At 32.6% G+C, this 288,358-nt stretch overlaps 20 protein-coding genes across 28 annotated transcripts in view; 9 read left to right on the top strand and 11 right to left on the bottom strand.

The window, feature by feature from the left end:
• LOC108904837 overlaps positions 1-3,762 on the bottom strand; it is a 5,809-nt gene extending 2,047 nt beyond the window's left edge. Inside the window, exon 1 of the mRNA XM_018707525.2 lies at positions 2,464-3,762. Within this exon, the coding sequence (XP_018563041.1) occupies positions 2,464-3,502 (1,039 nt within the window). The 5' untranslated portion in view covers positions 3,503-3,762. The remainder of the gene's footprint in view (positions 1-2,463) is intronic.
• LOC108904838 overlaps positions 1-4,592 on the bottom strand; it is a 17,925-nt gene extending 13,333 nt beyond the window's left edge. The window contains exon 1 of one of the 2 annotated variants that reach the window (XM_018707529.2): positions 4,543-4,592. The gene's annotated coding sequence lies outside the window, so the exon portion shown is untranslated. Of the gene's footprint in view, positions 1-3,989; positions 4,138-4,542 lie in introns of those variants that run through there. The other variant, XM_018707527.2, reaches the window with a different exon arrangement.
• Positions 4,593-7,874: 3,282 nt separating this feature from the next.
• Positions 7,875-23,451, bottom strand: LOC108904804 (pleckstrin homology domain-containing family F member 2). Its single transcript, XM_018707480.1, has 8 exons — positions 23,358-23,451; positions 22,985-23,049; positions 22,721-22,922; positions 21,495-21,620; positions 20,999-21,105; positions 16,378-16,543; positions 16,109-16,191; positions 7,875-8,220 (listed from the first exon to the last, which is right to left on the bottom strand). Exons 1-8 carry the CDS (start codon positions 23,371-23,373, stop codon positions 8,185-8,187), a joined length of 801 nt encoding a protein of 266 aa, XP_018562996.1. The 5' UTR covers positions 23,374-23,451; the 3' UTR covers positions 7,875-8,184.
• A 280-nt stretch (positions 23,452-23,731) lies between these two features.
• On the top strand, positions 23,732-26,620 carry LOC108904840 (presenilin homolog). The gene is made up of 7 exons (XM_018707533.1): positions 23,732-24,183; positions 24,242-24,451; positions 24,510-24,730; positions 24,786-24,884; positions 24,946-25,152; positions 25,211-25,323; positions 26,331-26,620. Exons 1-7 carry the CDS (start codon positions 23,804-23,806, stop codon positions 26,484-26,486), a joined length of 1,386 nt encoding a protein of 461 aa, XP_018563049.1. The 5' UTR covers positions 23,732-23,803; the 3' UTR covers positions 26,487-26,620.
• LOC108904842 (ribonuclease P protein subunit rpr2) lies at positions 26,616-28,569 on the bottom strand. 2 transcript variants are annotated; one of them, XM_018707535.1, is made up of 4 exons: positions 28,434-28,569; positions 27,453-27,590; positions 27,029-27,129; positions 26,616-26,972 (listed from the first exon to the last, which is right to left on the bottom strand). In XM_018707535.1, exons 2-4 carry the CDS (start codon positions 27,513-27,515, stop codon positions 26,723-26,725), a joined length of 414 nt encoding a protein of 137 aa, XP_018563051.1. In that variant the 5' UTR covers positions 27,516-27,590; positions 28,434-28,569; the 3' UTR covers positions 26,616-26,722. The 2 variants fall into 2 exon arrangements, with proteins under 2 accessions (XP_018563051.1, XP_018563052.1); XM_018707536.1 differs by lacking the exon at positions 28,434-28,569 and adding an exon at positions 28,198-28,291.
• On the top strand, positions 27,599-28,428 carry LOC108904841 (UPF0692 protein CG33108). Its single transcript, XM_018707534.1, has 2 exons — positions 27,599-28,038; positions 28,114-28,428. Exons 1-2 carry the CDS (start codon positions 27,665-27,667, stop codon positions 28,400-28,402), a joined length of 663 nt encoding a protein of 220 aa, XP_018563050.1. The 5' UTR covers positions 27,599-27,664; the 3' UTR covers positions 28,403-28,428.
• A 305-nt stretch (positions 28,570-28,874) lies between the features above and the next one.
• LOC108904808 (dnaJ homolog subfamily C member 1) lies at positions 28,875-32,993 on the top strand. The gene is made up of 4 exons (XM_018707483.1): positions 28,875-29,068; positions 29,120-29,440; positions 31,568-32,281; positions 32,771-32,993. Exons 1-4 carry the CDS (start codon positions 28,934-28,936, stop codon positions 32,897-32,899), a joined length of 1,299 nt encoding a protein of 432 aa, XP_018562999.1. The 5' UTR covers positions 28,875-28,933; the 3' UTR covers positions 32,900-32,993.
• Positions 32,994-39,705: 6,712 nt separating this feature from the next.
• Positions 39,706-62,532, bottom strand: LOC108904831 (phosphofurin acidic cluster sorting protein 1). Of its 3 annotated transcripts, none has more exons than XM_018707512.1 (10): positions 62,251-62,532; positions 60,846-61,149; positions 53,681-53,999; positions 49,960-50,187; positions 49,233-49,474; positions 48,835-49,043; positions 45,851-46,220; positions 45,225-45,552; positions 45,022-45,141; positions 39,706-40,418 (listed from the first exon to the last, which is right to left on the bottom strand). In XM_018707512.1, the coding sequence occupies exons 1-10, from the start codon at positions 62,358-62,360 to the stop codon at positions 40,291-40,293; spliced, it is 2,358 nt and encodes a 785-aa protein (XP_018563028.1). In that variant the 5' UTR covers positions 62,361-62,532; the 3' UTR covers positions 39,706-40,290. The 3 variants fall into 3 exon arrangements, with proteins under 3 accessions (XP_018563028.1, XP_018563029.1, XP_018563030.1); XM_018707513.1 differs by having other exon boundaries at positions 53,693-53,999; XM_018707514.1 differs by having other exon boundaries at positions 53,819-53,999.
• Positions 62,533-62,707: 175 nt separating this feature from the next.
• On the top strand, positions 62,708-64,327 carry LOC108904832 (high mobility group protein 20A-like). Its single transcript, XM_018707516.1, has 4 exons — positions 62,708-63,099; positions 63,154-63,437; positions 63,526-63,847; positions 63,961-64,327. Exons 1-4 carry the CDS (start codon positions 62,913-62,915, stop codon positions 64,101-64,103), a joined length of 936 nt encoding a protein of 311 aa, XP_018563032.1. The 5' UTR covers positions 62,708-62,912; the 3' UTR covers positions 64,104-64,327.
• Positions 64,328-69,431: 5,104 nt separating this feature from the next.
• LOC108904818 (farnesyl pyrophosphate synthase-like) lies at positions 69,432-74,819 on the top strand. The gene is made up of 4 exons (XM_018707493.1): positions 69,432-69,580; positions 69,782-70,073; positions 73,987-74,415; positions 74,472-74,819. The coding sequence occupies exons 1-4, from the start codon at positions 69,462-69,464 to the stop codon at positions 74,799-74,801; spliced, it is 1,170 nt and encodes a 389-aa protein (XP_018563009.1). The 5' UTR covers positions 69,432-69,461; the 3' UTR covers positions 74,802-74,819.
• A 4,318-nt stretch (positions 74,820-79,137) lies between these two features.
• LOC108904820 lies at positions 79,138-80,895 on the bottom strand. Its single transcript, XM_018707496.1, has 2 exons — positions 80,583-80,895; positions 79,138-79,735 (listed from the first exon to the last, which is right to left on the bottom strand). Exon 2 carries the CDS (start codon positions 79,727-79,729, stop codon positions 79,223-79,225), a length of 507 nt encoding a protein of 168 aa, XP_018563012.1. The 5' UTR covers positions 79,730-79,735; positions 80,583-80,895; the 3' UTR covers positions 79,138-79,222.
• Positions 80,896-85,127: 4,232 nt separating this feature from the next.
• On the bottom strand, positions 85,128-201,700 carry LOC108904827 (farnesyl pyrophosphate synthase). 2 transcript variants are annotated; one of them, XM_018707505.2, is made up of 6 exons: positions 201,604-201,700; positions 174,703-174,824; positions 134,709-134,756; positions 107,720-108,029; positions 86,220-86,663; positions 85,128-85,754 (listed from the first exon to the last, which is right to left on the bottom strand). In XM_018707505.2, exons 2-6 carry the CDS (start codon positions 174,822-174,824, stop codon positions 85,419-85,421), a joined length of 1,260 nt encoding a protein of 419 aa, XP_018563021.1. In that variant the 5' UTR covers positions 201,604-201,700; the 3' UTR covers positions 85,128-85,418. The 2 variants fall into 2 exon arrangements, with proteins under 2 accessions (XP_018563021.1, XP_018563020.1); XM_018707504.2 differs by lacking the exons at positions 134,709-134,756; positions 174,703-174,824; positions 201,604-201,700 and adding an exon at positions 111,983-112,344.
• On the top strand, positions 92,054-93,681 carry LOC108904828 (arrestin homolog). Its single transcript, XM_018707507.2, has 3 exons — positions 92,054-92,660; positions 92,757-93,088; positions 93,149-93,681. The coding sequence occupies exons 1-3, from the start codon at positions 92,273-92,275 to the stop codon at positions 93,632-93,634; spliced, it is 1,206 nt and encodes a 401-aa protein (XP_018563023.1). The 5' UTR covers positions 92,054-92,272; the 3' UTR covers positions 93,635-93,681.
• On the top strand, positions 101,035-102,925 carry LOC111691380 (arrestin homolog). The gene is made up of 3 exons (XM_023454090.1): positions 101,035-101,641; positions 101,738-102,069; positions 102,130-102,925. The coding sequence occupies exons 1-3, from the start codon at positions 101,254-101,256 to the stop codon at positions 102,613-102,615; spliced, it is 1,206 nt and encodes a 401-aa protein (XP_023309858.1). The 5' UTR covers positions 101,035-101,253; the 3' UTR covers positions 102,616-102,925.
• Positions 168,508-190,300, top strand: LOC108904824. 3 transcript variants are annotated; one of them, XM_018707501.1, is made up of 12 exons: positions 168,508-168,553; positions 181,105-181,229; positions 182,181-182,531; positions 185,017-185,298; positions 185,386-185,661; positions 185,765-186,061; positions 186,121-187,483; positions 187,537-187,703; positions 187,798-188,116; positions 188,171-188,407; positions 188,466-188,931; positions 189,010-190,300. In XM_018707501.1, exons 2-12 carry the CDS (start codon positions 181,154-181,156, stop codon positions 189,505-189,507), a joined length of 4,332 nt encoding a protein of 1,443 aa, XP_018563017.1. In that variant the 5' UTR covers positions 168,508-168,553; positions 181,105-181,153; the 3' UTR covers positions 189,508-190,300. The 3 variants fall into 3 exon arrangements, with proteins under 3 accessions (XP_018563017.1, XP_018563016.1, XP_018563015.1); XM_018707500.1 differs by having other exon boundaries at positions 185,750-186,061; XM_018707499.1 differs by having other exon boundaries at positions 185,750-186,061; positions 188,159-188,407.
• Positions 201,308-209,117, top strand: LOC108904826 (CWF19-like protein 1 homolog). Of its 2 annotated transcripts, none has more exons than XM_018707503.1 (8): positions 201,308-201,589; positions 201,740-201,900; positions 202,017-202,121; positions 202,185-202,396; positions 202,545-202,866; positions 202,921-203,133; positions 205,257-205,495; positions 208,773-209,117. In XM_018707503.1, the coding sequence occupies exons 1-8, from the start codon at positions 201,570-201,572 to the stop codon at positions 209,076-209,078; spliced, it is 1,578 nt and encodes a 525-aa protein (XP_018563019.1). In that variant the 5' UTR covers positions 201,308-201,569; the 3' UTR covers positions 209,079-209,117. The 2 variants fall into 2 exon arrangements, with proteins under 2 accessions (XP_018563019.1, XP_018563018.1); XM_018707502.1 differs by having other exon boundaries at positions 201,728-201,900.
• Positions 209,118-219,474: 10,357 nt separating this feature from the next.
• On the bottom strand, positions 219,475-232,386 carry LOC108904798 (protein artichoke-like). The gene is made up of 3 exons (XM_023454164.1): positions 232,298-232,386; positions 228,745-230,280; positions 219,475-222,316 (listed from the first exon to the last, which is right to left on the bottom strand). The coding sequence occupies exons 2-3, from the start codon at positions 230,242-230,244 to the stop codon at positions 220,772-220,774; spliced, it is 3,045 nt and encodes a 1,014-aa protein (XP_023309932.1). The 5' UTR covers positions 230,245-230,280; positions 232,298-232,386; the 3' UTR covers positions 219,475-220,771.
• Positions 232,387-236,252: 3,866 nt separating this feature from the next.
• On the bottom strand, positions 236,253-246,514 carry LOC108904797 (protein artichoke-like). Its single transcript, XM_023454152.1, has 4 exons — positions 246,482-246,514; positions 242,526-244,058; positions 239,841-239,999; positions 236,253-238,535 (listed from the first exon to the last, which is right to left on the bottom strand). Exons 2-4 carry the CDS (start codon positions 244,038-244,040, stop codon positions 236,601-236,603), a joined length of 3,609 nt encoding a protein of 1,202 aa, XP_023309920.1. The 5' UTR covers positions 244,041-244,058; positions 246,482-246,514; the 3' UTR covers positions 236,253-236,600.
• A 21,159-nt stretch (positions 246,515-267,673) lies between these two features.
• On the bottom strand, positions 267,674-269,887 carry LOC111691399 (Down syndrome cell adhesion molecule-like protein Dscam2). The gene is made up of 4 exons (XM_023454143.1): positions 269,860-269,887; positions 269,073-269,546; positions 268,692-268,985; positions 267,674-268,634 (listed from the first exon to the last, which is right to left on the bottom strand). The coding sequence occupies exons 1-4, from the start codon at positions 269,885-269,887 to the stop codon at positions 268,423-268,425; spliced, it is 1,008 nt and encodes a 335-aa protein (XP_023309911.1). The 3' UTR covers positions 267,674-268,422.
• Positions 269,888-269,908: 21 nt separating this feature from the next.
• Positions 269,909-288,358, bottom strand: part of LOC108904796 (Down syndrome cell adhesion molecule-like protein Dscam2) — a gene marked incomplete at its 5' end in the record, with an annotated part of 50,045 nt that continues 31,595 nt past the window's right edge. The window contains 10 exons of the mRNA XM_023454123.1: positions 269,909-270,438; positions 270,496-270,789; positions 270,877-271,483; positions 275,033-275,277; positions 275,336-275,491; positions 276,539-276,749; positions 277,307-277,569; positions 278,280-278,447; positions 280,476-280,904; positions 284,960-285,133. Of these exons, the coding sequence (XP_023309891.1) occupies positions 270,227-270,438; positions 270,496-270,789; positions 270,877-271,483; positions 275,033-275,277; positions 275,336-275,491; positions 276,539-276,749; positions 277,307-277,569; positions 278,280-278,447; positions 280,476-280,904; positions 284,960-285,133 (2,759 nt within the window). The remainder of the gene's footprint in view (positions 270,439-270,495; positions 270,790-270,876; positions 271,484-275,032; positions 275,278-275,335; positions 275,492-276,538; positions 276,750-277,306; positions 277,570-278,279; positions 278,448-280,475; positions 280,905-284,959; positions 285,134-288,358) is intronic.

The following is a 288,358-nucleotide window of genomic DNA, read 5'->3' as shown; positions in this document are numbered from 1 at the left end:
CAAGTTAATGAACATTATCCTCTAATTTTCTGTTCAAATATAATGTGAAAAGAGCCATCAGTTTGAGTGCTGATATAGAGTTAGAATCGCTTATTTGAGAAACAATCTAAGTCACATTTTGCAAGTTTTCAGTTTCCTGGCAGATGTATTTTTATAGTATGAAATAAAACAACTAACAATTCTACCTCGCTAAGCAAGAAAATAATAAATGACATTTTATTCAATTCGAGATAACATGTTTACTTTATTAATTATTTATTTGTAAATACACGATTCAACAAGTTTACAAAACAGGAATGGAAATAATATAACATACTACAGTGTAAACTCTATAACGTCGTTCTTTATAACGAAAAACTTCCTATAACATAGAAATTAGATCAATTTGGTTGGTTTATGTCAAAACCCATACATTAATACACTCTTTATAGCGCAACAGCCATTCTCTATTGCGAAGAAATATGTTCATATTTAGACACCAGCAAATATTTATAGAACTATTTAATAGTGTAATTGCTTTTATAATCAGCTTACAAAAGGTTCCGACTCATGAATATTTCCACGGAAATACTGGTAGGATAAATTTGGCTAGTATAGATGAACAATCAAGACTATATTATAAATGTTATGGACCAGGTGATTAATGCGGGCATTATTAATAATGTGCGGGCATTATAAATAATGTCTAGCTCTATCGGGCTAAGCGATTAATTACTATCTAAACTTCATTATTTATCACATTGCACGGTCATTATTATATTGCTACGTAACAATTGGGCAATTTGATAATAAAGTTAAATTTGTCACGGTGCGGGGAGGGAAGCACCGAATTATGCCAAATAATGAGTCTGATTGCTTAAACTTTAGTTTATTTTATGTTTTATAATAATATGTCAAAACTTCTGTAAAACAAAGATAATGTTGTGAAATGTTTGTTTTAAATTTTATATGTTTTGTGTTACCTATATTTTTAATATGACTTTCCTTAAGTTTTAAATGCAGAAACTAGTGGATTCTTAATGTAGAAGTCCTTGCTAATTAATCCAAATAATGAGTCAGATTATTTAAATTGTTTAGTTTATTTATTTATAAACATTTAGTTTATTTTAAGTTAAATGACAACAATAATAAAAAAATAGTAATTAAATATGTTTGTATTACTCTGCCCAAAAGGTGATGGACAATATGTATAATGCCCGGTCAATTTGATAATTTGAATAATTATTGTCAAATTGCACACTCATATTGGGCATTTTACATAATGACCGGGCATTATGTATAATGCTCGATTTATCACTTGGTCCATAACATAAACATCTGGTAAAAATATTTATATTTGGTGAGTTGGAAATAAAAAATGAGTCTACACCCCACAAGTGGATAAGTACCACAAGTTTAAAAATGTAGTAGTTTCAAAAATATGCATTGAACATTTTCTAGGATATTTATATGAATGTATTAAACTAATTCAAATAAATTCACCAAATTTTTCTTATAAAAATCTTATCAAATGAGGTCAATCAACATTATTCGGTACCAGAAATTTATGTACATGCAATAGATATTTAGCATGTTTCGATTTTTATCAATACCATACACGTTTTTTTGAAAAATTTACAATTTTCTGGATATGAGTTTATTTTATTAGAACATTTACATACAAATTCCTTCAAAATTGAAAGCGACAATGAAAAAATAATGAACTAAAACCTAGTCTTTAAAATAAATTTAACTCGTTTGCACTGTAGATATGATAAGAGAAATTGGACGAAAAATTACTTTGGTCCTTGAAAAAAATGGGAAAAATTTAAATTTTATGTAAAATAATTGATTCTTGCTTAGCAGGATAAAGTTCACTGCAGAAACAATAAAAGTCCTAAACTAGCGTTAGTATTAGCAGCAAACAAAAAATTTGTAATAGTAAGTATGTGATACTAAGGATCTTTTTGAACTAAACTATGCCTTACCCATAGGGGTGTGAATAGCAGCATAAAAAACTCAAATTAACCGATATGTGACTTAAGTTGTTACTGAAATAAGTCTAACAGTTGTTTTTCAATGTTGAACATTAAAAGTAAAAAAAAATGAATTGCTTAAGGCAGGGGTCGGCAAGTGATTTTAGATGGGGTCTGGATACTTTTAAAAATTTTTAATGAGGTCCAGAAAAAAAATTCATATTTCTTACAAATTTTCATATGAACTCAAATTTAATCTGCTTACTAACCATTAAGAAAAAATTATAAGGTTGGCACTCAAACGTAAATAAAACATTTTTTAAATAATTTATTTGAGTAATTTATACTTTAAAAAATTTTTTGGCGGTCCAGTATATTACCTTCCGCTGTCCGGACCTGGACCGCGGTCCGCCAGTTGCCGACCCTTGGCTTAAGGCATGTACTGCACTCGCATTAACAACTTCCATTAACGATAGTATTCGACTCCTAATTGTAATTATATACTTACCAATTAAATGCACTATCGTATTAACAGATACAAGATAACTAAATTCCACCACAGTCCAATGCACTTGCCTTTGTGCGTACAAGAAAAATAGGTTCAATTCACCATTCGCCACCCCGTTGTACACAAAAATTGTCACAAGCACTAAAAGAATGTAGACCCGGTTATTATCAGCAGCCTTCTTGCATATCAAGCTAAATGTATCAACCGCATTCTTTGGATCGAAAATGTCGCACAAAAGATTAGCTGTTGACTCTTTCACTGGTTGTTTCGGTTCCTTGATACAATAAATTCCGTACGTGAGTGCAAACAAATAAAATGCAGCTGCTATCAGGAGTATCCCGTAATATCCAATTTTGTTAAACAGTACTCCACTAATAAGTTGTATGATCGGAGAGAAAATGTTGAGGGTTATTTGTACAACACCCATTCTAAGTGTACGCATCTCAACCGTGCTGACGTCTGCAATGTAAGCAAAAGCCGCCATTGTAATCATTGCCGGTCCTCCTAAGATTGATGGAATTATAGTTTGCGAAACTCCTTGGGCTTCTAGCGGCCATGTATCCATGAATATAACACACAAAATACATGCTATTACCGCAAAGAACTCCCCAACAATCGGTAATAACAAAAACGGTTTTCTCAATTTGTGACGGTCACTAAAAGACCCTAAAAACAATATTAATATTAAGGGCATAACAGTTTCCACTGGAGTCTTCCAAGTGTACATGTTGCTAATTGTGACCAATACTTGATCGTTGTGATCTGTGAAGTTCTCGTGAGTGCCAGCTAGAATATTGTTGCAAACCGAGTCGTTGAAACCCAAATTTACTCTGCAGGCTTTTTCAAACTCCAAATTTTTCATTGCTGGTACACAGAGGTAAGAAGCCAGTATGTATGCAGTTATAAGAGGTTCCACAGTGATAACTTCCCGGATGTAAGAAACTTTTTCCCTCCAACTCAATTTCAAAAAAGGCTTATCAGCTTCCTTTTTTGTTAAATCCGGGGTAGAATCCGCCACTAAATCTGCAGTTGAAGTCATTTTCAATATTAATTTTGTATCACTGTCACTGAAAACGTGCACACATTTAACTTTTAAATTCTACATCCTGGTCAATGGAATTCTAATGAAGATATTTTTCATAACACACAAAACCTGTTTCTAAGAAGATGGCCTTTACAAAAATAGGTAAGATTCAAGTATGACAATTATGCCATCACCATCAGTGATGATATTTACTGTTAAAAAACAAAAAAAAATTTCCACATTGCACATAGGAATTTGTCTACTATCCACATAAAAAGGCAGTTTTTACCTTCAAATGTAGTTCAGTTATTCTGTTGGTTCCTTGAGTGAGTACGTACTTTTTGAAACAGCCTCGGGCAAGAAGTGATGCCTGACTATTTACTAATGTCGTAAGGTCATGGATAAGAATTAAATGTGTTAGTTTTATAGATAAATTCCTTTATAATTGTTGTACTGCCATATCAATAATAAACACGCATTTATTGTAAAGAAAATATTTTACCTTAACAAAGACACTGTAGTGTCAATTAACTGGAACACAATTAAAAAAATATGTAAAATCTTCCTTAACAATAACATTCTGTTACACCTGTTAGCACAAAGTCAAGCAAAATCAAGTATTTACTTCTGTAGTAAATATATCTGATCAGAACGAGTGCATATAAAAAAATATAGAAATCAAGTACATTTCATTCAGTTTACCTTGAAATGAAAACAACAATTTAATTGTTAGATTATTTGAGAAAAGATTGCCAGAGGCAAAGTTATTCTCTAGGAATTTAAATATACATCAACAATCTTGATTGGACTTCCCAAATGTTTGGCACAAGTAGATTGTATTGTAAAAAATATATCAAGGACATTCAGTTGCCTTCAGGTCCTTTCATTCATTAAAACTAGTACCGTTCATAAACAAGTTTCTAGCATCTAGCTAACACCATGCAACATGTTTAACAATTAAATACACATACGAATATATCGAAGAATTATGTTTAGTAAATATTTTGCAATGCATGGTTATAATAGGAAATCGTCACACTTATAAAGTAATTTACCTTGCTCTTTTCTTCCTGGTACTGTAATGGACTGCTTGTACGTATCTACTTTGAAAACCTATTCTGTAATAATGTTTCACGTGAAGAATTTACTGTTTATCAATAAAAAAATCTTTCTTCATGATATATGCCTTTAAATACAATGGGTTTGTTTCAACTCGTAATTTTATTGTTTTCAAATCAGTTGAGCATATAATGCAGATATTGATTCTGCGGTTTCTGATGAAAAAAGATGAGCAGGTACTTAATGATATTTATAAAAATAATTGCTCCCATAAAAAATTATACAGTATGTCCAAAATGGTGTTACATTTTTATATAAAAAATTATGTAAGCAAAAAAATTTGCAATTAAACATAGTTGTTTTATAGTTTTACATATCTTATATCCAGATTCATTATTAAAATTATTAACATTATATACAAGGTGTTCCACTTAAGACTTTTCAGTTTCTGTCCAATTTAATTCAAATATTTTTCAAAACACAGCATTTATTGAATTTAATTTATAAGCTAAATTTACCAATCACAAATACTAAAAATAGACAGAAAAAACCTCAGTATTACTCATTTTTTTAATGGGAAAATCTGATTAACAAAAGTTTTTTGGAATCACAAGAATGGTAGAAATTTGAGTGCAATTAATTTCGCCTTTTCTTTAAATTGTGTGAATTTAAAAATGATTATATTCAATAGTTTTTGCGAAAAAAAACAGTCAATAGCAAGTGTCTGAACTGCATAAACTATTTTATTTTTGTTATCAAATAGATCATATTTTTGATAATATAGCCTCACAAAAAAAAATGGGAGGCGCAATAGACAAGATCATGGTACCTATGTTTTTGGGGTCGTTGAATCCGAATACGGTGTCCATTTGACCCGATTAGGTCAGTTTAAGGTCACCTGACCTGAATTTGACCTTAAACTAAGCTTAACCCAGACCTGATTTGATAAAACAAACAACGGATTCAGATTCAGCGGCACAAAAACATATAGATATGTAGGTTTACTTTGTTGGTAATTGATTCTCTACATTTGACCTTGAACTGACCTTAGCCTAAACTTGATCGGACCAAACAAACAACGGATCAGTAGCGGCTCGTCAAGTGACACGAAATTTCTGTTTGGTTGTGTAATTTAAAATTATTTTTAATTTTATATAAATTTTATAATTTAGGTAAAATTCTATATTGAAAATGTATTGTGTTTGATTGTTTAATACGCAGAAATAAACAGAATAGTTGCGCGATGAACGCCCTTTAAAAAACCATTGCCTTTGTTGAACGAGAACATCAACCTGGGACCATACAAGGTATAGTATACGTAAGTGACGCAGATTGAAATCAGTCTGTATTCTGCTTCTCTTCGTACCATTGTTTACGGTGGTTGTCATGGCAACGACGCGGCCAGCACGGGATTAAACTACGCGTGGGGGAACGAGTGAGGCAGAAATTGAAGCAGCACTGCCCATCACCTGCCTTTAACATTTTATACGATACGCGTCGCCCAGTGCACGATTGTAACGATTCTTAGTTAATGTTTGTTTTGTATAATAATTGTAGAAATGTTTCCTATGTATGATCTAGTATGTATTTTATTGGAAACGCCATTTTCCAGATGGAAAATTGAGGACAAAAAGGATTTTTTAAATTGCGAGACCTGTGCCTTATTCTCTCGATATGGAAAAAAGGGGAAGTCAAAAGACGTGCACCTTTGAAAGTTTCGGAATGAATGGTTTGGAGTATAAGTGGTTGTATGGAAGTGGTTGTCATAACCACAAAACTTCTTTGGAACATACATGTACGGTGTGCATAATGTTCGCAGAAGTCCACAAGCCGAACTAATATTTCTATTTTTTATAAAATCTAATTGAAAATCCTTCTCACGAACGTCAGTTTTTCGGTAATATTGCAAATGCAACTAAAAATTTCCAGATTCATTTAAAACTGTTTGACCTTGAAAATTTGAAAATTTTAGCCAGTGCCGCTTTTTTATTCTTTTTAGTCAATCAATGAATATGTTTCACCTATTTCTCAATATCACGAGCCGCCACTGTTAATGGATTCAGATTCAGCAATCCAAAAACATATGGATATGTAGATTTACTTTATTGGTAACTGATTCTCCACATTTGACATTGAACTGACAGTCCAGAGCTAATTAGGTCAAATAGACATCGGATTCGAATTCAGCAACCTCAAAGACATATAGATACGATGGTTTTCACTTTCGAACATCCCACTTTTTTTTTGTGAGGCTGTGTAATGAAATCCGCTTTGTATTGAAAACGACTAATAAAATAATTAATTATGCAAAAACTGTTAGGAATACAAAAATATTACAATAGAGAAAAAATCTAAACAAAATTTTTACATGTAAGCTAAATTATAAGCAAAAAAGAAAATGACCAAATTTGGTTAGTGCTAGGGTAATTTTTCCTAATTCTGTAAATGAGGTTACTTTGGTTACTATGTTAATCTATGTTCATCTCTTGAAAGTGTTAAATTAAATCGGAGAAAAAAAATTAAAAAATTATAAAGATGTTAGTCTTAAATTGAACACTAATCAAATATATCAAACAACAACTATTATTTTTGAGTGAGATATATTCGTTATAGACCACTAAAATAAAAATAGAAGGAACAAGTACAATTGAAAGTAATATTTTAATTTTTTGTTACTTCTGGCTCCAATTTTATTATAAACACACGATTTCTTCATTAAAAATCTTGTTTCCAATCTTATTAAAATAAAAAAAAATTATATACATGATTTTGAATGAGAGCTGCTTTAGTAGTCATTATGAAAAACGATAAGATATTTTATTTCGCACTTCACCTATCGTAATTTACGGGTAAAATTCCAAGTAATAAAAACAAATTAAAAGGTCTATAAATAAAAATGTTTACTGGATATATAAATGATTTAATAGTGTTCAGTAATAACATAATAATAACAATGTGATGCATTATAACATAAAAGTTGAATATAAATTTCAGACGGAATAATGTAACAGTGTTTGCACAAAATTAGAAAAATATTTATTATATATAGTTAGTTATATATAGGCCAAGTATCACAGATGCTAAATGTAATATTTTTGCTTCGTTACAATATTCGATTTTTTTTTCTTTTATTTAAAATCACTTCTACTCCACCACTACACAGTTGTAGGCATAAAATCAAAAAAATAGATTTTAAAAAAGCAATATGTAAATATTAAGAAACGAAAAAATCAACAAAGGAATTTTTCTTTACAAACCGTTTGAAAATATCACCCTTTGTAAGAAATTGCTCTAGAAACATGGGACCTTAAGATAACAAAATCCAATATATATAAAATAGTTTAATAAATACAAATATATAACTTGATACAATAATATATACATCTCTGTTAACGTAAAATGATCGGACAATTAAATATTGATCACCCCCACAGTAGTTATCCTTTCCCTAATATTTCAGTATTAAAAAGTGTGTTCTTAACACCTACATATCTTTTATATCTAAAAATTATCTACAGAAGTTCATAATAACTACAGAGTGAGCTCATATTAAAAATAGGTATTATTTCAATACTTAATTTTATTTACCTTCTGGCATACTTTATGATAAATGGAAGTGCTGTGTCTGAGTGCGACAATCATTCTGGCTTTTCATTGTCACCATAAAACTTTGGCTAAAACAAAAAATACACATGATTTATTTTTTAAAGAGTTTTGCAGAAGAAGTGCCAAAACTTCCTCAAACAATTTCAAGTTCAACGACAATTTTTATACCTACAAGGCGTTCCAATTTATAGGTGCATAAGACATAATATAATATGCAAAAAAATTAAACTTAAATATTTTGTTAAATAGACCCTAAGGTATACAGGCTGTTACAAAATCGCTTGTCACTACAGGGATCTCGGAAACAGTAAGACGTACGAAGTAGCTTAAATGGGGGTAAAGTTGCAGTAATCAGGGGACCAACATTATGCCTCTAAAAAATCAGGGCTAACTTGATTAATTTTCCAAATATTTGAAAAAAAAACGAAATTTTGGAAATCCGTTGTTGTTTCATTTCAGCCTAGTTTGAAGTGATATTGAAAAAAGAAGAACACTTTCTCATGGCCACTTTTTGCCCTCTATCGAATGGCATAATCAATTTTTATATGTAACGTTTCGTCTCTTCAGGACCATCATCAACTTGATTTTTTTTAAATACGACCCTAGACATTTTATTACATTTTTTGCAAACCTTCATGACCCCCAATACTGTACTGCCTCAGCCCGAACCAGATTCAAACGTTTTGTCTCAAAAAATTTATCTTTAGTGCATTCATTCCAAATTTATCTAAATTTTTTATTTAGATTTCTTTGTTTATTGTATTATCATACATTGTAAGTGTCGTTAGACCCTGTGAAATACATCTAGTTATTTAAACTGTTACCACCATGTGTTACAATAAAACATTTATTATTATTAACTATTACCATCACTTGGTCATACATAACTCAATAAGTTGTGTCAAAATTAAAACATTATTACAATTTTAATTTTATTATGACAAATTAATTCTTAAAAATGCATATAAAGAACCAAAACGCTAACTAAACATTATTCTTTAAAAAATTTCATTAAATGTTCAAAAACATTTTCGTTTTGGCAAAGGTTGAAAATGAAGATCAGCGTAATATTATCTGAATTTATTATATCTGTAACCGCAACTGTGAAAGAGCATGTCAGATGTATTTGTATGAATATCCTGAATAAAATAGATCCAAATTTGTTTGAATTTTGAGCACTCGAGAAGCCTAGAAATAACTATGGACACGGGAATAATTTTTTATTTTAATGCATGGTGGTAATAGTTTAAATATCTAACGACACTTATAGTGTACGATAATCCAATAAACATGATTTTTTAGAGGGATAATGTTGGTCCGCTGATTACGAAACTTTGCCCCCATTTAAGCTAGTTTGTATCTCTTACCGTTTTCGAGATCTCTGTAGTGAGAAGTAAATTTGTAACAGCCTGTATATTTGCAAACTACACTTTCCTCAAAATTACAATTCCTACATCTGTTGTTTTTCTTTTTTGAAGTCTAATAGCATTATAATATTCTACACCTCTCGAATTAGAAATTAATTATTGTTAGAGCAAAATTATATACTGCCCCTTTTTTCAATATTCACTGAGAAATGTTAAATAAACAAAACAAAAAATAGTAAAATTATTGAAATATTGAAGATATTCCAAGAATTACATTTTATATGCTATCCAAACTAAAATTGGTTATAAAAACTGGTGCAGGAGCACTTTTAAAGGTGTAGATTAACACGGTCTCATATTTTGGTAAAAAAATTACTAATAGTTTTTCAAATATTGGCAAAAAAATGTAGCAGGTGTAGGATTTTCAAATTTAAGGAAGTTATAGCTTTTAAATGTACAGGGTCGGTAAGTCCCCATGGTTCATCGGCCGTTACGTGAGAGCGATAAAGAAAGTCATAGAAATCCGTGCGATAGAAAAAGATGGCTATAATGAAAGCGTCTAATAGTCACCGCCCATTTGGGTGGATCTTATTTGTGGAAGGGCGAAATGGGCGGTGACTATTAGACTCCTTCATTATAGCCATCTTTCTCTGTCGCACGGATTTCTATGACTTACTTTATGGCTCTCACGTAACGGCCGATGAACCAGGGGGACTTTCTGACCCTGTATGTGCATATTTTTAGGATCTATTTAAAAATATATACAGGGTGTAGGGTCATATTTATACAGAGGCTTACTTTGACCTTTAGAAACACGTATCAATAGTTTATTTTTTCAAATTCGTCAACAAATTTTCTTTAACCCCCTTTTAGTATTTTTTGTACCACGCCACTGGACAAGCTACTGTGACTCAAAATAACAGCGCGCTTTAGTTGCAGCGCATGCACACGAGTTATAGTGTTTACGAAACTAAAAGTCGGCATCTCTTTATTGCGCCGGGCACAATAAAGAGATGCCGACTTTTAGTTTTTATACGGTTTCAACTATCTTCGTAAACACTATACTCTTATTGAATGGGTGTTCGGTACACATACAATACTTAAACAAGCAAAAAACTCAAGCAGTAATTAAATGATAAATGAAATACACAAAAATAAATAATCTGTTGATGGCTTCCAGCGATGAAAAACATTCAAATTCACAGTTAGATGTACTGACCCCCTTTTGCTTCGTCACTGCACTATCTCCGTTTACATGCACCGTAGGTTGCCTACAATTCATGTATTTGTAATACATATACCCCACTTAAAGTTACACCCTGTATATATTTAAGGTTCACTTGGTTTCATTTAAATTAAGACTTGTATGAACTGGAACATCCTGTATGTATATATTAATGAAACAAAAAATAAACAGTTACATAATTTAATAATTCCTTTCTATTTTAGAAGGGGGCATACTTAATTTATGTGCATAGTTTATAACATAAATAATGCTAATTTTTATGGTGAGAAACATCAATTTTGATCATGTAATTTTTATTCTTTAATAATAGAAAATCTAAATGATTTTAGCTCATGACATGAATGAGGTTATTTTATCTTCTCATATGGACTCACAAAAAAATTCAAACAACATTAGTGGTTTACGAAAATTGACTCCGGTTGCTCAAATTATTATCTATGTCCTTATTATTCTTACGGTTTTAGAGAGAGAGAGAATGCTACGTCAAGATCCCTATGAGGCAATTTTCGTAAACCCCTATTGTGTTAATAAAAGCCATAGAAAAAAAAACATACATATTTAAACAGGTTACTTATATGTTCCTGTCTTGCATATTGTACGCATTTCACTGCTGTCGTATTTAAAAGCAAAAAACACAAAACAAACACAAAATTATGAAAAACGAGTTTGCCAACAGACATTTTACATTAAGGTCATTTAGTATTACATATTCAGGTAGGTATTATGTAAATTTATTTATAGGAAACATCACAATTCTTTGAATAATCATCCAAGTTTTGTCTAAATAACTAGAAAATGCAGTTATGGAAATTAGGATATATATTTAGAAGATTTACATTAATTCATCAATTATTCTTTTATAATATATACATATTTTTTTTTAGTAGAAAACATCAGATTATTTAAAATTTCCTCATTTTTTAAATAAAATAAATACAGGGAAATGAAGATTAACTTAGAATACGGGAGTATATGACCGTATGTACTTGTGAACTTAAAGAGGGTTTTTCATATGAACGTTTTTCAAATATATGCTCCTTTTTCAAAGTAAAAATATACATTTTCAGATTCATCCTTCCAAATTTCTTTTCTAATCAAAAAATTATTTTTATTCAAATTTATCAAGAACTAGTTCAGGAAAGTTCCCTATGAAAAATTACCAAAATATGAAAAGATCAAGACTTTTATAAACATCCAAATCTTATGTTTTTGGACCCATTAAAAACATAAAAAACTTGTTATGTCCAAAATTTTTGTAAGTTCTACAATATCTAAAATTATTCACAGAAATTAGATCTGAATCTGATTGTGCTCTACTTCAAAAAGCAATAAATGTGGTAGCTGTTTGGTGCAACCAAAATAAATTACCTCTAAATGCAGAAAAATGTAATGTACTGTCTTTTACACGTAAAATTAACCCCATTAAATATAACTATAACATTGATAGTTCTATGTTGCAAAGGCCTCAGTACATAAAAGATCTTGGTGTTGTTTTCGATGCGAAATTAAATTTTATAAAACACATTGACATGGTTGCATCATCTGCTTATAAATCTTTAGGTATTATTATACGTTCTTCTCGAGGATTCCACAGCATACATACTATGAAATTACTTTATGAATCTTTTGTTAGGTCAAAATTGGAATACGCATCAATTGTCTGGAGTCCTTTTTATAGTGCACACATTGAATCTTTGGAAAAAGTTCAAAGAAATTTTTTTAAATTTGTCGCATTTAAGCTTGACGGAATATATCCTGAAAGAGGATATCCACATAATGCACTACTTGATCGCTTTCATTGTAATGATTTAAAAACACGCAGAACTACACATCAAATTGTCTTTTTACATAAAATATTAAACAACTTAATTGATTGCACCTGGTTACTCAACAAAATTCAGATCAAAGTTCCTAGGCTTGCTTCTCGTGAAAATAATATATTCAAGTTACCCACTGTAAGAACTAACATTATGAAAGCATCTCCTTTATATCAGATGATTGTCAACTATTGCAATGTTGAGGACAGGTTAGATATATTTTCTTGCACTATTAATGAAATTAAAAAGCGGATTCTTTACTGTTAATTTATAGTTTTAATACTTTATTTTTGTTTTTACTATTTTATTGATTCGTGTTTATCTATATGTATAAGTGAATGTGCGTGAATATGTATCGATATTTTTAGGTATTTATTTATGTGTAATGACTTTATATATTCTATATCTACCATAGTTTTGCTATTCTAATGTATATTTTTCTCTGTGTATGTATATTATATTATGTTATTGCCATGTTCATTTATTAGGTATTATTAATTCTATTTATTGACATATATTTTCGAATGCGTTGTGTGTTGTACTACTACATTGACTTTGTATCCTATAACTGGGCATTTGCCTGTTGGATATGTAGTGAAATAAATAAATAAATAAATAAATAAATATGCTCTATGTAAATCTACTTTGTTAAGATTGTATCGACTGTATAAATAATGAACTACGCGACACATGCATCTATAAAATAAAAAAAATTATATAAATTGATAAATATACAAAGGCATTTTATAAAGCAACAAATTTAAAGTGTGGGAAAGTAAAAACAACATTGGCACTTGACGTTTTAACTAGTGCTTTATTAATAACTAAAAAAAATTGGTCATTGTGTGTAATGAGTAATGACTAAGTAAACAAGCATTTTCTATCATTTTGTGTTACTAACTTATCACTTGCAAGAAAAACCCCAAAGCAAATACAAAAGCCAACTTACAAGTTGTCAGCACGTGTAACCAAGACAGTGACTGCGGAACTGTTTTATTAAAAATACCTAGTTAATAAATAATAATTGAGTTTTTTTAAATACCAACAGATACTTTTTTTCTTAAAAAAGTGTATGAGAATGATTTTGATACATTGCTGAACAAGAAATTACTGCAAACTTGTTCATTTCAGTATAGCAGAAAAAATGTAACCAAAATAATTTTGAATTGTGCTTAGCCAAAACTGTATTTTCTATCAATCAATTCTCAGTCAATTAATTAAATAGTAAAATACCCTCACATTACAAATAAAAATAAATGTTCCCTACTGCCACTGCGAAGAAAAATAATAATAATCTAAATCTAATTTTAATCTAAATCAGTTCCACTATTGTTCTTAATGATATGTATTTATAAGACATTTCAGCTTTCAGACATGACGAAATACCACATCCTATTTAAGGTTTAAATTAAAACATTTTATTATACAGGGTATCAGAAGTTTGACTGCCTTAATTTTAACAGACGATAGAATACTTTAAAATAAACAAAAAAACAATGGTTATCACTTTTTTAAATTTCTTTATGCTTAATTCTAAAAAATAATTAGCGTAATAAATTCAAAATTCGATAAAATTCATATCGTGCAATGTGACAACGGCACGGCGGATAATACGAGGTACTAAGCTGCCCAGCAATACGTAATTCAGTCAGTATCTGGAATTGGACCGTGTCTGAGTGTTTTTTGCGTACCTCTATTTTCTTTTCTAGAGGCGTTTTCCAGCGAGTGTGCGAAAATTGGATTCGAAGCTGTTGTACGTGCATCGAAAATGGTGGTGGACATTTTAAGCATATGTTGTAGTTTGTTTTGTACTTGCATGTTTAAAAATTACTGAATTTTGCTTTTGGTAAGTACCTAAATTATTTTTAATATGTATGATTATTTGGATGACGTGAATCTTTGGGTACTTTAATTACATATTTTTCAAATTCATAATTTGATTAAATGTTAAGTTCCTGTTTTAAGAGATTCGTAATTACTAAAATTCTAGCGAAAATTTAAGCAGAACACTATTTTTGTACTACAAAATCGATACATTTTACTTTATTTATTTAAAAACCGAAAAACAATTGTCTTGAAATTTACTAAATGTTTCACAATAATAGATAGATGTTTACATTTTTTCCGTAGAACAAGTCTGCCGCGTGCACACTTGGTATGCATCAGCTGTGTAGCGTTAGGTTAAGCGCTGTTGCCATGTTGAATTGAAACTCACCAATATTAATACTCGCTGTATATTGAAAACTGTTATTCTTACGTTCCTGTAATATACAACTTTTTTATTCATTTATGATTATCTCATGTTGAAGTAATGGCAGTCAATCTTCTTACACCCTGTATATATAGGGTGTCCCAAAATCCACACAAGACACACCAGTGCAGTAAAGTGGGGCCAACGAAAAAAAAATAATGTGACAGCTGACAGGATTCAGGATTATTAAAAATAGACCGCTACAAGAAATAATGAAGGTTTTTCAGCTACAATTTGCAATTTTCTAACAAAATATGGTCGGAATAGTGATTTAACTTCAGTAACTGTGAATAGGAAAATTCAGGGAGACTGGATCAATTAGTGATCTTAAACAATGGTTGTCCTTCAAGTCATTCAAAACAAAATATTGAAGCACTCATCTTCAGCGAATGAGGCTCATTTTCATCTTGATGGTTTCGTTAACTGACAAAATTGTAGCAAAATCCACGAGTGAGTGTTGAGAAGCAAATGCTACCACGTGTCACTTGTTTGGTGCGGATTTTGGGCTGGAGGCATCATCGGAGCATTCTTCTTCAAAAATGTGACTGGTCAGGAAGTTAATATAGTGCTCACTATTAATAATCCAGTTTTCTGTGCCTAAATTGCAAGATATGGATGTAAACATTTCCTAGTTGTGTAATTTTCTGTTTTGGTGATCAGAATTGACCGCCCAGATCAAACGTTAGACGTTTTTCTTTGGGGTTTTTTGAAGCCTAAGATTTATGCCAATAAGCCCACGACCACCCACAGCTTGAAGGATGAAATTGAGCATTGTAGCAACTAATTTCAGTCGCATTTTTGCAAAATGGTAAAATTTTGACAAAACAGTGCGTATGTCCACTAAAACCCTGGAGGCCATTTACCCAATATGCTATTCCATACATAACCCTATACTGTATACTTTATGTATCAATAAAAAATTTACAATTTAAATTAAAAATTTGTGTTTTCTTTTTGCGTGAATTTTGGAACACCCTTTAGAATTATTTAACATGTAATTATGAACTGAAATAAGTAAAAAAAATATGCATGAGTGTATTTAAATTTCAGATATAAGCATGTGAAAAATATTTCAGAAACACTAATAGACTTTTTTCTAATGGATAAATTGGCAAAACCGTGTAATCACAAAGTAAATCAATGGAAGTTTCGTACCTGAGAAGCTCCTATTGAAGTTTTAAATATCTTGAACGGATTTTTTTTTAATATTTATTTTTTAAATTCAGTTACTTCAAAACACGATTCTGCCATAGCAGAAATATTTAAGACACTTACCAAATCGTGAGCCTCAGGCTGCCCTTTGTTAGTCTCTTCATCATCATCCGAGTCTTCTTCCCCAGAGGAGTCGGCATTTACACCTACAATTAATTAACAAGTTAAAGAAAATAACTTCATAGAATATTTATAGGAATCAGTAAATTTAATGCATTTTTATCAATTTCTTTTTGCAGAAATGTAAAAGCAACTCTTAGATATATCCTTTATTATTTTTTAAAGGAGAAATTATATTTCAAGATATAAGGAGCAGGGCAGGGAAAAGTTACCTTTCTGACCGGGTTCGACGGAATTGTGGTTCCTGGTTGATGCCGAGGTTAGGACCTCGTAACAATGCAGACATACTCTCAGAGGCTTCGAACTCTGGTTTGGAAGGAGGAAACGTTTGTTTGAGCAAGGGCCACATACCACAGCCCCACACTTGCGACAATGATGCTAAAAAATAAAGTAACTAGTAACAAATAGAAATATGTAGGTACAGATTATTTTGTTATTAATTAGCCAAATGTCACCATTATAATTATTATACAGGGTGATTCACAAACGGTGACAAAAAATGGACCCTTGTATTATTTGGTGAATTTTAAGGGGTTTTGCATATACAATTTTTGTCTTGGAAGCTTTGTTAAAAAGATACAGGGTGTTAAACTAAAAAAAATATTTTTTAATTTTTTTAAATAATTTAAAAACTAGTAGTAGTAGTAAGTGAAATAATTTGAAATTGGGCACAAGTATTTATGTAAACCTTGTCCAAAATCTGAGGCCATTTCTTAGAATTTAGATGCTCTAGTGGTGGAGTAGTAATTTGTAGAAAATTGAAAGACGAATCCGAAAATATGATTGTTAACCCTTTCAGTGCTCCAGACGTATTTATTCGCTAAAAATTTATAGTGTTCAAAATGCTCTAAATGGATTAATTCGCTTAAATAGTTAAATTGGATCAGGCTGCTCAAATAGTATATATTCGCAACCATGCGCATAGCGATTCGGTTGTTGCAATTGGTATGGAGAATTTTTGCGGGCGGAGCTTATAGCGATTGTGACAAATATTTTTATGGAAGGAGGTAATACTGGTAATAATGCCAAGATTGTTCACCTCTCATTCAGTTTCTATTTAGTACAGCTGTCGATATATTAGTACAGCTGTCGATATACTGTATTTTATTCAAAATAAAATGGTAAAATTGATCGTAAATCGTAATTTAACACAACATAATGTAAAACTATAAGTGGTCTAACTGCTTCAGATGTATATGTTCGCACGCGATAAACTTTCGCACACGGCGCAGTAGCTGTGTTCAGACGTATTGCGCAGAAAATGGGTTAAAGTAAATCAGTGGTTTATTATTTTATTTAAAAAAATATGCCACCCATACCCTGTATCTACGCCAGTGAAGCGTCTAAATTTTAGGAAAAGGCCTCAGATTTTGGACAATGTTTACATAAATACATGTGCCCAATTTAAAATTATTTCACTTATTAATTTTTAAATAATTTAATAAAATTAAAATCATTTTTTTAAGTTTAACACCCTATATTTTTTTAATGAAGCATCCTAAATAAAAAATTTATATGAAGGCTCCCCTTAAAATTCACCAAACAATACTCAAGGTTTTTTATTAAAAATAAATATTGTGCTGGTGTAAAGTAGGAATAATAATTTTTAAAATTATCGAGGATTTTTTAGTATTAAAGGTATACTTTGTAGATGGCACTAAAATGCATAGTTTCAGAGAAATCAAATTAATTAATTAATCAATCAATATAGCGCAAATTTAACATAGATATATGTTTAAATAGATTAAAATGCACCAAAATACTCAGCTCTTCGTAACTAATAATTGCAGTAGAACATTGAAATCCACAGAAACATTGGATGTGACTAGTTGTAGAGCAAGGGTCGGCAACTGGCGGACCGCGGTCCAGGTCCGGACCGCGGAAGGTAAAATACTGAACCGCCAAAAATTTTTTGAAAGTATAAATTACTCAAATAAATTATTAAAAAAATGTTTTTTACGTTTAAGTGCCAATCTTATCATTTTTTCTAGTATTTTAGAATTGTGTAAGTGTTTTGAGTTCTTAATTAGTAAGCAGATTAAATTTGAGTCCAAATCAAAATAAAAAAAATAAGAAGTATGAATTTTTTTCTGGACCTCGATAAAAACTTTCAAAAGTATCCAGACCGCACCTAAAATTACTTGCCGACCCCTGCTGTAGAGTCTCAGACGATCACAATTGTCTGAGGAGTGGTTCCATCTATAGTGGATTTTAAAACAACAAGAACAAAAATAACCATCAGAGTAGGCCTAGGTGTTCTGTTCCGCCCCCACAGAGCCTCGCCTAAGAATGACAAGGGTAGGTCAATGATTCGTGGCTAAGGCTAAAGAAGTGAAAGCTAATTTTGTAATTGGCAGCATAACAACCTGAAAAACTATCGTACTTTAAATATCAGCATGGGCCACAAAAAAGTCTTAAAACCACAAAATTGAAATCCATTACTCTTTGGAATGATACATTTTAATGGTATCCAACAAGTATACTTTTTATACTACTAGTAACGACAAATATAGATTAAATTTTATTAGATGTAGTGGAAACACAGTGTCACTTTACATGTTCCCAGAATATTGACCTGAAGTTATTTTAAAATCACAATATTTTTATGTCATTGAAGATGAAGCCCCAAATATTAAAAAAAAATAGGGGTAACGGAGGCTAGCCTCCGCTGTTCTGGTTACATGCTACTGCCGATTGTCTTTGCACGTGCTATGATATGACAAAATGGTAAACACGTTAGAAATAAACTGCCACATTAATTCGGTAAAACGGGAATGGGCAAATATATTTAGTTTTTGTCTTTATCGCTTTACGAGAGGGTGTTCATATAGTGCCTTTGTGTGATGTAAGTGTATAACCTTATAAAGTTATTTATTTCAGTGTTTAGTGACGGTACAGGGTATTATTTTTTTCAAGTTTTTGAGTTATATGAAATAACATGTATACGAATCAAGAAAGAGTGGTCTGAGAAAACAATTCTGCTGCAAGAAGTCGATATAACAACCGTCAGGTATTGGAATAAGAAAATATTTGGACAGGAACAAACTCACTGAATGGAATGAATAGTCTTTCCGATATCAATTGAAGAACCAAGAGGTTGACAGTATGTACCAGGTTCGGACGATGACGCAGCAACTCGGCATTGAAATATTTGAAAAACTTGTCCCCATATTTATTTAGCCATACCCATATACAGGTCTGGTTGAACTAAACGTGGAGGTGGTAGAAATGTATACGCCCAATTGAAGAATGCAAGCGTGGGCAAATGAAATATAAACACAGCTGCATTGGGCCACTGGGAAATAAATCCCAGCTGTTGACAAGTGGTTGACAAATTGCCCATCATTGCAGTGCAGCAATGCGGAATTTGGTGTGATTCAGGTAATTTTAATTTATTATAGGCGCCTCCTATTAATCATTGATATTATTACAACATGGCATTTTGGAGACCTTTTGAAACGGAACAAAATGAAATTTACCATCAGTATAATAAAATTGTTTGAGTACATAAATAATTAAAATATGTTGTTGGCCAAATGAACATATAATAGAAATTTTCTACACATTATATACAAATTATTATAATTTTATACCTTTAGCAGAAAACTTTTTTAGGGACGCCTGTCATTAAATTTTATTGCCAGGTGTTTTTTTACATGTTCAACTGACTTCAGAAAGACTATACTGGTACTCGAAGATTAGCCACAAAATTTCAAGTGTCATGTTATAAAAATTAGGTGAGTAAACATTTGTTTACTTTTGCGTATTTTATTTATCATTATTGATTAGTGCTTGAGTTTTTTGATAGGTTATTTGTTAAGTACTGATTCGTAGCTAATATTATTTAAAAGAACAAAATTTCCCTTTTTGTGAGATGATAGGGCATGTGGCCAACACCCACTCCACAAAAGTTACGCGCCAAAAAGCAGTACCTCATGGCGGGTGGTATGGAAATTTGCATTTTAATAACTTTTCCTTTAAATATGTGATTTGACAACAATGCATAGCCCAGTTTCCAACTGTGCATGCGCTGCGACTAAAGCGCCCTTTTGTACGAGATGACACTAGCATGTCAAGAGGCACGGTATGAATATTACTAAAAAAAAAAATTATTTGAATAATTTGAAAAAAATAAACTATTGATGCGTGTTCTTAGAGACGAAAGATCTGTATAAATATGACTCCCACTCAAAGCTACACCCTGTACGTAATGAGTATAAAAATGAAAAGTAAACAATTTTTCTTTTGATATTTTTTTAAATTCTGGGCCATGCCATTTCCTGCATTAAAAAAGTATTATTTGACAATACTATTTAAAAATATTAATGATATATGATGCTTATGGGTGACCCTGTATATCCCTCTATATCATTGTCAATAAAACTCCTCAAATAATATTGTGGGGTATAAATATGTATGACCCAATTAAAATTGCTCACATTTGTTTAAATGTTTTTCACAAAGAATTATGAACTAAATTAAGCAAAAATATTACGGCATATAAACATTTCCGTACCAAATATAATTGTAACAAAATTTTATCTAATGTGACGAGCAAAAGATAAATAGACATTTATTATCTTCAAGAATTATGAATTTAAACGGATTATGTGTTATAAAAGTGTCCACGAAATTTTACTGAAAACGACATACTTCTTGCGATGATACAGGTGTTTGTTGATAATACAAAGCATTTACAATTAAGATTCCTTGTGCAAAAATCAGATATTAGTTATTTACTATGACACACTATTTTAATAACAATGATATTAATTTTTCTATAGGCATGTCGGTAGATAAATAATATTACGATTTTAATCTAATCTAACCTACCCTTCTGTTTATTAGAGTAAACTGAGTCTTCTTACAATGCATACAAATTGAAGCTTCGCCATCTGGTACCCAAACAGCTGCATGTTCTGATACCGCTTTTTTCCCACCTAAAAATTAATTCGACCTTCATATGTGCTGACTATAAATAAATTTTCATTTTAAATTTAGAAAATAAAAATGCAATTTTCAAAATGTTTTCTACGGAAAATTCTAAATAGTACAAGTGTTTATTTTTGTTCTAAAACTGCTTCTAGGATGTGAAACTTAGAGGTTCGATTCAGAGCGGCGGTAATGTCGCCTTTGTGGTTACTGATAAATAATGCTGTGGTTGCTACTTTTACCTCAAAATAAATTCACAATTTCAAGGAATAATAATAATAATTAACAAAGTTCTAGATATATTTAAAGAGTAAACCACATTCTAAATAGCAATGGTTACAAAATCCAAAAACAGAAAACCGGCATAAAGATTAATGAATCTGATACTTATACATACTTTTTCTAAGAAGATCATCAATGCATTTATTTATATGAGCCATCCATTCTCCCTTTTCTACCGCTGTGGCTGCATACACAGCAAAAGATTTGGACGCAGTTTTGATTAGCCACCCATTCTTGTACTCTAGAATTAAAAAAATAACAACAAAAGTAATTAATGTCTATCAAAATATGACTCTATTTTACAGAAAAACTTGTTGATACATTTTATCACTAAAATGGTGATACTGAAATTGAAACTTTTCAAAAATGCATACATACATCACATTTTGTGTCAGAAACTTTCGACTCAAAGTTTCACATCACTTTTATATGTCTTTAGTGATAATAATGTCCTCCAAATTACACTTTTTAATGTTATGGATTCAGTGTATGATTCAACCAAATTTTCAGAATACTATCTAATGATACAAGATTATGTTTGAGAAATGTTTTAATACATACACATATAACTCAGTATCACAACCATCTAAAACAGGAAATCATACTGGGGCGCACAGGATGTATGCAAATTATCTACAGTTTTACCATATAAAAAAATTCAGACAAATATTTCTTATGTTTATACATGTTTATAAATAATATAACTTATTAAATAAAATATTAACAAATAGATATAAGTTAATAACTAAAAAGCATATGATTTTCTCTCACTTGGTAATTTAAAGAAATGGAAAAACATTGAAGAATAAGAATGAATTACTTTTAAAGATAAGAACCATTTAATATTGTGAACAAATGTGTAATATTTGTATTATAATTACGTTGCAAAAAGATTATTCTGACAAAAATATGTAATAAAAAATATAAAATATTTTTGCATCATCAAACAAATTAATTTAAAAAGATATTTGTTCAGTAACATAGACATGAAAACCAAGAATTAATTTCAGTTACTTGAATATCAAATTTGTTAGTTGCATTTTCTTTATTACAGCACGAGGTCTGCACTAATTTTGCAACTCAGCACAATAGAAAAATGACAAAGGTAAAAATTAAAAAGCTTTATGAAGGAAAACAAATATCTAACTGGTGCAGCTGGTGCAATATTCCTACTTACTACAAATTCATACATTACTTAAAATCAGTACTTAGATACCTACTTAAATATTATGATTATTTATGACATATTGATAGAAATGCATTTATGTGTGTAGTAAACTGTAAGTTCATATTACATGCATATCATAAATTCATACTTTCTTAATGAAAGGAATTACTTACGGTTTTCATCATCTAAACTTTCTAATTTGACTTCTTCTAATGGAATGATATGTTGCTTATTGTATTTTTTCTTGTTAATTATGATATTCCCATACACTAAGATATCGTTGAATAAGAAGAACTGCCTTGTTTTAGGTTTTTTCCTACACATTTTGGTTAAGACACCCTCGCCCACCAGCACTCTGCCCGGAACACCCAGCGGCTAAAACGGAACGATTGTAAATAAAATAAGATGCTATTATCAAAGCATAAGAATGTATTTACCTGTCCCGAACTACCAAAACAGCTCTCTACCATAGCTATCCGCCTCGTATTGGCCTCACTGTTGACTGAAATAGACATTTTGAATAATTAAAAATCAAAACCTTGACAAAACTCAAATATAATGTTCTATTATGATTCATTCCAAAATGAGTACAAGACCACTTTTCCTCGCTACAAAGTAAAAATTATAAATGGCTTGAAAGTAAAAAGTAGATCGCGGATTATTAAACAGACCATGAAAACTGCATTAGAGTAATAAATTAACCTTATATGGCACCATCTAGAACTATTCTTTGAAAATGTCAAAGTTACATATAGTATCTAAAATTATATTTTTTATATTAATCTAGAAAAAATATTTCTAAAAAATTACCCAATTTGTCCACCATTCCGACTTAAAAACTTTTTCCACCTCGCCTGAAAACGCAACACCCACTCTATTAAAAATAGTAACGGTTGTCATTTGTCATCTGTCATCTGTCAGCAACTTTTATTTGTCAAAATCTTAATGAGCGTTTTCGATTATCTGTAATTAGAGAAAGAACAAAATTACATTATGAAGACATAAAATTATGCACATAAAAAAAACTTAGATAATTTCGTAGATGACTTTAAACGATCTAACTAACATATACTTTACTATATCTCTTTTATAATTAATTACAAATATAAATTTAGATGTAACTTCCGTTGAATACGCCTCAAATGTCAAGTGCTCTGTTATCTGTTTGTCAAAATTTGTTATAATTGTCAGATCTGTTGTCAGAAGACAACATGAATATGAATCATTTCTGTTGATCCCACACAAAAATATATTGCATGTCTGAGTCTGACAGTGAAAGTGACTTCAATTCCGTAACTGAAAAAACAAGACTGATGGACGGTCATGTTGCAACAAACAGCGGAAATGCAGGTCCTACAGATATCAGAAACTCTCAAGAAGTTTCCAGGAGAAAGAAAACAAGACGGCATGAGAGCGACGTTGAGGAACAGCCCATGGAAAATAATGTGGGTGGAGGCGACGAGCCTCATACAGATTATGTTGTAGCCAGTTCTAGCGTACCTCCGGATGAGGAGGAGGAACTGAAGTACGGGGCGAAACATGTCATTAAGTTATTTGCCCCCGTTTCATTATGTATGGTTGTTGTCGTTGCTACTATAAGTTCGGTCAGTTTCTATTCCATGAAAGACATGTATTTGTAAGTAGTTAGATATTACTATTCTAGAGTTTATTGATCGAGTTTTGAAATATTTTAGGGTTTATACACCGTTCCATGAAGAAAGCCCAGAATCCAGCACAAAGGCATGGATGGCCGCTGCAAACTCTTTAATTCTAATGGCTGTAATAGTCCTCATGACCGTACTTCTGATTGTATTATATAAATACCGTTGTTATAAAACTATTCACGGATGGTTAATTATATCTTCTTTGATGTTATTATCCATATTTTCGTACCTGTATTTAGAGTAAGAACACAAAACATTTGATTTGCATTGTGATTGTTCTAACTTGGTATTTTTTTAGGGAAATATTACGAGCATTTAATATCCCAATGGACTATCCTACCCTTTTGTTTATCATGTGGAATTTTGGCGTAATGGGAATGATAGTTATTCATTGGCAAGGACCGTTGCTTTTGCAACAAGCTTATTTAATATTTGTTGCGGCTTTGATGGCACTGGTTTTTATCAAGTATTTACCAGAATGGACCACGTGGGCAGTACTTGCTGTCATATCTATTTGGGGTTTATATTTTTTCTCTATATATGGATGAACTAATATTAATATATACTTTTTTAGATTTAATCGCGGTGTTGATGCCAAAAGGTCCTTTGAGGATTTTAGTCGAAACAGCACAAGAAAGGAATGAGCAAATTTTTCCTGCACTAATTTACTCTTGTAAGTATTTAGTAAATAAAATATATTTTGTCAGTCACGTATAGGTACTTTTTTATTTAAGCAACTTATATGTATGCTTACACGAGTATGGCAAGCGGAGATGAAGTGCCCAACGTTAGGACGTCTCGATCAAGTGCAGATCATGGCTTTACGCAGGAGTGGGTTGAAAATCATGCCGACAGATTTGCTCAGAGACAAATAGAAGTGCACGATGTGCCCAGTGGACGTCCACGGGTACAAGTGGTTGCTGCTTCAGAGGAAGAAGAACGTAAGTCATGGTTAGGATTACAATTACAAAAACTTTCTATGAATATTTTAAATTTCAGGTGGTGTAAAATTGGGATTAGGAGATTTCATTTTTTATAGTGTTCTAGTAGGAAAAGCCTCTTCCTATGGAGATTGGAATACTACTTTGGCCTGTTTTGTAGCAATTTTAATTGTAAGTATCCATTTAAACAGTTTTTAAATGTTACATATAATTTTTGAATTTCTGAATTTTCTAACTTGTTTGATAATTTGCATATCACAGATGGGAATTACATTTCATATTCCTCCGTTATTGTACTTTTACATTGTATTTCATATTGTGATGCTCACCTCAGGTTTTTGTTGCTTCTTCAAATATTTTAACATTTTACCTTGCAACTGCAGGTAAATAAAAAATTAAGTATTTGCTTAAAACCTGGCATGGTCCGTTTACAAATTAATGTTGCAATTGCTAGCACAAGATATAATATTATTTTTAGGAAAGACAAAGAAATTGTCACATAAGTGAGTAAGTTGTAGTTGTAAAACAGAACAGTATGTCTTGTGTAAAAACGTCAATGCTTCTTTGACGTTATTATTTTGCAAACCAGTTTACCAGTCTTTGATTTTTCATCTTAAGTTTTTCCTCATTGGGACAGTAAAATGGTACAAATTCTGAAATTAATATAATTATTTTGCTCAAGTGCTGAACTTGACTTGCTTCTGCTCCCCATATTAAAAATAAACTGTATAAAATATGCTCTCTTCCAGACCATTAAAAAATATTGGCAAAAAAAATGTAATAATAATTAAATATAAAATTGAGAGCTGTGCTGTGAGTGAATTTAAATTAATATAATTATTGATCCGGGTGTATACAAAATTTTTACCAAAAAATTCTCGATGGTTCCTAGGTTTTTTAGGTTGGTCTGAGAAATTTTCCAGGCTTCCAAACTGTATTCTCTATAGTAGTTTTCATTTTTCAATAAGCACCATTTCAAAATTTTTTTTGCCAGTATCTTCCATCCAGTGGCGGATCTAGAGATGGACATTGGGGGGGCCGTTTGTACAATTGATGTCAAAAAAAAAATTATGCAGAAAACAGAAAAATTTTATTAATTTATTCTGTTTGATCTTTCTGTTCAAATTGGTATATGTTACCTCAGCTCTTATTACATTATTGTTTTTTTTTTTTTTTAGGGTTTGTGCCTTACATTGCTGTTACTGGCAATTTTCAAAAAGGCTCTACCAGCACTACCCATCTCCATCACATTTGGCCTCATTTTTTATTTTGCTACCAAAGAAATTGTCAGTCCTTTTGCTGACAGTTTAGCTAGTGAACAAGTATTTATTTAGATATATGTATTTAAACCATTCCCTTTGTTTTAACATTTAAATTGAACTAAACCACCAACTCATTCAAATCTTTACTAAAAAGTTAATAAGCTCCTATGTATAAGAATTTTTATTTAATAAAAATATTTATGCTTTGTCTTTTTTTTTATTAAAAACGTAATAATCAACTAAATAACTTACATGGGAATTACACGAATAATGTACGATACAAACTGTTCAATCAGATGTTATAAAAGTTAATGACTGTCACTCATATGTTTCCTTTGTATATTTTCCTGTGGGGTATAATCCAGAATTTCTACAATACTTTCCTCGCTTTGTGACCAGGGCATATATGTTTTATTTACTGTTTCAAATGTCTTTGCTGTTCCACATTCTAGGCACATCCAAATTACTTTTTTCTTTTTTATTCTAACTTTACAAGTAATTCCTGCCAACAATAAACTTCTACATCCTTTACATATAGTTCTTTTGATATCGATACCTCTAAAAAAACAATTATGGAACATGATAATGTTCTCAATTTTTTAGTAGTAACTTACATTCTTTGAACAGTTTTCTTTGAAATATTTACAAGTAAATTGGAATATAAAGATGAGGCTATGCTACAAGATGCATTTTCAGTAGCTAAGAGATTACTCGCCTAAAAATATTTAAACATCTTTTCAATTTAACTGGAAGTAGTACTAACGATGTTAAGGCTTTTACCGCCATGCTGATATGTAAAGTACCATTATTTATCAGGTCATTATCCTGTGGGGAGCTACAAGAATCAAAATCAACATTAGGGTTGACCTAACAGGGTTCGCCTCACAGAGCTTAGCCCAAGAAGCGTTCGTGGAAGATTCCTAGCTAAGCTTAAAGAAGTGCAATGTTTGTAACTGACAGTGACCATGTAAATATACCACAGCATAACAACCCGAAAACCCATTGGTGCTTTAAATACTGAAAACAGTACTTGATTACCTGATATAAATAATTAATTCTCTGAAAACCTTCTTTTCCAACGCATTTTTTTATTTTACTCATATTTAATCTGAATTTCCTAGTAGCTTAGTAGTCATCTGTAGTTCAAATGTTCTATAGTTCTATTCTCCTCCAAGACTAAAAAATTGAGGTTATAGTGCTCTAGGTTTTTAAGTTCAATTTGAAACAATATATTTTAACGAATTAATGGAATGGAATATTCTTGGGCGAAAAACTACCCAGAAATACACAAAATGTGTACATTATTTCAAATGACAGAACTTTCTAATCCCATTAAATACAATTACAATGCTCTAAACGGATACCTACAAGACGGGCCACAATGTGGATTAGTAGCATTAATGATGTGTACTGGTTCACCAAATAATGACACTGTCAAGCATCTTTATGATTATGCAAAAAGAAAAGGATATACAAATAATGGTGAAATTTTTAGTGTTGACGACATGGCAGATGTAGCTAAATACTATTTACCAAAAAAAGCTAATGTTGAAATTTTTGAAGGCGACTTATTCACTACAAAGATAAAAGAATTTTTATTAGACGGTGGAATGGCACTTGTACCGTATCCTTACATGGTATTAACATTGTTCATAGTTTTACAGTTTGTTGATTTAATATTTCTTTAAACAGTTACCAGATATGATACAAATAAAGATAATTCTCCTGGCTTTCACAGTGGTCATAAGGCTCACTGGGCAATTATAAGTGGAAGTATACTCACAGATGATGATTTCTACGTAATTGCCAGACATGGAAAAGCAAGGAATGTTGCTATCTGGAAATTAAAAATACTTGCACGAAGTAATAGTCAATTACAGGAATTTTCTCCAGATCGAAAGTTACATGATGTAGAATATAAACTTCCTGAAGGTGGGATAAATGGCCCTTTGGGACTGAATAGAAGATGTATCCTTATTAAATTGTGACATATAATAAAGCCATTTTGTCAGTATTTACCTTAATATTATTTATCTGCCTTAATGTAATGCTGCCCTAATAATGCGTAGCTGTAATTGCAAAATACGATTGCAAGATGACTTTTATAATTAATAATTGTCCCTAATTTCTTAATTTGACATTTTAATATTCTTAATGTGACGTAGTGTAGTGATGCCATGCCAGTCCACAACACAAAAGGTCTGTTCCAACAAGAGTCAGGGATTGGTTCCGAACCGTTTGAAATGTTTGGCCAGCTAAGTTTTAAATGTGTCTTCAGTGAATATATCGCAAGAATTAGTTGGATGCACTTTTCTGATGGTTCGGAACCAATCCCTGCCTCTTGTTGGAACAGACCTAAAAATGTAACAATACTGAGTGAGTATGATTCAAGAGGAAGAAGTAGAAATTTAACAAAGGATCTACGATTTTTTTTTTGAAAACATAACCTAAGAACGAGAAACGAGAACCATTTGTTGACGTGTTTTACAAGATTTTATGTAGTGAATAACTCGTAAAATATGAAATTAATATATATAATTTTTCTTGCCTGGAATTTTAGTTTTATTAATGCGTGGGACTCTGAACAATTGGAAGTATTTGATGTAGTAGAAGAAGTGAAACAGAATTTCTATGAACTTTTAAATATTTCTAAGGTATGATTTCCTTTTTGTTTAACATTTAACATCTTTAGAAATTACTTTCAGGATGCAACAAGTGCTGAAATTAGATCAGCTTTCAGAGGTCTTTCCCTCAAATTACATCCAGATAAAAATTTAGAAGTAGATACATCTGAACAATTTCGTAACTTAGTTTCTGTATATGAGGTTCTACGAAGCTCAAGTAAGAGAAAGTACTATGATGAAGTACTTATTAATGGAATGCCAAATTGGCGATCGGGACTATTTTATTATAGATATGTACGAAAAATGGGAATGACTGAAGCCGTTTTAATATTATTTATTATCTGCACTGTAGGACAATATCTTGTCAAATGGGGAGCCTATTTTGAAAGAAAATTTACAATAGTAAGTAAACTTAATAATAGTTTGAGTTGGATTGTCTAGAACAGATGGAAAAATAATATTTTTAATTCTTTATTTTAAATATTTCTATATTTAGATTTAAACATGACAGTAAAGTTTTACTTCCAAAGCATTTATTACTTTCCTTAATATTTTTCTTGGCAAATTGGAATGTATAATGGAGAGACCTTATAATTGACAAAATTGGCAGAATTATATAATACAAATTTCTTGGTTTTCATGTTATAATTTAAATTGACTGCTTACAAATTTATTTACTTTCCTTAGTCTCTCAACCGTGACTAGTAATAAAACTTCATAAACATTGCCTGTTTGTAAGAAACAAAAAACAAATTATTACTTCAAGAAATAACTACGAGGTAAGCTTATAGGTATACCTACTGCTGATGATGAAAGTTAATATTCTCACACAGCACCGGACTGGGAGAAAAAAGCAGCCCGGGAATTTTTCAAATCAGAGGCCCTAAAAAATTCTAAACTGACTTGGCTTGCCATAGTAAAAAGGAAATGGGTTTTTCTAGTGTACAGTTTTGAAATAGTCGTTATTTATGTCGAGTTTTCCAAAGTTGAGAAGATTGAAAATTTTTAAATGTATTATTTATTTTATCCATCAATTAGTTTATGATTTCATTTCTTTTTTTCAGTAGGTAATTTTACCTTGCATTCGACTACTTTTATGTTAAGTGCTTTACTCGGTAACTTTTTACTAGAGACTTTTCTAAATCCATCAAGCTTGAACCATAGAATACGATTTTGTATAAAATAAGACATGAAAATATGAGAGCTGTAATCTAAGAACTTAATTCTAGAATAAACCACAATTATTTGTATGAAAATAAAACCAAGGAAATCGTATTGTTAAATCATATGTATTAACCTAATAGTATACAAAAGAATAACATACATGTCGAACTTAATTTTAATCATTTCAGCAATTTCGATTAAATAAATACATCTGACAAATCTGAAAATAATATTATAGTAAAATCTTATTTGTAAAACTTGGATGTTTTGAAGTTAGTAAGCCAATTACTCCGTCAATCGTGATCTTGTTAAAAATATCTTTTTCAGAGTTTATAAGTATAAAGGCTTCTAATTTTTCTTGTCCGATGGAATTTCACAACCTATTTTTGATAAATTTTAAAATACTATATGATCGCTCACAAGCCATCTGCGTAAAAGAAAGAGTTGGGAGATATTTGTATGCTAAACTAAGCGTTGGATAAGTGCCCGTCAGAAGATTATACTTTCTATAGCAGCACACAGCACAGTCTTTGCAAGATTTTTTTGTTTTTCTTTACTTTGATTGTCTTTAACATTCGAAGTAATTTCATCATCATCTATGTCACCATTCTGACTAACATCGTCATCATCGTCATTATCGGTTAAAAGCTCAATATCACTATTATCCACGTCGTCATTTTGATCGTACTCGCCCAAACGTGACAATTTAATTTTTCTGGAGTATCTGGATTAAAAAATTGCAATTTTTCACAGAGTTCTTCAAAGGCAGGTGATTTTAGGAGTAATACGCCTATCTGCGGTTTTATGACTTGAACTCGCTTTCCCCAGCCTATATAAAGTTTACCCACATACCTTAGGTTTTACTATAGTATTGATACTATAGGTTTTACTATATATTACTCGCTTCTCCCTTCCCATTAGAGTTTAATTCACGCCTGTTTGCGGTTTTGCAAATAATGAACTTCCTTTATCCCAAAAGCATCTGTAGTTTAACTTGCATGTCTCTTAAATAAATTGTCCCAAAAAAAAAAACAGTTTAAAAAGCGACTAAATTTTAGAATTTTTTTTTTGCTTTCCATTCTAAAATTTTCAAATTTTTTAAATATATCTAAAATTTTGGGCCAAGCGGCCCTTTCGGGCCGCGGCCCATCGGGAGTTTTCCCTTTTTTCCCCTATGGCCAGTCCGGCCCTGTTCTCACATGTTCAGGCTTTTCCTGTTTCATAATATTTAGCATTCTTTTTTCACATACTCCAATTGTAAAAGTATTGGCTTATTTATTTAAACAGGATTAAGAAAAACTTTTTAAGTTTAATATATAGTAACATGGTTTCATAAATAATTTTTATTTACAAATTGAATTGCAGCAAGAGCAATTGAAAAGTAGACGGAAACAAGGCAGGAAAGCAAAAAATGAAGCAGAACCTGACATTATTATACCAAAACCTTCAGTATTCGATACTCTGCCGGTGCAAATCCCTCGTTTGATATGGCACTCAATCATATCTTTGCCTATAGCCTTAGGCATGATTAAAACTGCCGTAGAACAAAAAATAGAAGAGGTAAATAGACCGCCCACTCCTGAACCAGAACCCGCACCTACAAGAATAAGAACAGCTAGAAAGCGTAACAAATTTGTGGTACCAGAGGGCCCAAATTTTGAGGTACCCTCAACTAATACTAATTCAGACACAAGTGGTTCTACTGCCCCTCCACCGCCAGTTTCTGGCGGTTTGTGGACTGATGATGATTTAGCCGAGCTTATTAGGCTGGTAAAAAAGTTTCCACAAGGTTCAAGTCAAAGATGGGAGAATATAGCTGAGGCTCTAGGGCGGTCAGTACCTGAGGTAACATATATGTCTCATAAAATGAAGGAAAACGGATACCGATTGCCCTCAGAGCAGGAGGAAGAGGTTCAGGTGAAGGTTAAGCAGAAAACGAAAAAGGACGATCTGAATGAAGATGTTAAGAAATGGAGTCAAGTTCAACAAAAAGCACTGGAAGATGCTTTAGCTAAATTTCCTAAAGGTTGTACTGACCGGTGGGATAGAATTGCAGAACACGTTCCTTACAAATCAAAGGTAAAAGTTGTTATTTTTTTGTATAAAAGTTCATTTGGTTTTATATTATCCTCAAATATTATATTAAAAACAAGTCTTATTATTAAAACCCTTTAATGTTTTCAAAGATTGTGTCATGTCATATTTTGACAGTGAAATATCATTTTTTAGGGCATGATTTCTTGGCTCACATAGATAAAAAATTCCAAACAAAATTTGCGATATAAGAAATTAAAACAGAGATGGCAGACTCTGAGATCTAGAAAAGGGTTGCACATATATTCCCAAAATATAAATTTTTCTGAAAATTGCAGTATTATGAAGTTTAAAAATGAAATAAATTAAATTTAAATTTAAATATATACCATTATGAGAAGAAATAGGCCTAGAAATGATTTCCTAAAAACGGTGTAAATCCCATGCTTCATTATCAAATCACGACCATTTTAATTTTCATGAACCGTGAACACCTGCATAGAATCGTCTCCAAATCAATTTTTTTTCTTTTAGGAGGAATGCGTGTTAAGATTTAAGTACCTTGCTGAAAATTTAAAAAAACAAAAAGCTAGTGAGAAATTAGAGAAGACTGAAGAAAACTCTGACACAAAAAGTGAAGAAGTGGATCTTATATCAAATTGAGTGTAGTATAATGTAAGAGTAAATATGGAATTATTAAGCTGTTTTTTAATTTTATTGTAAATATGATTTTATTAAAAGAAGTTATACAGTATTAGATACTTGTTTTGATTATCATTCAGGGCTAAAATCATTCCAAAGTCTTTTAAGGAATCTTTGGAAATATATTTAATGTATAGGGAAATATTAACATGACAAATTAAAAACGAAAAATTTAAATAAACTTTTACACCAATCAATAAGGTTTTGAAAATTACCCCGATTCTGTAGTTATTTAGTTCAATTTAAATCCGTGGTACTTTATACTGAAAACTTATTTTTGTTGTAAAAAGTTGGTAATATTGAAGTATTTTAGAAAAACAAGAACTAAATTGGGAAAAGATCATGTGATTTTTTAATGCGAAGTACTCGCTCATGCAAAATTTTTACGATTTTGTTTTATTAGTTATAAAAAACATAAAACGAAATATAGAAACCAAAACGTACTTATTCATAAGAAAATTACAAAAGAGAAAAAATTGTGAAATGCAAATAAATAAAATATTACATAGTAAAAATGAAGTCAAATGTAAAATACAAAAAAATTTGTTGGCTAAGAATAAATTTTGAGGATAGTCATTTTTTAATTTTCTTCTTACATGGATTCCTCCGTAACCTTTTTTTTCCACTTCATTCACTATCACAATCTTGGAAAGTCTCCTCATCTGAATGTACCAGAACCCCTATTCAGGTCTTGCCCCTATTAACTACTATTGCGAAATTAACGGTAGTTAAAACACCAAACCAAGCTTATTGCTCCTTATTTACAACTTCTCCCGAGGTGCTCTTATGATGGCAATAGCACAATTTCAGTATTCAGCCTTTTGTGTTGATAGTAATATATATATACTTATATTCTTCAAATACATTTTTTGATTCTTGTAAAGATATATTTTTTAGTTTTTTGCATTTAATCCATGCAATGATACACACGATATTTTCTTATAACTAAAATTTGTTGCTTACAAACTAACATTTTTCTGTGTGTATTTTCAGCAAGACGTGTCAAGTGCAAAATTATTTGATAAATGTTATCAAACTGCATAATCTGATTAAAAACAGCAATTTTCTACAGAATTCTGACTTTCCCCGGTAAAATTAAAAATAATTGTTGTAATTCTTAAAACAAGGCCAAGAAACAGTTTTTCCACTGAACTAAATGATAAATGCATGTCACATTTTGAAGGAGCAACGACGATATGTTTTCGTTTTTTAAATCTGAAATTACGTATCAAATGACATTTCTGATTTCTACGTATAAAACTGAGAAATTACAGAAAATTTCACAAATCAAATTTTTTGACATCACAAAAATTAAATAAATCAAGATATATCGAAGCTCAATTTCTCTTGAAAATTGAGCCTATTACGTCACAACTTGTTTTTGTCTGTATCCTGAGAATTATGAGAAACTCCCATCTTATACAAAAACATAACGTACAAATGTGATTCTTAGAATGAGCAGTTAACATAAATTTATAAATAAAATATATACGAGCAATTGTGTTTCAAGAAATATTTTTACTTGTTTTAAATATTTAACCCTTTCACTGGGCCTGCCGCCTATAGACATCAAAATATATATGCGTGAGCTGAGCGCCTGCCGTCTTTAGGCTTTTAGGTGTTTATGATTCTCTACGATATCCACAAATAAGCGTAGTGATTTGTGCGGGTATTTTACAGCTTAGGAGCGCACTTTGTAGTCATGTATGCTGTGTAGCCCTTGCATCCCACCATGGGTGTAGCGTAGCTACAATTTTTGCTCAGGGTTGGCCTAGGGCTATAAGCTTTATGAAGGCATCTAAAAAAAAATAGCGACTTCCCGATATAAAATTTGAACACGTTTTGATTTGATTCTACATCAAAAACATACAGGCTGTTACAAATTCGCTTCTCACTACAGGGATCTCGGAAACGATAAGAGGTACGAAGTAGCTTAAATGAGGGCAATGTTGCGTAATCAGGGGACCAACATTATGCCTCTAAAAAATCAAGGCTAACATGATTAGTTTTCGAAATACAGTATAGACTCTTTAATCGGAACTAATTAAAACATGGGCTTAAAGAGATAAGTTCGAATTACCGATATTTTCGGATTACTGGATAGTAAATATGTACATATGTAAATATTTATATGTACATGCATATAATATGAATTAGATTTTGTGTTACTGAAAAGGCAAAAATTAACAATAAAACCAAACATTATCGTAAAATATGTCATATAAATATCGACATGTTTGCACGGCAATAATATTTGAACTAAAAAGATCTAATCGACAAAGGTTCCGACTTCCGTTTTTAGCGGTTACTTTTTATTATGTAGTCTGACTATAATCCGAACTATATACGTTAAACTGAATTTTGTTCGAAGAGTTTTGTTTCGGATCATCGAAACGGGCATTCGTCGGGTCGTCGGGCCGGATTAGTGGATATTCGGATTAAGGTGAGTTTGGATTAAAGAGTCTATACTGTATTTTGAAAAAAAAAAACAAAATTTTGGAAATCCGCTTTTGTTTCATTTCAGCCTTGTTTGAGGTGATATTGAAAAAAGAAGAATACTTTCTCATGGCCACTTTTTGCCCTCTATCGAATGGCTCAATCAATTTTTATATGTAATGTTTCGTCTCTCCAGGACCATCATCAACTTCATTTTTTTAAATGCGACCCTATTTTATTTTATTACATTTTTTACAAGCCTTCATGGTCCCCAATACTATACTGCCTCAGCCCGAACCAGATTCAGACGTTTTGTCTCAAAAAATTCATCTTCAGTGTATTCGTTCCATATTCATCTAAATTTTTTATTTAGATTTCTTTGTTTATTGAATTATCGTACTCTGTAAGTGTCGTTAGGCCCTGCGAAATCCATTTAGTTATTTAAACTATTACTACCACGCATTACAATAAAACATTTATTGTTATTAACTACTACCATCACTTGGTCATACATAACTCAATAAGTTGTTGCGTCAAAATTAAAACATTTTTACAATTTTAATTTTATAATGACAAATTAATTCTTAAAAATGCATATGAACAACCAAAATGCTAACTGAATATTATATTCTTTAAAAAATTTCAGTAAATGTTCAAAAATATTTTCGTTTTGGCAAAGGTTGAAAATGAAGATCAGCGTAATATTATCGGAATTTATTATATCTGTAACCGCAACTGTGAAAGAGCATGCCAGATGAATATCCTGAAAAAAAATTGATCGGAATTTGTTTGAATTTTGAGCACTCGAGAAGCCTAGAAATAACTATGGACACGGGAATAAAACTAATAATTTTTTATTTTAATATACAGGGTGTATCTTAAGTGATGACTTTAATTTCAAGGGGTGATTCCTTGTCATATTTTAAGCAAAAAAGTGCATATGAACATCGGTCCGCAAGTGCTTCGTTACCGAGATACAAAGTTGGGAAAATAAATCGCATTTTCTTAAATATCTTTCGACTGATTCGAAATAATTTAATGAAATTTCATACACGGGGGTTTTTTGGAATGACAAATTCAAAGCTGTGGTCAATTTAGGTGTATTTTTTTGAGGGCGCCAATAATGAAGTAGCTAGGAGCAACCGTTTCCATGAAAAACACATTTAAACTTACTTGAGCTGGAAATATCATAAAAATTGAATTAAATCAAATGCTCAAAATGAGAACCGCCACTGTCAATACAAACATGAAATCTTCTGCTCATCGACTGTCGCACACGTTTAAAAATTCCTGGAGTGTTGCGTATGACATTACAAGAATTTACAATTCTGTTTCTTAAATCATTATCATCTACAACTGGCGTTGCATAAACAAGCGACTTCAGATGTCCCCAAAAGAAATAGTCCAGAGGATTTAGGTCTGGAGATTGTGCTGGACACGGCTGAGGTCCCCGACCTATCCATCGCTGAGCAAAAGTGTCATTAAGATGTTGGCGAGCAGCAAGACTGAAATGAGCAGGTGCCCCGTCGTGCATAAACCACATGTCATTTCTAGTTGCTAGTAGTACATCTTCTAACAGACTAGGCAATGTTTCAGCTAGAAACTGTCTGTAAGTCTCACCATTCAGTCGAGGAGGAAGAAAATGCGGTCCGATGACATGATCACCAATAACTCCGGCCCACACATTCACCGAAAACTGCTGCTGAAATCCACGTTCTCCAATAACATGGGGATTTTCATAGTTCCAAAAATGATTATTGATGATATGGAAGTTTATGATGGCATCCCGTGAAAAAGTTGCCTCATCTGTGAACAGAATTTTAGACGTAAAGTTGGGATTCTGCGCAGTATTTTGGAGAAACCATCGACAATAATCTAACTGTGCAGGAAAATCTCTTGGCAACAGTGGTTGCACGCATTGAATGTGGTACGGATAAAGTAAATTTGTGTGACAATCCTCCAAACACTTTGATGACTTATGTTAAACTGTTCAGATAATCTTCGCGTACTACTTGACGGATTAGCTTCCACTTCTTGTAGGATTGCTTCCTCTAGTTGTGGTGTCATTATTGTTCTCGGTCTACCAATACGTTCAGCGTGAGCATTTAAAGATCAAGTTTCGCACAGTCTAGCATGAAGCCTTATGAAAGTTATTTCTGATGGAAGTGGTCTATTGGGAAATCGTTCCTGATAAATTCGAAGGGCTTGTGCAGCATTTCCATCTGCTAGCCCATAAATGAAATGTATTTGAGCTTGTTCAACGTTATTCATAGTTAACTGCACACTAAAAGATAGTCAACTGACAGTATCTTGTCACTTTTAATGCCAAATATCATCGGAATTTTGTTATCACAGGAATTTTTGTATTCAACAAAAAAACATTTCTTTAAAATCTTTTTTAAGCAGATAAGGTAGGAGAATCGATTATTCTAGTCCAAAATGGCATACAGCAGAAAAAAGTTGCGATGGATTAAAGAGGCCGAAATCGTTGCCGGTGGCGCCCTCAAAAAAATACACCTAAATTGACCACAGCTTTGAATTTGTCATTCCAAAAAACCCCGTGTATGAAACTTCATTAAATTATTTCGAATCAGTCAAAAGATATTTAAGAAAATGCGATTTATTTTTCCAACTTTGACACCCTGTATTTCGGTAACGAAGCACTTGCGGACCGATGTTCATATGCACTTTTTTGCTTAAAAGATGACAAGGAATCACCCCTTGAAATTAAAGTAATCACTTAAGATACACCCTGTATAAATTAATGGAATTTACCCATCTTGTAAAATAAAGTTCAAGCTTTAAAATGACATGTCGTGCGTCTCAATCCGTCCAATAGAACCCGAGATATGGTAAAATAGGTGCGTGCGGAGACGGAAAATGAAAGATATTTGAACTAAATTTGCGATAACTGGTTAAAATTAATCTTTTTTAATTTTCAAAAAAAAAATATGTTATGAGAAAACTTAACTATTAACTGACCACTATAACAATAACAATTAAACTGACCACTTTCAGGCTTTGCGACCAAGTTTTTTGAATTCAAGAGGTCAAAATACTTAAGAATAAGCTGTTAGCAGCCGTGACACTCTGATTGTCCACAGCTGCCTTTTTTCCAATTAATTACATAAGGATTTACAGATTTAGTTTATATTTTGATACATCGGACATCGATATGGTCCAAAATAGCTCGACAGGGAACATTCTATCCAAATAGTAAAAATATAGAGGGTGTTTCATTTAAATTAACAAAGTTAACATCCGTGGCCATTTTGTTTGGAATTCATTTGTTTTTCTTATTATTTTCGAAAAATTCATAAAAAACCGTGCAACTTTTGTATTTCACATTTTTTTATAACTCTAAAAACAGAAAGGTTAATGTAACAATCAATATAACTGGTCAATTTTTTGCTCAATTTATTAAATCAAAAATTGGTAATTGTACCTACAACACGTAGATGCAACTTTTTTAAAAACTGTTACTTTATTAACAGCTTGAATTTTTGCCTAATAGGTTAGTTTACCACCTAGAACAATTAATTGTTTTTTGATATAAATAACACATATTGACAAATGACAAACCGCCATTTTGGGGCAAACAACATTGATTCCTGTACTTAGTCAATCTAAGGACTTACAAAGACGTCATAAGTATGTGCGCCATCTGTTATTTCATTTAAGATTCGATTATCATTTACAAGATATGCAGTGACTTAGGTATTCCTTTTTTTGTGTACTCCATGTTCATGTAATTAATAACATTAAAAGTTATACATACCTTTCTTTACTTAAAATAGTCATCTCGAAACACACAAATGCATACTATGTATGTTCATGTACCAGAAATTGGCGACATTGCACTGTATAATGAGCAACAAGAATCATTGGAAAATTAAAACCAACATTATCTTTAATCTGCTCTAGATTTCCTTGGGCTAAGCTCTGTGGGTGCCGTCCTGTTATTAAAACCCTTATGCCTGCTCTAATATTAATTTTAGTTCTTGTTTGTCAAGCTTATACAGTAAAGAACGGCGGAATGTTTGGAAACATTGGATGCAACCAGTCACAGAGGCCATTACGGAAGATTTCAAAGAACAATTAATGTTTGGGAAGCCTTAGCAAGTTTACAATAAAAACCGAAATTAATATCAAGGCGTAGGGGTTCAAATAGCAGGTCCACCACACAGAGCTTAGCCCGAGAGCAACAAAGGCAAGTTAAAGATTCCTCATTAAGGCTTAGGAAGTGCAATGTAAGTCTGTCATGCCATAATAACCCGAAATGCGATGGAACTTTACTTAAAACCACAAATTGTCGAGTAATTAAACTGATGCTGTTTTTAACTTATCTATTGAATGCAACTTCTTAAATATTATATAAATAAAACTTTTACATGGCCTTATAAAAAAGGTATTTTAAATAAAAAATTATGAAGCATACTCAGTATAATTTAACAACAAACTACAAACTATATCACATATACAGAGTATTCTTTATATGAGTCTTTAATGTGTATTTTTTGAGCCTTAAAAGGTTGTATTGTCAACATTTAAATATTCAGAGGACTGCCAGTTTTAATACGAAAACAAATTGGGGAGGAGGAAAATATACGAACCTACTTTATATACAATCACTTAAAAAAATAGTAAGCTCTATTTAAAAATTATTTAAAAAGTATTAAATACTTAATTATAACTAATTAATCATAGATAAAAGCATTACATACTCTCATATTCGTGTTTGTCAATAGTAAAACTGATCAATCCTAGTAGAAATCATATTTGGGTGACCCCGTATATAGTGACTAGAAGCGACAATAGTTTTAGCTTTTTTTTTAAACACGGAAGCAAAGCAGCAAATGGAAATGTTCGGGGCGGCGTAGACTTTCTTAGAGATCCCGGCAGTGGATATGGTAAAATCAGTTCATTTCTGTGCTGGCTAGCGGGACACCCGCCAGGGCTACTGTCAGACTCTTCACGTGGGTCTGCCATGTAGAACTCAACTGGAAGAACTTTACTCCACCAAATTCCACTCCGTCAATATATACTGAAATAATCACAATAATTATAGACGGAGAGATTGGTGTCAAAATCCCCCGTGATCGGACTGATGTCCAATTTTGATTTTAACGTGTTGGTCGTATCTTGAATAACAGGGTTTCAGAGTTTGTTGACACTCCTTGTGGGGCAGGGGTTGGGGGTGCGACGGTAAATACGAAAATCGCCCCGTGATCAGATTAATGTCAGCAACTCATAAAATATATTCTAGACTTTCGGAGGAGTACGAAAATGAAAGTTGCTGATAGCCCCACAAGGGGTGTCAATAAACTCTGAAACCCTGTTATACAACATACAACCAATACATTAAAAATAAAATTGGCCATTAGTCTGATCACGGGGGATTTTGACACCAATCTCTAGGACTATTAGTATCACAAAATACCAAAGTGCAAGGTTTGCAGCAAATATTGAACAGCTATTCATTTCGAATTTGAGGAAGGCATGAGCCTAACCGGTGAAATCAGCAAAATTCGTGGAAATTGACGCATAATGAAGGGGCCTTTTGAAGTCTAGATACATCAATCCATTTTGCTTCAAGGCTCCCTGAAAAACATGAGTTTCTTACATGACATAGCCAGAGTTAACTTTAATGGAACCATTTATGTGATCCAGGTTGTTTTTGTACGTTTTACACACAAAAAAAAATTAGCCTGACTTACTTACGTAACCAACTTAATTTTTGTTATTAACAAGGAGAAGGTAAGGTAGTCGGATTTTTGTAATTTTTGATATTTATGGTATGTATAGCTTGGACCTTGAATAAGAATTTTCTGGAGCAGTTTGACGCAACGTTCATAAATTACCGAGATAATCGATTTTGAAATTTTACCTGACAGCTAAATCCACTAGATGTGACACATTCTTCAACTGGGAGCGTGGCATAATTGGTAGCGTTCGGGACTGACAGTCAGGAGATCGCTGGTTCGAGTCCGTCGCGTGACATTTCTTTTCTTTTTTTTTTTCAAAACGCACCATATGGTTTTTTATTTTTTTTCATCGAAAATTATGAACAAACGAAATATTATAATAAATACTTATGCATATGTAGGAATATTCTTCAAATATTTCATTAAAATGCACAATTGGTTGATAAACAATATTTATTATGAATAAGATTTCTTTAAAAAAAAACAAATGAAATCAGGTAGGATGTTCTTTTATTTTATATTTATGTTAGTATTTGACATTTTACGCAGTGTGGCACGAGCCAGAATGGTAGCTATCATAAAAAATGGGAAGCAGACATTTTTTAAGCATCTAGCTTCCTTTCTTTTTCTTTTTCTGATCTCGAAAATTATGAAGAAACGAAATATTATGAGAACTGTATGTAGGAATATTCTTCAAGTGTTTAATTAACATTTTGAGCTAGGTTATGTGATATGTGGGTCGTCCACCGTGTTTAAAAATCCGCTAGTGGCGAAAATATCAATATTCAAAAGATTTCAAATTCACACCCCTAACAGACCTTAAGGTCTTTAAGGTCCTTGACACAGCTCTTCCTGACAAAAAAGACTAAATATACCGTAAAACAGGCCAGCTAGCAGAATCCACGCAACNGAGAAGCATCGAAACTGTGTGATGAAAGAACAATCTTTCAAAATGTTAACGAAATTTGCTTCAACGTCGATATTTTGAAAACAAAATGCGCCTGTAAAAACATAACATTTACACGACATGCTAGATGCTTAAAAAATGTCTGCTTCCCATGTTTCTATGATAACTACCATTCTGGCTTATGCCACACTGCATAAAAAGTCAAATACTAAAAATAAAATAAAAATCTTACCTGACCTCGTTTGTTTTTTGAAAGAAACTTTATTGTTAATTCATAATAAATATTGTTTATCAACCAATTGTGCATTTTAATGAAATATTTGAAGAATACTCCTACATATATAAAAGTATTTATTATAATATTTCGTTTGTTCATAATTTTCGAGATGAAAAAATAATAAAAAACCATATGGTGTTTTGAAAAAAAAAAAGAAATGTCACGCGACGGACTCGAACCAGCGATCTCGTGACTTTCAGTCCCGAACGCTACCAATAAGGCCACGCTCCCAGTTGAAGAATGTGTCACATCTAGTGGATTTAGCTGTCAGGTAAAACTTCAAAATCGATTATCTCGGTAATTTATGAACGTTGCGTCGAACTTCAAAATTTGCCTATGTTTTGAATAGCCGCAATATTTCTAAAAGAAAAGCTATATGGCACAGTTGCAGCCGCGTAATGGAAACATCAACCACGTAGAACAGCTCTGCTCATATAAAAAGAATATGCAAACAAACTAAACTTTTCACCGGTCATTACAAGATTTCTCACGAGGGTCCGTAGATATCACGGCCACTACCAAAATCGTCCTAGAGACATTCAAGACAATGCAGAACCACGAAAAAATAATACCAAAAAACATTGGTTTCGAAATTTTTCACCAGTTTCTAAATTTCAAACGTCGTGTCGCCCGGATAAGAAGATTGCCCTCCATAGGCCTCCATTATCTCGGATGAAAATAATAGTGTGGCACTCCTTCCCTCGAGGTAGGCGATGACAGCCAAGAGTGTCAAATTTTTTCACCCCACTTTCCAAAAAGTGGCGAAAATATCAATATTCAGGAGACTTCAAATTCACACCCCTAAGAGACCTTAAGGTCTTTAAGGTCCTTGACACAGCTCTTCCTGACAAAAAAGACTAAATATACCGTAAAACAGGCCAGCTAGCAGAATCCACGCAACCAGTGTGCGAATGCCAACACAGGGTTCCCCCAATTATTTAATCAGAGCATTTTTGCATGGCCAGAGTGTGTACTCGACACTATTAAGAATTCACATCACAACCACTGCATTTTCTATATTGTATTACTATTTTAAAAAGCATCAATAAAGCTGAATTCATTTTTTAACATTTCGAAAAATTACCTAAACCTAACACAACGCTCTCATATACAGCCTTCAAGCTGCAATATCTTCAAGCTTCTGAAAGCTTAATGTATCGGTACTGCATGGAGATCATACACAACAGTGCTTCTAACCAGTGAAAAGACAGTGATTTTCAGAAACCGGAGTACCAGATCCAGTGCTGTACAGGGTTCAATAAAAAATCCATTACACCAAACATTTCAAGTAATATAAACTCTTAACAAAACCAAGAGCCAGTGTATACAGTGTGTCTAAAGGCGCGTATTCACCAAAAAAGCGAGGAAGAGCGAACATTTGTTTTAGTTCGTGTATGTTTGCTCGTGTTCGCTCGACATATTGACATCTCGTCCATACCAGAGCAAATTCAGGTTCGCGATTTCACGTTTGCAGTTGATCCATCTGTTTTCTGCGAGCGTATTAATAAATATGGCTGACCATGAGAAATTATTGTTATTAGCCAGTGCTGCTTTCATTGTATTGAGTTTATTGAAAAAGAAAATACGGAAAAAACACATATTTATAATAGCAGTAATCTATCGCGTGATTTAAAAGTAGAACATGACTACATAATGTTCCAGAATTTTTTCAGAATGGTCCCTGAAGATTTTAAAACTTTGCTAAAACTTGTGAAACCAAAAACAAGTATTTTCTTTGAAGTACAGCCTTCCTCTCGATCTTTTTTGAACGCGAACAAACAAATGTTTCTTCGCTCACTAGTCCGTACTCACTAGATGATAATTGATGCAGAATGTTCGCTCGCTCGTGTTCGCTCTTGCTCGTTTTTTTGGTGAATACACGCCTTTAAGTTAAACCAGAAACACAAATCAGAGCGTGGATCTTCAACCTAAAGCAACTCACAATGGAGAAAGGCGTAAGTCTCTGTATCTTTCCTTGATATCCTCAGGGGGTAATGACAAAAGAGAAATTCCTTCATCGGTGAACGGGCAATTAACGTCACAGCAAGGCAGGTGAAAACGGACTCAGAGAGGTACGCTCCTTGCGGACCCATTATGAGAGTTTATGACCCTCTCAATATGATGAGGAGAAATGAGAGTAGGTGAATTCTACCAAGGGCTAACTAGACCAAGCAAAATCTGAGGCATGGCGCCTATCGTGGGGCTATGTCAGAAGATAGGCAACCGACCTACATAGATCCGCGACATGACGGCCAATGTAAAGTTACGGCAGAAGACAGACAACCCACATACATAAATCCGCGATGTGGCGCCCAACGTGGCGCTATAACAGACCTACATAAATCCGCGATAGTACGCTAAGATCGCAAAAAAGAAAAATTCTTCAAAAAACATTTTGAAGTACTTTAAAACTGAATTACATTATATTAAACAATTTTCATAAAAACAAACTCCACAAATTACCATTGATTTCATGCACACAAGGTAGTATTACCCCTTAAATGTTGGATTTGAGTAAGATCGCTCAACTTTTAACAGATGACTGTCGATTGAAGAAGCATCTGTATAGCATAAACACGAATTTAGGTAATCCTAGGTAACTGTAAGGGCTTTGCATGTCCGAGATTCAGTCTTCTTGGTAAACCTTTTTAAAATAGGAGTGAAATATCAGCTAACAGTCTTTCAAACTAATCCGCAAGTTAAGATAAAAAAAATGTCAAGTAACTTTTGTTTTCAATGAAACACAATTATTTCTTACCTTTCATGGGAGAAGTATGAGCAGCGCGAGCAGAGCATATCAGCCTTGAGACTCCTTCTACGTTCTGACTGCGAGGCTCCATATCTTTCTCCTTTTCTTTCTTCTTTCCTAATCTCATAACTGAAAAAAAGAAACACAATTTTGCACATAAAGAAAAATCATTACTAATGCTATGTTGTTTATAAAAAAATATGTATTCATACTTTTCTGTTTTTTCTCTTTATTCGCCAATAGCATGGTAACATTAAGTCCAGAATGTGTAGTTGGAGAAACCTGAAGTCCTCGGAAAATGGCTTTCAAAGAAGTTTTGCCGTCTTGTTTAGTTTTATCAGTCTTTATGGTGCTGTCGGAGAACTTCGGCAGTTGCCAATAGTCCAATTGGAGGTCGAGTGGTTCCCACGGCGAGTCCCGTGCCTGCACGTTGGGAGAAGAGGGAGGAGTCAAAGAAGGTGCTGGTGGACTGGAGCACATCAGGTCGTCCAAGTCCACAGAGATCGATAGTGCTAGATCTGCGGGTCCTACTCTGACCTCCTGTGTAAAAATAGATTCATTGGTTTAAAAAAGTGTATCTAATACCAACAGATGATACAATGATAATAAATTGTTTCAACTCAGTTCAAGTTTTTGTACCCTTCTTTTAAAGCACTATGTTTGGTTTTTGAATCTCAGTGTCAATGACATCAGGCATTGAATATGTTTAGGTAAGCATAATATCATTCCACCTGAAGTGAAATTATGAAAGGGCACTAGGCAAGTAAAATACAAAATATACATCAGACGCAACAAACGTGAAATACAATAATTAAATTATGGGATATTAAACACTTACACTGACAAATGGAATGAACAATTGGCTGTTCTCGTCGTGACAGGTGAGCATAGCTTCGCCGATGGGTAGCTGGGCGACAGGAGCAGACAGAGGGGAGGAAAGGTACCTCTGTAACCTCTGCGAGAGCTCGTCAATTTTCAATTCTTGTTCGTTGGGAAACAAGGTCTGGTACCCCGGATCCAACATCGCCAGGTGACGGGAAATATTGCAGTTGCCCAAGGGGACTATATACACGCGGGTGTATGCCAACCATTCAGAAGGTTTGCTCGAGAGAAGTTCGACGTATGGACGGACAAACCATCCTATCAGAGTGTCTCCGCCAATTAGGAGGAGCTTGACGTATGTACCAGGTTTGGCACAATTATTGCAACTATGAAAGTAATTAAGAACTGTTATAACATTATTTATCAAGTTGCAAACAGTTTGTCCCTAGTATAAGGGCAGCATGTAGTAGAATACCACAAATAAATCCCAAATACTTGAGCTACATAGGTTCCAGGTCTCTCCTTTATAGTTCATGGATATTTACACGGCCAGTATCTAAATCATGCTGGTACACCGCAATAAATGATTAAGAATTATCCAAAATAAAAACACATCATCAGCATACGTAATAAAAGCTGTTTTACCTAATAATTTTACACTGAATTTATACGGAAGATAAAAAGCATGGGTCCCAAACCTGAACTCTGTGGTATACTCATTTCAACTAAGCAAGAATCAGTATGGATTTATATTGTTTTCAAAATTTCATAAAACATAATAACCAATTTAATCAATAGTTTGATCATTTCTTATGCCACAATCATGAAGTTTGCTTTACCAATAACTGATTAAAGATGCATACAAAAGTCTGTTTGGTTTTGAACCCCCAAAGCGAAGAATTTGATTGGATTTGAGAAGAGATAAAGATTTCACCTAATAAGAAACTGGGATATAAACATGTTATCCGATTACTGCTGCTCGTTAGAATGAGGTTCATCATCGAAATAGAGAAAATATAAAAGAAATCCACTCTGCAGATGTTTTGAGAACAAATTAGTTCAATACCAAAAAAGTGAGTAGTAGTTTCGATATTATAATAGTGAGATATAGTGTTTTCTTGTGATTTATCAAGGCAAAAAGCTCTTATCTTCAAAAACTGTTCTCAAGAATCTCAATAGACATGGACTCGCTGTGTAAATTAATCTAAATGAAGTATTAACAGACAAATGGGTATAAACCTTACATATTAGACTTATCGATAGGTACTAGAATTTTGTCCTGTCAAAACCATTAACTCAAGAGTCACAGGCTCAGAGTTAAAGTTTTCTTTAATCTCATATGTTACTCAAATTTTAATATAATACGTACATAAATGCATGAGTGTTTTGAGTTTAGAACTTGAGCAACTCCAAAAAGGTATAGGTATGTAAGTTTACTTTGCTGGCAACTGATTCTCTAGATTTGACCTTGAACTGACGTTAACCCGGACCTATTCGGATAAAACAAACAACGGATTCAAATTCAGCGGCACAAAAACATATAGATATGTAGATTTACTTTGTTGGCAATTGATTCTCCACATTTGACCTTGAACTGACCTTGCCCCAAATGGACACCGGATTTGAATTCAGTGACCCCGAAAAGGTATAGATGTGTAGATTTGCCTTGTTAGCAATTTTCTATATTTTACTTTGACCTTAACTGAGAGGTAATTGGGTCAAATGGATACCGGATTCGGATTCAGCAGCCCCAAAAACATATAGATAACGTAGTCTTGACTTTTGGACCTCCCACTTTTTTTTTATGGGGCTGTGTAATCTGCAGAGTGCAGTTTGGGAATCAGTAAAAACAACAGAAAATTAATCACAACTAATCAGATCAATATTTTACTGTCATATGTTTGCATGAAATGAAGAAGTAAATTATTAAAATACACAGTTTTACCTATTGCTATGATTTATTTAATTTTGTAAGCTTTGATTATGAACTTTGCAAAGTTTAGGACTATTGTTGTAAAATGATCAAGAATTTATTTTTGGCAAATTTTTATCAGGCACAAATGGAAGTAAACGAGAATAAATGAGGATAAATGGGAAGGACCTGCCAATTTTATTTCCTGTATGATATTATTGCTTTAAAATTAAGAAATGCTAGATTTAATGTTTTTTTTAAAGTGATGATTGAGTGAAAAACTTAAATTTAAAAATCATAAATATTTGATACTCACAGCGCGGTAGTAAATTTTGCTTCGAGAAATTTTTTAAGGTCTAGTGATTTATTTCTATTTTTTTGTTCATCAAATTCAATAAAAAAATTATTACTTCGTTGATATTTATTCTTAGAGGTCGCTCGAAAACAAAAATGTTTTCGAGCGACCTAAAAAGGTACACTACTTTTAAAGTTAAAATAATTGTGTGACCTTTAGAAATTAAAATATCGATTTGAAATTTTTAGAAACAAGATTTTTTTCAACCTAGAAAATGATAAAATAACGAGAAAAAAAATATATATTTTTGACGATTTTGGAAATTTTTAAAAATCTTGAGCTACCTCCAAAAAAATTTTTTAGAGCTGATTTTTTGATGGGGTTCTTAAAATATGATAAACTAACATATTTTCACAACACGAAAAAAAACATTAGTTTTTTTTGGGCCACCCTAACCTAAGTATATACTTATTAAACTGCACCATACCAGTCAGATTTTGACAAAATGCAGAAAAAAGTTTTCTTTTTCTATTTCCAAAGTGTATATAAACACATAATGGTTATTTTTTGCGCGAACATTCGTGAATTTAGAACTTCCGTTGTATGTAACCTTTTTTAAATTTTTATCTATACTATCACATATTAAACGTATGACACTTATACTACAGATACCCTGTATGCAACTTCATTTACTGAGAACTTTAGGAAAATTTTTAGACATTATTATTATTATTATTATTATTATTATTACTTTTTCTTTGTCAAAATTGAAGAAACTGAACAGTGTACTTACTACTTATGGATTTTATTGAACAATGCATTCAACACCGACTTCACCTCTACCGCTGATATGGGTTGGAATACTTTGTGTTGAGGGGCAAACCTCACAGATAACGGCATAATTATACTGTCCGGACCGGTCATCATAACAACACTTTCTGGCAGTGTATTATCTTCAAGAGGCAGCAGCTTGGACACTGACTCAAAAAATATTTTTCTCACCTAAAAGTAAAGAGAGAGATAATTGAGGAAATACCAGTTTAAACAAGAAAAGTGATTGTCATTCAAAACATAAACTAACTAAAGTGGTAAAATATCCAAATAAAGATAGAAAAACAATTAAAACTATGCCGTAAATAAAGAACTTAAGACAACGAATAATTGCAAACGTTAAATTGAAATCATACTAACCACGACTGACTCGACTGCTGGTTCCGAACTAACGCTGAGCGAATTCTTCTTTTTGGCAGAAGAAGCCGATGACCTAAACAACTTGGACTTCCTCTCGCTAAGTTCTTGCATTATATTGGCAAATTCGTTCTCTCCGGTATGTTTTCGAGATCCGCCAGATTGCTCTCTCGGAGGCGATCCCGTCTGTGGGTCGCTTTGGGCTTCAGGATCCGTAAAGCAGATGTCTGCGTTCCCATCGGAGCCTAAATTATTCAGATGAAATAATTTCTTTCTGATATACAGAGCGCTTGGAAAAAAAATGCTGTTCAACAAAAACTCGGACGATTTTTTTCTACAAACCATGAGCCTGTTCTGTTTTGTTTTCGAAATACAAGACACAAAAATTATTTAATAATTCAAATTTTAGTCACAAGGTCATATCTACAAAATAGAAATACAACAAAATACAAATACAAATTTGATTTTTAATTATCTTGTAAATGTCCTTTTCGACCCAACCTAACTTAACTTAAGAGCGAGTTATGTGTTAAAATGTCATTTTGTTGCTATAAACTATTAACCTCTAACAGAAAAGAAAAAGAAAGAAAGAAAAACTTGATTTGAAAAAATCATATTTGGGGTTATGTACATATATGAAAAACAAATGAGTCCAAAAAAAAAACCAATCGCCATCCTTGAATTTTTGATATCTTTTTTCGAACCACCTTGTAATTATTTCAATGTTTACCTGAGCAAGTTTTGTCTTCTATTTTTTCAGCTTCAATATAAGGCAGTGTATTGGAATCCAACAGACTTCTACTACTGCTAAAGAATGGACGTAAACTTGGCTTGGGTGTACTTGATATGGACATTGTGTCTTGCTCTCCTCCAGAATCCTCGTCACAACTCAAAGATTCCAATTCTTGGAACAGCGCCTGGATATCACTCGGATTATCTAGATCGCCACCCCGACCCCCTAAAAAATTTTTTTACAAAATCTCATTGTTTAACCGCAAATCCGCCACAGCTTATGGGTTTTTAGTTTTCAAACGGTAATTAGTGATTGATAGCAACTGTGACAGCATGATTAATCATCAAATATTGTTAATTGTTTAATAGTTTAAATACTACAGGATTAAACTAAGATCAGTTCCAATTATAATGCAACGCAAAATAACTTAGGCTGAACTACGCTTACAGAATTACAAAAAATATAAAGATATTAATAAAATCGTTAACACCAAGTGAAAATGTACGAATAACTATTGCAAAAGCATTTCAAATTCTACAGAACGTGGATTCCTCTAAAACTTAATTCAGGAAAAAGAAAAATAAAAAACGTATAAAAAAAATGAGTATAAATAAACTACAATATCTATTGTTCCATCATGTTTTCAAGATATTGAAAAAAGTTAAACTTGACCTATGCGCAAAATACTTGTAAGAGTGGCTAAACTACATACCAGATTTTTCAAAGTAGATTTGTAAGTTTTTGTTAAGTTAACAATAAAAATGTATTCTTAAAAAGTAGATACAACTGAAGAAATATAAAAAAAAATCATTTTCATTTTTGAATAGACGATACATTCACGGGCATACATAATTTAAAAAATACATATAGTAATTGTAATTAAAATGAAATTATTAAATACATTTTTCTAAACTTACAACTTCCTCCAAGGTTTAACTCTATATATACAGGGTGTTAATGAGCTTATGTCAAAAATTTAAAGGGATGAAAAAGGAGCAAAAACTGAGTTAACTGGTGTTACACACTTGTATCGGAAGTTTAAGGTCATAGAGAAAAAAGCTAATTAAAAATGTGTTTAAAACTGTTTTGAAACTGCTGAAATACATGTATTTTATCACGGTGACTACTTACAAAAAATTCTGTTACACTTTTTATGAGTTTGTAGGTTTCTTATGAAGCTGGACTGTATTCGAAAGCCAGTTTGTAATACATTGTTGTAGTGATTGCTGTGGTGTTTTTCAAGAGTACATTTAATAGCTGTATTTCCAAGTTTTCTTTTGAAAATGGCCCATTTATTTAGCAATCGCGAATATTATATGCTCATAATTTACGGCGAAGCAAACGAAAATGCCCACGAAGCTTGTCAATTGTACTGTACAAGATATCCTGAACGACGTGGCCCCGCACCGCCAACATTTGTTGCTGTAGCACAAATAGTTGTAGACACCGGTGAAGTACAACCGCGTCGAGCGTAGATCTCGTCAAAGAAGATCCGCATCGTAGCACCAGAAATATCGCACAGCAAGTAAATATTTCGCATCCTGTTGTGTGGCGGATATTATGAGAAGCTCAGTTGTACCCATTTCATATTCAACGTATTCAAAAGCTTACTTCTGAGGATTTTCCATTACATTTTTGCAAATGCTTCCTTCAGGAACATGCAAGAAATCCTCAATTTACAGTGCAAATACTTGTTACAGATGAGGCATGTTTCAATTGAAATGGCGTACGTAACTTCCACAACACTCACTACTGGATTACCGAAAATCCACGTGAAATACGTCATGGTGCCTTTCAGCGACAGCTTTTAGTGTACGCATGTGGGCCGGTATCGTTAATGACACTTTAATAGGACTTTTTGAATTGTCTAGACGCTTAGACAGTGCTTCGTATCTAGATTTTTTGCAAAATTAGCGGAGTTACTGAAAGATGTACCACTAAATGTTCAGAAAAATATGTGGTTACTGTATGATGGAACCCCCGCTCACTTTTTTCGAAGAGTGCTGGACTTTCTAAAAATTACTTTTCCCGATCGCCGGTTCTCACCCCTTTAGACTTCTTCTTTTTGTGGAAATATGTGAAGAAAAGTGTTGTGTATTCCACGGAAATTCGTGAAATCGACCAACTGCAACATCATATTGCGGAAGCTTGTAATATGATTTGAGAGGACATGGCAATGTTGCAACGTGTGCGAATGAATTGGATAAGTCGCGCTGAGGCTTGTGTGCAAGCAAATGGTGAAGGCATCGAACATCTTTTATGAAAATCAGCAGTTCTAAAAAGGTGGCAATGTTGAGGTAAGTCAAATTTTAAAATTACATTTTACTCAACACAAATCCGTGTATTTACCTTATTTTGACATAAAGGACATGTGACACCCTGTATATTTTTTCTAGTAATGGATAAATGATTAGTCATTTAAAAATCAATAGTTTACAGGAGAATATGACTGGTTAGTTTTGATCATTTATACGTTGTTTTCAGTTCAAAAATGATGTTTCTTTGAATAAGTCTTATGTTATGCTTATAACACATTTCTAAACTGTTTTTGTAATTTATAATTGCCTTCCCACATGCTGGTCTTTAATTTGAGAAATTTTAAATTTACTCTACACAAAATACTACCCTTGCTCATGTTTAAGGAAGAAAAATAATTCATGACAATTCAAAATATTCATTTTAATCGAATTATTATTATTAAAATATAGAGAAATATTGATTGTTTAAAATATTCAATAGTCATTTTCGAATGTGACCAGTCATTTATGGTCACTGATTAGCCATTCTTGATAAGTGACCGTCATCACAAATATTTTTTAGGAAATTTTCAGAATGCTAAAAAAATCTTTTTACCAAACATTTTTCAATTACTTGTAGTGAATAAATTATCACCTGTTTGCTTAATTGGTAATTTGATATATGAAATAATGATTACCATATATTAGATGAGAAACATAACTTACAAAGTATACATTTTTTAAGCATTAATTAACTTTCTTTAAACATATTTAACCTTGTTTTTAATTTCTTGTAACATAATGTAGGACGAGTAATGATAAGAGAAATATCTTGTAAAAGAACCAACAAATAATGGCAAAAAAGATCAATTGTATTAATGATGGGCATATCCTGCATATTTCTTTTAATTTGGACATTTGAAAGTACTGGAAAAATCAAGTCTACAGGTTTTTTTCCTGAGGTTTTAGAGACTCGGAAAGTGTTTAAAAAACAATTGTACAGTCTAAAAATTTAAGACATTCGATGTCACTCGTCTTATTACAGCAGTCAATGAAACAGAAGACATTGAAAAGTTGTAGTACAACTCGCCTACTTTTATTTCTAACATTTAAGATTTAACATTTAAATTTTAGTACTAAGTTAAAATTTGGTTTATGATTATTTATTGTTAATAATTATCTTGACACATGACTTGGCAAACTTACGTGCATGCACAAATGAATACCTCCAATGTGGACAGTGGTTCTAAAAATGTACACGTGGATGGATGAATTTAAAAACAATTCAGTCATTTAGATCACGAGTTATAACCGCAGTTAATAAATATAATGTACAATAATTTATATGCTTCTTTAAAAATCGAGCATGCAAAGCACCAATTTTCATATAGACAGAGCACAGCTTTACTGGTGGCACAAGTCCAAAGTAGGTTAGTTCTAACTTTACCTATTAGTAGCATGCTTAGAAATGCGTTACGAACCATATATCCTACCTTCGGAGTCGGGTACACGGAATCGACGAAGTAAAGAAACGAAGCGTTGCTTCAAATTATGTCTCGCATGGGGAAGTTTAGTACGAATGGGTTCGCTATCAGATAAATCAGCTACCTCTTCCTCACCTGAGCTGATTTCATCGTCGTCGTCACTGAAATCGTGTTCTCGGATTTTTTGGTCATGATCGACTGGCGTGGAACTGAGCTGTAATACCGTAAGCCTGGCTACGGGGCCAGAGACCTTGTTATCCTTACCGCTACTTTCCGGCAGCAATTCCAGTTCAATGTCCATCTGTCTCTGGAGGACCTAAAAATTCAAGAATGCAGTCGACGACTGTATGATAACCAAAAATTTACGATTTTGAATATAGTGTGGCCCATTAAGAACCAAAACATATCCCTAAATTTTTTGGAATGTACAACTTTAATGAATTTTTATATGTAGTGATCTTATAGATGTATTTATTAAACCAATTAGGAAGATCCAGTTAGTTATCCACGGCCAGTAACAATTTTTTTTATTAAAGATCTGGTTATGTAGCCTAAAGGATGTTCGGAAACCATCAGTATGTAATTTAAAGGGTGATTTTATTCATAAAAATAATAGTTCCTTACAATATAAGTTCCTTTTCAGAGAACTCAACATTAAGGAAGTTAATACAAAAATGAAATTTTTTCAATATTTATATTTCGCTGTAACTTTTCTTACAGTTAATCAGTTTGCTTCAAATTAGATACATTTATTATTGGTAACAAAAGTCCCAAAGGCTTATATGGCTCTTATTGACAATAAAATTGATTACAGCCATTTTCTTTCTGGTTTTTCAAAATATGAATAAACTTAATATGAAAGATCATAAAATCTTATAAATAATTGTCTCTTTCTGATAAAAAATTCATTTAATGCTTTGGGAAAGTGCATTGTGTCAGTTTTCCATTCAAATACAGATAATTATTATTTTTTAAATTCTCATTTTTATAAAATAAACCATATAAACTAAAATTAACTTGGCAGATTTTAATATTAACCCCCAAATAGCAGACACCTATGAGGAAGAATCTCAAAATATTTGGTGTATACGTTTCATTTTTATAACATACAAATATTAGAACCCCACAGTTAAATCCCATAAAAGCAAAATTGTCTGTTATTTAGAGACAACTAAATATATAGTAAAATAGAGGTTTTACTGTATATTCAAATCCTGCTTTTTTATACTGTAAAACAGATAGGTAAGATTTAACTGTTTTTACGAGTAAATATTAAATGTTTTTTTTTTTTCTTAGAAATGGTTAATGTTATCGAGAAAATCCTTTTGAAAGAATTTTTAAGGAACTTATTTTTATTTTGTTCAGTTTTTGAATAATCGCAAATAAGTGTTACTAAATTTGAAAAAAAAAAATTCTTAACCGAAAAGTTATTAACTTTGAGGTTATGTAATGGCGCCAATATCGAGTTTTCGTCAAACTGTCATAAGATCATTACTTGCACATAGCTTTCAAACACCTTGTAGGTATATACAGGGTCTCAAAGAATAACATGTACAACGGAAGACCACAGATTCGTAGACTCAAAATAAGCAGATCTAGACTAATTCACCTATATCCGAAATCGCTTCGTTTGGCCGCTAGATGGCCTCAAAGTTCGGGAAAATTTTTTGAACTTTGTAAATGACTCGAATACGTATTAATCGATATTGATTATTTTTGGGGTGTGGACTTTTGCTTTCAATCTACACATTTTAGCGTTATACAGTGTTTTTTTAAACCTACAACTTCTACAAAATTGTTGTATGGTGATAATATCTATACATAACGTTTTCCTCTTTCGGGCAATAATGACAACTATTTTTTATCAGATAGGTGACGTTTTTGTGCCTCTTGTAGAATTTTGATTAAATTAGCGGTTTGGTTACAAAAAAATATTTTTTAAATGTCTACATTATCATGCCACCCATATTATAATACTTAACAAAGTACTAGTAGGCACTGATTTTGTAGGTTGACTGTAATTTTAGTCTAATCTTTACGTCATTGTACCTACCAATTCGTAATGAGTATTTACTACGATTAGATATACCACATACGACGAATCACCACACATCAATTTTGTAGGAGTTGTAAGTTTTTAAAAAACACTCTGTATAATACCAAAATGTGTAGATCAAAAGCAAAAGATCACACTCCCAAAAAAATCAAAATCGATTAAGACTTATTCGAGTTATTTACAAAATTCATAAAATTTTCATGAACTTTGAGACCATCTAGCGGCCAAACGAAGAGATTTCAGATATAGGTGAATTAGCCTAAATCTGCCTATTTTGAGTCCATAAATCTGTGGTCTTCTGTTGTACACGTTATTCTGGGACACCCTGTATAATAAAACGCTTTCAAATCATGCACTCCCAAACATTTTATAAAACAATGTCCTGATTCTCAATAGGCCATCCAGCCAGCAATTTAAATCATCCATGATAATTTCTCACATTTGTAGGTTGACGAAAAATTAAAAATGTTTGAATAAAGCAATTCCTATGCCAGATGTTCATAGAATGAATGGGCCATACTCCCTTGAATTAAATTACTCCAATTTAGAATCAAGTTACTTCAGTATATAATTTTGCTTCCTTAAGATGTTAGTTAAGTCGCTAAGAATTATCTAAGCAGCTCCTTGTTTTTAGTTGGTAAAGACTCAGAACACGCAGGTGTTTTTTGAAAGATCACTTTATTTAATGTAATGAACAAAATTATTATATATCGCTTAAATACATAGCAACATTCAAAATTAACTTGATGTAAATCACTCAAAATTGAAAACTACCATTGCAGTATACACATTCATTTTTGGACAACCTGTATAAACCATTAGATATAAGATACTATAACCACAGCATTATGTAAACCAGCAAATTCAGAAGAGCAGAAATAATAAGAAGCCCATCGCAGGCCACACATCGTTTTGAGTTTGAATTCACCAGCTTTGTAATAAATAGACGTATTTAAAAATTTTTAAAATTTTACAGTTTGGAAATCACATTTGATAAAATTCAGAATGAGCGAAGACGGTGAAATGAAACAATGAGTCAGCTTTTACATGATCAAATAGTTCTTACAGTAATTTCTACAGATCCTCTGAAAACATAAATATGGCCCTGATCAGCGATTCTGCATCGAAAAACACAGAAATCATATGAAACCAAAGTGCTGACACAAAAGTGAAACTGTTGGTTTACATATGCTGCGGTTATAACTTCATCACATATGTACAACTCATATGATGTTTGTTGAGAAAGACTTCCAAGTCAGTTTCTTGGAATTAAGACACCTGAGGTAGAAAGATATTCTATCTCAACAAATATTGTACGGATTGTAACCTTGATGTCGAATGCAGATAATTCCAAGAAAGTGACACAGAGGTCTTCTTGGTATTCTATCACCACCAAGATCATACAGAATGTATTAGTAGTTAGAAAACATTAAATTCTGTGCCTCTTATTCACTTAAAATTATGAAGTTTCTGAGAAAACATAATTCTAATAGCACGTGTGTGTAGGCATATGATTTATTATGTATGCTTCACACTTTTTTCTAGTATAATCGTAAAAATGTATTCAGTTATATTTATTAAAAAAAATTAATGTTACTTTTTACCATGATTACTACGATTAATATGTTGTGTACTGTTAGTGATAGTGATTTATTTCACAATATACATCCTCGGCTTTCTAGACACCGATACAAACCTTACAATTTTAATAATAACAGTAGTCATTGTTTAAAAAATAATGTTCTCAGGTCAGGTAAAAAATAACAGTATAATAATTATGTTTATAATTTATTTATGTTAATAAAATATATATTTATGAGATAAAAACATATTTTATTTAACTGCAAATATTCATATATAATATAGTTAACCCAAGAGAGATTTTTTATATTTTGACTAAATATTTTATATCTACTATCGAAATAAATGAAATGGTCCCCTGAGTTTGGTAACCGATATTAGGAAAACGTAGGGGCAAAAAATGGACCATATATAGCCTCACTATTAGTCTATTTTTTGTTAAAATTTCAGTTAGTTTCGTTTTCCCATTTTTTAGTTATTGATGAAAATGTTGAAAAAATCACGATTTTCTTCTGCCTACAAAATTGATACCTCTCACTTTAACTCGTCGTAATTTTTTTGTTAATTAATAAAAAAATTACAAATTTTTACTGACGATAAGTCGAACTACCGTTTTTAGTACTATGAAGGTCATTTGTCTCAAAAGCTCTTCTTTTTTTTATTTTCAAGCAAAACAGAAGGGAGTGCTATCTCCGTAAATATTGCATTCTTTAAAAAAAGAAAAAAACTGACTCAAATAGTAAATAATTGTAAACAATAATCTGAAAAAATTTGTTAAAATAATACAGTTATAAAGGCTATACTGTATACCCTCCATCAGACTGTGAACTTAATTGACCATTCCAATACTGTTTTTAAGAATATTATATTCATAACTGTATTATTTTAACTAATTTTTTTCAGATTGTTGTTTACAGTTATCTACTACCTATGTCAGTTTTTTTATTTTTATAAAGAATGCAATATTTACGGAGAAAGAGGTCTCTTCTGTTTTGCTTAAAAATTAAAAAAAGAAGAGCTTTTGAGACAAATAAATAATTTTCACAGTACTAAAGACAATAGTTCGACTTATCGTCCGTAAAAATTTGGAATTTTTTTTCTCAATTAACAAAAAAATCACGACGACCTAAAGTGAGAGGTATCAATTTAGTAGGCAGAAAATCGTGATTTTTTCAACATTTTCATTAATAACTAAAAAATGGGATAACGAAACTAACTGAAATTTTAGCACATAATAGAGTAATAGTAAGGCTATATATACGGTCAATATTTCAAATTTTTTTACCCCTACGTTTTCTTAATATCGGTTTCCAAACTCAGGGGGATCTATTTCATTTATTTCGATAGTAGTCATTAACAATAACAATAAAAAAAACAATATATCATGAAACGTTATGTGATAAGAAATTTTAATATGTCAAATGCCAATATGTATCAAAATATATTTGGCTAAAATTACATCAGATAGTATTTTTTATAATATAAAAAAACACATTATTGGACATTATTTTATTTATCTTTTTTTTGCAACAGTCAATAGTAATTAAAATTTATTTATAGTATATGAAATTACTTCATTAGTTTAATATAAGGACGAGAATAACTTTAAATGTGGTAGTTAAATAAAAAATTTACGATTTACCAAGACGAAGTAAATATTTAAAAATGTTATATGAGTTCAAAGGGCTGATAGGTTAAATAAGATAACACAATACATTGTCGAGTAAACATTTTTGACAAAAACACAATTGGCACTGATTTTAATATTAATACTTCTAAGTATACACGGTAAAAAATTCAAATTTCACAATTTGTGTTATTTCACATATCGTGACTAAAGTAAATTTAAATACTTATGATATTTCTGAGGATAGGTCTGGTCCGTTTTAACAGAACAATACAAGTGTACCTACTGAGTTGATCGAGGGGTAGGTAGTACTTGACAAAACAAGAAAAGTACTTAATTATCATTTTGTATTGTTACTTATGAAGTAAATTTTTTTCCTTATCTCCATTACTTGTTGAATATCTTTTAGAATTTAAAATGATAGATGTGGATCCGTTTCATTACTTTATCTTTGTGTTTACATCTTTAGCGTCAAGAAAAATACTTCAATGATAACTATATTTTTATAATGTGGTTAGTAAAATATAACAAAATATTTTGTCGTTCCTTTTAGCTTAAAAACTTGGATTGTTATAATTTGTCTTCTAATTAACTTTTATCATTAATATAATCTTAGAATCAATATTGTCATAATAAAATACAATATAACTGTAACGTGAATTTATTATTGTTTGCTACAGATACCATTATATTGTTTACTCCTTCCGTTTATCTGTAAAACTGACATTTGTAGATAACATTCTCTTATCCATCCATAATTTTAGACAGGCTTTTAGATCATGATTTACCTTACAATAAAAGTTTTTCTTTATATAATGCAAATTTATCATTATTTATTGGATTCTAACAGCTTTCAGAAAAATTGATAGCATGAATTATTATTTTCTTTAGAATTGTAAATAGATATAGTATCCAAGTTGTTCTTATAAAACAGTATGTATTTTAAACTGTTTTCCTCTACATAATGGATAATAATAATGATCAACTTTTTCCAAATACTTCCTTGTTAATGTTTAAATTATTATGTAGTATTGCCAGCACATTTCACAATAAATGTTTCATTTATTTTTCACATACTAAGCGAGGTCCAAAATAACTTATTACATAAATAAAATTGGCTACACTTAACTTCTAAATGTATTTTAATATAATTGGCAATTTTCATTTTAAAGTGATGATAGAAGGCAACTATTTACTACAGACATTATGAATTTGTGTCAATACGCAACTGACGTTAACATATTGGCTATGAAAATATTTTTACGATCCATGTAAACAGATCTTCCGTAGCTTTTTCCATGGAATAAATTTTTGTGTAGGTGTGTAAACATTTAATTTTGTTGTATTGATATGTAAAAATTAAAGTTTTATGTAAAACAAAAATTCCATTAATTCCAAATTCTGTAAGTTATATTTAAAGTTTAATAAAAAGTTTCAACAAAATGAAAGACAATAATTTACGAAGCATTATGGTGTCTTATCTTTATTATTTGTCAATAAACCAGTAGTGAGCATGTTTAAGTCATAAATGATAACAGACTTATGACAGACGCATTGTTAAAAACATACCTAAATAAAAATTTTAAAGTCATAAAACAATGTGCAGAACTCAAAATATTTAAAGTATCTAAATATTTTGATTGATGGCCAATCAAAATATTTAACATAGGCAGATGGTTTCTGTTAAAATTGCAATCAATATATTATTTAAGTACAAATTTTAAAGAGAAAAAACACGTGCTATATTAAAGGAGGATACAATTGAGGATACATTACTTAATCGTTTAAAAAAAAAACATAAGTATGTAGCAAAAAAAAACGGATTGGATTACCCTTTATAAAATCTTATGAACGATATTACTCAAGCATTCTCCAAAATAAGTTTTTTTAAATTTTACCTGATCCATTCGAATGACGCCCTCGGCAAGAGTTTTGAATCCCAACATTGTGCGATTCTTATAACGTTTGCGCCTTTGCAATAAAATATGTAGTTTGTTTCCTTCTCTCTTCAAGAAATGTGGATACTGAAGACAAAATGTCACGTCCAGTGGTGTATCCAAAAGACCATTTTGTGGTAAAGTCAATTCGTTTGAACGAAGTGTGCGTTTGCTAGACTGCATTTTTACAGCTATAGATATAGAGGATAAATCGGATCCCAGAGGTTTTAATAACACTAATCTGGTTAAAGTTAAAGAACAAAGCCTAAAACCAAATACACTGTAATAATATATGTGTATGTATATTGTTCCTTTAACATAATAATGACATTGTTCATAAATAGTACACGTAATGGTAATGACTAAATGGGACTACTTAGTTGTTGTTTGTAAGTTATATTCATTCCTTTTCTCATATACCAATTAATTTTTAAAACAAATATCAAATGAAAGAACATCACTGTTTTCAAATAAGCCATATTCATTAATGATCAGTTCTTGCAGAATATAAAAAGCACTTGCTACATATCGTTATTGTAGTTGTAAAATTCAATTCTGTATACATTCACTATTATTATAAATATTTAGTTTTTAATATGTGCTATATAGAATTATAGGAACAGAAAATACAGTTTTATTTATATACAATTCCTATCAGAAATCAGTCAAGTGAAACATCATTTCGTAATAAAGTGAAAATAATTACCACAAAAATCAATAGTATTAAGAAATACTTTCCGAAGCATAAAAACTATGAATAATCAATTTTAATCAGATTCACTATAATAGCTCCTTATTGAATATATTATTTAGGTAATTAAAAAAAACAAATTGAATAGGTTTATTTTAAACTGATATTGTATTATATGAATTTAGAAAATAAATTTAAAGGAACACATTCCTTTTGTGAAAAAAATATCAATTCCTACAATTAGTCGAGAATGAAGATACTTACTAGAAAAAATTACATGATAATTTTTTTATTCGTCTAGTACAAAATATACATATATGCATTGCTAATGTAACAAAATTATTATACATATATGCATGTCACATTTGTTTATCTCCTTGAGAAGATTTTAAATGTGACTGAATTTTAACTAGTGCATGAAAGCAATAGTGTTTTGTTGTAAACAAAGAATATATAAATGTATGCAAATATTACAAATCCATTTCCTTCTGTTTTATTCAAATTTCAACATCAACTTCTAAGAAAAAAATATAGGTGTGATCTATTTGTGTTGATGCAGTTAAATATGTAAAGGAAAATATCTGTGGTATAAAAAATAATTTCTGTTTATGATTCACACATATACCTTTATATGTCTAATAATTCATGTTAAGAATTATTTCACCAATAACTTACCTTGGTATGCAATTAGAGGGTGTCCTATCAACCCAAGTGGCGTAAAGTCTCATTTTATTCGGCACTGAAGCCCCCGCCCCAGTAAGGGTTTTATTGGGTTTTTCACTCATTTTTAATGTAACTACACCTGTGTTGAGATGAATACCATTATCAAAGCATAAGTTTTATCCGAGTCGGTCCCGGCAAAACGATTTCTCACAACAAACATTACTTATCTGAACTTATTTAAGTTTACTGCATCACAACTGTCAAACAGACAAAGATCTTTCAGTTGTGGTTGACAGTCACAACGCAACAGCGTACCGTAAACTTAACCTTAAATTTTAATTAATTATTCTTTTAGTACCATCTACTGCAATCCTTTCAAGTTATGTTGATACATAGACAGATATCTCTAAATTTCGCCCTATCATAAAAACTCAAGAGATGGCACTAGCAGCAAAATAAAATTTTTATTTACTTTTTTTTGGCGACGCTGTCGCCGTTGTCGTAGGGTGCGAGACGTTGAATCTCGGATTCCTGTCGATTGTCGAATTCTAATCTGTAAATTCTGAAATTGTGCTGCTCTTGGGAATCCTGGAAAAATTGTAACACTTGGAAACCCTTTTTTTATTTTTTGCCGTCATAAAGAACTGTACAGAGTGAAGTGAACGGTGTTATAAATGGAGAATATTACCGAAAGTTCAGAAGCTGCAGTACAAAATATTGAAACTCCCAAATCGTCAACACCAGTTATTAATGAAGAAAAAGTTCCAGACAGTTCTGAAAATAGTCAAAAACCAAAACCTTCCAAAGCGAAAAAAAGAAAAAAGCCTAAGGATAGTACCGCACCCAGGATACCTCTTACCGGTAACTTAAAATTGAAATAATACAACTTCAAAAAATATTTTCGTAAATTTTTAGGTTATGTCAGGTATTTAAATGACAGAAGAGAATCTGTGCGTGCTGCAAATCCTAATTTATCATTTGCTGAAATAACGAAAATATTAGCTAGTGAATGGGGTAATCTACCCGCCGAAAAAAAGCAGCAGTATTTGGATGCAGCAGAACAAGATAGGGAAAGATATACAAGGGAATATAATGCTTACAAACAGACGGAAGCTTATAAGTTGTTCACACAACAGCAGAATGAGAAGAAAAGCAAGGAAAATAAGGATAAGGAAGAAGCAGTTAAAATTCCAACACCGGTATGTATAAATACAAATGATACCTATAGACATAATAATGTAGACATTAATGTAGTTACATGAGACAGATACACTGTTACAATTTTAGGTAGTAACTCATTCACAACCGGTAATATCAAAAGATCCTCAAGATATGGATTTTGGTAATTTTGACATACCAATTTTTACAGAAGAATTTTTAGACCACAATAAAACCAGAGATGCAGAGCTGCGACAGTTAAGAAAGATTAATACTGATTATGAACAACAAAATGCAATTTTGACCAAACATATAGAAAATATGAAGGGCGCTATTACCAAACTAGAAGCCGAAATTCTTCAACAGGAGAAGAATAATGCTTCGCTTCAGCAACATTTAAATCATTTGAGGAATACTTTAACGAACGGATTTGGGGGTGTTAACTTACCAGGTAATTTAAACATTAAAATCTTCAAAATGTGTGTGTTGCAGTCAAACTATTTGGACTGTGATGCACATCCTATTTTACACAATCCTGTAGTTAATCTACATTGTGGTTTGTAGGTATTAAGGAGGTCGCTACTTTGCAAAATATTGACAATTATATGACCAACTTGCATTCCATTTTGCTGGAAAACAGTAGTCACGACACTAATTTGCTACAGACTGTTCGTGACATTGTGGGGAAACTGGAATTCAATGGATGACAAGGGTGCAGGACTTCCAAGCGAAAGAGGAAGATCAAAAAGTACTCCTAAATTTATTATTGTGAATATATCAACCGGCAGTTCTACTTTTTATTGCAAATATCATTATTGATGTAACAGTTTGATTTAGTGCTTTTGTTGAGATTATGGTATTTCGTTGTATACATTGAGGAATGTAATTTTAGAAAGTAATATTTAAATTTGTAATAAATTATTTTACATTAGCGAGTTTGATCTCTTTTCATTCTATGAGCGGAATTTTACTCGGAAATTATTTTTTAAGTGAAAAACTTCTTTTAAAAATAAAACTACATTTATAATTTAAATCAGTGGCGGGCTGGTGTGACAGGGCTCTGCCTGAAATTTTCATAGTAAAATATTTAATTTCAAATTTAGTTTTCAATATTATCGAGATAATTTAATAGATTAGCCTTATGAAACACATTAAAAAAAAAATGTTATACTTGTAATGTGCAGTCAATTTAATTCGCCCCTAAATCTGTAAAGTGTTTACAGTGGTGGCCACGGTTACCGTTGCTTAGCAATGAAAGACGGAGTGGTAGTAGCACATATTTACTATGCAGTTTGAGCTCTGTTTAGTCTGCCCATAACCGGGCACTACCACTGTACACAATTCACCACTTATTTATCTTATTAAATGTAATTTGTTTGCACGTGGTGTAACATTTTGTTACCTACATATGGTTTCTTGTTTTTAAGAGATTGTAAAAGTTTAAATTAGATTGTAAAGATGGACTAACAGCACTTGCAATGCTATCCGTGGAAAAATCAATGATGCGAGAAATACCAAACTTTAAAGAAAAGGTACATAATAGAAAAATTTATTTCGAACAAAAGCAAAACGATGGACATTTGCTATAGAAACAATGTTGAGCACATTTTCCCTGTATTTAAATAGTACTTAAGTAAAACTACCCCATTATATTTGATTTTTTTTTTCATGTTTTGTACCTAAATTTTTCTGGGCGGTATGCAAATCAAGATCCACCACTGATTTAAATACAGTGATAAATAAACTGGAACACATCACGAAAAATTTCAAAGTTGATTTTGGTGCTCTTTATTGCAGGTTTATTTTGCTTACTAACAATGCTAAGGTAAGAAGATATTTTGATAAAAATTTCGGTTTTTCAATTTTTTTTTATCGATGTTACTGTCACGTCTAAGTTTTTAAATGTACAATAAACTGGTACATATGAACTGGTCCACTTTAACTTTTATTTAAATATTTGCGGTAAAAATGTGAGAACCTCAAAAAATTTTTTTTTTCCATTTTAATCATTATTATGAAGTGTTTAAGCTCAAAAATCGTGACCCTTTAATTTTTTTCAAAAGTTTGTTTGAAACAAATAGATCGAGTTAGATCGAGATGAAATTTCACAGGGTTCTTCTGGGTATATCGAACTGTAAAAGTCATGCTTAACATTAGTCATTTCGTGAATATTTCTAATTTAACCGTCAATTTTCTAAAAAAACATAAATTACCCTTTTTCCCTGTTTTTTTTTTAATTCGTGTAAAAGATGAAAAAAAAGTTCCTAAAAGTTGCGGCACCATGTTATAGGACATTTATTACAGTTTTCGAAACTGCTCTTCAATTCTCTGTACGACCATTTGTCGCCGAGATATCGATGATTGAAGACAAAAGGATCCTTTTCCATTAAAAGTCTGATATTTCCATAAATAATGGTCGTATCGAAATTAAAAAAAAAAGGAAATTAAAGCTGAATAAACAAGCTATCTGATTGATGCAATGGCTTAGCTGAACAAAATTTTTCCAAGTCTGTGAACTCGACAAAAAAATTTGCAAAATTTTTTTGTCGCGCTATTAGAATTGTATGATAACCGTAGCTCCTAAAAATTTTCGATCGAAAGATCTAAAAACTAGAATCTTAGAGCTTCAAAATGCTTTTTTTTAATTCTCGATACGACTATTTTTCACTTAAATACAGTCTGTCAAAAATCACGGAAAAATTTCGGAAATTCTTTTGACCCTTTAATTGTTTGCATTAGTGTAGTATAATTGTCTATATTTTGCGTATTGTTTGAGTTTTGCTAACTGCAATTCCTTTATTTAGCAGAAATGCCTAAAATAATAATTATACAGATGGTACTGCCCAATACTGCTCCTAATATTTAAAATTTTATGAAAATTCTAACCAACATTTTGATTATTAACATTGTGATATCATGTGTAGGTTATGTATTAAAATAAAGTTTTTGGGGTACCTAGTTCATCAGAGCTTGGAATCTGTTTTTTTTTTTAATTTCTCAAAGGCACATAAAGTGTTCCTTAGGCTCCTGTAAACTCATCTGCAAATATTAAACTCGAACTCTTTAGTGTCACTTTATATCAATTTTAATATTTTTTCGGGTATATTTTAGAGTTGAAATTTTTTATTTCATAAATGCATAGTGTTTCTTAGTATTCAATGAATTATTCTACAAAATATCAAACATTTTCACGACATTTCATCACCTTAAAATCTAAATAATTTGAATTCGGTGCACATGAAATAATATTTATTGCGAATTTGATTACACTTTTGTGAACTATGAGTGTTGAAAATATGAATTCTTTTGGATTACCTCAAACGGTGCATGCAATATTTATTTCTGAAAAGTTTTTGGACTGGTAAAGTTAAATAAAATAAATTTATGAAATAATTTGTAAAATATTAAACTATACAGTTGTTGCTGTAGGTAAGTTGGATCTGAATCATCTTATTTTGATTACAGGATTTCTTTAAACGTTGTTTTATTCATAAAATAGATATCCTTTTAAAAATTGTATTTTTCTGTATTATACGTACCTACCTAATTCTTTCGATGCTGTCGGGCTTATTTTTATCGTGTCTATAAGTAGGTGTACTTCATTTATATTTAATATTTTATTAGTGAGTATACTTAAATCGCAATGAACATAGAATTTTTATTGCAAGGTTGTAATAGTAGGTACTTTAAGCAATATTTCTACAAGTTCTCTAGACCTGTGACAATAATTATCAACTGCAACCATAGGCGTCGCTAAACCGGATTCTAAAAGAGGCTAAATTTAAAATATCAGCATAATGCCCTTTTACGTCTAAGGTATTTGAGTTAATAGTATCTACATTGCCTCAAAATCAGCGACCCATTCCGACCATCTAACATACAGTGATGAAGAAATGATAGACTAATATAATACTAGAGTCGCATTATAAATTAAAAAATAAGAAAACATATATGTCACAAATACTTTTAGATATACCCAAACATTTCATACTGGTCACTTGTTATTGACATTGTTAACGAAAAGCAATTAAATTTTCATTTTCGTTGCCAAAAACTCATGCAGTTTACAAAGTGCACTATAGCGATAACAAGAATTATTGATAAATTATTGCACTGCAGCATGCAAAGAACTTTTCATACAATAAAATTTTGCCTCAGGAAAGACAAGCCCGTAAACTCTGGACACTATGTGATACCATTTAACTGACTAACTATTCTAGTAAACAGCTAGGATCATGGAACCACCAGGCATATACCGGTTTCGAACTTATTTGTACTCATAAATATACCACAGGTAACCTATCGATAAATGATATACAGATAGTTGATTTTTACAAGCATGGAGAGAGTACGAGTGAGATATGTGATGTAACAGGTCTGGCTTTCATAATACCTGCGAAATAGTAGGTTGCTCTCCGCCAGTTAGCCCGTATTGAGAGGCTAGGCATTGATTAGCAGTGAAATTGCACCTTCTGGCCATTGATTTTTGTTCTACGGCACTACGGCCAGTCGAAGGGTATATTTATATCAATTGCCAATTATCGATAGAAAATTGGTATCTGTATCTATATTTTATAACGTCATATGAAAACAAAGTTTAAACCTGAAATGTAAGATTATTGACTACGAACCTTGGAACAAAACATATTTTTCATTTTTATAACATAACATGACAAATTATTCGAACTTTCAACTACACTTTGTGCCTTTTAACTATATTCCTCAAGTACTAGGGGAGTATGTCGTTGGGGTGGTCACCCAGGCTCAAAAAGTTGGTGTCTAGGTCTTTTGTGTTTGTCGGTCACGTCGGGTACGTAGTCAACGGCTTGCCTGAGGAGGGATTTTTGTATCCATTCATTATTAAGTATTAATAATACACCTACACGTATTGAAAATGCGAAATTCGTTAAAAACAGTACATTTTTAAATACCTACATACTATTTACGACAACTGTGTTGTATAACTGCCTTTTATAGGACAATATATTTGTTATCAATTTGATAAATAATATCGAGTGTCTCCAAATAACAAAATAGTGCTAGTAAATTTTTTTTATAGAGCAATTACGGTCGCTCTCATAAGATCTTATTTATATTACTTGAAATGATAGAAGCAATAATTAGGTAATTAATAGAATGTTAAAGCTTAATTCCGAAAACGTGTACTATTAGAACATCGTCCAACTCGGGCAATTAATAAGAATTGATATTATCATACAGGGTGTTTCAAAAACAATTTGGACTTGTATACATATATTTATTAAGTAAAAATTTTAATAATATAGGAATACTTTCAAAAAATATAATTTCATTTGTTTGCACATATTCTTTACATATTTCTCAATCTCATATTATTACATATTCACATTCAATTGATATTATACGCAGTATTATGTTTTACGTTCATTTTCTGGTCAAAACAATATATAATCCTGAAGTGTTAAAAAGAGATTATTAGTTTCCCATTAAGTCTATATCTAATACACCATATTGCTCTTTCTACTAGAAATAGAGTAACAATAAGATAAAGAAGTTTCTTACAAGTTTTGTCCTTATAAATTGTTACTTATATGTCTCTAAAGATAGAAAAAACAGGAGGTGGTACGTACTTTTTAAAACGCCTTATACAAGTGAATTAAGCAATTGTCGATAATACTACCACCTCGAATGTGGGCTTTATTGTTTTATTTAATTCAATTCAATTCAGTTTTAGTGATAGTCTTAAAATCGGAACAATAATAAAAATTAAACACTTCAGTCAAATCAAATGTGTACTCTCACTATTTAAAAATATGTTTATAGTCACAAAAGCGTCAATGTCAATGCTATAGTACAGTTTGAAAAATAGTCACACTTGCATTGCATGAAATGTACGTAATTAAAGATACACCTTAATTAATATGTATAACATCGCCTTCAACTACATATTTTATCATATATAATAATGACATTTTTTTCGTCCACCCGTAGTACAATTGGAAATAAGATACGAGTTGTATTATGCATGCAGTAAATGGTAACAAACAGAACAAACTAGTAGTGCACTTATCTTCAAAGTTATTGCAATGTTAGTTAATTGCGTACAATCATATAAATTTATGCAGAATGGATCAAGAAGACCTGTTGGTACTCTACTTGGTAGAGCTAACAGAGATTACAAATATAATCATTTTGCGAATATCAGGTACTTTTCAGTAAAAATAAATTAACTGAATACCGAGAAGTGCAAAAATAATGGTAGGTGATAACTATAAAAATGCGAAGAAAAATAGTTTCTGGCAGGATAGATGAAGAGCATAAATGAATAAGAAATTTTGAACATTGAATATTGAATAAAAACAATTTATCTCTTGGATACGTAATGAAATATTTTTTTAATTTGTAGTTCGCAGGTTGCTATTCCACAACCAATGGCTGTGCCATTTTTCAAGGATAAGGAAAGTGAATTCATTGGTTATCTTCCAAAGGTGCTGAAATCTTTGACTCCAAAGAAAACAAAGTCCGAATTGGCGCCTGCGGCACAGAAATTAGTTAATCTTCTTGAATACAATGTACCCATTGGAGAAAAAATCAAAGGTGTTACGACAGTAGTTTCCTATAAAATGCTAGAGAAAACGGAAAATCTTACAGAAGAAAATGTAGAATTGGCCAATATTTTGGGATGGTGTGCAGAATTTGTGAGTTTTATAAATAGTTTTTTTTTATATGTGAATTCAACGATTATTTGTCAGCGAATGTTGTGTATTTGCTTTAGCAGATTATTCAGAAATATCCCACAAGGCAACAATGGCGACAGACAATAACAGTGTGCATTGGTTGAGGATATTATTGCGATTTTTTTTACATATTGACGATAACTTTATCCCAATATCTTGATCACTGTAAAATAGTACAGTAGCGTGATATTATAATAATTATTATAGCAGTGATGGATACTACTATCGAATAGAACTTTCGAAATATTCGAATTATTTGATTGTCAAAAAAATATTCGAATAGTAACGGTTAAAATATTACCGATTTTGTCGAATTATATCAATTATCGGCCATTAATATTGATGCGCCAAGATCTAGGGAATTTTCGTTACCAGTACCAATCGTGCAACGTTAGGTTTTCTACGGCTGTAGGTCACGAGGATTATAAACATTTATGAAGACTATACATACGGTGGGATATCCTGAGGATATCCTGATTTATAACATAAGTCGAACGTCTTAAGGCTAGACATAGACAGAACTTTACATCCCTGGGACACATAGGTATATCCCACCAGATATCCTGAGGATATCCTTAGAACATGTTTCTGCTATTTGGTTACGCTAGCAAAATATTTGATGGTGAATCATTCCACGAAATATTCGCATAGGTTACCTACGTTACTTAGAAATATTTCTTTAATTCATGGACAGTTTTATTAGCCTTATTTTAATGGCAACGAAATACAGGACGAAAATGTGAGTTTTTTCGAAAAGAATTATTATACAACAACCGTTGCTTTCGAGTTAAATACGTGGTCAAAATTTTGGCACTTATTTCTGGGACAGTCTGCATTATATACGCATTTTTGAGTCCCTAAAGTGCATAGCAGATTCTCAGAACTTTGATTTGATTTTCAATTTTAAATAAATATATCTATTAAAAATTAATATTTTAAATGTACAAATTATTTTACTCGTACTTACACATTGTTTTAATAAAATGTAATGATTAGGTACTACAGATTTGTTACAACTTTATTAAATTTTTATTAAACATACAAAATGTTGCATTTATAAAAAAATAAGTTAAATGCTTCATTGTTACAAAATCAGCATACAGTTGTTGGGGAAGAAGAGCATATGATAGCACTTTAATATACATGCAAAAAAACTAGAAGAAAAACTATCAATATCAGGAATTTAAAAAAAAAACTAATACATGGAAAGAACAAATTAACAAAAGACAAATAAGTGTAGATAAATTCATCAATTTTTTTATGACTAAACAACCAAAAGAAACAAAATATCAGTCCTCTATAACTCAAAAAATAATATTGAAACTAAATTTTAACGTGAACTTTAACCAAATGTCGACATAAAAGCAAACTAAAACAGTGAGTTTAGAAAATAATTACATATTTTAAATTAAAATAAAATAGTCTGACGAGTTTATATAATATTGCTTCTGAACCTTCTGATTCCAGAGCAACATGCTCTTGGTCATCCTAAAGATATTCAAAATATATATTTTCTTCTAAAAGCGGAGATGGTTTGATGATTTTATTTCTTAAAATTATTTATAAAGGTACATTTTATATTAAGTATATAATAACTTTTATATTGACAAGCAAAGCGACTAGAAGTCATTATATCATGTATTGTAAGAAAATTTCAATTATTCGTAAATTTCTATATTTTTCTCCCCATATTTCCTGAAATGACCTCTGGCAGAGACCCTTTGAAATAGGCCCCTTGGTGTATCGGACCCCGACGATCGCGGGCCTGGCTGTTGTCATCACTAAAAAAAGTTATCTGTATTTTATTGTTTCAATTTCTAAAATAAAATTATTTGTTCAATATTTTTGGCCGATTAAAATATAGTGAAATATAAACTACAAAGTATAACATATGTCATACCTCTATTTAAATGTCACTTACTGACACAAAGTGACCTACTGATATACTGTAGGTGCTATGAAAGCATGACTAGTACCGTAGGAATAAACTTTATAATTAATGATATAGTTTGAAAAAACTACTCTACGGTCGGTATTGAATTACACCCCCAATATCCAGTAGATAGTCAAGATAATTTATCAGGAGAGTAACTGGTCTCGAACTTACAAATGCTCGTCAGTATGCCAGGTGAAACAACAGATATAATCTACAAAGTATACTTACGTACCTATTATATGTTATATCTGTCCTCAAATCCTAAAAGATTTTGGTCCCATATTAATTCAAGATCTAATTCTATCTCTATTTCATCTTGTAGATATTCTTTATATGTAATAATCAAAATCTCCTTACCAACAAGGATTTATGAGTGGTCCTACCTCAAATCTAGTTGAGAAAACCCATTTTATTGCTGAAGCTTTGGATGCAGGAAGTCAGGTTGATGTTGTGTATAGTGATTTTTCTAAAGCTTTCGATCGGCTTGATCATAATCTATACATACAACATATACATATACAACATTGAAATTGGAGTCATATGGTATATACCCTGCTCTATTATCTCTGTTTAAATCTTATTTTAGTAATAGGTACCAATTTGTGGAGTATAGAGGCTTTCAATCATGTAAATTCCATCAATTTTCTGGAGTTCCACAAGGGTCAATCCTGGGACCACTATTATTTATTATTTTTATTAATGACAACCTGTTAATGACTTAAGTTGGTCTTGGAAGTTAAATCTTCTACTGATTGTACTACATTACAAGATAATCTTGATATATTACACAATTGGTGTTCATGTAATGAATCTACCTAAGAATGTAAAATTATGTCTTATACAGTCGACCCAAAACTAATCTAGATTTTGATATAAAATTGGTGAATCTTTTTTAAATAGAGTTAGGCAATTTACTGATCTTGGTGTTACATTTGATACTAGATTATCATTTGACGAGCACATTAGTTTAGTAACCAAATCTGCTTATAAGAATTTAGGCTTTATTTTGCGTAATTCTAAGGACTCTCAGAACGAATGTAGCATTTGCGCATTGCAAACTTGAATATGCATCGGTTGTTTGAAGTCCCATTATTTATAATGTTTATAATATTCAATTAGAGAAAGTACAACGGAGATTTTTAAAGACTAGGTATTCATTTTATTAGTTATGGATTTTATCCTCCTCGTGGTACACCTCAAGATTTATTGCTTTCTTATTTTAATTTTAATAGCCTCTGTCGTAGGCAGAAATAACACTTTAAATGCAGACTTGTTAGGATTTTATACCATGTTCCTAGACTTAATTCTAGATTTCACTCTGCTTTATAATTACCTACACCTCGTACCAATTTACTAATAGCATCACCCTTATATCAAATGATTTCCAATTACCAGAAGTATGAAGGTCGACTTGATTTTTTTTTATTCATGAATACATAAAAAAATTATTTGTCTAACAACTGCAATCCTTATCTTTTATATGTTAGTTAGCTAATTTGTTTTGTTTGTCTGTTATTGTTTATACTTAAATTCTTTGTCTGTATTTTATATTTTGATTGCTCTATTTTATGTAGTACATATTTATATTTTTATATTTAATGTTAGTTTGTCTTTTTCTTTAAAATTTAGTTAAGGTTTTCTATTTTACCTTATCCTGTAATTGGGACTTTGCCCCGTTGGATATTGTAACTTCTAAATACCTAAATAAATAAGCAAATAAATATCTTTAAATGTCATTTCTACTATAAAGATATGTCATAATATGCTTTGTAGGTTATATCTCACTAATACTCAAAATTTGTTTGTCGATAGACATCCAAAGATAGAATTCTTTATGTTCTACATTCAAATTTCTCTCGAAAAATTCGGAATAGGGAAAATATTTTCTATAAGTGTACAGTACAACGAAAGCGAACATTTGATCACGTTTTGTTGTAGTTAGAGGCAGCTGACACAATGGCAGAAGATATAATAAACAATTCAGAGACACGAAGAAACGTACCTTGTTGGTTCAGATTGCCAATTTACGCACAGACTGCTTCTTTGGATGTATTAACGGTGGATATTTGTACATTCAATTTATTAAAAATCTACTTCTCAAAACATCCCTTCTATACCCATATGATACATTTCTTCCGTACTGTGTTTAATAGAACCGCCGCTGGAAGAATTCTGGATTCTCAGCAACGTAAAGTTGACCAACTAAATATAGACGAGTTCCATAGATTAACTGAATACAAAACCGGTTACGATGTTTTTCATATTGGCGTTACTTTGGGCATGTATCTTTCCAGAATATACGACCCTGGGTTACATACACAAGTTACGCCTTTGTTAATGGATATGGGCAGGTATTTTCAAATACGGGTAAGACTGTCAGACACTTGTACCATTAATATGTATCTATTATACATTTTTTTTAGAAATACGTACAGGGTTCCCTTGGGAATGCTACCATGACAGAAAATCTTAGTAAAGATATTGGTGAAGGAAAATGTAGCTGGTTAGTCGCAACAGCTTTACAAAAATCTAATCCTTTTCAGAGGAAGATAATAGAAAAAAACTATGGTAGGAGGGAAGATGAAGCAATTGAAGAAGTTCTAAATTTGTATAAAAGTCTGGACATGTCTGCGGAGTTCTGTGCATACGAGGAAGACAGCTATAAGACACTTTGTATTAATATCGATAAGTTAGAAAATATTCCCATCCGTAACTTACTTAGTATGATTGTCAAACAGTTATATAATCGTTAACAAAATAAAGCAACATGTATTTTGGTTCCATGTAAAAATTGTACTTTTAAATCTTTAAAGAGATCTAATCAAAACACACTAAAATATTGATATGAAAAATATAGTGTACTAGCGGCCCGTCCCGGCTTCGCACGGGTGGACATTTATTTTAAACATTTTGGGATATAAAAAATATAGCCTATGTTACTCAGGAATAATGTAGCATTCTAATGGTGAAATAATTATCGAAATCCGTCCAGTAGTTTGTGAGTTTATTCCTAACAAACATACATACATACAAAAATACAAATCTTTCCTCTTTATAATATTAGTATAGATTAAGTATTAAGGTCAGTAAGTGTTCTTTACTGGTTGAGGATATGACCAAAACCAGAAAGGTGCAATGACTGCAGTACCTACTTATTACGTTTTTTTTGCGTGTTCAAATAGGTATTGAACAAATTTAATTAAAATTATTAAACATTATTTAAATTTAAAAATTAACTCTCATAAATGTGTATGTAATATATCTAGACTAGGCGGTATCTGTTTTGGTTTGGGTGAATCGTATATCCACGGAGATTTTTGGCTTTTTGGCTTTCAAATATCACTAGAAATGAAAATTTTTCTATGCGCATAAAAAAAAACGTGTTCTTAATTTTTGGCGGCACAATATGTTAAAAAAATTCGAAAAATGTCATATTTTTCTTCCTATTTAATTATGTATCTTTTCAAGAGTTGAATTAAATTTTACAAAATCTGACTATGTAGTTACAAATCGAATGAATTATGATTATTATTGTAAAAATCGAGGGGTTAAAAAACATTAATTTTTAGGGAATTTTTTTGGGGTCTTTAAGTTGGGTATAGGACCTTCATACTTGGCTCAAGAAAAGTTCCTGTTATGAAGAATCATCACACTAAATTTTATCAAAATCGGTTAAATAGATTTTTCATAATAATTTTGCAATTCAGATTTTTTTTAAAAATTTGCAAATTTTCAAAATTTTCATTTCTAGTGATATTTGAAAGTTAAAAAGCCAAAAATCTCCGTGGATATACGATTCACCCAAATATGGACTCTTTGAAGCAGATACCGTCTGGACTAATCACCGATAAAAATTCTTTAAAAAATCTCCTCTAAACTAAACTATACTTAGTAGGCGCACGTCAGTTTAAAATGTTTCCTGTCATTACAATTATTAAGTATTGTTGAAAGTGCGAGTATAAAATATACCCACATAATATGAGTCGTTTTAGGCAAATATCGACTGAACAAATTGGAAAAAACAGAAAAATCAATTCCACAATCTACAGAAAACACTAAATCGTCGATATGGAGACAATTTATGTAGTTTTGTCAAATTTGAAATTACGAACTGTCAGAAATAACTCCATTAGAAATTATAGCGGATAGAGAAAGAGACAATTTGTAGAGAATCGAAATACGAATAAAACTCGAGGACGATCGATACGATCGGATAATTAGAAAAGAAGAAAACTCGGAAAAATCGTAAAATTTAGCGTTTTTTAAAAAATCCATTAGTACTTCGTCATTTTTTAAGATCTAGAGCTGACTCTGTGCACAAAAGTAATGAATTATGTATTTTAAGTGTGCGCAAAGCAGGCGCTGTCAGACCATTAGTTTTGGCACAATTGCAATATGAATTTTTTGGTGCACTATTTTGCTTCTGAATGCGTTGGAGGTGGTCCGATTTTAACTTTTCAGTCGGATTTTATTCTAATTAATGATGCGAAATAGGTGAAAAATTCCGCCAAACATGCTCGAAACCGGCCGAACGCGCGTACGCGGTCGAGTAATGGGAGATCGGGAGATGAGGGGCAGTGGATATACAGGGTGGGTCATTAGTGTGAGAAAGTAAAATAACTTCCTTGTTAATCGTAATACAGAACAAAAGTTTATATAAAAGTTGTATAGAATCAAAAAACCTAATGGACAAAATTAATTTGAAAGATACAGTGCGATGAGTAAAAACGGGACACGCCAAATATTACATTTTTTAAATGGCATACCCTGTATATTTTTAAACATGGATTTCTGAGAAAATTCTATATATGGCAATATAAACAGTTTAACATTTTACTGCGGGGTTGCCAAGTTATGTAGTTTTGGAAAAACATTACTTCGAAGAAGTTGTATTAACTTTCAACTAACTTGGCAACCCCACACTAAAATGATAAACTGTTTATATTGCCATATATAAAATTTTCTCAGAAATCCATATGTTAAAAAATATATAGGATGTTCCATATAAAAAATGTAAGATTTCGCGTGTCCCGTTTTTACTCATCGCCCTGTATGTTTCAAATTAATTTTGTAGTTTAGGTTTCTTGATTCTGTACAACTTTTATATAAACTTTTTTTCTGTATTATGAACGACAAGAGAGTTATTTTACTTTCTCAGACTAATGGCCCACCCTGTATAGGTACCTATACAATTTTGATTTTTGAAACCTGTGGACATTCATTAGTTCCTGCATTTTTTGTGACATTTACACGAAATCTTGACATCAAACGTGAATTTGAAAGTACAAAAATGTACTATTCTGTTCCAAAGAATACATATTTAGGTGTCTTTGTATACCGTTAAGGACATTTTCTTACATTTTGTAAGTTGTTTATGAACGAATTTACAATAAAAACTCTACTATAACTAACAATGTTCAAAATTGTACAATAATATTGCACATTGCTTAAAATTGTCGAATCCCTCAACTTATTCCGGACACACATTCTGAATGGCACGGTGGGTGGCGTTCGTCCTCTGTAACTGATCAATTTTCAAACAAGATTTTACATGGAAATCATATAAATTGTACGGTCACAGAAAGTGATATCGCAGCCGATAGTGTCATTACAAAATGTGCAGCAACTATAGCATCATCAGAAGAGAACGTTGTTTTAAACCCGAATTCTATTGCTCCAATAAATTTTAATAATTATCCAAATTGTAATTTTAATTTTGTCTTTTAAAAAAATTGATTTTTAAAATTCTACATTATTTATTAGATTATTTACCGCCTCCTGATCTGTAAGTAATCACTTACCGATCGCTAATTTGTCTCAACAAATTTAGTAAAGGTGTCAAATTACTTGAGCGAGCAAAAATATGTATTTTTTTAAATATGTAATCATAGGCTACATACTCATAAGGCAAAGGTTATGTTTTTTCCCACATATCTGGATTGAAACCTAAAGAATAAATTTGTATTTTCTTTTGAAGTGCAGTATTTGTTGTGAAAACAATATTATTTGAATACTACTATGGAATAACGTATCGTATACTTAATATCGTAAATTATGGATTTTTTTATTACTCAATTGAGTCAAATTTTTTGAAACAAATACAGATAAAAGTATAAGGTCTTTATACAAATTTGGAGAAGCTTTATTAATAAATATTTCGAAACTATAAAAATTAATAATAAAAATTGTTAAGAACTTCTGGAATCGTCTCCCAATCACATATTATTTAAAAGATGAATATTTTTTTATCCTGCTTTTTGTAGTAAACAGAAAAATTGAATGTGCAGTTTTAGGTAATCATCAGTTCTGCTTTAATTCTCAATACAGAAACACATGCCTTTTATTGTGAAAATGAATTCACTATTCATTTTCACAATAAGCAAAACGATTTATTTTTCTAAATTCTTAAAATGTCTGCCTTTGTTGTGTGGTGTACATTAATAAGTACGAATATATACTTATACTAAAATGGCTGATCAATAAAATGAATTAATGGACATGGCAGTAGCCTATGGAAATGCTGATGAAAACTGCAACTTAGTAGTTCAAATTTATATACAGCAATTTCCAAAAAGATATATACCAATACTTATAAACATAGGCAGAACTTACGGTGAAGTTAGCAGTTCCAAAAAAGTTTTCATTGTATCATGTGATTAGATCAGTAGGTATCAAAAAAATATATACAATATTCATAAAAACTATTTACTCTTCAAATGTTTTTTTTTCAACTTTGTGAATACCCTGTACAGAGAAAGAGTAAAAACAGAAACATATTTGCTTTAATACTAGCTAATACACAGTGCAGACAATTTTATTGATTTTATAAAGCCACAGTAGTTAACAGTTTCTTCTGCTACAAATTATTTTGTAAAAAATCCAGAATTTTTATTTTTGTTTACAGATAACACAAATCACCAGTTTCATGCTTACTTCTTTGAAATTCATAATGAACAAGGAATGCTTCGTTTGGTACCGGTCAGCTTTAAGGAAACTAGATATCAAATTTCATAATCATTTATTTACGTAGCAAATATATAATTATTGTCTCTCTTATACAAACAAAATACTACTTTACTTTTACAAAAAACAAACACAGTATACCCAACAATGAAATCTACATATAATATTGATATTATTGTTTACTATCAATATGCAGCTATTACCACTACATTTATTTCCTAATGATCTTTAAAGTTTGATTATCTAAACCTATTAATATCTCATAACCAAATCGGGAATCTAGCGCTTCAACCAATATTTTCATAGCGCTCTTCATTCCGTTGTAGTTCATTTTATAGAAAATTTCTCTGGTTGTAATGTAGCACAGCCTATTTGTTATGTTCTTTTTTATCAATTCCCTGATATAATCAGCCAAATGGGTTTGTAGTTTTCGTTCATCTGGCCCAAGAATAAGATCTGGATGCGTCTTTCTGTAAACTCTATATTGGTGCAATCGCAATTCGTTTTCTACCGCTTCGAAAACCGTCACGTATTCTATTTTCTTCTCTTGCTGTTTGGTGGCGAGATATTGTGCTTTCACGGCATCCCTGTCTTTCATCATCTGTTGTATGTAACATGGTAATTCCGGATATCTCAAGCGAATTCTCCTGATTTTTTCCACTATTTCTTGATTGTCCTGTTGAGGAGGTATATTCTCTTTTGCATCTTGCTCTTCCATCCTAACCTGTACAGTGAAATGGAAGGGTATAGTCAGGTAATATACGCTAGTATGAGTCAGGTAAAAGATATATTTATAGACTAAAAGCTTAAGATTGTCTTATGGTGAAATTTCCCATTATTCTTAATTGCAATTTAATGCATTTTAAATGAAAAGTTCATGGCTAAATAGTAAATGTGCCAATTGTTCAACTAGGTTTGTTCAGTTTGTACCAAGGATACTTTAAATATATAATTAGTAAATAATAATATAAAAATATACGAAGAAAAATTCTTGTTTTGTCTTTTTCATTATTTATTTTTTTTCTTTTCATAGTACCTACTTATATCTAATTCAGGAAATAGGTAAAGAATTTAATAAAAAAAGCTTTAATTACATATTTTTAAAGTAACTCGGATCATTTTTTACCACATCCGTTAGGCCTCATGTTAAATTTTAATAAAACCAGCAGTAACATTTATGTTCGTAACCTTTGGGCTGGTAAATATTTAAAACAAATAATTGATTGTAGATAACATATATTTAAATGAAATAAGTAATCAAAATATCTTTTAATTAAATAGAGAGGTGTTACGGCATTTTTCTATTTGCTAAAAAAGGAAATTTTAACGTCAATTAAAAAAATTAGAAAAAAAACAAATTTCCCCCCATAGTTTGTCAAATAATAAAGCAATAACATATCTAATACTAAAGTAGGGCTACATAGTATTAAGATAATTATATTTTTATAATAATTATATTATAATAATAATATAATACTATATTATTATATTTTAGTAACACTTTTTTAAGAATTTGAATACCTATATATGATTGATTTGTATCGTCGTATATTAAAGTTTACTATACGTACCTACACAGAACGTTTTATAACGAATTACAAAATGGATCATTAAACATCTAGATACGGTGTGAACGTGAATCAATTTTGGTATATCCACGTTAATTAATTATTTCACGTTAATCATGGTCTATACTGATCTTTGACTATGTATACATAACATTACAATCATTATAACTATTTAATAATGTTGTCATTTGTCACAGCTAACGTTCACACTTATAACATACTCCACAGACTCCACAGTGCACATCGAACATATTTTCTTACGTTAACTACCCGTCATGTTAAATGCTATTAGAACTAAAAATTACGAAGTACTAGTCTCTGCTGCCTGTTAAATGCCAAGTGCTAAGAGCGCAAGTTAACGTTATAAGGGAATACCGAAGAGTAAGGAAAATCCCCAAATAATCAACAGTGTTGCCAACAGTCCCAGGGCTGCTTCCGCTAAGTTTATGGTTTGAAACCGCTAAGAATCCGCAAAACTTCAGAATAGCTAATAAGTAATAAATACAAAAGTATGTTTTCCATTTAATAATAAAAACAAAATTGTAAATAATTATTTAAATTAAAAAATAGTTATTAGGCTACATAACTTGCAACCGAAAATCGTACATTTCTACATACCTAATCGATATCAAAATCACGATCATATACATACAGAGTGGTCCCGAGAAATGGGCCAAAATTCATGGGTAGATTCCCCAAGTAAAAATATTTCAATTTAGCCGAACTTACCTTAGTCCAAAAGTTGATAGTTAAAGAGATACAGGGTGTTAAATGTAAAATATTATTTCAGTTTTCTTTAATTTATTTCTTAACAAATGCAAATATCCTCACAAAATTTTGAGGATTGGAGTTCTTTGAGTAGAGGAATTGAAATCTGTTCACATTCTGGTTAAAGTTCATAGAGGGCGCTAGCTGCAGTAGATTGAATGTGTTAAAAATGACATAACTTTTTTGTACTTTAAGGTATCTCTTCTTTGGTAACAAATTCTTATTTTTCAAATGTTTTTACACAAAAAAGGTATACTTTATTAAAGTAGCTATCTCGCACCGTTTTCGAGATATTTGGCTTTGAAACTTCCAATGCTGTTGCATTAAATTACAATTAAGTATTACAGATAGGTATTATTAATTTAGCGGTAAAATTTCTTAAGTAGGATTTGGACGAAAATCAAATAATTGACGTCTTCCACTTGTCTTATTGCTGTCATTTGTATGCTAATTTCTATTAAGTATTATTCGTATCTAATTAAAATTACATCTTAGCTTACACATTAAATTGTATACTCGTATACATAAATGTGAGATAGAATGCTTCGTTTTTGGAGTTACATGAAATCAGTTGTTTATGGAGAGACTATAAACACTTGAGAAGAATTTTAGTAGTAGGTTTTAAATGCTGCAAAGTCATTTCGCATTAAGGATTTATACTTTTAAAATAAGACAATTAATAAACGTGTTGATAAATGTATTGAAGTTAGAGGTGGACATTTTGAGCAATTATTGTCAAAGAGGCATATTTTTTAGTAATGTTTACTATTTTACTGTTCATTACAATTTTTAATTCTAAATAAATCCTTGTTTTTGACATTTCTAAATTATTTTAATTATTTCAACTATTAGCATTGGAAGTTTCAAAGCCAAATATTTCGGAAAGGGTGCGCGACAGCTACTTTCATAAAGTCCACCTTTTTTGTGTAAAAAGGCAGGAAAATAAGAATTTGATACCAAAGATGAGTCACCTTAAAGTACAAAAAGTTATGTCGTTTCCAACACCTTCAATCTACGGCAGCTGGCGCCCTCTATGAACTATAACCAAAATGTGAACAAATTTCAATTCCTCTATCCAAAGAACCCCAAACTCCAAAATTTTGTGTAGATATTTGCATTTATTAAGAAATAAATGAAAATAAACTAAAATAATATTTTACATTTAACACCCTGTATCTCTTTAACTATCAACTTTTGTACTAAGGTAAGTTCTGTTAAATCGCAATATTTTTGCTTCGGGAGTCTACCCATGAATTTTGGCCCATTACCTCGGGACCACCCTGTATATGTTTCCCTAGTTTTAATTTTTTATGATAGCATCTTCGAGCATATACTATTGGAGGTAGAATGTGGCCAAAAAGGTGTCTGAGTGTGCGAGAGAGACATACGGTATCTCAGTATATGTATGTTGTCTCACTCTAGCACGCACGTATTGGTTGGAAATGAATGCTCACGCTCATTGGCTCCCGCAGGGCTCCCGTCGCTGAAGCGAAGAATGAGGCAGCATGTACTGAGATACTGTCTGCCTCTCTCGTACACTCAGCCACACTTTTCGCAATGGCATGTAGTATATGCTCGAAGGATAGCATTAAACATTTCTAGTGACATGGGGTTCTGTAATTTATTTAATCGCAAAATATATCAATTCTTTAAAAACTGTTTTTTTTTTTAGGACTTTTGGAGCCTATAATTTAAATAAGGCATATGGCAACCTTGCCAAGATCTCTTGTTGGTTTAGTGGCAGTTACAGCGCGCTGACAGTTTGACCAACAGATACATTTAAATCTGAGAGTGAAAATCCTCAAAGAAGTTACCAACATGCTGCAGTGTACAGCAACGTATCGAGTATATTGTCCAGTGGTAGGTATATGTGCGGCAGCAACCAGCAATCCAGAGACTACTACGTACAGCAACAGCAACCGCAACCGCAGAGGAACCAGCTTCCAATCCGTGACGATTCGCGAAAATTAATGTGATCATATTTTAATAATGAATCGTGGGACCCTTATTGGTTTTTAGGAGATGCTTTCCAGGTCCACACAAAGAACATTGCTGATGAAAAAATTTCTAACGAAATTTGCGAAACAAAAAATTCAAAAAGGGTTCCTGAGTTCTTGAAATGAATTGAAAAATATATATTTTTATAATCAATTGATAGATACAAACAGAAGATTTCTTGTTTTTCGCAATATCTTCATCTTGCAGCATTATGAAATTCGAAAAATTGAATATATTAAACTAAAATTTAAATAGATATCACTGCAACGAAAATAATTTTACAAAAAATAAAAAGATGTATGTATTAGGTGATTACGAAAAAATATATTTTGAAAATACGGGGTGTCTCATAATTAGCTGCCAACCCTGAACGGGCCGATTCTATGATCAAAACTAAGTAAAAAAGTTCATATCTCTCAATCGCGTTGTGATAAATGAATGAAATTTGGTATACACAGCTAAATTTCGATGAGCAATTTGATGGACTAATCCATTTATTTCCACAAGGTCCATTGGGGTGGGTAGGGGGGGGGGCCTTGGTACTTTGCGTGTGTAACTTTTTCATCTGACTTTTTAACAAATTGGTCAGCAAATTTCGTTTTCCCGAACTGTTTTACGTTAAAAAGGTACTCTTATTTCAAATCGTTATCTTTAACGGTTTCTGAGAAAATCGCTCTTGAATTAATCCCACTTTGGTCAATTTCATAGTAATTTAAACAAAAAATAATAATAATAATTTTCCTTTCCTCTCTTTTCCATTTAAAGGTTTAATTTTTATTTAATTTAATTTTTTATTATTTTTTTTATTAAAATTAGATTAAATTTAAACAAAAAAAATATTGTTCTTTTTATTTAATTCTGAAAATGTTGCACTTTTTCTTGTTCACTGTCCTATTCTTGTAGCCAATTTCCTCAGGAACAAAATCGATAAGTATACCTCATGTAGATTCGAGTCTTATCTTCGGATCAAAAAACTGGAAAAAGAGCATTTTTTTTCTTTTGTTATGAACAATATGACGATCGATCTCTACAAATACACAAATGTAGGCTTTAGTTTTGTGTATTTTTTGCTTAATTTCAAATCTATAAAATTCAACTTTTAGCAAAAAACCTAATTCCCAATTCTCCCCGGCCTATATCTTAATTTATAATTTCGCAAATTTCATTAGAAGTTTTTTTATTACTAAAGCCATCATCACCACTGTGTGGACGTGAAAATCATCCCCTAAACACGGTTGATTCCCATGCTTCGTTATCAATATGTTACCACTTTTGATTGATTAATTTCATAAATGATTATAAGCCACGTGACCAGTAATTTTGTTTGGAACAGTAATTTTATTTCCTTCATGTTGGCCATTAAATTGCGGTAAAATTAAAAATCAGCGATCGTATTATTTGGAGCGTAGACGTAACGGTTTGTCATCGTTAATTGTAAACGAATCATCAATATTGGTGACGTCAAGATTTAGGGAATTTTCGTTACCAATACCAGCCTTGCGATGTTGGTTGCCTAATCTCGAGGTTACGTGGCTTGTAAACATTTATGAAGGTACTGTGTATGGAATACTGGGACGCTCTGATGATAGACATTTTGACGATTATCATATATCACAAACAATAAGGTTCCTAGAAGCTAGAAGCCATCTAGCATAAAGTCATCTTTGTATTGTTCAATTGGCTGATCTTAATTTTTTTTAATGCAATTTGATTTAAATTTATGAATAACAACAAAATTAAAGTGCCCCTTATTTAGGATGTAGGTGTAAAAAAATAAGTAGCTAGGTACATAAATTTTATTCTAAGAATATCATAAAAAATCATATAAAAATAACGAAAAACATACTTATTGCCAATCAGGAAAACTAGAAAGAGAAATTATTTCAATAACATAACTATTATATGTAAATAAATATTTTATTACTATACTATCTAATCAATATTTATATTTACTAAATAAATTAGATTTTTCTTTCAGTACACAAATATTCATCCTCAAATTTACGATAAAAAAATATTATTCATTTTCCCCTCCCCCATCCAACGCCCATAACCTCAAAATCGGAACAAAATTTAGAAGTCGCGTTTATATATTTGTTTCATAAGTTTGAAGAATAAATCATGAGGCAACCCCTTGGAAATTTGTTGAACTTGGGTACGAATTAAATTAAAGCTTTCCTCTTCGTAAGTCGCGTAAGTGGAAGGAAGACTCAGTTCCTCGTATAAGTTGCGTATAATTTGAATGGACTGCTGTTCATCTCTTCCATAATGCTCCTCCATTAATTTCCGTTGGGCAGGGTTGGCTCTTTGCAAAGCGACTACTGCTAGCCAAGAGCATTTGCCTTCTTTGATGTCATTCCCCTTCTTTCCTGTCACTTCCGGATTGCCAAAGCAATCCAAAAAGTCATCCTGAAATAAAGAATTTCTTTTCAAGGTGTACGAAACCTAAGCAAGAGTTTTAGAAACGTTCAATTATAAGGTCTAACAGCGATGTGGCAACAAACTTTCAAGGTGGATTTCTGACGACAAAAAATAAAACTTTCCAAAATGCTCTATGATCCTACAAAGATTCCACAGTTTTTAATACAGACTCCAAACTATGCATTTCAGTTCTCGCATAGTAGCTATCTACATGAGAAATTTGATTAAAACTAACCACTGCCATCGGAATCAGAAGAGATCTAAGAAGTTCTAACCGACAAAAAGTTTTTTTTAAGTCTCGGAGATTTGGTTTGTCTGTTTTGACGAGAATAGTCAGTCTTGATGATCGCTGCGATACGGCTGTTAACCATGCAATACACCTTAATATCATATATAGTTTCATTTTGCATTGAAGCTTATATGACATGCTTATTAGTTTCTAAATCAACCAACCTGTATCTGAAAGAATGTTCCAATTTCCAAAAGGATTGTCTTGGCTTGACGGTGTAATTCTTCGTCAAATATATTAGCTAAGAACAGACCACAAGCAACGGGAAGTTGGAATGTATAATATCCGCACTTATATTTTACAGTTGTTAAATAGCGGTTCATATCGAAGACATCCAATCTAGGTTTGTCATCTTTCATACTAAGGCCGTCCAATGACTGCCCCATAGAAGTCTTAAAGGTAATATCGTGGAACAATTCAAGGATAGGGACATAACAGGGGAGGGAAGAGAAATGCTTCTTTAGTAATTGGTATAGCCCACACTCTACGAGGATAGCGTCATTGATAGCTTGCAAGCCGACATCTGGATTTCTGAACCAACAAGGAACGCCACGCCGATTTTCTGATTTATCCATAATATCATCAACGATTACGAAATTGGTTTGCAGCTAAAAAGAAAGATAATTGGGAATTAGAAGTATCAATTAAACTTTACCTAACAATACTTGTTATACAAATTAATTATGTCAAACTTGTTGTTCATTTTTTCTTTCTGTCTCCTATAAATTATTTGAGATTTAAAATTGTTTGAAATTAGTTTTCATGGTACGCAACTCATCATACTACAGTAAACTAAATTCATTTGAGCGATGCGCAGTGGTTACCTGCCTATATTTCCATTTCATCCTGCTTCAAGTGCACTGTTTCTGATTCGAGTATTCAGGGCTCAAATGAAATTTCTCCAGTTATACAAGCATATTAACTGAAGCCTTTAACATCTTTAATTTAGTTTTAGTTTTAGGAAAAAATCCTAAATTAAAAAGTAGTAGGTACCAGCTTGAAGTTTTGTTTGATGCTTTCCAAAATAATTTTGGCAACGTGCGAATGTTAAAAAAATAATGGTACAGGCAAGTCGGCCAATATTTTTTTTACTACTTGTGTAGGGACTACACACAATTTTTTTTTTTTTAGAATAGCTGATTTCATTTGGAAACTTTTTTGACTGTAACTTAAACTATCATTAAAAACGTGAAATTGTCTGTTAAATCTTAATTTGTCTACAGTGCGTCAATACGAACGGTATAGAGCAGCGGTATTCAAACTGTGCTGTGTGCACAACCTCACTGAGGTTTCCGCGATTCAGTCAAAAATACAAAATTTTGAAATTAACAATATCTATCGATACTACAAAGTTAAAAAAAATGTATATTCTTACTTATAACTAATATTTATAAATATATTATACAGGGTACCCCTCGAAAACGTACCGCAAGGCATTACAGGGTAGTAATGAACTTTTCGGCAAAATCCAAAAACAGGTAAAGTTTGCTTCTGAGGGGGACAACTTTTGGCGCAAAAAGCATAGCAAAATCTTCAACCACCTAAGTGGGGGTGCCATCCCCCAAATTTTTTTAAATGGGAATGGGGGTCAAGTGGGGGGTCATTAGAAAGGGCTTTTAATTCTCTATACATCGATTCTTACTTTTTGAAAATCGATCCATTATTTTAGAAAATATGCAGCTTTGAAAATACGAACAATATTTTTGACGAGAAATGCGAAAATCGATTTAATTTTACTTCAAAACTTACGGTATTAGCTTGGTAAATTCCTTCAAAAGAATTCGCTTTTTTTTTTTCTGATTTGCGAATTCTTTAGCCTGATTTTGGTGAGCAAAAAATTGTCCGCTTTTTGTTTCGTATTTAGATAGGCCACAAGAAGTTGCTAGATAACTGTCTTGTGACTTGTAGTTGAAGAGTACCAATACTGCCGAGTCTTTTAAATTGATTAATTATGGTGTACTCAATTCCAGAAAGAGTAGAAATTATTGAGCTTTTTTTCAAAAACAATGAATGCGGAAATCGGGTCGCCGAACTGTTCAACCAACGGCATCCTGAGAAACATGCGTCTGGAAAAATTGTTCGCGAATTGGTGGCCAAATTTCGCGAAACTGGCTCCGTTCATAACAAAAAGAGGCAGGTTGAAAATCCGGTACTAAATGAACCTACGGAAATAGCGGTATTGGGGCAAGTGGCAATGGATAGTACGCTGAGTACAATGCAATTGGCTACTGCGACAGGAGTGAGTCGTACAAGTGTCCAACGAATATTAAAAAAATACAAATTCCATCCTTATAAGATTCGGCTAGTGCAAGAGCTAAATGAAGACGATTTTGATCGTCGTTTGCAATTTTGCGAAATAATGACTGAACGAGCGATAAACGATAATTTCCTCTTTAATGTGTGTTTTTCGGACGAGTGTACGTTCTTCTTGAATGGTTTAGTGAATCGCCATAATTGTCGTTACTGGGCTGATACCAATCCAAGGATTTTCCATGAGACACACTCCCAACACCCCCAGAAGTTGAATGTATGGGCAGGTATTTTTGGAAATTCCATTGTAGGTCCTTTTTTCCTTCCTGGAAATTTGACAGGCGATATGTACTTGGATTTACTACAAAATGTCATCGACCCAGCTCTAACAAATATCATAGAGGACGACCCTGCTTACAATGAACACGAACTGATTTTCCAGCAAGACGGAGCTCCTCCACATTACTCGCTCAATGTGCGCAATTACCTAAATGAGACGTTTCCAGGACGCTGGATAGGACGAAGAGGTGCAATTGAGTGGCCCCCTCGGTCACCCGACTTAAATCCTTTAGATTTCTTTCTCTGGGGGCACATTAAAAGCAAAGTTTACAGCACTCCACCTGATACCTTGGAAGATCTGCGAGGACGAATCATTAATGTATGTCGCGAAGTAACACCGCAAGTGCTCCAGAATGTTCGACAACGGTTTGAAGACAACCTGTATCATTGTATGCAAGTTGGCGGACAACATTTTCAGCATTTACTTGACTAATACCGTAAGTTTTGAAGTAAAATTAAATCGATTTTCGCATTTCTCGTCAAAAATATTGTTCGTATTTTCAAAGCTGCATATTTTCTAAAATAATGAATCGATTTTCAAAAAGTAAGAATCGATGTATAGAGAATTAAAAGCCCTTTCTAATGACCTACTTGACCCCCATTCCCATCTGAAAAAATTTAGGGGATAGCACCCCCACTTAGGGGGTTGAAGATTTTGGTATGCTTTTTGAGCTAAAAGTTGTTCCCCTCAGAAACAAATTTTACCTGTTTTTGGATTTTGCCGAAAAGTTCTTTACTACCCTGTAATGCCTTGCGGTACGTTTTCGATGGGCTACCCTGTATAATCAGTAAAAAATTTGTTGGAAATTTTTTTTAGGTGTGGTGGTACCTCAAAAAAATTGAAATGTTGACCGGATTCTGCAAGTCATAAAAGTTTGAAGATCGCTGATATAGAGCAAAGATCGGACTATCTACGGCGCAGAAATCCCGCTAAAACTACAAAACCATAGACAGAATATCGTAGACGCTACAACGCATATCAGAAGGTGTAGGTAGCACAGGCAAACGGAATTTCGCGCGTTTCCAAAATTTCGGGAAAATCCTCTACGAAGCCCTGATTGGCGCCAAAAGTTATAGCGCATACCCTTAATGGCCCAGCCGCCACCGACATCGTAGGAAGTAGCGAAAATTTTCATCACAGTTTCGAATTTTCGGTACTCCAAAAGGCAGTCCAAATTTTACCAAATTCGCAACAAAGCAAGGCCTTAGGGTCAACATGAATCAAGATAGTTTACAAATCGTCAATTAATTGGGACTGCCACAATTCAAAGAAAGGCGTTTTTCAAAAGTGCCACTGTTCCTATTCCGACGCAGATCTCGCTACAGGACCTTTGCGAAGCCAGCGTAAACTGTTTGGTCATTCACCCAAGTAACATGCAGTTCGATAACCAGTGTCGGATCCTGGCCGATACTTAAATTTTTATACTTTTGTCTTATGTTGTCTTAGATGTTATTCAATTTATTGTAAATTAATACAAACATTTCAATAAATCGAACAAAAAATTCGCAAATCAAAACCGAGATAAAACTTTCATACAGGCATTCCAAGGAGGCTTCGCACATATTTTNTCAAGGTCATCGTACTTCCGGTTATACCGGAAGTCGATACTAACTTTCTTATTTTAAATGGAACCCCCTACATATTATTGCATTTTTGGAAAGAACATCTATTTTTAAGTTGAAAACATATAGCACACTCCATACTTAAGATTGACCGTTTCCGATATATTTTGATTTTTAAGCAAACATTGACAGATGCAGACCGTCAGCAAAATTTAGTTTTCCCGGAAACATAGGTTTATTTTTTATTTGGACAAATAGGACATTTTGTAGAGGAAGACCTAATTTATCGAATTTGACATGAAAATTTTCCAGTTTTTATACAGGGTGGTCAAAAAAAATATCGAATATGAAGTCCAGAAAATGTGGAAAACTAATTTTTTTAACGTATTCGTATTCTGTACTAAAATTAAGTGTAACTTTGTTAAAGTTTCTCTATACCTAATCCCAGTGGTTTTCATTTTATTTACGAATAAACATTTTCTTTTTCTTAAAATGATGTTTCCACCTGTTTCGCACATTTTAGGTTGGCCGTGATAGGTAAGTAACAATCAACATGACAACTGTCACAGGTTTTTAATTGTCAAATTTGTTTAGTTCCTTGTGGGTCGGTGCTCTAATAGAATCCGGTGATATATGCTATTTTATTTGGGATACTAAAAAATGGTGTGTATAGTACTCCAGTAACAGCGAAGGAAAATTGTATGCATAGAGTAAGGCAAGCGTTCGAGCATCTAACATCGAATTCTATTAGAGCAGCGACCCACAAGGAACTAATCCGAAGGTGTGAAAAATGTTTAGATGTTGGGAAGTTGAAGACATTTTGAATATTTATTGAAATAAATTCTGTATCTTAAAAACAAGACAAAATATCGGCTCACGACCCTTGGAAAAAAACATCTATAGCGCTGATGAATAAGTTACAAGTAGAAATATAGACAATTTGATTATCATTTTTTTCGCATAGCTTTACTTTTACATTATGGAATAAGAAAATGGTAATAATGGCATATTTATCTTATTCAGCACAATTTTTAAAAATAGTTTGTACAACCGTAATATTAGCGTTTATTACTTAAAATATTTTAATGATTTGGATTTATCACAATCTCAATATTTTGATATTTAATAAAATTACATCATCGCATATTACATAAAAAAGCATAATCCCACGTAATAAAGTAACAAACAAAGATAACGATAACGAAATATACATTTAACATAATTCACAATCATTTATTTGTTAGTGTCAACATGATTCATGTTTGTTGCCTACATATTTCCTTATTGGTGTCTTTGAGATAAGTTGAAAAAAAAGTCTGTCTCTATTGTATCTTGAAATAATAGCACATTGTGTATCTAGTACTAAAAACAATACATTCGGACGATGTAAATGTTGGCCGAAGCCTTAATCCGAGTTCAACAAACATGTTCGGAAATGTGCTTTTGCAGGAGGTATTTTTATTTATTTTTTTCTGAAATTGCAATCAATATTATTACACACTAGGGAGTTTTTATTATCTAATCTGTAATCTAACTGCTTATGATAATTAATATGAAAACATTATTATAAATATAAACAAATATAATAAACGTACGATATGTGAATGTTCAATAAAGATATGTTGATTTATCTACGAGTATTTATTTACTGTCTAAAATATAGAAAAAAAAACGGATACGGGAAAGTAACTTCCTCGTACTGTTTTCTGATGATTGCTTAGCAATGACCTAAAATACTAGAATAATGTATTTTGGGATCCAGAATTGCGCCGAGTAAGTAAATACTTACATAAGTATATTAAAAAAATGAAAATTAGAAATTAAAAAATAGACACGCGCGTGAAGTCACATTGTTTCTACAACCAGGGTAATATGACGCAAACATCTTAGAAGAATTCGTATATCCAAATCCAATTTAAGATAATCTAATTACCATCCTCAAACGAAACCTTACGCGACCATATAAATAGAAAACAAAACGGCAGCAACATCACTTTTGGTAGAAGTATCAACTCACACTATCGAACTAGTCGTCGAGAATATTTCGGTCCCTTCTCCACAACAAATGGTTGTTGCAGTCAAAGTATTCAAAAAGACAACACCAAATGGTAAAGTCACCGTTTACCTGGGAAAGAGGGACTTCATAGACCACCTCGACCACGTCGATCCCATCGATGGAGTCGTCGTTGTCGACGATGCCTATCTCCAAGGGCGGAGAGTTTACGGCCAGGTGCTCACGGTGTACCGCTATGGCCGAGAGGAGGATGAGGTCATGGGCGTCAAATTCAGTAAGGAGATGGTCATAGACACCGACCAGATAGCCCCTTCGAAGAAAGAGAAAGAACAGCTGACCCCGATCCAAGAGAAATTGGTGAAGAAGATGGGACCGAACGCCTACCCCTTCACATTTCACTTCCCCGAGATGGCCCCCTGCTCCGTCACTCTCCAACCAGGTGAGTATTCAAAAATGATTGTACCACGTTCCCGAACAAAATTGGGATGATCATGATCATTAAAAACAGGTTAAGATGAATGAATGTGGCTTTCAGGCGAAGATGACCAAGGAAAGCCTCTAGGCGTCGAGTACTACGTGAAATGCTATGTGGGAGCTAATGAGGAAGACAAGGGCCACAAGCGCAGCACCGTCCAATTGGCAATTAAAAAACTCCAATATGCTCCGCTAGTCAAAGGAGTTACACGTCTTCCAAGTTCTTTGATCTCCAAAGGGTTCACCTTCTCCAGCGGAAAGATCAGCTTGGAGGTCACCTTGGATAAAGATACCTATTACCACGGCGAAAAGGTAGCTGCTAACATTATGATCAGCAATAATTCAAGGAAGCAAGTACGGAACATCAAAGTGTACGTCGTGCAACACTGTGAGGTGAGGATAAAAGTTGACGCAATATTCAGTGAGTTTCTTAAAATTTCTTCTGACTTATAGGTGACCATGGTAAATGCCCAGTTCTCCAAATACGTGGCTAGCCTGGAAACACGCGAAGGTTGTCCCATCACCCCGGGCGCTAGCTTCACCAAGGTAGCCTACCTGGTGCCCTTGGCCTCCAGCAATAAAGATCGTAGAGGCGTAGCCCTAGACGGTCGCCTGCGCGACGATGACGCTAATCTAGCCAGCTCCACCTTGGTTCCCGAAGGAAAATGTCCCATCGATGCCATAGGTATCGTCATTTCATACTCCCTGAGAGTGAAGTTGAACTGCGGCACGCTTGGGGGTGAACTGATCACTGATGTGCCCTTCAAGCTGTTGCACCCAGCCCCTGGTAGTATCGAAAAGGAAAGGGCTCAAGCCCTTAAGAAAATGAGGTCCCTGGAAAAGTCTAGGTACCAGCAGAGCTTCACTAACGACGACGAGGATAATATCGTTTTCGAGGATTTCGCCAGGTTCAGGCTGAGTCGGGACGAGCTCGAATAAGAAAGGAGTGTTTGCAAATACTACAATCAGCAAAAAAATATTTAAAAAAATGAAAAAATNAATCCAGCACGCCATAGTATTATTAGTGAAAAAGTATATTTCGCCTATTGCGACACTAGTCATGTTTACGTAGATTAGTAGGTCGCTCTCTGCCAGCACAAACCAATGTTTTGTGCCAAAAAAATGACCACTAGCGGTGAAAATATACACAGCTGGAAAATCCACATGGTCCATCTGGCTTTACATGAGAGCGAAGATGCTAGGAGATCCATCTCTAAGAACCCCAGAGTTTCGGCGCTACTGAATATATGTATGAGTGATTAATTCCGGTTAGTCTTTTTTTATGAGAAATTATTTTTAAAAATTTAAAGCAAGCCTTCAACATAACTCTAATGATTCACAAAAACAATATAGGAGTTTTTTTGTTAGAAATATAATTTTAAATATAATGTAACTATCAGACGATAAAAAATATTTTTTTACGGGATTATCCAGCAGAAAATTAAAAATTTTAGCATCGACGGTTTTATTGAACAATTTTATTTTATTTAAAATTTAATTTCTAACTAATTCATCCAATTTTTTTTGTGCAACGTATAATTTTGAAGTTAGTTTCGACATATCCAATCATATCCGAGGATTATTTTAGATTTAAAAAAGTAATAATTCAAAAACCATTTTGCTTAAAACCAACTTCCAAATAATTCGGCGGTATTTCACAAAATCTCCGCAACTGTTTGACAAATTCATGTATCAACTCGGCAAATTTTTGTCCATAATTAGATGTTTTATCAATGTACACCAAACATTTTAAATGTGACTATTTTTATTTCATCTCTGTATATCAAAAAACAAAGCCCACGACCTATGTTATAAACTTTAGATTTTGTACATATTCTATAACCCAGTGGCGGCTCGTGACATTGAGAATAGGTGAAGCATATTCATTGATTGTAAAAAGAAAAAAAAGCGCCGCTGGTGAAAATTTTCAAATTTTCAAGGTCAAACGGCTTTAAATGAATCTGGAAATTTTTAGTTGCATTTGCAATATTACCGAAAAACTGACGTACGTGAGAAGGAATTTCATTTAGATTTTATAAAAAATAGAAATATTAGTTCGGCATGTGGACTTCCTGCGAACATTAACGCACACCGTACATGGATGTTCCAAAAAAGCTTTGTGGTTATGACAACCTCGCGTGACGTTCCCAAAATTGTTAAATCCTTTCTTATTCCACACGCCCGACTTTACACCCGCAATTAAACACGGCATACAGAAAAGTTTTTTAAATGAACACTTCCACACAACCACTTTCCCTTTTTTCCATATCGAGAGAATAAGGCACAGGTCTTTGGCAATTTAAAAAATCATCACTTGCGTCACCTGACGCGCCGCCACTGCTATTACCACGTAAAATTCGTAATATGCAATTCAGGATACCCTGTATAGTTTTTATCCTACATTTGAGCAATATATAACCACTTAAAATAAAATCCGTTTCCAGAATCTTCAGTAGTTTCCACGAAAAACGCTATTTCCAGGATATGTCGACTACTCTAGACTAAAAAAGCTCAATTTGCTTTATTTCTTTGTATATGGAAAAATAAATAAATAGAATAGAATAGGAACTGTAGAAGTTTTGATAAATTTAAATTTTTCTACAAGGTTCAAATTTTATATTAAAGTTCTATACAGGGCGTTTCTGAAATAAGTGCGTTCTTTGAAAAATGTGATAAAGGGCACGAAAATGAGCAACTTAAGCAACTGTTGATCTAAATGCTTCTGTTTTCGAGAAAATTAAGAAAATTAACCAAAAATGTAAGCCGACTCTGTGCATCTTGTGCACGTGCACGGCCAGAATGCGACAACCTGTAGGACAGTGCAAAAGGAGGTTAAAAGGTTACGAGATACAGGTAATGTCCATCTTACGGTCGTGGACGCGAAAGGCCGCAGCATGTTTTCAACAAAAAAGAAATCATCATAAACCTCGTTAAGGAAGATTCAAGGCGCAATGGTACCGTGTGGTGTACACTACGGGAACAATTATTACACTCCTATCATGTATAAAGGGTTCGGCTATTAAATAACATCGATTTTCAACCCCGTGTGGAATTTTGCTAGTGATTTCGACATCAAATAGCACAAGATCCGGATTTTACAAGCAAGATGTTTTTTATAGATGAATGTTGTTTTACTAGAGACGGCATAATAAATTTTCAAATCATTCACTATTGGTGTGATGCAAATCCTCACGTTGCAGAGCAAATATTGGAAAAAAATCGAGTCACGCTTCAAAACTAATCAAATAGTACTGATTTTTTTTTTTAGTCCTTCCGAAATTACCTGTACTATAAAGTTCCGGTGAGGTAATTGGAATATATGCCCAGAATTTTTTCAAAATGGCCGAGTAATCTCTAGACTCAAACTCGATCATACGAAGTTTGACATATTCGGTATTTAAAAATGAAAAAAAAAAAAGAAAATTATGTACTAAAGGCTGCCAAATAAAAAAAAATCATAAACATTAAACATATTTCTAAATCATGAATCTAGACCCAAAACATAACCTCAAATATTGGTTGCACACTTAAAAGTACCATTTTTATGGATTTATACTCACAAGTTTAGAAAAAATTGAGTATGTTCGTTTTAGGTTAAGATTTATAGAGTTTATGTTTTGGATATAGATTCATGATTTAGGAATATGTTTAATGTTTATGATTTTTTTTGTTTGGCAGTATTTAGTACATGCTTTTTTTCATTTTTAGATACGGAATATGTCAAACTTCGTATGATCAAGTTTGAGGCTAGAGATTACTCGGCCATTTTGAAAAAATTCTAGGCATATATTCCAATTACCTCACCGCAACATTATAGTGCAGGTAATTTCGGAAAGAATAAAAAAAAATCAGTAGTATATTTGAATAGTTTTGAGGCGTGGTTAGAAATTTTTCTAATATTTCCCACTGTGTTGTACAGAAATCTCTCAGCGCTTTCGCACAGCGGCGCGCGGCAACTTTGATATCAAAGGTATAGCCGGCTGCCGCACCAGGGACGGCTTCAAATTTGTTTAAACCTTCATGTGAAATTTTTTCTCAATTTAAAACGCAAAGGTTTAGACCAAGGGTCGGCAACTGGCGAACCGCGGTCCAGGTCCGGACCGCGGAAGGTAAAATACTGGACCGCCAAAAATTTTTTGAAAGTATAAATTACTCAAATAAATGACTAAAAAAATGTTTTTTACGTTTAAGTGCCAATATTATAATTTTTTCTAGTATTTTACAATTGTATGAGTGTGTGAGTTCTTAATGGTTAGTAAGCAAATTAAATTTGAGTCCAAATTAAAATAAAAAATAAGAAATATGAATTTTTTTCTGGACTTCGTTAAAAATTTTCAAAAGTATCCGGACCCCACATAAAATTACTTGCCGACCCCTGCCCTAGAGTATGAAAATCAGTCTCTCTGCAGCGGTTAGAAGCACTGTTGTGTACTGCCTCCGTGGAGTGTCAGTACGTAAAGTTGCAGCGTGAAACTGTGGGAACGTTGTGCTCGGTTTTGATAATTTTATGAGAATTAGAACTCTGATTGCGGTTTAAAATATATGAGCTTTATTAATTCTTTTAAAATAGTAATACAATTATAGAAATGCTCTGGTTAAATAACTGCGGAAACACAGAGTGGATGTTGGTACTCTGTAATAGTGGATTCCTCTAGGCGACCTGTTATACGATCCGGTTTAGCTTCAGGATTTTTTGGTCAGGAAAAACTGAACTCTTGGCTAGTACGTCCTTCTCTATGGAGTTGCAGGTCTGGTGTTAATAACGATTTCAAAAATTTTCCGCTGTTGGTTCTCGTCGGCGACCTCAAGGAAGGAGTGACACACGCTGTATCGTCGTTCGATGGAATGGAGGATTTTCGGCAGCGATATTCTCATCCGGGTGGTTCGGCGGTTGAAGTTTAGAAACTTAAGTGATAAATTTGCAAACATTCATAATTTTTTATATTCTTCTGTTTATGGTTTCTAAGGCGCGCAGCGCTCGATCGCGTACTTGCGTGCATAGACGTAGATATTTCGGGAGCGATTTGATGGCAATCGCGATGTCTGCGGAGCCTTGCGAAAAATTTTGGAAAGATTGGTGAAAATTTTGCGATTTTTCTTTTTGCGAGCGGAGCTGCTTTGTTTGGTCGATGTTCCTAATTTGCGGCGGAAACTGCACCATATAGGCTTCTTTGGTAAAAATATTGCTGCTATTCGAAACATAGGTGAATTGTGTATTTACTTTAAAACGTATTGAGCTAATTCATATCAAGCTTAAACATATTTCTAGTAGTTTTTTTTGATAAAGTCATATCATTAGATTTAGGTATTAGTTCTTAAAATGCAAAAATAAATAAGCGAAAGAAGTACATATCTAATAGAACACAACAGATCAAAAAAGTTTTTTTGAAAAATACCGAAATATGTCAAATTGTAAAATCAATTTAATTAAGAACAAAAGTAATTGGGTCACTATTTGAGTTTTTTTAACATTTTTGACAAAGCACACAAAAAATTATATTTATCCATAAAAAAAATAAGGGATGCAAACCCAGGGATCAAAATACTGCGCAATTCAAAATAATTGCCGATCGGTTTTATAAAAAATTATCAAATCGTATTAGATTTGTAAATAAAAAAATACGTAGGTATATCTTGTTTTCTGATTCTCTACAACATATCAAAGTTTCAGCGAAACTGGGAAAATTTACTGTTACGGATAACTTTTACAAAATATGCAAGACATATATAAGTCTTCGACCAAGTCATGTAACCAGTGACACATTCTTTTTAAATTTCCAAAATGGTAAATGTACAACTCAGAGAATTGGGATAAACAAATTTACAAAAATGGGAAAGGATATCGCTGCTTTCCTCAAATTGCCGAATCCAGAACAATATTCTGGGCACAGTTTCCGCAGATCTTCTGCAACAATACTGGTTGACGCAGGCGGGGATATTACTGCTCTCAAAAGACACGGTGGATGGAAGTCCACCGCCGTAGCAGAAGGCTACATAGACGAATCCGTCAAAAATAAAACCAATACGGCCAACAAAATATCATCTTCAATTCAACCAAAACTAAACCAAACGAATCAATGTACATATAATTCAAATGTTTCAANAAAATTTAAGTGTACCTACACAAAAAAACGGTAACTGTTCGGATCGCGAAAAATATTTGAGAAAAACGGAATTAATATGCCTAAAGTAAACCAGCTTCCCTTTCGTAATGAGTTCCCAGTAATCAGTGGCCGATACTCCAAGAGTAGTTTTCTTAGTTGAAAACAAACGGAATTAGATCAAACTACAAGTTAGTACAATCTAATTTCATTTTTTTTTTGAGGATCCGTAATTTTTTAAAGAAGCAAAATTGATCTAAATTAATAGGTATATTTTGTTCTAAACAATCGACCCCCATTCGTTTGCAAACAAACCTGTACATTAAGAATACGAGCTAGTCCACTTTGAGACAGTCAATTGTGTTTTCCAATAATGCAACTTGAAAATACTTCATTCTGTAAAATAAAATTTTATATTCCAATACGAGAAATACGATATAAAAACCTTAACCTCAAAAAACCCCCTACATATTATTGCATTTTTGGAAAGAACATCTATTTTTAAGTTGAAAACATATAGCACACTCCATACTTAAGATTGACCGTTTCCGAGATATTTTGATTTTTAAGCAAACATTGACAGATGCAGACCGTCAGCAAAATTTAGTTTTCCCGGAAACATAGGTTTATTTTTTATTTGGACAAATAGGACATTTTGTAGAGGAAGACCTAATTTATCGAATTTGACATGAAAATTTTCCAGTTTTTATACAGGGTGGTCAAAAAAAAATATCGAATATGAAGTCCAGAAAATGTGGAAAACTAATTTTTTTAACGTATTCGTATTCTGTACTAAAATTAAGTGTAACTTCGTTAAAGTTTCTCTATACCTAATCCCAGTGGTTTTCATTTTATTTACGAATAAACATTTTCTTTTTCTTAAAATGATGTTTCCACCTGTTTCGCACATTTTAGATTGGCCGTGATAGGTAAGTAACAATCAACATGACAACTGTCACAGGTTTTTAATTGTCAAATTTGTTTAGTTCCTTGTGGGTCGGTGCTCTAATAGAATCCGGTGATATATGCTATTTTATTTGGGATACTAAAAAATGGTGTGTATAGTACTCCAGTAACAGCGAAGGAAAATTGTATGCATAGAGCAAGGCAAGCGTTCGAGCATCTAACATCGAATTCTATTAGAGCAGCGACCCACAAGGAACTAATCCGAAGGTGTGAAAAATGTTTAGATGTTGGGAAGTTGAAGACATTTTGAATATTTATTGAAATAAATTCTGTATCTTAAAAACAAGACAAAATATCGGCTCACGACCCTTGTAAAAAAAATCTATAGCGCTGATGAATAAGTTACAAGTAGAAATATAGACAATTTGATTATCATTTTTTTCGCATAGCTTTACTTTTACATTATGGAATAAGAAAATGGTAATAATGGCATATTTATCTTATTCAGCACAATTTTTAAAAATAGTTTGTACAACCGTAATATTAGCGTTTATTACTTAAAATATTTTAATGATTTGGATTTATCCCAATCTCAATATTTTGATATTTAATAAAATTACATCATCGCATATTACATAAAAAAGCATAATCCCACGTAATAAAGTAACAAACAAAGATAACGATAACGAAATATACATTTAACATAATTCACAATCATTTATTTGTCAGTGTCAACATGATTCATTTTTGTTGCCTACATATTTCCTTATTGGTGTCTTTGAGATAAGTTAAAAAAAAAGTCTGTCTCTATTGTATCTTGAAATAATAGCACATTGTGTATCTAGTACTAAAAACAATACATTCGGACGATGTAAATGTTGGCCGAAGCCTTAATCCGAGTTCAACAAACATGTTCGGAAATGTGCTTTTGCAGGAGGTATTTTTATTTATTTTTTTCTGAAATTGCAATCAATATTATTACACACTAGGGAGTTTTTATTATCTAATCTGTAATCTAACTGCTTATGATAATTAATATGAAAACATTATTATAAATATAAACAAATATAATAAACGTACGATATGTGAATGTTCAATAAAGATATGTTGATTTATCTACGAGTATTTATTTACTGTCTAAAATATAGAAAAAAAAAACGGATACGGGAAAGTAACTTCCTCGTACTGTTTTCTGATGATTGCTTAGCAATGACCTAAAATACTAGAATAATGTATTTTGGGATCCAGAATTGCGCCGAGTAAGTAAATACTTACATAAGTATATTAAAAAAATGAAAATTAGAAATTAAAAAATAGACACGCGCGTGAAGTCACATTGTTTCTACAACCAGGGTAATATGACGCAAACATCTTAGAAGAATTCGTATATCCAAATCCAATTTAAGATAATCTAATTACCATCCTCAAACGAAACCTTACGCGACCATATAAATAGAAAACAAAACGGCAGCAACATCACTTTTGGTAGAAGTATCAACTCACACTATCGAACTAGTCGTCGAGAATATTTCGGTCCCTTCTCCACAACAAATGGTTGTTGCAGTCAAAGTATTCAAAAAGACAACACCAAATGGTAAAGTCACCGTTTACCTGGGAAAGAGGGACTTCATAGACCACCTAGACCACGTCGATCCCATCGATGGAGTCGTCGTTGTCGACGATGCCTATCTCCAAGGGCGGAGAGTTTACGGCCAGGTGCTCACGGTGTACCGCTATGGCCGGGAGGAGGATGAGGTCATGGGCGTCAAATTCAGTAAGGAGATGGTCATAGACACCGACCAGATAGCCCCTTCGAAGAAAGAGAAAGAACAGCTGACCCCGATCCAAGAGAAATTGGTGAAGAAGATGGGACCGAACGCCTACCCCTTCACATTTCACTTCCCCGAGATGGCCCCCTGCTCCGTCACTCTCCAACCAGGTGAGTATTCAAAAATGATTGTACCACGTTCCCGAACAAAATTGGGATGATCATGATCATTAAAAACAGGTTAAGATGAATGAATGTGGCTTTCAGGCGAAGATGACCAAGGAAAGCCTCTAGGCGTCGAGTACTACGTGAAATGCTATGTGGGAGCTAATGAGGAAGACAAGGGCCACAAGCGCAGCACCGTCCAATTGGCAATTAAAAAACTCCAATATGCTCCGCTAGTCAAAGGAGTTACACGTCTTCCAAGTTCTTTGATCTCCAAAGGGTTCACCTTCTCCAGCGGAAAGATCAGCTTGGAGGTCACCTTGGATAAAGATACCTATTACCACGGCGAAAAGGTAGCTGCTAACATTATGATCAGCAATAATTCAAGGAAGCAAGTACGGAACATCAAAGTGTACGTCGTGCAACACTGTGAGGTGAGGATAAAAGTTGACGCAATATTCAGTGAGTTTCTTAAAATTTCTTCTGACTTATAGGTGACCATGGTAAATGCCCAGTTCTCCAAATACGTGGCTAGCCTGGAAACACGCGAAGGTTGTCCCATCACCCCGGGCGCTAGCTTCACCAAGGTAGCCTACCTGGTGCCCTTGGCCTCCAGCAATAAAGATCGTAGAGGCGTAGCCCTAGACGGTCGCCTGCGCGACGATGACGCTAATCTAGCCAGCTCCACCTTGGTTCCCGAAGGAAAATGTCCCATCGATGCCATAGGTATCGTCATTTCATACTCCCTGAGAGTGAAGTTGAACTGCGGCACGCTTGGGGGTGAACTGATCACTGATGTGCCCTTCAAGCTGTTGCACCCAGCCCCTGGTAGTATCGAAAAGGAAAGGGCTCAAGCCCTTAAGAAAATGAGGTCCCTGGAAAAGTCTAGGTACCAGCAGAGCTTCACTAACGACGACGAGGATAATATCGTTTTCGAGGATTTCGCCAGGTTCAGGCTGAGTCGGGACGAGCTCGAATAAGAAAGGAGTGTTTGCAAATACTACAATCAGCAAAAAAATATTTAAAAAAATGAAAAAATCATTAAAAAAAAACAAAAAACTAAGTCCACCCATCAAAGCATTGGGTTTTCTGCCAGAAGTGGGTAAAGACAAAATTGATGACATTATAAAAGAATCACTTACAAAAATAATTATGCATAATTATTTATTTTGCTAACAATATAAATATATAGGACTAGGTATAGATTGTAGTCGTGCATGCATAAAAATAAATAATATATTAAAGGTATAGCTGTTTTATTTGTACACAGACAACTGATAATTGCGATTTCGTAACATTTATAAGTTAATGAATACCTACGTGACGTTATGCACGAAGTTTTACGATCGATGAACGGTTAGAGAAGCAATTTGTAAATTAGGACAGCACTGACTGTGAACATCAATAAGAATGTGGACGCAAGTGTGAAAATAATTTAAATATAACCAAATATCGTGCTACAAAATGCATTTTTATTGCACTTTATCTGATAATGTGTTGTACAACCAAAGATTATGACATTACCTTTATGCACTATTTAGGATACCATATTTTTTTTAATTAAATTTAGTTTGTGTCACGTTAATTACTAGTTAGTAATTGTAATTATAATGTGCAATTTTAGAAAATGGAATATTAATTTATATTATTACTTAATGTATACTGAGATAAAAACAAGCGGGGTTCAATCAATCAATATATTGCTGAATACAAAATATCTAAATAATTCTAATACTGATAGCAAAGTATTACAACTAAAATAAGGTCATTTTAAAGGAATATCACGCGACACTTCTTATCTTCGTGTTTGTGGTATGGCGCAGAGCTTTTCATTTACAAATGGAAATGTGTATTATCTCGCTTCTAAAAATAGTCACAATGCAATAAGATACATCATCATATACATACTTTTAAAAGTATAATAATTGCTAAACAAACAACACCTCACACGAGTAGATCGCGTGACCTAAATCGCGATTAAAGGAAACCGTTCAAAAGTTTAGCAATTCTAATGGTTTTGCATATCGATAAGGTAAGGTCCAAGGTGAAGCCAAAGGTACAGTTAAGGCATAAAATGTTCGTACAATCAGATTCTCTTTTACGACTTTCCGGGATTATTTTTGGAAAGTTGACAATATACATTCATTTTTATGTTGCAGAGTATAACAGAATAAAAAAAAACTGAATTTATAATCAGTTTTTTTATATTCTAATTTTCCGATTTTTCAGTGCACTCTGAATATAATAAATCTTTTTTTATGGCCACTGCAAGTGAATATATCAGTAGTTGCATTATTGTCTTGTTTATAATTCCAACCTTAACCCAAATTACTCGCTGATCGGTCTCCTTAAAACTATTGACACCTGCAAAGTAAAGATATTGAAGCATATTTTGCCTCTAAAAATATGGTTTGCATTTCTCTGCTTTAATATTTACTGTACGAGGTCTGTTCAGAAACAACAACAACAATGCTATTTCTCACTCAACGGTTTTAGTGACGATTTTTGAAATGTGCGATTTTCCGGAACAACGACGCATCGTAAAATTTTGCGGGAAACTGGGGAAAATTTTCACGGAAACGTTGGAAACAAGCGTTCGGAAACGATACTCATGGTCGTATGCGACGTTACGAATGGTGTTCACGATTTAAAAATGGTCGTCAGTCAAAATTGAAGATGATCCTCGACCAAGAAGGCCTTCGACTTCAACTACCAATGGACTGTCGGAGTAATTGCAGAAGAGGTTTGCATCATGCATCGAGTTGCAACAAAATTTGTTTCTCGTTTGATGACCAAAATAAAATCATGTGGACGTTTGTCGGCAACTCTTAACGATGATGATGTTGAAACATTCATTCAAAGGATCATAACGGGAGACGAAACTTGGGATTACGGCTACGACACTGAGACAATGGCTTGAAGAAAGAACGTCAGTTCCGATCTAACGTCAATGTGATGCACTTTGAATTCTTTCCTCATGGTGAAATAGTGAACCGTGTGTACTATCAAGGTGTTTTACAATGGATACGTGAAAAAATCCACAAAAAGAGACAAATCATGGTTTTTGCATCAAGACAATGCCCCGCACACTCAGCTTTGTCAATTCGTCAATTACTGACGTCTCTCACCCTCCTTACTCATCAGACTTGGTTTCTTGCGATTTTTTCGCAAATTCCTTATTAAATGCCATTTCAAATTAATCTGCTTCGCGAAATAGAAACACCGCTGAGAAAAATGTGTGAATAGGAGAGGGGAGTACTTTGAAGAAGAGAAGAACCAATAGGTAACGTATAAAATTAATAATGAAGTTTATAAAAATAAAGTTTGGTTATTTTTTTAACAGACCTGGTACAGTAGTTATATTAGTTAAAATGAACTAAAAAATATACAAAAATTGTTTCAAAATGCCTAGGTAATTTATATGCAAATAGTTAATTAATATTGTTTCCACTGTAATTTGTAATTTTTAAAATTCTAATAAGATAAAGTTTGATACAAATTTCCTGTAGATGGATTGTTATAATTATAATAAATACTTTTTTAAATATTCAAATATTTTAGCATTTCTTGGATATGCTGCGTTTTCCCAGGGTTATACAAATTTACATCCTCTTTGTATTCTACGTTTCTGGTATTAATTAGAAACAAATAAACACATTACAAAAATGGCACGTGTATTATAAATTGCTACCTTCAAGTTCAAGCTCATGTTTACATTTTTATTCGTCTATAAATTTACATAAACCAACATCAGACGCACTTTCATTTTTGTTTACCAACAGAACTAAAAATAAATACGCAGTTTCCGTTGTTGCTGATTAGATATCTGATAAAGAAAATTCGAATATTACTGTGACTAACTTACATCAGTTATATTCATAGGTAAGCAGTGAATTATGTATTTGTAACTGCCTTGGTAATTTACAACAATTTTCAATACATGTACCTTGGCGAAGTTCTGAAAAACAATATTTTTACCAAGACAAATTTGGGTTTTCTAAATAAACCAAGATACCTCATTTTTCTTACCACTTACACATTGTGGTTTAGTATAAGAAATATGAGAATACATTCCCAAAAACAATTAATTTATTTGCTTGCTTACAAAAATGACAAAGAGAATTACCAACTCCATTAAAGTAAAGCGTGATTTGGTTGTCTTTACAAAATTTACATATACCGATAAGAAGTCACCTCTACATGACTTTGCGAACTGTCCTGACAATCTGACGATTACAGAGCTTATTCATCACTCATCAGTGACTTTTTGCGTTAAATGATAATTATAATTCACAGTCTACTGGACTTGGCTTTAATTAAAAAAAAGTGATGGTGTTTCAAAATCTAATTGGATCAGCCAATATCACAGATGATATGTTTTTATTATGTATTTGAATAAAACCTGCTTATAATTCTTATCTAAGTTACTCAGAATTGTTGCATTAAGTAAGAATATTTACTAGTACTTCATATCATAGTTATACTTTTATGCCGCGATATGAACAATGGGGTTTCGGTAAAACCGAAAACCGTAATTTTGATTCATTTAATAAAGGCACATTATTACGAAAAAATATCTACTCTACAAACCAATGTAGCAAAAATTTTCAACAGAAGGTTTGTTAGATTGTTTTTGGTGGGTACATCAGCCGATATTAAGGTTCAATAGATTGCCAAACAGGTAAAAAATAAGAACTGGAACGAATTTATTGCGATTTCTAGCTAAAATAGTCCAGTCATCCGGAACTACTCAGTTGCTTAAAATGAACCAGGCACAAATGGGTTACCGTAAGTTACGTCAGCAATTTGAAAAATTAATTCAAGCGTAAAACCTGAACAAAAAAATTAAAATGAGAAATGTGTCAGAGAGAAAACAGTTCGATGTTTGCTTCAAGGTTCTAGTATGCATTTCTCGTAGGGAAACAGTTTGCTGTATTGTTGAACTTAATATTTAAGCCAAAGTTCTTGTGAAAACAAGTAACTAAAGTTCTAGATTTAACAGATTTATATTTTCCGTCAACAAATATAATTGTTGCTAAAACGTAGATAAATCCAATTATTCATTGTTTCTTATATTAATCAATTCTATTGTCGTTTCGTCCTTAATTCTGATCTATCTATTTATATAAATTCAAAATACATATATTGCTTAGTAGTTGCTAATAAATATTCATCTACCTACATATTTGTCATAAATATTATTAGATAGTTGTTTTGTCTGTAAATACTGTTTGAATAAATAATAATAAATATTTCACGCGAGTTACCTAGTAATATTGACGACTTCTCATAAAGCTGCTTGATGAAAAAGTGGAAAGGTAAAAGTTGAGATTTCTAATATTATTTTTTATATTTATTTTAAATGTTTATACAAATTCTATAACCATAACCGCAATCAGTAAGGTTAAATAAGCAAACATAATCAAAATTTCTGGATTTTAATAGCATTAATCATAATTTTTCATTTCTTAACCGCCTTGCTTATTGCTTTAACTAATAGAAACATCTGTACGTACATGTGTTGAAATCTTGCAACTTTATTATTAATTATTGTTGTTAAAATATTTTATTGGTCATTTGTACATATGTATTGGTCATAGACATAATAAAGTTAACAACCTTAAAAGAATGAAGTAATATTTTAATTGCCGTTTCCAAATACATGAAAATAAAAATTTTGTTCAATCAGTCTCAAAATGAGTTTTAGCTTCTTGTGGTAACAAAAAAGAAACAGAAGTAAATAACAGAAGTTCAAATTTAGTGCTGTCTAATAGAATTTTATTCTGAATCAAGATATGCAGGAAAACATATTTACTTCCCGTAAATGTAAAAAAGTACGTAAATATTTTACACAGATATAAATGAAATCTTAGATTGTAGTATGTGACTTTCACAGCAGGAAACCTAACCTCAAACAAATCATATTTTAAAGTGTCGCTATGGAAAGACCGACATTTTTAACATCCTTAAACCATGATCAATAGGAAGAAATCGTCTTATTGACGTTCTTAAATTTATGGCATCATTATGTTACACAATATTTACTTTTAAGTTCCTGCACCTGTAAAACCAACTCGAACTTACCAATTCAACACACCATCCTAAGATGTTGGCCAGTCTTATGTTCTCAGGTGTAAGGTTTTCAGGTTTCTCCAGCATCTTGTACGCTATCACGGTCGATAGCCCCCTGATCTTTTTACCTGTTGGAACGTTGTACTGTAATACTTTGGCGAATCTTTTCGTGACTTCGGGGATATCTGTATGTCTACCGGCATCCGTCAGATCCCTGACGATATCGGGGAAGATGGCCATGAACTGGCGGCTCTCTTCCTTGGACACCAAGGGCGTGTTGGTCTCTGGAGGTTTGACTTTGGTCTGGATGGTGGATAAGGCTCTGGAACAAAGAAGCGTTCTTGAATTGAAATGGCGCTCCTTTATGTCAACCGATTATTAGATATTTTTTGATAGGCGTACTTCAATTGCTTTTTATTGAATATTTTTTACGAGTTGTCTTTCGAATTCTTTCTATTAATTAATTAATTGTAAAAGTGTTTCAATGTACAAATTTTGATCGGAGGTTTACCCCCTCGATTTTTTATTACTAATTCTTGTACTTTCACTTTAAAGGTGTTAGGCAAATACAAAGTTAATTTCTAACAATTTTTAAACCCTGTAAATTCGTTCTGGAGATTTCGTACTGACCTTGTTTTAAATTTCGCGACACATTTGTTTGCAAAAGGTATGTGTCACATTTAAAACGTTTTGATCTTATAATATACCATGTGCAGATTTTCTTAGTGTGTATGTCTATAATTCATTGGATGATACATGTACATAAGTAGTTTACTTGATTAAAATTTGTATATTGATTTACAGTTTTAAATTAGATTCAAAATTGAGTTACACATTTTTTTATACTGTTTCTACCTTCTTCTGTTAAATGATCGGGATTGAGATGTAACGTTTTACATCCCAGCTCTCTGATACCAAATAAATATATAGAAACTACCTTCATAATTATCTAAATAAAAAATAATACAAATCAATTCCTAGCTTATCTGTCGCGTTATATTTGGTATCAAAACAAATTATTACTTTATTTGATGTGAATTCTAGAAAAAAAATTTAGAATCGATTTGAATGATCTTAATACCAGTTTTATCACGAAATTAAATTAAACTAGTTCATCATTTACGTTGAAAATCCAATAAATCTGAACCAATAAAATTGTGTGCTTACTTTAAAGAGAAAAGCAGAGTTTAAAAACTTTGATATTTACTTTTAATGGGAAATAGATTTTGATAAAAGTCAATTGCTAATAACTTTATTGATTATATTCGACAACGTAATTCATTTTCCTCTTTCACTTTTCAAAATGTATGTATTCAAAGACTTCACGATTCAGTTGAGCATAGAAGCATTTTGGGGAAAATACTATATTTAATTCATCGTTCATAGTAAAAATGATAAAGAAGCAATTATTTAGAAGTCCAGCATTTTACAAAATCTAAGCAAGTTAGAAACAATATCTCTTCACTGCACCAGTTATTGAAGTTTTCTCGGTATAAGACAACTGATAATACGTTCAAAATAAGGGAAGAAGACATATTTTTCCTCGTATCTCATGTTTCCTGAAGTTTGAACGTACAGGAAATCACATACGGAACTATAAACATAATCACACCCAGTAGAATGCTTTTAGGTAACTATTAACACATGCATTAACCACAATTATTGAGTATTTTTACAAATTTGCTGGACAAAGCAGGAAAGGTACATTTTCTGATGTTTACATGTTCTCAGTGATCTTTCATTGCTTCGTCACTTCCTGGATGGATCTACTTGTTCTATCATTGTCTTACTAAAAGTGCGATTTCTTGTTTCTAAAATGCTTAAGATTAATTTTAAAGTACTTATAGTACGTACGACATTTGTTGTTCCATGAAGTGTCACTTCCTCACCCGAGGCAGAAAGACTTTGGCGGATAATTTCAAGGCACGCCCCTGCTATGGCAAATTGTTACAGTAGTTCTGATACAGAACATTACTGGTTTATTTTTTTCTTGGAATTCTACTCTCAACAAATATCGTGCGGAATATATTTATCACTTTGAAGATAACGCAAAATATACAAATGTAAAAATAACTTCCTTTCTTTGAACCAAAAGTGATATTTTATAGGTTAAATTTATGGTGATATTTTACTATCCGGAGTCATTGCACTGGAAAACTTTGAATAAGGGATTCAGGTAAATTTTTCAGGTAGTAGTATATTTAACCTAAAAATAACTAGGTATACCTATGTTTGTACAATTTGAGTATGAACATATAATCTGCTATAAACGGGCACTTCCGAGGAATGGGTAACCAGTACCAATAGTTTGATTAAAGTTTTTCACATCTTTTATGAAGGGAAATTAGATTTTTCAAAACCGAGGGCAAATAATAAGAAAATTAAATTAGTGATATATTCAAAACCAAGTTACAGGGTAAATTTATAGAAAAAAGTTATTTCCATTTTGACTGAGGAACTTTTTCTAGTTTTGATCTTCCATGTCGAGTAAAAGTTTTTGTGCACATTCGATATTTTTTTAGAAATCTGCGTGTTCGTAAGAAAGGATTTGCAGATGGCAATATGAAGCTTTCATCTATACCTTTTACGGAAGCTAAAAAGATATCGCTTAATCATCATATGTATATTATTTGAATTAATCATAAAAAACGTGCATACAGTGAAATTTAAACTTGAAAACAAGGAAAGATTTATATTTATTAGGTATTTTTATAACACTTATAACTTTAATCTCTACTCCACGCATCTAGTTTAAAAAAAAATACGTTTATAAAATATTATTAATAAAGATTAACTTAATACTATTTAATTATGTTTACTACATTGTAAAAAAACATTACGTTATTTTTTTTAACAAGGAAATGGTTCATCGCAGTAACTTCATTAACAAGGAACGGCTAATTGCAAAAACAAATAAGTTGAAAGATAAAAAGTATATCCATGGACAAAGTGGTGTAATTTAATTGTTAGGGAAAACATTTTATGTGCGGCAGGTTACATGAAAAAAAAAAACATTTGTTAACAGCAACATTAAGATTTAATTGCTTTAGATTTACTACAAGGTTAAATTCAAAGCTCAAGAAAATTTGCTAACCGATTTCTTCAAGACGTCATTGTGTCCACCAAAAATGTCCTTGAACTGGAGTTATTTTCACGAAACTATTTTTAAAACCAATACAAATAACAACTGATAAGGCGTAAGTAATTTTAAAACATTTTACATTGGCAAATGGTACAGTTTATCTTTCTGTTACAGTTGTTTATGTTATTACAACGTTTTATTTTCGGCTCATTTAAAAAGATAAACCGCAAAGACCGGAATTGCTTCAGAAAAACGGAAAATAAAGTTCGAGAAAGAGTTACATCTTCCTATTATTCCAAACATATTTTTTAGTTAGATAATAATTTGATAAAAACAATCCATGACTGATCCTATTGATGCAAGGGTTGATTTAATTAAGTTTAATAGAAGAAATGTTACGCAACATCTTTTTTATTCGGGATTTTATAAGATTTTGTGCTCGAGCTTAATAGATGCTATTATGCAACGAAGTAGAGCATTACATTCTAGTAAAGTACCGAAAGTCTCGCCGAAAGTTCTAGAATTGACCGATTACCTGGAAAGGTAAGCAATCTCAATCCAAAACGTAAACTGAAGTTTAAAACAAACGCAGTTTTTTGGAATACAGACAATTTGGCATTTAAAATTCGAGCGATTTTTCAATTTTCCTGACAGTATGATTTGGAGGAAGAATTTCATTAAGGGAAACTATTATAAAGAAAGTAAAACACTAGAAAATGTGATATACAACAACACTGAATTTAGTAGTAAAAATTAATAGGACAATATTTATAAGTTCCTTCTTTTGTCATTAATTTACTATATTAAAGACTTATGGACATACAAAGCCATAAACTTTTAATTATTACTGCCTACGTTTAAAACAGCTTCATTATTTTGTTTATACAAAAATTTTAGATTTCTACTTATAAAAAAGTGCGAATTTTGGATTTTTCTAGAAAACAATCAATATTTGTTCTATTGGCAGGTAGTAAACTATGCCATTAAAAATGTAAATAAAGCGGAAAGGAACATGTGTTCCTTTCAAAGTATCAGTTCTTTGTTTTATAGGGACATAGGTGCGAAGGCGTCGCGAATCGAAAGGACGCGATACCAAAACAAAGAGAAGCCAACCGGGGGTGTAAAACAAGATCTCAGTCACGTAGCCACGAACCGATCATTGACCCCTACCATGACAATCTTCAGCGACTTACCTGATGTTATTGTGTCTGCTGAGTTTGCTCCATTTACTAGACAAGTTCCTGTTATTCCCAGCCAATTCGAGGTTGACTTTCAGCTTGTTGTCTTGCTGCCTGGATATAGCGTCGCTGTTGGGGACGCTGGACGTCTTGCTGATGTGCCTCCTTATCTCCCTGGCGATTTCTCGGCTGCTGCGGTTCACCGACAGCCTGACTGAGGAAAACATGGCGTTTCTCACTTGATTCTCAACACTTCTCAACTCTACTTGACGAACTGATCAAGGAAGACCCCGGAATTCTGTTTATAAGCTGGCAGAGGGAGACGGAGAGAAAACAAGACAGGACGCGCGACGTCTCTCTCGCGCGCGTTGTCGTCGGAATAGCGCTTCCACGTGGTGACTGAATGGCCGCCTCCAGCCGGCGTTCTGAATGTGCACACTACGTGCCGAACTGCCGCTACGCAATGGAAACCGGAGTATTTACACATCAGCTGGTCCGCCGGTTGCAAGACACCCCTTTATTTATAGATTTTCGTACCTTCTGCGTGACTGTCTACTTGTACTCCAGTTCGTTAACTCGACGCTGTAGGTAAAACGTTTATACCTAGATCCTAGATCGCTGTTGACTTCACAATATTGGGGCAAGGATATTTCTAATATGAAATCTTGTTCCAGTTATATTTAGAACTGACACTTATGGCAAATATGTGTATGCAATATTCATGCACTTGATTTGAATAACATAAATGCTGCTGGGTGATAATCAGAAAATTGATTGTCTGTACCAACACAATCTTTTAGTTATACCTTGAACATTATGTGATGTGATGCTTCCTAAGCTAGGTATGATGTCATGAGCACTGTTTACGGTTGAAAATCAATCTATGACCGAAACAAGAGATACCATACCATAAACTCATGAAAATTGCATTTTATCAAGGCAATTATTGAAAAAGTTTACAGGATTTTACCTAGTTTATTTTCATATTACCGAATTTTACATTGTGGTCCAATGAGAAGCAAGACACATCTCAATTTTTTTTGCAACGCGGGATTGGAATAGTATATTATGTTACTAGGAGTAGAAGGCGATCATTATGTGTTGAGTCGAAAAGTTTGCTCGCCGAGGCTGAGCAAATTGGGCAAAACACATAATGAGCCTTCCACTCCGAGTGACATATACTATTTTTTCTTCAAGCGTGAATATAAAATTTATAGCGGATAACGCGATGTTCAATCTCAGCACAAAATAAAATCAGTAGGTAGGTAATACTATTTATTTTATACATTTTATACATTTTATTGATTAATTAAACATGACAGTTTTAACCACTTTATTCATGAATAAAAAAACAAATGTAACAATTATTTTTCTTTAATTTGAATTAAACGAATAAACATCTAAATTACCTACATGTCTATCATCAAACTTTATTTATTAACATGAATATTAAATGTGCAATTTTGTATGGTACAGTTGTTGATATTTAAAGCGCTGCTGGCTGTCTTTTTTTCAAAGTTTACAGTTCTGTCGTTGAATACGTTACTTGTAATAAGGTTCTCAGTTTCAGTGTTAACAATTGTACCATTATTAACAGAAAAGTCTTCGATTAAATTATTTTCAGGATCAATATTTACAGTTTCGCTTGATGTACTTGGTTCATTATACTCTAATGGGTTTAATATTTTCATCGCTATCTGTTTCTTATTGTTTACAGAATCTTCAATGTATCCTTCAGCGACGCTGGTAGATTTCCATCCACCATGTCGCTTTAGGGTTGTAATGTCTCCACCATTATCAACTAAGATAGTTGCCGAGGTTCTTCTAAGGCAATGCCCCGTATATTCATGTGGATTTGGCAACCTTAAAAATGATGCAACATCTTTTGGCACTTTTGAAATTTTATGTATGCCCATTACAACACGATGACAATGGCCATTTTGATATTTAATAAAAAATCTATCAAAAGTTATGTCTTTTGGCCGAAGAGTAGCATATTTTCTGTATAAATTTAAATAAAACTCTCCAATTATGGTAAATGAACGATGTTTTTTAGTTTTTGTATTGGGAATATTTACTAATATTATATTTCCCAAATCTTTTACATCATTAACTTTTACTTGAATGAGTTCATCGCATCTACAAGCTCCTGTGACTCCAAATATTAGTGCAACCTAAAAAATATAGAATTATTAATTTTGTAACAATAAAAAAAGTTGGAAAATGCAAGGAAATTCTAAAACATGACGTAATTTTAAGACATCTATATTTATGAGTTTTTACAACATTCTTCCAATGAGCTATCTTTATTTCCGAAAATTGTTTATTATTCTCGTAATGGATACTATAAAATAACTTGAAGTTTACAAATTATAACAAAATTTTGTATTACAAATATAAAAAGGTTAAATATATATCTACCTATAATTTAAAAAGTACATACCTTGGTTGCTAAATATTTATCATCAGGTGCTTTATTCAGGAATTCGTCAAATTCTTTTTTAGACAAAACTTTCGACTTTTTTGGTTTATAATTTTCACCTTGTCGTTTCAAAAATGTAATTAATTTTGAATATTTCTCAATATTTACATTGTGTTCTATGTTTAATTTAGATTTTACCATTGAATATTGCGCCCATAAAGTTGAACTTTTCAGTGTTCTGGATAATCTTGTAAAATATGCTATCATCACATTTTCTGAATAAATATGTGCATTATTTTCTTTTGCCCAATTTATGAATTTATCATAAGCATTTTCATAAATTTTTCTCGACTTTGTTGGTATAAGTGTTGCCACTGATGTATTTGCAATTTCCAGTAATTCTGGTGGTGTGCACTGCATTTCTTCAGACATTTTAAAAACGACCCGACGCGACATCAAATTTCAACTGACACTTAATGAAACGTCAAAGCTTCTTGAATCTTTAATTCGTTGCTAGGATACTTACCTACACATTGTTACATTTTTTTATTAGTTAAAAAATGAAAAATATTTGTACTAGTTAAACAATAGGCTGCTTCTAAAGCAGGTGTTGCACTATATAATATAAGTATTATTATACGCTTGAAGAAAAAATATATTTTAATTGCCCATAATGTGATATTCTAGATGTACAGCAATATACAACTTGTTACAAATTCGCTTATCACTATAGGGATCTCCTAAACGGTAAGAGGTACGAAGTAGCTTAAATGGGGGCCAACATTATGCTTTTAAAAAATCAAGGCTAACATGATTAGTTTTCGAAATATATGAAAAAAAAACAAAATTTTTGAAATTCGTTTTTGTTTAATTTCAGCCTTATTTGAGGTCCGAAAAAAATTTTTTTTAGTACAAATAAAACAACAAAGAACCAACCATAAAAATAAACCCCAAGAGTTCCATAACCCACAGAATTATTTTTCTATTTAAAAACGTCTGTTTTTTACTGCATAACCTTTTTTGTTTTAGTAAAACAAATGAATATAAATTTTCTGTTTAAAAATGTCTCTCAGTTTTCTTCATTGCATAACTTTTTTGTTTTCTTTTTTTTAGACATCAATTGTACAAACGCGAATAAAGGACATTAAAAATAAATTTGTTTGGAATATATGTATGTCCTTTGTCTAAAAAGATAATAAAATATTTTTTTTATAGAGAATTTAAAGATTTGTTAAGTAATTAGAACCCACGCACTGGTCCCATGGCAATCGTGACTATCTACAGGATCAACATAATAATCCAAAATATTGTGCAAACTGTCTAAGTAAATATATGACGTGTATATGTCACTGTAACTATAAAAAGAGCAGTATTTCAAATAATGGCAAATATACAGGGTGTTCCATTAAAAAAAACAAACGTTTAGCTTGTACCTCTGAAGTACAACATTCAATTATTGTTTTTATATATTTTTTTGAGATCGTACGCAAATTTCCTAGTCTTAATCGTTTTTTTTTAGATAGATCAATAAAAAAGTTCCTAAAACTTTGACCTTTACCACTTTTTTATTTAAAGTATACCTTATTCCTAAAATTTAAAATAAATTTATTCAAATGGAAATATTAAAATTAATTTTTTTATCTTTGAGTGTTAAAATCCGGACAAGCAATTTATGAAAACGACAAATATAATTAAACTATACCTTATATCTAAAATTTAAAAAAAATAAATAAATGAAATCAATCGACTTGAAATAAAAAATTTATTCGTCTTCTACGTAAGTACAATCATATTTAAATTACAAAATTGTTAAGTATTTTATTATATTCAGCATTTATTTCTTCTTTTGTTTTTTGTTACTAAACTAAAGCGGGGGCTATCTTCCTCTTCTTCATCTTCAACGGATTCTTCTTCTTCTTTGCCATCATCAGACTCCATGTTCTTCCTCTTCGTCTGATTCATCAACATCCTCTTCTTCCTCCATTGATGCTTCTTCAGCATCTACTTCATCTACACTGCCTGATTCATCTTCTTCCAAACTCATTTCATTATCACCTGAATTAATATAATCTGAATCATCGTCATCTTGTTCCACTTGCTTTTGAGGAATCACTTTCTGGGATGGACTGTATTTTTTATTTTTATTAGCATTTCCATTTGTTTTTACTTAGTTTGACTCATAGCATCGCCTTTTCTTAATTTCGAATTTTTCTTATAAATAATCGGCATTTCACACTATTATTTTGTACTTTATAGACGACAATGGTTGATTTTCAAGATATTTGATCAGTTTTTATATAAATTCCACACAATTCTTTTCTAAACAATTACCAGAATAACATACAGTCTCCATTATTCAAATTTCATGCATTTATATTAATTTGCAATAATGTTTTTATAAAAACTTTTCAAATTTATGAAGATTGTTTCTAGAAAGCTTTGGAAATGCCCGAAGATGACAAATTAACCCATTAATGATACAGTGTGTTATAATGTAAAAACAGGAAACAAGAAATGCATAAATTGAAAATTTTAAGTTAAATATAAATAGCATTGTTTGCATTGTAGATGAAATTTGAGATAGGCAGATTTCACGTGATGCTGAATAAAAAAAATGCTGGTTATGTTACGAAAAATCGCTTCTTAAAAACATCGCAGCACGGCATGGTTTACCCCAACAAGATTATTGTTTTAAGAAAATTTTAGAGGTGTGGTCTGGATTTTAACGGGTCACATTATATAAAACTCGTTCGAATCGTGCGTCGAGGAATATCCTGTTCGTATTATGCATTTAAATGTTTGATTGTACACTCATTGTATCAAAATTATCGAATATTTTTTGTTATCACTATTACTCGAATACGATTTTAAATTAACGGTTTAAAATTATATATGTGTTGATATTATTCATCTAGTAGGTGAATACACTCAATTGTTTTAAAATGTTTTGACATTTAATTAATTTTAATGGAGTTATTTTCTATCACGCGTATTGTCACTTAAAAATTCCTCAAATAATTCAAGAAACATAGTGAATTAAGTTATTTGTAGTGAAGCTTAGTAAGTGTTACTGATTTTAATTTGTTATTTCCTCTATTTAAAAATAAAATATGCCCCCAGTTAGACACTGCAGTGAAGCTAAGGCGGCGCAAATTGTAACTCTACATGAAGAAGGGTATAGTCAAAAAGATATTGCACGACGTCTCAGGAGAGGTCAATCTACAGTATCGAATATTTTAAAAAGGTATCAAGAGACTGGAGATTTTGTGCGAAGGCCTGGTCAAGGGCGCAAAAGGTGTACAATAGCAATTGATGACCGGTTTTTGATCCTTCCTTCTGCCCGAAATAGCACATTGACATCCACACACCTCAAAAATGAGTTATTAAATGTTAGACAAGTTAATGTTAGTTCGAAAACTGTTAGACGAAGATTGAAACAAGTAGGTTTAAAGCCAAGACGGCCTGCCAAAGTTCCACGACTTCTCCAAAATCACAAAACTCAGCGATTAGAATTTGCCAGAACGCATATTCAGTGGGATATCGAGAATTGGAAAAATGTTCTGTTCACTGATGGGACTAGAATACAATTATGGAAGCCAGATGGACGAAATCACGTCTATAGAAGAGTTGGAGAACGATATAACAGCTGCAATCTCATACAGACTGTTAGTTTTGGAGGTGGCGGCATAATGCTTTGGGGAGGCATAAGTTGGGAGGGACGCACCGAACTCGTGGAAGTCATTGGACGAATGACCAGTAACTGGTATATCGAAAACATTCTCCAAGATCACGTTTTGCCATATATGGGTCACATTGAATACGACAGGTTCGTATTTATGCACGATAACGCTCGACCACACGCAGATGGCATGGTGACTAATTACTTTGATACAGTGCAGATTCAAAAATTAGATTGGCCGCCGTATAGCCCAGACTTAAATCCTATTGAACACTTGTGGGATCAACTAAAACGCCGCATACGACAACGAAATCCTGTTCTAAATACTGTAGAAGAACTTCGACTTGCAGCACAATATGAATGGAACGCAATTTCTTAAGATTTTATTCAAACTCTAATTAGTAGCATGTTGAGAAGGATGCAAACAGTAATTAGAGCTCGAGGTGGGAATACTCGTTATTAACTATGCTCTATTATTCAAATCAAAAGAGAGTATTTGCTTATTTAAGTTAAAAATAATTATCCTTAATTTTCATATTACTTGGCATAATTTTTTTTTACTACTTTCTATTGATAAAGACTTAATATTCTCTACTTAAAATGTGTAAAATAAACTATTATTTCTTCTATAACGCGTTTCTTTCGGTAACATTTACTAATAACTTTAAAAATTGCGAAAATTTAAATATTCCATAATTTTGTCCATGAGTGTATTTGGTCCTTTTTATTAAATATAGAAGACATACTACACACTACTATACCACAAATATATTATGCATTTATTGTCTAGTATGAGTAATATACATGAGTTTGGAAATCGATATAAAGTATAAGATCATTAAACCTTTTCCGCTTGATCTAGGAAATGTGATCTTACAATAAAACTATGTGCCTAGATCAAGGATATAGGAGCAAGATCACGACCAAAACTAAATGTCCAAGATCAAGTAGGTGGTAATGGTCAAGTCCAAGAGAGAATTTACTGAACACTATCACTGTATATTTATAAGTTATAAGTATATGTTAAGATAGTGGTAAAGCAGATCCAAAAAGTCTTGAATTTGAAATTTAGTAGGTACCTATACCGTTACATATGCTTGATGCTAAGAAATGCTTCACAGTAAAAAAAATGGCGACGGCGCCCGTCACAATTTTGAAAGGTGTTGAATAATATGAGCGTTCCCAGAGGGGGCAAAAGGGTGCAGTTGACCCCCTCCCACCCTTGAACAATGTGACGAAAAACCATAATGTTGTAATGTAATGTAATAAATGTTTATACAGGGTGTTCCTAAATAAGTGTCGCAACGGAAAACGGGCTTTCGTTTTTGAGATACACGGTGTCAAAACTTTAATTTTATTTTAGTTTTTCGCCAATAACTTAGGAATCGTCTGAACTACAGGACTGAGCTTTTGTACACATATTACCACTATTAATAGCTACTTTTTCGCACCCTTCTCGAATTCATTGGACGTGCCAACGTATCGAAAATCTTTTGTAATTCAAAAAATAGGTATAATAATTAACAATTTTAACGAAATTTAACAACAAATAGAATTTTAACTTTTTTTTATCAATTTGGCGAGTAAAATTTACAGAAACTGTTCAAAATTACGTCCGTTGGCTTGAATGCACGCATTACATCTTCTAATCATGTTTCTTTCTGCCGCTGCGGCTTCACCTCTATCGGTCAACTTTTCGATAGTATTGACATGGAACGTTAGCAAAAATGTTTGCTTTTGTTCATAAAAAGTCATTTTTCTTGAAAACGGTTGACTTTAGAGCAATAAACCAAGAGAACTCTTATTGTGTAAAATTCATTGGCGCTTTAGAATTTGCTGTCAAAAGTCAATTTTTCCAGTGGCGTAAAATTTAGGAGGGGAAAAACCCTTACGGTACCTTAAAATCTCCACCACTGGCACGTCCAATGAAATCGATAAGGGTGCTAAAAAGTAGCTAAGTAGCTATTAATAGTGGTAATGTGTGTACAAAAGCTCAGTCCTGTAGTTCAAACGATTCATAAGATATTGGCGAAAAGCTAAAAAAAATTAAAGTTTTGACACCGTGTATCTCGAAAACGAAAGCCCGGAGAGAAAAATGGAAGAGGAAAAAAATATTAAAATATTTCTTTTTTAAAGAGGAATTTACAGTTTTCCGTTGCGACACTTATTTAGGAACACCCTGTATTTGGCTCCGACTAAAATTATTTTGTGCAGCTGAAAAAATAAATAGAAAATTCGTTTTGAGAAAATTATTTCTATTGTGTTTATTAAGTAGGTACTTATACAAACTTTACAGGGTGAATCTTTGACTATTTTTAAGATAAAAAATCCGCAACGGCTTGGTTCTTGAGATACAGAGCGTAAAAAAAGAATTTGTTTCAGCAATGATTGTAAATTTTATTAACTTATTTGTACACGTAGTTTAGTCTTAGTTTTGTAAATGATCTAAGTTTGTCACATCGCAATACAATCAACAAAAGACAAATTTTTTCACTTGTTTTTCATAAACTCTTAATGATTCGACTTACAAAATTCCAACACAGATTTAACTTTACGCCTGTATTTTTACAAAACGGCTGCTTTTAGCGACAAATACTAAGAGTATCTTTTGTAATATTGAATGGAGAATAGGCATGTTTAGTCAAAAATGACATACAGTGCGACACAAAAAAGTTATTTAAATCCAGGTATGTGGCGCTTCTAACATTATACAAAAAAACTAAGTAAATATTTGAGTTTCTCATCATTAATACTCCCAGTTCCCTGAATTTCGTCAAATTGCTATGTTATTAAACAAAAATATAAAAATACTAAACAAAATACTGTATACTTCTAGCAAGAGCAGAAGATTTTGGTCCCATATTAATTCAAGATCTAATTCTACCTCTATTCCATCTTGTATGAATTATAATAGTATTCAAGTAAATAATCCTTCTGATATTGTCAATGCTTTTGCCAATTATTTTTCTGATTCTTTTTTACCTAGTCACAATGTTAATAGTTGTTCGCCCACATTGCCCCTTGTTGGCTCTAATACTCTTTGTGTTTTTGAGGTTGCCGAAGATGACATAATAAATGTAATTAAGAGAATAAAGGGTAATTTTACAATGGGGCCTGATTTAATTCCTGCATTTTTAATAAAAGACTGTAAATCAATTTTTGCAAAACCTTTAAAAATCATATTCAATTCTATAATTAAGTATAGAGAATATCCACAAGTATGGAAAAGGGACTAAAAACGACATAACTAATTATCGGCCAATAGCTAAAAATTCTAGAAATTATCTTACACAATTGACTTTATCATATTGAAAAATATATATCTCCGTATCAACATGGATTTATGAGTGGTCGTTCAAAACTACCTCAAATCTAGTTGAGAAAATCCAATTTATTGCTGAAGCTTTGGATGCAAGGAAGTCAGGTTGATGTTGTGTATACCGACTTTTCCAAAGCTTTCGATCGGCTTGATCATAATTTATTAACTTTGCTCTATTATCTCTGTTTAAATCCTATTTTAGTAATGGGTATCAATTTGTGCAGTATCGAGGCTTTCAATCATGCAAATTCCATCAATCTTAAGGAGTTCCGCAAGGGTCAATCCTGGGACCACTGTTATTTATTATTTTTATTAATGACTTAACTGAATGCCTCGATGTCAACTATTTATTCTATGCGGACGACCTGAAGTTTTTCTTGGAAGTTAAATTATCTACTGACTGTACTACATTACAAGATAATCTTGACAAATTACACAATTGGTGTTCATGTAATAATATACCTCTGAATGTAAGTAAATGTAAATTTATGACTTACAGTCGACGCAAAACTAATCTAGATTTTGATTATAAAATTGGTGAATTATTTTTAAATAGAGTTAGGCAATTTACTGACCTTGGTGTTACTTTCATACCAGATTATCGTTTGACGACCACATTAGTTTAGTAACCAAATCTGCTTATAAGAATTTAGGCTTTATTTTGCGTAATTCTAAGGACTTTCAGAACGTAAAGGTTCTAAATATACTGTATGCAGCATTTGTGCGTTGCAAACTTGAATATGCGTCGGTTGTTTGGAGTCCCATTTATAATATCTATAATATTCATTTAGAGAAAGTACAGCGGAGATTTTTAAAGACTATTCGTTTTATTAGTTATGGATTTTATCTTCCTCGTGGTACACCTTAAGATTTATTGCTTTCTTGTTTTAATTTTAATAGTCTCTGTCGTAGGCGAATTATGTTTTCAATTATATTCCTTTTTAAAATCATAAATAACACGTTAAATGCAGACTCGTTAGTCTCAAGGATTTTATCATCATGTTCCTAGACTTAATTCTAGATTTCACTCCGTTTTACAATTACCCACACCTCGTACCAATTACTAATAGCATCTCCCCTATATCAAATGATTTCCAATTACCAGAAGTATGAAGATCGACTTGATATATTTTTTCATTGTATGAATGACATAAAAAAATTGTTTGTCTAGTAAATGTAATCCTTATCTTGTATATGTTAGTTAGCTTATTTGTTTTATCTGTCTGTTATTGTTTATCCTTAAGTTTTTTGTCTGGATTTTATATTTTGATTGCTCTATGTTATGTAGTATTTATATTTTTATATTTAATGTTAGTTTGTCTTTTTCTTTTAAAATTTAGTTACAGTTTTCTGTATTACCTTATCCTATAATTGGGACTTTGTCCCGTTGGATATTGTAACTTCTAAATAAATAAATAAATAAATAAAAGAGTCGACCGTCAGTACCGTCACACAATGTGATATTTTAACAATTTACCCATACTTAATTAAATAATTTTAGGTATTTGTATCAACCTAATATCAAGACATTCACTTAACAGACAGGTATTATACCAAGGTGTCAAGAAAACCATATTATTTTATTGTTAGGTAAATACCTAAAGCGATGATGTCTAATTGTAATAAAGCAGGTACTCGTTTCACTTATCGTTCTTGGAAGGCGACCATCTGGGTTTATATTAAGAGGTACTGTATAGTATATTTAGTGTATATACTTACTGTGCAGTTTTTCAAATCCGTGGTAGTGATGGGTCTGGGTCTAAGTTTATATCAATGCTTGTGTGATATATATTGAATCAAGATTTTCCAGTTTATGTAAGCAAAATACTATAGAAAATAAAATTTGGAACTATTTTAATGGTGAATACATGCAGTATTAGAAAAATGCGTGTTTCAATGCGTATCCTGTATTTATGTTATTATTTTCAGCATGGGTTTCTACTAGGTTAAAAGCGTTTATTCGGACGATGCTTACCGAGTGTACATAAAAAAAAAAGTTCAATGTGACTGATTAACGTATTGAAGAAGTACTGAGTGCTTTTACTCAATACAGAATAAAAATTGAAGTTTTATTTTGTTAATATGTATTAGAAATATTCCTTTTATTTATTTGATATTTTGTTTTAAAATGTTTTGCTTAATGTATATTTTTCTTTTGTATAACAAATAAATACTTGTTCTAGGATTTTCCCTGAGTTATTATATCGGGTGGGGCTTTTATCTTGACGCAAAATAATATCTCGGTCGGACTCGATTATTTCGAAAATAGTTTCAGACAAAAATTGTAGGGCACCGAGGAGGCCATTGAAAGGTCCATATTACGACTTCCTGCCTAGACCGGAAGTGGCGTTTTTAGAGAGGAAGTTGATTTTTTTAAATGAAAACACCGATTTTTTACCACGGATTTCGGTTGAAAAACGAAAAAAATTCTTTTTGTGCTTATTATTTTTTCGATTTAACCCATATTTTGGCTATAAAGAACAAAAAAAAAGAATCTTGAGACAACGGAGGAATTACTTTTTTAAAAAAATGTTTCAATACAAAATTTGTAGGATGAAAAGGGAGCAATCTTGGCATGACCTTGAAAATAACCTTGACCTTGACTTTAAGCCCCCTCAGTGCCCTACAATTTTTGTTTGAAACTTTTTTCGAAATGATCGAGTTCAACCGAGATATTACTTTGTCTCACAACCAAGATAAATGCCCCACCATATGATAGCTTTTATTGTTGTTTTTTTATATAAATCAACCCCTTAACTAATTATTTTTAGTGCAAGGGGTTATTTACGCCATATACCCAATTAAAAGTTATAGTTATATCTACTTACATTATTGAAATTTTTAATATTTCAAATTCTAACATAATTAGCATTCTGCTAGCTATAACTAATTTTAAATTAATATCTACTATACAGGGTGATTCAGTCATAATGTCATTAATAATAAGGGAAGACAGGGAAAAATTTAGAAACAATTTAAAATGTATATTTAAGCTGAAAAAATATATTTTCAAATCATTCACCTTTCCTGACCGCTGAATGAATCTTGACGTACCGTATTCGGTCACTAACCTAGCTTTTATTGTGTTTTTAATAGTGAACGACAAGAACAGACTTTTTTACCTAGACACATGAATGAATAAGATATTTCTTTATATTTTATTACATTTACATTTTTTGTTAACAAGTATTATTTATTTGTTAATTAAAACAAATGTATAAGGTAAATAATTGTTTTCAAATGTTAGGTTATTGCAATTTAGTTGTACGTTTTCACTATGTTTTATAACTGAATATGAGTTTTGAGTATTATCTTCAATTAATTATTCAGTTTGTAGTACGTATACCTCATTTTATTGTGTGTGGCAAAAAATATTCACTGCACTTTGATTTTGAAACCAACTGTAAGACGACTGGGAATTCAGCTGTTTCCTACGGTACGGCGACACGTTGTCAGTCAACAAAAGTGTGATGCAAAGTGGGGCGCCGAGTTAACGGGAGTTAAGGGGTAATTTGATTATTTTTTAAAACGTCAGGTAAAATTTTTTTCCCGATTTCTTGTCTTTACTAGGCCTTCCAACTACGTGGTTAAAATTAATGACATTATGACTGAATCACCCTGTATTTTATAATAACATTAGGGTCAAATTCAGAGACTTCCCTAAATCTATACTAACCTTTCACTCATCTCAAACTTATGCTTCACTCAACTTAGGCTGCCCTCATGTAATTCTCAATTCTGGTAATCAGAAATGTGTATAAATGAGTCACTAACTTGAGTGTGCATCAAACCACAAATTACTAGATGAGGAAACAGTTGGCTACTCAAATATTACCAAAAATATGTCATCAGTGGAAACCTAATGTCACAGTATTTCTTTATTTTGAATTTGAATAACTGACGTATTTAAATAATAAATACTGAAAATCAAAAGGTTTAATTAATTATCCAGGTAAAAACGATCCTCATATATTCCAAGTAATAGTAGTTGGTAAAATTTTGTTCATTTTCCCTACTATATACTTCATGTAGATTATAATGAGTGACAAGCAATCATTTATGAAGTGTGTAACAGAAATAATTTTTAAAAAATAATTATAATAATTTATATAGCGTTCACGTATAGAATATCCTTTATTGAATACCTGGACTTAATTATTTGTAAAAATTGCTAGAATATTATGAAACCACAAAATTAATAAATTAGGAACATATAAACACACGTCAGACACCACTAATATGTCACTAACCTAGCACGCATTTGTGAGGGCAATTTGAGTACGATTTAAGTGACTCATTGAATTAGAATTGTTTATGAATACGATTAGAGTGAGTTTAGTATGAGATAAGTGTGAGCGGAACTTTAGTGAGATCTATGAATTTGGGCCCTAATATTCGAATAAAGCTATTAAAGTAGATAGGAGTATCTAGTACTTGGAAAACTTTTCGAGTATAGAACGATGAATAATATGTAAATATTTGATTAAGACTGGAAATACTGACAAATTTGTATATATTATCTTATCCTTGACTTCTGAAACGTAAATAATAATAAATTTTCCTAGAAAATCAAAACAACCGTGAGAATTCGACGCATATTTTCTTGCCTTGCCTCTAATTATAGACATATTGCAGCTAGTCGTCTCGAAATACATTCGCAGAAATGTCAATTTATTTCTGATACTCAAGCATTGCCTCTTCCTGACATTAATGGAACAAGGGGTTATATCTAATGGTGAAAATAGAATGCAACTGTTTTCAGTTACATTTTTTTGTTTAATATGTTACATATAGTGTGTTTCACTTTGAGCAGATCTGTATTGATTGATTTTGAATTTTTTTTCTATCAATATGGAGTATACGATGAGATCTTCAATTTCATGATTTACTGCGTTGCGCTCAAAAAGCTGAAAAATAATATTACGCATTTCTTTAGAAAAAAACACTAACTAGCTTATTTCAGTTGTAACCGCATTTGCTAATTCCAAAATTGCGTTCCCATTTCGTAATTATACAATTTTTAAAATGCGATAAAAAAATTAATTAGATATTGAACGACTTGTTAATGTAATACATATCGAGTGACCAAATCCAGACGGTCATCTCTATAGTTCGTTTCTAAGTGTTAGCGACATAATATTGGACATGAGTAAAGTACGCAACAAAATTTTGTTAAATGAAGTCGAACAATGTTCTTCGACACCAGAAATTTAGGTATGAAACTTCTACTTGCTAATATTGTGGGAAACGCTCTCTCTTTGTAGTAGCTGTCCGTTAAGTGATTAGTCTTTGTCAAAGGTGATAATAGAACAACAAGAATACAAGATATTTCTTTGTTTAATGTACCATGTGTCATAAATCGTGGCTGGAAATATGTGGATAACTTCACTCCAATTTGAGACATACTTATTTAGTGTTTATTTTGGATACCGTAAACCGGGGTGACATTGGACAATTTTGAGGTAAACACATCAATATTTTCGTTAATAATAGTTTTTATTATTTCTTTGCCTTTTGTGCAATGCAATTGATACATAACGAATACATAGACATCATGAAATTTTACAATTGATGATGCTGAAATGTATATTTTTTTGGATTTTTGTTGTCCCAACTCGCCCCGCGCTTCGGGGCGAGTTTAGATAGCTGTTTAAACGCCATATATTTTTAAGTCAACATGACTAAAGAGTAAGATAGGACAATAATTTAGTTTTTAAAAAATAAATTATGTCAGAATGTATATAGAAAAAGAAAACAGTTGTTTATATGTTAAAATATTTATTTTCATCATAACATAAGCATATGAAGACAACAAGACACAATGTTTGCCTAAATAAATATAAAAAAAATAAATATGTTTTATAAAAAACTACAAAACTTTAGGGTTTATCCTAACATCACCTTAAGGCAATTAAAAAAACAGATTATTAAATCTGAAGCGTTCCCTTTCTTAGTTCCTTAGGATTCTCTAATTTTTATACAATTTGTTCCATATCAACTGTAGCGATATTAAGATATGTAGTAAGCTACAGGATAAATAAATATGTAATTTTTTGTATCTATAGGTCTCAAAATCTGCTTTAATTTATACATTTGTATTTTGAGATGTGAGATGTGCATTATAAAACTTTGGCAACAAATTTTAAATGATTGCTCTTATTACCCACGCCGAATTTTCCATATCCTGGACCTGCTGAATTTCTTCATCCATATATTTTAGTTGGTAATTCGCATAGGGCCTGGTTCCTAACGTTTTTTATATGTTTGCACCATGACCAATCTCACCCCTAAAAAAATGTCGTTGACAATTTTTTTTAATTATACAAAAATCATAAAAGTTAAAAATTTGAAACTTGCACAACCTAATAGCAGGATCTATAGGTTATATTATTTTTATACAATTTATACTTCAGTCATTAGTACTACATAACTGTAGTATAAAGTTTATCGGTTCATAAAAGTATAAACATTTCTTACCTGTTAGACAATACTCAAAATCAATCGTCGCAAAAAATTTAAAGTAAAGACAAACACTCACGTTAACTTCATATGGCTTATTAAACATGTGGTCAGCGGCGCAACCGATATATCCCCTCCCACAACCCGCATCAGTTTTTTTAAGTGGGAACTATAAAATGGCCAATCCCACCCTGATGTCCAATGTAACCCCGGTTTACGGTACTTATTTACAAGCTGTTTACTAGCTACTGTTGTGGTGTAATTCAATGCTAGTTGGAGTCTATAGCCCATAGAGTAGTTTTTTCCCGCAATATCAGCAGTACTGTTTATGAGAATAGATAACTTTTGCATACCTGGATTTCTGGTATCAAAGAACATTGTTTGTCTTCATTTGATAAGATTTATATTCACATAGATCACATAGATATTCACAGATATTCACAAAGTAAGAGAGCCCATATTTTTAAAATATCGAAACGACAGTGTATTTATAAAAAAATTAAATATATTTATTTTTCAACCTTCAAATTTGTCAAAAAAATTGTCCACCGCCTCTCGAGCCCATTGTTTCACGGGACTATGGACCTCATAGTCGGTAAAAAACCTTTTTCAACCCTTAAAAACTTCAGGGAAGTGAAAAAATCAAAATCAGAAGGTGCCAGGTCAAGGCTGTGAGCGGGGTGGTTGATGATTTTCCAACTGAATCAATCCAAGAGTTGCTTTGGCATATGCATGTCCCCACATGTCACAGTGTCATGTGACAAGCACACTCCCTTCGTTAACGTTCCCCTTCTATTGTTTTGTATAGCCCTTCACAGATTTTCAATACCTTATAGTACTGTGCAGCATTAATTGTTTTCTTCTGGGGAAAAAAGCCAATGAGAATAATCCCTTTATGGTTCCAAAACACAGTTACCACTATTTTTCTTCTTTATTCTGCCAGCTTTATACTCACGACACCACTTGTTCACATTAGTACGATTTATCACACCATCTTTATAAACAGTATTGATTTTATAAAAAATCTGGAATGGCTCCTTTCCCTTTGTATGAAGAAACCAGATTACGCTTTTCACCTCGCAACTGGCGGTATTCGGAATAGCGCCACTCATTTTTTCAACACGCCACTACAACAACAGTTCTCAACTGATTGAGACAAATGAGTGCGCGTTTTGCTCCAAACATCTAGACCTTAAATGCATTGTTGCTAACTTTATGGAAAACAAAAGTCACTCAGTATTCTTACTTTGTGAATATAACTCGTAGCTTAAAATATAATAAAAATTGCAAGAGCTAATAATAAAATGCATATTTTGAAAAAAGGACTAATTTCATAACAAAATTATTATTCACAGTTTAACCGGAAGTGGCTGCAATTTTAGAAATTTAACTGGGACACAGGATGTCCTAGTTTTTTCATATTTTGGGTCATAATTACATCTTAAATACTGTTATTTTAATCAAAATTTACTTAAAGGTCATTTTTTTATGCATTTAGAGTGCCTAAAAAACACCCAAATCATTTTATTTTATGCAAAAATTTTAAGCAAAGAAATTTTTATTATATTTAATTATTGGTTTGTATCATTGCGTTACTGTGTTAATTTAATTGGGCATTTTTATCACATCAAAAAGAAGAATTTTTAAATAAACAATAATTTGCAAGGTTTGTTCAAATGGTTATAAACACTAGACAAAACTAAATTTATAAAATTAAATCCTTGCGTGGTAAAAATACCCAATTAAACAAAAATAATATCGCAAATTTTTCTGTTTAAATAAAATTCTGTAATTTATTTTTTAAAATTGTATAATTATTATTTCTTGTAACATTTAATTAACCTAGTTCATATTCTGACATTTAATTAGTCTAAATAAACCCTGCATTAATAATAAATTTTTTATAATTTCAATATTTATTTGTAAACAAATATATCATTATAGATTAATATTAGTGCAAATAGTTACCTTTTTCATTATGTCTTCATCATTATGGGACAAAATATTGTAGAAAAATATTATATTTTACACACTTATGTAAATAGTTATTTCTATAAAGAATTAATGAGCATATTTTTTTATTTTTGTAATTACAATCCTCGCAATAATGACAAACTCTCTATTTATTATCGAAATATATATATGCGCAAAATAACAGACATTAATTTACATAAAACCTTAAAATAGTTGCCTCATTAACAATAATTGCTGTTCGTAAATAGATACCAAACATTAATTAAATGTAGGTACTGAAAAACTTATTAACATATTTTTCATATACAGGGTGTTTCTTAATAACGTGCAAATATTTAAGGAAGTTATTATTGGGTCCATTTTAAGAAAAAAACTTCATACACTACAACTACAGGGTGCTAAAGTTTTATGAAAACACATTTTTTTATGATAACTTTGGTATTACCTACCCTAGATATTTTTTCAAATTTGGTACACGCCTTCTATTCATCGAGATGCATTTTCTGATGTACAAACTATTTTATTAATTTTGGCGTCTGTACAGGTTTTGTATTGAATATTTTTGAAGAAAAATATGTTACGCCACTGCTTTTTCTTAAAGTAAAAATCATTTTTGTTCAAAAGTTAAGACTTTTAGGACATATGTTCATATGAAGTTTTTTTCTTAAAATGGACCCAAGAATAGCCTCCTTAAATATTAGCACGTTATTAAGAAACACCCTGTATACCTCAAAATAATAATGTTAATATAATGAGGGTTCTTTAATTTTTCCCTTTTACTTTCATCTCAGAGATATTTAAAAATATAAAAATAATTTAAATTTGGTGCCTTATATACTCGAAAACACGACTTCTCGGAGATATACAGGGTGATTTCACTTTAAATACAGAAACTGCAGGAATATATTTATTAGCAAAAAATAATTAGAGTTTGCTCTATAAACTTTTTTACAGATACAGAGTGTTAAAGTTTACTAAAAAATCTCATATTTTCATAAAGCGCTGACGGAATTGAATGAAATTTACTACAGCGTATTCACTTAATTAGACCTATTATTGATTGCAATATTAACCTCGTGGCGTTAACCAGAGACGTGCTACTGAANGACCGAATTTGCTGTAAAATAAATGGAGATTTTAAAAATAATTTTAGTTTTTAGAAAAAGCAGTGGCGTACCATTTTTTTCTCCAAAAATGTTTAGTTCAAACCTCGTACGGACGTCATTGGCAAAGATTTTAAAACATTTTTTACATCAAACAATGCTCCTTAATGATTAATAGGTGTGTACAAAATTTCATAAAAATATCTGGAGTGATAAGAAAATTATAATAAAAAAGTAAATTTTTTCTTAAAACTGTAACACCCTGTAGCTCAAAAATTAAGAGGTTTAGGACATATGTTGATATTAAGTTTTCTTCTTAAAATGACCCAAGGATTCACACCCTTAAGTATCGGCATTCAATTAATAAACACCCTGTATACCTCAAAATAATAATGTTAATATAGCGTGGGTTCTTTAATTTTTCTCTTTTACTTTCATCTCAGAGATGTCTAGAGTGTTAAAATTTACAAAAAAAATCTCATATTTTCATAAAGCGCTGACGGAATTGTATGAAATTTACTATATACAGCGTATTCACTTAATTAGACCTCTTATTGATGGCAAGATTAACCTCGTGGCGTTAACCAGAGACGTGCTACTGCCCCATTTCCAAGAAGAATTGCAGCTTCATGAATAAATAAACAAAGCTAATTAAAATACTACAACTAGATCATCATAAAGCTTAATAATAATAAGGTAGACAAAAGAATAAATTTTTGCACATGAATTTTATACAAATTTGAGTGTGTAGACTAAATTTGCGCATTATGGTCACTAAATAAATTATCTACTAAACGGCTGCTGCTATTAAAAAACACCAAGAAACATTTTTCAGTACCTAAATTTAATAATACCTACTTCTACAAAAAATCGCCAATGACGTATTTTTTTCTTGGGAAAATAGGACGGCACCTTCCGTAGCACGCCACTGGTTTAAGCCACGAGGTTGATATTACATTCAATAAAAGGTCTAGTTAAGTGAATACGCTATATTAAATTTCATTCAATACCGTCAGCACATTATGAAGATATGAAAGAAAATACATTATTTGTTTTTATTCTAAACTTTAACTCCCTGTATTTCAAATACTGCGTCCCCATGAAACAAGTTCATAGAGCAAACTTACTTATTTTTTGGCAATTAATCTATCCCTGTAGTTTCTGTATTTAAAATTAAATCACCCTCTACGTTATTAAGCAAACCCACATTATTTTTCACAGTTTTATCGATTCTGAAAGTTACCAAAACAAAAAACATAAATTTAAACATGTATGATTTTGATTTCGTATGTCTAAACATCTTAAACTATAACAAACTAAATTTTGGATTGTATGTAAATAAAATCATTCCTAAAATACAAATAAACTAGTTTAATTTTTGAATTCTATTTACTACTATGTATTATCATTTTCAGTTTCTTGTAAATCAACCTACTTAGTAGAAGAAAGTAGGGTAAGTTGAAGAAGCGGGTAAGAAGACGAATGTTTTTTTTTTCTAAATTTATACATAACTCTACAAGATGGCAGTCATATCGTATACAGGTAGCAAAAATACTTGTCAACTTAACGAATGTGTGTTTTAAAGTTTGTTTATATACACGTATGTACAATATTAAACTGAAGGAAATAAAAAGTTTACAGTAGATCAACTGTAAATTTTTTATATATTTCTTTCTTATAATTATTTGACTTCATTTGGTTTAGTAACTTTTGCACTTTTTTTAAGGTTAAAATGTAGTATAATAAATTAGGTTAAATTACTTTTGGGCACGTTTAAATTGGATGTACGCATATTTTTACATTTTACGTCATTTGGCGTCACTTTTGATGATCTGATGATGATGATGATCTGACTTGTGTTTAAAAATTATTATACAATTATAACCCGAACTAGATTCAGACGTTTTGTCACGAAAAATTAATCTTCAATGTATTCGTTCCAAATTTATCTAATTTTTTTATTTAGATTTCTGTTTATTGAATTATCGTGCACTCTAAGTATCGTTAGACAATATGAAACCCACCTAGTTATTTAAACTATTACCATCGCACGTTTCAATAAAACATTATCAGAGTTTTAACCTCCATCACCTGGTCATACATAATTCGATAAGTTGTTGCGTCAAAATTAAAACATTATTACAATCTTAATTTCATAACGACAAATTAATTCTTAAAAATGCATATGAACAACCAAAACTCCAATTGATTATACTTTAAAAAATTACAGTAAATGTTTAAAATATTTCCGATTTGGCAAATGTTGAAAATGAAGATAATCGTAATATGATCGGAATTTATTATACCTGTAACCGCAACAGGGCTTGTCAGATGTATTTGTATGAATATCCTGAAAAAATCAGATCGAAATTTGTTTGAATTTTGAGCACTCGAGAAACCTAGAAATAACTATGACGCGGGATTAAAACTCTAATCATGTTTTATTGTAACGTGTGATGGTAACAGTTAAATAACTAGGTGGATTACACAGGGTCTAACGACACTTAGAGTGTTCGATAATTTAATAAACATAGAAATCTAAAAAAAAATAGATACATTTGGAACGAATACGTTGAAGCTGAATTTTTCCGGACAAAATGTCTGAATATGGTTCCGGCTCAAGCAGTACAGTATTGGGGGATCATGAAGGATTGCAAAAATGTAATAAAATTTCCAGGGTCGTAAAAATTAAGTTGATGATGGTTCTGGAGAGACGAAACGTTACATATAAAAATTGATTATGCCATTCGATAGGGGGCAAAAAGTAGCCATGAGAAAGTGTTCTTTTTTTCCAATATCATCTCAAACAAGGCCGAAATGAAAGCCTTGATTTTTTAGAGGGCCCCTGTGGTTGTTGTTGGTCTCCTGGTTACGCAACTTTGCCCCCATTTAAGTTACTTCGTATCTCTTACCGTTTCCGAGATCCCTGTAGTGAGAAGCGAATTTGTAACAGCCTTTATTATTATTTGTTAGTAACCTTTTTCAATTTCATACAAAAACAGGAAAATGTTTGCATGTTCAATAAAAATTACACAGACCTACAAAAAAAAAAAGATGAAAATACCAGAGACTAGAGTCAAAATTGCTCCATCACCCTCCAGTTTTTTTTTAAATCGCGAAAAACTATCCCAAAAACACGCTTGAGCACGGGTCCGAAGGTTGAGATAAACGTGAGAACCAGCACAATAAGACTATTTTATATGTATTTTGACGAGATAAAACCGAATCCTCAGATACAATCCCTGTTTAGAAAATTCAAATTTACCATAAATGTAGCATAAGTCATCTTTATTTAAGACATTAAGGAAATGGAACGCCGCCGGTACCAAGGACGATGGGATGTTAATAGGATGGCAGATTTTTGTTGAATGCTTAAAAGGGAATCTTAGTCAGATAGCAGAAAAAGAAAAAGGTATCCACTACACAGAGCTTTTGAAGATAAAAAAGAGTACGATAAAAAAAAAGAGAGAGTGTTAAGATCCGGGACAATAACAGGCGATTTTCCGTATTTTTGGGATGATTTTCGCGATTTAAAAAAAAAACTGGAGGGTGATAGAGCAATTCTGGCTCCGGATTCGGTTTCAGCGCGTCAAAATACATAAGGATAGGTGGGTCTAGTCTCTAGTATTTTCAATTTTTTTATGTGGGTCTGTGTTATTAATAGAACATTTCAACAATAGGGTAATATTAACTAAGTATTATTTCTCTTCGTTAATACCAGCTACATTATCATAAATTTTAACGGTAGATTCATGAAGTAGTGAAAAAATTATTAGAATACTCACCTAACATGGCCATTCATGTTGTGCAGGAAGTCTAGAGCAGACGGATTTCTATAAAAAGAACGAGAAATAAAAATGTAATCAAAATAAAATGTGCCTAACATTTATAATATAGCTCTAAATTGTAACATCTAATTAACCAATGTATTCTGGGAAACAACTATCCTGCGGACTACAGTCCCATCCAGCACTGAAATACCCCTAAATATCCAATAAGCCGCTAAGATCATTCGTCAGCAGAATCTCCAGAACGGTTTCGAATTTGTTAGTTCTCGTCAGTGATTCATGAGTTTTGTTTATCTATGACGTAGAATCTGCGACTAAAACCTTGTCAAGTATTTTATTTACTCCCCTTATACAAATTAGCAACAATGAAAATTATCAATAATTTTCGGGAAATTTTCATGGTATCTACACATTTTAAAGAAAAGCACAAATTTTAATCAAGATTGCCTTTTACTAGTAAAATAAACAATAAAAACGTTTTACTGTCCGTTTGTATGAAAGTAGGCCGATTTATACACAAATTGAAATTATAATATAAATTTCAATTCTAATCAACTTTCCTTAATAACATATTTCTGTATTGCTAAAACAAAGGCAGTTTATTCTTGAACGATTTTTATATTTACAGATTTTCTGATCACCCGGTACATGCAAGATTAAATTTCTCCATGCCAACCGTATTTTAAAGACAAGCAAATATTTTAATCAAGAATGCCTTTTTCTTCGTAAAATGAAAAATAAAAATATTTTCCCTTTTTTCCACTCTAAGTGTGGACATACTGTATACAACTATTTCTAATTAGTTTAAAACGATGAGTAACTAAAATCGTTCTTTATTAAATTTTGTGTTACTAAATGCACTCAAAATGTACCCTCATGTGAGTGACCTTATATCGCAACATGTTAATTAGAAAATTTACAGATTCTAAACAATAACACTGCAGAATTGACGCCAGTCAGGCACCACAGTCTAGTGAGTATTCAAAGAATAACCTTTTTAAAATCTCTGTTAACAATCCAGAAGAGGCACCAGGTTTTAGTTAAAAATGGAACAAAAGCCGAACATTTTGGTGTCATCGTTTGGAATTAGTTCATCAACATTATGGGAGATGGTTCTACTGTTAAAAACAAGGACGAATACATATTTAGAGCGTAAAATATAGGATTTCAATAACTCGTGATAAATTTTAGGTAAGTATGCGAGAAAATCTAGCAAAACGCGAAAAAAATAAGCGATTAACAATCTATTAAGCTCCCTGTTACGATAAAATATTTCTATGAATCTAATATGTTAAATCTTTATTTGATTAGTAATTAGAAGTGTAGAATTAGAAGTGTAGTAATCCCTTATGTTGGAAGTAAACAATGATATTCTTGATAATATAATGGAATTGGGTCAAGATATTTATAACTACGAACACTATAAGTTTTTAGAATCATAATACAGGGTTTTGCAATATATATTTCATTGCCAAAATTGTACAGCTGATTCTCTAACGAAAAATAAGGCAAAAAAAAATCATTCGAATGTCGATGGACAAAAGCTTTATTTTTTGAGATACAGTTTTTTGCACTTTCTTGGTAGAGATACCGATGATCCTACTCGGAGTTAGTTGGAGCCATATTTATTTTTTTTAAAGTAACCAACAAACTAGACAAGGTACAAAAAATTCACAACATCTAACAAATAGAGGATAAAACAGAGACACTGTTTGTTGTATTGCTCAAAAGAATAGTCAGTATCGGCGCAACAAAATAATTCGGTGGGAGTCGGGGGAAGATGGTTAGGGGTTTGAAAAAATATCACTCTGTAGATTATTTCGAACGGTTATGCATAAAAAAGGTTTAATTTAATGTAGGTACTGAATTTGAATAAATCATTAAAAATATGTAAAATAAATAAGAGTAATTAAAAAAAAAACATCTATCTATCACTACTATCTACTATCACTCTGTATCTCAAAAATGAAGCGTTATTTTAAGAAATTTTACACCTGTAGAACTTTGTCGATGGGATATTGTAACACTATAACCTATAACATTTCATTTAGAGACCAGGAGGCGACATATTTATTAACATTACAAATAACACTGCCAAATTACAACAAAATTGTTTTTTTATAAAAGATAACACCCTGTATCTTTTCTATTTTCTTGAAAATTTGCATACAAGCTCATCTGAGCCCCCACTTCAAATGTTATATTGTTTAGATGTGTGTTTTTTTCTATTTGGGGGTGAAAACTACCCTTGTACGAAAAAAATGCGAAAATCGCAGATTTACGCATTTTAAAGATTCAATTCATGTTTAAGTATGTTGGATAAAGTTCCTTTCATGTTTTTTAATATAATTTATGAAATTTAATTACTTTCCAACCTTTAAATATCCTTAAAAACTAACCTTCCATGGCCAAAGAAATATAAAAAAATAGTTCAAAATATTTTTATGGTGCATTCACAATGTACCTATTGCATTTCTTTTGTTATTCATTAGAAAGCTTACAACTCATTACAAAGTTGCAACCCTTAAAAACCATCCCTTATAATTAATTAAAATATTATTGAAAGCTTGAGAAGTTTTAATGGTATGCATTTGTTGAATTATAAACTTTTTATTGGTTTTCAAATGATCTATTATATATTACAACTTTTCAGCCACCCAAAAAACCCTTATGGAAGACCTACCCCTCATAAAAAACCCTACCCCTTATAGAAAAATTTCCTTAAAATTATATGTGAGTATGATGATATAATTAATTTTTTTTGATTTTATTGAATTTATTCTTATTTTTTTTATTAAATTTATATCACATAATTTTTTTTATATACATTATAAATGGATACGTGTGTGTATGTATATTATTAAAATACTTACACAAATCAGTTCACAAGTGCTCCAAAATACACAAAGATGATGGTAATTTACCCGCACCCAAAATTTTAACGAAAATACGTGATATTAATTTTTTTACCATAACTTTTGTTAATTTTAAAGTTATAAATTTACTCCAAAAACCATTTTGTAAGGAATTTAAAGCACTTTAAGTTCTGTGATTTGCAGTTTTTTTGAGCCCTTCGTTTTTTGGATTTGTAAGTTAAAAGGGCTCAGGAAAGGCAGTCTTGGAGCTTAGTTTTGAGCTTCTAACGGTCATAACTCAGTCAAATTTTGTCCTACAAAATTTTTGAAAAAGCAAATTGTTCAGTAAGAAAAAACTACAATTTCTTATTCTATAATTTTTTTTATAACTTTTTTAGTTTTTGAAATATTTTGAAAATAAACGATTTTTTAAAAAATTGAAAAATTTTATTCAAAAGTAAATGTTTTTTTTTAAATTTAGGCTTCTAAAATCGTTCAAATTCCCAGAATCTACTGTTATGCCATAAATAAAGTAAATTGCAGAAGTAATACGTTTAATTTTTTTTTCGTCAAATCATTAAATCATTTTAATACCGATTTTTTTTCAAAAATCAAGACAATAATTTTATTTTGATTGTAACTTCATTAGTTTTCATGCTAACGACTTCTACTACCACTCAATTTAAAGGTATTTTCAAGAGCTTTAATAGGTGTTATATAAGTTTTCCTCGAAAAACTTTTAATTTTTCTGCTACGGGATATTGAACGATTCGATTATAGCTATCTTCGAAATTGACTTCAATTTCTGGGAGTCATAACTCGAGTTCTATACCATCTACAAAAATAAAAAAAGGAATCTCTGCTATTTAATTACCTTCATTTTTGCTTACGATCATTTTTTTGATAAAACTTGTAGTTTTTGAGATATTTGGAAAAATGGTTCAAAAACATGCATTTTTTGGGCTAAAAACGAACATGTTTAGGTGCAAATAACTCAAAAAGTATTGACTGTACAAAATAAATATTCTTACAGAACATTTTTTGCTTAGAATTCGTCCCTCTATCGAATCGTGAGGTTATTTTTAATAAAAAAATTCCCACCCTCCAGAAGGGGTGGCATCCACCCCTAGGGTAAAAGCACACATCGACACTATATAACTTTTATTTGTTGGGCTATTCCCTAGCTACAGTTCAAATTTCACGTCAATCCATTCCATTTGAAAAAATTAGTAGCCAAAATGCTTCAGTGACTGCATTATTGTTATTAATCAGAATCTTAGTTAATAAAAATATCTTCGGCTTCGGCCGAAGGTGACCCATAAACCGAAGTTCGGCTTCGGCCAAAAAAATCACGTCTCTAATAATTATTAGTTGTCATTTTGTTTATTCTTTTGACTCTGCGTTAAAGTTTAAAATGCTTGTATCTTCTAAACAAAAACGAATCATCCACTAAAGTACCTATTCTGTATCAATTTACCGAAAAATATAATCAAAAGGTTAATCTCATTGTACCTACAATGTTTGTATTGCTATACTGATACGAGATAGTTATTTGTACACGAGTTGGTTATCTGGCCTGTACATACTCTTAAAATATTATTTATCATACCCAGGCACGTATGCATGTATTATTACTGTGTATTAGTACAATAACAACGTCATAATTACATGCCTAATATACCGAGTAAATCAAGCCTAAGACCTAAATACTTACTTTTAAAAACATCCAGCGTACCTATATGAAATTTATTATTATTTCTGTACTAATGTTAATAAATGCATGAAAACAAAAATAGATCTAACTACAGCGTGAAATGATTATTTTGCGTAACAGAAAATTGTTTATTATTAACTTAACAGATAACAGAAAAATGCCGGGGATAAATTCATAGTGTACCAGGCGTGAATATTTTATCAAAAGTTACGGTTTATTACCGCATGTTTTACTACAGGTTGACGTATTTTTTATTGTATACTTAATTGTTTAGACATATATAACTGTTTTCAATGACAAATTTTAAATCACTCGTCGGTATTAAGTGATATCTCAAAATCACCTAAATATTTTAATTTAAAAAACTATTTATTGTTATATCCTTGACATTTTTTTTTACAAAATCAAATAGAGTAATTATTTAACTCTCCGAGTTATCCATGTTAAATGAAATTATGTTTCAGTAGAACATTACATTAAACAGGAAACAAATATTATTCAGATAAAATTTATTAATCTAGAGATGTCAGATTTTACACACAGAGTAAAATGGTATTCGGTATTCAACACAATTTTTCTATTTAACCATAAATCTATTAGAACACATATTTTTTTAGGTCAGTTATATATAATTACTTCTAAGAAATGTTGAAATGTACCTAATACAGATACATAATGAATAGGAAGATGTTTAAAAATGGTGTTTTTATCTTTGTTAAATAACTAGGAATACAGATTAAAAGTGGATTTATGTTTTTTTTCTAAATATATCTGACACACATAACTAGTTGTAAATATAAATTGTCACTTAGAATTATGATAAAAAGTGTTCTATTTTCAGATATACAGAGTCCCCCATAACCCGATCTTATGTATCTATTTCAAGACATAAATAGAATATTAACAAATCGAACAAAAAAACAGAAATTGTAAACCTTTTCCGTTCTTTCCGAAGTAATAAAACTGTAAAATAATGAAAAATTAGAAAAGGAACAAAGAAAAATATTTCGCAAATATATTTTGTTGGATTAAGTTACATAGTATGAAAAATGTCAAAAGTTTAAAAAATACATTAACTCTAAAAAATTATAATTTCTATATAAGTGGTTTTTTAAAATATTTGGCATAACTAAAAATTTAACAATGTGGAAAAGACCTCAGTGAGTATGAAAATAACATATTTTAATAAAATTTATATACAGGGTGTCCGCAAATTTCATCGACAACGTTGGACTGCATATTCACGGCGATAAATAAATACGATCTAAGAAAAAAAAGTTAAAAAATTTTTGGTTTTTGAGTTAAGTCTTCAAACTACTTTTGATTATGCGCTATAAAAACCACTAATTTTTCAAAATTGGAAAGTTATTGATTTCATACCGATTTTCCAAAATTGAGTATTCATCAGATCTCAACGTTTTAAGATAATAGGAAGCTAAAGCTCAAAAAAATCAGTTGATCCGTTCGAGAATATTATTGACGAAAAGTTTCGAAAAAAGTTTTTTTTCTTTTGAAACGACATTCGAATTCCTAGTGAAATCGAGATTTGATACTCAGCTATTTTGAGCATTTCCCAGAGCGTAGTTTGAACTAAAATAATTACCCGGGGAAAAAATTATATATAATTATACTATATAATTTTATATATACGCATATAAATTTATATATAATTTTATATAATAGCGTATTGCATATTTTATATTGTTATATAAATTATATATAGTTATAGATGATTTATAATTATATATATTTTTTAGATAAATATATAAATTTACTGTATTTATTTTTATTTGTAAAAGCACTTTTTGAAGCAATTTTGATAGCACAAAAATTTTTTTTTCAAACCCCGAATTTTGCCGCCCCTGGGAATATGTGTTGGGATCTAAAATTTCAAGTTCTTGAGCAGGAGTTAAATGAAATAGCCGAAAAAGTTGCTTTTTTAAAGTTTTGTGAACATTAGTTTTACATACATTTAATTATTGTCTTGATACACTGCGGACACTTCATAATTTGCATGTGTGGACTGATGAGAATCCTAAAGAAACACGACAATAATGACATTACCTGATAGCCACAGCAATCAACATCTTGTTTTCATCGCCTACTGAACTCAAAGTTTTAAATCCGTGACACTGACTGCTGCGCAAATCGAAACGCACAGATCTGCAAATAATGTCATTTTTCTCAAAAATGGATTTCTGTAGGCCATTTTCTCAAGAGACAATATTTTTTTCAATGTTGTTGCCCGTTTTCAAAAAATACCACCACTGTAAGTAAGAGTTTTGGCCGCTAAAAGGGAGAGGTATATCGATTTGACTAAAGCTTTAAGAAATAATATGCCATAACAGTCCAAATAAATGTGCCAAATTTTAACGCGATCGGTAAAAGGGTTAATTAAATTAGTTTTATCTTTGACAACTTTGAAGGCCTGTAACTCAAAAACCAAAAAGCTTTTATTTAACTTTTTTTCGTAGATCGTATTTCTTTATCGTTGTGAATATGCAGTCAAACATTGTCGGTGAAATATTGAGGACACCCTGTATTTGGGATCAAAATGATAAATTAAAGAAAATATAATACTTTTATTTAAAACAACAAAGATAAACAAAATCATAAATTTCTATGACTGACATTCCCATAAATTATTAATAAATAAAGAATACCTCCGTTTTAGCGGTTTAATAATAACAATAACAGGCAGACAAAAAAAGTCCAAACCCAATAAGAGACCCACATATCACATCCGAAGGAATTCAATGCGCTGAACACGATCCTGTAGTCAAAATTCATGATTTGCGGATGAATTTCGGAGAAAAGTGAAATTTTTGGGTGAATACGCCCAAAACTGATTTTATTGTGAATATTGTCCAAATATGTCATGCAATCTACGTAACCTAAGAAAGAAGAAAAGGATAAAAAGAAGAAAGAAACCTCTTCTTGGCTCAGAAAACAAAAACTGAAACTAAAATTTGTGCGGAAAATTTCAATTTAAATTAAATTGAATGGACATAGGACAGATAATGAAAATAGATCTCAGATGATGAAGAAGATACAGAAAAGAACGATAACGAAAAATGTTCTGGGTGTACGGAACAATTATTAGTTGCGCTTCATTAAGGTACCATCGATTGGACAATGTACTTCTTAAGTTCAAATAAAGTTCAAATAATTGCTAAAAATTACAATTAAAAAAAACTAGCGAATGATTCATTACATAAACAACTCTCTATAAATAAAATTTTAGTTGGTCCACGGTAAATAAAATTTGTTTATCTTAAATTAATCACAAAATAATCACAATACCATTTTACAATGCACACGGCGAGGGCGAATTATAAATATTATCTACTTCTACATTGTTAATAATAATAACAAAACTCATAAATCACTTGAACCCGTGCCAGTTTTTTAAACTGTTTACGATTATTTTTTTGTTTTCAAGTAGTGAAAAAATTTTATCTCGAAAAAGATAGATTTGCAAACAGTAAACATATTCATAAATACATCGAATCGTGTAAAATGATATGTACTTGAAACTATTTGAAAATATAATTTTACAATCGATTAAACATTGACAAACGTTTTTTATGAGGAAATAAGTACGTCTCAACTGCAAATACATAGTATACCAGAATAAAAATGGCTACAAAAATATAAGTTTTCCAAAAAAAAAATTAGACAAACGTTGTTGCTTTTGCAGAGTTAAATAGCTCTTAAAATGTAGGCACTCGTTTCAGGGATATTCTGTTTGAAACTTTAATTTCCATTTTTCGATGTCCCAAAAACTAGTTATTAAATTAAATTGAATAGCCTGCATATTTGTTTAAAAATATGTCTGTCTTCATTCTTCAAAAAAGACTAATTGATGATAAGTAGATCGCGCCATTTGATGTCTTAAAACCATAGACCACCTTGACTGGCTTATAGAGCGACTTTGGTGAAAACACTTTGGAGCCTGATTTGGAGCCCAGCGCTCAGTCGTGTCCTAGCATTTGACGTGTACGCATCGCTGTGATTTCGATAATTTCGACGTTTTGTCATGGGCATGTGTATTGTAAAATGTTGTATAAATACAAGTGATCGAGTTGGTGAAGAGAGGCGAAAAGATTCCTTCTTTAGGTAAGTAAAAAAAGGAATATATAAAAGGTAAATATGTACGCCATTTTTCGGTTGACGTCACAAGTTTCCAGGGTTAGCTTTATAATTTTGTTCGCCCACATAGTGTAGTGATTAACGTGATATTGTTATTATAAAATAATGAATGAATTACTGTAAAATATTTTTAGTAATTATTTACTTTATGCGAGTCTTAAATTTTTATGAAATTTTACCAATTCCCGTCATTTCGAGATAGCTGAAAATTAATTAAATATTTTTTTCAATTAAAAAAATCGCAAACAAAACTAATTTCAGATTCAGTATTCGTACAGTCAATTAATTTTTATTAAAGATCGTGGTTGTTTGACGTATCCATCTCGAGATGTCGTAGTAATATGCTAAGAAACAGAAAAATTAATAAAATTTTTAAATAATGATGAAAGCAGAACACCTAGGCTACAGAAAAATAAAATTGTTTATCATGTATTAAAAAACTTTCTGAATGTGAACATATTTGAAAATTTGCATGAACATCAATTTGATAATTTGCCTAACAATTGTAATCATTTAATAGAACTTGTAAGGGCTGAATGTGAAAAGTATATCGATGTACGAATAAATCATGAAGTCAAATTATTTAATTCGGTAAAATCTACGAAAAGGCAAATATTAAATAAATTAATATTATTTAGAGGACAATAAATATATTTAAATTATTTTGTAGTTTTATTTAATATGACACTAAAATATACTAATTTCTGAATTACAAACTTAAAATTGAATATTTGTCATAAGATGCAATATAATGTTTAATATGTAATAAAAATATTACTTAATCCGGATCTGCTTAAAGATGCGCGCGATCAGATTGCCTTCCACATTCCACTTCCCCGGATTTTGCATTCACTGGTACCCGTGCATTGGAATTAGATACGGCCAGTCTAGGTCGTCTGTACTTAAAACTAATTTCAATACCTCACCTTTCTCTGCTGACACATTTTCTACAGGATGTCACAAATTATTTGATTAAGTCGTTAAGTACATATTACTTAATTGAAAATAATAGGACTTTCGTTATGTCACCCTTAATTTGGATTTTCCGAGATAGTTTTAGATGGAAAATACATAAATAAATTACAATGTTCGTGAATTCGTATGAAATGGTTTACGATCATTACAAAAATCAAACTGATTCGCTTCAAAAATTCTTGTGCGTTTAGCGAGTAACGAGTGCGAATATATTGTTCACAATTATTTCATGGAAAAAAACGTCATGAAAATTCGCACAGTTATTTCTAAAATCTTGAAATGAACAAATTGTGTGAAAATTCGACATTTACAATATGATTATTTTTACAATTGCGAAATTATCAGAAAGTTGCAAATTTTTTCAAATTTTCAAATATGAAAGTTCGATACAATTTGTTTCCGTCATGAATTTGGGAATTGTGTGAATTTTTATGACGGTGTTTGCTATGTGTTGTTTGTTTGTAGTTTGCTAGGTGAAATCGTAGTTCTATCAAAATTACACGTATCTTTAGGTATTTTTGTACGAGGTCTGTTCAGGAAATAATCGAACTTTTTGAATTACGAGAAATATTTAGTGGTATGCGGTTGGCAGCATTGCGTTGCGCATAACCTCCTCTGTAGCCACATGCTTTTGGATTGTTGATATCTCATTTAGTTTTCGTGATATTGTTATTTGAGTGCAACGTGTTTAAGTGTTAGAGACGATTTCTGAAATGTGCGATTTTCTGGAACAACGCAAAATTTTGCATGAAACTGGAGAAAACTTTTACGGAAACGTTTTGAACTTTTGAAATAAGCTTACGGAGATGATGCTCTGTGTCGTACGTAATGTTACGATTACGATTATGTTTTTTACGATTTTACGATGTAAAAGTTGTCGCCAGTCAATTGAAGATGATCCTCGACCAGGAAGGCCTTCGACTTCAACTGATGACACCCACGTTCAGAAAGTAAAAAATCTAATGTGTGCAAATCGCCGATTGATTGTCAGAGAAATTGCAGAACAGGTTGGGTCGCTACGCAGGAACTCGGCAAAACTTGCTCCCATATTTATTTAACCATACCCATATACAGGTCTGGTCGCCCAGTTGAAGAATGCGCGCGCGGGCAAACGGCGCACAAAGACAGCCGCACTGGGCGATCGGCCATAAAATTGCCTAGCAGTGCGGTGCAGCAATGCGGAATTTGGTGTGATTCAGATAATTTTAATTTATTATAGGTAGCTTCTATTAAAATTGTGACACGGAGAAATAAGTGGGATATTTTGTTTACTAATATTATTACAAGATGGCATTTCGGAAACCTTTTGAAACGGAACAAAACGAAATACAACCAGACAATATTGAATTAGTAGAACCGGTTGTTGATGAAACAGATTTAGAATTTAAAAATAAAAATTTACATGTTCAATGTCAGCGTCTCGTTTTAAATATTTACGATTGTTTAAAAAAGGAAGAAAATGAAAAATCAGATAATGAAATTATAAATAGACTTGAAATATTAACTAAAGTTTCAGTGTCCACAATTTTTTGTGTTATTAAACAAGGTGTTATAGATCATCGCGCAAAGAGGAAGAGAAAAGGGACGCCTATGAAACTCATTAAATTTTATTGCTAGGCGTTTTTATACCTATATGTTCAACTGACTTCGGAAAGACTATACTATCAGAGTGTTTTCCAACGGTGCCCGCACACTCGGCTTCGTCAGTTTTGTCCCAAAAATCAGATTACTGTCCTCCCTTATCCTCCTTACTCGTCAGATCTGATACGTTTTCAGACTGTCGATGACTGCAAAGCAAATTCGTCACAGACTTTAAAGACCAATTCAAATGAAACTATCCAGGACCGCTTTGCGAAATGGAAATACCGCTGGAGAAAGTGTGTGAATAGGGGAGTACTTTGAAGGAGACAACGACCAATAATGAATAAAATTAATAATAAAGTTTAAAAAAATTAAGTTTGGTTATATTCTGAACCGACCACGTATTTCTACTTTATAAGAGAAATCAGTGTATTTAATATGTTGTCCTCGGGCTACGCTCTGTGAGGGCGGACTCGACACTAGAACCCCTAGGCGCGCTCTGATGTGTATTTTGGTTGTTTTTGTTGGTGGAACCAATGAATTATGCCAATATCTAAAGTAATAGACGTATAGTACTGAAATTTCGTAGACATAAGTTTTGAGAAGTTGTAAATTATATGGTTTGATACATAAGCCTTAAAATTTTAATAGGACACGTGGGTTACTTTTGAAGTATTGGCAAATTTTATATAAAAAAAATTCAACGNGATCTGTCACATTACACTGGCTCCTGCCCTATGATGTATCCAGTAAAATATACTAATGTACACCCATTACCTGTTAGCATTAGTGTTACCCGATAATTACCTGAAACGAAATATTAGCACGCCCATGGCGGGGTTTTATTACTCTCTTTCATTTCCAAAAAGAGTATAGGCGCTAATGGAGAAATTTAGTGATATACGGCATTGCGTTGTGTCTGCAAACACATGTTTTTGGATTGTTGATTATCTCATTTAATTTTTGTGGACATTGTTGAGTGCAACGTGTTTAAGTGTTAATGAGAATTGATGATTTTTTAAATATGCGATATTCTTGAACAATGATGTAACATAAAATTTTGCGTGAAAACTTTTGAAACAAAGCTTACGGAGATGATACTCTGGATCGTATGCAATGTTCTAGTATTTCCGATTCCAATTGAAGAACCAAGAGGTTAGCAGTATGTACCAGGTTAGGTCACTGACGCAGCATTTCGGCATTGAAATATTTAAAAAACTTGCTCCCATATTTATTTAGCCATACCCATATGCATGTTATCCAACACCCTGTATATATATTTTCACGCTATTTATATATTATTTTATAACTACTATTTACTTATAAGTGTCTCCTATTATTATGCTGACAATAGAAAATCGCCTGCTGAGTTGCTAGCTGATAATAAATAGTATATATAAACCCAACCAGCCGCTCAGGAGGACGAATACAGATTCAAACTTCACGCTGTTAGTTGTAATTAGACAAATAAAAGTGTTTTCTTCAAAACTTGTTATAATTTAAAGTTATCTACGGTTAAGTGCTGTTGAAATTCATCGGATCAGAACTGCTAGGGGTTGGTCAACTAGCCACAGCTTCCCTGCAGAGAACGAACCAATAACTGGCGCAGTCGGTAGGATTCAATAACTGGCGCAGTCAGAAGAGTTAAATAACTTGCAGGTCCAGGCCCAGTTGAAAAATGCGCGTGCGGGCAAACGGTGCACAAAGACAGCCGCACTGGGCGACCGGCCATAAATTTCAGTTGTCGACAAATTGCCTAGCAGTGCGGTGCAACAATGCGGAATTTGGTGTGATTCAGGTAATTTTAATTTATTATAGGCACCTTCTATGAAAATTGTGACACGGAGAAATAAGTGGGATATTTTGTTTACTAATATTACAAGATGACACTTCGGAAACCTTTTGAAACGGAACGAAACGAAATACAGCCAGACAATATTGAATTAGTAGAACCGGTTGTTGATGAAACAGATTTAGAATTTAAAAATAAAAATTTACATGTTCAATGTCAAATGTTTAAATGATTGTTTAAAAAAGGAAGAAAATGAAAAATCAGATAATGAAATTATAAATAGACTTGAAATATTAACTAAAGTTTCAGTGTCCACAATTTTTTGTGTTATTAAACAAGGTGTTATAGATCATCGCGCAAAGAGGAAGAGAAAAGGGACGCCTATGAAACTCATTAAATTTTATTGCTAGGCGTTTTTATACCTATATGTTCAACTGACTTCGGAAAGACTATACTATCAGAGTGTTTTCCAACGGTGCCCGCACACTCGGCTTCGTCAGTTTTGTCCCAAAAATCAGATTACTGTCCTCCCTTATCCTCCTTACTCGTCAGATCTGATACGTTTTCAGACTGTCGATGACTGCAAAGCAAATTCGTCACAGACTTTAAAGACCAATTCAAATGAAACTATCCAGGACCGCTTTGCGAAATGGAAATACCGCTGGAGAAAGTGTGTGAATAGGGGAGTACTTTGAAGGAGACAACGACCAATAATGAATAAAATTAATAATAAAGTTTAAAAAAATTAAGTTTGGTTATATTCTGAACCGACCACGTATTTCTACTTTATAAGAGAAATCAGTGTATTTAATATGTTGTCCTCGGGCTACGCTCTGTGAGGGCGGACTCGACACTAGAACCCCTAGGCGCGCTCTGATGTGTATTTTGGTTGTTTTTGTTGGTGGAACCAATGAATTATGCCAATATCTAAAGTAATAGACATATAATACTGACATTTCGTAGACATAAGTTTTGAGAAGTTGTAAATTATATGGTTTGATACATAAGCCTTAAAATTTTAATAGGACACGTGGGTTACTTTTGAAGTATTGGCAAATTTTATATAAAAAAAATTCAACGCCTTATACAGGGTGTTTGAAAGCGGTTGCTAACTGGTTATTAGTGGGTGGACAGTATTTGTTGATCAGGCCTCGTATACGTAGCCATGCGAAAAATTATCACTAGTAGCTGCACATGGTGTTTCAAAATAGCGTGCTGTAAGATCTGCAATAACATTTTTTTGTTATACTCTGTGAGTCTATTGTCCTTTTCAATAAAAAAAATCGTACGCCATTGACTTTTTCCCATTTTGATATTTTTTTCGAAATCCGCCATCAATTCTGAATGAAATTGGTCTCTTCATTTTTTTTCGTAGGATGCACCGTTTATTGACGAAAAAAATAAAACTATAGGTATATAAATATTTTACTGCAAGTTGTGTATTTTTAATTTATATTGATCTAGTAGATTGCTGTCAATATTTCTAAATAAAATACAACCATCAAATTTAATTTTTTATTTTATTTTAATTACAATATCCAACGGGCAATGCTCAGTTACAGGATAAGGTTACAAACTAAAAAAAAGTAATAAAAATAGGTGAAAGAAATAAAAACTATTCTTAAACAAAATAGAACCACAAAACATAATATCTAAAACAAACAGGGAACAGACAGATAATATTAAAATGCTATAATACAATATAAACAAATGCAAAAACATACTTATACAAACATAAAATTCAAAGCAACACTTTTTTAATTTGAGTAATACTGGAGCAGAATATGTCTATACGAGATTCAATATTAGAATAACCAATAATCATTTGGTGAACCGGAGACGCTTTATATAAATTAGTACGATGATGTTTGGTCGCGAAGAGGTGTAAATGTCGGGTATAAGTTCTAGGAATATGAAAATTAATCATTTGTAATATATCTTCACATATAATGTTATTATTCAAGATCTTGTATAAGAAAATAACAGAATTTAACTTGCGTCTTTGAGACAAGCTGCTTATATTGAAACGCTTGAAAAATGCTTCTTGAGGAAATCCTTGAGGAGGATACTGGCCATCAATAAAAAATGTAGCTGATTTAAAGAAACGGCGTTGAATTTTCTCAATAGATACTATGTGTGTAGCGTAGATAGGTGTCCAGACTACAGAGGCATACTCAAGTTTAGATCTAACAAATGTATTAAATAACAAGCAAAAAGTATTAATATTAATTTCGAGTTAATATCTTTAAAATTCTTTGACATAATGAATAAAAATAAATAAAAAATTAAAACTTAAACACTCTGTATCTCGGAAGTGAAGCATATTTCGACCTAAGTCTATATGAACTTTTTTCACAAAATAACTTCGGCAACCATCCCGTAAAATATTTCGCACTTATTTACAAACACCCTGTATATTGAAAAGGAATAGAGTATAACAAAAAAATGTTATTTCAGATCTTACAGCACGCCGTTCTGAAACACCCTGTGAAGCTACTAGTGATAATTTTTCGCATGGCTACGTATACGGGGCCTGATCAACAAATACTGTCCACCCGCTAACAACCAGTTGGCAAACGCCATCAATTTAATTTAATGAAACATAAATGTACCTCTGCTAATTATTATTAACAACGCCAATAAATTGCGAAATAGTAGTGTACGGTGCGTATATGATGGTGAGCAATGACCATCCAGTGACCCGAGCATTCGATGCTTTCCCGGAAACTGGACAAAAGAACATCCGGATAGCGCGGTCATCAAGGTCCCATAGACCCATCGGCAATCAAACGAGCGCCCCCGCGAACTTTGAACGCCAGTTGGTGAGTGCAAGTGACAGTGATAACAGCTAAAAAAATTAGGGCTATACTGTAAGTTAACCCTTACGTTATTTCTTCTGGTAGAATAGTAAAAAGGGGGATCAAATCAATTTCAATGACGATTTTATTTAATTTTAAAGAATTGCTTCTCTTCGCGCTTTTTTGAAAAATGCAGAATTTTAGGGTCCGCCTTCAAATTACAAAAAATGTTTCTTCCTTGTAGGTTTTGTGGAGTCCAGTAATTCCAATTTATTTTAAAGTCAGCATGTAGATTTTAACGTAGTGGTTTTTATCTCATATTTGCCCTTTCCACAGGTTGTCTTGAATAGTACACTTCAAAATATGAAAAATTGTTCAAAAACCTTCATTTTCGAGATCAGAATCTTTAAACTTAAAAAGATAGATATTTATTTTAATATCTTTTAAAACGTTTGACGTAGATTGATATAACTTGGGGTAAATAAAAGTTAACTAGCTGATATATAAATTTGTGAACCAGTGGCGGAGGTGATGGGAGACACCGTCACTAAAAACCCCAGAATTTCGACGCCACTGTTTATTTAGAAAATTAGATAGTCTCATTTAATTCCAGTTGGTGTTTGTTTCTAGGAGAAAAAAGATCTCCCATTTTATTTAGAACAACGAACAATTTTTGACCCTTCGAATCGAAAATAATTTCAAAATTAAAGTTTAAAAAAAGTTATAGAAATTGTTTGATAGAAATTAAATATTAAATAAATTGCAATTAAAAAAGTAAAAAGTAATAATAAGTGGAGTGTGAACTTAAATTTTTCAAGTAATAATCACCTACAAAAATTAAATTGTTATATACAGGGTATCAAAGTTGAAAAAATAAATAACATTTTCTTTAATATCTTTTGATTACTTCGAGAGCTAATTTCGTGAAATTTTGTATCCGGTGGTATTTTGGGATGAGAAATTCGAATTTATCGACGATTTCGTTATATCTCATAGAGGTCGCCACAAGCGACCATTAGGACGCATTTAAATAGTCAAAACTTTTTTGTGCCACGGTGTAATTTAGTTCGGACTGGAAAAATCTTTTCCCCTAACATTTTTGTTTAAAAAGGTACACCATGCTAATATCTCTAAAGCCAAACGTTTTCAACTAAAAGGGATTTAAATTTGTAAATGCATAACGAAATTTGTTTAAAAGTTATTTTCAACTCCACTGATACACGATATTAGGAGCAATAGGAGCAAATAATTAGTTATTTTTTAGATTTTTGGATTGGTTACATTGTTTAGATTGTGTTAGATTGATTAGATTGTTTTTAGAAAGTATGTTTTTTACTCTGCCAATTCTGTTTGCAGTAAAATTGTTAAATAAACGAAATTTAAAATCGTAATTGAACTGTTTCCTTTAAAGACATATTCCTTGCTAATAAACGATTTCTGACAAAAACAAATCTAGAAAAATCTTCAACAGGACTTTGTAGTGCAAATAGAATTAAGCTGAGTTATATCTGCTTTAAATCACGCCAATGCTATAAAAAATGCGTCAATAGGATTAACTCTGGTAATTCTGGTGGCCATTTCTTCAATACAAAAAATTTATTTTTATTTTGATACCATGATTAAAACAAAGAGGTAAACTATACTAACTATTTTTAGCAAATTAATATATTACATCAACACATTTATTTGACTAGCGATTTACGCGTTAATAAATCTTTTAGATTAAAAGTAACTAGGTCATTAGTCAGCACAACAAAAGTTTTATTTATAATACAAAGAAAAAGAGTACGAAATAAAACTTGTTGATAGTTATCTTCTGTATTGGCTTCATTAAATCAAATAGCATGTAAAAAAAATTAAAAGTCATTGATTCAAATCAAAACTACTTGAAATAGAAAATATTTTACACCTATATCAGTTAATAGCAACTATATAGCTACTTTCAAATTTGTAATAAATACCGTACGCGCCTAAAGTATGGAATAAATTGAGTAAAAACGAAACAATTTTTTTTTGGAAAAAATCCTCGAACAAGTGATTTTTAATTTAAAAAATACATATTTTAGCATAAAAGGCGATTTTCAACCGTCATTTGTTTTCGAGTAATGACGTCATCGACATTTTTTTTAAATAGCAACCCCCTATTTTTTTCTTGATTCTGAAATATCGTTTCGTCGATCCGACAGTATTAAAATGTTGCCATCTTACATAGGAAAGTTTTCGAGTAAATGACGATTGAATGTTAGAAAACGTAAATTTTATTCATTAAAAAAATAACAATTCCTATGTCAAGCAAATACAATTCATTAAGTTTTCTACCTAAATTAAGTGTTCGAATTGCCATCCATCGACTTCTTGACAATACGCAAGTCTGTGTGGAAATTCTTCTTGCACATTATAAAGTATTTCTGGGGTAACTCTCTGTATTTCATCTATAATACAATTTTGGAGTTCTTCTAAATTATGTGGTCTATTAACGTACACTTTGTACTTTAAGTAGCCCCATAAAAAATAGTACATGCGTGTAAGATCTGGGGATCTCGCGGGCCATTCCATCGGTCCTCGTCTGCCGATCCACCTCCTACGAAAACAATTGTCCAGAAAATCTCGAACAGGGCGCGCATAGTGCGGAGGTGCAACGTCTTGCTGAAACCAAATGGTGTCATCAGGAATATCAAGGCCATTATTGTTAGGAAAACTTACAGCAAGCGCTGGAACAAGGTCATTTTGTAAAAACTCTAAATAACTTTCTCCTGTAAGGGTTCCTTCAAAGAAGAAAGGCCCTACTATTCTGTTGTCAACTATTCCAGCCCACACATTTAATTTCTGTGGGTGTTGGGTATGTTTCTCTACCATCCAATGAGGATTTTCCCGACTCCAATACCTGCAAGTTTGACGGTTCACTGTACCATTGAGACAAAACGTGGCCTTCTCTGAAAAAAGTATTTGCCGGTGTAAATCTCTATTTACTTGACATAAATCCATCATAATTTCACAAAAGTGTAAGCGGCGGTCGGGATCGTCTTCATTGAGTTCCTGCAGAAGTTGAATGTTGTAGGGATGATATTTTTCCTTTCTCAGGATACGTAGCACTGTGGTCTGACTAATTTCATTGTTTAATGCAACCAATCGTGAAGTATTATTATCAGGATTATCTACCATACTTTTCAAAATGTTCTGTTTGTGATCTTCACTAACGCTTGGACGTCCAGGTTTTGGAATATCTACAACATTGCCAGTTCCTCTAAATTTAGATTCTATCTTACTGACTGTTGATTGGATGATACGGCGATCTGGATGTTTTTCATTAAATAAATCGCAAACTTCCTGCTGCGTTCTAGTCATATCCCCGCATCCGATAAGAATTAAAATTTCAATTCTTTGTATGACAGTTAAATGTGCCATAATACTTTAAATTCAACAATAATTTTTATATCGCTTACAATACTTAGAAAGTCGGTATGACAGTGACACTTTGTAAAGATTTACACCTACGTGATCCATAAAAAACTTAAGGCATTTCTAAAAACTAAATTTGATAATGTTTTTGCTTTATTTTAATTGATTTGGGTTTTCTAACATTCAATCATCATTTACTCGAAAACTTTCTTATGTAAGATGGCAACATTTTAATACTGTCGGATCGACAATGAAACGATCTTTCAGAATCAAGAAAAAAATTACTCAAAAACAAATGACGGTTGAAAATCGCTTTTTATGTTATAATATGTATTTTTTAAATTAAAAATCGACTTGTTCGAGGATTTTTCCCAAAAAAAATTTGTTTCGTTTTTACTGAATTTATTCCATACTTTAGGTGCGTACGGTATAACTAAAAATCTTATAATTTAAAAGGTCTACTATGCTTTCCATAAAAAATACCACTCTATAATTATAAACTGTAACTTCATTGAAATGCATTCTTGTACAAGCCACAGTAAAACTTCTAGGTAATTATATTTCGCGTGTCTTAAATCACTCAGTACAGGCTTTGCACAAAAACGCGTATTTTATATTGCGTTATTGTACTTTAACAGTTTAGATGATACATATCAACATTCGTTCGATCAAATAGCAAGAAAAAAATTATTCATTATTTTCCTTTCCACTTATAGAAAATAAATATTGCAATAAGCAACAATGCGATAACCCTGACTGAGTACACATCTCATAATTACAATAGGTTTACATCACAAAAGCAATGACGTAATTGACATTTGACTTTACATCTTCAAAGTACAAAAAATAACGGAAAGTTTAATGTTTTCAAATATATACTTTTGTAACAATAATGACATTAAATGTATTTTGAAGAAATTTATCACACACAGGAATTTGTCGCAAAGAAACATTGACGAAAACCCTGAAGGATATACAGGGTATTTCATAATAATGTGCAAATGTTTTAAGGAGGTGTTTAGAAAGTAATTTTAGGGGGGGTGGGTGCTTCCAATATATTTTTTGATTTGAGCCCCCTGAGAAAATATTCAAATCTCAAAATGGGCGAAAAAATTAGTTTTTCTTTTTTTTCATAAAAACGGTTAAACTTAGAAATTTGAATTTTGATACACGTTAACAGCTAGTTGAATGGTATTTTTGTTAGTCTTTTTTTTCTGGTTTATGTCTTTGAATGAAATTAGCACCCCTTGGTTTTATTTCTCTCACAACTTTTTTCTGTATTAGCCAATTCCAACAAGAAAAATAGCTTTCAATACAAAATTTAATTTAGAAACGTTTTTGCTCTTTACATTTTTTTCGTATACTTAATGGTTTGCGAGTAAAAAAATAAATTATTTTTCCTTCCCGATTAGGTACACATAATTAGTAACAGTTACCAAAAACGATAGTCATTTTTGACATGCTTTTTGCAAAAATTATTTTTTATCAACAGGACTAAGCAAATATGAACTAAAATTTTAATAAAAAAATAAAAGCTATTTTTTTCGGCCATTTTGAGATTTGAATATTTTCTCAGGGCTTAAATCGAAAAAATGTATTGGAAGTACATCATTATGAAACACCCTGTATATAGGCATTTATAAACTCTCTTTTTCATTGAAAAAATAATAATAAAGTGTCTGCATTAGCAAGATTATACAGAAGTACTTTCATTTAATTACTCTTGTCTAATCAAGGCATCTAACAATGGATATAAGTAAACAGACATTAATCAGCGATTAAACATAATCTTTATATAACCTTTGAAATAGTACCTGGTGATATTTAGTCAGTATCAAAATTAAATTGTTGTTTACCGCTGACAAAAAAATACGAGAATTTATTATATTTTTTATCTTTTCTTTTTATTATTACAGTTATTGGTATATTTTCATTTGATAAAATTAAATTTAAATTTTTGAATTTTCTACGTAATGCAATAAAACATAATACTTTTATATCAATCTGTTTCTATGGGGTCATAAAATGAAATGCGAACCGTATTTTTTTATTTGTGTACTCGTAAAATTAAAATGATCAAAATCGAATGAAAATTGATATAAGGAGTTACTGCTATTAGCAGAACTGCTTATTCAAGTTACAGTAATTTTCGTTTTAGAAAAGTATTCAACAAAACAGAAGACATTTTAACAACGGAAATGTTTAAGGAATATACTACTTACTGTAACGCTAGATGTTAGAAAAATATGTAGAATATAACAGTACATAGGGAGAGTATAAACTTCGAAAGTGTAATAAATGTTCGGTGGTGACCGCTGGGCGTAGGATTAGTCCGATCGCAGTGATTTTGTTGTTGCGTTGGTTGGAAGTGGTCTGGGCTATCCACGATTAAGGGGGGTGGCAATGAGGGAGGAAAATAGTGAAATTATATATTTTGGATATATTTATAAGAACCCTGTCGATGTCTAAGTGCGCAAGGTGGACCTGGGGTTTTCTAAGTCTAAGGCATATAGGGTAGGGGGTGAATATGTGTACAGGGGCGGTAAATCACTACATACAATCAAATATGAAAAGAGGGAAAATTTGTAATAGTAATTTGGAAGTGTTATTGATAAGGGTGTACAGTTAAGGTGGCTGCAGCGCTCTCAGTGATTTTCAGAGGTGGAGGAAATATATACAGAGTAGTATCTTTTATCGCTTTCGAGCTATGAAGATTTCTTTATACACTAGATGTCGTAAAATGATTTGAATATTCTAGAGGCAGGGGGACATTTTCGAGATACGTGCTATGACAAAAATAATTATGGGTTTATTTTACTAAATTGTCAGTTAAGTCTTAATTTATTACTATTTGTATAAATACATAAATATGGTAGGTAATAGTCTACGTTTATGTGGTACCGGTGTACCCAGGAAAGCAATATTCTGGAAAAAATTGGGGATTGCTAACAAAAAGAAAATCAACAACTAACCGTAAAGTTTCACAAAATCAACAGAAAAGATTACAAAAAACAAACATAGACCTTTACTGGTATTTTTCGTACAACGTTGTATTCGTTCGAATATTAGATGTTCCTGACTTTTGTTACAAAATATATAAACTTTATCAAAAAATACTCTCGAATAATAAGAGAATAAAGCAAAAATTTAAATCGTTCTTCGGCCACGGTCCTTAAAAATACTTTAATTATCAAATGAAATGAATTTTAGACTGACGCAATTTTTTTCACCGGCGCGCCCGCCAGAAAATAGAATCAATTAACAAAAACAACTTCACTCGTATTTATATCGCCTTTACAGGGACACTGAACAGGGTACTATTTACTCGGCCAAAACCACAGGTAGGCAAAACCTCGACAGCCAAAGACACAATTACTCTTCTAACCCTGAGTTGATAGATACCTTGATTTCCTGCAACCTTTAAGTTTATAATTCAGTCGATTTTCTGGAATCACAACTTTCTTCAGAGACGTTATAGTCCGGGCGATAGAGCATTCAAGGCGTTTGTATTTGAAGTCATCTATTTTGTTGTACAGAAAAATCCCAAATATTATGTAGAATAAAAATCCGAGTTGGCCTATTTCAAAAAACCATTGTTAAATTCAGGGGAACAACAAATATACAAAAAGAACGAAAAATGGCCCGTTTTTCGATATATTTTTCCCTGTAACATTGAAAGTAAGCCCTGGATCAAAAAAAGTAATTCTTTATTTTTTCTTTATTTGACGAGTTTCTATAAAGTTGCAACAACTGCGAATCAAAAAAGTTGAATTTTGCGTTAACAATGGGTGAAAATAGTAGAAAATTATATGTAGGTATATTTGGAGCAACTTTTAAAATAAATAAATATTTATAAATATTGATGAAACTTTGTGAACAAATAGTTCAACGTATATCAATTAATTGTACCCTAAAAATTTTGCAACGATCGATAGCGTGGTTTCCGATTGACAGGATTGCTAATTAAGAAAATTTCAAAAAATTTATCGCGTACTGTCAGTTTAAATTAAGGTTTAGAAAGAGCACACAAATTTTTAGATACTTGTTGTCATAATAAACAATGATCAATACTAAGAATTTTTTCACTTCTATAACCGTTTAGATTTTTTTTTTATTTTTCATCATTTTACTCTATAACAATTATTTATTGCCCAGGGAATTTTCTGTGCAATCGAAAAAATCTTGCACACATAAAAACTACGTCGTAATCCCTTGCTTTTTAGCAAAAGCATTCTACTCTGCAGATTCTGAGATATTGAAAAAAAATTTGTTATACTACAATGAATTAATAGAGATCATTGAAATAAGAAAATAATTTTTTTTTAATTTAATCATTAAAACGTGAATTTCGTGGAATGCATTGATGAACACAAACTAATAAAACTTGATTACCATAATATAACTAATTTTTAAAAGCAAACGAAAGTGGCATTCTTTAAACTCAAAATTCGTGCAAAAATTATTATTGATTTTTGATGACATATTCGCATTTCTCTTATTTTGCTATATAAAATTATAAAAAAAAAATCGTCTTGATAAGTGCTACCGTTCCCGAGAAAAGTAATCTTTTATCGTGTGAACGCATTTTCTTTTATCAACTTCACGATTACGTAAGCTATAAATTATTACTAACTTTATGCTTCTATATCTTATCTACATAATAAAATGCTGTATTTGGCTAAAAAGCAGGGGGTTACGAAGTAGTTTTTATATGTGCCCTTTCTAAACTTTAATGTAAACCCACGGCGTGCGATAAACTTTTTTGTAATTTTCATAATTAACAATCCTGTCAATGGAAAACCATACGATCGATCGTTGCAAAATTTTTAGGGTAGAATTAACATATATGTTTTACTATTTGCTCACAAAGTTTCATCAATATTTATAAATATTTACTTATTTTAAAAATTTCTCCAAATATACATATGATTTTCTATTTTTCGCCCATGCAAAATTCAACTTGATACGCAGTTGTTGTAACTTTATAGAAAATCGTCAAATAAAAAAAAATGAAACTTTCAATGTTACAAGGAAAATGTGTCCAAAAACGGGTCATTTTTCGTTCTTTTTGTATATTTGTTATTCCCCTGAATTTAGCAATGGTTTCTTGGAATAGCAAATAGTCCAGGCAGTATCTGTTTCGGGTTGGGTAAAACGCATATGATCGGAGATTTTTGCTTTAACGGCTTCTAAATAACATCAGAAATGATAATTTTTCTATGCAAATAAAAAAAAAACGCGGGCTTAATTGTTATTGCAAAAAAGTATAAAAGAATAGTAAAAAAAAATCATTTTTTTCTTGGATTTCTCGTCGACAACTTAGCAACTATTCATTTTAGACAAAAATGGAAGAGGAAAAAAGTTTTTTATAATTAAATTTTGATCAAGATAGAGTTAAATTCAATTCGAAAAAATTATTATTGTTATTGCAAAAATCGGAAAAATCATTTCAAAAATTGCAAAAATGCTAGTTTATTTGTCAATTTTGTTTCAGACACTTGAATAATACCTAGGATCTTCATACTTTTCCCAATTAAACTTCTTAATGCATAGGTGCATAGAATCATCACACCAAATTTCATCCAATTCGGTTCGATAGATTTTACATAATACTTCATTGTTTAAATTTTTTCTTAAATTAAAAAATTTTCAAAATCAAATTTCTAAAAATCTAAAGCCTTTGAATAATTGAAAATTTCACCACAAAAAGAAGAGCTCTCAAGCTATAAAATGGTTTTTGAAAAATTCAAATCTGACCATTAGGTGAGCCGTGGCGATTGTTTAAACATTTTCGCAATTTTCACGCTTATAAACAATTGCAATAATTTAATGTTTTTTCATTTTTTTTTTTAATTTTAAAATATGGTTTGAAAATACTCGGAAAGACGAGTATTTAAAAAAAAACTGATGATCCGCCCATTATTTTCGTTATAGCCCGTAAAGTTAAACCTTATTTACAGCAAAACTATAAGAGTATAAGGGCTGTAATAGGTTTATCATTCCGAGTACTTTCCAGATATAAATTTTCAAAATTTGCAATCATGGGCGTCTCATTTAAAATGTCACTCAAAGATATTCAAGCCCGCGTGATATCAATGTGGTATCAGTGGTGGGGGGAGCAAACACACTCCGATCTGAATTCTCGATTTCAAAATTGCGACGCTCGGAAAAATTTAATGGACCAATTTCGATGATTTTTTTTAATTCGAACATCCGAATTGTCACAGGTACCTACCATTGCAATTCGCGCAGATAACTGAGCACTTTAGTCCAGCCTTTCTGCATCAACAGGCTCCCCGATATCCTTTTTTACATTTGCAAGAAATTAGTTTTAGCAAGTTTGCTGGAGCTGGGGGCTCGAGTGTGGACAGGAATTAGCACATTCTTGCTTGTTTTCCATCACCACCGCTCTACATTTTTTCCAACTGTGACAATTCGGATGTTAATCTGCAAGACAGTGATGAAGAGGAAGATACGGATACAGTTATTCAGCAAATCTTCGAAGAAATCGAAGAAGAAGGTGATGAAGTCGAAGAAGAGAATCCTATCGCGGATAACTTAGAAGAACTTCCTATTCGTGAGGTTTTGCTCAGTTCTGAAGACGAAGAACTTGCTTAACCTGGTCCATCAGGGATAGCGAAGCGAATGAGAATGCACTAAGTTTAGTCAACAGTGCATCACATGTGGATTAGGCCTACTGGGGATATCACTAAAAAAAAAAACGCGCCAGGAACTCTACCTCATGGTGGTGTGGAAATGAGTTTGTTGGCCAATACGCGTGTTGGAGCAGACTTTGCAGCGCTCGTACGCCGAAATAATTCATTTCACAGAAAAAAGGTTGATACATAAATTATAGGAAATGTTCTCTAGTTTAATTTATTACATAACTATTTTCACCGTAAAGTGAGTCGGAAGGAAATATCGTCGAAAAACCGTTTTGGAGCGCCATTTTTCCGGAAAAAAAAGGTGGCAAAGTAAAAATTCGGAAAAAGCACGTCAAAATCTATAAATATTCCAATTTTCAAAACTCCCCTAAAACTTCACAGGCAAAACTTCCAACTGATTGGACTAAACTGTAAAAACTGAAAATACATGCTGATTAAAGATTGAAACACTTCACAATTACATTCAATGATACTACTTTAGAAGTTATTTATTAACGTAAGAAAACAAAACAAACTAATGGAATCGGTCACGGAGTGATGAATAGGTACATAAAATGAAATAGAATGCGGTGTTCTCTATTTACTGAATCCAAAAAGCTGCTTTACAGTTCATCAAGATAAATAACTTAATTCTTCGATTTTAAGCAATGTTTCGATTATTATGAAACATTGCCCATCATTAAAATGAAGCAATGATTTCTTCGTTCTTGATGTAGATTCTTAGTACACGTCTCATGTCGATAACTTACACAAATGATGATAACCGCGTACTAATATAGAAAGATATGTTAAAAAAAAATTAAACACCACGAACAAGACGGAACGTGAAAGGCTAGCACGGAAAAGGAAAAACGGAAATACGAAAAGAACATCGGGTGTCAAAGCAAACAAGTCTTCACATGTCAAATACCGACTGCATCCAAAGTTCCGGCTTGTCGTAGCCCAAACTTTCCGGGAAATCGCATCCCAGTTCCGCAACGGTACCCCCCACTTCCTGGATAATATACGGGTAAATCTTCTCGACGTCGTGGCCACACTTGTTTTTCACCATTTCCAGGAAACGTACGGCCAAGGCATATTCGTTGATGCGTCTGCAGGCGTTCAAGGCCGCTATTATGACTTTGGGATCGGGGACCGCGTCGTAGCCCGTGAGGTCGTTCATAGCCTGGCGCACGTCCCAGCCGTCGGCGTCGTCTCTGTTGAAGAGGCATTCGTACCTGGAAAGAAGGGTTGGGGTTGAGGGAAGGAATACAAAGGACGGAACTCTTGGAAAAATAGGGCCCGGGAGAGGTCGCAGAAGTCTCATTGACATAAAATTTTATGTTTATAAAAAAATCATGAGAAAGAAATTTTTTTTCGGAAACTAATTTTTTAAACGAACAGTTTGTTACACAGTAAAAAAATCCAAAACAAATAAACACACTGTACTTATTCGATGTATTTAACTTTAGCTAAACTACCCATGCATTGAGGTAATTCACCATAATCTAAATTAAGGTATTAAATATTTATATTTGCTAGATCTGCCCTAGGAATATTATTATCACTAGCCGCGCATCTATTAGCCAGGAAAATACTTTCAGTGCTTCTTAAAATTTCTTTTAGTGTTACTATTGCATTTTCGAAATGTTAGTTTTATGTGAAAACTTTCACTGAAATTGTATGCTTTTAATATTCTGCAAAACCAAATCGTAAATGATTCTTAAAACTAATTTTAAATATTATCCAAATGTTACAATTTCAATTTTATAATTTGGAAGAGTAACTGTAATCAGAGATACAGGGTGTCCCCAAAAGGTCTTTACAACGCTTCACCAGACACAGTGAGGTTCAAAATAAGTCGATTTAGTTAAACTTACCTTAGTTCAAAATTGCTCCGGTTGGGCGGTATACGGCCCTGAAGTTGCAATTTAGAAATAGTTTTTTTTATAAAGGACCCCGCATAAACCTTATGGAAATGGATCCCCAGTGGATCTTTCTCAAATTTTGGGAATGAACTCTTCAGAGCATCCTGATCAAAAGTTCTCATGGTCACAAAACCCGGAAACCGCTCCCAACCCCTCGAAATCACCCCCAAAAGTCAGGGGATGTATCCGGCTCATTATACCACACCACCAAAAAAAGTATAGACTCACACATGCAATATATGGTTTCCGGTGTATTTTTGAACGCTGAATACGACTACGTCATCATTTTTACTCTAGCATGTATCAGTCTTCAGCAAATTGCTGAAGAAGTTTCAGAAAACTGAAGAAGGAATACCATGGTTCTTCAGCGTTTTACTGCAAACGGAATAATTTTACATCAATTCTAAATGCGGATTCATATAAAAAATGTTACCTATTTTCTGCGTTATCCAGGACCAACGGCGTGGACATAATGAGTTTCTGGTCCCGTATGTCTATGTTTGCGTCTGCATCTGCCTGTGTCTACGTCTGTCTGAGACTGCATCTATCTGACTCTGCGTCTATCTGCGTCTGCGTCTGCCTGCGTCTGTCTGAGTCTGCGTCTGTCTGTGTGTACGTCTGTCTGAGTCTGCATCTGTCTGTATCTACGTCTGTCTGAGTCTACTTCTGTCTGTGTATACGTTTGTCTGTATATGTCTATATCTGTCTTGATTTTTTGGTGTATTTCTTGAAATTTAATTCTTTCATATATTTAACCTTTAATCAAACTTATCTTGAATTATTTATCACTTCAAGCAATACTGAACTAGGATATTTATTATGAACTTCCCAATGTTCTTACACCAGACTGACATGTGCAGTAATATCCAATAATAGGTTCCTCGTCTTCTTCGATAGCTTCTTCCTCTGCATGATATGCAATAAACTCTTGGTTGGTAGTTGTACGGCGAAACCTGGATTTAACTCTTACGCGTATAAAACCTGATTCATTCAGCTTTTGATCCATTTCCAAACCCCCATCACCTTCTAAATTGTCTTGAATGTAAGATGGAGNCGGGGTGTTGAAATTTTCATGAAAAAATCAATTTATGTTTGTACCTCCGGAACTAGAAAAGATATTTGAACAAAATTTGTTATACAACATGATGTCATAAGGAGCCAAAACTCCTGCTCGAGTTTCAGATGCCGATGAATGTATAAAACCTTATAGAACAAAAAGTTTTGCTTTCCTGATTTTCGGTTTTAGCGTCATTATTGTATATATATTGAACTATAGTTTTCGAAAGTTTTATCACTTTTTGTTTATAACTGACATTTTTTCAGCAAGTTTAAAAAATTGACGTTTTATACGGTTTTTTCAATCTCGCGACTTTGTTATTGCAAATTTTGTTCAATTTGTTAATAACTTTTTTTCCTGATAAAATACTTTGTCAGCAAATTAGCCTGTTATTGTACTCATCATTTGAAGTATTCCTGTGTAGTTATTTCCGAGTTATCAAGGAAATGTCACCAACAGCAACTTTTCGGCCTCTGCCGACTGAACTATTAGTCAGGAAAAGACTTTCAGTGCTTCATAAAATTTCTTTTAATAGGGACTATTGCATTGACTTTCACTGAAATTGTATGCTTTTAATATTCTGTAAAACCAAATCGTAAATGATTCTTAAAACTAATTTTAAATATTATCCAAATGTTACAATCTCAATTGTATAATTTGGAAGAGTAATTCTAATCAGTTTTGAGTCTTTAAAGTTAATATGACTTTGGAGCATTTCTAAATTTATCGCACGATAAAACCTACTTAATTTTCGAAATTTATTTACAGAGCACAATTTGTTTAAAATTCAAGGGTGATGCTAGAAAACCAGAGATTTATATACAGGGTGTCCCTAAAAGGTCTTTAGTGAGGTTCAAAATAGGTCGATTTAGTTAAACTTACCTTAGTTCAAAATTGCTCCGTTTGGGCGGTATACGGCCCTGAAGTTGCAATTTTGAAATAGTTTTTTTTTTATAAAGGACCCCGCATAAACCTTATGGAAATGGATTCCCAGTGGATCTCTCGCAAATTTTGGGAATGAACTCTTCAGAGCATCCTGATCAAAAGTTCTCATGGTCATAAAACCCGAAAACCGCTCCCTACCCCCCAAAATCACCCCCAAAGGTCAGGGGACGCATTCGGCTCATTATACTACACCACCAAAAAAAGTATCAGACTCGCACATGCAATATATGGTTTCCGGTGTATTTTTGAGCGCTGGACACGACTACGTCGTCATTTTTGCTCTAGCACGTATCAGTCTTCAGCAAATCGCTGAAGAAGTTTAAGAAAACTGAAGAAAGAACACCATGGTTATTCAGCGTTTTAGTGAAAACGGAAGAATTTTACATCAACAACTCTAAATGCGGATTCATATCAAAAATGTTACCCATTTTCTGCGTTACCCAGGACCAACGGCGTGGGCGTAATGGGTTTCTGGTCCCATATATCTGTGTCTGCGTCTGCATCTGTCTGCGTCTGCATCTGCCTGTGTCTACATCTGGCTGAGTCTGTATCTATCTGTGTGTACGTCTGTCTGAGTCTCCATATGTCTGTATCTGCGTCTGTCTGAGTCTGAGTCTGTGAATACGTCTGTCTGTATCTGTCTATATCTATCTGTGATTTTTTGGTGTATTTCTTGACATTTTTAATTCATTCATAAATTTAACCTTTAATTAAATTATCTTGAATTATTTATCACTTCAAGCAATACTGTACTAGGATATTTAATATGAAGTTGATATCTAGCATATCCCATGTACCACAAAACACATGCTACATGGCAGCAACTTCGCAATGTTCTTGCACCAGACTGACATGTGCATTAATATCCAATAATAGGTTCCTCGTCTTCTTCGATAGCTTCTTCCTCTGCATGATATGCAATAAACTCTTGATGAATAGTTGTACGGCGAAACGTGGATTTAACTCTTACGTGTATAAAACCTGATTCGTTCAGCTTTTGATCCATTTCCAAACCCTCATCACCTTCTAAATTGTCTTGAATGTAAGATGGAGCGAGTTTTACTTGGAATATATCCACGGTCAAATCAAGTAAGTAGTCAAAATCTAGGATTGGAAAATCTGATAAAACATTCTCATCAATGGGTACCTACTGATCTCTCCTAAGCCGAAGACCATCTACTTCCACGCGAGCTTGTACGACGTTGGGTAACTGGCTATAACTGAAGAAGCTTTAAAAACTGAAGAAAGAACATTGTGTTCTGTAATTCACATGCGATATGTACACACCACTGTAGAACCATGGCGTTCTTTCTTAAGATTACTGAAGCTTCTTCAGCAATTAGTTGAAGGCTTAAGGTAATTGAAGCACATTTGACCTCAGAATCGTTCTCAGCTTGCAAAAATACACCGGAAACCACATATCGCTTGTGAATCACAGGCCATAATGTCCTTTCTTCAGTTTTCTGAAGCTTCTTCAGCGATTTTCTGAAGACTGATACGTGCTAGAGCGAAAATGATGACGTATTCGTGCCCAGCGCTCAAAAATACACCGGAATCCATATATTGCATGTGTGGGTCTGATGGTATAATGAGCTGAATGCATCCCCTGTCTTTTGGGAGTGATTTTGGGGGGTTGGGAGCGGTTTCCGGGTTCTGTGCCCATGAGAACTTTTGATCAGGATGTTCTGAAGTGTTTATTCCCAAAATTTGAGAGATCCACCGGGAATCCATTACCGTAAGGTTTGTGCGGGGTCCTTTATAACGCCTTAGGCGATTTTGCTAAAATTTGGTAAGTTGACACTGCTCTATAGGACAATAAACCCCATATCAAAATTATGAGTACACCTCCCACAATTCTACGCCAATGTAAAAAAAGACTTTTAAGTATAAAATTTAGATTAATTAAATTATTTACTACAAAAAAGGGATTCGTGATAAAACTCCGTTACTCTCATGGCTTATTCGAAAGTAGTTTTAATCATTGGCAGCAATTTTGACACAAAAATGAAATAAGGAAAACATGAATGCAAATAAAATAAATATGTTATAGTAGATGTTCAAAGTGGCCACCATTTATACACATACAAAGAGTTACATGACGAAGAAAATTGAAATGTACTCTTTGTATAATTTCTTCGTCGCCTCCAAAAGTATTTGTTGCATCTTGAAGACGTTGCCACAGTTGCTCTCCGTTTTCTACCAATGTCATGTAAACCACGATGTTAAGATGACCCCATAAAAATAGTCCAATGGATTTAAGTCGGGGGAACGTGGTGGCCAATCTACAGGAGCGCCATTACCTCTACCCATCCATTTGTTTGGGTACTGTTGACTTAAGTGGTTATGAACAGGTAATGAAACATGTGGTGGAGCCCCTTCATACATAAACCACATATATCTCCGAAGTTGAGGAGGTATATCCTCTAACAAGTCTGGCAACGTATCTTGTAGATGTTCCAAATAAATTTCTCCCGTTAATCTCTGTGGTAAAATGCCAGGACCAACAATAAAATTTCCAATTATTCCTGCCCACACATTTATTTTAAATTCGTGTTGAAAATGTTAAATTTCATTGTGTGCGGATTTTCGTCTGCATAAACGTGTTCATTGTGGAAATTAGTTACGCTCTTCTTATGAAACACGCTCCATTGGTAAACAAAATATTGTTCCCAAAATGAAAATCCATTTCTCTTTGCCTATTAACAAATCGACAAAAACCTAGGCGCCTTTCAGGATCATGGGGTGAAAGGTCTTAAACTGGCTGCTATGGTATGGAAGTACCAATAACAATATTTTTAGATACTTCTATTTCTATACTTAATCGTCTCGTACTTAGTTCTGGGTCTTCTTCAACACGTTCCAAAATATCTTGTTCATCTTCAGGAACCCTTACATAATGCTGCCTTCCATAATCTGCGATGTCAGGAGCAAAGCGACCGATTTCCCGAAGACGTCTCTCCACAGCAGCAAACGTTGGGTGGCTTGGTATACGACGACTTGGAAATATTTCAGAGTACAATGTGACACACTCTCGACCATTTCCTTCACATTATCCAAAAACTAATAATACATATTCTGCATTGATGTATTGTACGGCCATATAAATGAAAATTTAATTCAAATTAAGTAAATGAGAAACTTTTATAAGAACGTCTTATTTAAATGTTGTCTAATAAAAGATAATTCAACTAAACTTTATTTTCTAAATTTAAATCAATTCTACTACAAACTAGTTAACCTTAAACAAAACTATTGAAGTCTGTTGAATCAAGAAAAAGCAGAAAAAATTTACTTAGTTTTACTGAATGATTGTTTTAAATCTTGTGTTCTTTAGTTCTATTCATTATGTAATATAATTTTTGGCACAAGATTGTAAACTGTAAATGTACGGAGAGTATATCCCATCTTTGTCACAGGTTTACTGTGAACCTACGAGGTATTACATCTAACTAATGTCTTTGCGGAAAACTACTGTGAAAGCTTATGCTCTGACCAACATTGAATTATACCCGCAGTAACTAGTAAACAGCTAGGATCTTTCAGCAGTCGAACCACCAGACATATACCGGTTTCGAACTTATTAGTTCTCATCAGTATGCTGTAGGTGAGACCACCGACGAATGATCTAGCTTGTTGTCTTGGCTACAGATATGGAATAAGTATGGGTATAACAAAGTGCTATATTTGAATGTAATCATATAAGAGATGAAGACTTAATCGTGATTATTTTGATCGTTTCACAGTACAGCACTTAATTGCAATAAAGATTATGAATGAATGTCCTCTAAATAGTTAAATTAAGAGCGCACGATGATCGCTAGATGATTCCGTGACCGATTTAGTTAACTTAACAAAAATTAGTGCATAATAACAGACATTTAAATTTCCCGGAAATCCAAATCACTATTCTGCAAATAGGTTTATATTTATTGTTACCTCGCAATATAAAGTAGAAACCGGTTTTACGTGTGGAATTATTCCAGACTGTGGGATTGTTCTCATGTAAGTAGCACCTTCTTATGTTTATTGATTTTCGTTACATAAATATAGCAAATACCGAATATTCTCATTTCACCTAGCAGTGCATTAAATATCTCAAAAAAATTGAATTCAAATTTATGAATAAGCAGTAACTGTTAAGTAAAGGTTGCCTATTAGGTAAACAACTAACTTGATAATGACAATCACATATCAAACAAGTTTGTAGTATTATATTATGCCACCGATTAGATGTTTATTGAAATTTGTTAAAACTATCATTCGTAAATTACATAATTGTTTTGATAAGTAGTTCATTAAATAATATGTTAGAAATGATATGTACAAGTACAAAAGTACCATTGTCGATTAAATTTCAGGGTATATAAACTACCAGTAATATTTTTTTTTAATTCGTTTCTTTTTAAAGCACGTAAGTTCTGGAGGTTTTTTGCGATAGTAACTTTCAGTATATCCGCCATTAGCTGACAGATTTACATTGTTCAATAAAATTTTGAGTTTTATTTGGAAATTATTAGCCAAAGTTTGATATATTTAGGTCAAACTGATATGTGCAATTCGAGACATCCTGTATTACGTAGGACTTAGGGAACCGAATTCTTTCGAATAGAACCGATTGACGTGAAAGTTGGACTGTAAGTACAAAATAGCTCAAGAGACAAAAGTTATAGATAGTGTCGATGAACGCTTTTGCCCAGGAGGTGGAAGCCACCCTTTCTAGGAGGTGAAAAATAAAATATTGAATATAAAGGGAATCGATAAAGCAATCAATTTTAAGCAAAAAGTATCTTATAAACATTTTTCGATAAGTCAATATTTTCTTTCAATAGTTAGAGTTATTGGTGAATGAAAATGTACATTTTTTATTAAAAAAAGAAATTTTTCAGTAGTTTTTGTCGAATAACTCTGAAAATAGACATTTCATGAAAAAAAACATCACATAGAAAATGAAGGTTATAGAAAAAGAAAAAGATTGAGTTTTTTTTCATTGATGTAGATGCAATAGGTGCTGAGATATGGTTGATTGAAAATAATTTCATGTCCGCCAGAAACTAAATTGGAAGCATTTTAACGTAAAATGACTAAAAAAAATTCTATTTTTCAAAAAAAATCACAGAACATTTTTTAAAGTACTTTAAATTTTTTTTAAAATGAACTTGACTTTGTCATTAGCATAAAAATTAACAAGAGTTATGATCAAAATAAAACTGTTAATTTGCTTCTTCGGAAAAAAAATCGGTACAAAAACTGACGAAATTTAAAATGAAAGGTAGGTAATTCTAATACAATTTACATTTTTTATGTGCTAACAATACATATACAAGTTTAAGCGGTTTAGAAAGCATATTTTTGAAAATATTACGTTTTGATTGAAAAAAATAATAATAATTCCAAAGAAATAACATATTTTTGAAAATAAAAATAAAAAAGATACGAAAAATATTCAAGAGTACAAAAGTTTAGATTTTTTTCACAGAATATTGTTTTTTTTTATTTGTGTCAAATGTCGCTGCTAGAAGTTTGCAGCTGAGGGCGAAAGTCATGTTTTTCAAACCCTTTAACCTCAAAAATCTCAAAAATAATGCGTTAAAAAATATTCAATTTTACAGTATCTACTTTTAGCTGTTGAAATTTCCCGTAAAATCGTTTTTGGATCGTCTTAATAGCTTCCGCTTCAATTTTCGGAGCATAAATTTGAAATTATGACTTTCTGCATGAAAAAAATATTGAGAGATAGTTATTTTCAATATCGCATAAATTAAAGTAAATCGCGAGAAAGAAAGTTATTACGAAAAAACAATTTTATTTTGCTTTGTTTATTGGATTATCATATTTTTTATTGGGGGTGCTTTTTAACGGTAAAACAATGCGATAAATTATAAATTGTATTGTAAACAGGTAAAAGAATTTAATTTATCCTGTTTGGACTATCAAATCATTCCGAACTTTAAAAACTATTTTTTTTAATATTTTAGTTTTTTAAGGGTTGAAATATTGTAATAAATGATTGATAATACCATAAACCAGGTATGGGCAACCTTTGCTTAGCTGAGGGCGTAATTTCGGGATTTAATCAGGTCGCGGGCTGTAGGCAAGAAATAAGTAGGTAGTAGTGAATAAAAAAGCCACAAAAATTTTGTATCCTTTCTTAACTGGCCCGTGAGTAAATTATATTGAGCGAAATGCTTGCTGGAGTAATGCCGCTTCATATTGTATTTTTTTAAAACAGAAATTGTTTCACTGCACAACAAACACATAGGTTTACCACTGTGCAGGGTAAAAAAGTCATCAGTCCATTTGTCTTGGAATTGACGACATTCTGTGTCCACTTTCCGCTTTTTTAAACTAGACATGTTGATAGAATTTGTTGGAATATTTCCCGCGTCGTACTCTTGACCGTACGCGTATATGCGATACGAACTTTATTAGTTGTTAAGAAGTAATGAGATGACACGCGCGCTGAGCTGTTTATACAGTGCTTTCGAGAAGTAACGAATAAATTCATTATTTTTTAAATTGAGAAGTTTTCGAAAAAATCCCCTGGCACGTCGATTTTGTTTTTAAAAAAGGCACTTTTTGATATACGACCCATATTTGTGACGTCATCGTTGTTCGAGATATGACGTCATCGACAATTTTTTTAAATAGCAACCCCCAATTTTGACCATGCCATTTGAAAGAGCGTGTCATTCTACNTGGTGAGTGGAAAATTTAAGTATACAACATTATTGCAACTCATAAAATGGAGTCATATTCAAACACGGAAATGGCAGATATGCACTTTATGTACGGCCGTGCGGCTGGAAATGCATCAGAAGCGAGGCGTCTGTATGTGGCAGCATACCCGAATAGAAAACTTCCTTCTCGACAGGTATTTCAAGTGCATATCTGCCATTTCCGTGTTTGAATAAAACAATGCGATAAATTATAAATTCTATTAGAAACAAGTAAAAGAATTTAATTTATCCAGTTTGTACTATCAAATCATTTCAAACTATAAATCTATTTTTTTAATATTTTAGTTTTAAGGGTTGAAATATTGTAATTGTAATTATTTATAGTACCATAAACTATTGAAAAGATTTCTAGCTACAATATATGCGCTATAAAAATATTTTAAGGTCAAAGAAACTATTAATTTTATATTTTTATCATTAAGGGTGGTTGAAACATTATAAAAATAACGTAAATTATAACCCACAATATAAAACAATAGGTATTCATTCTATATATTAAGATACAATTTTAATCTATATAACACCTACTTTTATATTTATTCAGTTTTTTAGCATAAGGGGTGGTTTTCATCCCCTAAAAGTAAGAAAGCGCATATGAAGCATATATAACTTTTCATCTACAGGGTGAAATAAGCTTAATTCCAAATATTCATAAAAATCGGATTTATCCGAAAGTATTCGCAGGTTTTACCCTATTTTTTTCTTCGTTCCCTGGACTCTTAGCAATATCCAGAATTTTTCTGTCACTGAATATTTTAAAAAGCATTTTTTTAAATTTTACTTTCAACTTATTACGCCAGACAAACAGAGATTACCGAAAATAGAAATCGCTCTACAAATCGAAAACAAATAAAGGTATCAAATTTCTGAAACATTTTAATCTCGCTATTTATTTAATACTAACATTGTTATTCATTGTTGGTATCTATCACAATATGCAGTGTAAGTTACATTATATCCTTATGAATGTTGTTTGCCATAACAAGTATTCATGCTACCAGCATGCAAATCTGACAAATTAAAAACAAAAGAAACACGCGCTTATGTGTGACCGATAAAGCAACAGTTTTTTTGCCAGGTTGAACTTTATTTACTTATAAATACAAATTTATACGTCATTAAGGTATAAATTGCTTTAAGGCTTCTATCGCAACACATGCTGATTTATGTTGTATACATGAGATGTAACAGGATGTACCAATAATGTACGGGAACTAAGAAAGATGTGCAAGACTTACTGGGGTTTGATGGGCATTTAAAAGGAGTGCACTTGTTTGAGCGCATAGCCAACATATTTCTTCTTTCCATGGCCCCTTAAGGTGGCGGGTATCCGTTTGTCATAAATGATCCGTAACGTTACAGCGAACATGTAACGTTACAGCTAGTGGATACGGGAAAACGTTGCATGTTACAAGTTACCAAAAAAGGCACGTGTATCGCGTTCTTTTCGAACCATCAATTGGCGGTTTTCACATCAAAGGAGTGTTACGGTACGCGAAGCGACAAGTTGTAACATGTTGTAACGTGACTTCGAGAACGAATAGGATTATTAACTGCTTGAATACTTTAAACACATACGAACCGCTAATAACTAAAAGTTGTAATGTTACTACCTGTCTGTCTCATACGGGAATTGCTTGTGTCTTTCCTAGAAATTGATTCTACACTCAAAACATACATAGCCAATCTGCGTCGTCTTTGCAAAGGATGGCGTTAAGTTACGAAGTATTGTCACTGATGGAAAATTAAGTATTGCTGTTATAAATATTGGGAATCTAATGATTAAATACAATTTCCATATTTTAATCTGGATAAATATTGCTCCAACTTTTTCGTATTTTAACGTTTCAACAATTTGAGCCAAAAGTGGTCGAATTTAAAACATTTTAAAGGAAAGATGTTCTTTTATCATTTCGATAATTTGCTTCGTTTTGAAATATAACATTTAAAAATCATGTCACATGCAAAAAATATGTGAAACACAATTTGTAAACATCCACTCCGTACGCTTTGTAACCAATTGAAATCACTTATTTGGCAAGAAGATATAAAAACTCTCAAAACTGTACCTGTACAGAAAATGTTAGAGTCTGTAGGCAAATATTAAGGAAATAGTCCAATAAATAATGTATTTGTACTTGTTTTACAGTTTCCTTTTTTTATTTTAGGAAGTGAACAGTTTTCTAGATTTTTGAATATTAATGCTGTCTTTCCGTAACAAATAAATCCTTTATTTCACGACCTGATATATGGCTTGACAGCAATTAAAATGGTTTGTAATTTAAAACAGACATTTCTGTGGCATGTAACATAATTTATAAATCAATTTTACTCTCAAACGGTACTACCTTTCGAAATGATAAAAGAGCATGTTATTTTACTATTTACCTAATTCTTAAAATTTCGAATGCCCACGTACCAAAAATTTACAGTGAAATTTAGGCTTTAACACCACCCATCCAACTAGAAACCCTTATTAAAGCTGAAGAATTGTTTTCCATCATTCGATACAAAACCAAAACATACAAAACTTGACAAAAATATCCATAATCAAATGTCATTGTTTTATTTTGAACTATTCAAAGATATCTCGAACAAACAGTTCTTATGGAAAGAGACGTTACTTTTTTCTTACTTTTAATGGTAGAATTCATTGGTAAAATATATCAGACTCTTTAAAAATATGCGAGCTATATTATTCTCAAGTAAACAATGTAAACAATTATTCAAAAATTTGATTTGAAGAAAGGTCAAAACTGATGGGTTGGGGATAAAAACTACGCTGCAACTCTTTTGTGGGCGCAGTTTCTTTTACTAGTTCTATAATGAAATTGAAAAAATTGATTTTTTTACTCTAAAATTTCGATAGAACGTATACCGTTTTAGAGTAAAATCGGAAGATTTATCCTGAATAAACAGTCCCTAAATCGGGTGCCTCATTAACCTGCCAGTAGATTCTACGTGTTCTAAAATAAGAAAATAAATCTGAACACAGAGCTAAAAACGCTTACTAAGGGAATCACAGTCTTGATTGTGAACCCTTGCGGCCTATGTTTATTTAGATCTCTTTCTTATTTTTTAACTTAGAATACATAATAGTGGCAAATTTAATAGTCTAATTATGGGACAACCTGTATAAACTTCACAAGCTATTTATCGAGAAATTACTGGATCATAATAGGATTTACTAAGGAATTCCAATAATTTAAGGATACATTAAGGAATTTATTTAAAAAAAGGACGGATATAGGTGTTCAATGTTTAATCAACATGTTCCGCAATTTCTTTTAGGTAAAAATGGAACACGGGTCAATATAGAGAATGTTTACTTAAAACATGTATGTTTTTGTTTGCACTAAATGGAAAACATACGTTAACTAGTTCAGTATTGCTGATAGATTTTAATAAACTTACTTGGCAATTATGTCATCGTTGGTTTCATGGTTAGCAACCAAGTGACTGATTGGTCGCGGGTAAACAATCATCTTGGATACTCCTTTAAATAGTCTAGTAGAAAGGGATTTAACCAAAGACATCTGAAAATAAGAACATACATTTTTACATAGCAGTTCAATCAAATAAATAAATAGTATTCAAATGTTGTGTTCAAATTTAAATACGTATATATATTTTTCACAAACATTCATTTTCGTTATTTTATTTATAGACCAGACGGTATCTGTTTCAAAAAGCCATATTTGGGTGAATTGTATATCCACGGAGATTTTTGGCTTTTAAATATCACTAGAAATGAAAATTTTTCTATGCGCATAAAAAAAAAGTGGGCTTAACTTTTGGCGGCACAATATGTTTAAAAAATTCGAAAAATGCCACATTTTTCTTCCTATTTAATTATCTTTCCAAGAGTTGATTTTAAGCGAAAATTGAAGAGGAAAACAATGTTTGTAATTAAATTTTTTACAAAACATGACTAGTTACAAATCGAATGAATCATGATTATTATGGTAAAAATCGAAAAAATTGCAAAAATGGGGTTAAAAACAATACTTTTAGGGATGTTTTTTGAGGTATTTAAATTGGGTACAGGACCTTTGTACTTGGCTCAAGAAAACTTCATGTTATGTAGAATCATCAAACCAAATTTCATTAAAATCGGTTCTATAGATTTTGCATAATAATTTTGCAATCCAGATTTTGAAAAAAAAATTGCAAATTTTCAAAATTTTGCACAGCAAAAACCAAGGCACTTAGATACTTGAAAATTTAATCATATACATAAGGGCTTTCAAGCTTTCAAACGCTTTTTGAAAAATTCGAATCCGTCAATTAGGAGAGCTCTGGCGCTTGTTTAAACATTGGTCGAATTTTTGTACTTATAAACAATTAGAATAACTTTGTAAATTTTTCGAAAAATATCTTTAAACACGTTTTAAAGTAGGTTGCCAATGAAGAAAAGTATTGTAATCTTAGACCTGGTAAGTACTCGGAATACCAAAGGTATTTTTCGAAAAATTAGCCCGGATGTCCCAGTACATTTAGTGTAAATGACGGCTATAACTACGTAACTAATTGATCAATCGATCTGTTTTTTTTTAAAGAAGCGTCTTTCCAAGAACTTTTAAAACCTGCTTTAAAAAATTTGATTTGATTGAATATTCACAAAGTTCTAATTGTTTATAAGTACAAAAATTCGACCAATGTTTAAACAAGCGCCAGAGCTCTCCTAATTGACGGATTCGAATTTTTCAAAAAAAGTTTGAAAGCTTGAGAGCCCTTCTATATGTGATTAAATTTTCAAGTATCTAAGGGCCTTGGTTTTTGCTGTGCAAAATTTTGAAAATTTGCAATTTTTTTTTCAAAATCTGGATTGCAAAATTATTATGCAAAATCTATCGAACCGATTTTGATGAAATTTGGTGTGATGATTCTACATAACATGAAGTTTTCTTGAGCCAAGTATAAAGGTCCTACACCCAATTTAAATACACCAAAAAAATTCCCTAAAAAGTATTGTTTTTTAACCCCATTTTTGTGATTTTTTCGATTTTTACCATAATAATCATGATTCATTCGATTTGTAACTAGTCATGTTTTGTAAAAAATTTAATTACAAACATTTTTTTCCTCTTCCATTTTCGCCTAAAATCAACTCTTGAAAAGATACATAATTAAATAGGAAGAAAAATATGACATTTTTAGAATTTTTTTAACATATTGTGCCGCCAAAGGTTAAGCCCAAAATTTTCATTTCTAGTGATATTTGAAATCCAAAAAGCCAAAAATCTCCGTGGATATACGATTCACCCAAACCAAAACAGATACCGCCTAGTCTATTAATAACGTATTTAATATAGTAATGACATTAAGTTTTCTACGTATCTCTTTAGAAAAATGTTATTTAATGCAACATATTGCCTAAAGTTACTTATTTATGGCATAGTTTTTAGTTTTTCTTAATTTTTTTTTGGGGGGGGGTTTCACCAGTGTAAAAAATTTAAAAATTAATGCCAAAAGCATCGGTCAAAAGTTATTTTTAAGAAAACTGTTTTGCCTAATACCGCTCTGAAAAAAGCTGACAAATAAATGCTAATCTTTGGAAAATCAATTTGTTTTCGTTTTCACAACTGAGAATTTCCATTTTTAATTATTTTTAACAATTTAAATTTCCATAGCTACAAATATCATATGATGTTTATTACTCTTTTAATATTTGTGGACAAAAAGAATCTACATTCACACATACATTTCGTATTTTAATGAAATAATTGGTCTTTCAGTTTTCTTTTAAAATCATATTGTTTTGCGAAATTTCAGAACTTATTAAAGTGAAGCACACGACAACTGTGTTAAAAAGTTTGTTTATATTTCAAGGTAAATTTTATTTTTAAAACGGAGAAAAAGTCATCAACAACTTGACTCAAGAATTACCGATAAAAATAGCAGATTTAAAAGGATACATTGTCAACATGGATTTAAAAAGATGTTTTGCCACTTTTTCTTTCCACTTTCCACGAAAGATCTAGAAAAGTACATAAACAATACATATCTGTACCATCTCGTAATTCAAATTTTATCTTGAAGATAAATAAGAATTTAACTTCACAATGTGTAGACCAGATTATTAGTAATATTGCCAACAAGAAAAAATCACTTAAGAATCAATAAGTAATTCTATAATAGCTCCAAAAAATAATAAACAATTAAAGGAAGGTGTTAAGAAAAAGGAGATAAAGCATTTAACCATATTTGAGTAAAAGTAAAAAAATTCCTTACTCTATTTTTTACTTCACTGTCTATTTTCTAAGATGGAGAGTGTCGAATAAAATGTAAAGGAGATCTTTATTAAAATTAAAACTCATATATTCAGTTGGCACAGACCTGTATTTCATGTCGGGGCAATTTTCATGTAATTTTACTTTAAAAAATCTATCCATTAATAAAAACCTTTTTTAAACTTAATTTTGACACTTGCTTCTTGAATGAGATGTCTAAATGAAAAAGTGAAGAAGTTGACGGCTAGCAATTTTTTGCAACAATAGCGAAATACGAGGAGAATTGTTTCAGATTTCACACTAAAACTTAAAAAAATGAGAACTTTTGTGAAATACCTAACACCGGGAGGAAAAACCCTATACCAATGAATTTACCACATAGAAAATGTATTTATATTGTTAAAGAGAAATTGTAAAAAACAAAAAAAATTAGAATTATTTCCGGCAATAGAGATATATAACAGACGTGTAATCAGTATTTCGTCCCCTTTGTTGGTGTTCTATGCTGAATTATGTTAGATTATCAGAACACCTATTTGGCATGTTCAACGATATGGTTTTTAAACACAAGGTCTCGCATGTAGGAACGAATTATTTACGTAGAAATATTTGTCATAGGATATATCGAAAAATGATGCAGCGAGTTATAATATTTAGATGACAAAATTTTCTTTTAAACAACACTATGGATATCGTGACAAAATCCTGCGTAAAAAAGACAACAATTTAAAAATTATATAATTACTAATTTTTCTTGAAATTTGTCTCTTAAAAGTTATCTTCATTCAAATATCTTCTTAGTATTTCAGTTTCTACTGAAGTGCCAAAGGGTGTAGTAAGTAAGTTAATGTTCTTAAGAGTAGTATTTTAAATAAATTTTAAGAAAAAAATTGATAATAAATAAATAAATAAAAGACTAAATACCTAGTTTCTGAATTATTTATTCCTTACAATTTCTATAACAGTTAAATTGATATGTTCCTACAAAAACATAAAGAACAAAGCATCTTTAACTTATTAAAACTGATTGTTTACAAAAATGACTAATAAATTAAACAAATGAAATTTACTAAGAAACTGAGGCTGAAAAAATAGACAAGATACTTTCTGTATACAGGGTGTTTCAGAAAGACCTTCTGTAAATTCAGGGGGTGATAGTACGATAAAAAATAAAAAAATTTGTCTTATGAACTATATGTCTATCTCCTGTTGTTTTCGAAATACAGAGCGACAAAATAAATTTTTTTAAATAGAATTTTTACGAACATTTCCAAACGGTGCCAAATATTTTTATGAAATTTGGTATTCCGGAGTTTTTAAGGACGCCAAATACGCTGAAGAAAATAAGTGACTTTTCTCAAAGTAGGCTTATGTCAAAACTTATTGATGGATGTCTCATAAACAACGCATACATTACGTTAGTGACTGTAGTTAGTAATGACTAATTACAGTTACTAAAATTTTGATATAAAGTTAATTAGAGTTTAAAATATTACTGAGAATGTATGCGTTGTTTATGAGACATCCATCAATAAGTTTTGACATAAGCCTACTTTGAGAAAAGTCACTTATTTTCTACACCGTAATATTGTAAGAGTTCAATTAAAAGCTTTTTTTCTCGAAAACCGTCCGCATTAGGAAGTTCTAACAAGAGTAAATTATTTTTAGAAAATAAAATGGTACATTAGAAATTGGAGCCCGAATGCTAAAAAACCTAACCTCAAACAAATCTTTAAAAAGTCCTTAAAAACCACGGAATACCAAATTTCATAAAAATATTTCGCACCGTTTGGAAATTTTCGTAAAAAAATTTTATTTTGTCGCTATGTCTCTCGAAAACAAGAGGAGATAGACATATAATTCATAAGACAAAAAAATTCTTATTTTTGTCGTACTATCACCCCCAGAATTTACGGAAGGTCTTTCTGAAACACCCTGTATACTTAAAAAAAAAATTGATTGTTATTGTTGAAGTTAACGAAAAAAAAAAACGACGAACAAACGACGAAAATTACGCGTTTTTGCAATTTTTTTAACTTCTCCACAAACTGGCTAAAGATCAACGCACTTAGGCAACACCCTGTACACTGCATTTATTTTTTTATGTGAAAAAGCACAGTCGCATTACATATCACGGAAAGTGTCATTGGAAGTTCCGCATGGATCAACCGTAACCGATGGGCAGATAGACCGTACGGTGTGAGCATATTCGTTGTGTCAGGATGCTGACATCCGGTCCCTTTGTTTTCCCTCCATGTTTGTCAATCTCGCGTGGAAAATCACATGTATGAGTAGATACATACATACAACAGTCGAATCTTTGCTTAGATACAGGGCGGAATATCGAAATCTCGATCAGTGGCTGCAGCTATTGCGTATGGCGATGGAGCAAAAATTAAGACAAGTCAGATCTACCATAAAATTTAAAAAGATTCCAACTAATAGTGAGAAATTTGCTGCTTAAGTCGGAATCAGTAATAATTAGTTAGATATATAATATATTTTGGAACCCAGCTTGCTGAAATTTTACTCTATGACTACTTGATCAAGTAGAATTGTCAAAGCAGTAGTAGACTCAATCAATCCAGATAGACTCAATAGCAGGTAGATTACATAAATCATATCTAACCAGTAGAAATCATCACGTTGTCTACAATGGATTTAATTATGTTGAATTTCTATTCCCTTCCGGTGTACTTCAGGGTTCCGTTCTGGGACTATTAATGTTTACATTTATAAATTGCATAACTTATGTTAAAATCTTAGAAAACTGTAGGATCAGCCACCTTCTGTTATTTTTGTTGTGATTTCTTCGACCACCAAACTAAGTTTTTGCTCGTATATCCAAATTATTGCCAGTGAAGCGCTTAGAATATTTGGTTCCTTGTACGAAGTAGCCGAGATTTTATTAATACAAACACTTAGAAAATTCTTCATTTTATCTTTGTTAGAAGCAAACTAGAATATGCGCCACTTGTGTGGTATTCCATTATGACATTCCCCTAAATATACGGAAAATATTCAACGAAGATTTCCGAAATTCTATGGTGTTTATCCACTCGTGGGCTATCCTCAGTGGAACTTTCTTTACTCATTTGTTATGTCCCAACTTAGTGCTTTTTCATAAAATTGTTCACAATAGCCTTGATTGTCCATCTATACTGGTTAAACTTCACGGGAAAATTGTATAATTAACTACCATTAATTTTGGCAACCTCATAATACAATGAAGGAAGCTGCAGGTTAAATTCCGTCAATGGATCTATTTTTTTTTAAATAAATAAAATGCATACAATGAACGTAGAAAAATACAATTCGAATTCGGCATTTCTATGGCATTTGAACTACCGAATTATCAGTATCATCTAACTCAACAAATCTCGTAGTTTGCGACCTGACCCAGTTTTCTTCGTGGGAAGCCGGAAACAAAGACAAAAATAATTCGGCGCTTTGTCCGATCGAATTTACAGTTCGCGGTGGGCATTGTATGCACATCGATTCGGTACTGATTGATCCCCCGTAAAAAATTCATAGTCACCCAATGATGCGTGCACATATGCACTCATTTGTTATTTTCCTGCAGAGGGAAAAGTATGTCCAGCTAGTAAGAAGCGAAATCTCAAAGGACCAAAATGAAAAGGTATCCATACGTTCCCAGCATGGTGCAAGCTATCACTGTCCTCACGGTACTGAAGATGATGACTAAAGGTAAGAAACATTTATTACCAATTTCGTGCTTGGAGATTTAATCATTTTTTGGTGACCATGTTGAAATAGTAAGTGCAGTGAGTGTCTTATATCATTAAGAAATGGAAGCGACAGAACATACCTCAAGATATATGATTTCCTGGGACTAATCAGTGAGGTTTTGGATTTATCGGAAAATATGAAACAGGAAACATATGATTATTTGATGATATAACAAATTGACGGGTAAATATTTATAAAGCCTTTGCACCTGCAAACAGAAAAGTCATAAAAGGGACATGATCAAATTGTATCAAACTTTGATACAATATTGTTTGGAAATTTGAGAAAATCTACAGTTTGTAATAATTTTCACTAATGTAAATATAATTTTAATATAATTTGTTCCCGTCAAGATTTTAAAAACATTTGTGTGAATTTTCATGAAAACGTTTTTTCCATGTGCAAGGTTGTACGGTTCAACTAAGGTCTTTAGGTTGTATCATCGTTAACAACTTAGTAAAACATTAGGGAAACAACAAACTAATTTTGTAACCATCGAAAAGGAACGACTATTGACTTAACTTATTGGCGTTCTTTTCAAAATTAGTTAGATATAGTTGAAGGAACATTTCACAAATTTTACGTTCCAAAAACGATCAAAGATTATATAGACCACAATGAAAAATGAAAATAAATATAGAGTCAGTTCCAAGGCCATTTCATTACTGCATCCACTTAAGGATAGAAGATATAAACAGAATGCTGGTCAGAAGAAGAACCTTCATCCAAGTGTTAACCGATTCAAGAAATGTTTGGCAAACTAATACAATTTGAAGATGAACTGAAAAATAACTTTATATTAAATTGGAATACTTCTTGCTTCAACTCCTGTCGACTTTGAAACCATTGTTATACAAATTGAAAGATTGCTTATTTCAGGTATTAATCAAAAAAATAATGTGATTTCAGCCCAAACATCTTGTGGCTCTGGATCAATGAATGGAAAGGTTATGTACGAAAGACTACCCAATATCCAACTGCAAGGCTTCGACGACGACATCGTGCGAGAATCAATGCCACCCTTCATGGTGCTGGAGAAATGCCAAGATCTCTGTCTACGCGACAGGTCTACGAACAACATAGTCAGGGCTTGCTCCTCGTTTGACTTTCAACCGGGAAGTCGGATAGCCACTTTCAATGGAGGGCCGGAATACGAAGAGAGCACCTGCTACCTAACTGCCGAACAAGCTAGACCTGAAGGGATTGGAAGTCTCATGCTCGTTCCGAATAGCGTTCATTTTACAGAAGTTTGCATCACATGTAAGTGAAGATATTTAATAAAAGATGAGTCATAGCAAATATTTAAAAAATAGAGGAATACGTACAGTATTCGGTAAGAATCTATCAGTCTGTTGAGAGAATAAAGGGTGGTCAAAATAACACTACTACCCTAATGTTCCTCCTAATGAATATTGGACCTTAAATGGGTACCTAGATATTTACGCAATGGGTCCTAACTTTAAAATCACCTTGTAGTTATTGATAGAGGCATAGATAAGTCCATGCATTGATGTTAAAACCGGCCTTTCACTATTACAAGTTGTCCAAAAATGGAGTGACGCCATCACGTTTTTTTTTTTTTAATTTTGGACATATGTCTTACTATCGAACTGGAAATATTATTTTTAGATATTATTTTCATTCAAAAATGGTACTCTTTAGTTATTTTTCGATAAAATAAACGGTTTTAGAGATAAATCGATTTTTGAAACCATAGCTCCAGGACCTTTTTATGGACATTTAGGTTGCCCGACTTAAATCCCCTTTCCCGTGCGCCATCCAAAGAAACTTATTCGATATAAAAACTTTTGATGAGAATAACATAGAATGTAATTAGATTTGTAATAATCTTGGGACGTCATTTCATGCGTACCAGGAAGATATTCGTAGAATAAAAAAATGGGGAACATTTGTTAAAGTATCTTTTTTCGTTTTTTATTATTATACAGGGTGTTTCAGAAAGACCTCCCGTAAATTCAGGGGGTGATAGTACGACAAAAAATAAGAATTTTTTGTCTTATGAACTATATGTCTATCTCCTCTTGTTTTCGAGATACAGAGCGACAAAATAAAATTTTTTAAATAGAATTTTTACGAAAATTTTCAAACGGTGCGAAATATTTTTATGAAATTTGGTATTCTGGGGTTTTTAAGGACGCCAAATACGCTGGTCTAATTATTTTTGTATATTTTATAGAGGGCGCTAGTTATGCTACATTCGTATTATATTTTAAGTTCTAATTTTTTTGAGGTTAGGTTAGGAGGCATTCGGGCTCCAATTTCTAATGTACACTTTTATTTTCTAAAAATAATGTACTCTTGTTAGAACTTCCTAATGTGGACGATTTTCGAGAAAAAAGGCTTTTCATTGAACTCTTACAATATTACGGTGTAGAAAATAAGTAACTTCTTTCAAAATAGGCTCATGTCAAAACTTATTGATGAATGTCTCATAAACAACGCATACATTGTCAGTAATATTTTAAATTCTAATTAACTTTATAACAAAATTTTAGTGACTGTAATTAGTTATTACTAACTACAGTCACTGTAATCACTAAAAGTTTGGCATAAAGTTAATTAGAGTTTAAAATATTACTGAGAATGTATGCGTTGTTTATGAGACATCCATCTATAAGTTTTGAGATAAGCCTACTTTGAGAAAAGTCACTTATTTTCTTTACCGTAATATTGTAAGAGTTCAATTAAAAGCCTTTTTTCTCGAAAACCGTCCACATTAGGAAGTTCTAACAAGAGTACATTATTTTTAGAAAATAAAATTGTACATTAGAAATTGGAGTTGGAATGTTAAAAAACAATAGGAGATAGACATATTGTCGTACTATCACCCCCTGAATTTACGGGAGGTCTTTTTGAAACACTCTGTATAAATATTTATTTTTAATCATTAATTTGTTTCTCTTAAGCTATAAGCAACTCATAAAGGTTTTTGGATTTGGCAAAGTTAAATAAACTAAACTATGTAGTTGTTGCTGACTGTTTCAAAAGCTGGTTTACTTCGAAAACTGTTTATTTTATCGAAATAAATGGTTGGTACTTTCTTTAAATAAAGATCTTCAGACTATCTGAAAATAATAGTTTCAGTATGATAGCACGTGTCTGAAAAATATGTATTGAGATCGATAGGTGCGTTTCTGGGTACCTTCTAATAGTATAAGAGCATAACATTTAAATTTTCGGTAAACATTTTTTTAACTTCAATGAACCGTAACTGTTAAAAATTGGACATGGATTACCAGGCACAACTGCCATATTTATTAAATATTTCTTAGAACAAAGTTCAATTTCGATAAAATTATTGGATTAACCTTTAGTACCTAATAGTTTAATAAAATACAAAATTGTTGCAATAACAGTATTGATGGGTCTTTATGCTTCGATGATTTTTATACACACGTTGAAATTTTAGAAAGAAATTACTGTTTGCCAATATCACCTGAACGCGCTGCTTCCGGCACATTTAAAATATGTAAATGTATTTCGAACGTCCAAATATTTCATTATTAGCGCGACTCTTCAACCTCGTTGCAGAGCATTCAACCAGAATATGATTTCGAAACCTTGAAACTGTTTGGAAGTCAATTTTTATGTTAAATAAAGAGCGGATATATGCAAACCGTTAAGGGAGTCATTACGCTGTTGGAAAATGATGTTTTGAATTAATTAATTGTCTTGGGTTTATAACACTATAACCTTAGAAATTTATTTTCTTCTTTTTTCTTAGCAAATCGACCCGAAAGGGAATGTCCGAACAGAAGATACATATTCGAAAGGCATCCAAGGAAAAAATTGAAGCTACCGACACCAGACATCAAAGAAATGACAGCTTCGAATAGAAGTGAGTGTGAAGACAAATGCCTGAACGAATTCAGCTTCGTTTGTCGATCCGCCACATACGATGCCGCCATGAGAACTTGCACACTCAGTAGATTTACGAGGAGGACCCATCCGGAATTGCTGGTCGACGATCCTGAATCTGACTATCTAGAAAACACCTGCTTAAATGGTGAGTAACTTAATAACATTTAATGAAAAAGATACGTATGCGTCTACCAGTAGTACTGCCACGAAACAAAATGTAATTTTATTCCAGCTGATAGAAGATGCGACGGTCTAGCCGTTTTCATCAAGGAAGAAAACAAAAGACTAGGAGGACCATTCGAGGTGGACATGTTCACAAATCTGACTCTAGAAGACTGCCAAGCTATGTGCGTTCGCGCAGAGAAATACTTTTGCAGGTCCATCGAATACGACGAAATGACGAAACAGTGTACTCTATCCGAAGAAGATTCTGTGTCACAAAAAGACGACATAGGAGTCGCAAGCAGTCCGACACATCATTTCTATGACTTCGCTTGCCTAGACAGTCGTAAGTAGCAAAAAAAATATATATCTTCAACGTATGCGAAATAAATCTAGAGGTTCACTTGTCAATTGAACTAACTATGATATCATAGTACCTTCTCTTTCAGCTCGTGGATCCGAGTATCCCGATAATTCCGTAACGTCCCATTTATTTACTGGTAAGAAACCCGACACCGCTTTTCAAAGGTACAGGAATAGTCGTCTTGGAGGCGAGCACCATTCCGAGATCTCAGGAAGATCTCTCAGCGAGTGTCTGGATGAATGTTTGAGGCAACCCAGCTTCCAATGTCGATCTGCAGAATACAGCGAACGATACCGGACCTGCCGATTAACGAGATACAATCAACGCGATGGCATGAGGATTATATACGACGCGGACTACGACTATTACGAAAATTTAATGCGTAAGTGCTGTATTCTTATACAATATACAAACAATTCTTACAAAACAATATTTTTCCAGTTGGAGGCGAGGGTGAAGGTCCTGGACAACGGCCGAGTGAAGGAGGCGTATACCCCCCTGGAGATCGTTTTAGACCAGGAAGTGGAGGAAGCCGATATCCACCAGGAAGTGGCGGCATTACTGGCGAGAGGTATCCACCGAAGAATCCACCGTACTATCCCCCTAGCAGTGGAGGTTACGACAGTGGAGGGAGACCACCTTCTGATCGATATCCAGAATATGACGATAAATATCCCGACGACAGATACCCCAGCAGACCTTCAGATAGGTATCCCGACAGAGGAAGTAGCAGATATCCTGACAGAGGAAGCAGCAGATATCCTGACAGAGGAAGCAGTAGATATCCTGACAGTGGAAGCAGCACTTATCCTGACATCGGAAGCAACAGATATCCTGATAGCGGAAGCAATAGATATCCTGATAGCGGAAGCAGCAGATATCCTGATAGCGGAAGCAGCAGATATCCTGATAGCGGAAGCAGCAGATATCCTGACAGAGGAAGCAGCCGATATCCTATTGGCCCTGAATATCCTGGCAGCAGATACCCCAGTAGATATCCTGATGACCGATACCCTTCTTATCCTCCGTCATCGAGTGGAGGTTATGGGAGTAGGTACGGTGACAGATATGGAAGCAGATATGGAGATACATACGAGGACAGATATGGTGATAGATACGACGACCGTTATGGTGGTAGATATGGTGAAAGAGACAGAGACAGATATAATACGGACAGATATGCTGACAGATATGGGGGATCAAGATATGGCGGAAATGGGGGACGATATGGCGAAAACGATGACTTCGGCAGTCGTTACGGAGGAACAGGCGTTAACAGATATGGTAGTCGATATGGCAGTCGATACGGTGACAGATACGGTGGAAGATACGACGACAGATATGGTGGAAAATACGACGACAGATATGGTGGAAAATACGACGATAGAAATGGTGGAAAATACGGAGATAGGTACGGAGATAGATACGGAAATCGATATAACAGCAACCGTTTTGACTACTATGGTGATGATCGCGACGGCGGAAGCCGTTGGTTTTTAAGACCTGATAGAAGGCCTAGTGGACGTCCTGTAGATAACAGACCCCCTTATGAGCGACCCACTGGAGTAAGAAGGCCGATATCACCAGGACCCGACGGACCTATATATGATAGCTTTGGTGGGATAGGACCGAATAGACCATTCAGTTCGAGATGTGAAGAAGATGACAATTTTAAACATGCCGGAGCTCGTCTACGAGCGCGGAAAGAGTTTATTAAGCGAGTCATTTACGCGCCATCATTAAGAGATTGTGAGAAAGAATGCGTGGAAGAAACCGACTTCATTTGCAGATCATTTAACTACAAGTGAGTAAAACAATTTGTGTAACACTGTAACGTAATTAATTTTAAATTTTAAGGGATTCGCCACCAGGCTACGATAGCGACCGCGAAAATTGCGAATTGAGTGACAGAGATTCAAGGGACATGGAAATAAATAATCCACAGTATTTCGACAACGCGGGCAACTATGATTTCTATGAGCGCTCCCTTGGTCGACAGGGTATTGACGGAGACTGTTTAGACGGTAAATGTTGTTATTTTTCATTCAAATTGTTGTACACGTAATTTGTAAATAAAGATAATAATATTGCTGAATTGTGTTACTTATACCTCCCCAGTATCTCAAGTTTGTAATGAAGATGGCATGGAATTTACCTTGAGGACACCAGAAGGCTTCTATGGAAGGATATACACCTACGGTTTTTACGACAGATGTTTCTTCCGTGGCAATGGAGGAACTGCGAACGTGTTGCGTATTAGTGGGCCACAAGGATATCCAGAATGCGGTACGCAACGATACGGCGATACCATGACCAACATCGTAGTGGTACAATTCACTGATTTTGTACAAACAGTTCAAGACAAACGATTCAACCTAACATGTTTGTTCAGGGGACCAGGGGAAGCAATTGTATCCTCAGGCTTCATTGGAGCTGGGTAAGGAAATAATTTAACTTTTATTTACTATTCCTAATTAAGTTTATCGGCTAGTTCCGGAAGTCCCATACCGATAGAATATCTGCCTGCTGAAAATACGCTAAGCTCGAAGGTACGGCTGATGATTTTATACCATGGAAGACCAACTACCACCATCGCTGTAGGAGATCCGCTAACGTTCAGGTTGGAAGCTCAAGAAGGATATAATTACGTCAGCGATATATTCGCTACAAACGTGATAGCAAGAGATCCATATTCGGGCAGATCGGTGCAGCTCATTGATAGATTTGGGTAAGGTTTTAAACATCCTACATTAAGTAACGAATAAAAATATATGTGATATTTTTAGATGTCCTGTAGACAGCTACGTATTTCCGGAACTGGACAAAGGAAGAAACGGGGACAGTTTAGAAGCTAGGTTCAATGCCTTTAAGATCCCGGAATCCAACTTCCTCGTATTCGAGGCCACAGTGCGAAGTTGCAGAGAGGGTTGCCAGCCAGCCTATTGCCCATCTGGCTCCGGGAGATCAGAACCATCATTTGGAAGGCGCAAACGTGATGTTAACTCGACGTTAGCATTAGACGTGAACAATACTATAATGGATTCTTCTGACGAACAAACAAATGATTTAAGCGAACCACAAGACGAATCAACCGAAACAAACGTCTCATTCCCAAAGAGCAAAAAAATCTCTACCACCATCAAAATCAAAAACAGGGAAGAAGAATCGGGAGATAAAGTATCTGCTGAAAGTTCAAGCGGGGAGAACTCTGAAGAAAAAGAACCTCCAGAGTATGTAAGGGAAATGATTGAGGTTAGTAATTCTAAGAAATATTTATTTAGGTTAAACTTTTGCTTGTAATGATTTGAATATGACATTTTCCTCTTTTAGGTATTCGATTCTAGAGAAGAGCTCCAACAGGAAGCGAGACGGGCAGAACTTTTGCCGGACACGGTTTGTTTAACTCCTGGGGCATATCATGGCTTAGTCAGTGCCGTGATGATCTTGATCGCCGTCTTATTGACCTGTTCATTATTAGCTGGTCTAGCGTATCGTAAATATTGGTTGGTGATGCGAAAAAATCTCTTGGCAGATCGTGCGTCATCCAACTTATCTTCCTCATATCCCAACACACGAAGCAGCGGACTATCGAGCATTTCCATCTTTGGCGCGGGACTTCAAAAGCAATTCGCTGGATTTGGGAGGGGAGGAAACTTTCCCGGCTTCCCTAAGGATGATATGGAATGTCCTGTATCCGCACCCGGAGGGCCGTTCGAGGATCCCAGTGAACCCATCTATACGGATCCATCGCTGTTTGAAAGATCGAGGAGTTTGAGGAGTATAGCTGTGTCACCAAAGAGAAGGAAGTCACCCGGTCCAGACAATTAAATAATTTGACATGTAGGAACAGATGTTCGGTATTCTCAACCATGCTTTGTTATTATGTTAATGGATTTTTAAGTCTACTGTGCCATTTTATTTATTTTGGCCTCAAAAATTGCAGCACGTTCTAATTCGGGGCGTAGTTCTGTTTAACACTGGCACGGGACCTAGATTTAACTTTTTTTATCTTCATTTGTTAATAAAAATTCAAACAATCAAGAGTGGTGAATACTGAATACCTTGTATTGAAATTTGTAGATTGTATTAAACTAGAAAACATAACTTATACTATTTAACTAGTTTTCCTTAAAAAAGAATTTAGGATTAAGCTCTATCAATCTCTTCGTATTATGTTTAACAAATTGCAATATTTTCACTGCCTCTAAGCTCTGCCGCTCATCTCAAATTATTGTGATCTATGGATGCGTATGGATACATTCTCAAGAGCAAAGAATAAATATTGTTCATCTTGTCAATATGTTCATACTGCTATAACTGTGGCAATATAATTCATTTAAATACATTACACTATATTTACACTTCAGATAGAATTTATATATTTACCATATTTTAATATTCTTTTAATATTTTTGAGTTTAAGTTTCCCTGAAGTCTAGAATATTTTGACGTTGATTTCTTAAATTTGCAGCTATGATTTAGTTAAAATTATGATTAGTAGAACTACCTCTACCAGCACGTGCTTTATAATGATAATTTTAAATTGTGTAAGTTAAGTCGTACTTTTTTTATTTCCATTTATTAAATCTTGATATTAGTTTTTTATCGATGTATATAAATCAAGCAATAAAGTATCATAACTAAAGATTTCTTAGTTTTTCTTTGTTAATTTCATGAGACAAAGTCAAAGTAGTTTTCATATTTTCAATTTATACTTCAATTAATTACACAGCCACACAAAAAAAAATTCGGGCTGGGGGTCTGACTATCTATACTGTATGTTTTTGGAGTTGCTGAATCCGAATCCAGCTCGTCAGGGTTTGGCCACAACCTCAAAAAACACTCCAAAATCCACTAAAACCGTTAAACCCGATAATCCCAAACGATTGTAAACCTAAAACCCGGTAACCCATCGACTCGTCAACTAAATTCATTGAATTTGCAATTAGTTGCAAACATATTTTGTGACTCTCAGAAGTTAAATGTAACATGAATTTGAAACTCCATTTTCTTGATTCCCACCTCGATAAATTTCCTGAGATCGTTGGGGACTTTAGTGAAGAACAGGGAGAACGAATCCACTAAGATATCAAGGTCATGGAAACTCGGTATCAGGGACGATGGGACGTTAACATGACGGCCGATTTTTGTTGGACGCTAAAGAGAGAATCGAAGGAAAGTCGGAAACGCAAGCGTACTTCGTTGCACATATCATTTGAAAACAAGAGAACGCGATACAGCTCAAAAGATAGAGTAGTTTTAAAATCTCATGATCCGCGAAATGCGCAAAAGGCGTGGTGTATCCGCATAATTCTTCTAATAAGCACGTTGTGAAAACATTGACTCAGAATTAGATCACGTGCCTCATTACAACTAGAAATGAACTAAGGCGCTCGGGCATCAATAAATTCAACTGGCGAACGTTTGATATATATATTTTTATTGATTAAAATAATAAAGAATAGGGCATTTTATTATGATATTTGTAATCGGATCAAAGGCTTGTTTACGAGAGCTCGAGATAGACTGTAAATAATAGATGTAATGTTTTTAGGACGTAGAATAATTTAGGTGACGGTGGTCGGAATTATGTTTCTGCGCATATGAAGGTCAAAGCTCATAAGATTTTGAAACACCTCTACAACTGACTAAAGCTGTGTTTTTATATTATTTTATTCGTTTATTGATTTATACATATATTTATTAATTTATTTATATTTATTTATTTATTTATATATTTAATTTATAAATTCATTCATTTATTTTTATTTGTATGTATATTCATTTATGTATTCACACGTCTCAAATTGTTTCAATATTTTGATTACGGAGTTATAGGGTTATGGGGTCATAAGGTTATAGGGTTAGGGGTTTATAGGGTTATGAATTTAGTTGAAGAGTCGATGGGTTACCGGGTTTTAGGTTTACAATCTTTTGGGATTATCGGGTTTAACGGTTTTAGTGGATTTTGGAGTGTTTTTTGAGGTTATGGCCAAACCCTGATGTGCTGGAGTTAAACCAGATTCGGATTCAGCGACCCCAAAAACACACAGTACCTATACATAATTAGACCCCAAGCCGTTTTTTTTTGTGTGGGTGTGAAATCAAGATTTCTAAACTTGTCACAGAAGATATATTTTACTAATCACCAAATATGTTTATGGAGATAATATGAAATATATGATAATTTTAAACGACGAACTGGATACAAAAAAATGTTGAAAAGTAGGTACCATCTATGTAAGTTGAAATAATTATACAAAATAAAAATAGTTATAAATAGTTATACAAAATAAAAGCAATTACATTTTCATATAACTTAACTTAATGATATCATGATACTCTAAAATAAGCTATTCGATATTTTTAAACATTAAAAGAATTCTGATAATTAGAAATATCGACCATAACAAATTAAAAAGACACTTCACATACACGTTTTTGGTCTAAATAAGCTCATAAATGAACTATTATATATTAACACTTCTATATTCTGAAGCGACATTTACCTAAGTGATTAAGAAAGAAACACACACAACGAACCGTAAATAATGAATATAGTGTTCGTAATGTTAATTTTTACTAGCATCTTTGGAGAAATATATTCTATGTCTGCTGACGGAGAGGAATATGAAGAGAAAAGCATTGAACAATCAACGGAGGAAACAAATTCAAAGGAAGTAAGATTATTTTCTATTAATAAAAAAGTAAGTAGGATTTTATGTTTCTGATAATTTTAGGATAGTAATGACGACTACCAGGACGGTGTAAAGGATAAATATTTAGAGAGCTATTTGGAGGGGTTTACTGAATATAAGGTATATGCAGTTAAGTTATTTTATTTAAGTTTTTATTACTTTTTTTTGGCATTAAATGTTTTAAAGAATTTGTGGAATAAAGTAATTCAATTACTTACAAACTTTAAATGTCTATTATAATCTAGATGTCTGAAGACTGGTGCCCTTCAAAATGTGAAGAAGAAGGTCAAGTCTTTGAAAATCCTAACTTGTCATCATACTGTAAATGCGAACCATCAGAAACCATCCTAATAGTTAAACAATACAATTGCAGCAAAAACGAAATATATAATGAAACGGTGAGCGGCTGCTATAATTTACTTGGAAATGGGTTTGCTACTTGTGTAATAAGAGATAAAGAATGCCCCTCTAATGAAATGGGCATTAGAAAACATCCAAATGACAATTTATATAAGAATTACATAATATGTCTCGACAATACAGTAATTGTAGCAGAATGTGATGATGCATGGTACTATGACGAAACTAAAGAAAAATGCCAACCACAAACAAATCAAGAAACCAATCTGTTGAATTCAGACTGTCAAGACATTCCTAAAATTGACTGTAATGAGCCTGGAGTTATCCCTGTAGAAGAATATTATCAGAGAAATAACAAATCGATACATATTCCACAGCAATGTGGAAATTGCTACTACTTATGTAATGACAAAACCAAAAATAGGTATGATTTAACTATACAATGTTTCCCTGAATTAACTACAGTTGCTGTAAGTACATTACTAGAGACAGCATCAACTATTATAGAATTTACAACTGCCACAGATACAGAAAAAAATATAGTCACAAAATCAACAAATGCAGTTGGAACCACACAACCTAAAATAACTATTAAAAGTGGGATGGTACAGGAAAACACTGATAGAAGTCAAGAAGATACATTATATTATTCCACTACACAAAATTTGTCAGAAAAACAATCTTTTACACCAGACACTGAAAAATTAAATACAACTAATCTAGCATATGCAAGAGATAAACCCATAGAATCAAACAAAATGAATACACCTGCCGCACCTGAAAAATCGAATGATCAATCACTCTCCCAAAGTACAACAGATATCCACAGCACAAATGTTAATGAACACACGGAGAGAAGTACTCTAGCCGCATTATTTATTTCAACAGAAAAAGAATCTTCTGCAACAGTCCATGAAAAATTAAGTACATCAGTTAATTTAGATGGTCCAAAAGACAAGATCCAAGAAGCCGATGAATTGAATAAATCATCTACATCTGAAAGATCAACCGATAAGGTCTCGGCTACACCACCTGATGGAAATATTGATATTAACACCAAGAAATTAAAAGGGAGCATGGACAAAGCTATTGAAGCCCCATTACTTGTTTCAACAGAAGATGAATCTTCTGCAACAGATCATGAAAAATTAAATACTGCGGTTAATCCAGATGCTATAGAAAATAAGATCCCAGAAACTGATGGATTGATTACATCACCCACATCTGAAAAATCAACTGATAAGGTCTCAACTAAACTATCTGACGGTAGAATAGATAAAGACACCACAAAATTAAATGAAGGCATGGACAAAACTACTGAAGTCCCATTACTTATTTCAACAGAAGGTCAATTTTCTGCAACAGATCATGAAAAATTAAATACTGCGGTTAATCCAAATGCTATAGAACATAAGATCTCAGAAACTGATGGATTGATTACATCACCCACATCTGAAAAATCAACTGAAAAGGTCTCAATTAAACTATCTGATGGCAGAATAGACACCACAAAATTAAATGAAGGCATGGACAAAACTACTGAAGCCCCATTACTTATTTCAACAGAAAATAAATCTTCTGCAACAGATCATGAAAAATTAAGTACTGCGGTTAATCCAAATGCTATAGAAAATAAGATCCAAGATGGTATAGAAAACAAGATCCCAGAAACTGTTGGATTGATTACATCACCCACATCTGCAAAATCAACTGATAAGGTCTCAACTAAACTATCTGACGGTAGAATAGATAAAGACACCACAAAATTAAATGAAGGCATGGACAAAACTACTGACGCCCCATTAGTTATTTCAACAGAAGATCAATTTTCTGCAACAGATCATGAAAAATTAAGTACTGCGGTTAATCCAAATGCTATAGAAAATAAGATCCCAGAAACTGATGGATTGATTACATCACCCACATTGATTACATCACCCACATCTGAAAAATCACCTGAAAAGGTCTCGATTACACTATCTGATGATAGAATAGATAAAGACACCACAAAATTAAATGAAGGCATGGACAAAACTACTGACGCCCCATTAGTTATTTCAACAGAAGATCAATTTTCTGCAACACATCATGAAAAATTAAGTACTGCGGTTAATCCAGATGGAGACACCACAAAATTAAATGAAGGCATGGACAAAACTACTGAAGCCACTTATTTCAACAGAAGATCAATCTTCTGCAACAGATCATAAAAAATTAAGTACTGCGGTTAATAGAGATGGTATAGAAAATAAGATCCCAGAAACTGATGGATTGATTACATCACCCACATCTGAAAATTCAACTGATAAGGTCTCGATTACACTATCTGACGATAGAATAGATAAAGACACCACAAAATTAAATGAAGGCATGGACAAAACTACTGAAGCCACATTACTTATTTCAACAGAAAATAAATCTTCTGCAACAGATCATGAAAAATTAAATACTGCGGTTAATCGAGATGGTATAGAAAATAAGATCCTAGAAACTGATGGATTGATTACATCACCCACATCTGAAAAATCAGGTGATAAGGTCTCAACTAAACTATCTGACGATAGAATAGATAAAGACCCCACAAAATTAAATGAAGGCATGGACAAAACTACTGAAGCCACATTACTTATTTCAACAGAAGATGGATTTTCTACAACAGATCATGAAAAACTAAGTACTGCGGTTAATCCAGATGGCATAGAAAATAAAATCCCAGAATCTGAAGGATTGATTACATCACCCACATCTGAAAAATCAACTGATAAGGTCTCGATTACACTATCTGACGGTAGAATAGCTAAAGACAACACAAAATTAAATGAAGGCATGGACAAAACTACTGAAGCCACATTACTTATTTCAACAGAAGATGAATCTTCTGCAACAGATAATGAAATATTAAGTATTGCGGTTAATCCAGATGGTATAGAAAATAAGATCCCAGAATCTGATGGATTGATTACATCACCCACATCTGAAAAATCAACTGATAAGATCTCGATTACACTATCTGACGGTAGAATAGATAAAGACACCACAAAATTAAATGAAGGCATGGACAAAACTACTGAAGCCCCATTACTTATTTCAACAGAAAATAAATCTTCTGCAACAGACCATGAAAAATTAAATATTGCAGTTAATCTAGATGTTATAGAAAATAAGATCCAATTTTCTGCAAAAGATCATGAAAAATTAAATACTGCGGTTAATCCAAATGCTATAGAAAATAAGATCCAAGAACCTGATGGATTGATTACATCATCCACATTTGAAAAATCAACTGATAAGGACTCTATTAAATTAACTGACGGTAGAATAGATAAAGACACCACAAAATTAAATGAAGGCATGGACAAAACTACTGACGCCCCATTAGTTATTTCAACAGAAGATCAATTTTCTGCAACACATCATGAAAGATCATGAAAAATTAAGTACTGCGGTTAATCCAGATAGTATAGAACATAAGATCTCAGAAACTGATGGATTGATTACATCACCCACATCTGAAAAATCACCTGAAAAGGTCTCAATTACACTATCTGATGGTAGAATAGATAAAGACACCACGAAATTAAATGAAGGCATGGACAAAACTACTGACGCCCCATTAGTTATTTCAACAGAAGATCAATTTTCTGCAACACATCACGAAAAATTAAGTACTGCGGTTAATCCAGATGGTATAGAAAATAAGATCCCAGAAACTGATGGATTGATTACGTCACCCACATCTGAAAAATCAACATGAATCTTCTGCAACAGATCATGAAAAATTAAGTACTGCGGTTAATCCAGATGGTACAGAACATAAGATCTCAGAAACTGATGGATTGATTACATCACCCACATCTGAAAAATCACCTGAAAAGGTCTCGATTACACTATCTGATGGTAGAATAGATAAAGACACCACGAAATTAAATGAAGGCATGGACAAAACTACTGAAGCCCCATTACTTATTTCAGCAGAAAATAAATCGTCTGCAACAGATCATGAAAAATTAAATATTGCAGTTAATCCAGATGTTATAGAAAATAAGATCCAATTTTTTGCAACAGATCATGAAAAATTAAATACTGCGGTAAATCCAAATGCTATAGAAAATAAGATCCAAGAACCTGATGGATTGATTACATCATCCACATTTGAAAAATCAACTGATAAGGACTCTATTAAATTAACTGACGGTAGAATAGATAAAGACACCACAAAATTAAATGAAGGCATGGACAAAACTACTGAAGCCACATTACTTATTTCAACAGAAAATAAATCTTCTGCAACAGATCATGAAAAATTAAATACTGCGGTTAATCCAGATGGTATACAAAATAAGATCCTAGAAACTGATGGATTGATTACATCACCCACATCTGAAAAATCAGGTGATAAGGTCTCAACTAAACTATCTGACGATATAATAGATAAAGACCCCACAAAATTAAATGAAGGCATGGACAAAACTACTGAAGCCACATTACTTATTTCAACAGAAGATGGATCTTCTACAACAGATCATGAAAAACTAAGTACTGCGGTTAATCCAGATGGTATAGAAAATAAAATCCCAGAATCTGATGGATTGATTACATCACCCACATTTGAAAAATCAACTGATAAGGTCTCGATTACACTATCTGACGGTAGAACAGCTAAAGACATCACAAAATTAAATGAAGGTATGGACAAAACTACTGAAGCCACATTACTTATTTCAACAGAAGATGAATCTTCTGCAACAGATAATGAAAAATTAAGTACTGCGGTTAATCCAGACGGTATAGAAAATAAGATCCCAGAATCTGATGGATTGATTACATCACCCACATCTGAAAAATCAACTGATAAGATCTCGATTACACTATCTGACGGTAGAATAGATAAAGACACCACAAAATTAAATGAAGGCATGGACAAAACTACTGAAGCCCCATTACTTATTTCAACAGAAAATAAATCTTCTGCAACACATGAAAAATTAAGTACTGCGGTTAATCCAAATGCTATAGAAAATAAGAACCAAGAACCTGATGGATTGATTACATCATCCACATTTGAAAAATCAACTGATAAGGACTCTATTAAATTAAATGACGGTAGAATAGATAAAGACACCTCAAAATTAAATGAAGGCATGGACAAAACTACATTACTTATTTCAACAGAAGATGAATCTTCTGCAACAGATCATGATTAAGTAATGCGGTTAATCCAAATGCTATAGAAAACAAGATCCCAGAAGCTATAGAAAATAAGATCCCAGAAACTGATGGATTGATTACATCACCCACATCTGAAAAATCAAATGATAAGGTCTCAACTAAACTATCTGACGGTAGAATAGATAAAGACACCACAAAATTAAATGAAGGCATGGACAAAACTACTGAAGTCCCATTACTTATTTCAACAGAAGATGAATCTCCTGCAACAGATCATGAAAAATTAAGTACAGCGGTTAATCCAGATGGTATACAAAATAAGATCCCAGAAACTGATGGATTGATTACATCACCCACATCTGAAAAATCAGCTGATAAGGTCTCAATTACACTATCTGAGGGTAGAATAGATAAAGACACCACAAAATTAAATGAAGGCATGGACAAAACTACTGAAGCCACATTACTTATTTCAACAGAAAATAAATTTTCTACAACAGATCATGAAAAATTAAGTACTGCGGTTAATCCATATGGTATAGAAAATAAGATCCCAGAAACTGATGTATTGATTACATCACCCACATCTGAAAAATCAAGTGATAAGATCTCAACTAAACTATCTGACGGTAGAATAGATAAAGACACCACAAAATTAAATGAGAACATGGACAAAACTACTGAAGTCCCATTACTTATTTCAATAGAAGATAAATCTTCTGCAACAGATCATGAAAAATTAAGTACAGCAATTAATTTAGATGGTATACAAGATAATATCACAGAAACAAATAAACTGATTACATTATCCACATCTGAAAAATTTGTGGATCAAGTATCAATAATGCCTGAAATTACAACGGCTATGTTAGTTGTATTTGGAGGTAAGGAAGGCAAAAAAAATGGTGATGAAAGTGTTGAAGCCAATGTTACGAGTGCAAAAAATGAATTATTGTTGACTACCAAACATTTGATATTAAATAGAATAGACTCTGTAGTAACAATTCCAGCTGATCAAAATGATAGCACAAAATTAATTTCAAAAAGTGAAATAGAGGTCACTGAAAAACCATTAACCGCTGCTGGTATGAGTGAAATTTTTCCAACCACTAAAGAAAATCAGACACATGGAGCAACTACTACTGCTGCTGGCACATTATGTCAGCCGAGAAAAGGTAAAAGAAAAATTATTATAACTATTAAATTTCTAATACTTCATAAGTTTCAGGTCAAATATGCACAAAAGCAGGTTTTTTCCGTTACAAAAACTCCTGTACTAAGCACTATGAATGTTATTATAGAGAAGAATGTAAGACAATTATATCTTCAGATATCTACAAGTGTCCCAGTTGTCTTAAATTCAACGTCAAGCTTATGCGATGTGACGTTGCCGAAAATGTTCCAGAATGCACTTACAGACAAAAAAAATCGAAACATTCATTAACAAATGTCAATGAAACTGTCCTGAAAACTTGTACAGGACCAGGTAAATATCCAATTCCGTATGACAGGACAAGATATTATGACTGTGTCGACAAATTCAACAACAACGAATATTTATTAAAAATCAAGAGATGCCCACAAAATAAAATATTCAGCATACCTTCAGCTCGGTGCAGAAAAACCAAATACATTAAACCTTTAGTGGATCCTAGAAAATGTGGAAAAAATCATTACGCTTATGACCAATACGACTGCAGAAAATTTTTCCATTGCCACAAGGGAATTCCGAAAACACCACTTTCTTGTCCTTTAGGATATATTTTTAATGGAAAATATTGTCAATCTCAAGAGACAGTCTCTTTCTGTAATTGGGAGGAACTTAAAAGGAACCTGTATAAACATAAACAGTAGATAAAATAAATATATGCACCTAATAAACACCTTTTTGTTGCAAAATAAATTGTACTAATTTTTTGCAAAGAATTCTGAGCTGTGAACTTAGATTTTTAATAGGTACAACGTTATAGTTTTGAGAAACCATCTTCACTTCCTTTGCAATTGATTTTTCAACAAGGTTTTGAATCTATTGAGACATGTTTTATCGTTGAAAAGTTTAAAATACTTAGTATATTTTCCAAGAAAGGACAAACATGTGTCGTTGTTGATAAATGCAAAGGAGGGTAAGCACCAAAACTGGTATTAGAGTAAGTAATTTCTCAATAAAAAAAATATGAAGAAAAGTCATTACAAGCGGTTTTTTGTGGTATGTACGATAGATATCCTAGTACTAGTAGTAAGTATAGACCAATATATTGGTAAATATTTATACTTAATTCAAAAAGTTACTTTTTCAATTTTCTTTTGTCACCCATTTCCCATTTGCAAGATCAACGACGATATGTATTGTAAAGTTAAAACTTTATTTTAGTTTTTTTTTTCAATATTTGTAGGGACTATGACCAAAATTTTTAATTAATTTAATTAATTTTAATTAATTTGTTGTAATTAAAATGTTGGGTGGAAATTAAATTAACTAATAAAAAGGTAGAGGTCTTTTAATATCTCATGAGCCGCGAAATGCGCGAAAGGCGTGGCGTATCCCCATAATTCTTCTAATAAGCACGTTGTGAAAACATTGACTCAGAACTAGACCATGTGCATCATTACAAGTAGACATGAACTAAGGCGCTCGAGCACGGCCGTCTCTACTAACGACGGCCGTGGCTCGGGCATCAATTAAGTCAACTGGCGAACGTTCGTTATATATATTTTTATTGTTTAAATTAAAATAATAAAGAATAGGGCATTTTATTATGATATTTGTAATCGGATCAAAAACATGTTTACACTAGAGCTCGAGAGAGACTGTGAATAATAGGTGTAATGTTTTTAGGACGTAGAATAATTTTGGCGACGGTCGGAATTATGTTTCTGCGCATATGAAGGTCAAAACTCATAAGATTTTAAAACATCTCTACATTACTTCAGCAGTACTTGTGCACATATACTTAAATTTGAAGTTTTTCTTTTCATCTTGGGGTGATGAAAATAACTTTTATGGCTTATAAGAAATAAAAAGTATCACTTTTGTATTGACTAAACGGCAAGAATATCTTTACTTATTTCACACATATAAGTAAAAAACAAATAACTTCGCTTAGCACAGAATTCGACAATAAGCAAAGGATCCACCTACATATAAGAAAAAGTTATAAAGGAATGAATGATTGGTAAAGATGGAATATGGAAATGACCCTAAGAATGTGTTTTCCATTTTCATGAAACAGACGCAAAAAGATAGTCAGTTATATCTAAATCAAAAATTGGGTATTGGAGATTTAAATAGTTATTGCCATCGAGTGGAAGGTGTTTATACCACCACCACAGCTGGCAGTATTGAAAAATAAGTTGTTCGTGGAATCGTCAATATAATCTTAATCATTAATCTATGGCTCACTTCACTCGGCTCACACGCTCGACTAATGGATAACGGACTTAACCTCATAATTTCACAAATATCACTATAGTATAGAATACAGTTTATTTCTAACAATAAATTGAAATTTAAATAATCTAACAAAATTATATTAGAATTACTATCGGAAATTCGTTCTGGAAAATTATATGAATGTTGAGGGTGAAAAAAAATGTCATGAAGTGCAGTTCAATATCGGAATATAACTTCTGTAGAAATTGAATTTTCTTGAATATTTCTGTACAATGTCGGATAAGCAAAAAATGTAAGTACAATTACCTTTAAAAATATCTCTAATTCTTCTAAACAATCAAAACTTGCAAGTTACTGTTTAGTGGTTACTTATAGTTTGATCACAACCCGCGGATAACTGTTGTTTACACATTGCACTGACGCATTCTAGATTTTTTTTTAGACTGTTGTGCGGCGATGTGGAAGGAAAATTCGACACTCTATTTAAAAGGGTAGAGAGCATTAATAAAAAATCTGGACCCTTTGATATACTTCTATGTGTGGGGAATTTTTTTGGAGTAAATAATAAAGAATTTACCCCTTATAAAATAGGAGATAAGAAGGGTAGGTATTTAGGCAACAAAATAATTTTGTTTTTAATATTATCACCTGCATTTTTTTGACTTATTTGTACTATAGTTTATAAATAAATATTGAATTATTATATAATTACATTTTAGTTCCTGTTCCAACATATATCCTTGGACCTAATAAAGAAGACCATGTCCCTTTCTATCCATCCGATGATTCTGAATTTGAATTGTGCGACAATGTGTACTACCTCGGTAAATTATTTTATAGAAATGTTGAAATTATGTTTTGAGTTTATCTCGGAGTTTATGTTTAAGGCAAAAGAGGGGTGTATACAGACAGCAAAGGGGTGAAGATAGCTTACTTAAGTGGAATATTTGAAACTAATATTGAGACGCCATGGACATACAATGCCAAAGATGTTTCTGGTTTATGTGATGCTTGTGTTCGAGGAAATCCATCTTTCCGAGGTGTTGACATACTCTTAACGTCACAGTGGCCAGCTGGAATAATATCAGGAAATTCAAATGTAAGTGGGAATATTTGTAAAATACCCATTGTTGTTTAAATATATGATAATGGAACAACTGAAACCTGAAACATACATTTCTGGATCAAAGTGAATTAAATTTATATATTTTAATTCTTGATAACTTAAATTTACTTTGTTTTTTGAGGTTTCATTATCGACAAATGCTGTCAGTGATCTACCAAGCTACTTATGTATGAAATTGAAACCCAGGTACTTGGTTAGCGGACTAGAGGGAATCTATTATGAGAGACCCCCATTTAGATGTCCTAATTTAGGCGATCATGACACTACCTTAGAAAGCGTTACACGCTTTATAGGACTAGCTCGAGTGGGTAACCCTAATAAAGATAAATGGATATACGCTCTAAGCATAACACCTTTAGATAAAATGAAAATGTCGGATCTCTTTCAAAAGACGACAGATGAGACACCTTGTCCGTTTAACTTCAACGAATTAGAAAGCAAAAGTAAGTTCCCCCTGTTAACTTAATTTTGTTTTAAGCGTGTTAAAATGATTTCAGTTTTTAAAATTAAAAGGAAGATATCTGGGGTTAACCAGTATTTTTATGATATGAATGCCACCGACGAAGGTGAAGAGAAAAATAAGAAAAGGAACAAAAAGCCTAGAATTGAAATGGATCAAAGTAAATGTTGGTTCTGTTTGGCTAGTCCGTCGGTGGAAAAGCATCTTATAATTGCAGTGGGAAATGCAGCATATTTAGCACTAGCTAAAGGTATATTTTTAAATTACTATCTTATTAACAAATACACAAATAATCATTGCATACACTAATAAATAAAACACTAGTGTATACACTAATAAATAAATTAGTGTTTGCACATTCAGTACACTAATAAATAAAACACTAATGTATACAATTAGCATCTTATAATTGCAGTGGGAAATGCAATATATTTAGCACTAGCTAAAGGTATATTTTTAAATTACTATCTTGTTAACAAATACACAAATAATAATCATTACATACACTTATAAATAAAACACTAGTGTATACACTAATAAATTAATTAGTGTTTACACATTCAGTACATTAATAAATAAAACACTAATGTATACACTAATAAATAAATGAGTGTATTGAGTACACTAATAAATCAAACACTATATAAAAATTAAGGAAAACATAGCTAAACATATTTTGAGAGAACGTGAACAATTTTGATGACCATCTATTTAATCATTCTTTTTATTGGCATCTTAAAAAAAAAGTGAAATTTGTTCAGAAACTATGGTTTTCACGAAAAGTTGTTAGCAAACTGACAACACATTGTAAAGAAAGAGTTATTTTCAAATTTAAGACAAACTACTTTTTAGTAGTCATATAAAATTTTAAAACAATTACACATTAGGACTAGAACTGAATTAATTTTGAGGAATTTTTTTGTGAATTCAAGGCTTTATTGTGAAAAACTGTTATTATTTTTGAAAGTGTAATCCATCGCGAGCCATTACTTTCTCTCATTTTTTTGCATACAGACTCCGTGACGAAAGAACAACTTATCTTTTGATGCTATCCACCAATCGATCTAATTTTTAGTATCTTGGTAGCGCTGCTTAGCCAGACCGTGTTCCATGGATCGGAACAAGTAGTAATCCGGTGGAACAATATCTGGCGAATATGGCGGGTAGGATAAAACATCCCATTTCAGTGATTTTAAGTAACTTCTGAAGAAGAAAGCGTTATGTCTCTCAAAACATCAAGTGTTGTAAATCGACGACATGGCAACCAGCCCGGAAATCATTCAACCATTAATGACAGCCACGGAAGCCTAAAAACAAAACTTCATGAGCAACATGTTTCGAGCGTTGTCATGTTGAAAAATAACTTTATCGTATCTTTGCTTGAATTGTGACCATCGTTTCTTCAATGCATGATTCATATGAATCAATTGTATTCGGTAGCATTGATCAGCGATGGTTTTATTCTGTTGAAGCAGCTCATAGTACACAGTGCCAAGCTGGTCCTACGAAATACAGAGCATAAGCTTCGAACCATGAATATTAGGACTTGCTTTGATATTGATGCATGACAAGGCAAACCCCACGATTTTCTACATTTAGGATGATCATAGCAAATCCATTTTTCATCGTCAGTGACGATACAATGCGAGAAACCCTTTCTTTTTTGCCATTCAACATCTCTCGGCCTCACTTCGTATGGCACAGAATTTCCTTGCTTTTCAATCATACCGAGTGCATTTAAACGTTCGGAAACTGTTGTGGGATCAATATTTAACAATTCAGCAAGTTCATCTTGCGTTTGACATGAAACTTGGTCGAATAATGCTTCCAATTCCTCATTTTCGAACTCTTTTGGTTGGGCGTTCTTTGTCAACTGAATTCACTTCTAAACCGTCGAAACCAATACTCACATCTTTATCGATGGAGTATGTTCACTGTAAGTTTCCAATAGTACTCAATGACTGTCAGTAGCATATATTTTTTAACTAAACAGGAAAAGTAAAACTTCCCTCAAATGGTGATTTTATTGGGTCATAATTCAACATCTTCGGATCTTGTTTACACTTCAGCAAAACGATGCATAATAAATAATAAAGCGTAATGACAAAGCTTTTACATGAATATACTTACAAAAGTGTCCGATGCAATATAGCATAAGTTACGCCATATATTGTAAATCCCTCAAAATTAATTCACAGCCCTAATTTCAGAGATGTAATGGAAAGTTATTCTTTTATTATAAACTCGAGCACCCTGTATTTTGGAAACAGTACGTTTTTTGAAAGAATTGTATGTAGTAAACTGACATTCTTTTTTTATATTCTGTGGACCCCGGAAGTGAAAAATTAAACATACTCTATACGCATCTTTTAGGTGGTATAGTGGAGGAGCACTTGCTTATCTGCCCCATAGAGCATTACCAAAGCAGCCTAGGCCAACCCCCAGATGTATTGGAAGAAATTAATCAATTTAAGGAAGCTTTAAAAAAGTTTTATTTAAGAAATAATAGAATACCAGTATTCTTTGAAAGGAACTACAAAACTTCACACATGCAGCTACAAGCAATTCCTATACCAAAAAATGCGGACCGGGAACTAAAAGATATTTTTGTGGTAAGTTTAATAAGTACTAAAATTGAACAATTTTTATAAATCAGATACAGGTTTTGCACAAGGAAGTGCATGAGATTTATTGGTACAGTCCCAGACAAAAATTAGCAGAAACGTTTTCGAGACATAGGCTTTAACATTTAATAGAATGAATAATGATAGTTTCACAAAATTTGGTACAGCACTTCTTTTAAAATAATCTTATTTTTTTAATTGATTGTAATGTTTTTGTACTGTATTACTGTAAACACTATCAATACAAAATATTTTCCATGATTTTTAATAAGAAAATATTTATTCATGATTCACACGTAAATTTTACAACAAAATGTCAACAAAATAAAAAAAAATGCAAGAAAGTGTTGTGGCAAACTGAAGCAAATGATGATGATGAAGCAAAAATAACATAACCAAAACTCAAACAATTTCCGTTCAATAAAAGTTTTTCGAAAATGAGTATTGCCCACACAACTTCTAATTATTGCATTAATTCGTCTTGGCATGCCAAAAATCAGGTCCCTGATGTCCTCTTGAGCAAAAAGCTCCCATTCTTCCACAAGAGCATCTTGAAGCTGAGTTAAGGTTAGTGGCGCAGGAAGTCGACTGCAAATTTGTCGCACAAGCATGTCCCAAACATGCTCAATTGGGTTGGCATCTGGACTTAATGCTGGCCCCTCCATAACAGCAACATCTACCTCGTTCAGGTACTGTCAAGTCATTCTTGCAGTATGGGGTCTAGCATTATCATGCATTAGCAGAAAGTCATCTCCCATGAAACCAGCAAAATCTTGGAGAATTTCACCAATATACTTAGCAGCTGTAAGGGAGCTCCTTGGAACGTATAGAGTTCTGTGCGCGCTGCCAGAGAAATTCCAGCCCAGACCATAACTGAACCCCCTTGATATCTGACTCTAGGACAAGGTACATTTGGCAAAACGTTCTTGTGGTCTTTGCCATACTCTCTCACGACCGTCTGAAGACTGCAAACTAAATCTTGACTCGTCCGTAAATAAGACGCGAACCCATTTGTTTTCACCCCAAAGCTGGTGATTTCTAGCAAACTGAAGTCATGCAATTTAAGAAGTTCCGATCCTGTTGCAGGTCTACGACTAGTCATATTCACTTCTCCAAGTCATCATCTAACTGTCCTTTCACTTATGTTGGTATTTCGAACGTACTGAGACCGATTTCTGATTTCTACAGCCGTAGCACGCCAATTCCGAAGGCTTTGCTTGACAATAAAATGATCATCGTGGGCATTGGTTCTTCGTTGAGGACCAGTCCCAGGTAGCTTGCTGCAAGATCCAGTTTCCACAAAACGTCCATAAATGCGATGGACTGTGCTATTCGATATTTGATATTGTTGACAACATAATGCTGACTTCCTTCTTGATTCAATTCAACAGCCACTGTTTCAGAATTTGCACCCATTATTCATGTGATTAAACTAACACAACACAACTTACAACACTGCATTCAACCTTTTTTTAACTTTTGACATTTATAAAACAATTCAAAAACGCATATATCCAGAGCCCACTATGAACTTTTAAGGAATAAGATTACTGCATCATTCAGCTTTCATAAATTTTGTGCAAAATTATCAAATAATTGTTAAAGCATTCTTGAAAATTGTTTAAAACGTTTTGTTTTGCTTATGTTTGCGTTATTAGAAAAATAAAACATCTGAAATCTTTGAAACTTAAGCTTTTTTTTTAAATGTATGTGCTTCGTTTTTCATGCCGGTGAGTGTATATTTCAAAACTTGTATCATTTTATTTTCTGGAGAAGAAAATAATATAGGAAATCATATTGGAGATCTTTTCTAGATTTACAAGAAGTTTATTGACCTAAAATACTAATTTAAATCATATATAAAAATTTTGATAACTAGAAATTTAATTAACATTTTATAGGACAGACCATATATGCCAAAACTACTTTTTTAATTTAAAACTAGTAATAGTAAATATCTGGAACTTCTAATTATTATAATTTGCAGTTAGATCTGTCAGTTTGGTGGTGAATCTGATAAAACTGAACAAAAATATTGGAAAACAGCCTACTAAGTATTAGTCCAGTCAATAGGTAGAAGAGCTTACAAAAAATACCACCTGGAAACAAAAAAATATGATGATATAGTAAAAAAAATCTAAGAAAGATAGTGTATTTTTCCTGTGGCGCAAAACGGCGAAGTTAACCTAATAAATTTATAAAAGTCAAAAACATTGTTTTTCGCTAATGAAAATAAAACTTTAACTCCAATTGAAAAAAGTTACATGAGAAAGTTGTAGCTATTAAAAAAACCTATCAATTCGTATTTTTAAATATATCGATTGCTGTATTACTTTTCGAGATATATCGAAAAAACCGTCAAAAATCGACTTTTTTTATTTTTACTGTATCTCTTGCAAATTAAGGTTTTGAAACTTATTAATTGCTGTAAGTTTAGCCCTCATCAAGCAAAAAAAGTACCTCTTTTTACATTAAAAAATAATAAAAATTTTTCGAGTTATATCGATTTTTCGAAGAAAAGGTCATCTCCAAAATCGGCTCTTCTTGCTCGACGAGTAGTCGTAGAGAAACGAATCAGGGCTCATTTTTTTCCTTAAGAGTTGTACTTTCATGGTAAAAAAAGAGTGATAAAGATTTTATTCATTTCAAGTATCCAAAAATGACTGAAAAAGTAAACATTTTTTGGTCGCGTTTTTCTTGAATATCTTTTTCGATTTTCATTTCTCGATTATGTTATTTTTACGCGAATTAAAAAAAGAAAAACGTTGCTCTGCAACCTTTTGGAGCCGAGATATATTTTTTTTTAAAGAAATTCCACAGGCCGCTATTTAAGTGCTATAGTGTCCATTCTTACAGAGACTGAAATTGAATAAGTGTTTTTTTGACTTTTACGAATTTTTTAGGTTAACTTCGCCATTTATGCGCCACAGGAAAAATACACTATCTTTCTTAGAATTTATTTTCCTATATCACCATATTTTTTGTTTTCAGGTGGTACTTTTTGTAAGTTTAACATTAGGCCTTAACAGATTGATTGGACTATACTTACATTTTGGAAGTATTAAATTTTGCGAGGTTATCGTATATATTCTTGGGATATTTCAAATAATTGTTTATTTTTTCTTAACTTAGAACCGAATACTTTCTGGATGAAAATTTATATAAATTTTTTCGTATATTTTTACCTATTTTTCCTTTAAAATTTGTGCATTTACGTCACATATTTTTTCTTATTGTTGATTAATTTAATATTTGAACTTTGCAGGACGAATCTGAAGCTCAGGGGTTCAAACTAGACGTCTTGGAGTCTCACGGTCGCTTAGACCAAGTTATCCCACTGAAAGTTCCGTATTTCACAGTGGAATTACCAGACGGCACCGTTTTGTACACAAAAATCCAAGGCTCCGTCCATTTCCCTTTAAATTTTCCAAGGGAGGTGTTATCGTCAGGACCCGTACTGGACATGCCCAACAGGGTGGAGTGGAAGGACTGCATACTTCCGAAGGAGGAGGAAGAGGAACTAGTGCAGAGACTAAGGACGGATTTTGAACCGTTTGATTTCACTATGTAAGGTATTGCAAAGAATATGAATATATTTATTTTGTTTAAACTTGATTATTAATTATGACCCGAGACACCTTAAATTTCCTTAATACGATCGTAGCAGCAGTAAATTTACTATCACTACTTGGACAGGTTCTTACATTTAAACAAAGATGCCCTGTGTTGCTGTTAAACTTAAAAAAAAACTGGTTATACATCAAATCAATCTGGAAAACCTGGAATTATCAGGCAATTCCTGAAAATTTAATGAAATTTTCTCAAATTCTTGTTTTAATCAGCTATTACTACTATTACTATTAATATTACTATTAATTTTATATGTCTATACCCGGTCGGTAGCCAAGCAGTTTGAAGCGTCAATACTTGAATCAATGGATGCCACTATTTAATCTCCGCAGCCATAAGTCTGTAGATCCTCAATGTGTATTCGTAGAGAGGAATTAGGCATCCTCTCTGCGGGTGTGGTAGGGTGGAAAAACGTTGGCTTGGATTAATGTGAGAGATTGATTTCGGTCAGCGTTCGACCATCCCCCTAATTAATGAGATTTTCAAGGTTTTCCTTATTCCCGCACTAAAAGGTGTTTAGGGTTTACCAAGATAAGTCATTCCTCAACATACAAGCACCCTACAGAATTATAGTATGCTGCCTTTTGTCCCGCACAAGTCTTCGACTTGGGGCACTACATTACAGAGATCTTGGAAGTTGTTGAAAGTTCAGTTGAAAAAAGTTTTGAACCTTCCTAGACATAATGTAATCTGATTGATAATAATGAGCGTTCAAATAAAAACGTGGTCAAGTTGGTTCTGAAAATTTGGACGTAGGGCGTAGCGTATAGCAAATGAACTTAAACGTCATCTGTCAAAGCGCTATATTGCCGCTATCAATTTGAATATTTTCGTTTTAAAAAGCGTTGAAAGTGGTGTTTTCTCAAGAACAAAAAGTGTTTATCATAGAGTCCTACTTTAGAAATGGACGCAAGATTGATGGAATATGGAAGTATTCTATTGAGGAATGTTTCATAGAATTTCAAAATCAATTTCCCGGCGTTGTTGAGTACAAAATTTTTCAAAGTGCAGTTCAGCGTTGTGTTAATGTTTTTCGTGAAACGGGCAGTGTAACAAGAAAAGAAGGAAGCGGCCGACCTAAAAAGCGGACTGAAGAATTAAAAGAAAATGTCCAACAAATAATGGAAAATGCGCCAAGAACTTCTGTACGTGTTTTATCACANGTTTTTTCGATATATCTGGAAAAGTAATATAACAATCGATATGTTTAAAAATACGAATCGATAGGCTTTTTTAATAACTACAACTTTCTCATTTAACTTTTTCGATTGTAGATCAAGTTTTTTCTTATTAGCGAAAAACCATTTTTTTGCCTTTATGAATTTTTTAGGTTAACTTCGCCATTTATGCGCCACAGGAAAAATACACTATCTTTCTTAGAATTTATTTTCCTATATCACCATATTTTTTGTTTTCAGGTGGTACTTTTTGTAAGTTTAACATTAGGCCTTAACAGATTGATTGGACTATACTTACATTTTGGAAGTATTAAATTTTGCGAGGTTATCGTATATATTCTTGGGATATTTCAAATAATTGTTTATTTTTTCTTAACTTAGAACCGAATACTTTCTGGATGAAAATTTTTATAAATTTATTCGTATATTTTTACCTATTTTTCCTTTAAAATTTGTGCATTTACGTCACATATTTTTTCTTATTGTTGATTAATTTAATATTTGAACTTTGCAGGACGAATCTGAAGCTCAGGGGTTCAAACTAGACGTCTTGGAGTCTCACGGTCGCTTAGACCAAGTTATCCCACCAAAAGTTCCGTATTTCACAGTGGAATTACCAGACGGCACCGTTTTGTACACAAAAATCCAAGGCTCCGTCCATTTCCCTTTAAATTTTCCAAGGGAGGTGTTATCGTCAGGACCCGTACTGGACATGCCCAACAGGGTGGAGTGGAAGGACTGCATACTTCCGAAGGAGGAGGAAGAGGAACTAGTGCAGAGACTAAGGACGGATTTTGAACCGTTTGATTTCACTATGTAAGGTATTGCAAAGAATATGAATATATTTATTTTGTTTAAACTTGATTATTAATTATGACCCGAGACACCTTAAATTTCCTAAATACGATCGTAGCAGCAGTAAATTTACTATCACTACTTGGACAGGTTCTTACATTTATACAAGGATGCCCTGTGTTGCTGTTAAACTTAAAAAAAACAGGTTATACATCAAATCAATCTGGAAAACCTGGAATTATCAGGCAATTTCTGAAAATTTAATGAAATTTTTTCAAATTCTTGTTTTAATCAGCTATTACTACTATTACTATTAATATTACTATTAATTTTATGTGTCTATACCCGGTCGGTAGCCAAGCAGTTTGAAGCGTCAATACTTGAATCAATGGATGCCACTATTTAATCTCCGCAGCCATAAGTCTGTAGATCCTCAATGTGTATTCGTAGAGAGGAATTAGGCATCCTCTCTGCGGGTGTGGTAGGGTGGAAAAACGTTGGCTTGGATTAATGTGAGAGATTGATTTCGGTCAGCGTTCGACCATCCCCCTAATTAATGAGGTTTTCAGGGTTTTCCTTATTGCCGCACTAAAAGGTGTTTAGGGTCTACCAAGATAAGTCATTCCTGAACATACAAGCGCCCTACAGAATTATAGTATGCCGCCTTTTGTCCCGCACAAGTTTTCGACTTCTGAGCTAATCCTTGCGATTAGAATGAGAAGTAGAGATCAATGTTTTTTTTTGTTGATCATCATTAAAAATTAATTTTTGCTATTAATATTTTCGTTAGTATTTTTTAAATCCTTACGGAATTAAATTGTCACTACATTACAGGGATCTTGGAAGTTGTTGAAAGTTCAGTTGAAAAACGTTTTGAACCTTCTACATAATGTAATCTGATTGATAATACATTAACAGTTATTTCTTTTTAAATAAAAAGTCAAACATGGCATCCATACGAACAAATAAAATTATTTTCTTGAAAATGCCAGTTAAAAAAGAAATTATGAGGGTTGCCTTTTTATATTTTGGGAATGAGTGATCCTCGTGCTGCCATCTGACAACCGACGTCACTATCGTAAAGTTCGACTTTTTGTCGGTATTCTTAGAACGTTTTGACGTACAGGCACTATTTCGACGTGGATTATCTCAACAACAGTACACTGACAGACTTAATTTCGAGGCGATGATGCACCATCAAAAACCGCTTTACAGGGTATAGCAAAAGTACCGGAAAGGCAGAATAACTCGGCAGGAGAGCATTTTAGGGAAAGATGTTAAATACAAAAGTTTCAGGATTTCTCCCTGGCTATCCGATGGTGACCTTGACCTTGACGATCATTTAAAGGTCAAATGTGATTTTTCGATTGGGCCCTATACTTTTGACCCCAGAAATGAAGAGTGGAAAATTTTACGTTCAGATATGACCTTGAGTGACCCCTCCCTTTTGACCTTGGGGCCCCCACAAGGTCAAACGAACAAAACTACAGGATCGGCAGAATAACTCGGCGGGAGAGCATTTCAGAGAAAAATGTTGACCTTGAAATTATTTTCAAGGCCAAGGTCAATGTCAAGGTCACCATCGGATAGCCAGGGAGAAATCCTCAATCTTTTGTATTTAACATTTTTCTCTGAAATGCTCTCCTGCCAAGTTATTCTGCCATTCTGCCTGAGTATTATTTTAATTTGTTTGTTATTTATGGAAAAAAGCAGCAAATTGTTCACATGTTGAAATTACTTTGTCATATTTTTCATAAACAAATTAAAAGAATAATTAGTATAATTTAAATGATTTCCAGGTATTTTTATTTAAATTTTTGGCAAAAACTATTCAGATGCAACAATAATTTGACAACATGACATTTTCAATTGTTTTTGGAGTGTTTCTGGTCATGGCGAATTTGACAACAGGTCTGATACGAGTAAAACTGTGCGAAAAATTGAAAATTGCAAATATCTCTATAAAGTAAATAACGGCAACCCTAACAATGCTTATATGGCTTGAAAGGAAAATTCAATCTGCATACGACAGAGTAAATACAGGGTGTTCCATTTAAGTTAACAAAGTTATATTTCAAATGTTATCAAAATGTACCAGCAAAAATGAAACACCTAGTGTTAAATGTTTAATTGGTTGGTACACCAAAATTTAGTGTTACTTATGCTCTTTGCAGGTACCAAAAATCCACTTGATATCACGCTCCTGAAAAGAGTTACTAGCGCCTCCGCCGACCCTTGTATCTGTCAAATTTTTTCTTTAAAAATTAATATCTCAAAATCTATAACTCCTAGGTATAGGGAATATTTACTAAAGTGACCCTCAAATTTCACGCAAAATCCGAAAATACAATAATATATAATGTCCCATTTAAAATAATAAAGTTGGTATCGGCTTCCGGTATAACCGGAAGTGCTGGTTCTAGATATTTTAGTTGTGTTCGCCCCAGGGACATTGCCATGTTGCCAAATTTTCAAANTAATCTCCGCAGCCATAAGTCTGTAGATCCTCAATGTGTATTCGTAGAGAGGAATTAGGCATCCTCTCTGCGGGTGTGGTAGGGTGGAAAAACGTTGGCTTGGATTAATGTGAGAGATTGATTTCGGTCAGCGTTCGACCATCCCCCTAATTAATGAGGTTTTCAGGGTTTTCCTTATTGCCGCACTAAAAGGTGTTTAGGGTTTACCAAGATAAGTCATTCCTGAACATACAAGCGCCCTACAGAATTATAGTATGCCGCCTTTTGTCCCGCACAAGTTTTCGACTTCTGAGCTAATCCTTGCGATTAGAATGAGAAGTAGAGATCAATGTTTTTTTTTGTTGATCATCATTAAAAATTAATTTTTGCTATTAATATTTTCGTTAGTATTTTTTAAATCCTTACGGAATTAAATTGTCACTACATTACAGGGATCTTGGAAGTTGTTGAAAGTTCAGTTGAAAAAAGTTTTGAACCTTCCTAGACATAATGTAATCTGATTGATAATACATTAACAGTTATTTCTTTTTAAATAAAAAGTCAAACATGGCATCCATACGAACAAATAAAATTATTTTCTTGAAAATGCCAGTTAAAAAAGAAACTATGAGGGTTGCCTTTTTATATTTTAGAAATGAGTAATCCTCGTGCTGCCATCTGACAACCGACGTCACTATCGTAAAGTTCGACTTTTTGTCGGTATTCTTAGAACGTTTTGACGTACAGGCACTATTTCGACGTGGATTATCTCAACAACAGTACACTGACAGACTTAATTTCGAGGCGATGATGCACCATCAAAAACCGCTTTACAGGGTATAGCAAAAGTACCGGAAAGGCAGAATAACTCGGCAGGAGAGCATTTTAGGGAAAAATGTTAAATACAAAAGTTTCAGGATTTCTCCCTGGCTATCCGATGGTGACCTTGACCTTGACGATCATTTAAAGGTCAAATGTGATTTTTCAATTGGGCCCTATACTTTTGACCCCAGAAATGAAGTGGAAAATTTTACGTTCAGATATGACCTTGAGTGACCCCTCCCTTTTGACCTTGGGGCCCCCACAAGGTCAAACTAACAAAACTACAGGATCGGCAGAATAACTCGGCGGGAGAGCATTTCGAAGAAAAATGTTGACCTTGAAATTATTTTCAAGGTCAATGTCATGGTCACCATCGGATAGCCAGGGAGAAATCCTCAAACTTTTGTATTGAACATTTTTCTCTAAAATGCTCTCCCGCCGAGTTATTCTGCCATTCTGCCTGAGGATTATTTTAATTTGTTTGTTATTTATGGAAAAAAGCAGCAAATTGTTTACATGTTGAAATTACTTTGTCATGTTTTCCATAAATAAATAAATTAAAAGGATCATTAGTATAATTTAAACGATCTCCAGGTATTTTTACTTAAATTTTTGGCAAAAACTATTCAGACGCAACAATAATTTGACAACTAACATGACAAATGTCAAGTCATTTCAATTGTTTTTGGAGTGTTTCTGGTCATGGCGAATTTGACAACAGGTCTGATACGAGAAAAACTGTTCAAAAAATAGAGAATTGCAAATATCTCTAAAAGTAGTAATGGCAACCCTAACAATGCTTATATGGCTCGAAAGGAAATTTCAATCTGCATACGACAGAGTAAAAAAATACAGGGTGTTCCATTTAAGTTAACAAAGTTATAGCTGTTTGAAGTTATCAAAACAGCAAAAATGAAACACCTAGTATTAAATGTTTAATTGGTTGTTACTTATGCTCTTTGCAGGTACCAAAAATCCACTTGATATCATGCTCCTGAAAAGAGTTACTAGCGTCTCTGCGGACCCTTATTGTATCTGTCAAATTTTTTCTTTAAAAATTAATATCTCAAAATCTATAACTCCTAGATATAGGGAATATTTACTAAAATGACCCTCAAATTTCACGTAGAATCCGAAAATACAATAATATGTAATGTCCCATTTAAAATAACGAAGTTGGTATCGGCTTCCGGTATAACCGGAAGTGCTGGTTCTAGATATTTTAGTTGTGTTCGCCCCAGGGACATTGCCATGTTGCCAAATTTTCAAATTTTTCGGAGAAGTACTTTCCTAGATATCGATTCACGCAGTTCCCGGTGGGACACCCTGTATATATTAGCTAATTTTTAATTTAGAAGAAAATTACATTATTTCAGTTGGTCAAAATTAAAAATAATAAATTTTTCAAGAAAGTGTAAACCCCAAGGTTTAATGACCAAATTTTAATAGCTTTAATTTATTTTCACTAAATTTAAATTTCCGTATCAATATGTGCTGATTTTTTATACTATCAATTAACGCTATTAAAATTTAATACAAAATTTGAAATTTTTCAAAAAATTTATTTATTTTTTTGTAACTTTTACTCGTTATTTTTGCTAATTTTATTTTTTCCTAAAAAAGAATCTCTTTTTATATGTAGATTTAAGTATCTTTTTTGTAATGTCCAAATTTTTTAAATAATCATACTTTTCTAGATATTACGTGGCAGATACTGGCAAAATTTTTTGGAAATGATGTTTGAAAAATGGTGACTGATGTAGAGCTTGTGTTTTCGCAAATAGTATTTTTTTTTAGTTTACCTAGGAAACCTGGAAATATTACAAATATTTCAGTCAAAATTTAGTATACACCCGGAAGAAAATGTAAATTATAGAAAACCCCTTTAAAGATAAATTTTATAATATTATCCAAAAATATGGATTGTAAAAATTATTTGTAATTGATTTAGTAGATAAATAAATTTACTTTCTTGAAATTATCTTAATCTCTTAATCTAGATAAATGAGACTGGGGCTAATAAATTGCAGTTACGTAAAATGCATTTAATTCTTCAAAAGAGATTACTTCTATTACATCAATATATTTATAAAAATTATCAATTATTTACAGTTTTCTAGTAAGATACATATAATAACATCATTTAGTGAACAGCAGGTGATACTAAAGCATTATTAATACTGATATTTTTTAAACTTTTAAAATTGACACGTATTTGACTAGAATTCAAGTAAAATTAACCACAAAGGAAAAGCATTTTTTTTTAATTGTACAGGGTCAATTCGAACACAGTTGGCAGGGTTTCTCTTATTTTCGAAAATGAAATATGAGTAAGATATAACCAGCAATGTATATGTGAACTTAAATGTCATTGCTGCTTACTGGCACAGAGAATTGTTTTGTACCTACTGGCAAAGAGTGACCTACTAATCTGTAGGTACTATGAAAGCACACCTTGCTTCGCACAAGGTGAATATATAGTGAAAAAACGAATGATATTGGTATCATAATGATGGATCTGACAAGCAGAAAAAAACCCTTGGGATCGTTTTACAAAAAATGAATATGTTACTACAGAACCTTCATAAGCGATTACAAACGATGTGACCAGTAATTTTGTTTGGAATAGTTATTTTATTTCCTTTATGTTGGCAATTAAATTTCGGTACAATTAAAAAAGCAAGATCAAGATTACATTAAAACACAACATTCTGTTTCACCGGCTGTGATTGGTGTTATTTTTACGAGATTCTATTCAACCAATCAGTGATCGCATTATCTCGAGCGAAGGTGTAACGGTTTGTTATTGTTCATTATAAACGAATCGTTAATATTGGTGACGCCAAGATTTAGGGATTTTTCTTTACCAGTCATGCAATGTTGGATTGCCTAAGTTCGGCGGTCATGTGACTTGTAAACATTTATGAATAAAACAGAAATAACAACTTGTTTAAGATTTTCAATCATTTTTAAGTGGAAAATTTAAATTTTCTATTGCATTTACCATTTGCAGATAGCTAGACAGCTGAGCAATTTGATTAGTTTACAACTGTATTGATCAATTTTTATACAATTCAGATCAATTTGGTTCATGTAACTACCTACTTTCGAAGTTATATATGATGTTTTCCATTTATTAAATAGAACTTGTTAAGTTAATGCTATTGTTGGAAACAACTATTCAGGCTATATGCCCCGGATGGCATTGAATTACAACCTCAGTATTTAGTAAATAGCTAAGTTCATTCATCAGGGTAACCACTAGTCACACTTTATATCTCACCAATACGCAGAAGTAAGTTGGTCTAACTCGTAACAAAATAATTTCAATTTCAACACCTTGTATAGAATCTATTGGCAAAAGTTTGCCGATTTATAACTAAACACCCTGTATATAAATTTTCTTTAAAAAATATTTTTTGTCATAACAGGAAAATCAGAATACTCCACCAAATTCTATGCAAAAAAAAAAACTGGAAAAATGATGTACCTATTACCTTGAAAAATATGAGAAATTCCTCAAATATGTATAAATTGGCCCATTTTATTCAATGTAATGTATAGTCTTTCCGAAGTCAGTTGAACATGTAAAAAAACGCCTGGCAATAAAATTTAATGACTGTCATAGGCGTCCCTAAAAAAGTTTTCTGCTAAAGGTAAAAAATTATAATAATTTATATATAATGTGTAGAAAATTCCTATTCATTCATTTGGCCAACAACATATTTTCATTATTTATATCCTCAACCAATTTTATTATATTGATGGTAAATTTCCTTTTGTTCCGTTTCAAAGGGTCTACAAAATGCCATGTAATAATACCGAGGGTTTCCTGCCAGAAGGGCGTATCAACCTATGTACATACCACCTTCTGCCAGGTTAATCGAGATAATAATTGTTCATACGACCAAGAAAAGTATTGTGTGGCGCTGTTATTATTGGTGAGGTAGATACCTTTTGTCGCGACAAATTTATGGTATTGGGTATCGAAGTTAGCTCATAAGCCCAAAATGGCACTTTTTGTGGATACATCCTTTTGGCAGGAAATCCTCGATATTATTTCTCGCTTTTGTAATTGTAATACCAATGATTAATAGAAGGTGCTCATAATAAATTAAAATTACCTGAAACACACCAAATTCCGCATTGCTGCACTGCACTGCTGGGCAATTTGTCAGCCACTTGTCAATAGCTGAGATTTATTGCCCAGTGGTCCAATGCAGCTATGTTTGTATTTCGTTTGCCCGCGCTCGCATTCTTCAACTGGGCATANAAAAAACGCCTGGCAATAAAATTTAATGACTGTCATAGGCGTCCCTAAAAAAGTTTTCTGCTAAAGGTAAAAAATTATAATAATTTATATATAATGTGTAGAAAATTCCTATTATATGTTCATTTGGCCAACAACATATTTTCATTATTTATATCCTCAACCAATTTTATTATATTGATGGTAAATTTCCTTTTGTTCAGTTTCAAAGGGTCTACAAAATGCCATGTAATAATACCAAGGGTGTCCTGCCAGAAGGGCGTATCAACCTATGTACATACAACCTTCTGCCAGGTTAATCGAGATAATAATTGTTCATACGACCAAGAAAAGTATTGTGTGGCGCTGTTATTATTGTTAATTATTTATATTATTGTTATTATTTGTGAGGTAGATACCTTTTGTCGCGACAAATTTATGGTATTGGGTATCGAAGTTAGCTCATAAACCCAAAATGGCACTTTTTGTGGATACGTCCTTTTGGCAGGAAATCCTGGATATTATTTCTCGCTTTTGCAATTGTAATACCAATGATTAATAGAAGGTGCTCATAATAAATTAAAATTACCTGAATCACACCAAATTCCGCATTGCTGCACTGCACTGCTGGGCAATTTGTCAGCCACTTGTCAATAGCTGAGATTTATTGCCCAGTGGTCCAATGCAGCTATGTTTGTATTTCGTTTGCCCGCGCTCGCATTCTTCAACTGGGCATATACCACCTTCACGTTTAGTTCGACCATACATGTACATGGGTATGGCTAAATAAATATGGCAACAAGTTTTTAAAATATTTCAATGCGGAGTTGCTGCGTCAGCGACCGAACATGGTACATACTGTCAACCTCTTGGTTCTTCAATTGATATCGGAAAGACTATACTTGGGAAACTTTTTTTGGCATTTGTTAATAGTTACTGGGTATTTTTTAGTTAAAATATAGAAAATATCCTAATAATGTTTTTAAAATAATATAGAGTCTCTCAGAAATAAGTGCCAATATTTTACAAGCTTCTTTAAAAGCTTTTATTTAACTTGCTTTGTTAGTATGGTCAAATCTTGCAACTGAATTTTAAAACAGTTATTCCCAACTGATTGAGCTGAAATTTTGCATACATGTTTCGTTTGGGTGACAATGCATGGTGGCAGTAAAAGCTTGTTTAAAAAAAAATCTATACATGAACTTATTTCTGTACCTCAGAGCTAAACTGTATTAACTCCATTTTTTACGAAAATGGGATTATTTGACAGCCCAACACTGTTTTTTATGTTCTTTCACGTGCTAAACAGTAATAACTCCCACTTATGATACTTTCGAAGATAGACAGTGCTAAATAATAATAAGTCCCAACCTGTCTCCAAGCTAGACGATCGTATGTGTATTTAATATTAACCATGTATCATTTCCACAGTATTAAGTTCCTTGTTACATCAATTTAGTCCGAACCAAACTGGTGTATGTGGAGTTAATATTCTATTAGTTTGACTTCGGAGTATTAACTCCACACATATCAAGATCATGTTGGTTTACTTTAGTATTATATCCACATTCATCGTATATTATCGCACAATTAGTAAATATTATAATATAAAATCCCTAAATCATGTTTGTGCCAAATAGTGTTAACTCCATTTTTTTTGAAAAAAAAATACGAATAGAAAATTATTCTTTAAATTACAATAAAATACCTAATATTAAAATAGACGTATAACTTCACATCATACTATTTTTTTTATCAAGGAGAAGTAAGAGTTCGAAGTTATGGAATGATAAGCAAAATTTAAATCTTTAAATCTCTCTCCTGTAAAATTTAATTTTTGGCACTTAATACAGGTTAGCTCTGAAGTACAGAATTACAATCACGTCAAAAACAACAACTTTTATCTAATAAATTTTTTCAAAACCACATTTTTATCGGGTTTTCTACTCATTAAAATAATGCTAACGAGCTGCCTGTGGATTAAAAAAATATCTAAGTAACATTTCGTACTAGTGCTACTGTTAGTTATTATTAAAAAAGTATATTAGACCAAAGTTGTTGCTTTTGATGAGTTGAATGCATGATTAAAACTTTGGAACTTATTTCTGGAACGCTTTGTATATCGCTAATTTCCCTATTCGGCAGCTGCAGCCTCGCCATTAGTAGCACTCGACTGATCGCCAATAATTAGCTCTTCCAAATCCGTCAGGTCCTCTAAAATGTTGCTACCTAATTCTTTGATTCCGTTACCGATTAAGTTTAAGTGTCTAAGGGATTTAAGGTTTTCAAAAACTTCATCGTCGATTTCTTCAATTTCATTATTGCTTAAATCAAGGTAGGTTGTGGTTGTGTCTTCGAAAGCGCCCACTTCTATTTTACTTATTTTGTTGTTCTTGAATGACAGTGCTGAGATTGGTATGTTGCGGAATACCTCGCTTTTGATTTCCGTTAAATTGTTGTCCGACAAGAAAATGAAACCGATGTATTTCATTTCCTCAAACACCTCTGGTTCTATTGTTTCTAGGTTGTTTTTGTTCAGGTGTAGACTGTCGATTGATGTACTCTGAAATATTTTATTTCGGAGCTCTTTCAAGTTGTTATTGCCCAGAAATAGTTCATAGATGTGTGTGTTTCCAAATACGGCTTCTTCTATATTTTGTATGTTATTATTGTCCAGATATAAACTATGCAAAGACTCTATGCTGTTGAATATTCCTGCTTTAATTTTGTTGAGGTTATTATTTGACAAATATAAATACTTCAATTGGGACAGGTTTTCGAAAGCACCTTCTTCTATGTCTGTTATCTGATTGTCTGATAAATCAATCAGCTCGACTGATGGTAAGTTATCAAAAACGCCTTTTTTGATCTCTGTTAATTTATTGCCCTTTATACGTATCCATCCAAGGTTAAGCGAGTTATCAAATACATTTGTTGGTAGGTCGACCAACTTGTTCCCTTCCAAGTTTATGTCGTTAATGGTAGGTAAATCGTTAAACATACCTTCAATTTCTTCTACGTTGTTATTTTTCAGTGATACATTTTTTAAATTGCTTATTACTCTGAACGACTCTGGATCAACGCGGCTTATAATATTATCAGCTAAATCAAGTGATGTTATAGATGTATTTTCAAAATAATCTGTTTTAATTTCTTCCAACTTGTTACTGGATAGAACAAGCAATTCCAATGGCGAGTTTTGGAATGCCCCATTCTCTATATTTCGTATCTCATTTTTATTTAAATTCAAAATGTTTACTTTTAAGTTATTAAACATGCCATTCTTAATTTCTTCTAGTAAATTATTTTCTAAGATGATCGTTTCCACTGCCGAATTGTTGAATGTGTTTGTTTCAATATCTTTCAATTGACAAGAATCTATTTTGAGTGATTTTAAATTAATGTCACTCAGGCTGTTTTCGCAAAGAATTGGTACGGTTTGGTCTTTAATTCTTACTGCATCGTAATCGTCTCTCTCTGGTAAATTCTCTCGTAATTTATTGGAGGATGTAATCGTTTCTTCAAATACCGGCACGTCAAATTCACAGCCTCCCCAACCATTCTGTATCAACTTCACGCTCAGGAGTCCCTCGACTTTTACCTCCTCGAATGTATTCGCCTCTGCCATTTTTCGGACGAATGAGTTACCGATAATGTAACTGTGCTCAGATGTATTAACCTGAAAGAATTAAGTTTTGCATTTTCTGTTCATAAATCATGATATACATATAAATGTTTCTTTGATATATCAATCTAAATGGAAACTGAAAACATTTTCCATGTTGTGCAATATGGTCACTGGGTGTCCCGATTTATAGGTGTACGTTTTTAAAAACAATTTTTCTAATGTAGAGGCTGTCCCAAAATTCACGCAAGAAGTAATCTTGATAGAAAATAAAGGTTTTTAATAAAAAATTGTAAATCTTTTATTGGTTCATAACGTATACGTAACGTATAGTGTGTCTAAATAACACCGAAAAAATGTAAATGTCTTTGGAATAAAATTTTATGAAAAAACTCCCCATATACAGGGTGGGTCATTAGTGTGAGAAAGTAAAATAACTCCCTTGTTATTCATAATACAGAAAAAAAGTTCATATAAAAGTTGTACAGAATCAAAAAACCTAAAGGACAAAATTAATTTGAAACACACAGGGCGATGAGTAAAAACGGGACACGCCAAATATTACATTTTTTAAATGGAACACCCTGTATATTTTTAAACATATGGATTTCTGAGAAGATTCTATACAGGGTCGGAAAGTCCCCATGGTTCATCGGCCGTTACGTGAGAGCGATAAAGAAAGCTATACAAATCCGTGCGATAGAGAAAGATGGCTATAATGAAGGCGTCTAATAGTCACCGCCCATTTCGCCCTTCCACAAATAAGATCCACTTCTTATTTGTGGAAGGGCGAAATGGGCGGTGACTATTAGACGCTTTCATTATAGCCATCTTTCTCTATCGCACGGATTTCTATGACTTACTTTATCGCTGTCACGTAACGGCCGATGAACCATGGGGACTTTCCGACCCTGTATACGACAATATAAACAGTTTAACATTTTAGTGCGGGATTGCCAAGTTAAGTAGAAAATTCTTTGAATTTTGGAAAAAACACGACCTCCAAGAAGTTGTATTAACTTTAACTACTAAAACTTGGGGCAAAAATATTTGGCAGAGTTATAGGCAAATGTTGGGCAAAGACTCCTATATTAGCTAATATCGATATTTTATACAGGGCATTTTTTCTAATACGATCATTTTAAGAAAGTTCAAACTTGATTTTCTAAAAATTTTCAAATGGAACACCCTATATTTTATTGTTCTATTTTATTCACATATCGGTCCACATCAACTTTTATTAAGTATGTTCTACACGTAAAGTTTTTAGTTTTTAAGATATAGCAACATTTCTGGAAAAACCTAATTTTTACTATTTTCGGTCGCACGAAATGGCTTTGGAAAAAACTGTCACATTGAAACAACTTGTCAGTTCATAATTTATCATTCCATTTTGAGTTAATTTTATTAGTTAATATTTATTTGTAGTATTCTATAAACTATTAAAAATTAAGTTTTTTCAGAAATATTGCTATATCTTAAAAACTAACAATTTTGGATATAGAACATGTTCAATAAAAGTTGAAGTGGACCGATATGTGAATAAAATAGAACAATAGAACAATAAAATACATCAGGGTGTTCCATTTGAAAAATTTTAGAAAATTAAGTTTCAACTTTCTGAAAATGAAAGTATTATAAAAAATGCCCTGTATAAAATATCAATATTAGCTAATATAGGAGTCTTTGCTTAACATTTCCGTATAACTCTGTCAAATATTTTTGTTCCAAGTGTTAGTAGTTGAAAGTTAATACAATTTCTTCGAGGCCATGTTTTTTCCAAAATTCGAAGAATTTTCTATATAACTTAGCAACCCCGCACTAAAATGGCAAACTGTTTATATTGACATATATAGAATTTTCTCGGAAATCCATACGTTTAAAAATATACAGTGTTCCGTTTAAAAAATGTAATATTTGGCTTGTCCCATTTTTACCCATCGCCCTGTATGTATCAAATTAATTTTGTAGTGTAACTTTTTTTCTGTATTATGAGTAACAAGGGAGTTATTTTACTTTCTCACACTAATGGCCCACCCTGTATATCAAGGTAAAGAAATAAAAAAACTAAATTTTTTGAAATTTTTTCAACCCTGAAGCATGGGGTTGAAATACTCAACCCTATGACACTTTATCTTATAATTTTTTGTTCGATAAAATTTATTTTAAAAAAATATGTTAAAAAAGCCCCATTCATTTACTATTTGATATCTTCGTTTTTTCGAAAAGTTAAGGATTTATGAGAAAAAATAAATGTATTGCAATGCATTTTTAAAAAGATGAGCTGTTTAACGCGAGTGTATTTTGCCGAAAATGTCAGGTGTTAATTATTTCAACCCCTTACAAAAATACTTCAGCAGAGCACCAAGAAAAATAATAAAAAATACTTGGCAGAACGAGAAAATGCCAAGATTAAACAAAAGAATAGAAAATACGCTAATGATGACAGCGATCACATATTAACAAAATCTCACCTACGTATGAGGCTATTCTTTCCGAGCATGCGCATTAGGAATAACACGGCTAATGTTAAATTTGTATTTTATTTAAATTTAGGAATATCGTTTTTTGTAAATTTTAAGCACATTAGTGTATCTATTTTACCAAACACGTGTTGGTTGTTCTTAAATACTTGTAAGTCCTTGTAAAAATAAATTAATTCGAAGTTGTTCATTTCTATAGTATCTATGTAAATAGTACACAAGGGTCACATTCGATCTGTACAATTTCAACTAGACAATTTGTTGCGGGTTGCCTAAATATAAGACGTCACACTAAAAGGGTCTATTGATGTTCCTGGACTCTCAGCAACACTCACGAACTGCTTCGATGATTTTTGTTGAACGACTTATTGAAGGAAGGCCAGATAGTTTAAGATCACTAATTGATCCAATCTCCCAGATGAATTTTTCAATTTATCTCTTTACAGTTGACGAAGTTAAATGACTATTCAGACCATATTTTTTACGAAAACTACAAACTGTATATGCCAAACCTTAATTATGATTTAAAATATCGCTTAACAATGAAACCGCGTTGTTCTTTCGTGTATTGCTTCATTTTTAATGGCCCTGAACTGTCTGCTGCTGTCAAGCTGTCTTTTTTTTATTTGTTGGCAACACTTTACCGCACAAATGGCAGAAAATTCAAATCTTGCGTAAATTTTGGGACACCCGATACATTGAAATCTTATATTACATGAATTATAGCTTAATACTTTTATATAGAATAAAAATTCAAACATTTTTTTTATTAAACTCTCAAGAAGGGTCACATATGGAAATTATAACTTTCTAAAAACTGCAAATGCAGCTACAATTTTTTTAGGCCAATATTTTTTTATTATTAAAGATTGAGGAAGAAAAAATGTAAATTGTTTCTGGAAAGGTGAAAACTGTCCTTTTTCTAGATTCAAATGAAATTAAAGGAATAAGAAGTAATATATTAAAATAATTAAAATAAACTAAAATCATCATATAAATTGTAGCAGACTTAGATCTGTTATTTTGAAAAAATCCGAAAGAGAAAGAAATATTTAAACTTAATTTCATTTTGTTTATGTTCATTTATAAAAGAGAACACCCTACATTGTTATTTTTTTCATAGTTTTATTTATTTTTCCTCTATTATATCAGTACCTACGTGGTTAAATTATAATTTCACAAGATATTTAGAATATATACTTTTTTATAAGTAAAAAGTTTGGAAATTGTTACTTACTAAACTGCTGTAATTCAATGGATAGATATGACATTCAACATTTCATAAATTTATAACTAAACTGATCACTTATTCAACTAGTAATTTTTGTAATAAATGTGCTGAACAGGATTTAGATAAAAAATAAAAGTGATAAGATAACGAATTTAAATTTGTATATACGAGGGTTGCCTTTTACATTTCGGGAATAGGGAACAATAAAGAAATTAATCATCATATATGGCTTTATTGTTTTTCAAAATATTCTCCATGAAGTTCAATACACTTTATTTGCATGCGCTTGAACTAATTTTCTAAGCACTTTATCCATTCCGATTGAGGTACCTCTAAAACATGCATTTGTATATCTGGGAACCATTCCGGACCATTTCTGAGGGTTTATGACCCTCTGAATAAGCTGGTAGGTCAGCTCTATCGAGAGCTAACCAGACCGAGTAAAATCCGTGACATGGCGCCCAACGTGGGGCTATGACGTGGGATACATCGTCGACCTACATAAATCCGTGACATAATCTGTGATGTTCAGACGACTCCCAAAACATTAAATTATTAAATGTTAAATTGATTTTAAAAATGTATCACAGGAAATAATGATAAGTAATAAATTGCTTTTGGTAAATTTACTTTTTTTGTAAAAGATACACCTTATTAACTTAGGTACTATTAAATACTTTGTTTTCTCATCTTTAAAATTATTCAGTCAATTAAGATAGAAAGTTTGAATTTTCGTGAAAGTTGGTCACTTTCGTGAGAATTCTTGAATAAAAACAGATTTTCAATGTTTTGCAGATATAGCCAAAAAAAAATAAAAATTTTCGGTGACCCCTGTAGTTGTTTACTTTTTCTGATAGAATTTTTACATGGAATCCAGTACAATACTTAATTTTTGAATTATTCTAAAGTTTCTTATTTACAGATCAATGTTACATTTTTAACCATGGCTCAGTTAAAAAAGATATTTCATGCTTTCCAAAAATATATACAGAGCCTTCATAAATGTTTACAAGCCATATGTGACCGCCGAGCTTAGCAACCGACATTGAACGGCTGGCACTATCAACTAAAAATCCCCAAAGCACCACCAATATTAATGTTACGTTTACAATGAACAATGACAAACTGTTAGGTCTACGCTTGAGTTAATGTGATCGCTGATAGGTTGAATAGAATCTCGTGAAAAATTACACCAATCACCAGCCGGTGAAACAGAATGTTGTATTTTAATGTAATCTTGATCTTATTTTTTTTATCATTTTTAATTTTACCGAAATTTAAATGCCAACTTGAAGGAAATAAAATTACTGTTACAAACAAAATTACCGGACATCACCTGGTCTGTAATCATGAAGGCTCTGAAGCTTGTGGTACTTACCGCAAAAAGTATTTTACCTACGACCACTACTGTAAATACTTAAAAACACACCGTCTGCGATCAATGTAAGATTCCCATTACGTACGGTAAAAAAATCGCACAGTTTTCCTAGCGATCGCCTAGCAACGGTCAATACAATACTGTTTGTATTGACCGTTGCTAAGAGGTTGCTAGGAAAACTGTACAATTTTTTTACCAAGCTGTGCGATTTTTTTACCGTACAACGTAATAGGAATCTTGCATTGATCAGAGACGATGTGTTTTTGAGTATTTAAAGTTGTGATCGTAGGTAAAGTATAGTACGTAATACGTGGTGTAATGCAATTACGCACTCATAGAATTACGCACTCGCCGCTACGCGGCGTCGTGCGTAACTTTTCCACTCGTGCGTAAAATGCTTTTTACAACACTTATTACGTAATATACTATTGTATTTGCCGTATTAAAAAAACAAATATGTTGGTATCATAGATTTAATAGTATACTAATATTAGATCTATGGTTGGTATTATATTGAATAAAATCTAATGCCATTTGTTATACATATATGGCATAATTAATGACTTTCTTTTGCTTCATTTTTGCGGAATATCTAGATAATAATTGTGATGACCAAATTCATTTTTATGACAATAATAGACGTGATATTAATTTTTTCCTTCAAATTTGTTCTAGCTAATGTTGATGACATTCATACCATTCTTAATAGTATCAAAACGGATGCATTTGGTGTTGATAATACATATATCTCGCACCATGTTAAAATACTGTAGTCCATTTATTGATCCGTATGTACTCATATAATTAATTGCTGTATATTGAGAAACAATACTTTTCTTATTTGTGGAAAAATTAGTATATTCCAAAAGATTGTTATGTAATCAAACTAGTACTAGTACTAGTATTATTATTATTATTTGCTTGCTTGCTTGCTTGCTGGCTTGCTCCCTTCCTTCCTTCCTTCCTTCCTTCTTTCCTTCCTTCCTTCCTTACTTACTTACTTACTTACTTACTTACTTACTTACTTACTTACTTACTTACTTACTTACTGTCATAAAAGTAGGGAGAAAAATTAGTTTAATAAAAATGCTGTTAGGATAACAATACATTTAAATTCATTTTACAGTAATAATACATAATTTTATGTTAATGTAAAAAAATGTTTAAATATCAATTTAACAACGTATGTATTAATCTTAATTATTGGCATTCATAAGTTTTTTTTGATGGATTTTAGCAAAACTAATAGGTACAATGAGTAAGTATACTGTGTAAACATGTTACATCTGTCAGAATATTTATCTATATCTACAGGTAAAAATGAAAATACATTTTTCAATATCATCAATGAAATATCAATATACATTTTATGGAATTTTATTTTTTTTTATTCTTTAGTACTTTCTTGACGTTTTAACATGTCATATTTAAAATTATAAGTATGGTTGTCACCAATAGCGAACTCCTGTAATTTTACCAAGTGCTCAAATACCTTACTACCCAATTCTTGGATTTTATTACCACCCAAGTTCAAATTAAACAATGACTTAAGATTTTCAAAAACTTTGTCGTCTATTTCAGAAATATCATTATTTTCTAGAATAAGGAAACCTAGAGATCTTAAATTCGCAAAAGCATCTACCTCAATTTTATTTATCTTGTTGTTTCTAAGAAACAATCCCGTGATAGAAGGATTGTCGAACATACCTTTATTAATCTCTGTTAAATTGTTTCCTTCCAAAAAAATTAGTGAGATAGATTTCATAATATTGAACACTTCTGTGTCTATAATTCCTATATTATTGTGGGCTAAGTGCAAGAAGCCAATAGACGCGTCTTTAAACATTTTACCTTGCAGTTCATTTAAACTATTACGTTCAAGTTTTAAATAGTGTATTTTAGAATTTTTGAATGCTAGATCTTCTATGCGTATTATTTTATTGTCTCTCAAATCTACATCACCCGCGGTTATATTATTAAATACACCGGCTTTGACTTCTTTTAATTTATTGTTGGATAAAAATAAATACTTTAGTTTGGGTAGGTTTTCAAAAGCACCTTCCTGTATGGTTTCTATTTGGTTATCTCTCAAATCAATCAGTTCGAGTTGTGGTAAGACATTGAAAATACCCTTTCTGATATTCGTCAATTTATTATTCCTTAAACGGACCCATCCAAGATTAAGTGAGTTATTAAACATATTTCTTGGTAGATCAGTCAAATTGTTTCCTTCCAAATCGATATCACTGAGAGTAGGTATGCTATTAAAAATTCTATCGATTGCTCTGAAATCATTGTTTTTCAGAGATAGTTCTTTAATACTGTTCAATGTTGTGAACAATTCCGGTTCAATATGACTTATCATGTTGTCATGTAAATCCAGTCTAACAATGGATGCACCTTTAAACTGGTCCGCTTCAATTTCCTTTAATTTATTATGGGATAAATCAAGTTTTTGTAGTGGCAAGTTCTGAAATGCTGCTTCTTCTATCTTCTGAATATTATTTTTCTTCAAACTCAAAAAGTCAACCTTTAAGTTGTTAAACATACTATTTCTAATTTCTTCTAAAGCATTATTTTCTAAACTGATGAGTTTGATTTTTGCATTGTTAAAGGCATTTGCTTCTATTTCCTTCAAATTGCAAGAAATGATTTCTAGTCTTCTAAGATGAATACCACTTAAACTGTTCTCGTGGAGTATTGGCAGATTTTGGTCTTGAATTTGTATCACATCGTATTCGTCTTTCTTGGGTAAGCTTTCGTGCAAGTTACTGGACGATTCGATAAACTCCTCAAATATTGGCGCATCAAATCGGAAAGTTCTCCTCACCGGCATTAGTGACATAATTCCTTTTATTTTAACATTTTTAAATGTTACGGGTTCTGTCATTGCTAACAAAGTTTTCTCAAACGTATTATCCAATTCCTGAAAAATTAATATATCAATAAATATCTTGTGAGGTTTATTTAGAAAAAAAGGATTTTTTTTAAAAAATAAAAAATTTTTTTCATTATTTCCAACTTTTTTTAAATTTCGGCATTCTAAACCGGTCAAACTTGCAAAGCCTATGATTAGTACCTAAATAAAGTCAACTAACTGTATATGGATTACGCTTAGTTTCTATTTTTATGGTTCAGCCATAGATTTTATTGTTGATTTTTTTCTCCGAAAAAATAAGATGACCATTTTATTTTCATCGTAACTCCGCGAGTTTTGGAGCTACGAATTTTTTTCAAAAGGCATTTTAAAGGTCTTTCCAAGCACTTTAAAAAAGGTTATACCTATTCATTTTCTTCGAAAAATTAGTTCTTTCGCCATTATTTTACGGTGAAAGGTTCGATTTTTATTACATCTACGGTAATCAACAAAAAATGAATCGAATCCTTATTTCAAAAGCTTTATTTTTGCTTTATATGGGTTTTTCGATAAAACGCAAGGTTTTCGAGTTATTTATCAATAATTGTTGAAACATGCACTTTTTAGATGAAAAATCATTTTCAATCGCAAATAACGCGAAAAATATTAATTTTTGGAAAAAACGTTATAGAGCATTTTTTGCTTAGAATTCATCCATCTATTGATTTCTGCGATTAAAATGGGTGCCTTCATTGTCACCCCCAGGGGGAAAGCACACATCGACACTATGTAACTTTTGTTTCTTGAGCAATTTTCTACTTACTGTTAAAATTTCACGTCAATCGGTGCGTGTCAAGAATTCGGACCTACGAGTAAAAACCGTCATATAGGTACTTACTGAGCTATAAGTTTAAATAAAATAGTTCCACAAAATTTTCGGAAACTGTCAGCTTTTAAGTTGTTAAACTTAACTTACCGTTCCTAACTTCTATGTTCAATTTTCTTGGTTTTATTTCTTTCAAATAAGAAGTTATTTCCTGTTTTCTAAGATAAATTTCACATACAAGTTTAATTTTTATTCTTCTACTGTTTTCCCGAATGCACAAATAATTCAACTATACCTCAGAAGAATAATGTTGATTACTTATTTCTCTGATTGTGAGAACTATACCCATCAGAAAAATTAGAGATATAACGAGCGTTCAAATAAAAACGTGGTCGAAGTTGGCTCTGACACATTGGACGTAGGGAGTAGCTTATAGCGACCAACTTAACCTCATTTCTCAACGAGCTGTATAGCAGCTGTCAGTTTCAATAACGTTAATGACTAATATAACTTTATTTTATAGAATAAAGGTTTTTCAGAAGACCACATTCTCATATTCTGTGAGTTTACGTAACCACTTAAATGAAACCAGGCTTCATCAGAAAAAAAGGTGATATTATGAAGTTCACCGTAGTTGTTTAAAAACCATTCACAAAATACAGCCCGTCGCGGAAAATCAACTTCATGAAGTTCTTGCTGACAAGTTAAACGATAGGAGAGCAAACGCAAATCTTTTTTTAACACTGTGTGGCAGGTACCGACTGATACTCCCACCATTTGTGATAAAACACGTACAGAAGTTCTTGGCGCATTTTCCATTATTTGTTGGACATTTTCTTTTAATTCTTCAGTCCGATTTTTAGGTCGGCCGCTTCCTTCTTTTCTTGTTACACTGCCCGTTTCACGAAAAAATTAACACAACGCTGAACTGCACTTTGAAAAATTTTGTACTCAACAACGCCGGGAAATTAATTTTGAAATTCTATGAAACATTCCTCAATAGAATACTTCCATATTCCATCAATCTTGCGTCCATTTCTAAAGTAGGACTCTATGATAAACACTTTTTGTTCTTGAGAAAACACCATTTTAAACGCTTTTTAAAACGAAAATATTCAAATTGATAGCGGCGATATAGTGCTTTGACAGATGACGTTTAAGTTCATTTGCTATACGCTACGCCCTACGTCCAAATTTTCAGAACCAACTTGACCACGTTTTTATTTGAACGCTCGTTATAAGGAAACAATTTGTACTTACTTGTGTCAGAAAACTGTTCTAAATAGAACTGGGCTGTACAAGTCGTCACAGTTTTAGGAAATTACGTCTGCTGTTTTGTTTACTGTTAATATTCACTGTTGCCAGATGTCCTAGATAATTGTTCGAGTAGACTTTGATATATTTTTTTTCTATTTAAAATTATTGAGTGTAGACTTCGTTAAAGTAAAACGTTAGTTATTAGCATTGTTTAAATATTCTATAATTAAAACAATGTTAGTCAACGATTTGTATTGATACCAGTGTAACAGTCATAAGATAGAATTTGAAAACTAAAGAGTGAATAATAATTGATGACTTCTCCATATTTTTTTCTAAATCTTCTAATTTCTGTAATCTTATTTAAGTATTCAATAATTATACAAGTTTTTCATACTGATATATTAAGGAATGTTTTCAATATCTGACAACACAGCATTGTTTACTTCTGACCGATAATTATGATGCCGAAATATATTCCTAGATATATTTCTGGTTGCCTATAGAAAAAGCTGCAAGTTTCCTTTATATCTCACGTAAGTTTCACGGACACTAGCGATCAAATATTTGTATTTTTGTCAAAACTTTAGATAGAGCACAAATCCTAAATAAACTTGTTATTTAATTTGTATTAAATACATAGCGAACGCAGCAACTATAACTTAATTTTTGGAAGGAAGACCTTGAGTTAAATTTTAAAAAGACTAACTTGCCATTTAATATAAGTATACTAATATATATGTACATGTATTCAGTTACAAAATTTTGTATTTAGTTGCATTTGCAATATTACCGAAAAACTGACGTTCGTGAGAAGGATTTTCATTTAGATTTTTAAAAAAATAGAAATATTAGTTCGGCTCGTGGATTGCGAACATTAACGCACCCTGTACATGTGTGTTCCAAGAAGCTTTGTGGTGACGACAGCCTCGCGTGACGGTCCCTAAATTGTTAAATCCCTTCTTATTCCACACGTTCGACTTTACACCCACAATTAGACACGTCATACAGAAAAGTTTTTTTAAATAATACTTCCGCACAACCACTTATACTCCGAATACCATTCATTCCGAAACTTCCGAACGCACACATTGTCTTTCGACTTCCCCTTTTTTCCATATCGAGAGAATAAGGCACAGGCAATTTTGCTTAATAGAATAGAGCAATTAATTATGTTAAGAAGATTACATAAATATCGCATGAGTGAAATATTACGACGCGTTTTCATTGATTCTAGCTCATAACGATATCCAAGAGATCTAGTTGTATATTAGATACCATATTATGGAACATACTCCATTTTAGATCTTACGGGGGAATAAAATAAGATTTTAAATGTACGGATATCTGTAAAATCTCTACAATTGCGGTAAATTAAACCATAAGTACGGGACGTACTCGACACAACATTATTAATGTGATCGATGAAAGTGAGTCTACTGTCAAAAGTTATGTCTAATCCTTAAACAATTCAACATGGCTAAGGATGTATCCATCAATGTCATAATCATAGTTAGTTTTACGAGTGAAGAACATTACCTTACATTTGAAGTTGTTAAGAGATAAACAATTTAATTCACACCATGGCGACATACGATTCATCAGAGCTGTAGACGGACTCAGTCTGTAAGGGAATTTATTACGGAGAATAATTTAACATCATCTGCGAACATCAGTTTCTCACATGAAAAAATATCGGAAGATCATTAATAAATAGCAAGAACAAAAGCGGCCAAATTAGAGCCTTAGGGCACCCATGAAGATGGAAAAAATGCTTGAGAGGAAAAGTTTTGAAACCTGACCACAGGTTGTCTATTTGCTAAACATGATTGTAAAAGCCTGATTAACGAATATGAAAAATTAAATCCTTGTAACTTTGCCAGTAAGATTTATATGACCGAAGGCTTTTTGGAAATCGATAAATATTACGTCAACTTGCCCTATGGTACTAAAATTCTAAAAGTCCGGTGGATTGAAGGCCAGCGGTCTCCTTACTTAAATCTTATAGGGACATTTAAATTGTCTATCATAGGTACTGGAGCAAAACCGTCGTATAAAATTCGATGTTATCATTTTGGCTCATCAAATGACTAAATTGATGTACATATCAGGATTCCTTAAGTTGGGAGATTTTATGCACCGTTCCTATTGGTTTTAGGTACGTATCTTAGCGATATAGTCTTCAAAACACGTTATAGATTGAAAATAGGAAAAAATTGGAAGTATGTTTTCGTGGTCTGAATGATTGTTTTTCAAAATTTTGTGGGCACCATCTGAAAAGGCTTCCCGAACCCCGAAAGTATAAAGTCTAGTAGGTTTGATTTGAGGGGTGCAATGCAATGGTGCCCGTGGTTCAAAGATATCTCTTCGAAAATTTGATTTTGAGCGTTAATGGCTTGAATTAAAAAAGGCTGGAAGATCTTCTTTTTCTTAGAAATGGCACAGGAACATCTATAGGCACTTTTCTGTATCTGTCATAAAAGTAGGTAGGGAGAAAAATTATTTCGATAAAAATGCTGTTAGGAAAAATATATTTGATTCTTTATAAGCGATAACAATACGTTTAGTAATATGCAACATAACTTTATGTTAATGTAAAAAAAATATTTAAAAATCAATTTTACAATATATTTATTTCTTTTAAATATTATTGGCATTCACAAGTTTTTTTGCTGCACTTTGGCAAAACTAGTGGTACAATGAGTAAATACTGTGTAAAAATGTTACGTTTGTATTGATAGATGCTTCGGTTTTGAAATAAAATGTCACCTGAAAATAATTGCTGACAATTTTTTTTATTTTTTCAAAGCATTAAAGATCTATATAAAAATTAAAAAAAAAATACATACTAATATTAACTAGAAATTCCCACATGCAGCATATATGCTTTCAAGCCTTATCAAGGAATATTAAAAACTGTTTTTGCGCTGAAGCTATAAAATTTTTATGAATATTGTACATGATAACCCAAACCAACGAGCGTTATTCTGGCTTAGATCGGACACATGCATAAAATACTGAGAGCAGAACAAAATAAAATTATGAAGGTGTACTCCCAAATCTTTAAAAATATGTGTGTTTCAAGCTACATATAGGAGACAACCTGACATTTGAAAAATATTTAAAATTTATTTGCTTTACACCAAACAATTGAAGAGTTAAGTGGATAAAGGAAGGAGGTAGGTAACAAAATTGTAAAACAGAAAAATCCCAATTCTTTCTATTTCAACTTTATTTGGAGGAGGAATACGTGAGTTTCGAATAATATCCCTTTCATTTTTATGTCAAAGTCGGTGCTAAGTGAAATAATGTCACTTACCGCATTTATTCGTGAAGAAAAGTCGTTTCTGAAAGAAATGATATTTGCCTTCTTTATCCACTCTTCAATTCCTATACAAGGTGTCCCGAAATTCATGCAACAAAATTTGGTCATAGATTCTTAAGACAAATTTAGGGAACCTGTATTTTTTCTTTTTGCTAACTGGTCCCCTCTTTCGTAGTTACAGCCCCCTGAAATCTACCTCTAAGAAGTCTTTTTTATATCTCAAAATCATGTTAAGGAGAATCATTAAATTTGGTGGGGTTTTATGACATGTGAAATCTCACAGTGCTACGCTTTTTGGCGAGAAACCCCCTTAAGACACTTTTTCATGGACCCCGTTGTCTTTGGAACCAGAAAAATTTGGTTGCAAATTTGATTTTTTTTTTAATAGTTAGCCATTGAATTTAGAAACTTTTTTTTCTCTTGATATTTTTTTCCTAAAACGTAATGTTTTTGAGGAAAATGGTGAATCACGATATGTATCCGATCACATTTTGACATTCTTCTCAAAAAAATTGCTTTTTACGAAAAAAGTATAAAGAGGCAACAACTTTCTAAATTTAATAGCTTTCTAGTGGACTAATAATTTTTAAGAAATTTAAATATGTTACCAAATTTTTTTAGCTCCAAAGACAAGGGGGCCCACGAACAATTGTCTTAAGGGGGTTCCCCGCCAAAAAACGTAGTACCATCAGATTCCACATGTCATAAAAACCCCCGTGAACCTAATTTACTGATTCTCGTACAACAGGGTTCCGAGATACAAAAAAAAGATTATTCTTAGGGTCGGACTTCAGGAGCTGTAACTCCGAAAGAGGGGGCCACTTTGCAAAAATAAAAAATGTTGTTGCATTAATTTCGGGACACCCTATATTTAATTGGCTCTAAAAGTGTTTACAGTCATTAACATTCGAAATAGAGGAATACACTTTTAAGTCACGATCATAGATTAATTTGTGAGAATTCAGATAAAGTGAAATATTGTTAACGAAAACAGGAATTTATGACTGAAAAATATTTTAATTTTAATCTTTTTATTCTTTCTTGACGTTTGAACTTGTCATATTTAAAATCATAAGTGTGCTTGTCGCCAATAGCAAATTCCCATAATTTTGGTAAGTGCTCAAATACCTTACTACTCAATTCTTGGATTTTATTACCTCCTAAATTCAAATTAAATAATGATTCAAGATTTTCAAAGACTTTATCGTCTATTTCAGAAATATCATTATTTTCTAGAATAAGGTAGCACAGAGATCTTAAATTCGCAAAAGCGTCTACCTCAATTTTACTAATCTGGTTGTTTCTAAGAAACAATCCCCTGATAGAAGGATTGTCGAACATACCTTTATTAATCTCTGTTAAATTGTTTCCTTCCAAAAAAATTACTGAGATAGATGTCATAACATTGAACACTTCTGTGTCTATAATTCCTATATTATTCTTGGCTAAGTGCAAGAAGCCAATAGACGCGTCTTTAAACATTTTACCTTGCAGTTCGTTTAAACTATTACGTTCAAGTTTTAAATCGTGTATTTTAGAATTTTTGAATGCTAGATCTTCTATGCGTATTATTTTATTGTTTCTCAAATTTACATCACTTGCGGTTATATTGTTAAATATACCGGTTTTGACTTCTTTTAATTTGTTGTTGGACAAAAATAGATACTTTAGTTTTGGTAGGTTTTCAAATGCACCTTCCTCTATGGTTTCTATCTGGTTATCCCTCAAATCAATCAGCTCGAGTTGTGGTAAGATATTGAAAATACCTTTTCTGATAGTCGTTAATTTATTATTACTTAAACGGATCCATCCAAGATTAAATGAGTTACTAAACATATTTCTTGGTAGATCAATCAAATTGTTTCCTTCCAAATCGATATCCCTGATAGTAGGTATGTTATTAAAAATTCTATCGATTGCTCTGAAATCATTGTTTTTCAGAGATAGTTCTTTAATATTGTTCAATATTGTGAACAATTCCGGTTCAATATGACTTATCATATTGTCATGTAAATCCAATCTAACAATAGATGCACCTTTAAACTGGTCCACTTTAATTTCCTCTAATTTATTATGGGATAAATCAAGTTTTTGTAGTGGCAAGTTCTGAAATGCTGCTTCTTCTATCTTATGAATATTATTTTTCTTCAAACTCAAAAGGTCAACCTTTAAGTTGTTAAACATACTATTCCTAATTTCTTCTATCATATTGTCATGTAAATCCAATCTAACAATAGATGCACCTTTAAACTGGTCCACTTTAATTTCCTCTAATTTATTATGGGATAAATTAAGATATTGTAGCGGCAAGTTCTGAAATGCTGCTTCTTCTATTTTTTGAATATTATTTTTCTCTAAATCCAATCTAGCAATAGATGCACCTTTAAACTGGTCCACTTTAATTTCCTCTAATTTATTATGGGATAAATCAAGATATTGTAGTGGCAAGTTCTGAAATGCTGCTTCTTCTATCTTTTGAATATTATTTTTCTTCAAAGTCAAAAAGTCAACCTTGCAGTTTTTAATCATACTGTTCCTAATTTCTTCTAATACATTATTTTCTAAACTGATGTGTTTGATTTCTGCATTGTTAAATGCATTTGCTTCTATTTCCTTCAAATTGCAAGAAACGATTTCCAGTGTACTAATACGAATCCCACTTAAACTGTTCTCGTGGAGAATTGGCAGATTTTGGGCTTGAATTTGTATTATATCGTACCCGACTTTATTGGGTAAGGTTTTTTGCAAATTACTGGACGATTTAATAAGCTTCTCAAATATTGGCTCATTAAATCGGAAACTTCCCCACCTCGGCCTTATTATTGACATGATCCCTTTTATTTTAACGTTTTTAAATGTTACAGGTTCTGTCATTGCTAACAAATTTTTCACAAACGTACGAGTATTATCCAATTCCTGAAAAATGAATATATGAACTAATAAATATTTTCCATGAGGTATCGTTACGTTTAGTAACAATTTGAGCGAAGACAGCGGTACACAACTATAGAATCAATCTCTAGATAGCGGATGATAAATTCAATATATTTTTAACGCTCTAAAGATGTTTAAAATATATGCAGCTTTCTACAAATGATAACACATCTACTTGCTAATAATATTAATTAATATAAGTTATTCCCTGATTCGTACCATGCTTCTCCTACCGCTTGGCATTTAATTAAAGCGTGCTCCTTTTGTCCGGTACGTTATTTAATTCCTAACTAATCAAAGCCGTGTCAGACAAAAAAACTCCAAATAAGGACTTTTTGTCTCAGAATTACCCTATATGGCTTAACTCTTTTTGGGACACCTTGTATATTGGAATAAAAATAGGTCCGTCTTATCCTGTTTTTAATAGGAAATAGGCAACCAGGAATATAGATAGATTTGCACCTATTTTCGTAATTGCTAATCCTTGGTTTTATTTCTTTCACATAACAAACAATTTCCTGATTTTTAAGATGAATTTCAAACAAGTTTAATTTTTATTCTACTGTCTTTCCGAATTATGAGTCACTTGCTTGCACGGATGATTCAACTATACTCATCAGTAAAATTGGAGAAATATAAGGAAACTGAAAAATTGTACTTACTTGTGTCAGAAAAATGCCCTAAATGCGCATTGCGTTGTACAAATCACGGTTTCACGAAATTACGTCTGCTGTGAATATCCAATTTGTTTACTGTTAATATCCAGTGTTGTCAGATGTCCTAGATAATTGCATGGGTATACGTTGAAGTAATATAAAATTATTTAATAAAGTAATATAAATAATATAAAACGGATATTTTTGTTCCATTTAGAATTATTGATAAAACTTTAGTTATTATCATTGTTTAAATATCGTATACCTAATTTAAACAATGTTAGTCACCAATTTGTATTGATAACAATTTTATCAGTCACAAGCTCTTAGAATTGTAAATTAAAATGTTGAATTATTTATTAATTGACTTCTTCATATTTTTTTTAATTCTTCCAAATAATTAGTGATATAGATGTCATAACATTGAACACTTCTGTGTCTATAATTGATATGTTATTCTTAGCCAAGTGCAAGAAGCTAATAGACGCGTCTTTAAACATTTTACCTTGCAGTTGGTTTAAACTGTTACATCATCTGCGATTATATTATAAATATACCGGCTTTGATTTCTTCTAATTTATTGTTGGACAAAAATAGATAGGTACTTTAGTTTGGGTAAGTTTCCAAATGCACCTTCCTTTATGGCTTCTATCTGGTTATCCCTCAAATCGATCAGCTGGAGTGGCGGTAAGATATTGAAAATACCCTTTCTGATATTCGTCAATTTATTATTCCTTAAACGGATCCATCCAAGAAGTTGACGCAATAACCCCACTCCGACATCTCCCCACTACACGCATACATTTCGGTGCTAATGGCTTATCAAATAAATCCTTTCCCATGCTAACTCAATGAAGAATTATTGAATTTGCCCGATTCTTGCACCAAAAGATGCGCAACATCAAGTTCTATATGTTAAATACAATAACTCAATTTAGGTATAAAATGAAGTTGCCCGGTTTCTGCACGGAGGTTTTCAATTATTTATTGACTTCTTCATATTTTTTTTTAATCTTTTAATTTCTGTAATGCCCTAATCTAAATTGTAATAACAATAATAATAATCTTAGTTAAATATTCAATAAGTATACAAGTTGTTCATACTGATATTCAGGAATATTTTCAATATCTGACAACACAGCATTGTTTACTTCTGACCTATCATTATGCTGCCGAAATATACTCTTAGATCTATTTCTGGTTGCCTATAGAAAAAACTGCGAGTTTCCTTTATTTCTAACTAAAGTCTCATGGACGAACAAGCAATTTTTTTTTATATTTATTATTATGGCGGTAGTAACAAGAGTTATGTCACACGTCATTTTGAGAATACACTGATTTGCTAGATTAAAACCATCACAACTTTAGATGTGCAAAAGTTAAAGCCAAATGAAACTTGTTATTTAATTTATAGTAAATCCCAGCTACGCAACAAAAAGATGTTCTAGGAAGAACTCTATTTTTGGAAGCAAGGCCTTGTGTTCAAAAGGCTCGTTCTAGACTAACTTGCCTTTAATATAAGCATAGCCTAACAATATGTACTCAGTTACAATATTTTGTATTTAAATGTTTAGCAGTTTACCCCTTTTTCACTCTAATTAGTAAATTTACAAGAAATTTAAATTTGGAGAGATATAAATTAATTAGTTTATGTTTTTAGTTTTCTATTTCCATACATTTCCAACTTCATACATCATCTTCATACAAAAAGGACGAAATGCACTGTCTAAATTCTAAAAATAAACACATTAGCAATTGTCTTGATTTATTTCGTTTGATACTTAATATACAGGATGTCCCGGAAGGAAGACACAAACCCATCTAATTGGTTAATAAGTTTGGTAAATTGTATTACGGAAAACTTAGTTAAGTAGTTTGTGGAAATATTCCGAAAATTGAATAATGTGCGCGCTTGTGGTTTGAGTGCGGCTGTGAACGATAACGCCCGATGGAGTTGGGAGAGGGAGGCTAGCCGAGTCGACAACAAGGAGCGAGAGACGTGGACTTCTTGGGAAATGTACCTTTATCTGTTGAACGAATGTGGTTCTTGCACGATGGTGCGAATCCTCACTTAGGACAAAGTGGATTCCCTAAGTTGAGAGATTTTATGGACAGTTCTGGTTGGTTTTAGGTAAGTACCTTAACGATAAAGTCGTCAAAGCATGGTATTAAGATTAAAAATAGGGAAAAATTAGAAGAATAATTGTTTTTCAACATTTCAAAGATACCTCCTCGAAAATTCAATTTTGATCGTTAAGGGGTTAAAATTTAAAAAAAATACAAATATAAGGGCTAGAAGATCTCTTTCTTCTTAGAGATGGAACAGAAACTTCTATAGGCTCTTTTCTGTATCTATCATAAAAGTTAGCAGGAAAAAAAATTGTTTAATAAAAATGATGTTAGAAACGATATATATTGATAAGCGATAACAATACATTTAGTAATATGCATACATAATTTTATGTTAATGTAAAAAAAAATTAAATATCAATATAACAATGTATTTATTTCTCTTAAATATAATTGGCATTCACCACTTGTTTGTTGGACTTTAGCAAAACTAACAGGTTTAATGAGTAAGTACTGTGTAAAAATGTTACGCCTGTAATGACAGACGTTTCGGTTTTGAATTAAAAATATAGGACATCTCCATTTCATTTTTCTCATAATATTTAGATATACCTATATTTACAAGTGAAAATGAAAATAATTATTTAAATTTATCTATAAAAAATTGACAAAAATTACTTTGACTTGCTAATATTAAGTGGAAACTTCCACGTGCAGAAAATATGTCATCAAGCGCTATGCAAGGAATTTTAAAAACTGTTTTTGCTCAGAAACTATAAAATTTTTATGAATATTGTACATGATAACCTAAACCAGTGAGCAATAATATTCTAGCTGAGATCGGAGATATGCAAAAAATACTGAAAGCAGAACAAACATTATAAGGAAATTTACAATTTTGTCTAATTACAAAACCCTATGTTTGAAGTAAATATTTAATGTGAATGACAAAGTCAAATTACTATCAAAGTAAACTTCCAAATCCTTAATAATATCTGTGTGTTTCAAGACGCTGAATAGAGTGGGTTTCTTATACACATATAGGAGACAACTTGACATTTGAAAATACTAAAAAGAATTATTTACTTTACATCAAACTTCTATATTCAATTGGATTTTAAGTCATGATCCTCGAAAGCATAAATTAAATTAATTTGTGAGGATTCAGATGAATTGAATTGTCAATAACAAAAATATGGATCTATCACTGAAAAATACATTTTATGGAATTTTAATCTTTTTATTCTTTAGTACTTTCTTGAAATTTTAACATGTCATATTTAAAATGATAAGTGTGCTTGTCGCCAATAGCAAATTCCCATAATTTTGGTAAGTGCTCAAATACCTTACTACTCAATTCTTGGATTTTATTACCTCCTAGATTCAAATTAAATAATGATTCAAGATTTTCAAAGACTTTATCGTCTATTTCAGAAATACCATTATTTTCTAGAATAAGGTAGCCCAGAGATCTTAAATTCGCAAAAGCGTCTACCTCAATTCTACTAATCTGGTTGTTTCTAAAAAACAATCCCGTGATAGAAGGTTTGTCGAACATACCTTTATTAATCTCTGTTAAATTGTTTCCTTCCAAAGAAATCATTAGGATAGATTTCATTACATTGAACACTTCCGTGTCTATAATGCCTATGTTATTCTTGGCTAACCGCAAGTAGCCAACAGACGCGTCTTTAAACATTTTACCTTGCAGTTCGTTTAAACTGTTACGGTTAAGTTTTAAATCGTATATATTAGAATTTTTGAATGCTAGATCTTCTATGTGTATTATTTTATTGTCTCTTAAATCTACATCATCCGCGGTTATATTATTAAATATACCGGCTTTGATTTCTTTTAATTTGTTGTTGGACAAAAATAGATACTTTAGTTTGGGTAGATTTTCAAATGCACCTTCCTCTATGGCTTCTATCTGGTTATCCTCCAAATCGATCAGCTGGAGTTGCGGTAAAATATTGAAAATGCCTTTTCTGATATTCGTCAACTTATTATTCCTGAAACGGACCCATCCAAGATTAAGTGAGTTACTAAACATATTTCTTGGTAGATCAGTCAAATGGTTTCCTTCCAAATCGATATCACTGAGAGTAGGTACGTCATTAAAAATTGTATCGATTGCTCTGAAATCATTGTTTTTCAGAGATAGCTCTTCTATGCTGTTCATTGTTGTGAACAATTCCGGTTCAATATGACTTATCATATTGTCATGTAAATCCAATCTAACAATAGATGCACCTTTAAACTGGTCCACTTTAATTTCCTCTAATTTATTATGGGATAAATTAAGCCATTGTAGTGGCAAATTCTGAAATGCTGCTTCTTCTATCTTTTGAATATTATTTTTCTTGAAATTCAAAAAGTCAGCCTTTAAATTGTTAAACATACTATTCCTAATTTCTTCTAAAGCATTATTATTTAAATTGATGAGCTCAATTTTTGCATTGTTAAAGGCATTTGCTTCTATATCCTTCACATTGCAAGAAATGATTTCTAGCCTTCTAAGATGAATACCACTTAAACTGTTCTCGCGGAGAATTGGCAGATTCTGATCTTGAATTTGTATTACATCGTACTCGAGTTTCTCGGGTAAACTTTCTTGCAAATTACTGGACGATTCAATAAGCTTCTCAAATACTGGAGCATCTAATTGGAAAGTTCCCCTCATCGGCATTACTGACATGATTCCTTTTATTCTAACGTCTTTAAATGTTGTAGGTTCTCCCATTGCAAATAAATTTTTCATAAACGTATTATCTAATTCCTGAAAAATAAATATATGAACGAATACATATTTTCTATGAGTTATTGCTACGTTTAGTAATAATTAAAGCAAAGACATCGGTACACAACTATAGAATCAATCTCGAGCTAGCGAATGATGAATTGGATATATTTGAATGTACTAAAATGCTTAAAATATGTACCGCTTTCCATAAATGATAACACATCTACACTTTAATACAAAATGACAAATCAGATTGCACGGAGCTGTTATCAACAAATGGTACACCAGTTGTGTATATAAAAACATATAAAAATAAATAATTAAGACATCTGTAAATAAATATTGGAAAAATATGATGCTCTTTCTGGTTACAATACACAATATCATTCTATATTGAAAAAACAAAAAGTTATCTACCTATACTATAAACAAATAGGAAATGTTAGGGTTGCAACGTGGTACAGACTTGACTCTAGGTCGGGCTCTCCTTTATGTAATTTTATTCAAACGAAAAGTGACACAAACGTTGTCTTCTTATAACTGCACTTTTTACGTTATAAGAATAAATATTTGCATAATAGTATGAAACAAAAAGGGCCACTGTCAATTTATATACTACTAGTAAAAGTTAACAAAATAATGATTTCTAACGCATAAGCGATTGTAGAAAATAATTAACAATTATTGTCCTAAGTGTTCCGCGGTTAATCGTCTCTGTCGATCGGTAAATACCTATTTGAAAAACGAACCGTTCAATATTTATCGAGGCCACAGGCCCATATCTAAAATAATTGAAGTTTCTAATATAAGTACGCTATTTTTACCAATGGTAGCGAAGCATCAACTACTTCACATTTTAGAAATCCCATTATATCCACGTCATTGTACAAGTTACATGTCTGCAGATTCGCATCGATCAATTTATTCGATACGTATCTAGCTGCACCCTAATGTCTGCCCTGTCGCTCTGGCTTGCCGGTGCACAATCCAGTTTTTTTGCTGAGGGACATTAGCCGTGCATTTCATTGTTATTTGTGTTTGTCTAAGTTTGACGCTTTGCTTTATTGAGTGTATGGCACGTGTTTTCATGGCAGTCAGCAGCATTGTGTATCGTGAGAATAGAGCGGCACACGGTTTAACCATAGATTTATCCTATTTATTCTACTACAACACTATTGCAGCTTACTAGATTACTACTGTTTATTTATGTGATTGACGCCACAAAGTTTCCGATATCTAACTGTAAATAATCCGTTATAAAATGTAATTACTGACAAAAAATCATACTAATCAGTAAAATCAAATATAAATTCTAAGTACTATAGACATATTGGGAAAATGTGCTGAACAATATTTTTTATAGTGAAAGTCCATTCTTCTGCTTTTGTCCGAAATAAACTTTTCAATTAGTTATTCATTAGTTTGGTATTTTTCGCATCGTTGATTATTCAATAGATAGTATCGCAAGCGTTGTTGGTCTGTCTTGACAATCTAATTTAAATTTTCACAATCGTTTAAAAAAATACAAAAAACCACACACATGTAACAAAATTTTACACCACACGTAAACAAATTACGTTTAATAAGAAAAAAAAGTAGTAAAAAGCTATAATTTAGTTGTGGATGGACTAAACATATCCCAAACTGCGTAGTAAATATGTGCTAATTCAACTCCGTCACTGCTGCGCGAAGGTAACCATGACCACCGTTGAAAACACTTTACAGATCTAGAGGTGGGCTACGAGGAGGTACTCGGTGGTTTTCAAATTAATTTTGCAAGTCGAGTTAAATTGACTGCACATTACAAATTTAACATTTCCATTTTAATGTGGTTCATAACCCTAATTCATTTATCTAGTAAACTAAATTTTAATACTACATTTTTTTACTATGAAAATTCCCAGCTAATTATTAAAATCTCGAACTTTGTAATCATAGATTTTTCTGTATTTTGTACCAGTTTTACTCTCTTCTTAAAGCAGAAATTTGTTGTCAATATGTTTTTTTTTATTATTTAATATACAGGGTGACCCGGTACTTGATACAAAAAAATTAAGAAAACTATCAAAATATCTTTTCAATTTGGGCACCTTCCATCTCCACACACTTCCTAAGTCTACAAATGTTATTTGTTTGTATACGAAAAAGTATTTCTGGGGTATGTCTAATATTATCACAATGCGTATTAAACAACAAAAATAAGCTGTAAGCATGTTATATCGATCACCAAATTTGCATCATGTTGAAGTTAATGGTTTAGAGAATAGAAAAATAACTTTTTAATTTTCACCTTTTGAGGGCCCGTAACTTGTTAACGAAGGCTCGAATGAAAAAAAAAATATATGAAAAAGTTTCCTAATTATATTATGATGAGTCACTTACATGCAAAGATAATTCATGCTATACCTATCCATTAGTAAAATTGGAGAAATATAAGGAAACAGAAAATGTGTACTTACTTGTGCTAGAAAACTATTTTAAATGAAACTGCGCTATACAAATCACAGTTTCAAGAAATTACGCCTTCTGCAAATTTGTTTCCTATAAATATCCGCTGTTGCCAGATGTCAGATAATTTCTTGATTGATCGGTTAAAAATAATATTTTAATTAAATTAAGTAATACGAGATATATAATATATTTTTTTTCTATTTATAATTATTGGTAGTTAAAGTAAAATATTATTTATTAGTCACCACGCGTGTACTAATAACAGCTTTATAAGTTATAAGATAGATAGGTATTTGAAAATTAAAAAGTAGAATTGAGGATTGATCTCTTTAAAATATTTTAATTTCTATAATCTTAATTAGGTATGCAATATTTATAGAAATTCATACTGATATTCAAGAATGTTTTCGATGTCTGACAACACAGCATTGTTTACTTCTGATCTATAATTCTGCTGCCGAAATATACTCCTAGATTTGTATAAAAACTGGCAGGCATTTCTGGTTGCCTATGGAAAAAACTGCGAAAAAACGTAAAAGCTTGTGGACACTAGTAAACAAATTTATATAGCTTATTCTTTTTATTATTACGGCGGTAATAACAAGAGGTGAATAGGTGTACGTCACACGACATTTTGGAAATAATATGTTAATTTATCTTTAGACGGAGCGCAAATGTTAAAACCTAAAGAAACTTGTTATTTAATTTGTAGTAAATGTAGCAATGCTTTGTTCTAGGAAGAACTCTATTTTTGGAAGCAAGACGTTGAATTAGCTTGTTCTTGACAAACTTGCATATAATATAATTCTTCGAATTACTATATTTACAAGAAATTTAAATTTGGAAATGTAGGAATTAATGAATTCATCTTTTTAGTTGGCAGAAATGTTTGAAAAGACAGTATTTTTTACTACTACTGACATAATCATAACGATACAGAAATATTTTTGAAATTGTTGATTGTAGATGTAGGCCAACCAATAGAGCGAAAAAAGAGGCTTAAATATTACAGCAAATTTCATGTATTTCCTTTTGAAAAATACTTAGTAAATGAAAACCCAAGTGATTTCCCCAGCAAAGTCGTGAACAATTTTTTTTAAACAATAAAAACTGCAAAAATTACATTTTTTGTTTTTTTTTTTTATATCTCAAAAAATAATGATGGAATCGTCTTACTCTCAATACGACTTTTGTAGAGAATAAAAAAACATATAAAATGGTTTTTTGTGTGACTCGATCGGTCCATTTTTTACAGAGAAAATCCGGAAAAACCTCTAAAAAACTCCGTCAAATTTGAAACTGGAAAAACAATCTTGCGAAAAATGACAGATATGTAGTTTAATCGTGCGCAAGATGGTTTCTGTCCGATGCATAGTTTTTGCACAATTGCATTATAAATAAATTGGAGTATTTTTTTGGACAGCATGACGATTTATCAAAAAATGGTCCAATTTAAATTCTGAAAACGGCATCTGAAAGTAGACGACAAAATCTCCAATCTGTATATCTCGGATTTTCGCTTGGGTAATGGGAAATACGGTTATCAAATAAAAATAATTAAATCATAACTTATAAAAATGGTTTAATTATCTTAATATATTTATTTTAAGGTTGTATAAAAACGAAAAAGTTAACAGCAGGCTGTCTACAACCATAGTTAATGACTCAAGATTAAATAATTATGATTAATATTAATTTTAAGCACAGTATTGATTATTGAAAATGCTTAATATTAACGCGTGATTAACGTAATCTACTTGCCATTATCAGCAAAATCATGTTAGCTCACATTCTTCTATGTTATGAGGAAGGAAGGGTATCAAAAATAATGTTAACACAACATTGTATTATTTTTATTACATCTGACATTGTTACAATAAAAAGGTATGTACATCCAAAAATGACAGTTTTCTGAATTTCAGCGGGTAGGGGTGAATTTTGCAATAATTTCAGACGAGTAATGTTGTGATCGTGTTTCCTGAATTAACACACGTAGACTAGAGTGTGAGAGCCACTTATCATTTTGATAACATTATATAACAATCTATAAAATCTATAACATACACTGCTTCTATACACTTTATTATCGTCATCTCATATTTTGGCACACCCAATTGGAAGTTTAGGGAAGTTGCGTTTTTATTTTCATATCAACGTCGATTCCCTCTGAAGGCACCAGCCAATTATTTATGATTTTTGGAAAGAAAATAATGCATCGGTTTAAGACAATTTTAACAAGTTCAGACAAGACAAGTCAAGTTTAGACAAGTCCAAAACATCTCCGTACGGCATTGAATTTGAAGCGATTCTAACAGTTTAAGTACATATATTGAGTTATGTCATAAAACTATAAATTCATGTAAAGTACCTACAAAGGAAAATACAAACTAAATTTTGCTTGTATATGGTGTCCTTTGCTCAAGTTGTGGATAATTCTGAAGACAGCTCAGTATTCAGGAAGTCTATTATATTTAATGGAAGCACTAATTAGATGTATAGGAATTCTTTCATAGAGATGTTTGGACTTACATATCGGGAACATTATCCGGAAGCTTTTGAAAACACATTTAGTTTTAGTGGAGAATTAAAAAAATAATATGAACAGTAAAGGTTTCAGCTAATAAGCCGCAAATATTTTGAAAAAAATTTAATGTGAAATAATTATGTTTGTTACGATTTTATTGTACACTTTTTATCCTTAGGATGTTTATCTGATGACTCTTCTCTTCTCAAATTTTTGTTTCTAGTTGTTATACATACTTATAGGACGAAGAAGTAAAATTAACAATTTTGTTTGCGTTTTTTATTACTGAGATCTAGACTTTTCATATTAAAATATGTTGCTGTTGATTTCGGTGAATTTAAGTGTTTTTAAACATAAATATGTTGCATAATAGGATTACTTTTCTATAGACAACACTTCCAACAATTTTTTTGTTGTTTCGTCAAAATTTTTTCAGTCATTCATGGTACAGTTGTGATTAATAAAGCTTTTGGTCTAAGACAATTGAAGCATAAAATTAATAAAACGGACTATAATTTAGGTCGGAAACTTTTTATTATTCGCAGCTGTACGCCCCGTAGTTTATCCTAGCAAAAGCAGTGATATCCATGTTTTTTTATGAATTTCACGTTCACAAATTCGCCGAATTCACAGTCAACTTATTAACACATTAAAACGATTTATCGAAAATAAATCGAAGTTATTACCAAATATCTTGATACGGTATAAAGACAAATCTCGTGTTGGCATATTTCAAATCAGATTTTGCTATTTTTTATAGTATTGGTATCCCAATATGTATGTATAATAGGATTATATTCGATGCAAAGTAGAGCAAAAAATTAATAACAATAATAATTAATAATAATAGTGTCTTTACTACGTCAAGTACATAATTTGAACATAATTGTAAGAAGATGGCCAAGTTCACGTGATCGTGCTCTTCAACTTAACCATCATAAAATATAAGATATTGAATTTATAGAATAAATCCAAAAGGAATATATACTTGTGCCATATAGAACAGAATATAATTATATGCCAATCTAAGAGAACTAGTGACGTTTTTCTTGTAAATAACGTTTATATTTATGCTTGAATCCTGCAATAGTATGCGAAGATTTGATATACTGAGGGATATGATTAAAAATATTAACTGCGGTATAAGAAAACGAGTATTGAAATTGACTGGTAGAGTACATGGGTTTATGCCACTCTTTATGCCACATTGTGGTATAAAGAGTGGCATGTCTTGTAGAGCGAATATGTACATCACCCATTTTTATTAACTTTTCGCACAGGTTGTCGGTCTTTTATCAAAGGAAAGTCGTGTCATCATTTTTAGGAGGCGTAAGATGAACCATTTCAAATTTAAAATGAAATTGAATGTAAAATCTGAAATACCGCTGCATTCGCATTGTGTTCTGGTTGTAGCTGTAGTCGCCCAGGTGCATCGAGTATACGAAGTGGTCGGTTATACGTCAAATACTAACCTAGCGAGCTTGGTTGTAAATCAGAGACCGCCTCCAAAAAACAAGTAAACAACATGGCGCGTACAGAGGTAAAATGTAGTACATATGTGGAATTTAAAAAACAAATTGGATTTATAATAAATTACAGTTAAAATAAATAGTTTCTGAGAATAAAGGAATTTTTGTAGGAACAAGGGTGCCAGACATGAACTGATCCCTTCGTCCCTTCATAATGTATAAAGAAATTATTCAATTTCTAAACCCCTTAAAAGCGTATTGCACTGGATTCCTTGACAAGCAATGATTTATTACTTTGCATCGAATATGATCCGACTATAATATATTTTCTATTAAGATATTTGACAATAAATTATATTTAAATCAAACATGGTGGATCAAACATAAACAGGAATTTTATTTTAAAATCCAGGGTAATCACTAGGTATACATATAATTGCTAACTATATTATTTTTTTTTAAAACACACTGTTCTACAGGTTTTCATCCGATTGCAGAACCTTGCACAATGGAAATAAATATCATACTATTCTGGGGGGAAAAAAACAGTAGTTAAGCAAAAATGTCAATCTAACAAAAACTATTGAAACTAACTGAAAAGTTCTGCTGGTGAATGAACATCCATTACATGCTCATAGAAACATTAAGGTTGTTTATTAGCGTAATATGCGACAATTGATTTTGAAATATGTATTTTTATTTGTTATTACGCCGATAAAGTAAATTAGGAATCTCCGGAAATGTCTTAGAGGTTTAAAGGATGCAAAGGCTTGCCCAACTGGCTGCTAATACGATTTATTACTCTCTACTAAGACTTAATTTTGTGCAGTAAATTTAAAAAATTCGGATTATGTTTGATCCACCTTAGTACATATAAAAATTCCGTCTCTTGGCTCTTTCAAAGATGTACAAAATATACTCACACTCCGTATTAATAAATGTAAACGAATTTGTAACTCTTACAAAATATGTTTTATATAAAAATTACTGTCATTTCATTAACTTGAATATTTATACATTTCTTATAAATTTTGAAAGGCTTTCAACTAAACCATAGTTATAAAAATGCGTACTTAATAGTAAACCTCGAACATATATCCTCAGCAAGTCTGTAAATATGTTCGCTATTTCACACTGTCGGGAAACATAGGGAATGTATTTTCATTTTTTATACATTGATCTGGAAAGCTTCGCGGGTCAGCTTGGACATTCCTCTTGGTTTGTGCCCTTTGTCGTACTCGGGTTCGCTAAGATCTCTGGGGTTCAAATCGGAAAACCTGCTCGGCGGGTGTATGCGTTCGTTGAAACTCGGTGCATGCGAGATGCTGAAAGTGGTTTCTTCGTTGTGGCTGGAGTAACCACTACTACTTCTAACGTGTCTCTTGTTCAGTGGGGTCGCCTTGGATTTGCCCTTGCGGGATTGGAACGGCTTCCGGCCCACACTTCCGGATGGAGGCGACGTTTCTGAAGACGAGGAGGACCCTTCGGCGCCACCTGAAAATTTTATGATAGATCGGATTCCAATAGCTCCAGTATATTATGCTTAGGGCAATCAACCTTAATTTATTACTGATTTTGACGAGCTACTTTCTGTTAAGTAGACTTCGCAGATTCGCTTTCTAAGGGAAAAAATCTTGTCCAGCTTTTTTGAAAATATTAAATACTTATTGTTATACACTGTGTCCCTGGATAGGGTACCGCACCCTTGTAAACCTTTTCATTGTTGACTTTTCTAGAAAAAGTTATTCTTGATAAAAGTTTTTCTCATCTTGGGAAGCCATGGACAGTAATCAAATATGTAATAAAACATATAGGACGTCCAAAAAATTTTAAAATGTTATCTCGGAAACGGTAAGAACTACGAAGTAACTTAAATGGGGGCAAAGTTGCGTAATCAAGGGACCAACATTATGCCTCTAAAAAATCAAAGCTATTATGATTCGTTTTCGAAATATTTGAAAAAAAAAACGAAATTTTGGAAATCCGTTTTTGTTTCATTTCAGCCTTGTTTGAGGTGATATTGAAAAAAGAAGAACACCTTCTCATGGCCACTTTTTGCCCTCTATCGAATGGCATAATCAATTTTTGTGTGTAACGTTTCGTCTCTCCAAGACCATCAACAACCTCATTTTTTTAAATACCACCCTATAAATTGTATTACATTTTTTGCAAGCCTTCATGACCCCTAATACTGTACTGCCTCAGCCCGAACCAGATTCAGACGTTTTGTTTCGAAAAATTCATCTTCAGTATATTCGTTCCAAATTATCTAAATTTTTTATTTAGATTTCTTTGTTATTAAATTATCGTACACTGTAAGTGTCGTTAGACCCTGTGAAATCCATTTAGTTATTTAAACTATTACCACCACGCCTTACAATAAAACTATTAGATATTATTAACTATTACCATCAATTGGTCATACATAATTCAATAAGTTGTTGCGTCAAAATTAAAACATTATTACAATTTTAATTTTATTATCACAATTAATTCTTACAAATGCATTGAACAACCAAAACGCCAACTGAATATTCTTTAAAAAATTTCAGTAAATGTTCAAAAACATTTTCGTTTTGGCAAAGGTTGAAAATGAAGATCAGCGTAATATTAACGGAATTTATTATATATGTAACCGCAACTATGAAAGAGCATGTCAGATGTATTTGTATGAATATCCTGAAAAAAAAAATAGATCGGAATTTGTTTGAATTTTGAGCACTTGAGAAGCTTAGAATTAACTATGGACACGGAAATAAGACTCTAATAATGTTTTATTTTAATATATGGTGTTAATAGTTTAAATAACTAGATGGATTTCACAGGGTCTAGCGACACTTACAGTGTACGATAATTCAATAAACAAAGAAATTTAAATAAAAAATTTAAATAAATTTGAAACGAATACACTGAAGATGAATTTTTTGAGACAAAACCTCTGAATCTGGTTCGAGCTGAGGCAATACAGTATTGGGGGTCATGAAGGCTTGCAAGAAATGTAATACAATTTCCAGGGTCGTATTTAAAAAAAAAAAAATGAAATGAAGTTGAAGATGGTCCTGGAGAGACGAAACGTCACATATAAAAATTGATTATGCCATTCGATAGAGGGCAAAAAGTGTCCATGAGAAAGTGTTCTTTTTCAATATCACCTCAAATAAGGGTGACGGATTTCCAAAATTTCGGTCTTTTTCAAATATTTCGAAAACTAATCATGTTAGCCTTGTTTTTTTAGAGGCATAATGTTGGTCCAATGATTACGCAACTTTGCCCCCATTTGCGAATTTGTAACAGCCTGTATAGTATTTTTTCCACTACCAGCTACTGCACCTTAAATCGAGTTTCAATAATTGACATGCAGTTTCACGAAATTTGAATAAATACTCTAAAAACGCTGATATCATGTACAAGAATCACGTGGGTACTCTTTTGTTTGAAATCAAACTTTGTGACATTTCACACAAATAAATTTGCAATTAATTTTACATTTCGCACAAACAAATTTACAATTAATTTAATTTAAAGCTATAAATCATGGAAAGTGAAACTGAAAGTGAAATGGGCTGCACACCCCCTGAAGTGAGGAAAATGGCAGAGAGTGTTGATAATCAACTCCTGCCAGAGAAGTCTAAACATCTTTACGTAAAAGCATACACAGTTTTTAAAGATTGGTGTCTTACAAAAAACGTTGTCAATACCTCAGAAAATGTCCTACTAGCATACTTTAAAGAGCACGAGGAGAATAAAAAGGCATCCAGTCTATGTTGTACTTTTTCAATGTTAAAGGCAACCCTAAAATTAAAAGAAAATATTGACGTTGGGAAATACTATAAATTAATTGCATACCTAAAGCGAAAGAACACCTCTTACAGATCCGAGAAATAGCCTGTGTTTTCAGAAGAGGATATTACTAGATTTCTCACTGAAGCACCTGACGCCGCCTTTCTGACAGCAAAGGTATTTTTTTTAGTAAACTTCTAAAAACTCACTAATTCCATACTCTACAGGTAATTCTTATCATTGGGATTGCAGGCGCCTGTAGAACTGATGAACTTTGCAAAATGTTAACGAGTGATCTGGACGTTCGAAGCGATATAATTATAATAAAAATACCTACCAGTAAGAAAGGGTCAGCCAGAAAATGTGTCGTGATGAAGCCCCTGTGGATTGAGGTGGTAAAAAAATACTTGGGGAAAAGGCCTACAGCAGATTTACAAAGATTGTTTATTGGCTTTCGAAATGGGGTACCAATACGGCAAAATATGGGGCACAACACAATTAGCAATAGTGTGCAATTAACAAAGTGATCGCAAAGTTCTTGAAACTCCTAAATTATGAGAATTACATCGGTCATGCCCTTCGCAGAACTTCAGCTCCATATTGGCTGAAAATGGGGGCGATATATTGTCCTTAAAGCGTCACGGTGGATGGCGATCTTCAGGGGTAGCAGAAGGATACATTGAAGAATCAATAGCCGATAAGAGACGCGTTGCCGGAATGGTGCAAGGTGTTCAAACGTCGTCGTAATTTTTTGTCGCTCCTTATGCCTCTGCAACTATTACTAGTGCCACTGTTGAGTGTGATGTTTCACCCAATTCGCCCACTTCGAGTACAATTCCAAGCACTTCGTCCGGAAATCAAGCTGATAATGCTGCTGGTGCCACTACTACGTCGCTCAACATTGGAAGAGCAGGCATCAATATGACATGCCACAATTGCACAGTTAACTATTATTTCCGATAAGTTCGTGGTACTGATAATTATCTGTTGACATGTTCTGGATATTTTCTATCTATTAAAAACGTGATTCATAACCTCCACGTTCTGCGTGCTGTGGTTCTGTACTTCTATAAAGTAAGTGTCAAAATTATTAAGTGTCATTTTCATTATTTACCTTGGTTAATAAATCAAGGTCATCATTATTCACCCAGGTCAAAAAGATAGAAGTTTACGCGTCAAAAATACAGGGTGTCCGGTAAGTACCTCCTAATCTCTCGGGAGTGTATAGGGGAGGTCAAAATAAAACTAGTCCTTCCTATAATTTTTTTTCCTAATGTGCCCCCTAACGGAGTTATGGGGGGTCAAAGGGGTACCTAGAAATTAACGTTTAGGGTTATAACTTTGAAACCACCCTGTATATTTTAATAAAATTTTCGTACGTTGTATTACACATGGAGCTCTACGATTTGATGCTAAAATCAACTTTTTGCTATTATCAGGTGTCCAGAAACGGACTGGCCCTATCACAATTTTTCTCAAAATTTTGACAGAAGTAATTTTATCAAACTGAAAATATTATTATTAGATACTCTGAAGGTTTTTCTTTAAAAATGGTACTCTTTATTTATTTCGAAAAANCCATGATCAACGTTAGATACTGACCGGTAGATTTTCATGTCATCAGCATATAGTAGGTACTTAACATCGAGACAGGAAGATATATCGTTTATATAAATGTTAAATAACAAAGGACCCAAGATGGACCCCTGAGGAACCCCAGATAGTGCTATAAATTGAGATGAGCTAAATCCTTGACATTGTACAAATTGAAGTCTGCCGTGAAGGTAAGACTTAAATAGTTGACACAACTTACCAGAAACACCTACGTGATCAAGTTTGTCTATAAGAATCTTATGGTGTAGACGATCAAAGGCTTTCGTCATATCAGTATAAATGACATCTACTTGACCTTGATTATCAAGGGTTTCTGATATATATTGTGTTATTGAGAGTAGGTTAGTATTGGTAGATCTGCCCTTCATAAACCCATGTTGACATGGGCTAATGATATTACTTACATGATTGTATATAGAGGAGTGGATTATAGTTTCAAAAGCTTTGGCCAAATTAGAAATTATCGTAATTGGACGATAATTAGAGATGTCACATCTGTCTCCACTTTTAAAAATTGGACATATTCGGGATAGTTTCCAGTTGTTGGGAAAAGTCGATGTACTAAGAATTAAGTTAAAAAGAAAATTTACTGGCTTACATAGCACAGAAGCACAATCTTTAGGAAGGAAAGATGGAATGAAATCTGGCCCGGTTGTCATTTTAGGTTTCAACGATTTAAGTGCAAGGTAGGTTTCGTTTTCAGAAATATTTTCAATATATAAAATATTAGAATTGCCATCATTACAACGATTGTTTTGGGCTGCAGCAGATGAATAGTTACTAGAAAAGAATCTACTAAAAGCATTTACAATATCCTGCAAATTTTCATAAGACTCACCATCCAGATTCATTCTAGAAGGTATACAAGAGTTTTTCTTCTTGTTATTTATATAAGACCAGAATTTATTAGGGTTGGAGGAAATATTGGATTCGATATTCCTGATAAAATTTGAATACGAGGTTCTAATATCTATTTTAATTCTTGATCTCAATTCCTCAAATTTATTTTTCGACTCCATACAACCATGTTTTTTAAATTTGCGCCAACAAATAGTTTTCTCTCTAATAAGTTTCTTGATATTAAAGTTGAACCAAGGAGGATACTTACTAACATAAGGCTTGGTTTTAGGGACACAGTCGTCGAACACCTTGTAAATACATAAGTCGATAAAAACAGTCACAAGCCTTATTAATGTCAATGGTTGCATATAAACCCGACCAATCGATCAGTGCCAAATTTTGATACAGAGAAACCAAATCCACTCGTCGAAAATTACATGAGGGGCTTTCGGCATATTCAGTTTTACCGATAGAGATATCCACGAGTAAGTCAATTTCAAGTGAGGGACGATACTGGTCTATAGTTACAATAGGTGAATCACATTGAGTTATCGTAAAATTGGGTATTGTATTCTGCTGTCTTAATGATAAGAAATTGCAAAATTGTAGAATTGAACTAACCTTAGACGTATGCTCACCGCTTTTTTGTGAACTAAGGAACTCGGGGACATTAAAATCGCCAACAATAATGAGCTCATCACAAGTACGATTGCTCTCCAAAGATTCAAGGTACTCAAACATATACTCAAATGATTCCAGAGGTGTACTGGGAGGAGTATATATGACGAAGAAATTGATATATTTATTCCGTAGAGAGACTCGAATACCAACAATATCGAATACCAACATATTATTTAAATAATAATGTCTAAAACTTATCCCATTTAATCGTTTTCCTATCTCTTGTAGTATCCAAGAACTCAATAAATGTATCACCAAAATGTCCCAACTGGGATCTAGGCAAATCCATAGTTTTGTTGATATACATTTAGCTATGTATACACACAAATACCTACAAGTATACAGGGTGATTCACAACTTGATTTTTGATTGTAATAAAATACACTGCTCAAAATAATTAGAGGAACACTTATTTAAATCTCAATAACTTTTTTATTTGTAATACTATATAAATCTAATAATACATAACTTAAAAACTAACATGTTGTTCGAATAAATTTACGAAAATAAAACAAATTTACATAATCACTCTTGAGACAACAGCGCCAATTCAAAAAAACTACAAGAAATAAAGTGAAGAGTCTGTGANGCGGTGCCCCGTCCGTGGACACACTGTATATATACATTTAAAAAGGTTTTACCTCGCATCCGCTGGCTAAACGACATCAGCTCCTGACTGGTGGCCCGACCGTCTCCCTCGGAGTCGGAGCCAAGGGTGTCGTACTCTGAAATAGGCAGGTGGAGAGTTAGTATCTTCTTCACCTCTGAGTCAGTGCTGCCCAGGTTATCAGACTCTGAAATACAATGAACTGTTGCTGTTATTATTGTACTTCGGTTCGGAAATCGTTTCTTTTGGTGCAAAGTTGTTTCGGGTCGTTACAATTGTACAATTGGACAGCAGTGGCCCCCTCTGTGCTGGCTGACTACTGAAGGAGGACAGCTGGTGCGGGAGTTGTGAGAAGGAGGGATAATTTGCTAGAGTGACTTTCTGTGACTTGGGAAGTCAGTTGTTGTTTCAGTTATTGTAAAAAGTAAATAAAGATAACCATTTATTTTTAATATCGACACTTTTGTTTGGTCCTCGATTTTAATTAAAAAAAGAACTATGCCAGTAATAGGAAAATTGCCATAAGAGAAATTCTATATGAAACGACAAGAGGTGCATACAGTTTTATTGTAGCTTATACAGGGTGTTAGTAAATAAGTGCGACAAATTTCAGGGGGTGATTCTACATGAGAAAATAATGGCAGTTTGCTTATAAACGTATGTCCGCAAATGATTCGTTTTCCGAGATACGGGATGTCAAAGTTTTTCTTAAAAACTGACGATTTAATTTATTGCTCTGAAACCGGTCGAGATGTGCAAATGAAATTTGGTGGGTTTTAAGAGGTAGTTATTGCGCATTTTTTNCTTTTATATCCTCCGGTTTCTAAGTAACGATTCCACACGCGATGGATGACAGAAGGGCTTACGTTAAAATCTCTTGCAACCTGTCGAATACTTGTGCCATACTCTATACTAGCAACAACACGAACGACTTCAACTTCACTTAGATGCCTCATTTTTTACAATTTATGCTGAACTGTCAACATTGTTTACTATTCCAAGGCACAGCATATTTCTAAATTGAAATTTTGATTGTATGTTTCACTTTATTTCTTGTAGTTTTTTTGAATTGGTACTATTGTCTCAAGAATGATTATGTAAATTTGTTTTATTTTCGTAAATTTATTCGAACAAAATGTTAGTCTTTAAGATATGCATTATTAGATTTATATAGTATTACAAATAAAAAAGTTATTGAGATTTAAATAAGCGTTGGTCTAATTATTTTGAGCAGTGTATTTCGAGAATTTTCGAAATATTACAACATAAATCTAAGTCCACTACGACTAGAGTCTCATTAAGCTACTGACCATCAAAATCTCCTTACTTAAACCCTCTCGATTTTTAATGGAGACATTTAAATTAAAGTATATCTTAGTGGAGTGGAAAGTATTGATAATTTACGTGAACATTTGTTCTAGTGTTGTTGGTTTAACAACTTATTTACTACTTAGAATACTAATTAACGTTGACTGACTACAATAGTAGGAATAATTATCTATTTATCTATTACCTCTTCAAATTCATTTCATTTTCTACGCGTTTGTACATGTCAATTGCATTTGACTACAATGCGCAAGCGCAGGTATTACAGTCGACCAAACTCTAGTGACATATTTTTCATTAATTTTAGAAGAGTCCTTTTTGGTCTCTTCCAGTGCACATTCCATAATTTTCATTCGAATGTCGCGAATCACCATATATAATGTCAGAATTTGGTATTTATAGGATTTTAAAATCATTTTTTCGATCAAATACATAAGTACAAGATTTTTAATTTGTTTCACTCTAATTTCATAATTTTTGGTTTTCTATAATAATTATTAATACCGAAATAACTTAAAATAATTGTAAGTAAGGATGATTTTTACTTGATAAATATCTTCAACTATAAGGATATTCAAGAGGATGTTGCTTTTTATGTGGAACCACCTAGTTTACCTTGACTCTCAGAATGAGGATCCCTCAGTCTTCCACCTTTTCTTCTAACCTTAGTATATTCGGGTTCTTTATTCTGAAAAGTAATTAAATGGTAATTAATTACATACCAGTTATTTAGCAGTTTGCTATATAAAATGTGTAAAAATTAATATGCAGGGTGGTCCAGATTTTAATAGACAAACTTCGGGAAACTACTAAACAACAAAAATTAACATCACTTTACTCTATGCCACCGAAAGCCACCGTTTATGAGATACAGGGCGTTGAAATTAACAAAATCAAATTTTTTTAAATATCTGTAAAACGACCTTATCAAATTTATCCAAATTTGGTACACATTTTTTTTTCAAATATTTCCCCTAGTTTTGTATGCACATAGTCCAAATTCAAAGACCAGTGGCGGAGAAACAAGGATGTCGTTTTCTTATTTAAAGTAAAACTTCTACGCCACTGAATTAATTGGTAATATGAATACATTTTATAATGGTCTGAAACATTCCGGATGAAAAAACATTCTTTTATTTTTATCGAAGAGTGAATGGTTTACGAGTTATGGTACATATTATTCAAGTAAACAAAGCGTTGAAATCGGGAAAAATAAAACAAATTTGGGTGGTCCAGATTTTATATCACCGACCCCAAAAACCCCCGAGTGGAAATTTAGAAGGCAATTACTCAGTTATTCGATGTTTTACAGAAGGCCCCCTTGCCCCCCTGGGGGCCCCAGGGGCGTCGACCATACTTTTCAGTGTCATAATCGGAATCCCCGACCCCGAAAACCCCCGAGTGGAAATTTAGAAGGCAATTACTCAGCTATTCGATATTTTACAGAAGGCCCCCCCTTGCCCCCCTAGGAGGCTCCAGGGCCGTCGGGCATATATTTCAGGGTCAGATTCGGAATCTCCGACCCCGAAAACCAAATTTCTACAACTTTTAGTCAATTTTTATCATTTTTAGAAAATTCGGAAAAATTGATGCACTCCAAGTTGCACTTTATGCACCCGCAATGCAATTTCGATCCAGCCCCAAAGTGTAATAGATAGACTTTTTTCCTGATATTTTTCCGAAGACATGCCGAAAACCGCAACTCTAGCGGTTCATCAGAAAAAAAATTCCGTATTCAGGGTGATTTTGGTCTAACTTGCCTGGACTATTAATAGACAAACTTCGGGAAAGGTTTAAATAACAAAAGTTAACACCACTTTGCTCCATGAACATAGCAGAAAGCTACCGTTTATGATAGGGATACAGGGCGTTGAAATTAACAAAAATAAAACAATTTTTATCTGGAACATCTGGAAAACCGCATAATATGTCTCATAACTCGTAAAATCATTCACTTTTCGACAAAAATAAAATAGTGTTTTTTCATCCGGAATGATTCAGACCGTTGTAAAATGTATTCATATTGCCAATTAATTCAGTGGCATAAAAGTTTTACTTTAAATAAGGAAACGATATCATTGTTTCTCCGTCACTGGTTTTTGAATTTGGACTGTGTGCATACAGAACTAGGAGAAATTTTTGAAAAAAAGTTTGTACCAAATTTGGATAAATTTGATGAAGTGATTTTCCAGATATTTAAAAAATTGTTTTACTTTTGTTAATTTCAACGCCCTTTATCTCACAAATGGTGGGTTTCTGCGCCTATGTTCATAGAGGAAAGTGATGTTAATTTTTGTTGTTTAGTACTTTCTCATTTTTCCCTACTTTAACGCATTATTTACTTGGATAATATGTCTCATCATAACTCGTAAACCATTCACTTTTCGACAAAAATAAAAGAATATTTTTTCATCCGAAATATTTCAGACTGTTACAAAATGTATTCATATTACCAATTAATTCAGTGGCGTAGTTTTACTCTAAATAAAGAAACAACGTCTTTATTTCTCTGCCACTGGTTTTTGAATTTGGACTGTGTGCATACAGATCTAGGAGAAATATGCGAAAAAAATGTATACCAAATTTGGATAAATTTGATGAAGCGGTTTTCCAGATATTTAAAAAAATTGTTTTATTTTTGATAATTTCAACGCCCTGTATCTCATAAACGCTGGCATTCTGCGCCTATGTTCATGGAGCAAAGTTTTGTTAATTTTTGTTATTTAGTACTTTCCCGAAGTTTGTCTATTAAAATCTGGACCACCCTGTATAGATCCAAAGTAGAAAATTTCTTGTTGATTATTAGTTTTCACGAATTTTATTGTTAAATGTGGTGTAATTTTAATGTTAAATGTGGTGTGGTATAATTTTTGTTTCATGTTAAGTATTGGCTTTATATGAGAAAGGGACACTAAATTCGTTAAAAACCTTTATCTTATCTTTGTGGTGTTCTTTGTTATTTATTTATTTATTTATTTATTTTTTTCACCAAACTTTACATTTCTGTATATTTTCATGGAGCGCCAGAATTTGTATCAAAGTAAGAACTCGCAAAGGTATCTAAACAAACCAATTTGTTTCGCATAGTTAGATATAAGTTTTTTAAGATTATGGTAATAAAGGCTTAATAAGGATTTCTAATAGTAAGGGAGATGTGATCCAAATAGTATTCTATGGACATAGTACTTCAAAGAGAGATTACATTTTGAATGTGGATGATATACAAGGTATTAATGAATTTATGTAAAAAAGCAGCAAAAACTGAGTTAACTAATGTCACAAACTTGTATCGGAAGTTTAAGGTCATAAATAAAAAAGCTAATTAAAAATGTGTTTAAAACTGTTTTCGAACTGCTGAAATACATGTATTTTATCGCGGCGAGTACCTACTTACAAAAAATTCTGTAACACTTAGTTTCTTATGACTTATGAAGCATTACTGTATTCGAAAATCAGTTTGTAATACATTGTTGTAGTGATTGCTGTGCTGTTTTTCTAGAGTACATTTAATAGCCGTATTTCCAAGTTTTCTTTTGAAAATGGCACATATATTTTGCAATCGCAAATATTATGATATGCTCATAATTTATGGTGAAACAAATGAAAATGCCCATAGAGCTTGTCAAGTGTACCGTGCAAGATATCCTGAACGACGTGCCCCCGCACCGCGAACATTTGTTGCAGTAGCGTAAAGAGTTTTGGACACCGGTGAAGTACAACCGCGTCCCGGGCGACCACTAAGAATCTTAAATATCGAGGAGATGATTTTAGATCTCATCGAAGAAGATCCGCATTACGAGAAGCTAAGTTGTGCCCATTTCATATTTAACGTGTTCAAACGCTTACTCCTGAGGATTTTCCACTACGTCGAGGTTTTTGTGAATGGTTGCTTCAGGAACGTGCAAGAAATCATCAATTTACAGCGCAAATACTTGTTACAGATGAAGCATATTTCAGTTGAAATGGTGTACATACAACATTCACCACTGGACTATCGAAAATCCACACGAAATACGTCGCGGTGCCTTTCAGCAACAGCTTTTAGTGTACGCATGTGGGCCGGTATCGTTAATGACACTTTAATAGGACCTTTTGAATTACCTAGACGCTTAGACGGTGCTTCATATTTAGATTTTGTGCAAAATCGCTTGCGGTGTTATTGGAAGACGTGCCCCCGCTCACTTTTTTCTTAGAGTGTACGACTTTCTAAACATTACTTTTCCCGATCGCTGGGTAGGCCGCGGCAGCCTAGTTAGTTGACCCCTCCGGACTCCGGACCTCGCCCCTTTAGACTTTTTTTTTTTGTGGGGATATGTGAAAAGTGCTGTGTATTCCACGAAAGTTCGTGACATCGACTAACTGCGACATTGTATCGTCGAAGCTTGTAATACGATTCGAGAGGACGTGGCAATGTTGCAACGCGCGTGAGCGAATTGGATACGTCGCGCTGAAGCTTGTGTGCAAGTAAATAGTGAGTACATCGAATATCTTCTATGAAAATCAGCAGTTCTTAAAAGGTGGCTCCTTGCAATGTTGAGGTAGGTCACATTTTACTCAATACAAATCCGTGTATTTACCTCATTTTGACATAACGAACATATGGCAAAAAAAATTGACATAAGTTCAGTAATACCCTTTATAATTATAAAGTCATATCTTGATGGTAGTTGCTGCTCAATACTTACTAGTGCTGATATTGTTTTGTATCTACTGGCAGAGTGACCTACTACGCTGTAGGTGTTAAGAGAAAATTATGATTTGTATAACAATAAGCGAACTTAAGTTTTTAACAAATAATATTGTGGGAAACGACTACTATTCGATGATTCGTCAACAAAATCATCACGAACCTGTTTCGAATTTATTAGTTCTCATCAGTATGCCATAGAAAGAGAGTAAAACTTTATTTCACCAAGTGCAACACAACTAAGTCTTTCATAGTATCTATAGGTACAAAGTAGTGATTTGTGAGCAAGGCATTGAGTAACAATGACAATTAGCATATGCATACTTTGTTGGTTATATCTCACCCACACTCAAAACATGTCGGTATATGAGATCTAAATACCTACATCTTTCGTTGGTGGTCTCACCTGTAGTATATTAAGGACTAATAAATTCAGAACCGGTCCATGTCTGGTGATTCTGCCGACGAATGGTTTCAGATTTACTAGATATTGCGATTGTCTGTAGTCCACAGAGTAGTTGTTTCCCACATCATTAGTTAAAAACATGAGTCAAGGACCTAACATTGATCTTATTTTTAGTCAAAATTCTGGAGCTCCAGTAAAATTTATGTAATTTTATATTGAACATAGATTTTTATCTCGAAAAGTAATGAATAAATTAAGATTGTCACAAAATATTAAATTAAACTAATAAATTAATTTGTGGTTATCGTGTGTGTACTTGTTTCTATCTGTATAATATTTGAAATAAAAACTCTTTCCACGTTCTTACTTGACTTAAAAGGAAACTAGACCGCGACAAAACCGACAAGACCGGACCTGACGACAAAATAAACCCCGTCCACAAATACGGCCAAACAATCGAACTGAAAGGAAATGAAACTTACATGTCCTAACTTAAACTTATCGATAGGTGGAGGTTTTACATCATGATAAACAAAAGAGCCGCGTACCGAGTGGTACGGCCCACTATAGACGTTCCCACTGTACGAGCTCTCGCTGTAAGCGGGCTTGGAGAGCTGGAAGGTGGCGTAGGGGCAGATGTCCTCGATGTAGTCGGCGGACTCTGCCTTGTAGGTGTCCTCGACGGCCAGCGGCTGCTGTCCCCGGCCCACTCGGACCGCGAGGTACTGCTGGTCTCGGTTCTGCTTGTTCTGCATCTGGGCCATGGAGGGGGACTCGCCTATGGAGCGGCTGGGGTCCTCCCTCTCTCTTCTTATCTCTAGAAGGCGTAAAAATAAAGTTATCCGTACTTAATATCGTGCTGATGGTCAGCGCGCTGATGGTCAGTGCGCTGACGGTTAGCGACTGTGTCTTTTGTCACACGAAAGTCGTGAAAATAATGTCTATAGTTAAAGTCCAAAATTTTTGGGCAAAACTTAAACTCTCTGACAAATGGGCGCTGACGGTCAGCGTGGTGATGGTCAATGCGCTGACGGTCAGCGACTGTGTCTTTTATCACACGAAAGGCGTACAAATAATTGGCTATAGTTAAAATCCAAAATTTTCGGGCAAAACTTAAACTCTCTGACAAATGGGTGCTGACGGTCAGCGTGGTGATGGTCAGTGCGCTGACGATAAGCGGTTTTTTTACACGAAAGATGTACAAGTAATATCTAAAATTTGTCTGCAAAACTTGAGCCTTGTGTGAGTGGTGCTGACGGTCAGCGTTCTGATCGTTTGTGTTTCTATTCAAACTAAAGGCGTAAAAATATTATCCAAATTTAAAACCCAAAGGTAACCTATAAAATTTAAGACCCGTGTCAAACGGGCTTTGATGGTCAGTCGATGCGCTGACGGTCAGCGTTTGTGTTCGTTTCATTCGAAAGGTATAAAAATAATGTTAAATACATTTTTTATAATCTAGAATTTTTTTGCAAAATATATACACGGTGTTAGACAGTCGCTGACGGTCAGCATGCTAATGGTCAGTACGCTGACATCGGTGTTTGTAAAGACGTAAAAATAATATTCATATTTAAAATCCAAAATCTTTCAGCAAAACTTAAGTTCTGTGTCGACGGACGCTGACGGTCAGGTGCTTATGTTCAATACGCCGATGGTCAGCGTTTGTTTCGTCATCACAAAAATTGTGTTATCCATATTTAAAACATAAAATGTTAAGTCAGTCGCTGATGGTCAGGGCACTGAGGTTAGCGTTTGCGTTTCTTTTCACAAGAGAGATGTAAAATTAACGTTATCCATTGTCTTACTAATATGGAATAAATTAGATCTTTGATTTTTTTGTATCATAAAATTACTGTCACAAATTTTGCAAACTACGAAGACGGAAATAGGTACCCATATAAAATATACATTTTCTATCAGTTTCTATGATTGTGTATTTTTGAAAATAAATATGTTCGCTATTCTTACACGTAGGTATTTGCCAGAACTAGGATTCTCTGCTTAAGGAAAAACTTTAATCCTTCTGAAGAACTTTTATTATTTTATAATTTATTTTAGAGGTTGTCCGATATGATCCAATAATATTGGGTATATTAAGCACGTTTTTTTACAGTTCGACGAAATGCACAAATTACTACGAATATTCTACAGGGTGTGATAATACTGACATTGACCAGTGTAGCACTAGAGAGAGAAACTAGAGAATACAATTTTTAACTAATAATATTTTATGAAACAAATGTTCTGCGGACTACAACTCCGTCCAGCATCGACACTCGCAATATCTATAAATAGTAAAAATCGTTTATCGAGGGATCACCAGACATAGACCGGTATAACATACTTTGTTTTATATCTCACGCGCAATAGATATATGTTTGTAGATAGACATTTAAATAATAATTTAAATAAGTTCAAAACTGGCTTGCATGCTGATTCTTCTGACCAATGATATTAGCTACTTACTAGATATTCCGGGTGTAATTAAATGCTGGACAGAGCTATAACCCGCAGTGTAGTTGTTTGTAACAACATCCTTGGTTAACATGTTAATATTGTTTCAACACTGGCGACCTAACCGACATTGGTATTACCGTTAACTCAAAGAAAAAAATATTTTGTCATTTATTTGCACATTCAAGTCCATATGAATTTTTCTTTTTATTTTTAGTCAGAGAATCACTTTGTTAGTGAAATATTGCAATAAATTATTTTCTTATTCTCTCCTTTACTTTACCATAATAAAAAGTTGGAAATTGAATCTTAAGCAGTTTTTATAAGAATGCCAATTTAAGTAGTTATTTAAATCACATATAATATTTAATGGTATTCATGTAATACCCCCCCTTAAAATAAATTCCTATATGGAATTTAGTAAATCAACGACTACATTTTGGATAAATAATTTTTTAGTACTCGTCATGTTTTGAATTTTTTAATTTGAATAATTTAATTTAAATATTATTTTGACATTTCCAAATACTGATTTGTAACATTTATTTATCTTTACTATATTGCTAGGATTTTATTTAAACATCTTGTAATGTACAAATATTTCAAAACATTAGTTTTTATTTCAAAATATCAAATATTTGTAGTGTACTATATCATTTTTTATCATTTTTTCAATGCCTTTCTATCTTCAATACTTCAATATTTAATTAATAAAAGGAAAATGAAAAATAAAATAAAAAAGAAGCACAAATAAAATATTTATTTAAAATAAAATATATACAAAGAAAAAGAGAAATGCTTATAAGAATAACACATAAAATAAATATAAGAGTTATATTGTAGGAAGCTTTTTGGTTAACAATTTTTGTTTGTTTTTTTATTTACTTATTTAAGAAAAATATAGGTAAGTTGCTTGCCTTGTATACAAAAAAGCTGTTTACTGTAATAAAACGTGTATATTCCAGAATATATTTAAAATGTTACATCTCAAGGTTAAAAATGAACTAAAAACAGAAGAGGCAAAGTTTTAAATCCATCTTGCAAATTATAAAAAAAATATTTGAGTATAAATGTCAGACTTCTATACAGGGTGTTACGGCAACGAGTGCAAACAATTTAACGGGTGATTAAACTATTTTTTTATGAACTTATCGTCTTCTGTTTTTGAGATCTAGGGAATCAAATACGATTTTTTAAAATACAGTTTTAACCATTCTACCTCCAGAAAATAAATGAAGTGCAATGAATTGAAATGCAATTTGGTATAGGTAAGTTTATGAGAATGCTAAATACGCCACTGTTTAGTTTTTGATCATCTGATAGAGGTCGCTGACTTCTATGTGTTCTACTGATACCTTATGACATAACCTCAAAAAGTTGTAGCTTTAAATAACATGCACTAAAATAGCAATTAGAAATTTACCTGTAGCAAATTTCAATGCAATATACTATATTTTGAAAATGATATGGCGGAAATTCGTCATTAACGCCCTGTATTTAAAAAACAAAAGAGTCCATAAAAAATAGTGACTTATTTTTTATGTTTTATGGACTAATACTATTCATTATTAGAAAATTCATCTAGAATAAAACTGTTCTCCCCTAACTGCGTACTACCCCTTAAACTGGACTTACTTTTTCTCCAAAATAGCGTGACTATTAGCAAAACTAACACGAATATCGACAACATTATGGGTACGAAAACTTTGGCGTTGGTGTAAAAGGGGTGGTCTCCTGAGTGCGATACTGGCGGGGCTAATTCTGGAACAACTAAAGAATTCAATTAAACACCTGCTCCAATCACCTTTAATGTATAAAAAGCCTTACCACCTAATAAAGTTAAAGTTGTAAAGTTGTAGATGGCCTCCGTGTCGCCCGCGTTGTTGTGGGCGGTAATTTTCAGTTGGTATTCTGTAGCCGGTAGCAAATCCTGGATGCTGTATATCCTTTCGGTGGGCTTTACGTGATTGGAGGACATCGTCCAAGACGAGTGTCTGCTGGTCTTGTACTCTACTATGAAGTAGAGTATTCCACATCCTCCGTCGCCCCAGGAATCCAACCACACGGTGACTACTGTGGCGTTCATGGTCAGCATTTGGGACTGCTTTGGTTGAACAGGCACTGAAAAAATTGTTAGTTAAACACAATTTTAATTGTTACAACTTTGGTGATATCGAATCGCCATTATACTAACAGTAAAGTACTTACCAGTGCCTTTCGTGTGGGCAGGCACAATATCACTTGGAAGTCCCGTGCCAATCCTATTAAAAGCAGTGATATACAGCAGATATCTACTCCCACACCACAGATTCCTCAACATGTGCTCGTCCGTCCTCGCAGAGATCTGCAACTCCTCCCAATCCCCATGGTCTCTCTTGTAATTGATGACGTACCCCAAAATGGGCGAACCTCCATTGCCCTGGTCGCTCCACCTCAAGTGTAAGCTGTCGGTGAAGGACTCCACCACTGTCAGTACAGGAGCCTCTGGAGGAACCAACACTTTCAAACTGTACACTATTTCGTCCCTGCCGTGCTGGTTCTCCACGCTGCACGAGTAGTTGGCTTGGTCGACGCTCTGAATGTCTTTGATCACTAGAGTGGCGTTGGGTAAAATGGATCGGCGACCTCCCACCTCGAGTGGCAGGTCGTTCAGTCTCCAAACGGCGTTTGGAAGTGGAACGCCTACGCGACGGCAGTGAAGGTATATGTCTTGTTTCCAGGAGCNGTCATGTTTTGTAAAAAATTTAATTACAAAAATTTTTTTCCTCTTCCAATTTCGCCTAAAATCAACTCTTAAAAAGATACATAATTAAATAGGAAGTAAAAAATGACATTTTTCCAATTTTTTTAACATATTGTGCCGTCAAAAGTTAAGCCCACGTTTTATTTTATGCGCATAGAAAAATTTTCATTTCTAGTGATATTTGAAAGCCAAAAAGCCAAAAATCTACGTGGATATACGATTCACCCAAATATGGCTTTTTGAAACAGATACCGTCTGGACTAAATACAGTTTTAGCCATTCTACCTCCAGAAAATAAATGAAGTGCAATAAATTGCAATGAAATTTGGTATAAGTATGTTTATGAGGATGCTAAATACGCCACTATTGTTAATTTTTGATCATCTGATAGAGGTCGCTGACTTCTACTGATACCTTATGACATAACCTCAAAAAGTTGTAACTTTAAATAACAAATGCACTAAAATAGTAATTAGAAATTTACCTGTAGCAAATTTCAATGCAATATACTATATTTTGAAAATGATATGGCGGAAATTCGTCATTAACGCCCTGTATTTGAAAAACAAAAGAGTCCATAAAAAATAGTGACTTATTTTTTATGTTTTATGGACTAATACTATTCATTATTAGAAAATTCATCTAGAATAAAACTGTTCTCCCCTAACTGCGTACTACCCCTTAAACTGGACTTACTTTTTCTCCAAAATAGCGTGACTATTAGCAAAACTAACACGAATATCGACAACATTATGGGTACGAAAACTTTGGCGTTGGTGTAAAAGGGGTGGTCTCCTGAGTGCGATACTGGCGGGGCTAATTCTGGAACAACTAAAGAATTCAATTAAACACCTGCTCCAATCACCTTTAATGTATAAAAAGCCTTACCACCTAATAAAGTTAAAGTTGTAAAGTTGTAGATGGCCTCCGTGTCGCCCGCGTTGTTGTGGGCGGTAATTTTCAGTTGGTATTCTGTAGCCGGTAGCAAATCCTGGATGCTGTATATCCTTTCGGTGGGCTTTACGTGATTGGAGGACATCGTCCAAGACGAGTGTCTGCTGGTCTTGTACTCTACTATGAAGTAGAGTATTCCACATCCTCCGTCGCCCCAGGAATCCAACCACACGGTGACTACTGTGGCGTTCATGGTCAGCATTTGGGACTGCTTTGGTTGAACAGGCACTGAAAAAATTGTTAGTTAAACACAATTTTAATTGTTAGAACTTTGGTGATATCGAATCGCCATTATACTAACAGTAAAGTACTTACCAGTGCCTTTCGTGTGGGCAGGCACAATATCACTTGGAAGTCCCGTGCCAATCCTATTAAAAGCAGTGATATACAGCAGATATCTACTCCCACACCACAGATTCCTCAACATGTGCTCGTCCGTCCTCGCAGAGATCTGCAACTCCTCCCAATCCCCATGGTCTCTCTTGTAATTGATGACGTACCCCAAAATGGGCGAACCTCCATTGCCCTGGTCGCTCCACCTCAAGTGTAAGCTGTCGGTGAAGGACTCCACCACTGTCAGTACAGGAGCCTCTGGAGGAACCAACACTTTCAAACTGTACACTATTTCGTCCCTGCCGTGCTGGTTCTCCACGCTGCACGAGTAGTTGGCTTGGTCGACGCTCTGAATGTCTTTGATCACTAGAGTGGCGTTGGGTAAAATGGATCGGCGACCTCCCACCTCGAGTGGCAGGTCGTTCAGTCTCCAAACGGCGTTTGGAAGCGGAACGCCTACGCGACGGCAGTGAAGGTATATGTCTTGTTTCCAGGAGCTTACGACCTCGTGGCCGAAGGACGCTATCCTAGCAGGTACGATTTTGGAAGGTGTGACGGTTATTACTCTGGTGCTCTCGCCTTCGCCAATCTGGAAGGAAATTGAATTATATTATATCAACAATTCTTAGCTAGACTATACTATCTAGATTATAAAACTATGTTACTATTCAGTAAAGGATGGTGTCTCTAATTGCAAACGCCAAATTTTGTCTGCAATACTCCACGTTTGAGACACTTCATAAATTAAATAAATTTATATCTGTTTTCTCTACAGTCTACTGCAATTCTCCAGATCTGGATCTGATCATCAAGTTGGCAACATGGCCATAGGTAAGACGAACAACGAATTATTGAAGTATTTGGATGTTTACTTACCGACGTGTTTTGAGTGTGTTATATCTTAATTGTCATCACTTCTCAGTGCTAACAGCATCATTGATTTATATCTATTGGGTACACCTCACCCACAATCAAAACATCATGAATTGTGTAGTGATGAGAATTTATAAGCTCGAAATCGAGTATTTGGTGGTTTTACTAACGAATGATCTTAGTTGTTGACTAGATATTATACACGCAATTCAATGTTAGTCGTGGTTTTAGTCTGCAGAGTAGTTGTTTCCTAGAATATCAATAGCCTTGAATATAAATAGCAAATATGTGTGAAAATATGCGGGAGAATATGAGGATTGAAAAAAATATTTTGTTGTGGAAACAAGGTTTCTTTTACTTAATCTGTTATTTCTTTTTCCATAACAATTTAATAATAACATGTGACACATGCTGTAATTCCTATTGGCTCTTGGACCGTGTTCATTCACTCTCTTGGGGAACCAAGAAAGCACGAACTTTAAATTCATGTTTAATATTTCCTTCATATAATAGTTTTGTATCCGACCCAACACTAAACTATTAATTCAAAATTATATTTGCCGCCCAATGCAGAGTACTATATTGTGCAAAACTATACTTATCGTATCAACTTCGACGTCACCTGTTACGTGGGTATTGTATAATAATGAAAACGTAATATTGACAGTTGGTAGAAGGAAGCGCAAAAATAAACACTTAGGTGGGGAATTCTGGAAGGAAGCCTAAACAGTGTGGGGATGGGAGTAAGACGATCGGCGGGCAGTGTGGCAAAATAGTGAAAAATCAAAGTGTTTAACCCGTATTAATTAGCAGGTAATATAAGTACTTTGTTGTTAATTATTCTATGTAATCTTATGATTGTGATGATTATAGATGTTTAATGATAACAATGCTTCTTTGTATAATTAGTCTCCATTGCTTTATGTTCAAGGTTCAAGGGCATATATTTTTCTAAGGTAAAATTGTTATAATTATTATTAGCAATTGCTCATCATTTATTACAATACATACATGTTAAAATATGTGTATATTGTCGTGACTGCCCAGATATTGCATTAATAACTCCTTTGTTTCACATTTAACTTGTTTCATCATGATTACGTTGTTTGAAAAACAAATAATAAAGCGTTTCTTGTGCTCACTTTATGTCATACGCATATAAGAGCCTTGTTGAATTTACTAACATTTTCACCCGTGAGAAATGAATCTGTAAAAAGAATAATTAAATACAAAAAAATAATTGCTAAAACAGATCTTCCGAAATGTCAACTCATAGTTGGAATGCTGTATGGGACTCCAGTACCTTCCGGCCCTGCCGGCTAACTAACACCAAACCTCTTCAGTTTTACTTGGAAGTGTGTATGTCAAATTCGAGTGAGGTGACATTTAGTGAGACATTAAATAAGTCGGGTGTTATTTATCATTAGCAAAGGATTATCAATTAATTTATGCCCTTTATTGTCGGTTGTTTTGTGTTTATGTTTGGGTAGTTAGAACAACGATCGTGGGTTTCTCTGCCATGCTCTTTTCCCACAGGAGCTCTAGGTGAGCCTGGCACTCTCATTTTATGTTAAATGGTTGTTAATGTTTTTGCTGTTCTTTAAATGTGTCACATATTTAATTTAAAGACTGTTGTACGTAAATAATAAAGTTAGGTGTATTTACTCTGCTTTTGTTTTATAAACTTAAACCATACTTCCCCTCTTTAAAGTTAGTAGCCAGCGCCATCCGGTCAATTAAAAAAATAGATACATACAACGTAGGTATCCCTTATGACGATCACATATTTTTTTGCCACAACTACGTTTATATATTTTTTTCGATCTAACCCGGGGTTGTTATACTACAATATACTATTTCTTAATAAACCTATATCGCGCACTACTATTGTAAATAACATTATTTAAAATTGTGTTTTACAATATAACTAGAAAGGTCGGCAAACTCCGCTTGCGCGGAGCTGACCTTTCTCTCGGGCCTTCGGACCTCGGGCCGCGTTGCGCGCGGCATGGGCACCTCTGTGCGATGCTTTTCTCGCTGATTTAATTATCTTTGGACCGTTCGAAGTTCAACGCAGTATTTTTAGACATCCTGTGCATAAAAACCTATTTGAAAAGTTATATTTCCTTCCTATGGAAAGATTTAAAAAGAAAACTCCATAATGAAGGTAAAATACGGCAATAAGTAAAAAAAAAACATAGGGATCCCGTGCGAGATTCGAACCGTCAATCTCTTTGCAACGCGACACTTTTACCTGAGCTATCATTGCATCTGGGTAGAGTTTGTCCGTATTAGTATTTGAATTCCTGTTCATAGCCAAAGTAAACAAACACTTTCGTAATGTTAAAAATTTCATTTTTCTGCCGTAAAATCGTCCGCGAAGGATTCGGAACGGTATAAAACATAAAAATAATCGCTCATCGCCGTACTGATGACGTTTCTACCGCGGTGACAGTTTCTATTAAAATATTCTTAATTTCGTCTTATATTTTGTTACATTTGATTTAATAAAAGTTGATTGTGATATAGAAGAGGGAGAACGTTGCGACACGGCATCAGAAAAGCGTACCAGTCGCGTCGCCGGGTTGCGGGAGCTGATCGTACGCAAAGAGAAAAGTTTCAACTCCCTTTCGGAACAAAGCGCGAGTGCCGGCAGTATCACGAAAGGAAAATATGACGCCGCGAAAATTGCTTTTTGGGCGAAATAATCTGGGCTTTACGAAAATATTGGGATTTCGCGAGAGAGATGCAAGGTGCTGAACCTATTTAAAAAGCAAATTTCGGCGTTAAAAAGTAAAAAATATCCTTCGAAAACGTCCCGCGGAGACGTGTCTCTCCCACAGCGAAAATTTGCGTTTTTGTCCGTGGAGCCCCCGGAAAAGTGAAATTTCATTCGGAAGACGTTAAGAAATCGCTTTCAAAATATGCTAAACGGATAAAGGAAGGATGGCGGGGCCCTTTGGGCCCCACCGCTCGCCGCTGCGCGGCTTGCGAAGAAAGTCTTAGTATATGCAAAATGACTCTTTTTCGAGATCGGTGCGAGAGTGAAAACCACCTGCACAATTAATATATCGGAATTAACCTTAACATTGCAGACAAAATGATTGAAAAAATGAATGCGCGTGCCAAGTTGGGATCGACCAAACTTCTGCTAGTGACGTCAATGAGCAATGACGCGTCATATTCTAGATTATAATGATTGAGACGGACAATAAATAAAACATGGCCAGCGTTCCTGGCGTTTACTCAGAATCGCAATACTCACTCTAGTGGAGGCGGTAACCCAGAATTGAAGGGTGGCAGTTTCTTGGGCACGAATCACTTCGTGCATTTCGGTGGAGGGATTCAGAGCTCGCTTGTGGGTTCCTTCTTCTTGGCCGTCCTCAACGACACTCATATAAAATGTGTAGCCAGTTAGGGGACCGTTGCTGTACTTCGGGGGTAGCCATGAGACAAGGATCTTATTAGACGCACTTAAAACTGCTTTGATTTCGGCAGGAGCGGAAGGTACTGAAAAAAAATGCAAAAACTAAGGTTGAAGGACCTCGGCTGAAAAGTTTGGATTTACCGTCTTCTTCTGTTTGACAATACACAGGTGCAGATCTGACTCCGTCTCCGCTTGCGGTGTATGCTAGCACTGTTATGCTGTAGTTTGTGTATTTACGTAAACCGGATATGGTTGTCCTTAAGTGATTTACTATTTTGGTCTGTTGATCGTCATTGTCTGAAATAAGAAATATATATAGTTGTTTATTTATTATTTTAAAAGAAATTAAGTGTTTTGTTAAACTTTAACGTTAGCCTCCGGTGATGGTCATAACAACGCTAAAGATTAGCATTATTCAGTGTGTTTCAGATGAATGTACATATCTAGACCTATAAATGAAATCTTCGAATTTTATCAACGCCATCGACAAAAATCATCACGCTGATGATCAGCGGTTATGTAAAAGCTACCATTTGATCAGTGTCAACCGTTGACATACTGATGAACACCGTTCTGACCATCAGTGCTTGTGTGAAGTAATGTTTAAAAGATAATTTTTGCATGGCCGTTGACTACTTAATATGAAATCGAAAAAGTACTAATAGGAAAGAACGAAATTGTAATATGGTAAAGAGCCTAGAAAAAGTATGTATGATAAGCATCGAAAATACGAAAATTGATTATCGTGACAGAATATGCGGTCTCCAACCTTTGGCAAGATTTAAATGTCAACAGCTAATGAGAAGCATTTTTAAATTATTTTTCTACGGGATTGAAGGCACCCTCTGGAAAAGTAAGGCAGTTAATAATTACATATATTGGAAGTGTATGCAGATTTTTGGATAATGGTTTATATGTGTTCGAGTCGCGATGAACAAGAGATTAATGTGGCAGCATGGACAGCGGCATATTTGAAAAAATGCTTTGTATATAACAATTTTGCCTCACAGTGAACCTGGTGCATTGATTGCCATGGATAAAGTACCTTACCTTAATCGACCAATAGAAAAGATACCAATTTCTACATATTGAGAATAAAGACATGATGATATTAAAGGTACAACTATTACCAATTGAACAAAAAGAAAAAAATTCATTTATAGCAGATTGTCACCATGTCATTGTCAGCTGAACCTCATTGAACTAATAAATAAAAATTTATGTGGCATGAAATATCGCAACTTTAAACGAAGTTATTTCAAAAATTTCTATTTCGTGCCATATTTATATCGATCTTTTTCAAAACGTGAACGTGTTTTTATCTTATTTAGTGTTTTAGCTTACCAAACCATTCTCCCACAGAGTGAAAGGTAATTTTGTATCCCTGTATAATTCCATTTTGTCCTTCCACCAGTGGCGGCTCCCATGATATGTGTAAACTTTGAGCAGTAAGAACGGAACATTGCACATTCTCTGGAGGTAGTGTAGGGGCGTCTTCTAAAGTTCTCGATGTTACTGGTTCACTTGCTGGCCCAGAACCCCTGCTGTTATAGGCCTGAAAATCAGTTACTATATTGTTGATAACCAATTAATTTCCGCAGGAAATGCACTAAAAGTGTTATATACAATCATGGACAAACATTTTAAAATCCTCATAATACGACAATAGCAAAAGACTACAAACAGATTAGTGCGGAAATATTTTATTGCTTTCAAAGCAAAAAAGGGATCGTTACTTGTATGTTTTTATTTGATTTAGTTTTTTTTTATCTTTACATTTGTTTGAATCAGTACAGAAACATCAAAATATTTCAATCAGATTATCTGGCTTAAATACTTTGTTACAAAATGTTTGCTGCATTCAGAGGTGCACATATTTTCTTAGTAATTTACTTTTTGGTTTGCAGGAATAAGAATACTGAGGAACAGCGTATATTTTTCGTGGTTTCGTGCAATTTTCTAGTGTATATTGCATTTCTTAAACTAAGTTAAAGCAACCTTAACATTATGTACAACTAGAATAGTTGGAGGAGGCGACAAAAACGTACAATATTATACTATACATTAAATAAAAAAATAATTATGTTGCTAAAATGGGATGTGCCGCCTTACCTGCACAATTATACTATACGTGGTGAATTTCGCCAGTCCCTGTAATGTAGCTTCTCCCCCATAGTGGGGCCTCACTTCGACGCTCTTAAAAACGTAACTTTGCGAAACAGCGTTTGTGTCCTCGCCAGAATATTCTTGGTAGCCTACATGGTAACCCAGTAAGTTTCCATTCCATGTTTCCCTAGGTGGAGGCTCCCAAGTAACAACCAGTTCTGTAGAACTCTTCGCTTCCGCCCTTATGTCTACAGGAGCACCACTTGGCACTAAAATATTCATATATGTTAATTACTTTTACTCCTATTAGGCATGCTGTCTCTGCATGCATTAATTATACGACTGTACAAGCTGTTTTTGTCTGTGCCTTAGGAGCAATAACCGTCTTTGTGTTAGATAAGTTCGAGAGAGTCTTCATTCAGGTTTCGTATGGTTCAAATTATGTCTCTTCTCTAATGTATACAGTGTGTTCCAAAATGATGAAACAAAATTCACATTTTTTCCAGTTGAAATTTAAAAAAATCGCTGAAACGGGTCAATTGGTAAATTGAAATTGTCACTTTTCTGCAATATTTTCTATTTTTTTGAGCCATGTTTGGCAAACATTACTAGAAAAAAAATATGAATTTTATTCCATCAATTTGGGACACACTATAAGTACACTTATTAAAAAAAACATTGATTTTCTTTGGATACCATAGGATTAAAATACATCCATAGAATTGAGATCTGGTAATCCTGTTGGCATTTTTTTATAAATTGAATGGATGGGTTACTCAAAATTGAAAATTCTAATATTAATCTTAAAGAACCTGAAAAAATCAGTCTAAATTGCAGTAGTTTTTATCGGTAACAGTTTGATATTTATACCTAGACAATTTTTTACTTTTCTAAGTTTCAACAGGGTGTTTACAAACTTATTATTAGATTATTTTTTAACAGAAGACAATCTGTTCACAAATTAAAAATTCATGCTTACCTTCCTCGAGGGTGTTAACTTGCACGGTCTGGCTGGGTTCGCTGAGTCCTAAACGATTCTCCGCTAAAACCCTCAAGTGATAAACTTGAGCTGGACGCAGATTTTGTAACGTAGTAGTTGTTTGTGAGCCGGGCACAGTTACCTTTAAGGGTTGGTTTGGCCATGCTTCTGAAATTCCATAAACTGTTAATTTTCAAAACATAATAAAAATAAAAAAATGAAAAGGTCTTGTTTTGGAAATCTAAAATAGACTTAGAAGACAAAGGCGTAGGAGAACTAGGAAGTACTGGAAAAAGTAGTTATATGATGATTTCATAAATCTGAAGCACTTTTTCTGAAAAATAGTTAAAACAATGCATTAAAAAGGAAGTGACTAAGTTAATACTTCAAAAATTCGTTATCACAGTTTGAAAATTTGCCTTTAAGTCAAGTTTAAATTTATTTTTATTCACTTTCATTGCTTTTATTACTAGATTTTCATTATATGTTATACATTTAATTATTGGTTATATATACAGGGTGATTCAGAACTTATCAAAAAAAAATCTGGATGTACAGGGGACCCTTACAAATACAATTTTGTAAATAAAAAATCAAAAAGGACAGTTCGAAAATGATTTAAAAGTACACTTTCGCACAGCACTGGAAACTGATCCACTGTAAAACCTAACCTCGCACAATGCGACCGGCATGGTGGTGTGATAAAAACGGATAAAAACTTTCACACGGAAAGAAATAAATAGAATTTTATAGCACCTATTTTATATCGGCAAATTCAACTGCTTTTGCCATTATTAATTAATAAAATTAATTTGTGAACAACTGTTCAAAATTTTATCCACGTGTAAACACATTTGGGTCCGTCTTACTCAGTTTCTACGAACTAACACAAATGTTGTCCTGCTTCACCATAACACAAATGCTTCACCATAAATTAAAACGATATCCCATCAACTCCGAATTGCTATACACTCAAACCATTTTTGACATTAACTACCCATTTTTGACACTAACTACTAAAAAACCATTGTAAACACCACAGATAACAGGTAAATACTATTGCAACGACGATTGCAAAATCCGATTAGTATTCGGAGTCGTTGAGGCCACGTGGCTCTCCAGGCGCATTGCGAATGACGCTAGAGACTACAGTTGTCCAGCTATGTAGTCGTTGAATGTACTATAAATTCAATAATTTTTTTTTCTCGGAAACAATAAGGATTTTACAAATTTTTTTTTACGATATTAACTCTATTTCTCATGCCGCATCTATTCCCAAATTTTTTTGGATAAGTTGTGAATCACCCTGTATATTGTTATTGGAATAACAATAACAAGGTTTAAAAGTCAAGTTAAGGATTTGAATTGTGCGTCATTTTCATTCCGAAGAGTTGGCAGTATTGTGTAGGATCATATGTTGTAGTAAACACTGCGGTTAGATAAAAATGGAGCGCTATATGACGGACGAGCGAGTGAAGATTGTGAAAATCCATTACAAGTACGGAGAGTGTGTAGCTGAGATTGTGCGCAAGTTACGTGGAATTTTCAGTCCCGAATGAAACAATTGTGAAAAAATTTTAACAAAAGATCTGCATCTGTATCCATTCAAGAATTAGCTAACCCAGAAAATGAAACCAGACGACCATTTAATGCACCGGACATTCGTTGATTGGATGTTGGAGAATTAACAAGTGCAAACCATCTTTAGCGACGAGGCGCATTTTCATCTTAGTGGATAATGTGAATAAGCAAAAGTTTCGAATTTAGAAGCAATTCAAATAAGAGTTCATGAGTTTATATGACAATTCTACTCATATACAGGGTGTATCGCATAAGAACCGACACAGAGCAGGGGCATGTAGGAGAACCTTACCTTTAACTAAGTTGCACCCCCAAGTTATAGGCCTTGAAAGTGAGGTTTCAAATTTCGAAAAAAATTTGAATTTAGAAAAACCAAATTTACATGGTGTGAGTGTACCAAGGGCATTAATCGACAGTAAATAGAGTTAAATTGAAGCATTTTAAAGGGTTGATAAGGGATGACGCACCATGAAAATGCGATAGAATTTTTTAACTCGTTGGCGGACTTAAAAATTACTACTTAATTTTATGGGGAATTTAATTCTATAGGGCAAGCATAAGTTAAATGTATTCTCTAGATAATGGAGAATGCAATAGCTTGAGATTATCACATACCTGCTCCTGGCTTATACTGCACAATATAGTTCGAAATGGGGCTGTTCCCCGCGTACGGCTGCGTCCACGAAATCCCAATCGACCTCGACAGCTGATCCATAACTCTGACATTCCTCGGAGGCTCTGGAATTTCTTGGACGATCAGCTGAATATTCATATCATCCTTTCCGTACGAGTTTGATGCTGAGCATATGAAAATTCCGGTGTCCTGCCTGATTGTTCTTTCTATTCCTAACTCGGAAACCATCCCTTCCGCCAGGGTCTGCTCACGAATGGTATAACGTTGATCGGCGTCCTTGGATATTTGCTGCCCTCCAACCTTCCAGGTTATTTCCATGGGTGTATCTCCCAGAGCTGAGCATTGCAGATGTGCTTGGTCTGCCTTGACTACTTGGATTTGCTTCGATTTTTGGGGAAATCGGGCAGGCGCTAGAAATGTTCAGTTAATTTTTTTATACTGTAGTTATACATACATAGGAGGGTATTTTCAAAAGCAATAAGTTTAAGATTTTGTGACATTTAATGAAATTACAAATGCTGTGACTATATTTTACTCAATATAGGGTTTTCCAAAACTCACACTGTTACAACCTTTGCACACATGCCGGAACCGGCTAACCGGATCCGCTTACCCGGCAGCAAGGTGTACAGAGTCTTTATTGACGCTTTCACACTTGCCGGATGATTGCCGGATTCAGTCGTCCGGTTTCATTGAACAGAACAGGACGTGTCAATTATTTTTTTAAATATTTGTACGCAACTATATCGAATGTTTGTTCTCTAGAAGTAGATATTGCATTCTTTATATCAGACATGTCCAGTGGGACAAAAATTTAGCTTTTTTTCATATTTTTTGGAAGTTTTTTATATTTTTTGTTTTTTTTTATTGCGACGACATCGGCAACAGCCAAGCCACATAATTGCAATGCGTCTACGATCCATCTCTTGTCGTGACAAAAATGCAACTGAGACGAATATCGGCCAAACCAGTTTGAAAATTAAATTACGTGTGAAAGAGTCAGCCGGATCCGGATAGCCGGTCCCGCAAGTGTGTAACGAGGCTTACACTAACAATTTTACTAAATCAGAATGAATCGTCTGTTAGTAGTATTAGTTTTTTGAAAAAGAATAGATGGCATTATTACATAACCTCAAATATGACGAAAAACAGTGTTTTTTGCACTTTTAGGTTAGGATATCTGACGTGATAGAGCAATTCTGCGTCCAGATTCGGATTCAGCGCACCAACATTTTTCGGGAATGCATATTAGTGTGTCTGCTTCTTGACCTTTGTTGACACGTGTTATTTTTCTCGAATAGAGGTTTAAGAGTTCAAATGCGAACAAAAGCTCGCAACTACGCCATTGCTTTTAACTGATTGGTGCCTTTATTATAATTGTTGTGTATTAAATTTGAACAAAAATAAAACATTCCGTGGCAGGTGTCAATGGTTAAACAACCTATAGTCACATCGTCGCGTCGCTTTAGGTTTCTTGACGTTTCGGGAGACATATCATTCTCTTCTTCAGAAGAAACTCTGAAACTGGAGATTAAGTCTTCTGGCTGGTATTTATATTTACTGTGGGCACTGGTACATGTCGTTCCGTTGTATGGCTTTTAATCATTGGATCGTGTCGTTCTGGTTCTTGATTTTTGCAGGTGCAAGGTTTAAAAGAATAACGACGTAGAAAAATCAGAAGTTGTGAAACACAGAGAAGGTTCGAAACATGTGACAGGCCTTGCCAATATCAGAATTCTAGTGGGGGGAGAGAGAAAGAAAAGATTTCGACCTAGACTGTACAGAAATCAAGAAGAACAGAGATGAATGGTTAGGTCCGTTCTGATGTTGATTTCGGTTCTTGTCGTTATTTTTAAGATTGCTATGTTGGCTCCTCAGATAATGGTGGTCCTCTAACACGTTCTGTCTTTGTCACTGGTGACGTCCAATGTTTCCAAACGTTTCACCATTCTTCTACTGTCAGCATCTTCAGCAGTGGCTCCTCAGATAATGGTGGTCCTTTAAGATGTTATGCAGTAGCCTTTGTCACTGGCGACGTCCAATGTTTCCAAACGTTTCACCATTCTTTAAAAGCTCCGCTGCGACTAGAATCATTTGGGGCCGCACCCCATCGTGTGTCTCCACGCCTGCGCAGTAGGATAGTTGATATTGCTTCAGGCTTGTGCAGTGGTGTACAACGCATTCTCTCTTCGCACCGTTGTTTCCTCCTTAGAAGAGGTAACCAGGTGTTGTTTATCCAAAAGCTTTCATCACGATTCATACCATTTCGATGTTGTTCCATTTCTAGTAATTCTCATCTCACCAGTTTGCAAAATTCTGTTTTACAACCACCACGGTATCTTCGAAATTGATTGTACGTCCTTCTTCTAACGTACGTTGGACAATATCTGATTTCTCAGACTGTTGAGCCTTAAGGCTCTTTTATCTTCCTTTTTTCTTGTAATAACCGATCCCTTTGTCATATCTGTATAATCCTACTCACATTAACATGGTATGTGGTGTTATGGGTACAGAGGGCAAGCGGGTCTTTTATTGACCTTGGACTTTTCGTGTAGGGACTGTTGGACTTTTCGTGTAGGTAAGAACCTTATACTCTTTCTCTGGTAATACGGTTTGTTACATTATGAATGTAAAGCGAGCATGCTACCTGCTGATGTATTCTTGTGGATTCTGTTCGTGGTCCTCTAGTATTGATAACTTGTTTGATATCCCAATTTGAGCCTAGCTCTGTTGACTATTGTTTTCATTACAGTCCGTTTTTTGTACTAGGTATTGGTTTAAATTCGCTTATCGATATTTATCTTTGATGGTGGGTTTCCTGTAGACACTGTAGGCCAACTGCCGGTTATTTCTAGTTACCAGGTTATCTAGAAAAGCCAACTGTTCCCCCTTTTCTTCCCTCATACTGGATAAAATATTTGGATGATGGGTTACGGCCGAGCGATATCAAGAAGCCTAATGTGACAACGTGGCAAGTAGTTTGGAAATTGTCGAACCAAAATATTTATTTGTAGGTAGTAAGGAAATCAAAATTATTTGTTATATTATTATTTTCATGTTGTATTGTTAACCAAAGTTATATATTAATATAACAATTAACCGCACCGCTGACTCATACTATTGACACAATTATAAATTATATTTTGTGGTAGTTGTTGCCATTCTTCTATGGTAACTTGTTCTAACTAACCGACAATGGCTGGGATACATATAAATGCGTCTTTTAAGAACATTCCATATATGCTTTAAGGTTAGGATTAGATGACCATGAAATAGAATTTATACCATTTTCGTGTTGCTTAATTATGGTACTCAGGCTTGAATCTATCTGTTTGACTACCGTTCATTCATAAACGCTGTGCAAGGCTGTATAGTCCAGTCGACAGAGGCCGAAAAGTTACTGTTGGTGACATTTTCTTGATAACTCGGAAATAACTGCACAGGAATACTTTAAAAAAAATCATGTCCTAAGCATTTTTTCGTACAAAGTCATCCCGCTGAGTTATTTAAAGAAAACTACTAAAAAATTGTTTTCACGATTAAATTGTTAATATCTTTTTTTCCTGATAAAATACTTTGTCAGCAAATTAGCCTGTTATTGTACTCATCATTTAAAGTAGGCCTGTGTAGTTATTTCTGGGTTATCAAGGTTTGATACAGACCGAACCTCTACCAACTGGACTAGTAAACTTTTCTAGCTTTCATCAACGTTCTGTAGCTTACGATGTTTCAAACTGTCATGATTTTTGCACTTTTAACCCTGAACGAAGTCGCTCCATGAAAGAAAAAGCATAAAAGTTTTGATTGGAAATGATTCATCCACATATTTGAACGATCATAGAAACCTTAGAAAATATTTTATAAAAAAACAACTCTTGTCGTTTTAAGTTTGCTTGACGCGAGGAATCAGCTCTGAAAATTTGTTGCAACGACGCAAATATACCCTGCAGAAAAAAGTGTGGTACCTTCAATGGATAATGTCAAAATCTTACCTAACAGATTATCTTGAAATATTATCATTTTGCTATTATCTTTTGAAATATTCTACTAACCATTTGAAGGAAAAAATCAATGCAATGATAACATTACTTACACTACTCTACTTGTTACTCTCAAAGTGTGGTACGTTGCAAAATTATAAAGTTAATATGTTGAGCATATAGTTTTATAGTCACTTTCTATTTTTTGATCGTCATATCCATACCTTAGTCATATCACTCACGATTATTTTTCAATTCTATGCGGCATTTGTTTTGGAATATAAACATATTTTGAAAGTTTTCCTTATAAGGAATTTTTTAATGATATATTGTACCCATTCTTACGGATTCAAAGTGTATCAAAAACTGTAATTATTTAAATGTTGATCCAAAAGGGGAGTAGTACTAAATAGATTAGAGAAAATTGTTCAATTTTATTCTAAAATATTATTTTCTGACAATTATTTATTAGATGTAGCTATTACCATTAACTCTTAAAAAAATAACTTTGCTAACTCCTGCTCCGATGTTGTTCTTGGCTTCGCAAAGATATTGTCCCTCGTTTTCTTTCGAAATATGCATAAAATTCAGAGATCCGTTTTGATACTGTTGGACATTCGGTTCGAAGAGGAAGTCCTTGTACTCGCCAGGTTGTTCACCTAAAAAAACATCGTGTTAGTGTACACTGCAAGTAAAGTACGGAAACTGAGTTTTTAAAAATAAATAATTGTATAATTGTTTTATTTCTACAAGTTGTTCACATTCACGCAGTGTTTTTTGTGATTAATGCTACAGCTCATATAAAGGATCGGATTAAATGAAGCTATTGTAAAGGAATTTGTCATTATTACTTTCAGTCCATTTATATTATTCCCACAACTCCGATGTATGATAAACTTTCACTAATTTTAAACTGTTTCTCTTCTGATATTCTCATCTTCTATGAGTCTTAAATATTGCCTTAAAAAAGTTGAAGCTCAAATCCACTAGACTTGACAGCTTTCTAACATTTCTCTTTAAAGACTTTGTGTTTTATGAAGTTCTCTTGCCGAACGGCATGCCTTTTATCCAGATAGATCAACTGTTACGAATTTGATGTGTCTGGCGCAAAACACGCAGATTTTTCTAAAACTATCAGGAATAACTAAATGGTTTCTTTTACTTCCTGTTGATAGTTATGGAAAGTTACAGTGTAGTATCGTAGTTTTCAATCAATATATATCAATGCTACTTCTGGAATTCCTCAAGGATCGATCTTTCGACCACTGATACTACTAAATTTTATAATCGATATTATCTTGATCCTGAATCGCGAAATAATTCTTTATACAACAATCTGAAATTGTTTCAGTTTAAGTCAGAAATTAATGATTGCCTTCATCTTCAATCAAGTTTTTAATTGGTGCTACTAACTCTTAATTTCTCGCAGTATAACCATTTTGCTAGGAAAGGTAGTTCTATTACATTTAATTACAGCATTGGACATAAGATAATTAGGACAATGCAGCAGTTTCAATTACCTTGAAGTAATTCTTGATAGCAAATTCAGTTTAGAATGATGTAGGTACTTGTTAAAACAATGAAACCAATTCCGATGATCCAATTGACGATCAGTGAGATTATGCTACATTAGCATTGGAAATGCCTAAAGAGGATGAAACATTGGCCAATTACTGACACTTCTGATTGTAATTGGTAAATAATATATTCTTATATATTATCTTCACAAATTGCATACTACATACTAAAATAGGAATAATAAAAATACAAACTAAAAATGTAGGTCCCTGTGGGTTTTTAAAATATTATTGTCCTTCAGATCTGTTCCACAAAGAAAATTTACCAATCATTATAATCAGCACTGTCAGTAACTGTAATTTTTCATCATATTCGGGCGTTTCCAATGTCTTCAAGATTTATAAAATGAAACAGAAACAATGTATTTAAAAATTTAAAAAAATGTGTATTACAAGTTGCTGAAATTTGAGATACTAGACTGTTGGATACTGGATATAAGTAGCTAAGATCATTCGTCAGCATAATCACCAGATATCCAGGAAGTAAATGATAAGTTTAGCCAAACTTTAATGGCGTATTCTTCCAATGAAAATAATCAAAATTTGCCCTATAAAAATTTTTGATAGGACGGTCCCCTACGGAGATACAGGGTGTTAAAAGTTTCAAATATTTAAATTACTTTTTTTATATTTTGAACATTTCTTGTGATGTTGTGTAGTGTTTTGAAATCTCTCAAAAATATTAGGTATTGAATTTATTGTTACACATTTAGCAATCAATAAAAAATGGCAACGTAGGTACTTAAGTATCTTCTTATTTGATTTCGCAATTATTATCTAAAGACTAGTAAATTTTACGAATATTTTACAAGAATACTTTATTGCCACAAATTGATTGTACAATTTAAAAACATTTAAAATTATTTAAAAAGTCAGTGTCGTACGATTTTTTTTTCAAAAAAGGTCCCCTACTCCCCCAATAGCTACGCCACTGGAGTATTTATATTTTGGAATAAGTTATCAATGAAAAAATAGTCCCTGCTAAAAAAATGTTATCCCCCAAATTTTATCAATCAATTTTTTTTGCCAGTGAAATTACAGGAAAAATAATATTAATATTTGAAACTGTTAACATCCTGCATCTCCATAGGGAAGTGTCCTATAAAAAATTTTTATAGGGCAAAATTTGATTATTTTCATCGGAATATGCCATTAAAGTTTGACTAGACTTATTATTTACACCCTGTATATCGGTTTTGCATTTATTAGTTCTCATTAGTTGAATATACACGCAAAGACTTATTGGAGCGATAAATTGTAGCAAAAAATCGTCAGATAAATCGTTAAGAAAAATCTTTCAGATAAATCTTAGAGAGGACACTAATGCGAAGTTTTATTGAATCGAATTATTGTACAAAGTTTATTTGACAGTTTATACGTTACGTCTCACAGTGGTCGGAATTCCGAAAAAGCTGGACAAAAGTCGAAATTTCAAAGTTGTTTAATACTTCAGAATATTCTATAGAAGGAGTCACTGCGTAGTTCTTTAAAGTGACAGAGAGCTGGCCCAAGTGTATAGACACAGCAACTATCGGAAGTATGCTGCGACACATTAGCATATTTCACTTGCCACTGACCCCTCAAAAAGCGGTGAATTGAAAATACGTGCAAATTTTTTCTAGAGTACGAATCGTTGTGTGCAATAGAGAGGGTGTTCCTGGAGTTAAGTTTGCTCATTTAGAACCTCATTTTTCGAAAGTTGCATGTTTTTATTGTTTTAACAAAAACGTCTTGCAATTTCCATCGATTTCAAATCACATCAATCGTAAATTATCGAAATAGTTGTGATCCCAAGAGATCCTGCACTATTAAAAGTTGGAAAATGCGGACAGGAGTGTCAATTTCATATATCAGAAGAGAAAACCACCGGATTTTTCCGGATTCGGGTTCCGAGTCATTTTTTATGCCTCCGTGTACGGCCGATTTACTATTGTAAAAGGCCTTAGTTATACAATAGCTAGTGTTTTAGTGTCTCTTCGCGTTCCGAAAGAGCGTTTCTAATTCAAATTGTTTTTTTTTTTATGAACGTGCACCTTTTTCGTGTGCCATTTATTATATTTTTACAAGCTTTTATTTAACTTGCCTTGTTAGTATGGGTCAAATTTTTTGCAACTGAATTTTAAAACAGTTTCCCCAACCGATTGAGCTGAAATTTTGCATACACATTTAGTTTGGATGACAATGCATGGTTAGCTAAGTGACGTCATTCTAAATCCAATATGGCGGACTCCCAAAGATGGCGGACCAATTATTTTTTATGCACCCTCATGATATGGGTATCAAATGAAAGGGTTTGCTGAGATAAAT

The sequence above is a fragment of the Anoplophora glabripennis genome, unplaced genomic scaffold, assembly GCF_000390285.2.
Source record: "Anoplophora glabripennis isolate ALB-LARVAE unplaced genomic scaffold, Agla_2.0 scaffold104, whole genome shotgun sequence".
In the NCBI taxonomy this organism is placed as follows: Eukaryota; Metazoa; Arthropoda; class Insecta; order Coleoptera; family Cerambycidae; genus Anoplophora; species Anoplophora glabripennis.
Note: the sequence above shows the minus strand (reverse complement) of the source record. Positions and strands in the feature narration are given on the sequence as shown.

Bases quoted from the DNA above. Each gene is read 5' to 3' on its own strand.
- LOC108904804 (XM_018707480.1), bottom strand. The intron at 22,923-22,984 runs GTAAATACATTC...GTTCCGTTTTAG, and splicing joins GTTTTGGTAGTTCGGGACAG to CCGCTGGGTGTTCCGGGCAG. The intron at 8,221-16,108 runs GTAAGTGTCTTA...TTTTTGTTTTAG, and splicing joins AGCCTGAGGCTCACGATTTG to CCAAAGTTTTATGGTGACAA.
- LOC108904840 (XM_018707533.1), top strand. From the start codon at position 23,804: ATGTCTGAGTCTGACAGTGAAAGTGACTTCAATTCCGTAACTGAAAAA. The intron at 25,153-25,210 runs GTAAGTCATGGT...TTTAAATTTCAG, and splicing joins TGCTTCAGAGGAAGAAGAAC to GTGGTGTAAAATTGGGATTA. The intron at 25,324-26,330 runs GTAAGTATCCAT...TTTTTTTTTTAG, and splicing joins GTTTTGTAGCAATTTTAATT to GGTTTGTGCCTTACATTGCT.
- LOC108904842 (XM_018707535.1), bottom strand. From the start codon at position 27,515: ATGAGTAAAATAAAAAAATGCGTTGGAAAAGAAGGTTTTCAGAGAATT. The intron at 27,130-27,452 runs GTAATCAAGTAC...AAATATTTTTAG, and splicing joins GAATTAATTATTTATATCAG to GCGAGTAATCTCTTAGCTAC. The intron at 26,973-27,028 runs GTAAGTTACTAC...TTGTTTTTTTAG, and splicing joins AAGAAAACTGTTCAAAGAAT to AGGTATCGATATCAAAAGAA.
- LOC108904841 (XM_018707534.1), top strand. From the start codon at position 27,665: ATGGAATATTCTTGGGCGAAAAACTACCCAGAAATACACAAAATGTGT. The intron at 28,039-28,113 runs GTATCCTTACAT...AACAGTTACCAG, and splicing joins GGTGGAATGGCACTTGTACC to ATATGATACAAATAAAGATA.
- LOC108904808 (XM_018707483.1), top strand. From the start codon at position 28,934: ATGAAATTAATATATATAATTTTTCTTGCCTGGAATTTTAGTTTTATT. The intron at 29,069-29,119 runs GTATGATTTCCT...AATTACTTTCAG, and splicing joins AACTTTTAAATATTTCTAAG to GATGCAACAAGTGCTGAAAT. The intron at 29,441-31,567 runs GTAAGTAAACTT...ATTGAATTGCAG, and splicing joins TTGAAAGAAAATTTACAATA to CAAGAGCAATTGAAAAGTAG.
- LOC108904831 (XM_018707512.1), bottom strand. From the start codon at position 62,360: ATGAGTGAAAAACCCAATAAAACCCTTACTGGGGCGGGGGCTTCAGTG. The intron at 54,000-60,845 runs GTAAAATTTAAA...TTGAATTTTTAG, and splicing joins GCGTCATTCGAATGGATCAG to GTCCTCCAGAGACAGATGGA. The intron at 45,142-45,224 runs GTATGAATACAT...TCTTTTTTTCAG, and splicing joins TAAAGAGAAAAAACAGAAAA to TTATGAGATTAGGAAAGAAG.
- LOC108904832 (XM_018707516.1), top strand. From the start codon at position 62,913: ATGGAGAATATTACCGAAAGTTCAGAAGCTGCAGTACAAAATATTGAA. The intron at 63,438-63,525 runs GTATGTATAAAT...TTACAATTTTAG, and splicing joins CAGTTAAAATTCCAACACCG to GTAGTAACTCATTCACAACC. The intron at 63,848-63,960 runs GTAATTTAAACA...TGTGGTTTGTAG, and splicing joins TGGGGGTGTTAACTTACCAG to GTATTAAGGAGGTCGCTACT.
- LOC108904818 (XM_018707493.1), top strand. From the start codon at position 69,462: ATGTTAGTTAATTGCGTACAATCATATAAATTTATGCAGAATGGATCA. The intron at 69,581-69,781 runs GTACTTTTCAGT...TTTAATTTGTAG, and splicing joins AATCATTTTGCGAATATCAG to TTCGCAGGTTGCTATTCCAC. The intron at 74,416-74,471 runs GTAAGACTGTCA...CATTTTTTTTAG, and splicing joins GCAGGTATTTTCAAATACGG to AAATACGTACAGGGTTCCCT.
- LOC108904820 (XM_018707496.1), bottom strand. From the start codon at position 79,729: ATGGAAGAGCAAGATGCAAAAGAGAATATACCTCCTCAACAGGACAAT.
- LOC108904828 (XM_018707507.2), top strand. From the start codon at position 92,273: ATGGTTGTTGCAGTCAAAGTATTCAAAAAGACAACACCAAATGGTAAA. The intron at 92,661-92,756 runs GTGAGTATTCAA...TGTGGCTTTCAG, and splicing joins CTCCGTCACTCTCCAACCAG to GCGAAGATGACCAAGGAAAG. The intron at 93,089-93,148 runs GTGAGGATAAAA...TCTGACTTATAG, and splicing joins ACGTCGTGCAACACTGTGAG to GTGACCATGGTAAATGCCCA.
- LOC111691380 (XM_023454090.1), top strand. From the start codon at position 101,254: ATGGTTGTTGCAGTCAAAGTATTCAAAAAGACAACACCAAATGGTAAA. The intron at 101,642-101,737 runs GTGAGTATTCAA...TGTGGCTTTCAG, and splicing joins CTCCGTCACTCTCCAACCAG to GCGAAGATGACCAAGGAAAG. The intron at 102,070-102,129 runs GTGAGGATAAAA...TCTGACTTATAG, and splicing joins ACGTCGTGCAACACTGTGAG to GTGACCATGGTAAATGCCCA.
- LOC108904827 (XM_018707504.2), bottom strand. From the start codon at position 112,194: ATGTTTTCCTCAGTCAGGCTGTCGGTGAACCGCAGCAGCCGAGAAATC. The intron at 108,030-111,982 runs GTAAGTCGCTGA...TCTTTGTTCCAG, and splicing joins AGCAGACACAATAACATCAG to AGCCTTATCCACCATCCAGA. The intron at 86,664-107,719 runs GTAAGTTCGAGT...CTTTCTTTTTAG, and splicing joins TAGGATGGTGTGTTGAATTG to CTGCAAACCAATTTCGTAAT.
- LOC108904824 (XM_018707499.1), top strand. From the start codon at position 181,154: ATGAAAAGGTATCCATACGTTCCCAGCATGGTGCAAGCTATCACTGTC. The intron at 187,484-187,536 runs GTGAGTAAAACA...TTAAATTTTAAG, and splicing joins TGCAGATCATTTAACTACAA to GGATTCGCCACCAGGCTACG. The intron at 188,408-188,465 runs GTAAGGTTTTAA...TGATATTTTTAG, and splicing joins CAGCTCATTGATAGATTTGG to ATGTCCTGTAGACAGCTACG.
- LOC108904826 (XM_018707502.1), top strand. From the start codon at position 201,570: ATGTCGGATAAGCAAAAAAT. The intron at 202,867-202,920 runs GTAAGTTCCCCC...AAATGATTTCAG, and splicing joins CAACGAATTAGAAAGCAAAA to TTTTTAAAATTAAAAGGAAG. The intron at 205,496-208,772 runs GTAAGTTTAATA...TGAACTTTGCAG, and splicing joins AACTAAAAGATATTTTTGTG to GACGAATCTGAAGCTCAGGG.
- LOC108904798 (XM_023454164.1), bottom strand. From the start codon at position 230,244: ATGACAGAACCCGTAACATTTAAAAATGTTAAAATAAAAGGAATTATG. The intron at 222,317-228,744 runs TAAAAAAAAATA...TAATTCTTTCAG, and splicing joins GTCAAGAAAGTACTAAAGAA to GTTAATACATCTGAGCACAG.
- LOC108904797 (XM_023454152.1), bottom strand. From the start codon at position 244,040: ATGAAAAATTTATTTGCAATGGGAGAACCTACAACATTTAAAGACGTT. The intron at 240,000-242,525 runs GAATAAAAAGAT...GTATGCGTGTAG, and splicing joins AATTTCAAGAAAGTACTAAA to TGGGGAGATGTCGGAGTGGG. The intron at 238,536-239,840 runs GCATTTGGAAAC...TTCATTTTTCAG, and splicing joins TAGAAGCCATAAAGGAAGGT to GAATTGGATAATACTCGTAC.
- LOC111691399 (XM_023454143.1), bottom strand. From the start codon at position 269,887: ATGGCTAAAACTGTATTTAGTCCAGACG. The intron at 268,986-269,072 runs GTAAGTACTTTA...CAATTTTTTCAG, and splicing joins TGCCCACACGAAAGGCACTG to TGCCTGTTCAACCAAAGCAG. The intron at 268,635-268,691 runs GTAAGGCTTTTT...TGAATTCTTTAG, and splicing joins AACTTTAACTTTATTAGGTG to TTGTTCCAGAATTAGCCCCG.